This window comes from Thamnophis elegans, chromosome 1, assembly GCF_009769535.1.
Source record: "Thamnophis elegans isolate rThaEle1 chromosome 1, rThaEle1.pri, whole genome shotgun sequence".
In the NCBI taxonomy this organism is placed as follows: Eukaryota; Metazoa; Chordata; class Lepidosauria; order Squamata; family Colubridae; genus Thamnophis; species Thamnophis elegans.
This window is the reverse complement of record NC_045541.1, coordinates 12,615,746-12,904,103: the sequence shown is the minus strand read 5'-3', so window position 1 is coordinate 12,904,103 and position 288,358 is coordinate 12,615,746.

Sequence of the window (288,358 nt, the reverse complement as noted above, 5' to 3'; positions counted from 1 at the left end):
AAACCTGGCTTTGCCGGCAGGCCTGGGGGTGATGAGTTCCCCTCCCCTCTCAACATGTATGGTTGTACGACTGTTGTTTACTTTTATTGTTTGTATTTTGTTTTTTATGTTCCCCTTTTTCCCCCTTGAATTGTTCGCCGCCCTGAGTCCTCCCGGAGAAGGGCGGCATACAAATAATAAAATTCTATTCTATTCTATGACAAATACAAACTCATTAAAAAAAAAATCCAGTGAATTGTAATTGCTAAGGGGCTTTTAAGAATCACTGGTTTTAGATGAGATAACAGTGAAGCTTAAAAGGCAAAAGGAAAAAACTCTGCTGGCTTATTGAAACAAAAAGGAAGAAAATGGTTCATATTTATGTTCTTGGTTTGTTTCAGACTTAATCACAGGCATTTGAAAAAAAGTTCATAAAATCTTGAAAGGGTGGAAATGGATAATGAATAAAGAACAGGGGATGGGGAAGATTTTTTTTTTTAAAAAAAGGTTCAGCATAACCTGATTTTCTTCAGGCATATTGGAAAGGTGATGCATTACCATAATTTAAGAAGTACTATGAAGAAGAATGAGATGTGTTAAATTAATATGCCAACCGAAACTCTCAACAGGCCGAGGCAAGTCAGAAAATATTAAGTGACTTCCCACAAATATTTAGAGGTGACCCTATCTGTGAAACAATATATTATTTTTTCTGATCACTGATACACACATACAGTGATCACATTGAGAATTGTCATTTAATTTCATTTTTAAGACACGTTATGTTGAGGATTCAGAAAATCCTCCACTTACGACCGGGAGGCCAGCAACAGTCTAGGCTGTGCCCTGATTGGCTGAGGTGCAGCATAGCCTGTTGCTAGCCGGCCGAGCCAACCTGATTGGCCGGGGTACTGCGTCAGCAGTTGCTAGACGCTCCTAGGCCTGTGATTGGTCCCCCTATTCAAACCTCTGTATATAAATACCTTGGCACGGAAAAGTTACTTTTGAATCGCTGTCATATTCTTCTTGAATAAATCTCTTGCTGTTTTGAAGTCCTGGCTCTCGTGTCGTCTCTACCCTCGATCCATTAAACGTTATATATTTCTCATCACTGTCGTTATAGTAGCAGTTAAGGTTACTATCATATTATCTGTTTTGAGATGCATAGTTTTCTACATTTTTCTTCTGCAAGACTACCATAGGGGTTTTGCAGATGAAGATAAATACAAATTTAACTAAAACCAGATTTCAATCTTAGTCCTTGTTTTCCATGAGGCATCATTTCTAATTTATCAGGCACAAAACAATAGGTGTAATTTTTTTTTCCTGCTTGAAGTTTAACCAGAATACAAATGGCACTAGTAGCATCTTTTTGATTTGATTGTGTCCTTCAGCTCACCCGAGCCTATGAACAAGAGAAGACTGGAACATTCTTAACTGTACTAGTGTTAAAATGTTCTCCTTCTTCAAGCACTGTCCAGCCAACTTTCAAAATATACTAAAATGCTTAGGCTTTGCTGCCAGTGACTTTGGAAGAAAGTCAGGTGACCTACTATAATTGGGCAGAGATGAGCAGTGAGGCACCCAATCATTGGCTGGCATAATTTTTTTGATGTTTCAAAGATGGATGGAGACAATAAGGTTGAGGGGATGTAAAATAAGGACTCACTGATTTGTTATACATCTTTTCTAAGGACTGAAAACACAATCAACTTCAACTTAGAGAAGGTTTAGGGCAGGTTTATCAAACTGGTGGTCCATGGGCTGAATGTGTCATGTGCAGGCCATGCCCACTCCAACTCCGCAAAAGCAAAAACCATTGTGATACATACTGATATGCCATTTGACATGATTAAGTTTGACACCCATGCTTTAGGGCTACATTCAGGTAGTCTGCAATAGATTTTGGATGTCAAAATCTCAATGCCTCCATATATCTGGTATATTTGAGAATTCTGTGTGTTTAGCTTGCAGATCTAAATAGGGATACCAATTAATTTGGATTAATTTATTAACAGCTCTACTCATTTCCAAAAACTCAGGTAAAGGAGCTTCCCAGATCCTGTCTACATCATTTCATAACCTGCAAAACATGGGATTTGTGAGCATATAGATGGGATTGCTTGTGTGTTTTATTATTTTCATTATGCATTGCACATGTATTGTGGTGTTTTAATAGTTAGGATAATGGTCAGTACATTGTCATGAGTTGTAATTAAATTGGTTAATGCAGATTTGGTCTATAGATAGTGAACAGGAGTAGCACTTAGGGGCAGATAAAAGTGCTTGAAGCTAAATAAGTTTTCAACACAAATTTTCACTTTCTTTCAAAGGATAAACCAACAAGTTTGGTAAAATAATTTTCTATGATGTAGAGAAACCTATGAGAGTTCTCTGGCAGCACCTAAAAATTGGCCTGTTCCAGAGGTTCTGCTCTGCAAGCTTGCTTAAGACTGAAGAGGCACCAATGGTAATATAGCATTTTCAAATGCAAATAAACTACTACAGCACATTACTAATATTAATTATACAAAACTAAAATTAATGAATAAAGATGTTAAAAAACAATTTGCTTAAAGAATAATAAAATGATATATACATACACATACACATGTGTGTGTGTGTGTGTGTGTGTGTGTGTGTGTATTATAATATCAAGTAAATATAAAACACAGAGGTTCAGCTTCTATCAACTTGCAAACAATTAGGCAAAGTAATCTCTTTCAGACACACTGTAGATAATATAGAAGAATTTAGAGGCAATAAATGAGATTCTACTGCTCTGATTAGGCAAGAAACACTGTCAGGAAAACAAGTGTAGTTGCTCTTCATGATCTATTCTTGGCAACTTGATATGCATGTGTATCCCCCGCCCTCCCAAAAATGGTAGAAGAAAATGAGCGACAGCTTCAGTATTATCTATTTCAAATAAACATGATCCATCATTGTAAAGAGGTTGGTCAAAATTCCATTGCAAATGGGTAGTTGGAAATATGTTACATCATGCTGCCTATATGTGGATAGGTTAAGGTATCTGCCCTGTTTTAATTTAAAGGGTTGAACAACTAAATAAGGTCCTATTGGCACACTCAATTGGATTTGCTGAGTTTCTATATCTAATATCCATATCCTTAGTTCTGAATTGACTAATGAAAACCTAAATCTAATAGATCATCCTGTAAAGAGTCCTAGTTCCTCAGTTTCTGTGAAAATGGAGCCACTTACTGATAGATTTATCAGAATATAATAGAGAGTAATCCAATAAGGAAGGAAGGAAGGAAGGAAGGAAGGAAGGAAGGAAGGAAGGGATGTATGTATGTATGTATGTATGTATGTATGTATGTATGTATGTATGTATCTGTATCTGTATCTGTATCTGTATCTGTATCATCTGTATCTATCTATCTATCTATCTATCTATCTATCTATCTATCTATCTATCTATCTCTCTATCTCTCTATCTCTCTATCTCTCTATCTCTCTATCTCTCTATCTCTCTATCTCTCTATCTCTCTATCTCTCTCTCTCTCTCTCTCTCTCTCTCTCTCTCTCTATCTATCTATCTATCTATCTATCTATCTATCTATCTATCTATCTATCTATCTATCTATCTATCTATCTATCTATCTATCTATGGGGGTCTCTAGTTATTCGGGTTTTCTCCCGCGTAAAATTGGAGATGTCTTGGCGACTTGGATCTATCTCTATCTATCTATCTACACACACACAAACACAAGCGCACACACTTCGTTCTTGTGCGAGCAAAGCGTGATCGGAACTGCTGTTTTTCTATAAATATAGGTGTGTGTGTGTGTAATGTTGGCTTTGTTGCTTTAAACGGATTGGTTGGCTGTGTTGTCACATCTTGATTGGTTGATGAAGTTGATGTTTGGTGAGGGTGATTGGTGATGGTATCCTGTGTTGTTCTGGATCCTGTGTCGGGTTTTGTGGCTGGGACTCGTTTATTAACTAGGGCTAGTTTCCAGATGTCTGGTAGGCAGAAGGTATCATCACGTTTATCCATGTTGTAGGGGTGTTTCTCTATTTCGATGGCTTCCATAATTATTCTCTTGTTGAAGTGTTCAGTTTTGGAGAGTAATTTGGTTCCTTCAAAATCAATTTCATGTCCTGTTGCTTTAAGGTGCTGGAAAAGGGAGGAAGTTTTTTCTTCTTTCCTGACTACATACTTGTGTTCTGCAATGCATGCATTTATTCTCCTTTTACTTTGTCCAATGTATGTGGCTGGGCAGATTTTGCATGGTATTTCATAGACTCCTTGGTTTTCTAGCTGGATCTTGTCTTTGGGGTTTCTTAAGATGTTGGCTATTTTTTGGTCACTGCCGAAGGCTGTCTTGATATTGTGTTTGTGGAGACTTTTGCTGATTTTATCTGTGGGGCCTTTGATGTAAGGGAGGAGGGCGATGCCGTTGTCCTGTTCTGTGTCTCGGTTCTTTGGGGGGTGTCAAACAGATAGAAGGAGCACCTATTGGATCACCCCTCTCACCCATCATTGCAAACTTATACATTTTGAAACTAACACCTTAGATAAATCTGAACACAAACTCAAAGTCTGGCTTAGATATGTAGATGATACTTTTGTGATTTGGCCACACAGGAAAGAAGAACTGGACAACTTCCTCACACATCTCAAAATTCTCCACAAGGTCAATTTTAATAATTTTTTAAAAATAGAAAATATTGAAAGATGTGTGCCTTTTTAGCTTTTATAAATGTGAATCAGATAGAACAACAGCGTCTTTTCTGCTTTCCTGAAAACCAAGAGGGAAAGAGCCAGCTGAATTTCTATGGGAAAGAAGTATGGACATAATAACCAAAAACAAAAATCTGATATATCCTTGAAACTATTTCACCTACACATTTTAAAATAAACACCAGACATTCTGTCTTGGAGGGATTCAGTCTATTTTTCGCCTTTTCAATTCTCTCAGCCTCCAGGTACTGAGTTAGTACTTCTGCCTTTTTGACCTGGGAATGACATGTTAGCAAGATATCATCAACATATTGATGAAACTGGACCACATGATACTGGATTATCTTCACCAGCAGTTTCATATAGATATTGAAAAGAGGAGACAGCCTTGAAGCAAAGTCAACCTCTATAGGCAGATCTTTGCCCCAACTTCCTTTGCCTATCCCTTTAGGAAGGAAGAGAGTCACTGCAAAGTAGTGTTCCCAAATTATTCCCATGGACGTGATCCAGAATCTAAATCAAACCCCAGTGTGAGATGCCTGTCCTGTTTCTGTATCTCATATTGATTCTACATTTGCTTAATATCAATTATAACAATGGCAAAAGCTTAGTGCAATTCTCCAGAACACATCCATCTGAACCTCTCTCCATAATGGTGGAACAAATTGCTATGTTTTTTCAGATTATAATACTGAATTGTCCATCCAAGATACTCATTTAACTTGAGCCTATTTCAGAATCCACAAGAGATATAACTAGGATTCAAGTACAAACAGTGTTTTTGCAGTCTAAGAATGAAATAGGTGGACCTCCCAATTTTAAAGTCACACCTTTCAAAGCTGGCACAACAGAGAGTTTAATTCCTTTTACTTCCACCACTGTAGACTGGGAAAATAAGGAACAAGATCTCCCTAAGATGGTTCTTCTGCAGTTTAAGTCAAGAACTACCAGCAATTCTCAAACAAAGAACAGTTTGTTTATTTGTTTCCCCATATTTATTTTTATACTCTATGCCCTCCCTCCCCAAAAGAGATGTGGGGATTGGACTAATATAATTACTGGGTCAAAGTACCTAACAGAAAACAATAATTTATGATTAATTGTAAGCAATTCAATCATATATATGAGATGGGCAACTATATATATTAAATACAGTCATTCAGTAACAATCAGGATGTATAACATTTGTAAACATCATTAAATATTATGGTTAATTACTAACTAGAACTGACAAAGAACAACTCCAACTTACAATCAATAAGTAACCCACACATCAAGCAATTTTATGATTCTAGAATGAAGATAACATTGTCTGATTTATGTATGAATGGCATTTGATCAGAAGCTTAATTTTATTCAGAATAAAAGGCCACCAAAAATTGGGGACAAGAAAAGATTCATTCATGATGATTTTGACATTTCCCTTTTAAATTAGCATGATTCTTTAAAAAGCGCAATCTTCATTGGTGATAGACTTATGGGAAATGTTTATGGCATGTTTGTGCTTTCTACAAAGAAGCTGTCAAATATATGTAAATCTGTGTAGATTGTAAGGCATGAATTGGTTTTTAGTACCTTCTGCTCTTATCTTAATGAGTAAAATTTCTGAGTTAGTGAAAGTTAAATTTGTCATGCTCTGATTTTTATAGTAGGGAATGAAACAAACTGATAACAAATCTATATTATTGTTAGGTCCAATCTGATAAAAATGTAATTATGACTTTTAATTAGGAAAAAAATCTGACTGTTTCCTTAATAAAGTTTTTTTTTGGGGGGGGTGAGGAGGAATCTTATTTTTCATGTTTCAAATAACAATGGGGAGCCTCATGAGTAGCATAAGGCCACTCATTTTCAAAGAGCTAAATTTTATTTAACTTAAAAATTCAGTCACAAGTGCTACTGGGTTTTACTGGTATTTTGTAAGCACAGATTTGCAGTCCAATTTCTGAAATATTGACAAGTATTTGTACATTTTAAAGAGAGCCTAGCAACCACCTTAGAAACCTTTGGATCCCCCCCCCCAATGCTATTATTCACTTCCATTTGAAGCTTCTTGCAAGCAAATATCTTGCTGATCCCCTTGTGAATCTATTGTTTCCACTGAGAATTGGGCTGTTGGGAAATGTATATAGCTGCAGGTCTTAATGAATTACCAGCAGGTTATAAATAGGAAATCCTAAGGAAGTAAAAATCATTCTCTACCCTATGCATCTCCTCTTTTAAATAAATACAAGAATCTCATTTAAGTTTGGAGGCCAATAGGGAATAAATGGGTTTCAGAAGAATTGCAGCAGCTCCTCCTGTAGATGCTAAAACAGTATCTAGAGCCAAATATACTTTGTCTTATATTTCCCATTTTGTAGTGATTCTTCTTAAGTCGTTCTATAACTTGCATCTCTAACCATGGAATAAATCTTCTTCCTACATGACATTGCCTTTCCTCTGATCCCAAAGCCTTATCCTAGGTAGCTTAGACATTATTTGCCTTCTCCAGTAGACCCTCTATGTATAAAATAAATTCCCTACACAACTATGGATGACTACCTCAACGTTGACTAATTATACACAATTTAGTTCCAAGGAAGCATTTTTCATGTGTATCACCTGAAAGGAATTGAAGATGAGCCTAAGGTATAAACCAGATAAATATGTAGGGGACGGGAATCCATTGATAGCATCCCCATGGAACAATTTCTCTGTTATCAGAATTTCAGTTCATAATGAGAAATTGGTATGTCTGGTCATGTTTTTTTGGGGAAAAAAGACCTTCAAACCTTTTATCCTCCCAGTTGACTGAAAGCTATTTTTTTATTTACTTAAAATATGCTTATTATGAATGGCACTTTTGCATCTGCTGTTAACATGAGGATATAGACTGGGAAAATCAGTAGAGGCTGCATTCTTATATCTATTTATAGAGAAGTTAGTGTCATTTAACTCAATGGCATTTACTTTGAACAGGCATGTATAGGAATGCACTGTGAGGCATTATAGCCTTTAATATTAGACTTTAAAATTTAGCTTAAAATTTAATGCCGAATGCTCACAGGTAGCAGAGCCCACAATTTATTCTCTTGGTTGGTTCTCATGCTGATTTTTTTTACCTCAGTCTGAAAAATATGCAGGGAGGAATTGGCCCAGCTTAGGTCTTTTGCAGTTGCCAAGTCGCTACGGAAAACAATTAAAAGTTTGATGAAGTTCTCTCACGGATTATATAAAGGTGTTGATTGTCTACCTTGGAATTTCTAATAAGGAGATTTTCATTCCAGCATGTATAAGTTGTTCTACTTAGAGCCGAGATGGCGCAGTGGTTAGGGTGCAGTACTGCAGGCCACTTCAGCTGACTGTTAGCTGCAGTTCGGCGGTTCAAATCTCACCGGCTCAAGGTTGACTCAGCCTTCCATCCTTCCGAGGTGGGTAAAATGAGGACCCGGATTGTTGTTGGGGGCAATATGCTGACTCTGTAAACCGCTTAGAGAGGGCTGAAAACCCTATGAAGCGGTATATAAGTCTAACTGCTATTGTTAGGGTGCCCATTTTTAGCATATAGTATGGCTAGCTGATGACGGTCCCAGCTCCTACTAACACACACACACACACACACACACCGCTGAAGTTGAATGTGCGAAGGATGAAGCTGGATGTTGAAAAAACTGTGAAGGTGTCAGGAAAACTCAAGCAAGGGAAAGTAAGTGCTGAGGAGAAAACTAGAGTATATCCGGCAGAAAGAAAAATGGCTGATTTTCACCAGTCTAGGAAAAACATGACCATCCTTTTTATGGAACCAAGTTTGCTGAGTGGAAGAAGGAAAGGGAGGATAAAAATACCAATATTAGATCCCATGAAATATGAAGATAAGAAAAAGGGAGAGGGAAAAGTGGAGGGGGGGGGATGAAACTGCAAGAGATTGCCAACAGTTCAAAATCACAAAGCAGTCCCCAATATCAGAGATAGATTAGGGCTGATTTCCCTCAATGAGCTCTTCTGTCCCTATACGTTTATGTATGTATAGTATGTCATCAGAGTAAGTAATCTTAATTTATTGGACTTTATTAGTACTTTCTCTGCTTCTGTTTAACATCAGCATGAAGCCAAAGCCATTGGGTGAGGTATTGTAAATATACTGATCCAGTTTTATATATCTCCACCCCTGGTTAAATAAATAAATAAAGACATGGTCTTGCCCCATGGAGGATGTGGGAGTTTGGCTGGGGAACAACAGGTTTCAAGTCAATGGCAAGATTGAGTGGCTTTGAGTTTGGGAGCTATTTGTGACAATTTACCATCTTTCATTTTGGACTGGGTGGCTGTATACCAGACAGACTTGATGCACTATCTGGAGGTCCAACTCATTTAAAGAGTGGATTGCAGTTGCGACGTGGAGTGTCTTTACCCAATTTTAAGTTGTGTGCCAGTTGCACCCTTTCATGGACGAGGAGGTCTTATGCTCAGTCACTCAAATCCTGGTTACCTCTTGTATGATTACTGCAATGTGTTCTACATGGGGATGCCCTTGAAGTGCAAAATGTATGCATCTAGATTTTATGCCACTGCTCCATGAGCAGTATTGTCTACCAGTTCAATTAAATGTGTTGGTGATTGACCCATAAAGCCCTGCAAGGCAGATTATTTGAGAGAATGCCTCACCCACATCACGTCTACCAACGTCATCACATCTGGAGGAAAAGAAAGGTCATGTTGGGAAGGAGTCCTGTCTATGAAGGAAAGTCATCTGGCAGGACTCAGGTGGTGAGCCTTTTCTGCTCTAACCCCTCCCTTTTAACCTTACTGATTTTCCAGAAGAGTTTGAAGAAATTGCTTTGCTCTGTCTGGCCTGGGAATCCAATAATGTTAGTGGAATGGTTGTATTTCTAGGAAAATAAATGGAACTTTCTTAAGATTGTTGGGGGAGGGGGGTTGTGTGAGGTTTAAAACATTTTTGCCTTTAAAATGTTTTTAATGATTTCTGTGATTTTTGTTTGTTTGTGTGTGTTTCTACTGGATTTGTGTGTGCTTTCAATTTGTAAACCACTTAAAGTCATGTCAGTGTGATGGGCAATCCTCTAAATTTAATAGTTAAGAAAATAAATATAATGGGAAGTTTTAAATCTGTACAACCACTCATTTTGCAGTGTAAATTAAACAACGTTTAAGCTGCTTTTATGATTTTTACTATTTTATATGGAAGGATGAGGAGGAAGAAGAATTATTACTACTGGGCTAACCAACTGAGCTAACCATCGCAGCTACTGCTTATGTCAGCTACTGCCTAGAGCAGGGGTAGTCAACCTTTTTATACCTACCACCCACTTTTGTATCTCTGTTAGTAGTAAAATTTTCTAACCGCCCACCGGTTCCACAGTAATGATGATTTTATGAAAACCTAATGAAAATTTTTAATAATGCTATGAATTTTTTTAAAAAGTCAATTTTTTTTTTTTAAAAAGGAAAGTGGTTCAGTATCGGACAAAACCCCTACCGCCCACCATGAAAGCTGGAACACCCACTAGTGGGCGGTAGGGACCAGGTTGACTACCACTGGCTTAGAGGAAGAAGTGAAGACAGAACAAATAGAGCAATGGTTCCCAAACTTGGCAACTTTAAGACTTGTGGACTTCAATTCCCAGAATTCTCCAGCCAGCTCTGGCTGGAGAATTCTGGGAATTGAAGTCCACAAGTCTTAAAGTTGCCAAGTAGAATTCTGGGAATTGAAGTCCACAAGTCTTAAAGTTGCCAAGTTTGGGAACCACTGAAATAGAGGAAAGAAAAACCTTTTCTAATTTTTTTTTAAACCAGACTAATGTGTGTCCATGTGAAGATGAGTAAGGGGACAGGATTAGAGAGCTAATTGAGAAATGCTTATTTAGCCTGTCGGCCTGTTTCTGGTAGAAAAAAATGATATACTGTAGATCACGATTTCCTGTACCGAAGTAAGTCTCAGAAAGAAGAAAGAAAGAAATGGATCCAACTGTTGATCACAGCAGTGCTTATTGTTCGGACCTGCAGTGCTTATTGCCTCCCAGATCCTCTGGGTATATGGTTGCCATGTAACTGAATTTTTGAGGTTGTGCAACATTGAATATGATGTCATCTAAGAGCAGGCTGATTAAGAAATTTAAGGTGCACAGTATATTTGAAAGCCATCCAGAATGTCACTCGTTGTGGAGAAGCATTGTTACTTCAGCTAAGCTTCACAGCCAGATTGAGTTTGTTTTATGTTGATGATGGCTTTAATCTATCAAATATCCAACTTTATTACTGGGCTTTTATATTAGTAATCTTTATTACTGTAACTGAGCGGGATTCTGTAGGTAAACAAGTAAAACAGTTTCTACATCAAATAAAATAAGGCCATATTAAAAATGATTCATAATACAGAGTCATTATCATAAAATATATAACTCATAAACTTAAGTTCCAATGTAATTTATAGCTCTAGGTCCAGAGTGAGGTTATTTGAAGCAACACAGCCTTTTGTTTATGCAAATACAGGAACTGTTCTGATTTGGGATTAGTTTGTTTATATTACGGTAAGATTCTTTAAAAGTTCTTACCCATCTCCACAGGGCACTGATCCTCTTCTAAGTTAATATATTTTACAGGTCCATGCTGTTTGTGGCATTGATTTATGACATTTTTTTTCTTCAGTTTTATTTGAGCATGTGGTAAAAAGAAGGTGTGCAAGAAACACAGCTTTATTGGACAATATGTTGCCTCACTTTGCCATTCAGCAAGGCAAAATTTAGCCATAGCACTACTTATGACACTATCTCTAAAGTTTTAACATTTTCCCCCTCCCAGCCCATACCCTTGCTTTCTTCCCCTTTACTCAGCTAACATCTTTTAATTGGCATTTTAAATGTATTTCACGTGTCCATCCACCCATTTACCCATCCATCCATCCACATAATGGTCAAAGGCCATAATCAATCCCAAAGGTGCTTTTTCAAGAGGTAACTGGTGCACCAGTTGCGTCCCTACCTGAACCGGGAGGCCCTCACAACAGTCACTCATGCCCTTGTGACCTCTAGACTTGACTACTGCAACGCGCTCTACATGGGGCAGCCCTTGAAGAGCATTCGGAGACTTCAGCTTGTCCAGAATGCAGCCGTGCGAGCGATTGTGGGTGCACCTCGGTTCACCCACGTAACACCTATCCTCCGCGAGCTGCACTGGCTGCCTATTGGTCTTCGGATATGCTTCAAGGCGCTAGTCGTCACTTATAAAGCCCTTCATGGTATTGGACCTGGGTACTTGAGAGACCGCCTGCTGCCAATTACCTCCAATAGACCGATTAGATCCCACAGATTAGGCCTCCTCCGAATTCCATCCGCCAGCCAGTGCCGACTGGCGACCACCTGGAGGAGGGCCTTCTCTGTGGCTGCTCCGGCCCTTTGGAATGAGCTCCCCATGGAGATTCGAATCCTCACCACCCTCCAGGCCTTCCACAAAGCCCTTAAAACCTGGCTGTTCCGACAGGCCTGGGGCTAATGAGCTTTTGTCCCTCCTCGAACGGTATGGTTGTTGTGTGTTTTTAAATTATGGTATTGTTTTGTGCGTCTTTTTTATTCCTTATTTGTAAACCCCCACCCCCCCACCCCTTGACTTGGGTTGTGAGCCGCCCTGAGTCCCCTTCGGGGAAAAGGGCACCATAGAAATATAATAAATTCAATTCAATTCAATTCAACTGGACTTCCTTGTTTTTCTTTGAAGACATTTCGCTTCTCATCCAAGAAGCTTCTATAGCTTTCACCTTTGGGACAACCAAGGCCTGCATGGCTGAAAATCTCCATAGAACATTGACCATAATAAAGGTTTATTTTACCTTATCCTACATGATAAAACTATGCAGATATTCATTAAAGCTTCTGTGAAACTATTACTTGCTTTATATGCATACCAGCAAACCAAACCTGTCTCCCTCCCCAGCTCTTTATAATGGAAATAACTGAAATGAAGTAGTAAGAAAAGCCAGACTGGCTTTGCAATTGGTAATAATTAGAAGTACCAAAATTACTTTAATATTGCTTCAACAAAGACATGCCTTTGCACCTAACTATGGTGCAAACCAGGGGTGGGTTTCAGGCGGTTCGCGGCGGTCCCCGCGAACCGGTTGGTCGGCGAACCTGGAAGTAAGTAACTTCCGGGAACGCCGAAGGATCCACCCGCCCGCCCGCGTTTCTTACCCGGTTTTGACGAGTTCTGCGCTTCCACGCATGCACAGAATGCATACAGCGCCTGCGCGATCCTCCAGGAGCAGCTGGAGCATCGCACAGGGGCTAGTACGCATGCGTGCACTGCGCACGTGCACGAGGACGCCGCCGGCCCCATTCCAACTGAACCGGTTGGAACGGGGCGAGAAACCCACCCCTGGTGCAAACCCACTTTTGGGCAATATCTTTTTTTTTCTGCCATCTTTGCAATATATTGCCTTTTGACTCCTGCCCACAAGTAGGACAATGTGAAGCCATCCTTAGCTTTTCTTATGTTAAAATAGTGTTTCCCCATTAAGGCAATAGCATCTAACAGCATTAAGATGTATAATATCTGTTACCTTCACTATCCATTACCTCCAAGGTGATGTCAGATGTTCAATAACAGATGGGAGCAGAAAGACACTGATTGGTCATTTCAAGCTGATGTGGGCATCCCCTCTTCCCTCCAGTATCCAATCAGCCTTATCTACTGCCATTTTATTCCTGTCTCCCCAAGGAACTGGAAAGAGCATGAGGGTGTTGTAGGGTTTCTTTAAAAGGTTTCTGGAGCTTAAAATAGCATAATAGGGAAATCGCACAGCAATGAAGTGCCATAACAGGCTGATAGAATCAACCCCTCTGCCTCCCAAAAACAGAATATAGTGAAATCTGTCAGTCAACATTCATACCCTATATAAAAATAAGGAAAAGAAGAGAAATCTGAAGTAAAGCAGTTGCTTATGATTCATTCCCTTCAAGGCTTTTTTTAAATAGATGAATTCCTCTATTTAAAGTGATAGAAGAGAGGGGGGGATGACAAGGAAGAAGCATACAGTTCCTATACAGTGTCCTGTTCTATACCTGTACTTACAGTGCTCTGATTGGTTTCTCCTGCTATAAGAGAAGGAGAAGGAAGAACAACAAAGCTGGAAGACTCAACCAATAATTTTGCATCTTATATGCCAAACCTGTCTATCAGGATGACACTATTTGACCATGAAGCAGAAAAGAGGAATATGGGACAATGGGAGTATCAATTTCACGCTGGTATGGTTTTCAACTGATCTAGCTAGGGTTGGGGAGCTTATTAATTTAGCATAGAAAAGGCTTCTAAGCATGTGCTGAATAAATGTTAGGAGGGAATAATGGCAATTATTATAGAACTCTAGGGATAAAAAATGCACTTATTTTTTAACAGTTGGAAAGGAGTTTGGAGATGGCCTTGAAGAAGTTATGTAGCAATCATTAGGAACACACATGGACTTTGCTTGGAAAAGCAGGAAGGGACGAAACTCAAGGTTGCCTATCTCAACTCTCTTTGATATAAGAGGAAGAGAAACTTACAAGGTTCTGTTATTATAGTCTATATCGATAAAACTGAGTTCTGGTACTTCTATGGGTATTTCTCAAGTTATGATGGCAATTGGGACTTGCTGCTAAGTGATGTGGTAGTAATCACTACATCACTTACTGACTGTAATCCCTGTATTCCCTATTATAATTATTAAGCAAGGATTTTGGGTCATTAAGCAAGCATAATTTTACCGATTCCTATTGGTTTCCAACAATCAAAGTCAATGGAAAAGATAGCAGGAAGTTGCAAATTCTTCCTGTTGCAAGTAGGCCAGCAGGTAAGTGGCTGCCACTGGATGGGAGATGGAGAAGGGGGCATGCATTGGGGAGGAAGCATGGCACAAGTAAAGCATGTCTTGAGGTGGATGCTGTTGAGTGGGATAAATTGCAGGAGGGTGCATGAATATGGTACTGGCCTAGTGTGAATGCTGTGAGGCTTAGAGAGGAGGTGCAAGTGGCAGGGAGGTATGCTCTAAGTACAGTTAGGCCTGGAGAGGGTGTGTGAGGGTGCATTGCTTGTGGTGGGAGCACAGCAAGGCTTGGGGTAACTGCTGCTGGGTGGGAGTGGGTGTGTGAGGGTGAATAAGTGGTGTGGGAGCTGTGACAGAAGCACAGTGAGCCTTGAAGTGGTGCTGCCATTTGGGAGAGGAAACAATGGGTTTCCAAGTGGTAGGGAGATGAGGCATGGAAGAGGATGTGCAGGAGGCCATGTGGTTTGAGTTCAGAAGGAGTGATGTAGGAGATTTATTTGAGCAACTTGTTAATTTCTATGCTAACATTTCCATTGACTTTGCTTGTGCAAAGCCAGCAGAGAACGTTGCATATTGCCAACATGTGACTGGAATCCTGAAATCATCATTAACTTTGAAATGGTTCTCAAGAACCCAGATTGTCATCACATGACCATAGGGTTGCTGAGATGGTGGTAGTCCCACGTTAACATTGAATAGTTGCTGAAGAAGTGGTCATTTCTTGACCTGGTCTACTTAAATGTTTGACATAAGTCTTGAAGTTTTGATAGTATTTATTTTTGACTTTCTTCCTTTCCCCTCTGTGTTTTTCTTGGCTAACTTCCTGCTTTCTAATATTTTCTTCAAGGCTAGTATCTCATTCCTCAATGGCATAGTACACAATTTGGATAAATGAACCTTGCATTAATAAAATGTTAAACAATTTGTCTCCTTTTTCCAAGGAAAGATTGAATGAAGAAGGTACTTCTATGAGTAACAGCTGCATTACAATATGGTTTTGATTGAAAGAGATGTTCACTCTACTAGCAGTCTATTTTAGTGCAATTAAAATACATGTATGCAATTATTTTATGATGCATTTTATCTATGTGTTTGAGTTAATATGTTTTGGAATCCATTTTTTTGCAATGTTGATATTTAACAACTCTGAATTTTCTTTATGGATAAAAAGATAATACATGAATTGACAGTTGTCTACATACTCTTTGTAGAATACAATATTGCAGGCTAATGTACTGCTCACTGCCTGGAGTTTGATCTTTACGGGGTTCAGGATTGACTCAGCCTTCCACCCTTTCAAGGTCAATAAAATGAGGAGTCAGATTGTTGGGGACAATATGGTGACATTGTTAAGCCCCCCCCACCCAGAGAGTGCTGTAAAGCACTATGGGACAGTATATAAGTCTAAATGCTATTGGTCTGGTATTTTATCCAATAACTCATTTCTGTAGTATTTCAGTTTATGATACATATGATATATAGCAGTAATGCAAAATTCTTTGCTCTAAAATGTTTGGTTATTTTTAGACCTTCATTTCTAAATCAGTTTTAGCCACATCTACATAAATATGTGTGGATGGATTGATGGGTGGATGGATCTATTTGGTGTGGGTTTTTTTCCCCAAAACAGTTTTGAGCGTGCATCTATGTGCGCGTCAATCATAAAATGCATATAGATGTATATTCTGGACAGTATTTGGGACTGCAAAAAACAGGATGGAAGAAAATATTAATCATGTAGAGCTTAAAACTACGCAGCAGCTACATGTGCTATATTAAATGTTCATTGTGTTTTAGGCTTTGTGGTTGGACTGAGATATTGAAAATAAACCATGCATTAGCAAATTAAGTCTATTTCATGGTCACTATGGTTGCAGCTATAGTTATTAAAATCCCCAGATTAAAAAACAAACAAACAAACAGACAAAGGAATAATTCAGCACTTTGAGCAATTTGTATAATAAAGGCAGAAATGAATATAAAAGCACTTGATCTCTGTGATATTTGCTTTTTGTATTAGACTAGATGAAGTATGTCGTTACAGACCTTCATCTGCATTTGTTTATTTTACTTCTGTGAGTTATTTGTCAGTAACAATTAAAATACCATTAATGGTCATGATAAATAATCAGACCACAAAGCCTAAATGTGCTAGACCTTATTTTCTACAAAAGTTCAGACAATCCCCCCTCTTTCTTTCTCTATAACACTATCAAACAGGAAAGAGGCTTTGTGTTTGTGTACGTGCGTAAAGAAACAAAAACCTGTTCAAAATTATGTAGGGTTAAGATCCTAAGCACACATCTTATATGTAGGCTTCTCTGAAGATAATTGAATTTACTTCTGAAATACCAGGTCTAAGATTGTGCTATCAATCTTGCTGACTTTGTTCGCATACAGGGGGAACAAAGTGACATTTTTCCTTAGAAACTATTGCTGCTGTCATCTACATCTTCCTGTCACCTTCACATACGGAGAGAAGGGTCTATGAAGAACCATATGCTCTTGCTTCAAGAGATGAATGAACATAAGCACATTTATGTAATAGGAGGGCTGAGTACCTCCACGGACCACAAAAGGAAATGCTGATGGATGTGGAAGTACAGGGTAAAGTCACCATGGTGAAAGAAGAAGGATGAAACGAATATAGTCCTACTTCACAGCAGTGTTTTCATTTTACAAATTATGCAACGATTTACAGCTGCTGGTGGCATTATTCTTCTCTCAGAGCTGCTCAGGCCTTTCCATTCAAATAAGACATTTTGGACTGATTGCAAACAACCAATCTTTGATAGATCAGTGTTGTGGCCCGGCAGGAGCCGTTGGAGCTGCCGTCAGACTGCGTCAGTGAGGGGTCTTATGAGTCGGCCCTGGAGGAGGTGGAGAGGGTTCCGACTCTGAGCAGGGCGAGTAGAGACTGGTTGGCCACCAGGTGGCATCTGAGCCTTGGATCAGTGGGGAGGAGACAAGAGTGAGTGATCCAGAAAACACCTGTGAGTTGTTCTGGGATGCACGCCGTCGAAGGGCTACTCGATGTCAAAAACAATGGCATAATTACAAGAGGTGATTACACTCAGCTGATGTTCATTAAGATCCTCTCCTGATTATAAAAGAGACTGCTTGTGCCACACCTTTCTGCAGAAGTCAACGTTAAGGACTAACAAGAAACAAACTTGGCAGGCTGGATTGCTGCCAGAGTTTGTTTGCATTGCTGCCAAATTTTGTAGGATTTGCTGCCAGAGTGCTTATCTCTTTGTTAATGTGGTTTGCAGCCAATGAGAGTCTTGACTGATTCAAAGAAACCTTCTCATTTACGTTGGTTTCAGCTTTCGTTCCTGGACGGAGGAGGGGGGTCAGAACAGATCAGTTAGCTAACACTCCCTGACGGACGGAACTTTGCCCCTTGAATCCTAAACAGGAAGAGGTCTGAAGGGACTTAGAGGCAGAGGTTGTATTCAGCAGGTTCTGACCAGGTCTGAAGAACCGATTGCAGAACTTTTGAGTAGCTTGGAGAACCGGTAAATACCACCTCTGACTGGCCTTGCCCCCATCTATTCACTCCCTCCCGAGTCCCAGCTGATCGGGAGGAAATGGGGATTTTGCAGTAATTTTCCCCTGGAGTGGGGGGGGGGGGCAGGGAATGGAGATTTTACAGTATCCTTCCCCTGGCATACCCACCAAGCCATGCCATGCCCACCAAGCCATGCCCACAGAATTGGTAATAATTTCCTGCTGCCTTCCATAAAAGAGATGCAATCCTAGTGAAGGGTGGGGATCAGAAGTGGCTGTATTTCTGATCGAGTTAAAGTTTCCTGTTTTATCATCTTTGCCTAGAGAGGAGTATTATCTTAAATTAAAACCTTACAAATCCTACAAGGTCTTTTGGTAAGTTTGAGTGTAGCAGGCTGATCATCTGAGAAGATGGATAGAAGGATCCAATCATCAGTGAAGGATCCCCTTTAGGGATGAGCATTGCACTAACAATAATCTCAGCAGGAGTGAAAATGGATCTGGTTCTATAGAATAGCTATAGAGGAAATGCAATCAAATGCTTCATATCACTTCTTTGTTATTGGAAAGAGAAGAATTTGGAAGTGGCTGGAATACTTAGATACAGTTGGACGTTTGATTATATTAAACCCCAAGTTGAAAGGTACTCTTATACCTACTGGAGAGGAACTCTAAACTTTCAGAAATAGAAGTGAGGGAGATAATGTGTCTGGACCAAAGCCATGAAGTCTGATCACTGATGGAGCTAGTCCTGGAAAAGGAGTTCATCAATTTACTCTATTATATACAAATCAAGAAAAAATTGAAGTAGCCGAAATGCAAATGCAATGTACTAAATTATATATTTGGGGAATAGGTAAATGGAGAATCAGTTTGATTTAATGGTTAAAGGATCAGAATAGAAATCAGTAAATCCTGAGCTAGTCCTAACTTAGGCACAAAGCCAGCTGAGTAACCTTAGACCAGTCATTTTTTTTTTCTCAGCCATAGGAAGCAAGCAAGGACAAACCACTTCTGAAAAAAAATTGCCAAGGAAACTGGAGGGATTTGTCCAGACATTCTATGAAAGACAGATATCAATAGCAAGCAATAGCAATAGTTAGACTTATATACCGCTTCATAGGGCTTTTAGCCCTCTCTAAGTGGTTTACAGAGTCAGCATATTGCCCCCAACAACAATCTGGTCCTCATTTTACCCACCTCGGAAGGATGGAAGGCTGAGTCAACTTGAGCCTGGTGAGATTTGAACAGCCGAACTGCTGAACCGCAGTCAGCTGAAGTAGCCTGCAGTGCTGCATTTAACCACTGCGCCACCTCGGCTCCTAATGACTGAATAGAAGAAAAATATCTAAATAGACAGGGGCTACTAACTCAGATGATTATGCTGTTGTTACTATTATTATAGAAAAGAATGAAATGGCAATGATGCTCAAAAAAGACAATGTTAAATATGTAATTGACTATAACCCAAGGGAGGGGAGGGAGGAATGTAGTCATATCTATACGAAATTGATAGATTAATAATAAACATAAATGAGATACAGAGGGAAAATAATAAGAAAATATAATAGAATAGATTAAATACAAGTAAATGAGATGAATAGGAAAATGGAAATTGTATTTAAAATACTTTACAAATTAGATTATAGAATATAAGATAAGGCACGGACTTCACTAGTAAGTCAGTTTTATTATACAATAGGCTAGCTATGAATGGAAAACTATGTGGCATAAATGAAATACTCGTACAAAACTGCAACATTTGAGACAAAGTACTACCAGCTCAGTGTCAATCATATGGAACAGGGTTGTATGGGTAGGAATTGGGGGAACTAATATATATTTATACCTCAAAAAAGAGGCATAGTACTACTAAACCCTTGTGCAAGTCCCTATTTTCTTAAGATTTGATAAAAATAATTCAATGATTTAATTAAAGAATTGAAATTAAATTAAGAGAAAGAGGGGGAAGGGGAACAACTGATACATTGGTTCAAAGAGATTTCAGGAGTATCCTTGGCAGAGTGATAAGATATTACTAAATACAGGTCAAGGTAGTATGCATTTACGTATCTACATAGTAATAAGAAGTTAAACCCAATACCCGGCAACATAATTTCTGGTGTCTATTGTAGTGTCTCGAGGCTCCAGGCTTCAGTGACTTAGCTCCAGAGGTGGGTTCCTGCCAGTTCTATCCTCTTCTATAGAAGACGTTCCACAAATCTACAGTGCCATTTAGAACCGATTCCAGCTCCCTCCCCCCGCCTGTCCGCACATTATCAAGATGAAGAGCGAAAGGAGGAATTCTGGGAGTTGAAGTCCACAAGTCTTAAAGCTATCAAATTTGAACACCCCTGGAGGTTTTTTTTCTAAAGGGTTAGGGGTGCAAAGGTCTTGTAACTTGACAGCTTTAAGGCTTGCATGCTTCAAATGCCAGAGTAGTTAAGTGAGTTTCACCACAGTTTACAAGTTGGCCATGCCCACCCAGTCACATGACTGCCAAGCCACTCCCACTCGGTCACTTGGCTGGCAAGCCACTCCCACCCAGTCACATGGCCAGCAAGCCACTCCCACAAATCAGGCCACACCTACAGAAGAGGTTCCAAATTTTTTTGAAACCCACCATTGTTTAGCTCATTCTATTGCCTCAGCCCTAATATCTCTCCTTCATCGCCAGTATTCTTATCCATGAACAGAGTGGGGAAGGAACTGAGGAGAGACAGAATAATGTTAAAACTAACTGTTTATTACTGCTAACAGTGCAGCTAACAGTGACAGCTCTAGAACCAGCAACAGCTGAGTCTCCGTCTTACAGCTCTTTATATAATCAGCTGTTCTGACCCCCCTCGTTCCACACCAAAGCACTCCAAGCCAAAGATACTTTATGGAATTTATTAATAGACAGACAGGTCCTTGGCAGCAAACTAGCACAGACAAACCTTGGCAGCAATCCAGCACAGATAGGCCTTGGCAGCAATCCAGCCTTCCAAGCTCACAATACTGTTCTCCAACATTAGTTAATGCATTGACTTCTGCAAAAGGGGCATGTGCACAAGCAGTCCTTTTATAGTCTGGAGAGGAGCCTAATTACCACCAGCTGAGTGCAATTACCTCCTGTATCTGCGTAATTGTTCCTTATGCCTATTAGCTCTCCGGTGCCAGGCATCTAGGAACAACTCCCTTGGCTCCTCCCCACTGCTGACGTCAGGATCACACTCCCTTGTCTCCTCCCCACTGGTCTAAGACTCAGGCGCCTCCTGGTGGCCAACCAGCCTCTCTGAGCCCTGCTCAGAGTCGTAACCCTGTCCAGGGTCCGCCACATCCTCCAAAGCTGACTCATAGGGCCCCTCTCTATCGGAGTCTGATGGCAGCTCCAACAGCTCCTGCTAGGCCACAACAGTCAGCTATCAAACGGGACAGCCAATCAGGGAATGCCTCTTCTCCCACTTGCAAGGCGGACCGGGGTGAAGCCTCGAGATGCTACATATATAATTTCCCAGTCCTAAGATTCAGTTTGGATGACGTGGACCTCTTTGTTGGGTTTCGCCCTGATTTGTGTTTCTGGCATACCTGTCCTCTGGCCTGAAACAGCTATCCCAATTTTGTATACCAAAGTGATTAATTTAACATTCATGATACTTTTCTCCTGTTCCTATTTATCTGTAACACTTTTAAATATTCATGACTATTTCTTTTAGTTAAATGTACTTGGAAGAATATGTTACTCTTTCTTAACAATATATGGCATATGCACTATTGCAAGTAGAGTTTGTAAATTATTAAGAAGGCAGAAGAGGGACCTTTTTCCTCTACATAACAGTAAATACCCTTTGCAAGCCTGAAGATAATTTGAAATTTGATTACCTGGAAAACACACTTGCATACTTCAAACAAAAGTGAATGTAAAAGAGAGAGAGAAAAATAAATTTTATTATGGATTTGTAAGACAGAATGAATTTGCTCAATAAACAAATTCTCCACCTCCATTAGTATTTTCAAGATGAGATTTAACCATTTGTTTCATATTCTTGTAAATTCTAGTAGGAAACCCATACATCTCTTAATTTCCATTGGGGGGAAAAAGTTTCCAGAGATGTTTCAAATATACATTCCAAGTTCATTTCCCATCTGACTTGAAGCTTCAGTGAAGGAAGCGGAGGGGGGGGGGTTGTTAGCCTCTCTTTTCTCTTCCAGACCAGTTTCATCCTGAGATTTAATTTTTGAAGATGAAATCGAAGGCAAGGAAAGTCCACTCAGGCATTTCAACACGATTAGTGCCTTTTTTCTGGTTTAGTTTTCTATTAGCTGTACCATTCAAGCTTCTTTTAAATAAGTATGCATTTTTAAGTAGTGAGTTTATGATATGTTAAGTAATGCTCCACTAACAGAAGGTAAACAAAGGTGTGAGGCAAATCTGCCAAATCTAGATTAATTTAGCAATAGCAATAGCAGTTAGACTTATATACCGCTTCATAGGGCTTTCAGCCCTCTCTAAGTGGTTTACAAAGTCAGCATATCACCCCCACAGTCTGGGTCCTCATTTCACCCACCTTGGAAGGATGGAAGGCTGAGTCAACCTTGAGCTGGTGAGATTTGAACCGCCAAACTTTAGCAGTCAGCTAAAGTGGCCTGCAGTACTGCACTCTAATCACTGTACCACCTCGGCTAGATCAGGGGTGTCAAACTTGATTTCATTGAGGGCTGCATCAGGATTGTGTTTGACTTTGGGGGAGGAGATAGAGTGCGTGTGGCCAGGATGAGTGTGGCCAGCTCGACATCACTTGTGTCAGTGACGCCTGTGGTGGCCCAAGTACTCTGCCAATCAAAATGGGCTCCTGAGCTCCGTTTTTGGCTGTGACGGCCTCCTGCAACCCTCTGCCAGTGAAAACAGAGCTCGCAATGGCTGCGTGCAGCCCTACCGAGCTACATTTTCACTGGCAAAGGCACTGTGGACCAGTCCTTTGCTGTGTGCAGAGCGGCCTCCTGAGCCAGATCTAAGCACCCCGTGAGCCAGATCCGGCCTCTGTGCCTTGAGTTTGACACCCCTGCTCTAGATCCATCTCAGTGGAATTCTGACGTTTTCTCTCTGTTTGAATTGCAAGTTTAATTCTGTCCCTATGATCTGTGCAGAGTTGGTTAAGATAACCAACTCTCACTTTGGATTCCATGTTAGGCTGGCTTAAGTGATCTCATTCTCAAAAACAATGAGTGAATCTTAATTGCTTCTTATTTGCTTTTACAATGGTCCCCCGTTCCTGGCAAAGCTCTTCCTCATGTTTCCTCTGTTTACCTCTCATTGAAATTATGAGTAATTAAACTGTAAAAAAAAAAGTACTGAAAATGCATGGCAACCTAATAGAAAAAGTAGTGATTCCTTGGCTACTTTCCCGAAAGCGAGGGAAAGTAGTCAAATATTCAAAGTTTTCAAACTAACACCGGATAAGGAAAGCAACCCAAAGAAGAAGTTGTGGCATTAAACACAAATGAAAAACTGAAGCTAATAGGATCTGAAGGCTGAACCAGCTGGAGAGTAGAATTGCTGAGAAAGAAGGAATCCATCTTGATCTCATTTCCTGTAATTTCAGTGCTGTTAACATAAGAGCATTTCCCATGACAGCATGCCAAAATATTGCTTTCCCCCTGGGCTGGCCAAATAGGTAACTAGAAAAGAGCTTGTTCTTGCTTCTCTGGAGTTTTTTATTTTTTAATGTTTACAACCAGCCATATTTTCTATTATTTGGCTGTCACTGCCCACAATAATCTTTTATTTGGAAAACTAAGTAAAGTATGATTGTTAGGAAAGAACATTCACTTTGAAAACACAGAACAGGAGTAGAGTTAGGTGATCCGCTGGCTCATATACTGCATTGGATTAGAAATAAGCCAGGCTATTTCTTGTTCCCCAATGACCCTTAAGAACTAGCAGTTTATTACATGTTTGAAAAAATAATAACAAAAATAAAAATAATAACAATTTTTTTACAAGTAAGAGAGGCAAAGCAACAGCTGTGTTTGTTTTGCTGGAGATCTTTCTCCTCTCGTAAAGAGGGCAATTCAGAGAATAAAAGGATCAATAAAACTGGAAAACTGTAGTTATATTATTATTGTTACACAAGCATAAAACAGAATGCTAAAGGTTACTTACCAATACAAAAGAAATTCAGTATGTCCTGACAGGGGAGAATAATTCCAAAGTACCCTAATTAAAAGATGTTTGAAGGTACGATGCTTCAAAGTTTTATATATTGTATAAGATTAGCATATGCATTATTTGTAACAATGCAATGTGGTTGCTGCTACAGGGTTATAACTGAAATTTTGACTGTGCCCATTCTATTTATTTATTACATTTATTGATCAATTTTATTTTCCTCCCATCTTGACAAATTCTAAAGCAGAACAACCTTTCTTCCAGATTAATGAGGATGAGATCACAGCTATCATTTGCAATTTGCACTGTCCTGAATTAGCACATGCGGTTTTCATCTAAAAATTCTAAGATCAAATGTAAGTGTTGGAATAAAATGGGCTCAGATAAAAATCATTTGAAACAAAATGTACACCTTGAGATAAATATTCCAAAACATCCTAGAACTTCATGGGTGGATATTATTTTAAACCATAGATTAGAGGCAGATTTATGAACTTCACAGTATGTCACAAATTGGTAATAGATCGACCTGTCCTTTTTTGAACCGAGTCATTTCTGAGTGTTCACCAAAATGATTCTCAAGTCCAATTGCTCCAGCAACATGTGATTTTCTATTCTGAGTCACTATGGTTAATTTTAGAGCAATGAAAATGAAACAATTGTTTCTCTTAGCTATCCTAATTATTAGACAATACCAGACACCAGATGCATAATGAAAGAGCTAAAAGACCAACCTTGATTCCTGAATGCAAGTGAATGAATTTGGCAGCTGTTTTGTTTAGGGAGAGGCTATTTTGTCTGTCTGTCTGTCTGCTTGCCTGCCTGCCTGCCTATCTAATCAGCAAATGAGATATTTTCAGGCATTAAGCAGAAATGCTGTCTACTGGAATTGGATATTAAACTAGAACAAAAAGATTGTCCAAAATATGCTCGCTGAAAACCATTTTTTTTATCATAGAATCATATTATTTGAGGGTCCTTAGAAATCTTTTGGTTCAATCCCCTACCAAGACAACAATCCTCATAACATCTTGGACAAATCTTTTCTTGAAAATCTCCAGTGATGGAGCAACCGAAACCCCAAGAAGCTAGCTGTTCCATTGCTTAGTCGTTCTTACTGTCAGGAAATTCCTCCTGACAGAGATTGTATCTCTCTTTGACAAGATTCCACCCACTGCTTCTTGTTGTACCCTCAGGTACTACAATCGTTAGAGAATAAATTGACATCCTCTTCCCTGTGGCATCCCTTTAAGTATCTCAGTCTTCTCTTTGTTAACCTAAACATGCCTAGTTCCTTTAGCCCTTCTCCATAGGATTTAATCTCCAGATTCCTTATCATCTTTGTTGCTCTTCTTTGTGCTCTTTCTAGAACCTCAGCATCTTTTTTTATATTGCAGTGACCAGAACATATTGGAATATTTCAATTGTGGCCCCACCAGAGGGGCATTGAGCAGTAATATCCCGTCCTATGATCTTGATGTTATCCCTCGGTTTTTGCAACCCACTAGTGCATTGGCTTTTTGGCAACTACAAAATACTGCTGATTCATTCTTAAATGGTGTTCCACCAGGACACATTGATCCCTCTCATAGGCCCTACTGTTGAGCCAGATACTGCCTATTCTGTATCTGCACATCTGGTTTTTGTTATCCAGTTGTGGGCCTTATTCAGATGACAATGATGATACCTACTGCAAGGAGTTAGAAGGTTGGGGAAACTGATGTAGTAAAAACAGCCTTGTCTTAAGTGTAAGAAAAACTAAAGAGATCACTGCCGATTTCAAAAAAGGTGGACATAGCCACACATCTCTGTGTTATTAATGATTCATCTGTGGAGTTGGTTAGCGGCATCAAGCTTCTGGGTGTGCAATTAACAAGTAGGCTAGTTTGGTTGCTCAACAGTGAGGCACTGACAAAGTGGACATAGCAGCATCTGTATTTTCTGCATGAGAAAAGTACATCTTCCTTCCACTGTCCTTACCACTTTCTATAGCGGGACGATCAAGAGCATCCTGCCATATGGCAGGACTGTCTGGTTTGGAAGCATTACTGCTACAGACAGGAAGATGGTGCAGAGAGTGGTGAGGATGGCAGAAAATATTATTGGTAGTTCACTTCCATCTATCCAGGATATATAAGCACATTAGCATATAAGTGAAGCTATAGTGGGGTCTGCAGTATTGTCTGGGATCAGTGGTGGGATTCAAATAATTTAACAACTGGTTCTCTTCCTATATGACCAGCTGGGTAAGAGTGGCTTGGTGATCATGTGACTGTGTGGGTGTTTGCCAACTCAATGTCACTAAGGTCGATAGGTGCTTCGCCTTAGCTATTGCAATGTCATAAAGGTTTCTGTAAGGAGGGCAACAAAGATTAGCTAGAAACAACACCAGAATGTCTCCTTCCTGCCTTCCTTACAGGATTAGCCTTGTAAAGTGGAAAGAAACAAAAGGAGATTTCTTCCAACAACCGGTTCTCCGAACTGCTTAGAAAGTTAACAACCGGTTCTCCCGAATAGGTACAAACCGGCTGAATCCCACCACTGTCTGGGATGCTACACAACCTGTTCATGAACTATTTTCCATGTTACTTTCTGGGAGGAGGCTTGGTGGTATCCAAAGCAGAACATCTAGATTCAGTCAGAGTTTGTTACGTATACTATCAAACTTGTTAACTCTCAAGTTTCCTCTTTCTGCTATGTATTCAAAGTGTGTGTGTGTATATGTGTGTGTGTGGTATGTGTATGTACGTGTATAGCATGTACGTGACCCGACAAAAGGGCGAACGACAAAACCGCGCCGACTAAACCGCGTTGCTAAAACCGCGATGTCATCAACGCGCCGACAACAGCGTGCTGACAGAAGCGCGATTTAAGTTAAGGTAAGGGTTAGGTTTAGGTTTAGGTTTAGGTTTAGGGTTAGGGTTAGGGTTAGGGTTAGGGTTAGGGTTAGGGTTAGGGTTAGGGTTAGGGTTAGGGTTAGGGTTAGGTTAGGTTTTGGGTTAGGTTTAGGGTTAGGGTTACAGCACACTTATGTCGGGGCGCTGTTGTCGGCGCGCTTCAGCGCTCATTCGTTGGCGCGCTTTAGAACTCGCGGTTTTGTCACTGCGGTTTAGTCGGGTGCGCTTTTGTCGGGCACGCTTTTGTGGGTGAACCTAGCATGTGTATATGTGTGTTATGTATGTGTATAGGTAGATACTGTATATACTTTTTTGGAGAGTAGAAAACAGAATTTCATTTTTAATGTGTGCCAGTATGCTCATATTACAAAATGACAATAACAGTTGTCTTGTCCTGTCCTGTCCTGCCTTACTTACCTTACCTTTTTAATGCCTAAGTGCAGGACCTTACCTTTATCACCACTCAACTGTATCTTACTGCATAGTGCATACACATTTTCAGCAGAGAATAGATAGTAATTTAGTATACAAGATCTAATCAGTTTGAAGTTTGACTTAAATATACATTTATCATTCAGAACATAGCCTCTAAACCATGCAATTCATATGTTGTCCCTTTCTAAAAAAAACCTATAATGCCATAGGCTCTTTTAAGAAATGAGATATTGGATATTAATCTGCAAAGTTAAAATAAAGTTATGAAAAGTGAAGTTACAATGGGCTATACAGTATTTAACTATTGGTATTACTTTTCTCAACACCCCATATTATGAGGTGCCATGGGATAATTGGGGATTTTCATTTCTCTGAAGCTAGAATGGATAAATCTACATTGTTCAGATTTTGGACCTTAATTAGATTTCAGCCTCTTCTTTCACTGGGGAGGAGAGAAAATGCATTTTTCAAAAACATTGGTGATTACTAATAGTAATATATAAATATATTTATTTTAAATATGTATTTATTTAAATATATATTTATTTGCAACCGTAAGTTTAAGCAAAATTCATATAAAATTGCAGTTCCATTTATCCCCTTTGAGGGGATATTAACAGCACTCTTTTCAACATCTGCTTTTATGGCCATTGCAAACAATGCAACTTGTTTATTACATGTTTGTCTACAGTACAATATATATTGTTCTAAATTAGATTAATTCACATGGATTAATCCATTATTTTGGGATGAAGAGATATTGTGGAGATTAGGAGTCTTAATTTTGTTGTGTAAGACCATATCTGGCCATCTCCAAACTGAGTGGAGTTTGTGCTACATGAGAATTCTTCTATTAATCCAAAGTAGGTGTTCATCACTTTCAATATACTCACTGCAGCCTTCCCCCTTCCAGTTGTTTCTGAAGGTGGGGACTCTTGCTAAAATAATGTGTACTGTGCACTATAATTTTGATGTTTGGAGAACAGACAAAACAAACCACCCCAGCTCTCTGCCTTGGGCAGGAATATAGCAATAGCAATAGCAGTTAGACTTATATACCGCTTCATAGGGCTTTCAGCCCTCTCTAAGCAGTTTACAGAGTCAGCATATTGCCCCCACAATCTGGGTCCTCATTTTACCCACCTCGGAAGGATGGAAGGCTGATTCAACCCTGAGCCGGTGAGATTTGAACCGTCGAGCTGCAGAACTAGCGGTCAGCTGAAGTGGCTGCAGTACTGCACCCTAACCACTGTGCCACCTCGGCTCTGTATGTACTGTATGTATTGTAATATGTACTGTCTGCCATCACTGGATATTAGCCAGTTATTTGTTAATTAACATACCCCCCCCCCACTAAGATTGATAATGTACCACTGCGTCATTGACAATTCGTAGTGACCACATAGAGAGATTTACTTGAGGATCCCCATAAGAAACCCATGAAAAATCAAATAAGAAAAGTGAAGCATGGACCTTGCAGGAAAGTCTCATTTTATAAAGATCGATTAGTTTCAGTACGTGCATCACAATTGAAGAAAACTCTTGATATATAATGAGAGAAAGAGAAACACCTGTGTTTGAAAGCACATACAAGTATAAACATATTTATCAAAATAACAGGATGGCATGTAGCCCCTTGGTATGCATCTCCTTAACACCAGGTGATACTTCAGGATGAAAGAGCACCCAGATTTTGGGAAGCAACTAAGAATAGACTATAGGCTTATAATCAGAACTCAGCTGGCATCTGAATTTTAGTCTTTTTGAATGCAAAGCTCCATTCTTTTTAATTGTGAGTGGAGCTCCATCACTGCCATAATTCTGTTCCATCCAATTCATTCATCTGCAGCATTGGAAAGTGGGGTGTACAGGTGTATTCTAAACTGAATACTGAATTTAAAATTTACAAATTCTAAATTGAAAGTGTAGTAGTTTCTTCATTTGATTTCATTTGTGAACTGGCAAGACAGCTATAGCTATTAGACTTATATACCGCTTCATAGGACTTTCAGCCCTCTCTAAGTGGTTTACAGAGTCAGCATATTGCCCCCAACAACAATCCGGGTCCTCATTTTACCCACCTCGGAAGGATGGAAGGCTGAGTCAACCCTGAGCCGGTGAGATTTGAACAGCCGAACTACAGAACTGCAGTCAGCTGAAGTAGCCTGCAGTGCTGCATTTAACCACTGCACCACCTCAGCTCTCTCAGATGCTATTCTGAGAAACTTACTGTGCCTATCACATCACATAGGCTTCTGCACTTTTGTTAGGAAAAAACATGGTAGTGAGCATTCAAAAATCAGCTGTTTTGACATTACAGACATTAGTTTGATCTTGGAATACAATCACAAAACTGTATCCTAGCTCAACAAGAATCAGTGAACTATAGATTTCCCATTTCCTTTCCGCTCTTCATTCAACTTGTCCAAAAGCCAACACCCATTTCTTAATGACCATGAATTTGCTTTTCTAATAATCTCCTTCAATTAGGATTAGGTTTCTGGTTAGACTGGAGGACATATTGATGATTCCTGAATACCTTTACCTAGATTTTCTGTAATCTGGAGAAACTTCACTTTTAATCACAGTTCCATTCTCTGAATCCCACTGCTTTTCATCTACGTTACTACCTCCCTTCTGAACAAGTTATATTATTAAATCATCTGTATGCATGATGACCTGATCCAACAAAGGATTGCAAGCTTTCTCATCTTAACTAGTACCACTACATTCATAAACCACAGTTCTCTATGGTGTAGACCAGTGGTAGTCAACCTGGTCCCTACCGCCCACTTGTGGGCATACCAGCTTTCATGGTAGGCGGCAGGGGTTTTGTCCGATACTGAAGCACTTTCCTTTTTAAAATTTAACTGACTTCCCTACTTTATAAATCACCATTACTGTGGAATTGGTGGGCGGTTAGAAAATTTTACTACTAACAGACATACAAAAGTGGGCAATAAGCAGGGACGTGCAGTCACTAGAGGCAAGGGAGGCGGAGCCTCACCAGTCTCCTCAGGAAAAAGAAAGAAATTTAATTTTTTTTAAAAAAATAATTAAAGCCAAGATAGTTGCTACCAGATTCCAGGTCACAGTGGCTTGGTGTCTACTTAGTGTTAACCAAAGCAGGAGGCGAGAGAACTGGGGGCCTCCTTTCCATAAGGAATTTTTCGCCTTCTAAAAGTTAAGAAAGAGTTAAAAGGCAAAAAAGTTCAGATGCAAAAGAGGCACTAATTCTTCCGCCTCCTGATCTGGAAGCAGCGAATCATGTCTTCTTGAGCACACTTACGTTGGGCGGGGCGTGCTTCAGAGGAGAGAGGAGTGGGAGAGAAGGAGGAGGCTGGCTCTTTGCTGCAGACCTGGGCGCTTGGCGGCTCCTGCGATGCAAAGTGCCCCACCATCCCCGATGCTGCCACCCGCCCGCTGCCCCAGCCTGCTTCTCAAGGCTCCGCCGTGGAAGTCCCGGATCGCCTCTGGGGGAAGGCTGGGTGAGAAACGGAGCAAAGCTTCTCTGTGGCCTCCCGGTGCTGCGCAGAGGCTCTCGCAGGAGCGCATGTCAGCGGCTGGCGGCCTGGAGCGGCCCCGGCTGCGAGACAAGGGAGCGCTTAAAGCAGCCGCTGCCGCCGCCACCACCCCTCCTTCGCCCCCCCCACCGAGGCTGCCCTGCTGAGCTGCTTCACAAAAGGATGCCCAGCTGAGCCTCACCAGGTATAAACCTCACTGCGCGTCACTGGCAATAAGTATAAAAAGGTTAACTATCCCTGGTGTAGACTTTCAAACCATGATCAGTTTTCTCAAGAACCGATCAGAAATTCCTTACTGTGAAATCAGAGTGCTGCTCTACTATCTGCCTTGAAGTACTGCCATTAACTTGGGTAAGTTTATAGGTGCAAGTGCACTTGCAATAGATTAGGTCAGTGTAGGAGATATTGCCTTTCTTAGAATTAGCTTTGCTTCAGCAGTTCATGGGACTTTATGTTGGTTATTCTAATGTCTTCTATATGAGACTGTCATTGGAAAATGAGTGGAAGTTTTCCTTGGTACGAAATGTGACAGAACATCAAATGGAACAGTATGTTAATAATGTCATTATGCTGCTCAGGGTTGACTCAGCCTTCCATCCTTCTGAGGTGGGTAAAATGAGGACCCGGATTGTTGTTGGGGGCAATATGCTGACTCTGTAAACTGCTTAGAGAGGGCTGAAAGCCCTATGAAGCGGTATATAAGTCTAACTGCTATTGCTATTGCTATTGCTGCTATCCAGAACTTCTATTCATGTTTATTCCAGTTTATTAAGGAGTGGAATTTAAGAGATGGTATTATTTGATAAAGGCCTTTCTGGTCAGAATGATTTTTTTTATTCTCTGGATGATTTCTATTTATTCTTTAATTGGACTTTATAATTCATCTTTCCTTTTATGACTACGGCTTTGAAAAATAAGTTTAATTATTTTTTATGGTATTCTGTTTTCATGTTCAATTTTTTTATCTTCCTTTTTTTAGAATCAAGTTAAGGGTTTAAAATCTGCATTGAAATAATCTATGTTGAATGGGGAACATATAAAATTTTAAATTCACGAACGCATTAAGAAATGGAATTGGTTAGCAAGAATTTCTGACAATAATATTGTCTCATACTTCTCATCTTGTTCAATCATCCATGGCTATAATGAAATCTTAAGTATAGTCTTAAGTATAGTCTTAAGTATAGTCCAAAATAACTTCCAGCTAAAGTTTCAAAGTTTAATGAATTTATATGCCACCAAATCCCAAAGGACTCCGGGCGGCTTCCATAAAAATAACTCTAAAAAGAATTAAAAAAAATTAAAATAGAGAGAGAAGGCAGATTAAAAAGACACATCATGCACTCAATCTTAGGGGGGCTGGACCTCATTCATGAGGTCAACAGCCTCAGGCCTGCCGGAATAGCCAGGTCTTAGTAGACTTTCAGAAGGCCGAGAGAGTGGGGAGGGTCCGGATCTCTGGGGTTAGATCATTCTATAGGGCTGGGGCAGCTACAGAGAAGGCCCTCCCCCGAGAAGCCGCCAGATGACATTGTCTAGTCGATGGCATCTGGAGGAGGCCCATCCTGTGTGATCTTATCGGGCGCTGGGAGGTATGTGGCAGAAGACGGTCTCGTTGATATCTGGGTCCTAAGCTAGTGTAGCAATAAAAAATTACAAAAGTTTCATATAAATGAATAGATTTATCAGGGTTATAATTTTTTGAGTGAAGGGGAAATGACACGGTATAACTAGGGAAGTTTACAGAACTTGAAAGGAATCAGTGGGAAGTTACATTTATTAGGCATATAATTTGGGGGTATGAATGAACTGCTTCCAACCAGCAAACTTTGATAAGTCATTTTAGAGTGACTGTGCCCGCATGCTCTGCATGCCTGTCAAGAATAAGCAAGCTCTTCAACCTTAATAGCAACATGTTATGTCAACTCCTATGATAAACAAGGATTTGTGCTGCTGCTTTTCATATTTCTGCTGCTGCTACCTGTGGCTCCAAGTCAACCTAATATTGTAAACAAAGTCAGTCAACCTTTGCCCAAAATTATGGTATCCTTTAGTGATGAGCATATTTTTTAAAAACTTACACAACAGAACCACCTTATTTATTTATAACAGTGATCAACTTTAGAAAACCAATGGAGTCAAGTTGTCTATCGTTAGATGTAACAGAGAGATCCCTCGGGCCTGAACATTGCTCCATGAGGACAGTGTAGTTTCCTTATTCCTTATCAGAGGAATTAGAGTTTTTTTTCTTGATCTTATAAGAGATCTGTGCGCTTGGGTGAGGAAAGGAATTCTGCTGACTCTATAATGTGGAATGGCCATAAGAAATTGTTAGGTAAAAGAAACAGGTACAACATTGTTACATGATTTATATATTGCCACCCCAACCGTTAGAATTATGTTCCTAACAGAAATAAAGGTAAATGGATGCCTCCTTTGATTTATATAATTGCCGATTTCATTTTTAGGTGACTCTGGAGAGTCACACACGGGGAATTACCCAACCAATCATCAACCACCTTGAGTCCTTGGGAGAATAGCAATAGCAATAGCAGTTAGACTTATATACCGCTTCATAGGGCTTTCAGCCCTCTTTAAGCGGTTTACAGAGTCAGCATATCGCCCCCAACAACAATCCGGGTCCTCGTTTTACCCACCTCGGAAGGATGGAAGGCTGAGTCAACCTTGAGCTGGTGAGATTAGAACCGCTGAACTGCAGATAACAGTCAGCTGAAGTGGCCTGCAGTACTGCACTCTAACCACTGTGCCACCTCGGCATATAAATCTAATAAACCTAAACTTAAACACAACTGGGAGATGAGTTCTGTCCTGTGCCCAGGGTCTCAGGCTCGAGCACAAAACCAAGATTTCAAGGTCTTAAGGGGATGAGGCCAATCTAATCTCAGGAGAGGTGATATTCAGGAGAATATTACCTCAGGAGAGGTAATAATAAACCATAAACTATAAATAATAAACCATATTCCAAAGGGCAGACATTATGGCAGAAAACACTCTACTTCTGGACCTTCAGCCAAAGAAACCGGAGCATGCCCCTCCTGCTGTATGGATAGAATATATATATAGAAAATATAAATACAACTTGTGAGCCACCTAGAGTCATTGGATACAAGATGGGCAGATAATGAATGAATGAATGCATGCATGCATGCAACTGGCTCTTCCCGGGCACAGTGGTCCAGGGCCAAGGTAGTGAATTAAAATTTCCCTCTGCTAAATAATATTGAGCATTAATAGGAAATAGAGTACTTGCACCCAAAGCTGTTCCTCTGCAAATGCACAGGTGATATGCTAGGACAATAACCTCACCGAATAAATATTTCAATAAATTTTTGCCCTTAATTTACTCTTTTTTTTTTTTGTAAGCTGTATCTGCAAAAGTATCTCTGAAAAAAGTTACTTTGCTATTAGAAAGCCAGAAAAGTATGAGTCATTGACTGGTATTATAAAATCTGCTCTGCAAATGGAAAGAAACATCCACAGTACTCCTTGTATGGAGTTTGTGTATCTGAAGCTCCTTCACATGGAGGTTTGTGTCATCGAATCAGAAATCTAGCATAGAATGGCATGTTGTATGAAAAAAATGGTTAAATTCATGTTCTAAATGGAATACTTTCAGATAACGTGAGTTCCCCTTCAGTTCCAAGCCATTATTGTGTCTGTCACAATGCGAAGGGATAAGATACCTTTCATGCCTCTGGAGAGAATGTGCCTTGCTTCTGAAATAGAAGTTAGTTTTTTTTCCCTGCAGCAACACCAGCTCATCTCTTTGACCTGCTCTGTGTCTAGTACCACCTGTCGTTCATTTACGCAGGAGAGAACTGGAGAGGGTAATGATCAGGAGAGACAGTGTGACCACCAGCAGCTTATGAGGTGCCATAGCAATGTGAAGAAGGCACTCTATAGGTCCACATATTAGTTGTGACAAGTCAGTCTCTTAAGGAGGTTGATGAAATTGGCGGCATGTAGCACATCGCTGGTGCTGTATAAAGAGTAATTTGACTTGTAGGGATGCCAACAATGTTATTTTACTTCCATACAATCCAATCTAAACCCCTCTTGCTTACTTTCTGAAAATCATTTTCATGGCTGGGCAAAAAGTAACTGAAGACCCCATACAGTTGGGATTTATAGAAGCAAACTCAATCACTCAAAATGACTGTAATCAAAAATTCATTCAGAGACCTCAAACAAAGGTCGCTCAAGGTAATTTCCTTTCTGTTTTCCTGTGTTGTCTTGGAGACAGAGGCCAAGACTTTCCTGTCATTCAAAATTCACTGAAGCCAAGATTCTCTTTCTTAACATTTACGGTATTGCCCTGTAAGCATTGGGTCATCGTTTTTATTGTTCTCAAGCCATACAAATGATTTCCCCCCTTGTGACAGCAGAGTAATTTATCTTTCTTTTATTTGTTCTATTAACCAGAATCATATGCCTGTTAGGAGGTATGCATGAAAGATGAGGGATACATTCTTTTAAACAAATAAATCAAAGCAATTGCAGAAACAAAAGTATTATAGTGATCTCAGCCTTGGAAACTCACTCTAGTTTCTGTAGAGACTATAATGTGCTAAGTGCGGGGCTGCTTTATGTGTTGCTTGAAAAAATAGCAATAGCAATAGCTGTTAAACTTATATACCACTTCATGGGGCTTTCAGCCCTCTCTAAGCGGTTTACAGAGTCAGCATATTGCCCCCAACAACAATCCGGGTCCTCATTTTACCCACCTCGGAAGGGTGGAAGGCTGAGTCAACCCTGAGCCGGTGAGATTTGAACAGCCGAGCTACAGAACTGCAGTCAGCTGAAGTAGCCTGCAGTGCTGCATTTAACCACTGCGCCACCTCGGCTCATGAATGACTTCTTCAAGGATTCCCCAGTCAGGTGTTCTGACTCACCCTGGATCTAGTGCAGGATGCAGCAATTTGTCACCGTTTGAAACTTGGCTCCATATGATTTCCCCTCATTTCTTTTAATTTCTACATGTCTCTGCTAAACTGACCATGCTTAGAAGGGTAGCTCAACAACAAATGTATCAAAATGAAGGGGGACAGATTTTTTTTAAAAAAGAATGACAGTTTTGGTAAAAGGCATTATGATGGGGAGATGCTAGTTTCAGTTACTGACAGGTCAAAATGGCCCTTCAGAATATGCTACTATATATTGTCCATTAGCAAATCACTGCTTTTAGGTAGGAAAAGGTCAGTGGTGGGTTTCAAAAATTGTTCAAACCTACTCTGTGGGTGTGGCCTCCTTTGTGGGAGTGGCTTGCCGCCCATGTGACCGGATGGGAGTGGCTTGCCGCCCATGTGACTGGATATGAAGATGCTGATGACACTTGTCAGAACCACCTTAAATTACCTCACACACAGCACTGGCATGCATAAGAATATGATGTAAACTTGTTTTTTAAAAGGCGTCTTTGGTTTGCGTTAAAACAACTTCAACACACGCAATGTTCTGATTGCACCACAAACACAGTAGTCATACTTACTTTTCACAGAGGCACTGAGTTTTATAAATATGAGCATGATAGTGTAGAATAATCATATCCAAGGACCAGTGGTGGGTTTCAAAAAATTTTGGAACCTCTTCTGTAGTTGTGGCCTGCTGTCCGGGTCCACTGGTGGAACCTCTCCTAACCGGTTCGGTAGATTTGATGAACCGGTTCTACCGAATAGGTGCGAACTGGTAGGAACCCACCTCTGGAAAAGGTAGACAAAGGCAGTTGTATATTCATTTTTATAGACAATCATGCTTTGACATCCAGTCTTGTCTTAGTGTGAAGGAACTGCAATGAAGCTATACTTTTGAAAATTTCTATTCTTATTCCTTGTCCCTTCTTCATATGTTTTAGCCTTCAGCCGCCCCAGTCATTTTTGCTGCTCTTCTCTGCACTCTTTCCAGAGTCTCAACATCTTTTTTTTATATGGCGGTGACCAAAACTGGATGCAGTATTACAAGTATGGTATTACCAAGTCATTATAAAATGAAAGCATCACTTCGTATGACCCTGATTCTAACCCTCTGTTAATCATCAGAACTCATTTCTGTAGTAGTAACTGTCTTAAACACATCTTTCATTTTTCTTTTAAACAATTCTAGTTTTAGTTACAATAAGTGTCTGGATAACTATTAGTAATAATTTATTTACTTATTTAGCATAGGAAATCAGTAACAATATATTTTAACAATACATTTAACACAGAGATAAATGTTCCTTTCTCTTGCCTTTTGTAGAAAAAGATAGTTACCCTGATAGGATAAAAATACTTATCAAAAAAGCAACACAGAATAAACATATTCATTCATTTTGTCCAGTGGTGGGATTCAAATAATTTACCAACCAGTTCTCTGCCCTAATGACTAGCTGGGTAGGCGGAGTTCAGTGGTCATGTGATCATGAGGGCACGGCCAAGTCAATGTCACTCAGGTCGATGGGGAACTTCGCCTTAGTTGTTACAATGGTAATAAGGCTTAACTGGAGAGGCAGTTTCTGTAAGCAGGGCAATAAAGATTAGGCTAGAAACAACACCAGAATGTTTCCTTCCTGCCTTCCTTACAGGATTAGCCCTGTAAAGTGGGGGGAAAAAAACAAAAGATTTCTTCCAAAAACCGGTTCTCCGAACTGGTTAGAAAGTTACCAACCGGTTCTCCCGAATAGGTGCGAACTGGCTGAATCTCACCACTGATTTTGTCCCTAATATAGAAACTCTAGTAAAGTATGTAGCACTACATTTGCATCACCTCATCTTTCTTTGAGTGCCAAAGATCATAGGCGACCAGGGATTTCCTAATGTGGACTTCCCTTTCTTCTAATGTGATAAAAAAATAGACTTCTCATTGTTCCATATTCTTCTAAACAAAATGCATCCTTAGTGAAAGAGGAGGAGGCAATTTCATCTGGTCAATGTTTTTAAGCAAATATAGATTAGAGGGACAAATCTATATCTGATACTGGCAGGCTACAGATACGTGCTTTTTGTCAATATCTGTCCTGGCTTTCAAAGCAGCTTGTTAAACCATTCCAACACATTTTATCTGAGTTTGTACATCTTACTGTAATTTCTTGCATCGTGTTTAGAAATTGTCGTATAAATTAATAGGGTATGCTATGAAATTAAACCATGTGGCTTACCAGGGACATGCAGTCACTAGAGGCAAGGGAGGCGGAGCCTCACCAGTCTCCTCAAGAAAAAGAAAGAAATTTAAATATATATATTTTTAAAATAATTAAAGCCAAGATAGTTGCTACCAGATTCCAGCTCACAGTGGCTTGGTGTCTGCTTAGTGTTAACCAAAGCAGGAGGCGAGAGAACTCGGGGCCTCTTTTTCATAAGGAATTTTTCGCCTTCTAAAAGTAGGGCACTTTGCATCGCGGGAGCCACCAAGCGCCTTTGCTGCAGACCCGGGCGCTTGGTTGCTCCCGCGATGCAAATCCCCCCCCCCCGAGGCCGACCGCTGCCCTGCTGAGCCTCACCAGGTATCAACCTCACCGCACGTCACTGTGGCTTACTTACTGTTGAAATTTAATTGTTGATGTTCCTTTTTTCCCTTTTTTCCTTTTGCTCTATTATGTTACAATCACAATACAAGAGTTTAATGATGAAAAACAGCACTGTTTTGTGATATAGTTTACAGTTCCAAGCTGCATACAAGGGAAAGTTGCATTAAAAAGGAGGGGTTTCAGAGAATGATATCCCTCTTTCCTTCCCTTTTCTCACAATTCAGAAATTAATCAAAGCTGCATAGAGAAAAAGCACCTTGTAGATTTCCTTCCCCCATGTATTTATTCTTCATTATGGCAAAGTGAGCCCTGCAAACAGACAGAATTTCTATCTCAAGGTTAGCAATGGGACTAACTTCCTACCACCACTAATATCTAGCTCAATGCAATGTGTTACATCACAAAATAAAATCTGCCTCCTTTATCAAAGATTTTTAATATCGCCACAAAGTACTGTGTTTTATTCAGTATGTATCACCAGAAACTGAAAAAAATGCACAGCAATAGCATTATGTGTCTTCCTATAAGAGGAACGGCCATGTTAAAACAATTTCTATTGACTTTCCTTGTTAAGTGTGACAGTGACAAACGCAAGGTATTTTAACTCTGAAATACTAACACAGAGAGTCCATTTAATGCTTATGAGCGCAATGAGGACCCAGAAGTATTTTAGCTCTAAAATAGTAACAGTCAAAATACATTGATACTGCAACATTAAATAACCAGCCTAGAAATGTTTAAAACATTTTGATAGTTTAGTGGTCAAACACAACAAGGAGTTAGGGTTACTATGTCTGGCCAGAAAAAAAATATGTCTTCGCTTCCATCTTATGGATGTCTATATTTTTGCAAATCTTGCTAAGATTGTCCTAAATGTATGCATATATGAAGGTGATAGATGGATATATTCCTATCCTATGTATGTGCAGGACAAGAAGACAAAGTCCAGATGAACACAATGAAACAACGGGCTTGGAGAATAAGAAGAGTTTGTATCCCCTTTTACTTATCCAGATTCCATGAGGAATATATGCCATATTTCCCAGTGTTGGGTTCTGGATCCCATCGCAACCGGTATGCTGTGACGGGGCCAGACGCCCACCTCAGGCACATGTGCTGTGTGCGCATGCACACGCAACCAGCCTACAATGCCCCAGCTACTCGGTGAGGTCGTGCAGGTGCCGTTTCCCTCAAAAAGAGGTAAGGAACGCTGGCGGGAGGGTGGGCCCACTGAAACACCATTCCAGCTGCCACTGGTACACCCGTAACTCACCACTGGTGTTTCCCTTGACCCACGAAAAAAGTGTTTGGCCTTATTTTTGGGGAGGTCTTATTATTTTTGAGGTGGAGGAGGCAGCGAGTGTGGTCACCTCATGGCTGCTGCTGTGTTGCAATATTTTTGCTGAGGGCTTATTTTGGGGGGAAGGCTTATTTTAGTGCATGCGCTCAAAATCCTGATTGGGCTTATTATCCGGGGAGATTTTATTTTCAGGGAAACAGGGTGCATAGAAGTAGGCTGGGTTGGAAGAAAGTTTTACTAGTTCACAATATTTTAATGTGCCATTTTATGAGGTGTGCAAGTTTAAGAGATCAGGTTTTCTACCTCCAGAATAAACAATTGCAGGTTTGAGAATGTATAATTTATTTTCAGTTTTAAATTCACTCAAATGTCAATGCATTGGTATGTGAGATAAAGTTACCAATAATGAATCAGAGGATTAAGGATCTATGTAGGAAGAGAACATCTGGGCAACCATTAGACAACAACAAAGTACGATAGTTATCTATAATCATCAAAGATGAGTCAAAGATAAATATCCCAAAATGCAAATGTAAGGCTGTCTGTTCATATGTTGAAAATAGCTGAAGAAAGACAGAAAACAAAAGGCAACTGGAACAAAGGAAAAAAATGCCCAATTAAATCCTAAACTGAATGGAAGAACAAGAAGAGACAAAAAATACATTGCTAAATAAGCAATGCAGCAAAATGGAAGCTTATAGCCAAATGTAGAATGAAAATATACTGTATGTGTTTAAGATATTTGAAGAAATCAACAGATATTACGTAAAGATGGGATAGTAAAAGATAAAGAAGCAAAAGTCTATCGGAGAAAGAAGATATAAAGAAAAGATGGCATGAATCATCAGAACCCTTCAAAAAGATTTCCAAATTGGAGATACCTCTATCTATCTATCTATCTATCTATCTATCTATCTATCTATCTATCTATCTATCTATCTATCTATCTATCTATCTATCTACCTACCTACCTACCTACCTACCTACCTACCTACCTACCTACCTACATCTATCTATCTATCTATCTATCTATCTATCTATCTATCTATCTATCTATCTATCTATGTGATCACACCTTGATTTCATAGAAATGAGAGACTATTAGCAATTTCTCCTGGGATGTGTACATTAGATGGATCTGTTTTGGTGGAGAAGATAGACCGTGGAGTATTTCAACACCAAGTCATATGCAGTAGACAGCAGTGTCCAACCAACTGGAGAAAAAAAACCAGTTTGCATTCCAATATCAAAATATGGCAGGGGTAAGAAATGTTTGTGTATTGAACAGTTGCATTTATTTCATGTGGTAGAAAAATAGCACTCAAAATTTTATAATCCAGCCTTTAACGTTACATGGAATGAGAATTGCCAAATTTACAAGCTGAATTTCAAAGGCGGGGTGCTTGCAATCAGATTGCGAACATATCAAGAATACTGGAAAGAGCAAGAAATTATACACAGATGTCTAATTATTGATTATCCTAAGGATAGGACAGGCAACACAACTCTTTAACACTTAAGGGTATCACTTCTTTCCTCTACTAAAGAATTTGAAGCAACTTACAGATCAAAATCCAGAAAGAAATTCATCAAGGTATAAACTATTACTTTATTTATGTAACTTACTGAATATGCAAGATGCTGTATATCAAAATGCTGTATATCATGAACAAGTATGAATTAGAAGAAAGAAAAATTGGAACTTAAATTGCTGGGACAAACATCAATAGCTCAGATAATCTAGTGATACCAGTTTGATGGACAAAAGTGAGACAAATTTAAGAAATGCAATCTAAGATGATTGAAAACCAGTGAATGGCCCAGCTTGAAACCAAATTAAAGTTGGTCATTGGACATCAAGCCAAGACTGAGGCCATCAGTAACAATGGCAACCCATGTTATTCCACAACAAAGATGAAAAAAAAGAAGGAGTGCTTTAAAAAGGAGGACTGGACACAAAGCCAAGTGGAAAAAAACAATACATGTAGATGTAACATCAGAAGCTATATATCTCATTTCTTCTCCCTTCACCAACTCCTTGATCAGTTTCTTGGTGAGACAAGTATGGTTTCTTGGCAGTGACATTGTGTCAGGGAATGGGAAAGGTATGTGGATGGGAAGTGCTTAAGTAAAACCTGATTCTATTGTGTTCAATAAAATAAGGAGTTAACAAAGGATTCTTTGTGTGCTGTCTTGTCATAAGGTGGATTATTTGCTCATTCTTGATTCCTTGGAAGTTATTATTTTACTGTGTGTGTTCTAGAAAAATTAGTTCTTGAAGCCTCATTACAGTGAAACCCCAAAAGTCCATTTAGCTGGTAAATATACAGCCAATGCTAATCATGTCCCCTTTGTCCTTGGATATTGCAGATTTAATTTAGAGCCATTTAGCAGAGGTTCCAACAGCATTGCACCTAATACCATTAGAAGTAAACAATAGCACTAACATAATTGTCGCTGCATTGGAACTGAACTTCTAACTTTCTTTTAATGTGCTTAAGCATTTAGTTAGCTCCAAAGCTTCACTGGAACAATATGTTAAATCTATTGTTCTTTAATGTCTGCATTAATTTTGCTCAGCTTCTATCTTCCATGGACTCTTTACTTTCACCTTCCCAGAAAGTAGCACAACAAACAGGGAATAATGGGAATTTAACTTTAAATGCCTCCAAAAAGAGGGGTTGTTTTTTTGGTTCCAGACTGGAGAAAATTTGGTATAACTGAAACTCCCAGGAAGTAGATATGTTGCTATTTGAATGGAAAACTTTCTGGTGACAGAGGATAGGGCAGTTTTGGGTGTAAATCTAAGAAAAGAGACTGAACAAAGTAAAATGAAAATGTGGAGTCTTTTTAAAGATGATGTGTCCTTAAAATCAAAACCCAAATAGCAGTTTCTCCTATACATTGCTAAGAAGCTTTAAGGTAGCTTTTCAAATCAACAGCAAAACCCTCATAGATTTTAATGACAACATTACAGTATATCCTTACAATGTATTCTAATAATTCTTCCTCTGAAATGCTTGGCATTGAAATGAGTTTGCTCCTTGGTGAAAATGGTAAAATATTCCAGGAGGTAGAATGTCATTGACTGAAAATAACTGAGAAAAGAAACAGGATGTGTTGAAGGTGGAAAACCGTAGAGTATTGATTGGTTGATTTATTTATTTCCAAGCTTGGAGCCAGAACTGTTTCAAGAGGAAGAGGGAGAAAAATACTTAGCATTCAGAGAGTAACTGAAAATGCCTAAAGTGCTACACAAGCATTATCTTGCTGTAAACCCTCAGAGTATAATATATCTTCATATTTGACAGTTGCTGACCAATATGGTGGCAATTATGTTAACAAATTTAGCAACATCCAGGCTTGCCTTGCATTGGACTAAAAGCTTTCATTTTTTTCACAGGATGGAAAGAGATCCAAAAGAAAATAGATAGATAGATAGATAGATAGATAGATAGATAGATAGATGGATGGATGGATGGATGGATGGATGGATGGATGGATGGATGGATGGATGGATGGATGGATGACAGACAGACATGTCTTGCATATCCTATCTGCTTGCAGTTTCCACTATAATCCCTGTGCTATCTAAGGCAGCCTCCAGTTCATCAGAAGATATTTAGGGTATGCAGTATAGGGAACATTCAAGGAATGAACACATATTGGCCACTATTACTTTTGTGTGACATTTTTAGCATTCTTCCCACAGTTAATTTGAATCCAGTAGAAAGAACATGCCAATCTCATATTCTTTAAAGGTTGAGTGATATTTTTTTTAAAGGAGGTCAAGGTCACTGCATTATTCTTTGAGAGTTAAAAAGTGAAAGAAACACATAATCTGAATGCATAGGCATGGAGGAGTTCCAAGCTTTCGCCTTCCACCATTGTTGTGCTCCTTTCCCTCTCTTTTTCGCTGGTTTCCCCATAAATTCTTCCTTCTAGCTATGGCTAACACCTGCCTTTAAATGAGAGATTTTATACTGATCGTTTGTTTCTTTGTATATCTGCTTGTTTGTGATATCAAGAGTAGTTATTATATATGATGTTTCTTTCCAAGCATGTACGTATGTATTGGAAGTTGCTTGTAATAGTATTTTAATAATAGGATAGCCAATGCAACATCACTGGTGTAATAATAAATGCATTTGCAATTACAGGTCCACTGTTCATTTACAGTTAAAGAGAACAAGGAGTCACAAGAAGCTAGTTTTTAATACCTCTGAAGCTTTGCACAATATTTTTGTTTAATAACCAATGCATACAGTTAAGTCAAGAATGCATTCAAGTATAATTGCATGTACATTAAAGCCATAATTCTAGATCTAGTTAGTTGAGAGGATTTTTTTTTAGTGAAGTTAAAGGGCTACTTTGAAAGTCTGTTATACTTATATTTGCTGATTTTCTGTTATACTTATATTTGCCATAACAGACACCAAGTGTTCTAATTCTCTAGAATAGTGATGCCTATATACTTATCCATATATATGTGTGTGTCTGTGTCTGTGTCTGTGTGTCTGTGTGTCTGTGTGTCTGTCTGTGTGTCTGTGTGTCTGTGTCTGTGTCTGTGTGTGTCTGTGTGTCTCTGTGTGTGTGTGTGTCTGTGTGTGTGTGTGTTTATAGTGTCACAACCCCTGATAAGCCCCAATTATGGGAGGAAGCTAACTGCTTCCATCATCTGTCAATCGGCTCGTCACAAGAGTCCATCACGACAGAAACCCAATATTTTTACTGTTGCCTTTGTTATATTTGTGTTTTTTTATTTGTGCTGATAGATAAATAAAGGGAGGCTAGTATAGCTGATGAGAGCTAAATAGCTTGAAATAGATCTATACTAGTCTCCCTTTATTTATTTATCAGCACAAATAAAAAAACACAAATATAACAAAGGCAACAGTAAAAATATTGGGTTTCTGTCGTGATGGACTCTTGTGACAAGCTGATTGACAGATGATGGAAGCAGTTAGCTTCCTCCCATAATTGGGGCTTACCAGGGGTTGTAAAAATCATATATATATATGGATTAAATGGAGGTTTATTTATTTACATTTAAGATGTTTTTCTCCCTGATGTTGGTATAGTTTGCCTCATTAAAATGTGCATTGCGAAACAAGAAAAATTAATTGATCATCATAAAATTGATGCTGTGTACTATAAGGAAGTCTACTTTCCCCTTTCCATTCTTTAGTCTAAGGCAAAAAATTACAAGGCCCTTCATTGGCTATCAGACTAGATGACATTTTCAGCCATTTCCCTTAGCATTTCAGAGTTTTTGGTAATTTCATCCCAACTTCAGGCTTATGATTGAAGCTATCTCCCATAGAGGAAAATTCTTTTGGCAATAGACTTCTAGTTGGTTTCTTGATCTGGATAGCAGAGTTTTTCACTCCCTAACTATTGATGGAGGATGGAGTATTACTACAGAGGGGCTTCAAAACATTTTTCTCCTGAGTCCTCAGGTTGCGACTCCTCCCATTGTCCCCCAGTTTTGTGTAATTTTCCTTCTGCTAATTTTTTAGGGAGTTGCTTGTCAATGTTGCTATTTGCTACTATTTTCATGTCTGAATTATAAAGGTATTTTATACAGACCTTTTAAGTAATAGTACTGTCTGTTATCTCCTTGTACTGGGCTTTTAAATAAAAATATGGATATACATTATGTTGTAATTTCTTTGTCAATCATTGCAAACATAAAATGATGCATTTAAAATAATGATAGACATTTTGTAAGGAATAAGCATGGACAAAAAAACCACTAGTGGCCTAGTGATAAAGGAACTTGTCTCCCACTCAGAAGGCAGAGAGTTCAATCCTAGGTAGTGGGAAATGTTTCTGCTAAGGGCACAATTTATTTATTTTTTGCTGTGAACTCTGCTTGGTGTCAGGAAGGGCATCCAGTCAGAAAATGCCCAGCTCCATCCAGTTGCCCTGACTCTACCGCAAATTAAGGGATTAAAATGATATAAAAATGGAATTAAAAAAAGTTAAAAAATAACATGGAGAAAAAGAGAGAGATACATGGAGTCATGATATCACAGCAAATTGCAAATGTTATGTATATTCTATTCTACCAAGAATGCACCTTGCCAGCTGCTTTTTCATAAGTATCTGATTGATAATTATGGGGTAGAAAAGCTGTATGACAATATGCTTTTTCTTACATGCTTCAGAAAAAACATTCAACCTAGGATTACTGCTTTTAACGTCAATCTTAATGTTCATATAACCTCCATTTATTTATTACATCACTATTCCATCTTTCTTCCAGGTCAAATGGTTCAAAATATTATAGTTTTGACTATATAAAATGCCCCTGAGAGATCCAAGGAAACCCCAAGATTTGCTGTTTTAATGTCCATTCTTCAAATATGGGTAACTGGCCACGTCACAATTCCATGATTAGAGTGAAATGTTTCTTGTCCCTAAACAGAATTTATTATTTTGGTACATGGAAAACATCTCCCCATCCACCCCTCCTCCCACTCTATGCCTAGTTCAATGACTGCAAACCTTTTAAAGAGAGCTGAGGTGGTGCAGTGGTTAGGGTGCAGTACTGCAGGCCACTTCAGCTGACTGTTATCTACAGTTCAGCAGTTCTAATCTCACCGGCTCAAGGTTGACTCAGCCTTCCATCCTTCTGAGGTGGGTGAAATGAGGACCCAGACTGTGGGGGGCGATATGCTGACTCTGTAAACCGCTTAGAGAGGGCTGAAAGCTTTATGAAGCGGTATATAAGTCTAACTGCTATTGCTATTGCTAAACAGTGAGTGCCCTAACTGTGTGCGTGCACATGCCCAAACTGAAAGATGTGCATGCACGGACATGCACAGACATGTGCTTGCATGGACATGGCATGCATGCAAACACAGCAGAGACCCAAAGACCAGCTGGCCGGTGAAAGGCGGGGCATCCCAACACCAGCAGTGCGGCAAGAGGTAAGATCTTTTTCTTTGGTAAGCTTCTGTTTCATCATTTGCAGGGAAACAGAAGTGCATGAAAGAAAGGCCACATCGATCTGACCTGGGGCAACGGTATGCATGCCAGCAGAGAGGGCTCTGCGTGCCACCTCTGGCACGTGTGCCATAGGTTTCCCATCACGGACCTATTTAATAGCAAATAAAAGTAAATGAAATATGACTAGATTTAAACTTAGATATTTCAAACTGCTGCTTTTCTTAGAGAAGGGCAACCATGCAATTGGTTCAAGTAAGAAAGTGTTAATTAAGATCGCTGTTCCATTCTGAATATATGTATGTTTGCTGTATGTACATTCACATTTAAAGTTTGTGTGTGTGTGTGTGTGTGTGTGTGTGTGTGTGTGCCTATAAGTATGCACTGATCCACTTATTTTTTGCAGACATCCAGCACAGTTTTTCATATACTCTTTTACATGTTTTTTTTTTTTTTTTTTTTAAATGTGATAGTACAATGAAATGTTAGATAGTCTGGTATATATGCCTAAACACATCTCATCTTTTTTTTTAAAAAATGAAGAGTGTGTGTGTGTGTGTGTGTGTGTGTGTGTGTGTGTGTGTGTTCATAGATTTTCACAGGTGTAGGTATGCTGGTCTTGTTGTACGGGTCTTTTTTACACAGGAAAAGACCCGAATACAACAAGAACAGTAGATAGATAGATAGATAGATAGATAGATAGATAGATAGATAGATAGATAGATAGATAGATAGATAGATAGATAGATTTAGATATAATTAGATTAGATTACAGATAGAGATAGATGATAGATAGATAGATAGATAGATAGATAGATAGATAGATAGATAGATAGATAGATAGATAGATAGATAGATAGATAGATGATATAGATATAATTAGATTACAGATAGAGATAGATGATAGATAGATAGATAGATAGATAGATAGATAGATAGATAGATAGATAGATAGATAGAGATAGATAGATAGATAGATAGATAGATAGATATAGATATAGATATAGATATATAGATATATAGATATATAGATATATAGATATATAGATATATAGATATATAGATATATAGATATATAGATATATAGATATATAGATATATAGATATATAGATATATAGATATATAGATATATAATATAGATATAGAGAGATAGATAGAGAGATAGAGAGATAGAGAGATAGAGACAGAGATAGAGAGAGGGGGGCTCATTAATGCTGAATTAAATCTGCTATATTCATTAATTTAATGAAGAAAATAAATTACTGAAAGTCTGTAATCTGAACAGATGGACAATTTTTATTATTATTAATATAATAAAACCCTTATATTAAAGAAAATACCTTTTAATTTTGCAGTCCCTTTGTGAAATCACAAGCCTCTTTATTCTTCTCCCTTGTTATTTTCATGGCATAGCTTCATTTACTGTAAAATGAATGTAAAGGACTTTGATTTAACCACTATTTCATTATCTATCATTTAATCAAAATGCACACATTTGATTATTTAAAATGTTTGGTTATATTTTCTTCCTGCTCTATGAAGTCATTTTGGGGAAAAAATAGTATTGTATTTTGATATAATTATGAGACCCATTCACAGCAGGTGAGAGGGAAAAAAACTTGATATGGAACCAAAATATACATGTAACATTTACTTCAAGTTAAGGCAATTTACTGATGTTTTCCTGAATATGTGAAAATATTTTCCTGACATTGATAATGGGATGGTTTGTCAGTGCATTATTTACAATATTTTCTCTCTCAGTTTTTTTTTTAGGCCTCCCTTATCTTCACCTGGTGATGTTGGCCTACCACTTCTGGACATCAATAATCTGGAAGATTAACAGATGACAGCAAAGAATCATGTCTCTAAATTTCTTTCCTGTCATCTAGTAGTTAAAATTTTTGTAAACTAGATATGGTAGCAATATGTCTGTCCTGGAGAAGACAATTGAAGAGCCTTAAGGTTCCATGCTATTTATTCTTTGTTCTTCTTTTGCAGTTTTAACCTCATTCCATTCTAGTCACTACGTATTATTATTTTTATTATTATATACTACAAATATGTGAAATCACAGCTGCCAGTTCTTTAGCTTGTCTTGACCTTCATGCATATCATGTTATTTCCAAAAGCCTAGAATGTCATAATGAATGGGTATAGTTTATGTGTAAATCCAAGCAATGGGGCCTTTTGGAATTAAAAAAATGGAAATTTTTGTCAGTGTGCATGTTTTCTGAGTGTTGCCCAAGATTTTTGGGTACAGAACCAAGTGTGTTGACAACCACTGAGACTACCATGGCTGGAGTCATGCCACAGTCTTTCAAGTTTTAATTTATTGATCTTGATACTTTATGATATCTAATTCTTTATCTTTTCCTCTATTGTTCCTGCTATTGCTACATCAACCATCCACACTTTATTCTTTTCAACCACAGTTAAATCTGGTAGATTCTGAGCCAAGATTTTTCAGTTGGGAAAATCACAATTTGGAGATTTGGAAATATCACAATTTTTAAACTGTTCATTTTGACTACTTTTAAAGCTCTATTTCCCCACTAATTTTTCATTATTAGTTTTTTACAGATGTTCTAATGAATCATTTTGGCGACTGTGTTATATTGTTTATAACCAGTTTGTGCAATCTTCTTGTATGAAGTGAGTATATGATCTACTTATTTCTTCTGCCCCTTTGTAAATTTGCAGTTTGACAATTTTGGCTTTGACTACATTAATTTTAATATATTATTTTTGAGCAGCCAAAATCAAGCCTTTAGTTTATTTTTTAATGTTTGATTGAATAATAATAATAACAATAATAACAATTTTACAAAACACATCAAGAAATTGCAGCTTCCTGCAATAACACCAGCAGGAACTGTAACTATGAAGCCATCCTGGCCTTTCAGATAATACTTTTTGCTCCCTGAAGGAGTCAGCTTACTCGTTGACTTTTTGGGTCTTCAGGGAGCAAAAAGTATTATCTGAAAGGCCAGGATGGCTTCATAGTTACAGTTCCCATATTTTGTCCACTAGCTTTTCTCAGAACATTGCATCTCTCCCCCACCAGGAAAAAAAAGCAACAGGGAGGAAAAAAGCACAAGTATTCCTTAATTCCAGGAAGAATTTTTATTGCTATTAATTTAGTATTCTACTCATCTAAATGAATGTCATAGCTGATTGCATGCAGATGTGTGGAGTAGGGTAGCGTTTTGCAAAAGGAGTGGTATCAAGTTAGGTAAATTTAACATTCCTAAACATTTGCTGACTCCTGTTGCCCCTAAGGCTCTGGTTATAGAGGCATGGAAATCATTGTTTTCCTCAATAATGTTTCAACTTCCATTTGTAAATTGCAATATGTTGAAATTTTCTCCGGTTGCTTTCAACTGTTTCCAGGTATTGCCATATCAATAAGCCTCTCCTTTGTTTTCTTCCTATATCAGTAACGTCTAGTGCATGCTGTTCTAAGTGCTATCATTTTGCAATCTATATTTAGCACTAGCACTTAGACTTATATACTGCTTCCTAGTGCTTTATAGCTCTCTCTAAGTGTTTTACAGACTCAGCATATTGCCCCCAGCAACCTGGGTCCTCATTTTATTGACCTCAGAAGGATGGAAGGTTGTGTCAACCTTGAGCCGGTCAGGATCGAAGGAATCGAACTCGTGGCAATGTGAGCAGAATTAGCCTGCAGTATTGCATTTAGGCACATGGTCCCAGTAGTTTCTGCATATGGTAAAACCAAATATTCTACATGAATTGCAATGGGCAATTTTACAACCCTTACCATGGCACTGTTTATATTCCATTTTTGGTGACCTACACTTTACTCCTTAACTGTACATAATCAGCATTTGGCATTGTCAAAAGATTCGTCCTCCAAGTGGCAAGATGCTTTGGCTAGCTGTGTATCTTAATGCTTCATGATAGGAATAAGGAATAGGTATCATCCCTCTGCTTTCAAAATCAGTGTATTTCATAATACGCAGCTCCTAATTGTTTTTGGGAAATTTTACTGGTAATTTGTTTTTCTGAATGCATAAGAACTCTGCTGGCTCTGCGCCTTGTATCTAGGGAACATTTAGTGTTCCTCTCCAATACCAAAATGCCTTTGTCTGTTGAAGTACCAAAATTAGGAACCAAAATATGTGAGCTTTAATGCTGTTCTTCCTCTATCAAATCTTCTTTTAAGTGGTTTTAAACAATTTGATCATGTTGATTGCTTATAAATATTTCCTGATGAAGTCATGTGCTTCCCTAGATGTCTCCCAAAGGAGAACACCAGTCAGTTCACTGTCTTCAGTTGACCGGAAAAAAATATGCATGTCTTTTTTCTGCATATTGGAAGATAGCATTTCATTTGACTCAAATATGAATGCTTTAAAAAAAAAAAAAAATCCGGCCAAAGCAATTATTTTCCAGTTCCATTCATGAGTGTTCATAATTCTAATTTAAAATAGTGGGACTTCTAGTGGCTTATCTTTGATTTATTAAAATCATTATTTCAAGAACTCGTGCACTTCATGGAACTGCAACTCCCAAAATCTGTGATTCCCCCCTTCTTAATAAAACTGATTGTTTCATTAAAGTTACAGATAGACAACAAATAAATATGTCCCTTGTCAATCTTACAAGGAATAAAGGTCATACAGGTCAGGACTAGTTTTATTATAACATCCAAGACGGTGGCGTGCAGTCAGGAGAGGCAGGGGAGACACAGCCTCACCACTGTCAATTATGAAAAGGAAAAAAATGTAAACAGGAAAAGGCGAGTGCTAACGTTAGGCTAGCTAGCTGCTGCCACACTGTGAATGACTGCCTGTTTAAAAAAGCCTCTACTATGAGGCAGGAGAACTGCATGCCTCATCTAGTCTGACTTTTTAGGCGCTCGAGCAGAGTTAAGCGAGGGTTAAAAGCCTAAAAAAATCCCAAGGTAGTTGAGGCATGCAGTTTTCCTGCCTCATAGTAGAGAGCGCATTTTTAGAGGCTTCGACTCTGTCATTCTGTTTAAAGCTGCAGTGTCACGCTCCCTCTTCCTCCTCTCTTTCTCCATTTCTGATGCCTCCCACCCCCACCCCACGCTCCCTCTTTTCCTTCAAATTTTCTTTTTTCTTTTTTCTTTAATAAATGCAATGCTCAGGCATTCTCTCATCTCCCCCGACACCCCACTGACTAAAACGCTTTCTATCGCCTGCCTGAGCTCATGGCAGCCCACCTGAGCTCACGGCAGCCCGCCTGAGCTCTGCAGCCAGCTCAGGTGGGCGAAAGAAAGTGCTTTAGTCAGTGGGGTGTCAGGGGAGAGGACTGCCTCACCAGCCATAAACCTCACCGCACGTCACTGATCCAAGACAATCTTGCAAGTGTGTATGTGCTTTGTCCTCCCACATTTTTTCATTGAATGAACTAAGGAGAGGCTTGTCTAAGATCTCTCCCCCCTCAGATTAGTTTCTTAGCCCTAGCTCATGCCATGCTTATCTGATTGTTCCCTTAGTGGCAGATCTTCCTCAAGGTCATTCTCTATTTTCTTTGAACCTCTTGATCTTTTTAACTGATATTGCTTTTTATAGCAGAAATCGTAGAGAACATTGATTCACCCAAATCACCCAAATAGGATCCAATGACCATTTACTGATTCTGCCAAAATGTTGGTCATTGTACCATCCAATCAGAGCATTTCCATTTGAATGGCTAAAAATATGAAATAATGTATTAAACATTTTGTCATGGCGGCCTCCCTCAGTAACCAAGAAAGAAACCACTCAACTCCATTTTGCAGAATTAAGAGTACTTTTTCTGGTCATGAGTAGATAGTAGCTAGGCAAAGCAAGATCTGAGGCAAAAGCGTGCGTAATCATAGATATCAATATGTGACCCAACCTCCTCCCTTTGGTAACCCCATCCCATAGTCCAATCCACACACCCCACAGGTGTCATGTGGGAGACATCTTCAAAAAGCACCATCAGGTTGGTATGCCGGACAGTTGGCCTTGGCAGCAACTCCTCTATCTGCAACATGTGCAGTAGATGGTGAGAACAACACCCTTTTTACAGTCACTCCTGCACTGAACACTTCCCCACCCAAATACCATGCCCCCCGTCCCCGTTTCAATGGCAGCCGAAAGCAGGCAGCAAAACAGAGGCTGACACATTTGTTGTGTTAGAGACCCCCCAAAAATATTCCCAAAAGAAGTTCAACAAAATAAAGTTCTAGAAGATAAGTTATAATCTTAAAAAATGCAATGTTGTTGGTCATTTATAAAAACCTGGTTCCTCTGTTGGGAGAAGCAGCAAATGGTAGATAGATTCTTTAGCTTAGTGATACTGTATTCAAAAGTCTGAGCCTTACTATTGTGCTTGAAGCATTTAAAAAAATAACTATCTTCTCTAAGTGATTGTGACTTCCCACTGAGATCATAACCCCTAGTTTAAGAACTCCTTCATTACAATGGAATATCTGCATTCATTTAATACCAATATAACACACACATTTCCCATGCATATCCATCATCATAGTATGAAATATATAAGCTTCACATTGTGTTATCTTTTAATATACATATACATATTTTCACAGTTGTGAGGAGAACAGCTGTAAATCAGAGGGAAGTAAAATGAATAGAAAGGCTAGGGCTGTGTTAATTGAATTATTATCCATAGCCATTCACAAAGAGTTTGCATCAGTAAGCAGATTAACAAATGTAGTATAATATAAGCCTTTGTCCACCTTCAGCCACAAGCTGGTACACAATCCAGGAGATTAGCTGCCACATTCTTCGCAGCATGTATAGAATGCAGCAATTGTAAGTTTTAATAGGTATGTTTAGTTTCAAAAGGACGTGAGGTAGCCTGCTCTTGCTTTCTCTTTTCCTAAATGTTCACTGTCTAGGAAGCGAGTTCTTGTGGAATGTCTCAGCTTTAAGCAGCAGACTTAAGCAGCAGACTTATATACCGCTTCATAGGCCTTTCAGGCCTCTCTAAGCGGTTTACAGAGAGTCAGCATATTGCCCCCAACAATCTGGGTCCTCATTTTACCCACCTCGGAAGGATGGAAGGCTGAGTCAACCCTGAGCCGGTGAGATTTGAACCGCTATAGCTTCTATATTGAAACTTGAGATTTATTGCTCTAGGACATATGGCAGTAGCATTGTAGGCCAAGTAAGTGGGAGAATCCTATTGCATTCAAACCTGCTGCCCACCCTTGAAGTGAACCTGACTGAAGCCATCTTGGAGGCTTCAGGGTTGCCACAAGGAAGAAGAAGAAGAGACAGGGAGGAGAAAAAAATAGATATCTGTGGTTTATAGTCAAAAGAGAAAGTTTTCCTGTGGGAACCAAGGACATTCTAACAGGGGCTGGGGAGAGGAGGAGTGGAGTAACCAAGCAACCAGCCCACACCTCTATTAGACATCATGTGACTGATGACTTGGGGGAAGGGGGAACTTTCACTTTTTAATGAGGTCTAAACTGCGGGAACTTTTAGAGTCAGTTTTCACCATTTGTGGCAATATGATTTATCCAATAAATTGTTCTTTGAGGAATCTACCTGCCTCAAATTTCTGCTTTCTATGGGTGTATTACTTGGAACACTGACATTAAACTGACTCTGCCTTAGTGCTCTGGGCTAACCAGAGCTGCTCTCCACCCTCCAGGCCTTCCACATAGCCCTTAAAACCTGACTGTTCCGACAGGCCTGGGGCTAAAGATTCGCTGCCCCTATTTCGAATGGTATGACTGTTGTGCTTTTTAATTATGTATTGTTTTGTGTTGTTACTAAACTGTCTGTATCCCCCCTTCCCTTTTTGAACTGTGAGCCGCCCTGAGTCCCCTTAGGGAAAAGGGCGGCATACAAATGAAATAAACTCAAACTCAACTCAAACTCAGGGTCCTGAGCCCTGGCTGCTCACCAGATTTATCCAGGGAGGAGAGAAGACTCAGGAAGATTGCAGAGATGGAAAAGTAAGGAGGGGAAGTCTCCGGCGCCAGTGCTACCCCCCTTGAAAGCTTGCAAAACCCCACAGAGAGCCAGTGGATGGCGGTGGCAGTGAAATATAGGTGAGTTTTTCTTTTGGGCCAATCTTCCATCATCCAGGCAAACTCTTCCAAAAGAGTTTCAATTTCAATGAGCAGCCAGTTAAGAGCAGATGCTTTGAGTTCAATAAAGGCTATTTTAAACATTAGCAGTTTTAATTTCAGAAAAGAAACCCAGAGCGACAGCAAAATAAATCAAGAGATCACTTTTAAATCAAGACTTAGTGGGTGGGTGCTGCTTCTAATAATGCTAGAAATTGACTAGACATTGATAGCAATATTAGTGCTTTGGAATGGCTTCTTAGTCCTGAAACATAATTTGTTCTTGAAAGAAAGGATCTTCTTTAGGCAGTTCCCACATCAAATTACATGGTAAGAAAAGTCATGGATCATTGTTCATCAACCATTGAATTTATGGAAGTAACATAATATTATTCCATCCCTTATCTAAATCTGTGTTGAGAATACTTGAATACCTTTTTTTCTTTTATTCTTTGTACGCTGACCTTTTTAATGAACCTTCACACATTACAGTTAACATTTATTATTAGCTTGTTAGCCTTATTATTAATCATTCAATAGTCGAATCTACATTCAAACTGGGGGTGGCCACATTGTTAAGCACTCGGGGGTGAAAATTTCAGGTGTAAAATGCTAGGAAGAAGTAGTAATATGTTTAATCAAAGAGATAAATGCATACCATTGGGTTTATTAAGCACACCTTGCTGTCCCAGATGTAGGGATGAGTTTATTCATTTATCATATAGCAATAGCAATAGCAGTTAGACTTATATACCGCTTCATAGGGCTTTCAGCCCTCTCTAAGCGGTTTACAGAGTCAGCATATCGCCCCCACAGTCTGGGTCCTCATTTCACCCACCTCGGAAGGATGGAAGGCTGAGTCAACCTTGAGCCAGTGAGATTAGAACCGCTGAACTGCAGATAATAGTCAGCTGAAGTGGCCTGCAGTACTGCACCCTAACCACTGCACCACCTCGGCTCCTATATAAATTTATATGCTGCCCATCTTGCCATTCTGGGTGACTTACAAAATGAAAAGCATTTCATTACCAACAATTCATGGACAGTTGAACATTGACAGTTCAATATTCTCTTCTATCACCAATTCGACTCAGCATGGGCATTGACCCTCAACTGCCAATATAGTCAGTTTAGCATATGGATGAGAAGAAGGTACTGAAGCTCTTTACCTGTCTTAGGGTGGTCCTGATTGTAGAGAAAGTTAGAAGTGAATAATACTTGAAGTTAAGCCCTTTGTATACCCATTAATTTGTCCTGGCAAGTGCTTTTTTCAGAAATACTTGAAACATCCCAGTTGATCTGATCCCAACAATCTGAAGTACCTGCCTCAGGTATCCTAACATTAGATATGAGAGGCTAGAAAAAGAGATGTTCAAAATAATTTTACACATTTAATTGGATCCATATGCTCCCACCCCTTTTGAACTCACAATAACCGATGTCATGTATTATGAGTTTTCTTCTGCCAGATCCTCTGCCAAGTCATGGTGGTGGTTTTAAACTCTAGTGGTTTTAAAACAATTAGAAAACCTTCAGGTCACCAAGAAATTAGAACTGTAAACATTAGAACACCTCAAAAGAGGATTTTCTTTATGTTTTATCAATCCGTCATTGATTTCTCTTTATAGAAAAGTAAAGTTCAGTTGAGATAGAAAGGGCCTTTGTTTTTGGTTGTTGTTTCTATAGCAATTTGCATATTTTAAAAGATGAACGTTCTCTTGAATTTATATTTTCTGCAACATAACCTAAAAGAGCCCTGCTCATTAATGCAAAAGGTGCAGTCGGTTGTTTCACGTGGGAATTCTTCAAGATTGGATTTGTCAAGCGTTTCTATCCAGGCAAAGGCCCACTTAACAGTGCTGACACTAAAAAAAGCTGACTTCTCCATCACCAGCCATTTACTATGTGCATTGAGCGGGGGGGGGGGGGGAGAGAAAGCACTTTTCGTGTTGTACATCAGAGAAAAATGATCTTCTGAGTGAGCTAATAAAAGCTATTAAAATTTAATTTAAAAAGAGGTACTTAAGGTAATTGTAATTTTGAGTTTACCAATATATATGCCGGACAAATGTGATAGAGGAGCAGTTTAAAGTTATAGCGAGATGTAATTGTCTGCCTATGTGCTGTCTGGACACTCAAGGAAGTAGAAGTGCTTTGCTTTGGACAAAGGAAAGGAAACATTTACTTAGGCAGATTCTTAATTCATTAGTAACATGCGCTGAATTTAATTTTTGTGAACTCTGTTTTTTAACACTCGATGGCAGGGGTCATCAAACTTTTTAAGCATGGGGCCAATTCATGGTCCCTCAGAATATTGGGGGGCCAGGCTGGCTGGCTGGGCATGGCTAGATCATGTGACTAGGTGGGCATGGCTAATTTAACAGTCCATTAAACTTTAATTTGTTTTGCTCCTGGGTGTGTTTAATTTGCTTTTGTTTGCATGTTGCTCTTTTGGTTGACTTTTTTTTACTAGATCATTTTTTTCAGTTGTTTAGGAATTTAGTGGTCCACTTCAGGAAACTCAGTTTTGCCTCAATTCTTCTCAGCCCCAAGGAGCTTACAATTGACAAGTCTCCCTCTCTTTCTGTCTCTCTCTGTCTCTTTCTCTGTCTCAGTCTCTCTACCTCTGTCTCTCTGTCTTTCTCTCTCTATGTTCTGGAGGTGGGGTAGGACCTGTTTTTGGCCTCCTGGAGAGTCTGTGTGCCCTATTCTACCTCCCCCATCTCCAGAAGCATTCTGCAGGCAGAAAAGGCCCATTTTTTGCTTCCTGGGGCGTCTGTGCGCTCGGCCAAAGGGTGGGTGGGGCGATGTGAGCTGGGCAGCCTCGTGGTCCTGTGTGGACTAGATTAATGGCTTCGGCGGGCCACATGCAGCCCACGGGCCATAGTTTGAGGACCCATGCTCTGTGGTCTGTTTCTAATTGTATGCTCTGCTTTGTACTACTTGAAATAAAAGGCTCAGGAAATTACAGATTAATCATATAATCAGTAATATTTAGTCAATTAATTAATTACAATGATTATTTAGATAGAAGAACCCAGTTTCTTTGCTTTGCTTGTCCTGTATTCCAAATAACATTCCTATTATATTTTGTCCTTTGATCTATCTCTATCTCTATCTCTATCTCTATCTCTATCTCTATCTCTATCTCTATCTCTATCTCTATCTCTATCTCTATCTCTATCTCTATCTCTATCTCTATCTATCTATCTATCTATCTATCTATCTATCTATCTATCTATCTATCTCTATCTCTATCTCTATCTCTATCTCTATCTCTATCTCTATCTCTATCTCTATCTCTATCTCTATCTCTATCTCTATCTCTATCTCTATCTCTATCTATCTATCTATCTATCTATCTATCTATCTATCTATCTATCATCTATCTCTATCTATCTCTCTATCTCTATCTATCTATCTATCTATCTATCTATCTATCTATCTATCTATCTATCCATCCATCCATCCATCCATCCATCCATCCATCTCCATCTCCATCTCCATCTCCATCTCCATCTCCATCTCCATCTCCATCTCCATCTCCATCTCCATATCTATATATCTATATATCTATATATCTATATATCTATATATCTATATATCTATATATCTATATATCTATATATCTATATATCTATATATCTATATATCTATATATCTATATATCTATATCTATCCTCAACATTTTTTATTATTATCTGAATTCATCAGGGACTTGGTAATGAACCTCATGTTTGCATTTATCTGATCATCTAACGCATTAAAAAGATTTAATACTCAAACTCTACACACAAACATATTAGCACATATTCACCAAATAAATTACTAGTATTAAAATACCAGCAGTGAGTTTGCTTTTTTCCTCTGAATGGCTTATGGTCTATCATTTTCTTATGCAGCCAAACAACGGTAATTCTTCATTATTCTTCAGTAACTTCCTAGATTCATCTTTCTTAATTAACTTACAGGGCTTTGCTGATTTAATATTATCTTCTAGAGTGTCACCATTTTCATGTGTTGTTGATGATGTTCGTCCATCGTGTTCGAAGAGGACCTTGACATCTATCAGGTTGTGGGCTGACCACAATGTGTCCTCAAGTGGCTGGTAAGCCTATACAGGCATGAAATGTTCTGCCACATGTCGGGCAGATATGTGTGGGCACCATTGTTGCAGCATTTGCAGCTCTGGCTTTGCGAAGTGCTTGCTTCTCTTGTGTTGTGGCTGTTCTTCTGTCCCCAGATGTCTGGCAGCCTTGGTGGATCAATGTGCTCCATATTGATCAATCTTGTGCCAGGGTTTGCCAGGAGCTGGTGTCAATTTCCAGGGACTTGAAGGAGGCTTTCAATGTCTCTTTGTATCACTTCTTTTGTCCCCTGTGTGATCACTATCCTTCAAACAGCTCAACATAGAGCAGCTGTTTAGGGATGTGATGGTCTGGCATCCTTGCAACATGACCTACCCAGTGTGTCTGGGCTTTCATCAGTAGGGTGTGAATTGATGGCAGGCATTCTCTGGAGAGGACTTCTGTGTCTGGCACCTTGTCCTGCCACCGGATCCTCAGTATTCTACAGAGACAGATCACATGGAAGTGGTGCAATTGCCTAGCATGCCTCCTGTATACAGTCCAAGTCTCACTGCTATACATCAGGGTAGTTAGCACTACTGCTCAGTAGACTTGTTAGAATATAATGAAAACATGATGTCAGGCCTGCATTTATATTCCTTTTAGAATTTTGGCCTGCCACACGTTCTCTTATTTCATTATGCTGTTTCTTTAAGTATAGTCAATGGGAGGGGGGATTAAAAGGAGTAGGATTTTGGAATGTATTGTTTTTTATTCTTTGCTAGAAGCCAAGGTCATCCTTTGTTTCCACACCAGTACACCTGACCAGAAGAAGCTGGGCATGGATGCCAGCATGGAAGAAGGAGATTGGACCATGTGATGGATTGTGGGTGTGGGGACAAGATCATAAAGTTTTAACTGGGTGGGATTCTGATGTAACTTCCAGAGTTGGAATCCCTACAGCCATGTGCCAACATGCCTGCTTTATTAAATTGGAACTTTAAGCATAGTTTTGCCTTCGATTCTGATTTCATTCTACATGGTATTTGGAACACTGACACATGATATTAAATATATTTAGTTTTCTCTCATATTCTAATATGGAACTTTAACTCAAAACTGATTTAAGAAGATCAGGCATTCTTCCCATATTAGTCAGTGTGGTTTGGGCCTCAACATCAACCGGACAGGGTATATTGAGGACCTCCACCATCCATCTCAGTGCTGAAGATCTAGTGAGGATAGACTCCTCTGCTACTTAGGATCCCATCTGCAAAGTGATGGCAGCAATAATGAGGTAGTACTTGAAAAAGTCAACCTAATGGAAAAAGTTCAGTGGAAAAGCCTGTGATAGGGTAAGGCCAATGCACCTAAAATCAAAAGTGTATAAAACGATGGTCCACCCTGTTGCCTTGTGTGGTCCTGAGTGCTGCACAACCATCAAAACTGCTGAATGTCCTTTAGAGTTTTAGACATATGTACCGTATGCTCTTTTGATCATTAGGTGTTTTCCTTCTAGACCATATCAGCAAAGATACTGAGCACCAATAACACAGAAAAAGAGGGAAAATGCCTAAAGCGGAATGGCATCATTTTTTGAGTAGCATCCCACACAACATTGCCTACACTGTCTATCACTTTAAGATACATGGCAAATGTCTATATAGAAGAGCAAAGGTAGCAGGAAACTATATTTTTAATTGAAAATTTTGAAAGAAAAACTTTTACAAATGTTTACTTCCCTCCCCCTCCCCTCCCCACCCAAACCCTACCCCTCCCAACCTTCCCTCCCCCGACTTCCCAGAACCAATACAGGGTATAAATCTTTAACAAAAATATTCTAAAATAAACTTAAAAGTAAAAAGTTAATATCCTCTATCATTTGAGCTTTAATTATTCTTTGCTAGGCTAACTCTAAACAGATTATGTCATTCCTTGTTTCTTCAATCATAAGCTATCTGGAATTTCTTAGTCCCATATTTATTTTGAGTATAGTCAATCCATCTTCTCCACTCCGATTTATATCTCTCGTTTGAATGGTCCTTGAGATATGCTGATATTTTAGCCATCTCTGCTAAGTTTGTTACTTTTAACGTCCATTCTTGAATAGTAGGCAAATCTTCCTTCTTCCAGTATTGCGCCACCAGCAGTCTTGCTGCAGTTATTAAATGCAAAATCAGGTTAGTCTCTATAACTGTACAATCAGTAATTCTACCTAACAAAAATAACTGAGGGGTAAACTTTATCCTTTTTTAAAGAACATTTTGCATATTGGTAGAAGGACACTATTAATGCAGACATGCAGTTGCTACATTTTTAAAAATTCAAACAGTGGACCCTGTTCTTGCAGGAAAATAAAGGAGGAGGGGGAGGACAGGGAGGAAAAGTGTGGCCAGACTTCAATTTTATATTTTTAAAAAATACAATACATTTTATAGTAACTTTGTATTTTAGACAACAAAGTAGAAGCATCAATAATCATAAAATGAAATCAACCTTCCTCCCCCGAAGAAAAGTAAAGAGAAACCTGGAAATCAGGGCTGCTCAAAGTCTTCTAGGAAAGTAGAAGATTCCAAACCATAATGCACTAATCAACCAAAAGGCTATTTTATATGTGTGTGTTTATTTCTATTCTGTAAGGATAAGATGATTGCTTTATGTATGTGCATGTAATTTATGTACCAAAAAGTGCTACAACTTTCATTTGAGAAAAAAAGATTGTTACTTTACTAAACATGCTAATGATGTAGGCAGCAGAGGGTTCCCTTAGATATTCGTGGAGACTGAGTGATGATTCCCATATTCAGATAATACACTAAAATCATTTTATTTGTTGCTTTTGACCTCTGCACTGTTGTGGTCACATCAATGGCCACAATATATTCTGGCCAATGTACAAGGATTCAACAGAATTTAACAAACAAACCGTAATGCCCAAGGTCACAAACAACAATCCCCACTCATAAAAAACATTAGCCACACCATATATGAAAATAGTCAAAATGATCATTAGAAATAAATCAAGCACTCATATCACTGCATATTTGGAAAAAAAAATCTTGGTTTTATAGGATTTCCTGCAGCCAGTCTGTTTCTGATCTATGTATCCAGACTTATTTCCATATAAATGTATTCTATCCTATTTCTGTATTAATTTGTTTTTTTTTTACTTTGTACAAAGTTCTAACTATCCATTTTTAAACCTATTTGAGGAACTGTATTAAAACATTCCATAAGTGATTCTGAGAGGTAAGAATGAGATCCGTTCATAAGGAAAGTTACAGAGATTGAAGCCCTCAAGTATCCCTAAATGCATGTAACATTTATCTTCACAAGTGGATGTGTAGATTTTGTGAGGATATGAATTTCTGAGTGATTAGTTGATATCCTAGCATAAATGTTTCAAGGGGTGATTGGCTTAGCATTTCACAGAAAATGAGAATGGCATAGGTTTTTAAAAAAAAAATCAAAGGATTTGGGGTTATTAGCTTTTTCTTTTACAGAGTATTCTGGATCATTGTTCAAACAAGGGGACTGATTGTCAGTTCTCCCACTTTGAATTTTTGAGGCTGTCCTAGCTGTTCTGAAATGCATCCCTTTGTTTGAATGCTTCTATTTAGTTTGTGTAAGGAGATAGACATTCGTTGTAGTTGAAAAATGCCGTTCCTTTCTTGCCTCCTTGTCCCCCTTGCTTTATATTGTGACTGAAATATTCACAATCTAAATAAACATTGCAGACTAGCAAAATCTTCCTTCCGGGGTGGTTCCTGATTGTTTTACTTCTAGTTTGTTCAGAGACGCTGTTCGGGAGCACACATGCTATGCGCACTTGATGCGCTATGTGCATGTGGACAGTAGCAAAAAAATTGCTTATGTGCATGCTCAGAAGCAAAAAATAAGATGATAGAACCTGTTTGGGCGCATGGGCAGCCGAGTTACTACCTACTTCGCCAAACCAGTTCGAACCGGTAGGAACCCACCTCTTCCTTCCTTCCTTCCTTCCTTCCTTCCTTCCTTCCTTCCTTCCTTCCTTCCTTCCCTCCCTCCCTGCCTCCTTCCTTCCTTCCTTCCTTCCCTCCTTCCCTCCCTCCCTCCTCCCTCCCTCTCCTAAAATACAGCTTGTAAAGGTGACCCGACAAATGCACGCTAGACAAATGCGTGCCGACAAAACCGCGACGTCAAAATCGCGCCCACAAAAGCACGCTTAGGGTTAGGGTTAGGGTTAGGGTTAGGGTTAGGGTTATAATGTTTTCAAGTCTCACTATATTGTTTGTTGATGGCGCGCTTTTGTCGGCACGTTTTTGTCTAGCGTGCATTTGTCAGTGAACCATTCTATTATAGTATTAACTAAAGCAATGATCCTATAGAGCAATGATTTCATATTTCTTCAATGCATTGATCTGTCCAACCTAGTATACAGTCTATAATGCTATCCATTGATTGTGTCACAGGTGGACTGCACTGGAGTTAAAATTAAGCAACAGGGCCCCAATTGCTTTGGGGATCTTGAAGAAAAGGGGTATCAGGGGTCTACCTTGGGAGTACATCCTTATTTCTTGCAGGGTTCTTTCCTAGCCTCATTTCAGAATACCAGATTGAAATCAAAGCCTTTCCCATGCAAGCAAATATGCTCTATTACTAAGCTGGATCTCTTCTACCTTTATCGTGCCTTGGTTTAATTTTTGGAAGAATAGCCTAGCTACTGAGATTATGCTTGCATCATTTTAACAATTATAGAGACGTAGATTGGAACTGAAGACATATCTAGCTTTTTTTAATGGAAGTGAAGATAATTGCTTTCTATCCATGGACTACGGATTACAAAATGATTTCTGTTCATTTGCTGACTAGCCAGGAAGCTAATTTCAGGACCTGAAACTAGACTAGTCCACATTTGCTCCTCTTCCATGAAATAAAATTGGGGATAAATCCTACTTCATTTGAAAGTTCTATGGTACTTGTAGATTCTGGATTTCTATTTAAAATAAGCTTTAGAAAAAAACAAGTTGATTCTGGAAGCAGGGATTTTGAGCATATGTGGCTGGAGACCCCACATATAGAGTCCACCATGATAATGTCTTGACAAAGAGTAATCCACTCCCCTGACATCTGGTCAGAATCACATTGTTTTGCATCCTTCATTATAGAACAGAGATGTCAAACTTGCAATGATACGTTGTCATCACGTGATGAATCACAACCTCTTCCCCTTCGCTATAATGTGGGGAGGATGCAGAGGTGGGTTCCTACCAGTTCGCACCTATTCGGTAGAACCGGTTCGTCAAATCTACCGAACCGGTTAGAAGAGGTTCCACCAGTGGACACGGAAAGCAGCCCACACCTACAGAAGAAAATTTTTGAAACCCACCACTGGTCCTTGGATATGATTATTCTACACTATCATGCTCATATTTATAAAACTCAGTGCCTCTGTGAAAGGTAAGGAGGACTACTGCGTTTGTGGTGCAGTCAGAACATTGCGTGTGTTGAAGTTGTTTTAACGCAAACCAAAGATGCCATTTAAAAAACAAGTTTACATCATATTCTTATGCATGCCAGTGCTGTGTGTGAGGTAATTTAAGGTGGTTCTGACAAGTGTCGTCGGCATCTTCATATCCGGTCACATGGGCGGCAAGCCACTCCCATCCAGTCACATGGGCGGCAAGCCACTCCCATCCGGTCACATGGGCGGCAAGCCACTCCCACAAAGGAGGCTGCACCCACAGAGTAGGTTCAAACAATTTTTGAAACTCACCACTGGAGGGATGATGCAGCAGGGCCATGGGCCATGAGTTTGACACCTGTTATAGAACAATGCTCTGCATAGCTGTTCTATTGGAAGCAAAGAAAAATGTTATTTTCCTATGTATTCCTTGACTTCAAAACTATAGGGAAAGTTGTTGCAAAGTTTTTCTAAACATGTATTTTCCAGATATTCTTCCTTGACCCCCAGCAAAATAGATTTTAACTGTGGTTGTTATCAGGCCAGTTATATTGTGCTCTGATTTACACGTTTCTGCTACAATTGCTTCAAAATAATGTCATGTGAGGATACCGTACCCTTCTCCCCTTTTATTTAGCCAAGGTTTCTGTCTTCCTACCAACTACCCTTACTTGAAATACTTGCCTTCAAGATCTGCTGCTGATTTTTTTTAGTGCATCTCTGAATCACTCCCCGCCACTTATATATGTTTTCTAGCTGACATTATTGCATATTGTAAATCCTCTATATTATGGTTCTTTTGGTAGAGCTTTTGTACCTAAGCTGCAAAAATCCAAATGATCATTAAATGGCAGGGGGAAAAAAACACCAAACCTAACTCTTTTGATTCTATCTGGGTGTTATCTTGATGTATGCAATTCAGATTATGTTTGTCCTATTTTTTTCCTACCATAGCGCTGATATGTATTATTGATCCACAAGCTGAAGTGCACATTACTCATGTTCCCCCCCTGCCTTTTGAATCTCTGTCCCAGCAACATGCTACCCTGGCTATTCCACCTTCTATGACATTCAAAAGTCATATATTAAGGAATGCTTTATTGCATGTCTGGAAAAAATATCAATATAAATTAAATGATACCTATCTGGGCAATTCCCAGACATGCAATAGAGAACGTAAGTATAGTACAAAAACATGATGTAACTACATATAGACAGCTTCTTACTATAGAAAGACGTGTGTTTCAGTTAAAACCCTTGAATGTATTAAAAGAGGAGAAGGTAATCCAAACATTGTTTCAGTATGGACAGTTGCAGGCTAGATGGAAAAAAGATCAGAAAATTGGTATCATGCAAAATGAGGACAATCTTCTAAAACAAATCAGGGATCAAAGCCAAATATACATAAAAAGGTTATATAATGTTGTAATATAAATGGATTCTGAAACAGGATTAGTTAAAGACTGTATGATAAAGTGGGCACAAAATTTTGAAGAACCAATAATGTTGGACACTTGGGAAAAAAATATGGGTAAGAAATGTAAAATTTACACAAGCCCAAAAACTGAGAGAGAACTTTTATAAGATGTTTTATAGATGGCACTTAGATCCTAAAAAATTGGCTTGCAATTATCCAAATTTACAACCTAAATGCTGGAGGTCTGATTGTACTGATGCTACATATTACCATATATGGTGGACTTGCAAAAAGGTTAAAGCATTTTGCATAAAAATATGGTGGATTATATCCTATCTATTTTCTTTTCTTTGCTATCTTTGGCCCTATATTTCTGAATTTGGAGAAGAAAAGCTAGCAAAAAGTAGCCACTCTATAAAAAGAAGAGCAATGATTGGGAGGAAGAAGACATTACTTTTCTTGTACCTCGCTGTTAAGAAAACAAAGATCTGTAAATGCAGCAGCAGCTGCCTCATTTTATAAACATGGGGCTGGAATCAAGCTCTTCATCCACAAGTGTCAACGAGGCCTGTCCAGTGGAAGCTCCTATTCATGGAATTCTTATTTAGGAGACTAAATAAGGAGCCAAGGTGGCACAGTGGTTAAATGCAGCACTGCAGGCTACTGCTAGATCAGCAGGTCAGCGGTTCAAATCTCACCGGCTCAGGGTTGACTCAGCCTTCCATCCTTCCGAGGTGGGTAAAATGAGGACCCAGATTGTTGGGGGCAATATGCTGACTCTCTGTAAACCTCTTAGAGAGGCCTGAAAGGCCTATGAAGCGGTATATAAGTCTACTGCTATTGCTATTGCTATTGCTAAGCTGTAAATTAGCTCTAATTTCCTGCTGTTCATCTGAGAATTTGACTGAATGCTGTCATGATTGAGTCACATATACTTGGTTGCCCAGAATGTTCTAGCAATGTTCACAGAAATCTAAGCATCCAATAAGAATGTTCTATTAATCAGAAATTAAGTCCATCAACTAAGAAATATATCTATACTAACTGTTGGAATGCAAGTCTGAATATTGAGAAAGGTTAGAATAGTGTATTAATGAGCAGGAATATACTTTGACTAAGTTCCAGGAACAACATACAATTCACATCCAAAAGAATAATTGTAGAAGAATATGGTTAAGCAGATGTTTGCATGTGGCCAAGTTGTCTGAGCATAAAAAGAAGTAAAAAACAGGATTAGGCCTGGCTAGGGGTGGGCTGCTATGGATTCACCTGGGTTCAGGAGAACCCATAGCTAACATTATGGCCAGTTCGGAGAAATTCCAAATCCCACCCTGGGATCCCTCAGGAGTGTCCCGAGCCCAGAGGAGGCAGTTTTCACCCTCCCAGAGGCTCGAGGAAAGCTTCCGTAGCCTGGGGAAGGCAAAAATGCCCCCCCCCCCACTGTGGTGTGGGAGGCCAACTAGGCCATGCCCACCATGCCCATACCCACCTGGCAACTGGGCAGAGAACCCATTGCTGATATTTTTGAATCCCACCCCGGTACTTAAATAGGACACCTTCCCTGAATACCAGAATTGTAGGCTCATCTGGAACGTCAAAAATGCAAGCAATTGCAAACTACTCTAAAATAGCTGCCAAAAAATTTACATGGTCATCAGGTGTCAATGACAACTTGAAGAGTTCATTTGAAATCTTGATCTTTGAAATATTATTAGTTTTCATTTACATGTGTTTTAGTTAACCCTTTCTCACTATACATACATACATACATACATACATACATACATACATACATACATACATACCAGGGGTGGGTTTCTCGCCCCGTTCCAACCGGATCGGTTGGAACGAGGCCGGCGGCGTCCTCGCGCACGCACGCAGCGCGCGCATGCGTACTAGCGTCTGCGCGATGCTCCAGCTGCTCTGGAGGATCGCGCAGGCGCTGTATGCGTTCTGCGAATGCGTGGAAAGCGCAGAATTCGTAAAAACCGGGTAAGGAGCGGGCGCGGGTGTGCAGGCGCGCGCGGGCGCGGGGGGGGGGGGCCTTCGCCGTTCCCAGAATTTACTTACTTCCGGGTTCGGTGACCAACCGGATCGCAGGGACCGGTGCGAACCGGTCGAAACCCACCCCTGATACATACATACATACACACACAGACACACACACACACACACACACACACACACATATTAGAACTTTTTTTATTACCAATGCATAATGCAATCAATAGAACAGGTTGGAAACTTATTAATCACTTTGTTTAGACAGCAAATTCATTTTAATCTGAAATCCCATTTTTGAATTTGTTAAAGCAGAATGTTCTTCACATATTTTTGTCCCATGTGGATATACCGTAATATTGTCATCCCAATGGTTTTTACAGAAGGTATTTATGAAACCTCTAATGCCACTTGTTCTTTAAAAAAAAAAAAATCCAGAAACTTAGGGTATATAGAAACCAAAACTGGTTTACAACTTACATAATTCAATTTTTGAACTAAAATGTCCATCATACATGCATTCTCCCAACTCAGAATAGTTCTTCAAAGTTGCCATTCTTTTTTTAAAAATATATATATAATTTCATTAGTTTTAAACAGAACCATAAAACAGCATAAAATTAGAAGAGAAAAAATATAAAAAGGTGAAAAGAAATAAAATTTAGATATAAAAAGAATACCCATCTCCCCAGAAAACTACATTTGACCCTCCTCATGAGCCATGATGGCGCAGTGGTTAGAATGCAGTACTGCAGGCTAATTCTGCTGATTGCTGGCTGCCAGGAGTTCGGTAGTTCGAATTTCACCAGGGTCAAGGTTGATCTAGCCACCCATCCTTCCGAGGTGGATAAAATGAGGACCCAGATTGTTGGGGACAATATTCTGGCTCTGTAAACCACTTAGAAAGGGCTGTAAAGCAGTATATAAGTCTAAGTGTTATTGCTATCAAGCATAAACAATTCTGACCACCTCTTAGCTAACAAATAGAAAACTCTTCATCCCATAAACCTTCTCTTGTCAGGCAAAAACAACCAGGCCTACATGTTTACACTTTGAGCTCACTATTATATTCTGTGTACTATACAGGAATCTTCTCAGATTGCAAGTTTCAGCCTGGGAACAGATAACTAAAGCTCTGTTAAGCTTTGGAAGAGGCTGAAGACCTAAACATCAACCCTGTTATTTTAGATCTGAACCAAAAGAGCAGGCAAATAGTCAGAAAAGCCTACCAGTAAAGTGTGATCATGATGAAGAGAGGTCCCTGAACATGTTAACAGTTTTAAATGATAAAATTGAGATCAACAAAGCCTGGCTTAATAAAATAATTTTAGTGTTTCTTTTATAGAAATAGTATAATTGTTTTGGAGTAAAACTCTGAAAGAAACTTGCTTTCTTTGAGTTATGATATTGCTACTTTGCAAGTGGCATATAACCATATTTTAATCATTATATTACCATTCAAGATAAGCAATGTAATGCTAAATGCAGAAAGGAAATAAGTAATAGTTAACCAATGTCAGAAATCTGGGCTAGATGAGGTGAAGAACTAGATTCTCCTGAGATGGTAGGACTATTGTTTTATTTTTTTTTGCAAAGAAACCGTTTTTTTAAAAACTGATCAGTTTCTCTCTGTCCCATCTTATGCTAACCATAATCAAGTTACAATTATTTTGAAGCTTTCTCATTCTTCCTTCTCTGAATCTCTGAATTTTATAATTGCTTCTTCAAGTCCCCCACTTAATGGATGTTTCATACCTTTCTCAGTCTTAGTTCTTCACACCCAAAGAAATTAAAGGCATGAGGTTAAAAAATAGCAATGGCAATAGCACTTAGATTTATATACTGCTCCACAGTGCTTTATTGCCCTCTCTAAGTGGTTTACAAAGTCAGCATATTGCCCCCAACAATTTGGGTGCTCATTTTACCAAGGATGGAAGGATGACTCAACCTTGAGCCAGTGATAATCGAACTGCTGGCAGTCAGCAGAATTAGTCAGTGATACTGCATTCTAACCACTGTGCCACCATGGCTCACTATAGGAAGTATAGATAAATTCTGTTTATGCCAATATCACTCACCATGCCCTTCTATCTTTGCAAACATTCTTGCTTCCACCATGTCTACTGTGGGAGAAGACCACTATTATCCTTCACTCACCAAAGAAGAGAGAGTGTTGCAAAGGAGATCAATATAGAACAACATGGTTATTTCACTTCACTCTAAGAAAACAGGGCACAATGTTGCTCTGCACAACCATTTCAAATATGTGCTTCAATCAGAAGCAATGCAAGTTAAGATTTGCACTGCTGTAGGAAATTACAATTTTTTAATTAATGCTGGCTTCCTGTAATCAAAATGAAAAAGTGCGAGATCACTTTTGAAATGGCGAATAAACTCTCCGTCTGCCAACATAATGTATAAATAGAGTGGGACCCAAAAGGTCTTTCAAAATTCTTCACCAGATCTGTAGGCAGAAAAAATGAACAGATGATTTCCTTAAAAGAATTTCTCAAGGGATGGATTCCCCCTTAACTGTGATGGTAATATTGTTCCCTCATGATTTCTTCTCTTGGATATAATGTTTGAGAAGGGAAAGAAGCTGCAGACCAATGGAGAGATAATTGTACAATGAAAATGAGGGCATTTATACATATACCCCTCAACCTGTTTGTAAATAAAGAAATACAGGGACGTCATGTTGTGCACATCTTCTCCATTGAAAAGATTTCTAAAGCCAATTTACTGGCTCAAATTAAATGAAATCCAGTAGATAAAATACTGGTATTATTTGTATGTGAAGGGATTGTGAGGTACCGGTAATTACCTATTCCTATTCCTGGCCTGTGTCCACTCCAAGTAGCCTCTTTTCCCTTGCCATGGAGATTTTGTTTTATTCCCTGTCTGGGATAAGGATAAATAAAGGAAAGATTTGGTAAGAGAGGAAACTGTTCTGTTTCTTAAATACACTTTGAAACCTGAGCCCGCCCAAACCCCCAGTTAATTGTTATTAGGAAAATTAGGAATTTCAAATCCACATGTTCTGAACACCACTTAACCTGGGTTTTATTGCATCTGCAGAAGCCCCACTGAATATAGAGGATTGTCTGAGGCAAATTAATAAAATTGTATATTGCCTCAAATTGGCACTGAAAATATGTTTACAACATGACAGAATAGAAAATCAATGTCAATAAAGAAGTTGAGCAAATCATGGAGAAGGGGTTTGGGTAATTTGGAATGGTTCACTGGCTGAAGTAAACAAACAGCTTTGCTTTTATTTTTCTTCTTATTATATCTTTAATGATTACCTTATGGAATTATCATTGTTGCTGCCATCACCATCATCACTGTCATCATCATAGAAAACTACACATGGACATCTGTGACATTTTAGAAAAGAGGTTACATCGATTTCACATTTGTTTTTGTGCATATTATATTCATTGGTTTTCTCCCTCTCCCTCCCTTTTCCTCAAATAAAGGGAGGGCATGTACATATAAACTATCATTGTGTATGCTCTGGCTTTTCCACATGGCTCAGAAACCTGATTTTTCAAGATAAGACTCTGTAGTTTTTCAATGAAAGGTCCACATGTCTAGGGCAATAATCTGCTCCGAGACCCAGTCTCTGCTGTACATTTTAACTCATCTTAATCAAATGATAAATATTAAACAAAAATATTCTCAGGGTGCTTTTTGGCTGAGTAAGCCATCAAAAGTAGTGAAAAGCACAATAGTAAAATCAGGAAGTGAATAAATAAATAAATAACCAGGCATGACAAGCATCTCATCAAAATTCAGTCCCCAGAAGAATGAAATAAAAATCAAATATTCAGGGCAAGCAAATTAACCATATTCAGCCTTAACTTGACTGAATGAGGAGAGCTACATGAATCCAGGTGAAATTGAAATTTCCAATATATAAAGAATTGTCTAAATTATAACCCACTGTATAATAATATGCTTATCTCAGAGGAAGCATCTAGACAATTAGACTGCATCAAATTTGCCCCCATCCTCAGCCTTATTCTTGTTGGAGAGAAAAACCATTTATTACCAAATATTCTTATTAACAATGCTACTCTATAATCATCTTTTGGCATTCGGGATCTGAAGCTAACCTAGACAGTCTTTTTAACCCCAAATAATGATACTTATATTGCACAGGACCAATGAGTATTATGAAAAGGACAATGAGCAAGGCATTTTTCTTCTCTGGAGCATATAAAATGCCTCATTAATGCATGGTCTATGTATTATTATTTTCTCTTGATGTTTTCCTTAGTGAATACTGCTTCTCCTCTGCTACTTGAGAAACCCAGGGAGCAATATATTTTTGTTTCCTCTGTCATAGGTAATAAGGATGTGAGATAGACTTTTAAATAGGACATCTTTCCAAAGAACAACGGCTGCCTATGTGATCGCTAAGTTTTAATAATACAAAAAGAACAACCTTGAAAATAAATAAAAATATAGCTCCTCTAGAGAGGAAATTGGTAAGGATTAGAAATTTGCAGGAGACATAACACTTCAGATTCAGCCTTGAGATTTTGATCCACATCACTTTTACATAAATACAATCAAAAGTCTCTTCTCTCCCAATTTTGCATCACTTTGTACTTCATTAGAAAATGTACAAGAATGAATTTCTTTGTATACATTTTCACAGAAAGAGGAATCCAAGTGATAGTTGGCTTTAATTATACATGATATACTGTATTAGTTCATTTAGAATGATGTGGTTACATTCAGTATATTAAGATGATGGTGTACTATTTGTGGATGCATAAACCTGTTTATCAAGTGTGTTTCTATTACTATCTTTGTGGTAAAGAAAAATGCTAGAGAGCAATAACAGAAAGGACAACATTGTTTTACATGAAAGAAAAATTAATAAGAAACTGAATGATCTTTCAGATCTTTGTACTAAACCTTTAATGTCACTTCCCTCAACAGCAGCAAGATTATAACAAAAATGTGCATCATTTGTGCGACAACTTTTGTTCCTCTATTTCAACATTTGACTGATTTCTTTAAAACTACAAATACGTTTAACAATACAATGTGCGATACATTTAACAGCATATTTGTTAAAGCCCAGGAGAAGAGATAGATAGATGATAGATGATAGGTAGATAGATAGGTAGGTAGGTAGGTAGGTAGGTAGGTAGGTAGGTAGGTAGGTAGATAGATAGATAGATAGATAGATAGATAGATAGATAGATAGATAGATAGATAGATAGATATAGATAGATGATAGATAGATAGATAGGTAGGTAGGTAGATAGATAGATAGATAGATAGATAGATAGATAGATAGATAGATAGATAGATAGATAGATAGATAGATAGATAGATAGATAGATAGATATCCATCCTGTATAAGTCCTATGCACACTTAGATTACAATATACCCCACCAAACCACTTAAGTCATTAAGGCAACAGGGAAAATATTGGAATTAAAAATTTTAGACAACAAAATATAAACTAATGGAACAATTGAATATTTAAAACTTTGTGTCCAACATTTTTACTAGATGTTAATTGTTTCCATTCAGCATAGCCCTCTGACTTTATCTCAGTTCACATTGACTTAAAATGAGTTAATGTAAATATTAAAATCTTCTTCAAGTTTTTCCTGAAATATCCCTCTTTCAATCTTTCCGGTATAGAAGGTTATCGGTGTGCACATAACAAATCTTGTACTGCTGATAACTTTGCAATGCAGCTCTGTTTGCCTGGCATCTTTAATTTCACTGATGAGATTTGTCTTTGCAAACGTGTCTCAGTTATTTCTTTAATGCATTTAAAATGATATCTAATCTTGAGTGTATTATTCAAATAATAATAAATACAAATATGGAAGAAATAACTTGTTGAAGTTGTCAGAAGTGAGAGGTCCCTGGGTATGAAGACCTTTAGAGTTTCCCAAAAATTAAATGTAAGTTTCTCTCCCTTCCTGAGGGAAAGAGCAAGAAAATGGAGATAAAACCAGTGAAGGTGGGGAGATTAGGACATCAACTGTTTGGTAGGCAATGCTGAATCTAGAGTACAGAACATGCAGCCCTTTCAGATGGTGTAGCCACAGATTTAGTCCTCATTATAATCCCCCATAGCTTCTAGATAGCCTAAATATTTATTAAATAAATATTTATAAAAATATTAACATGTACTAAATATAATTACTTCATGTAGATAAATACTAAGATTAGATCAGCAGCATCATTCAACACAGGAGTGAAATAATATCCACCAGTATGTTTCACCACAGATATGCAACCTCAGATATGCAGATGAAACCACGGCAAAAACTGAAGAGGAACTAAAGAGCCTCTTGATGTGGTTAAAGGAGGAGAGTGTAAACGTTGGCTTGAAACTCAATATTAAGAAAACTAAGATCACAGAATCCGGCCCTCTCAATTCCTGGCAAATAGATGGGGAAGAAATGGAGGTAGTGACAGAGTTTGTTTTCCTGCAGAGGAGACTGCAGCCAAGAAATTAAAAGACACTTACTCCTGGGGAGGAAAGCTATGGCAAATCTAAACAGCATACTAAAAAGCAGAGACATCACCCTGCCAACAAAAGTGTGTATAGTCAAAGCTATGGTTTTCCCAATTGCAATGTATGGCTGTGAAAGTTGGACCATAAAAAAGGCTGAGCGCCAAAGAATTGAGGCCTTTGAACTATGGTGCTGGAGAAGACTCCTGTGAGTCCCTTGGACTGCAAGACTATCAAACCAGTCAGTCCTAGAGGAGATCAGCTCTGACTGCTATTTGGAAGGCCAAATCCTGAAGATGAATCTCAAATATTTTGGCCATCTAATGAGAAGGAAAGACTCACAAGAGAAGTGTCTAATGTTGGGAAAGACTGAGGGCAAAAGAAGGGGATGGCAGATAATGAGGTGGCTGGATGGAGTCATTGAAGCAGTCAGTGTGAGCTTAAATGGACTCTGGAGGATGATAGAGGACAGGAAGGCCTGAAGGAACATTGTCTATGATGGGTCAGACATGACTTCACAACTAACAACAACAACATTTTAACATGACAACTACCATGATATCAACAGAAATTAACATTTAACTATCATCAACATTTTGCTTTGGATTAAAGTTACAACATAAAATGCTTGCAATTACCATTCATGCTTAAAAAACTCTGAAGTGGCTCAAGGTTGATTCAGCCTTCCTTCTGATGTGGGTAAAATGAGGATCCAGAATATTGGGGACAATATGCTGACTCTATAAACTACTTAGAGAGGTCTGTAAAAACACTATGAAGTGGTATATAAGTATAAGTGCTATTGCTATACATTTGAACTGCCTGGACTCCTTATTTCCTGCACTTGGCAATTGGCTTCTCTGCTTTGGGAAATTCTGGTTCTCAGCTCCCCCATTTCTAATTAGACAACTCAATCAGATGACTGCCCATAAAATTGTGCTGTTACTATTTTTCTGAGCAGGGCAACTTCTTAGCAAGATTGAACTATAAGCCCCAAAAAAGTGTGTTGCTTATTGGAGAAAAAGGCTACATTTCTCTCTACTCATTTGTTCTTTTTTCCTGAAGTGGACTGAAAGATTAGGCTAAATGGAGCCAATTTTCACCCAGACATCCTTCAAAAGAACAATAGAGAATGTGAATGAGTTGTTGAGGTGAATGATCTTCCTTTTACCAACCCGCTATGCTGCCTCTAGGTACCAACCCTTCTCAGGGTGTTCAAAGAAGATAATTGAGAGATGAGATCAGCCATTTTTCTCTTGCTTGTATCCTTCAGGCTGAGAGGCTGAAGATGTCTCCTTTGATCACTAAGTCCTTCTAAGTCAATTGGTGCATAAGAAAGGAGAAAAAAGACAAGGCATTATTGCTCACCTTTCAAAATAAAAAAGAGACAACCTCTTTTAAATTTTGTTTAAACCTTAGATTATACTAGCCAATAATACGGTGTCATCCAGGTATTTATTTATAGGGGGAAATGTCCGGACCAAACATAATTTCTACTGTTGGATTTTCCCCCTTACCAAAGCCATTACCCCAGCAACTCCACTGTGCTGTACAGTAGAAGTCATTTTAAGGCACAAGAGGCTGTATCTTATCAGAACACATACTCCAAAGGGTGTTAGGGGTGTCTTACCACCAGAGTATTTTTTTCCAGAGTCATCTGTGTACCATGTTTAGCTGAAATTGCTTGAGGTGTTTCAGAGTTCTGCTGGAACATAGATAGGTACACAACGAGAGAGAGAGAGAGAGAGAGAGAGAGAGAGAGAGAGAGAGAGAGAGAGAGAGAGAGAGAGAGAGAGAGAGAGAGAGAGAGAGAGAGAGAGAGAGAACTGAAACACACTAAAATGAAAATTAAAAATATTTCAGAGTTCAAGATTCTTTCTTCAGAGTTCAAGATTCTTTCTTCTGAGTATTCTTCCAAATACTCCTGCTTTTCCCCGTTTTCTCTATTATATTGGCTATTGAGGTATTGCATTAAAATTTCATTATTTGGGTCCACGTGGAAAGGATTTTTTTGAAGAATATGTTTCACATGCTTCTAGGATCAACTTATATTATTGAGGCATATGGATCTTGGAGTCCCCTTCACCATCTAGATTTTCTAGATTTTCTAGATGGGGCAGCTAGAACATACAAGAGATGTCCTGCTCAATAGCCAAGAACTGCAAAACTTATTTAGGAAAGCATGCACATTAGAAGCCTGAGGCTTTCAAGTTCCGATGGAATTCATGAAGACCCAATGAATTTAAAGGGGCAGTAAAGCTGTACCAGTTGCAATAGCAATAGCACTTAGGCATATACCACTTCACAATGCTGTATAGCCTTCTCTAAGTGATTTACAGCATCAGCAGATTGGCCCCAACATTCTGTGTCCTCATTTTAACAATCTCTGAAGGATGGAAGGATGAGTCAACATTGAGTGGGTCAAGATCAAACTCCTGAAGTGAACAGTGAGTTAGCCGGCAGTGCTGCATTCTAACCATGTGCCACTGTGGTTCTATGTACATTTGCTCTTTCTCAGACTTATCCATGTCATTCTCAATTAGACTGTCAGGCATTAGCTGGAAGGAAGGAAGCCACCAAGTCTGGATCTAGGATGATGCAAAGTGTCAGTTAACTTCAGGACCCATTTATCACCAAAGCCCTTGCCTTGTGGATTCAGAAGTCTGGAAGCTGGTGAAGGAATTGGAGGGAGGAGGTCTCCATATGCTCAATACCGTCCTTCCTGTCTTCCTGGTGACATTTCTCCTTTGATCCTTAATAACTTTAGTTCCTTCAGAGCTACCTCCTGAAGGCATCCTTTTAACAGGATTCCTAGCTTTTGACCTCATTGCCTTTGTGCCTACCACACTGGGAGTTTTGAGCAACTTCAGTCTAGTCTACTATTGCCCACCACAGCCCAGTTTCATGAGCTTTGGTGCTTAGGAAATATGTTCTTGATGATAATTTGTTTCTTTATCATTGAAATTTTCAAAGAAAGAGAATGCATATCTAAACGCATTAAGCATGATCATATTCCTATCCTGCATGTGCTTTTTTGAAAAAAAAATCACATCTGATTCCAAGGCTGGAAGGTAGAAAAGTAAAAGTCCCTTCCCAAACATCATACATATTCATCACTTATATTAACATATGTAGTAGCTGAGGTTCCTATACCTGTCTTATCACAAAAGGAAGTCTGTATCAGAAAGAAATGTAGAGGTCTTCTGGAGAGAAAAGAAGAGGGGGCTTCTCACACTGAGCCTTTTGGAAATGTATAATTTATAATCTGCAATCTGCATTATATTTCTCTTCTAGTCCTCCATGGGAAAACCTTTCCTTTCTGTGTGGGGGCACTAGGTTATATTTTCAGAATTTAAATCTTAAACATAATAATATGCACAACAACTTTATCTGGGAGTATATAACCTAGAAAACAGAAGCTTATAAGCTTGCAAGAGCATCTGCACCTTGCCTTTACTTATAGATTTTAGAAAGCATACTATGCCACAAGAATGATCAATTGTCACAGATATCCTTCATGTTCACATTTTGTTATGAAAAGACCACTGGCAACTCCTTTTCAGCGTTACCCACCACATGTCTTACCTCAAATTACTAGTCAACTTTAACTCCTACATATCATTTGTAACAGAAATCCTAAATCTGAAAATTGAAACGTATTTGTTTGAGCTAATATTATTGATATAAGCAGCAAGCAGCTTTATTGCTTCTACGACTTAAACATATATTGCAATAGAGTTCCTGCAATCTTTTTTTTTTTTTTTGGAAGGGACAGAGAACAAGGAATGTATTTGGAGAAATGAAATAACATTTTATCTTCATCCATTTACATATGAATACATTTCATTTCCTTTTTTTAAAAAAATGAGTGAAACAAAATCCACGTTCTGAGTTGGTGAAGCTGTACTATGCAACTAGGTTGTGATCAATTTTAGGCTGATTATTGACAACCTCCAGATGGACGGTAAATCAATTGTAATGTTCCACCTCAATGCCAAAGGGATCCAAAAGATTTCTTGAAAATCCAAAGGATTTTCCTGTCTACCCCTTTGAAGTCCGGTCCTTAAAAATGTCCTTACTTCCCAAAGCCATTGTTTAGATAGGAAGTTTTCATCAGTTACTTTCTACATAGTAAAATCATAATTAGGTAATAGTGATTTTAAGTATTACATTTTTAAAACTTTTAACTTTTTCCCCCAAAAAATTGTTAACAGTGATAAAGAGACAAATTCTTCTCTTTCTGTGTTGACTCCATCTCCTTCTGCCTCAGTTCAATCGGAGGCTTGTATATAGAGTAGTAAAATTGCAAAATCTGTGAATCATGGGTGATGTAGCCATTAAAAAATGTCTTTGGGAAACCTACATTGTCCAGAATATTCAAGTGGATACAGCTACTAATAAAAACTTTTGATTTAAAGTAGCTTCCTGACTTAAAGATTGATGATTTGTGCACATTTCATGTACATTAAAATAGGGCTTTCTATTAATAGGAATTTAACACTAACAAAGAAAGATCACCAAGGAGAAACCTGAAGGCTTCATTTGAAAAAGCTACTAAATGGAGAACTACAAAAAAACTACCACCCTATGATGTTTCAGCACCTCTTAAATTGCTACATCTCTGCCAGCTCTTATCTGCTTTCCTCCAAACTGACATGATATAAATTAATGCTTATTTCATGTATCCCAAACATTATGATACTCACATAATTGCTTCAAATTTTATATGAGCCATAGAACTTTCACATAAAAAACACATCTACTTTCTTATAATAAATTAGTACTATGTGCCCAGAGGTGGGTTCCTACCAGTTCGCACCTATTCAGTAGAACCGGTTCGTCAAATCTACCGAACCGGTTAGAAGAGGTTCCACCAGTGGACCCGGAAAGCAGGCCACACCTACAGAAGAGGTTCCAAAATTTTTTGAAACCCACCACTGGTCCTTGGATATGATTATTCTACACTATCATGCTCATATTTATAAAACTCAGTGCCTCTGTGAAAGGTAAGGATGACTACTGCGTTTGTGGTGCCATCAGAACATTGCATGTGTTGAAGTTGTTTTAACGCAAACCAAAGATGCCTTTTAAAAAACAAGTTTACATCCTATTCTTATGCATGCCAGTGCTGTGTGTGAGGTAATTTAAGGTGGTTTTGACAAGTGTCGTCGGCATCTTCATATCCGGTCACATGGGCGGCCAGCCACTCCCATCCGGTCACATGGGTGGCAAGCCACTCCCACAAAGGAGGCCACACCCACAGAGTAGGTTCGAACAATTTTTGAAACCCACCACTGTATGTTCCATACTTGTTCAAAAGCAGCCTGGAATGGCCTAGTTGGTTAGCTACATAAAATCATAAAAGCACATAATCCCAAACGTGCTTTTTAAAGAGGCAACTGGGCTTCATTTGTTTTTCCTTGAAGGCATTTTGCTTTGCATCCAAGAAGTTTCTTCAGTTCTTTTTTTTTATTAGTTTATAATATAAAATACCCCCCAAAATAGGAAAGATGGGGAAGGGAAAAGGGAAGGGAAAAGTGTAGAAATAAGGGGGAGGAGAAAAGGCGTTGACTTCCGACTCTTTTTGGTACAGTAGAATAAGATCAAACATCAAACATCAACTTTTTACTTTTACATAATAGTACAAACTAGCCATTTACATAACAACAAACCTAACTAATCAGTAAAAGCCAAAATCAAAATTTCATTTTTTCCCCGCCTCAAACACAAAGCCCAAAAACGGTTTCCAAGTAGGAAAAAAAAGTAATTGTATTTTTTTTCTTTAATCAAAGCAGTTCATTTAGCCATCTCTGCTAACTCCATCAACCTTTGCAGCCGTTCGTCCATTGCAGTGGTGGGTTGCTCCCGGTTCAGCCTGGTTCGGGAGAACCAGTAGTGGCGGAGGCTGGAGGTGCCGCCCACATGCCTGGATGCTTCTGGGCATGCGCAGAAATGTTGCATGTGCGCACGTATGCAGAAGTAAACTGGTAGTAAACAAAATTGAAACCGACAACTGGTCCATTGAAGGAATAAAAGTGTCCTTCATTTGTGCATAACAGTGTCTTGCTGCCAACAACATATATAACATCAAAGTTTCAGAGTTTTTTCCCCAAGTCTTTTTCTATTAAACTCAAAATAATAGTTTCTGGTTTTATCCTTATATTCACTTTACAAATCTTCTGTATTAGGATGTGAATCCTACTCCAATATTTCTTTGCTTTGTCACATGTCCACCATAAATGATAAAATGTCCCTTCTTTACATTTCCATTTTCAACATTCATTTGAAATACCTTTATACATTCTTGGCAACTTGTCTGGTGTTAAACACCAGTGATACATCATCTTACATCTTAAATTATAATTTAGTGTAAATTTTAAACCTTTCATACACATACTCTCCCATTGTTCAAGCATTACGTTATATTCAAAGTTCCTGGACCACTGATATATTTGGGAAACAGCTCACTGGGGATGGTTGATTGAGTAATAACAATTCATACCTACCCGTACTCCACCCCTGCCCTCCCCACGTCTCTTTGTTTTAATGTTTGATTTTAATTATCTTTATGTTTTAACTTAAATGTAGTTATAAGCCACCAAGAGTTACCCTATGGTCAGATGAATGGCCAGTCAATTTTATAAATACATAGATGAGTTATCAATCACTTGTTCAATCTGCCTCTTTCTTTTCCCATGGTGATTTCTTTGCTGCTCTTTTACATTTCTATTACGGCCATTGCCTTTCCTACAGAACAGTCTCCAATCCATGAGAGTTGGGATGAGCTACCTGGTATCCTTTAGATATTGGACTGCAATTTCCATATCCATCCATTTTTGTTGGGACTAACTCAGTGGTGGGATTCAGCAAGTTCGCACCTATTCAGGAGAACCGGTTCTTAACTTTCTAAGCAGTCTGGAGAACCGGTTGTTGGAAGAAATCTCATTTTGTTTTTCCTCCCCACTTTACAGAGCTAATCCTGTAAAGAAGGCAGGAAGGAAACATTCTGGTGTTGTTTCTACCTAATCTTTATTACCCTGCTTACAGAAACTGCCTCTCCAGTTAACCCTTGTTACATTGTAACAGCTAAGGCAAAGCGCCCATTGACCTGAGTGACAGTGAGTTGGCCATGCCCACCCTGTCACATGGCCACTGATCCGTGCCTACCCAGCTGGTCATCAGGGCAGAGAACCGCTTGTTAAATTATTTGAATCCCACCACTGGACTAAGTGTAAAGTTTAAAACACCCGGATGTTTAATCTATCCAGATCACATTGTGAACAAGGTAATTATTCCAGACTGTATGTTCAAATAAATATTTGTCACCATCCGGGGTATAAGTTGGATGTGGAAGAGTTAAAAATTGTTTGGAATGGGGGTAGGAAAAGCAATGGATTTTGAGGATATATAAGCTTGACCTAGATACAGTGTAATAAATTTGCTTTCTAATGTGAAACAGGGGTAAGAGAAGGAGAGATACAACTCATACTTCTCATTATAGTTAGTTAACATTTCCTGTGTCATTACAGCAGTTCCTTCTGATAATTTGTGAAATATGATACATCAAAATAATTTCTTAAAGAGGAGGATGGAAATATAAAAGCAATAGGTCATAAAGGATAAAAAAAGATTACACCCATTTTTTTTTGATAATGCCATCTTTCAATTGATTAAATCAGCAAGAGAAATATTCCCTCCTGTTTTTTCCATCCTATCCTTATTTTATTAATATAGCCTACAAATAATTTATTTAAGACTCAGATTATTCAGGTTACATGGCATTTCCTGGCTTTAGAGAATGTCAAAGTTTCCATCACTATTCCCTAGACATCGCCCAAATTCTTATAGCCCTGGGCAGTTTTTAGAAACACCTCTCCCCACATGCATGTACGCATATTTACATGTTTATAATTTGAAGCAAGATAGAGAATTTATTACTACTATGTGAAGATGGGGAAAGGAATTTAATACTGCAAAGTAATCTAATGAAAATAGACAATGTGACTAAACTTTAGAGACTAACAAACTAATTAACTAAATAAGTAACCATAGCAAAGGATTGCTCATATTTTTTGATGGAGGTAAATCTCAACAAAATTGTAATCTCCCCATTATTGCATAAGGATATCGAATTAATCTTTCTTAACTTTGGTTCCCTAAAATAATACTGAATTATAATTGGCATTATCCCCTTGCAAGAGGACCAATGGTCAATAATGAAGAGGACTGTGGATCCGAGAGAATTATACCAGAAGGAGAATTATCCCTGCAACAATAACTAACAGATTAGGTAAAAGTAAAGGTTCCCTTGCAAATATGTGCTAGCCATTTCCGGCTCTAGGGGGCAGTGCTCATTTCTGTTTCTAAGCCAAAAAGTCAGCATTGTCCAAAGACATCTCTCTGGTCATGTGGCTGCCATGACTAAATGCTGAAGGTGCACAGAGCGCTCTTACCTTCCCACCAAGGTGATCCCTATTTTTCTACTTGCATTTTTAATGTGCTTTCGAACTGCTAGGTTGGCACAAGCTGGGACAAGTAACGGGAGCTCATTCCGTTACGCGGCACTAGAGATTTGAACCACTGAACTGTCAACCTTTCTGATCAACAAGCTCAGCATCTTAGCCACTGAGACACTGCATCCCTAACTAACAGGTTACAGTACATCATACACAAAGAAAAAGGAAGGGCAGAACAAGCCAATTCTGATGGAGAGCCTGTTATGGTTCAGAAAGAAAAGTATCTGGTTTAACATGAATATACTGAGGGACAGTATATTCATGGCTTTTGTACCCTGTTTCCTGAAAATAAGACCTCCCCGGATAATAAGCACAATCAGGCTTTTGAGTGCATGAGCTAAAATAATCCCTTCCCCAAAAATAAGTCATCCCAAAAATAAGCCCTCCCTGAGAATATTGCAACACAGCAGCAGCCATGAGGTGACCATGCTCCCTGTCTCCTGCACCTCAAAAATAATAAGACCTCCCCAAAAATGAAGCCAAACACTTATTTCAGGGATCAAAAGAAAATAAGATCCTGTCTAATTTTCGGGGAAACATGGTAATTTGTTAACTAACATAGTTTCTTTGTATTTTAATTTGATTTATTTTCTCTCTTTTGAAATTATGTTCAGGTTTATTAGCTTTTAATATTCCTAAACTGATAAACAAACTGAAAACTAGCTTCAGATAAGAAAAAGTTTGATAGTTCTGGTTTATTTCTTTTGTGAACTCCAAGCCACCCTTTTTCCTCACAATTACGTCCTTTCTCACGTCAGACCTCATTTTAATGAACATGTGTGATATTATGGGATGCAAATATGTAACATGTTTCATTACATGTAACTGATTGTCTATGCAATCCCTGTCCAATCAACTTTCCTCTTACATTTTTCCTTGTTGTGTTAACTATAAAAAGGAGGGACACATGGGGTTTGAGGTTCTCTCTCTTCCTTTTTTCATTGAGAGATCCCATTTTATCAGGCTACCTAATAAACTGCTTTTAAATGATCTTCCAACTCAGTTGCTTATTGGGAAGGTAAACTGGGACAGAACCTAGGGCCAGACTTGGCTGTCAGGCCTGGAAGTCATCTTTACATTGGCCTTTCAAGCCTGCCACGTTTTTCTACTGTGGGAAAATGGGAGGGGGATTGTATCAGAGGTGGGTTCCTACCAGTTCGCACCTATTTGGTAGAACCGGTTCATCAAATCTACTGAACCAGTTAGAAGAGGTTCCACCAGTGGACCCGGAAAGCAGGCCACACCTACAGAAGAGGTTCCAAAAATTTTTGAAACCCACCACTGGTCCTTGGATATGATTATTCTACACTATCATGCTCATATTTATAAAACTCAGTGCCTCTGTGAAAGGTAAGGATGACTACTGCGTTTGTGGTGCAATCAGAACATTGTGTGTGTTGAAGTTGTTTTAACGCAAACCAAAGATGCCTTTTAAAAAACAAGTTGACATCATATTCTTATGCATGCCAGTGCTGTGTGTGAGGTAATTTAAGGTGGTTCTGACAAGTGTCGTCAGCATCTTCATATCCGGTCACATGGGTGGCAAGCCACTCCCATCCGGTCACATGGGCAGCAAGCCACTCCCACAAAGGAGGGCACACCCACAGAGTAGGTTCGAACATTTTTGAACCCCACCACTGTATTGTATGTAGTATGGGTGATATGTAATCAAAATAAAATCCCTTTCTCAGGAAGCCAAGGACAACTTGCCCTGCACTTGCCTTTTGCCTGGATGGGTGTGCCCGAAAAACATCTCCAGTTTGGAACAGGGTTTGAATTGAAGAAAGATGACAAACTGGTGTAGAAATGCATTGGAACAAGGATTAGAAAGCCATACAAAGTAGATCAGATCCCACCTACAATTAAGATGGCTGACTGTTGCATTTCTATGCTTTGCTCTCCTATAGAATGCACCAGATTAGACCTAAAAAAAAAAAAAACAGTTTAAGCTCTTGGATGACAGAAAACCCAGCAGCACTGAAAAATGCCCTTGTTAAGCTCTCTCCATTTATGAAGCCTAATCAAATCCAGTGCTTCCACGTTGCAGTAAAAATTGCACTCTCAAGTGCTTATCATTCACAGTTACAATATTTCACTTTTATGTTTCTATAAAACACTATCTCATCTTCTAGGACAACAAGCCATAAGAATGCAAGGAAGGCTAGCTGAGCCTCAGAACAATCTACAATAGGAGATTGAAGAGGGCAGGAAGAAGGAAGGAGAGAGATAAATTAATAGGTCAGGGAAGAGCTACAAATAAAGATAGACTATCTTTAATGGCCACGTAATACAGTCTATTGTGTTGAAAGAGAGGTAGTGCTGAAAGTGAATTCAAGGGTTTATTTTTTTTTCCCCTTTTTGTTGAATTAGAAGAATTCCACAATAATTGTTCAGCCAAAGGAAGAGAATAAGGATTCCCATGCATATTAACAGGATTTTTCTCTTGCTTAGCGTTATCACTTCATTTTTCAGGGCAATTTTTTACATCTCTTTTGTTCATAATACATTACTGTAATTATTGTATTACTGAAATGTGCTCTATGGATGAGTGGATTTAATAACAGAAGAAAGCTTAAATTTACCTAAAATTAATAGGGCTACTCAATTTGACTGGCAGTTGACAAAGTGCACTATTGGTTTCTAAGCCCATTCAAATTCATGTAAGCTGCAAAATTCAAAAGAATACAACACACACACACACACACACGCACACACACACCCTCCACTCCCAAAGGGAAAACTTTACTGTTCTCTATTGGCATTCTAGTTCTTTGCAACTGTATAAGGTAGCCTTAGTGTTCATCCTTAAATATATTTATTCAGACCTTTAAATTGCTTTTCCAAGCATGAAATGAACTTAAACTAATGAGAACAAGAGAGAGGATCTTCTCATCTTGCTCATCTCCCAGGACATTTTCTGGTATTCTTTTTTTTTGGGGGGGGGGCATGACTCTTCTCCCACATATAGGGAGATGTTTAAAAGTCCATTGTTGGAAAGAATCCCCACCCTCTTTTTTTATAGTAGCTCTGGTTAGCTTTTATTCTGTCTTCAAAACTCTAATATCATTTTATTAAAATAAATAAATAAACAGGGACATGTGGTAAAAAGTAAATGTAAAGGTTCCCCTCGCACATATGTGCTAGGCAATTCTAGGGGGCGGTGCTCATCTCGGTTTCAAAGGTGAAGAGCCAGCGCTGTCCAAAGATGTCTCTATGGTCATGTGGCCGGCATGACTAAACACTGAAGGTGCATGGAATGCTGTTATCTTCCCACCAAAGGTGGTTCCTATTTTTCTACTTGCATTTTTTACATGCTTTCAAACTGCTAGGTTGGCAGAAGCTGGGACAAGTAACAGGAGCTCACTTCATTAAGTGGCGCTAGGGACTCGAACCAATGAACAGCCGACTTTTCTGATTGACAAGCTAAGCGTCTTAGCCACTGAGCCACCATGCCCCTTGGACATGTGGTATGCCCCTGCTATGTAAGGAAGCAGGATTTCCATTTAGTGGAATTCATATTCATATCTATTCATATTCATAGTGTTGTATAGAGGAGCATCCCAAGTAGGCCAGCATCCTCCATTGGTGAGCACATGGTAGCCTAATTATGGTAGCGATCAGATGACAGTGGCCTTTCTCAACAAGCCAGGCATGGGAGAGAGGCAACAAAATACATGTTCCTGCTTCCCTTCCTTGAGCTGAGATTTTCCATACTTGAGAAGTGATTGCATAGTACTGAAAAACAAGCTCCGTATTCCCACTCCTGATAATCATTCTAGCTCTGAAATCTTCATTGTAATGTGCTTTCTACAGGAAAATAGCAGATTGTCATTCTTGGATGACTATCCAAATTAATATTAGAAAACAAGTGCCTATTTTTGGGGAGTTAGGGATAATTTTTTGTCCCCCAAGTGAGTGTGTGTGTTTTCTGATTCACACTACATTCTTTAGATCTTTCACCTCACACAGCTATATTATATTATATTATAATATGTTGTTGCCTATAGCAATAGCACTTAGACTTATATACCACTTCACAGTGTTTGACAGTCCTCTCTAAGCAGTTTACAGAGTCAGCATATTGCTCCCACCAATCTGGGTCCTCATTTTACCAACCTTGAAAGGATGGAAGGCTAAGTCAACCTTGAGCCAGTGAGAATCGAACTGCTGGCAGTCTGCAGTCAGCAGAAGTAGCCTGTAATACTGCATTCTAACCACTGTGTCACCGTGGCTCTGAAGAAGTTTTATAAACTTCATGTTTCACTGATTCTAATGCTTTACAGAGGATGATCTGATTTGTTTCTGCCACCATTAGACAGAGACAAAACTAGACAATCACCACTGCAAGGCCTTTAGCTAAGACTTCCCACCCAGCTCCCAAAGGTTGTGTGTGGATGCCGGATCTTTACAACACACCACAATGTTATCTTGGCTCTTCTGGGTGGTAGATTCCCCCTTTCTAAATCTTCTGAGCAGCAGGTATGAACTTTTATTTAAAAAATATGTATATTTGCTTGGAGAAGGAAATAAGTTTTGGGGAGTAACTACATTTAGATATGACTCTTAAAGGAAAGATCTCATCAGCAGGCATGGATTTCAGGAACTTACAGAGGTGGAAAGAACTTTATTGCACCAGTTCCTCGGAATTACTCTAGGGCAGAGGTGGTATTCAGCTGGTTCGGACTGGTTCACCCGGACCATTAGTGGAAATCACAGGTGGAACAGTCCCCCCCCCCCAGCTTATGCCATCCTATTTAGGCATGTTTTTGAGGTGTAAAAGGCACGCCCACAAGCAAAGCGCACCTGTGTAAGGCCAGGCAAATGCGTGGAAGGGACATGCCTGTGTGTGCGTACAATGAACTGTTAGTAACAAAATGTGAAACCCACTGCTGCTCTGGGGCTTAACATAGTCTCAGAAAAATCAGTGAAATTCATGCTGTAAATAGGAACAGTAAAATAAGGTAAGTTCTGTGTTGTGGCCCAGCAGGAGCCGTTAGAGCTGCCACCAGACTCCGACAGCGAGGGGCCCTATGAGTTGGCTCTGGAAGATGTGGAGGACCCTGGAAATGGTTCCGACTCCGAGCATAGCGCAGAGAGGCTGGTTGGCCACCAGGAGGTACCTGAGCCTTGGACCAGTGGGGCAGAGACAAGGGACAGTGATCCGGATGCCAGCAGTGAGTTGTTGCTGGATGCCCGGCACCAAAGAGCTAATAGGCATCAGGAACAGTTGCACAGTTACAGGAGGTAATTGCACTCAGCTGGTGGTCATTAGGCTCCTCTCCAGACTACAAAAGGACTGCTTGTGCACACGCCCCTCTTGCAGAAGTCAACACAGGAACTAATGTTGGAGAACATTATTGTGAGCTTGGCAGGCTAGGTTGCTGTCATGGCTTATCTGTGCTGGACTGCTGCTCAAGCTTGTCTGTGCTGGTTTGCTGCCAAGGACCTGTCTGTCCATTAATTAAATGCTGTAACTTATCTTTGGCTCGGAGTGTGTTGGTGTGGGATGAGGGGGGTCAGAAAAGGTCTGTAACCACTGAAATACTATGTGAAAGGTCAGCAATTGGCTTTACATAAAAACACAGGAGGAATATGTCAACTAGGCAGGCGACTTAAGGAATTATGCAGACTGCAAGAAGAAAAAGTCAAAGATCCACATGGAAATAGAACAAGGAACACTATTCATGTATCCACTTGATTATGTTAAGACTGTGTCTTTAGGACGAATTTTATTGTCAAGCTATTTCAGGAACTTGGCTGAAATGTGGGGTATAAAAGATATTTTATTGTTTGTTTGTTTGTTTGTTTATTATATTTATATGCCACCCTTTTCCCCTGAAGGGGACTCAGGGCGGCTCACAACTCAAACCAGGGAAGGGGGATACAGACAAAAAATTAAAAATGAAACATAACAATGCATAATTTAAAACACACAACAGTCATACCATTCGAGACGGGGGCAACAGCTCTTTAGCCCCAGGCCTGTCGGAGCAGCCAGGTTTTAAGGGCTTTGCGGAAGGCCTGGAGGGTGGTGAGGGTTCGAATCTCCACGGGGAGTTCGTTCCAGAGGGTTATTATTATTATTATTGTTAATTAACTTTAGGAAGTAGCTTGACTGAAAAATGGAGTATAAAACAAATAAAAAAAACTACTCAAGGTATGTATTTAGAACTCACATATAAACAGTAGATGCAGCTTAGGGCTTTTAATTAATGAAGGGCTGCTTGTTTCGGTGTACATTTCCAGCAGTGCTTCTCAATGTCTAATACTTCCTTGAAATTTCTCTGCAGATATGCTAAAAGCTTATCGATCCTCACGATAGGCAAAGAGTTTGATTGCCAATAGGAATCATCAGGAAAAAAAGGGGGAGGAATCAATATCACTTAGCTATATGAAAATTGCTAGAGCTGTTAAATGAGTAACACTGAAGTGAAAGGGTAACTGCAAGCAGTACTTCCGATTGACCTCTGCACCGCCCAATTTTCACAGTCCCTTGAGGAGGCGAAGGAGCAAACTCAGCTTCTTAAAAAAAGAGTCCCCCCCTCCTGCTTTCAACCAAGGATAGCCGTTACGTATATACAATTACACAAGCTCCCAAATGCCACCCTACAATAGCCCCATGTCTTCATTCAGGAAATGAAAAATGCACCCCAGCAAATGGAAAAGCAAAATGACCTATGCAACATGTTAACATACTTGTGTTTACTTAATATTCACCCATTCCAGAGGTGGGTTCCTACCAGTTCGCACCAGTTTGATAGAACCGGTACGTCAAATCTACCGAACCGGTTAGAAGAGGTTCCACCAGAAAGCAGGCCACACCTACAGAAGAGATTCCAAAAAATTTTGAAACCCACCCCTGACACACACACACACACACACACACACACACACACACACACACACACAGACAGACACACAGATAGACAGACTCACAGAGAGAGAGAAAGAGAAAGAAAGGAAGAAAGAAAGAAATAAAAAAGGAAAAAGAAAAAAAGAAAGAAAAAGTGAGAGAGAGATGAAAGAAAAAAAGGAAAAAGGGACAGAGACAAAAGGAAGGAAAGAGAGAGAAAGAGAGAGAGAAAGAAAGAAAGAAAGAAAGAAAGAAAGAAAGAAAGAAAGAAAGAAAGAAAGAAAGAAAACACATGGCCAGCAAGCCACTCCCACCAGGTCACATGGCCAGCAAGCCACTCCCACAAAGGAGGCCACACCCACAGAGTAGGTTCGAAAAAATTTTGAAACCCACCACTGACACATTCCCTAAATTATCTCATATTATTTTGATTCTTTTAAAGCAGGCATGTCCAAAGTCTGGCCCGGAGGCCAATTGCAGCCCATTTTCAAATTTTGAGCGGCCCGCAGCTTCTTCTCCCCACTGGAGTTATTTGTTTAGTCTCTCATAATATAGTTCATTTGCATTTAAAGTTAATAATTCAAAGAATGTCAGGATGAATGGTTGGCCCCACACATTTTTACCTCACCAAATCTGGCTCTCCTTGCAAAAAGTTTGAACACCCTTGCTTTAAGGGGAAGAATAAATATAGACCATATTTTAGGGAATATATAATCTGAAAACATAAAATCCTAAATCAATCACACCTATGAGCCCATCTAAAGCAAGAACTACATTCAGCGTGATAAGCAATAATTATGGTGGTAATTAATTTCAAGAACTGAATGAGAAGTGGGAAGGGAGATCAAGTTTGTGCAAAATCTCATGGAATTGATGGATGATGAAAAGTCTCTCTTGTGGATGTACGGCAAAGAGGCATTCCATTAAGATTTGAGTTTCCAAGTGCTATAAGCGTTTTATAAGTAGGGGGAAAAATCTTTTCAAACAAGGCAAACGTGGATGAGGATATCCTGTGATTTTCTATACTCTTTTTCTACCTTCAGAGCTTTATATTCAGCAGTCCAATTCTGAGGTTTCCGTAATGTGTATCATTGAAGTTTATTACAGTCAAAGACCAGAGACCAGAACAAATAAAAACACTCAGTGAATATCCAATTAAAAATTCTAGAATAAAATAATAAGTAACAGATAAAATCTATGATAAAATCCAATCTGCCAATTACACATGTTCTAAAGGTAAAGATAAATGTTCCCCTGCACACGCATGCTACTCATTTCCAGCTCTAGGGGCAGTGCTCATCTGTGTTTCTAAGCCAAAGAGCCAGTGTTTGGTCTAACTCAGTGGTGGGTTTCAAAAAATTTTCGAACCTACTCTGTGGGTGTGGCCTCCTTTGTGGGAGTGGCTTGCTGCCCATGTGACCGGATGGGAACACCCATGTGTTCTCTCTCTCTCTCTCTCTCTCTCTCTCTCTCTCTCTCTCTCTCTCTCCTTCCTTTTGTCTCTCTGTCCCTTTTTCCCTTTTTTCTTTCATCTCTCTCTCACTTTTACTTTTTTTTCTTTTTTTCTTTCTTCCTTTCTTCCTTTCTTTCTCTTTCTCTTTCTCTCTCTGTGTGAGTCTTTCTGTGTGTGTGTATGTGCGTGTGTGTGTGTGTCAGTGGTGGGTTTCAAAAATTTTTGGAACCTCTTCTGTAGGTGTGGCCTGCTTTCCAGGTCCACTGGTGGAACCTCTTCTAACCGGTTCGGTAGATTTGACGAATCGGTTCTACCGAACTGGTGCAAACTGGTAGGAACCTACCTCTGGTCTAACTATACTAAATTATAACCCATAAACTGTGCAGCCCATAGTTTCATTGAAGTCAAGTTATTCCTCTCCCCTTCCCAGTCCATCCATTCTCTTCACTCCCCTCCCCAGCAGCCAGGTTAGTGTCTGCTGCCAGCTGGAGGAGGGAGCAAAGAAATATTTGATTGGTTGGCCTTAGCAAGCATAGGAGGGGAGGAGTGGCAGAAGTCTCTATTTCTTCATTGACTTTCTTCCCTCAAGCTTCCCATTGGCTATCATATCAGTTCCTTCTGGGTTTCCCATCAACTTGTGAAGTCTGCAAGGGAACATTGAAAGTGGGGATCATGTGACTATAGTTGACTATGGCAGTGGTACTGAACAGTACAGTGGTGGGGTTCAAAAATTGTTCGAACCTACTCTGTGGATGTGCCTCCTTTGTGGGAGTGGCTTGCCGCCCATGTGAGCGGATATGAAGATGCCGATGACACTTGTCAGAACCACCTTAAATTACCTACACACAGCGCTGGCATCCAGAAGAATATGATGTAAACTTGTTTTTTAAAAGGCATCTTTGGTTTGCGTTAAAACAACTTCAACACACGCAATGTTCTGATTGCACCACAAACGCAGTAGTCATCCTTACCTTTCACAGAGGCACTGAGCTTTATAAAAATGAGCATGATAGTGTAGAATAATCATATCCAAGGACCAGGGGTGGGTTTCAAAAAAATTTGGAACCTCTTCTGTAGGTGTGGCCTGCTTTCCGGGTCCACTGGTGGAACCTCTTCTAACCGGTTTGGTAGATTTGACGAACCGGTTCTACCGAATAGGTACAAACTGGTAGGAACCCACCTCTGGAACAGTAGCAGAGCAATGACAATGAAACAAAACAAATCCCCAAATTTTATTCCTTTGGGAGTAACAGGTCTCAACCCACTGTAACTTTTGTTTTCAAAGTTTTGCCCTATGATGATGCATTTCACCCAATTAAAAGTTGCAATATCAAACAGTCACAATAATTTTAACAGAATATAGCTTTATAAAAAAAATACATAATAATAGAATAGCTTAAAAACGGGGCACAGAATGAGAACAACAGAACCAATAAAACCCCTGCCATTTATATTGCCATTTTCATCCTCAAACACCCTTTTCATACACTTTTCCAGGTCAAGTGAAAAAGATTGATGAAAAGGACTCATCAACGTAATGTACAAGAGGGAGGGGAAGGGAGGCAAGTCAGTGCTTGCCTTTTTTAAAAAAAAAATGGGCCTAGGTATTTCAGTGCTACGATAAAGCTGTGTTAATTAAATCACAAAACTTAGTAATTCTCTGTTATTTGCTAATTCAATGCATTGATTTTGCAGTCTTTTTCTGCCTTTTGTTCAGCGGCAAGGCAGCATACTTTAATTAAGTCTCGTAAAGCCAATTGTATCAATAATGAATAAGAAAAAAGGCAAATAATATTTGTTCGGTTGCTGTGAATACAAGCAAAATGAGGTCATGCTGGCATTTTTGAATGCTGCCATTTCATCATGGGGAGAAGGATATGAAGCAATCAGCACTGGAGTGTTTGCTGCAAACATTGCCACACAGAAATACGTGAGGGCTTCCACAGGGAGACACTATAGAAAGAACAGTTATCCTGACCTCTTTTCTGGAGCTGCAGCCCAGAGCCCTTTTCTGTCCACCTCCTTGTTTTGATGTTTAAGAAATATAACCATTTCCTGGCTACGATTTTCTCATGGAAGCACCTTGAGATGATGAGATTTAAGGGAGTGAAATTGGAGCAGTCCCAAATTTTGGGCTGCAGATAGCACATTTGAAACACTACCAAGAAAAAAGCTGTATTTGCGTGTTTCCCCAACTCATCTGATGGATCAAACTGAAAGGAGATGTTTAACATATCAGAGGATTACAAAATGCTTTGTATAATTCAGTTTTATAATCCAAAATCTTAACAAAAAAAAACAACAACAACAGTAGGGAGAAATAGGAAAGAACAGAAAAACTGCGAACCAATTTTATTGCTGCTCTGTCCTTTGGAACATCATCCTATCTGAGATTAGATTGGCCCTAACCTTCTGCCTCTTTTTTCCTGGACATGGAGGTCAGAAGGTCATTGAATTTCTTCCCTCAAGCTTCCCATTGGCAATCATATCAGTTCCTTCTGGGTTCCCCATCAACTTGTGAAGTCTGCCTCTGAGATATTATTAATATATTATGCATGGGTTTTCCCTTGGTTGTCATTCTGCTTTGCTTTCCTTTTTAGTATAATTATTATTATACTGATGTTTTCAACTGTGTTCACTGCTCAGAATTTCCTTGGCAAAAAGGGGAACCAGATAAATGGAATAAAATAAAATAATACCTACAGTAATACCTGCGAGACCACCTACTGCCACCGGTAGCTTCCCATCGTCCAGTGCGAACCCACAGAATTGGCCTCCTCAGGGTGCCGTCGGCCAGACAGTGTTGGCTGGTGACCCCCAGGGGGAGAGCCTTCTCTGTGGGAGTGCCTTCCCTCTGGAATGAGCTGCCCCCGGAGCTTCGTATAATCCCCGACCTCCGGTCCTTCCGACGCGCCCTAAAAAGTTGGCTTTTCCAGCAAGCCAGCCTGGCCTGAACAAAACAAAACAAATTATTGATTACTGTTAATTTTAATTTGAATTCTTTTTTAAAAAAATGTCATTGTCAATTTTAATTGGGTTTGGGATATCCTATTTAATTTCTTTTTAACTTTTGTATTATGTGTTTCTTTTAATGTTGTACGCCGCCTTGAGTCCTTGGGAGAAGGGCGGCATATAAATCGAATAAACCTAAATCTAATACATAAAAGCTGTATTTTTTTGAGTCTAAATGGAAAAGTTAGGGAACCTTGGAAACTATTGCAAAACAGAGAGACCTATATTGCAAATACCATAATCTCCCAGCTGAACTGATGGAGAGGATCCTGCAATCCATTCATCATTTGTTACCAAGAGATGATCTATGACCATTCAACCTTTGTTGCCGAGAGTTTGATCTATCAGTGTGGGATATCTGCCTTTATCCTGAAAACTGTCCAAATGTTTATGAATCACAGCAGCTAGAAGTTCCGTCATGCTATCTGGAAATAACAGTGCTTGTAGTGCTCTCAGACAGATGCCTTACCTATAAGATGCCTTACCTATGACTGTGTGGCTGGTTTATTACCACAGTTATTTTTCTATAAAAGAAATAAGCAAATGTTTAGTTCCCATGATTCCTTACAATCAGCTCTGTGATTGAGGCTGATAGGGGCTGAAGTTAATCTTAGGAGAACCATACTTAGTCTATACCTTTATCCATGTTGAACAATGAAAAAAATCAATGATAATATGGAGGAATACAGATGGCACATCTACATGATGGCTTTCTTATACCCTCTATATCTACCATATTTTTCGGAGTATAAGATGCTCCAAAGTATAAGACACACCTAACTTTTGGGGAGGAAAACAAGGTGGGTAAAAATCTGCCTCTGCCTCCCAGCAATTTTCCTCCTTGCACCAAACATCATATAATTCTGATAATCATGTCATTATACAGTAGTATCTTTATTCCCAAGACTTTTAATAGTTTTTCCCACCTTCCAAACATCTCGGCGATAGCAAGGAGGATAGTGGCAACAATAGAAAATAAAATCTGTAATGGTGGAAATATATTTGCATAATGTTATTAAAGCTCCACAAATCAATGGAAAGGTTGATTGGGAGAAGATCCATATGGATACATATTCTGTTTAAGGAAAGGGTTACAAACTATCTTAGGTTATAAAATAATTTTATAATTTTGCAGGATTTATATTTCTAAGTATTTTCAAAGGGGAAAAGACCTTGAACTTAAGACAATACAAAAGAAACTCTGCTAAAGATGTTACTTAGCTTTTTAATGAAAAGTTCGGAAAGCTACCCACACACTCGCAGAAAAAACTTTCATTGTCACAAAAGAAAATAGCCAGAAAAATATGCAAACACCCATACAAAACTGTTCTGACCCACCTCGTCCCACACCAACACACTCCGAGCCAAAGATAAGTTACGGCATTTAATTAACAGACAGACAGGTCCTTGACAGCAAACTGGCACAAACAAGCTTGGGCAGCAATCCAGCACAGATAAGCCGTGGCAGCAATCCAGCCTGCCAAGCTCACAATAATGTTCTCCAACATTAGTTCCTGCATTGACTTCTGCAAGAGGGGCGTGTGTGCACAAGCACTCATTTATAGTCTGGAGAGGAGCCTAATGACCACCAGCTGAGTGCAATTACCTCCTGTAACTGCGCAACTGTTCCTGATGCCTATTAGCTCTTTGGTGCCAGGCATCCAGGAACAACTCACTGCTGGCATCCAGATCACTCTCCCTTGTCTCCTCCCCACTGGTCCAAGGCTCAGGTGCCTCCTGGTGGCCAACCAGCCTCTCTGCACCCTGCTCGGAGTCGGAACCCTGTCCAGGGTCCTCCACATCCTCCAGAACCGACTCATAGGGCCCCTCGCTGTCGGAGTCTGGTGGCAGCGCCAAAGGCTCCTGCTGGGCCACAACACAAACCATACTGGCTCTCTTCTTATATGGTTGCATATTACAGTTTCTTTACACACACACACAGACACACACACACACACACACAATTTGTTCCCTATGTGCTCTCTTAAAAACACTGGCTGATCACTTCCCCATTCTTGGAAGGCCTGACCTACACAAAAGGAAAATATTTGAAGCTCAGCACTCAGATGAGCATAGATTAATCCCAAGTTTAACATCTGATCAACAATCAAACAAATGATACCCCAATCAAGAAACTGCCAAACAAGCCAACATTAAACAGTCCAACCAAATAAATCCTAAGACCACCCCCACCAATATTGACAGAATGAGCCACTAGAATATAAGAGCCGAGGTGGCACAGTGGTTAGAGTGCAGTACTGCAGGCCACTTCAGCTGACTGTTATCTGCAGTTCGGCGGTTCAAATCTCACCGGCTCAGGGTTGACTCAGTCTTCCATCCTTCCGAAGTGGGTAAAATGAGGACCCAGACTGTGGGGGCAATATATGCTGACTCTGTAAACCGCTTAGAGAGGGCTGAAAGCCCTATGAAGCGGTATATAAGTCTAACTGCTATTGCTATTGCTATAAACTAAGAGCAAGCCCTCTCCTTACTAGCACTGATGATATTACCTAGTTTGGCTAATGAAACATCTGCAGGAAAACAACCAAGCTCAGAGTGCATCAAGGACCTCTCATAGCCTACTAATTTATTCCCTTCCTTTTTTTGTAGGGTCCTGCCCATTTAGAGATAATGAAGGACCTTTTTTTTCTTTCCACAGGTTAAATTTTTCTGACAACCTCTCTCACTCTTCTAGAAGTAGTGATCTTCTAGATCAGGCTGTCAAACTCACAGCATCATGGCAGTGTCATATGACATATTGGGACTTCCCCCTTTGCTAAAGTGGCTGTGGGCATGGCCAGCATGTGACACATCCAGCCAGCGGGTCACGAGTTTGACACCCCTGTTCTAGTAGAATACAATTATTTTTTATTCTTAGCAGGCAATATGAGATTAAACTCTTAATTTAAATGTAATGATTTGGGGTGTGTAGGGAAGAACTTTGACCCCCTTTCTGGAAGCAAATCAACAGTTGGAGTGATTGCAGCAGAAGACGCTTTTGTATTTCGTACAGTTACCATCATAGCAATTCTTTTTTTAATGGATTGCACCTATGCCTTGCTGAAGAAGGTATCTCCTAATTCTTAGTCAGCCAAGAATTTCAAGTGCTCCAGCTAAGAACGGTTACTAATTGGATGTGTGTTACATTCTGTTGATGATGCTTCCAACGTGTTTGAAGAAAATCGCTTGTGGCAGAGGTCAATGAAATTATTCCCAATGGTCCTTCAATATTTCAGTTGGAAGAATCGTGGTTGGCAGTAAATTAAGTTTAGAATAATCTAATGAGACTGCTGATGCAATTGCTCAATACATAAAGGACATTCTTGAAGAAAAAAGTCTTAATCTGAGAAGTGTACTGAGCAGACTGATACACATAATTTAATATTCGGAGGATTCTGACAAGTTCTAAGAGGAAATAACATGTTTGTAAACAGTTGCCAAAATACAGATTAGTTGCGTTGATTACCTAGCACACATTTTCTTTAAAAAGCTTTGCCTGGTAGGCAGTAGAAACAATGGATATTGACAATGGCTTTGTAAAAAAAAAGTACTTAAATAACTGTATACTGTTGTAACTGAGCTGCTGAAAAATACTGTAAGTCGGTTAATACTAAACGCAAAAAACTTGGCAGCACTGTCATTATTTATAGAAATACAGTGATGATTCCTATCTTAACATCATTCTTTTTTGGTCACTGTGCAGACTTCCCACCATTATTAAGACATTTTTTTTAAAAAAATCATGCATTTATTCATGTGTTTAGTTCCTGAAAGGAAAAACAATGCTAGAAATGTTTGCAAAGTTTGCATTCAGTCACACCATTTTTTTTTAAAAAAAAGTGTATGTGTCTGACAATCAAAGGACCACTGACCCAAAACTGCAAAAGCAGCCATGATATGGCTCCCCCACCCTTAAAGTTAATTATATGAGTACAACACATGCTTGAGAGTATCTGGAAAAGTGGATGGGAGGTGTAATCCTGCATCAAAATCCTGATAGATAAGAGGTGCCATTAAAGGCCATGTATTTTAATCAGTTACATAATCTAAATAAATGCATGGGAGGTTAACGGCAGTGACAAAGTGGTCAATACTTCATTCCAAGAATAGACCAAAGATTTTGAAAAGTCCAAATATATTGAGTGTCATTCAGAACAGTTAAAGACTGCAGTACATGCAGGAGTTGGGAAGGTGACATTGAATGCACAAATATACACTGGGTGTTCTTACTGATGAAAATGCAGTTGACAAACGAAAGGATCAGCTTGACTGCTGAGTTGCTGTGAGAGATTCTGGTTGCACAATACAGTCTTATCTTCTGACAAAGACTGTTGGGTTTGTCAGAAGTTGGAAAGGACCTTGGAGGTCTTCTAGTCCATCCTCCCCTGCTCAAGGCAGGAAACCCTATACCAGTTCAGACAAATGTTTGTCCAATCTCATCTTAAAAACTTCCAGTGTTGGAACATTCACAACTTCTGGAGGCAAGTTGTTCCACTGATTAATTGTTCTAACTGTCAGGAAATTTCTCCTTAGTTCTAGGTTGCTTCTCTTCTTGATTAGTTTCCATCCATCACTTCTTGTCCTGCCCTCAGGTGCTTTGGAGAATAACTTGACTCCCTCTTCATTGTGGCAACCCTTGAAATATTGGAACCCTGTTATCATGTCACCACTAGTTCTTCTTTTTCATTAAACTAGACACACCCAATTCCAGAAATCATTCCTTATATGCTTTATATGCTCTAGTCCCCTAATCATCTTTGTTGCTATTCTCTGCACGCTTTCCAGAGTCTCAACATCTCAAAATTTCTATTCTTATTCTGTGTCCCTTCTTCATATGTTTTAGCCTTCAGCTGCCCCAATCATTTTTGCTGTTCTTCTCTGCACTCTTTCCAGAGTCTCAAAATCTTTTTTACATCATGACGACCAAAACTGGATGGAATATTCCAAGTGTGCTCTTACTAAGGTATTATAAAGTGGTATTAACACTTCACATGATCTTGATATCAATCAAGCACTGCTAAACATTTTTTTTCCATGGAAAAGGCTTGGATGTATTAGGATAAGAAGGACCAAGGGAAGGATTAGTGAAAAGAAAACATTCATTGATTATAAGAGATGTGTTAAAATTGGGAAAACAATTATCCTTTTCTACTTCGCTCCTTCACTTCTCTTCCTACCCACTCTGTCTTTCGATTCAGACATTAAAAGTCTGTTGTTGCTTATCAACTCTAAAAACCTAGATTTTGTCATCTTTTAATTCAGAACTAAAAACAAGTGAATGGTTTGATTTTTAGTTTTGTGGCTTAAAACCTATGCAAAGAACACAGAGGAGTCTATGTGACATGGCCATGATTGTAGAACCGAGGTGGCGGAGTGGTTAAATGCAGCACTGCAGGCTACTTCAGCTGACTGCAGTTCTGCAGTTCGGCTGTTCAAATCTCACCAGCTCAGGGTTGACTCAGCCTTCCATCCTTCCGAGGTGGGTAAAATGAGGACACAGATTGTTGGGGGCAATATGCTGACTCTGTAAACCGCTTAGAGAGGGCTGAAAGCCCTATGAAGCGGTATATAAGTCTAACTGCTATTGCTATTGCTATTGTAGGGAAGACATAATAAAATAGAAGGCCATTCTGAAGAGTAAACAATCATCATCTGCTCTTCAGAGGGCAGGAAACAGCAACCAAAGGAGGGGGAGTTATTAAATTGACTGAGAAGAGAGATGTTCTATGGAATATGTATGATGGGCAAAGGGGAAAGCTGAAAAACCAAATGTCCTGTTTCTTGGTTGAGGAAAGTATAGTTAGTTTATTGACAAATAATACTTCGGGCACTTACAAAGACAGGCATTGACTTCACTTTGCAAATTCACATGTGTTCTAGGAAAATGAGGCCTTGCGTAATCTGTGCAGAAGTCTAGATTTCAGTCCAGAGTTGTAGCCACAAAAAGGCAAAGTATAGAACACATTTGGGGAAACAAGTTGAAGTAGTGAGCAAAAAGCAAGGATGGTTCCCAACAGTCCAGGCTAAGAACCAAGAGCAGAGCAGAAAGCAAATCTATGGTTGGAGAGGGTTCCCCCATTAATGAAGGCCAGTTGTTAGTAGCTATTTTCTTAAGAAGGCAAGCTGCTTCCCAGCAATTCAATTCAGCAAATTTCCTTTGCTCGGCTCTCTGAAGCTGCTGAGCATCCATACAAGATGTGGCTTCTCATCCCTCCAGTCCTTTTTTCACCTGATCTGGCTGATGAGTTGATGAGTCAGCTTAAGGTGGTTGATTACCAGCTAACTCTGGAAGTTGGCAACATGAAGGCTCAAGTTCCTTCAGCCTCTGGCTCCAAAGGAATCACAGAAGTCCACAGAAGTTCACCAGAAGTTCACCAAGGGAGAAGGAACATTTCAGAATCCTGAAATCCTGAAATCACTACTGGCTTTGAATCTACACAGATACAATCCATATTCTAATGTAGACTAGATCTCTCATTTAAAAAAAATAGTTGATACACAGTTCTTTGTGGATATCTAAGCTCCAGAAAATGGAAGGAATTTTCAGAGAGCTTTGATTCATTTTCAGAATGAATTAAGGTGAGTCAAACACATCAGACAAATCTGCTTCCAGTTGCTGCAACTTCAGATTCCTCCTGTTTTATGCAAGTCAGCTTGCTTGGAGGCCCAATGTCACTTTGACCCAGGCAGCATTCAGAACTGCCTGGGGGGACTGCTAGCATTTTAACCAATTGAAAAACATGAAAAGGATTAACACCCTAAGGGTATGTTGTGACTGTTTTAAGTTTACCCTGGCAATTAAGCCTCATGTCTGCATTATAATTATTATTTTCTACTGCCTCAGGGGTCCTTAATTAAATTCTTTTTTTAATAAAAAAACTTGTTAATTTATGACTGTGCTATATATATAATATAGAAAGCTTTTAAAGTGTTTTAAAATTCATTCTTGGAATTGTGAGGCCACGTATAAGTCGAAGCATTCCACTGAATGGGATGTTCTCAGCAGACGTGTAGAACTGCATTGCCTGAGTACATAAACTTCATTTTTGAAAACGGTTCAACAGTTTGATGCATTTTTAGTCAGACAAGTTTTATCTGAGGGAGGTTACCTGCAGAGTGAAGGTTTAAACCAGTTGTCGGGCCTGCAGTTATATCCCTTTTAGAATCTTTGGCCTGCCACACTCTCTATTATTTCATTATGCTGTTTCATTAGTATAGTAGTTGGGAGGGGGGAATAGAAAGGAGTAGAATTGTGGAATGTGTTTGTTGTCATTCTTTTCTAGAAGCCCAAGGTCATCTTTTGTCTTCGCACCTCTGCACCTGAACGGAACCAGCTGGGTGGAGATGCCAGCATGGTAAGAAGAAGATTGGACCATGTGGTGGATTTATGGGTGTGGGGACAAGATCATGAACTTTCAACTGGGTGGGAATCCAATGTAACTTCCAGAATTGGGATTCCAAAGATGGTTGCCAACATGTCTGTCTTATTAAATTGGAACTTTAAGGATAGCTCTGCCTTGGACTCTGATTTAATTCTGCATGATATTGGAATGCTGACACCAGTTATCTTTGCTTTTGTAAGGGTTTTGATGCAAAAGCCAAAGTCAATGGTGGGTCACCTTTCCATAGAGGACTTTTTGTCACCCATGCAGTGGAGGTGATTCAAACTGGTCTAACAACCGGTTTGCTCAGTGTGCACACGCGCACGTGCAATGGGTTAAAACAAAGCTAAAAAAACTTACCTTCTACTGCAGCGGAGGTGTGCCAAAACAACGCTATTGGCTTTGCCGCGTCTATCAGCTGGGCTAAAAAACAAGGAAATATAGGTGAGTATAGCCCATGGGTGGGCGGGTGGGCCCATGGGTGGGCGGGTGGGCCCATCTGAAGGTCAGAGCAAAATGTTTCACTCTCAGCTGATCTTTGGAACTACCAGTACTCCTGAACTGGGTCGAACCAGAAGAATCCCACCCTTGCACCCATGTCTTAACATATTGTGCAAGAAGAACCAGCCCACTCTTGCCACAGGCTACAACTGTTGTCTAGCAGAGGGCTTCTGAAATTAAACAGAGGGCTATAAAACCAACCCTCGGGGGTTTATTTAAAGCTAGCAGGTTTGCAGTGTAAGGCTATCTCACTCCACCCTGCTTGGATAAAAAAGATGTGAACCAATAGTCTTGAAAATCTGTTTTTTTTCATTGTCCCCACGTTCCTAGGCTTTCTCTTGAATGTCATTCCAACAATTTCCACGGCAGAGATACAAAATGAGAAACCTAACTAAGTTATCAAATTGTGTGATTGAAACAGCTGAAACCTCCAGTTTAATCAGCGAAAGAAGATCGATCAGAGTAATAAGGAATAAAAACACGTCTTAATCAGAAAGCATTCTGAGGTCTCGGTTTGACATTCCTCTGCTGTCTCTACCATATAATTTGCTTGAGGCGTTAATTAAGCTTTTCATGCATTTAACAGAGAAATTTGCCGTCCCTGGGATCCTGCTTCTCAGATGGTATTCTCCATTAAGTGTGTCTTTGTTTTTTAGAGCAATTGGTATTGGACCTGGGTACTTGAGAGACCGCCTTCTGCCAATTACCTCGCAACAGACCCGTTAGATCACACAGGGTCGGCCTCCTCCGGGTTCCGTCTACCAGCCAATGCCATCTGGCTACTACCCAGGGGAGGGCCTTCTCTGTTGCAGCTCCGGCCCTTGGAATGAACTCCCACGCGGAGATTCGGACCCTCACCCCTCTCCAGGCCTTCCGGAAAAGCCGTTAAAACCTGGCTGTGCTGGCAGGCCTGGGGTTGATGAGTTTTCCCCACCTCTCGACTTGTATGGCCGTATGACTCTTGTGTATTTTAATTATATGTATTGTGTTTGTATTCCCTTTCCCCTTTTGAGTTGTTCGCCGCCCTGAGTCCCTCCTGGAGAAGGGCGGCATACAAATAAATTAAATCTGAATCTGAATCTGAATTCTTAGTGGACAGTTCAGATGGTTTCCAGCTAAAAGTTAAACACGTAACCAAACCAATTAAGTGCAGATCTGAATTATTCATTAATTTATTACTTCTGTTCAAAAAAAAAGTTAATTAATGTCATTTAATGATTTGAAATATACCTGTTAGTAGATCCTCTCTCTTTTTTTAGAAAATAGAATTGATAGAACAAAGCATAACTTATTTTACTAGAAACAATATTGTACACCATTTTATTGTTGGAAGAGTCAGCTTTCCAATATCAGATTTGGCACTTAAAAGCATTAGAGGCAGTAAGAACATGGATAGTTAAAGCAGGGGAGGGGACTATTTTCTGAGTTGTGAAGCTCATTTCTTTCTTCTCAAAAACAAGGAGTGGTGGAACTCCTAAATATCACCTGATAAGCCCCATTCTTTTCACTGTAAATAAGGGAAAAATGCTGTGGACATCTCTATGGATCATATCAAGGCAGAAGTGAAGGGTTAAGTGCATTCAAATTCTATTTTTTCCCCTTCCATAATACTTTTTTCTATGTGACTGAAGATAAAGTCCCTCTGAACCAGGGACCAGCATGGAATAAAACTCTTTGCAAGAGGCAAAGAGGGTGAAAAAAGATCTTTCTGCTTTCCCCTTCATCCTGCAATAGAACAGGCAACAGCAGAGAGAGAGAGAGAGAGAGAGAGAGGAGAGAGAGAGAGAGAGAGAGAGAGAGAGAGAGAGAGAGAGAGAGATAGAGAGAGATAATTGTACTAACTCAGAGCTCTCCCTGTAAGAGATAGTAGGAAAGGAAGAGGAAGAGTGGAGGAGAGATGAGGGAAGAAGAAAGATGTAAGGAGAGGTGGGTGGAAGGGAGAGAAAGAGAAGGAGAGGAGGGAGGAAGGGAGAGAAAGAGAAGGAGAGAGGGTAGGAGTAGGGGAGAGGTAAGGGAAGAAAGAAGGGGAAAGAGAGGAGGAAGGAAGGAAGTAGAGAAGGTAGGAAGGGAGAAAATGTTGAATGTTGAATGTTGATTTTATTTATATGCCGCCCTTTTCCCCCGAAGGGGACTCAGGGCGGCTCACAACTCAACCAGGGAAGGGGGATACAAACAGAAAATTAAAACAACACAAAAACAATACATAATTTAAAATACACAACAGTCATACCAATTCGAGACGGGGGCAATAGTTCTTCAGCCCCAGGCCTGTCTGAACAGCCAGGTTTAAGGGCTTTGCGGAAGGCCTGGAGGGTGGTGAGGGTTCGAATCTCCACGGGGAGTTCGTTCCAGAGGGTCGGAGCAGCCACAGAGAAGGCTCTCCTCCGGGTAGTCGCCAGTCGACACTGGCCGGTGGATGGAATTTGGAGGAGGCCTAATCTGTGGGATCTAATCGGTCTAGTGGTAATTGGCAGCAGGCGGTCTCTCAAGTACCCAGGTCCAATACCATGTAGGGCTTTATAAGTGACGACTAGCGCCTTGAAGCGTATCCGGAGACCAATAGGCAGCCAGTGCAGCTCGCGGAGGATAGGTGTTACGTGGGTGAACCGAGGTGCACCCACGATCGCTCGCGCGGCTGCATTCTGGACAAGCTGAAGTCGCTGAATGCTCTTCAAGGGCTGCCACATGTAGAGCACGTTGCAGTAGTCCAGTCTAGAGGTCACAAGGGCGCGAGTGACTGTTGTGAGGGCCTCCCGGTTCAGGTAGGGACGCAACTGGTGCACCAGGCGAACCTGGGCAAAAGAAAAGAAAAGAAAAAGAAAATAAGGTGGTGTTACAACAGCCCCTAGGGATGGTAAACAAAGCAATCCAAACTGTACCTTATAACCTTTTAAATGGAATAACAATAGTATAAGAATGGCGAAGAAAAAGAATAACTATGTGAATGTATACCTATAATTGTATGTAAGAGAATAAATGACAGTAAGAATATAAAGCACAATATAGGTAAACAATATTTGGTTATAAATAGCTAGGTATAAATAAATATAGAATTGTACATAAAAGTGGATAACGAATAAGGAGACCATGAATGCAAGATAGAAAGGTATAGAAGGGAAAACACTAACTGCAAAGAAACCGATACGGAACCTGCTGCATGATATACGATGGAACTTCTTGTTCCTATGTTGTTTTAAGTCATGTGTCTGTTTTTTGTTGATGTGTTTATGTGTTTAAAATAAAAATTTATATTAAAAAAAAGAGCTCTCCCTGTAACAGACCTGGATTAAGAGACTGCATAATCCCAAATGGTGTGTGGGGGGGGAGGTTCAGATAGCCGTATCCAAGAATCTATCAGGATCTATCCAGTAGCTTAGAAAGTTGTAGATCTAATTTAGTAAGATTCTGTTATTAGGTAAAAGCAAATAAAGGGCTGGGTTTGAGAGGATTTCACTGCCTCATTTCTGGACTTAGGCCTGACCAAACCCATGGAATCCATTCCAATTCTTGCGGACCTACAGGAATCAAGTTTGGAAAAAGAAACTGGTTAGAGAATACTTATTAAGGATTGCCAGTTTTTCCACTTCTTCCAATCTCATGGATTGAACTCTTTTTTTCCTCTCATGGAAGATGCATTATGTAGGGTTTAAGCAGTGGTGGGTTTCAAAAATTGTTCGAACCTACTCTTTGGGTGTGGCCTCCTTTGTGGGAGTGGCTTGCCGCCCATGTGACCGGATGGGAGTGGCTTGCCGCCCATGTGACCGGATATGAAGATGCCAACGACCCTTGTCAGAACCACCTTAAATTACCTCACACCCAGCACTGGCATGCATAAGAATATGATGTAAACTTGTTTTTTAAAAGGCATCTTTGGTTTGCGTTAAAACAACTTCAACACACGCAATGATCTGATTGCACCAGAAATGCAGTAGTCATCCTTACCTTTCACAGAGGCACTGAGTTTTATAAATATGAGCATGATAGTGTAGAATAATCATATCTAAGGACCAGTGGTGGGTTTCAAAAAAGTTTGGAACCTCTTCTGTAGGTGTGGCCTGCTTTCCGGGTCCACTGGTGAAACCTCTTCTAACCGGTTCGGTAGATTTGACGAACCGGTTCTACCAAATAGGTGTGAACGTGTAGGAACCCACCTCTGGGTTTAAGTTGTAGATTGACTAAGTGACACATGCTTTACTAGTACAATGCTATTTCCCAGATATGTAGATTATTTTTTGCTTTATTTTCTTTCTCACATGTGCCACCTTCAGAATTATTTCTATAAAATTTGATGTAGAACGTTCCTAATTTAACACATTCTCCTCTAAAGTCATTATTTTGCTTCACTGGTATTCTTTCCATTGTGCTAAATTTACTTTCCCCTCTTAGGAATCTCTGCGTTTCACGCAACATTTTGTTGTGAGCCCTAATGTTAAAAGAATAATTTGTTCCTTTGTATTTCTATCCACCCATAGTCCTAGTGTCTGTTCTAGAACTGATGATGGGAGGCAGGCAGGAGGCACTGAACAACATTTTATAGACAGCAGATTTCTCTGTGGACAATATAGTTCTCTTCAAAATGACAGGCCTCACTGTGAAGGTTTTTGTGCAAGATGCAGTTAGGGAATTGGCAACCACCAAATTAGTTCTTCAGGAGACAAAATGTAATTGGAGGAGGAGAAGTTAAATACCTCTCTCCACTCTAATTCTATGTCAGGGATAGGCATAGTCTTTTAGGTATGATTTATTTCTGAATTCCATCAGTTCAACATTTCTCCTTCTCCTTCTCCTTCTTCTCCTTCTCCTTCTCCTTCTCCTTCTCCTTCTCCTTCTTCTTCTTCTTCTTCTTCTTCTTCCATATCCATCATCAGAGGTTGGCGATCATGTTGGCGATCCTATTTTTATCAACAGTCGCATGAAAAAGTGCTGTTGAGTTTTGCCCAGATTTTGAAGCCATGGTGCTTCTTCTGCCTGGACCTCATTTGGTTTCAATCTTTTCCTGGATGATTAAGTGAAGTATGGCATATTTTTCTGTGTGTTGCATCAACATGACTAATGCAGTGAAATGATGGTGTTACAGTGCAACAACATGTGAATCAGGGGTGAAATCCTACTGGTTCAGACTGGTTCGGGAGAACTGGTAGTGGACATTGGGCCAGGGTCGCCAAACTGGTAAGGACCACTGGCTGGCCACACTCCTGAATCAGTCCCCCAGTTGCCACTCACTCACCCCGCCTCACCTAGTCTCTGCTTTCCACCATCTCAGCCTTCTTCTTATACTCCCTACTCTGCGGCCCACAGCCTTGCCATGCTTACCTGCCTTCCACATGGCCTTCCTGGAATCTTGTGGCCAGCTTGTGCAGGTAGCAAATGGAAGGCTGCATGGAAGGCAGGCAAGCATGTTGGGGCCAGCCAGCCATGGGGAAGGGAGCTAGCAGCCTACTCCCTTCCCGCAGCCCTGCCATGCTTTCCTGCTTTCCACGCTGTCTTCCCAGTGGTCCTCCATGCCTGCTTGCCTTGCAAGGACAGCATCCAGCCTGGCCCAGCCAATGGCTTGGTGGAGACACAGCCACTGCTTTGGGGCTGAGAGGGACAGCAGTGGTGGTGGTGGTGGCATTCAGGGAGGGCATGTCCCAGGGCTGTTGCACATGCATACCACCTGCCTTTTTGGAGCACTGCCACCACTCCTCTCAGCCCTAGAGCAGTGGCTGCATCTCTACCAAGGGCTGCCCGTCTACCCACTGCAGTGGTGGGTTTCAAAAATTGTTTGAACCTGCTCTGTGGGTGTGGCCTCATTTGTGGGAGTGGCTTGCCACCCATGTGACCAGATGGGAGTGGCTTGCTGCCCATGTGACCGGATATGAAGATTACCTTTCACAGAGGCACTGAGTTTTATAAATATGAGCATGATAGTGTAGAATAATTATATCCAAGGACCAGTGGTGGGTTTGAAAATTTTTGGAACCTCTTCTGTAGATGTGGCCTGCTTTCTGGGTCCATTGGTGGAACCTCTTCTAACCGGTTTGGTAGATTTGACGAACCGGTTCTACCGAATAGGTGCAAACTGGTAGGAACCCACCTCTGACCCACTGGTAGGGTAGACAAGCGGCCATGGGGGAACCACCAGGATGGCCATGTGGTGGCAGGTAAATATGCACTCTAGAGAAGGGGTCAGGTTAAGAAAACAAAATTTAATCACTGAAATAAATCCAGGCAACATTATCTTAATTAATTGGTTGAATGATCACCAATCTCATAAAAAGGACACTAGTAAGCATGGCTACATATCTTTATATTTAAATTTAGATTGATAAAATTGTATCTGTAATTATGTGGCAGTTTTAGATTATTGTACTGTGTATTATATTTTTATTACTCTTCTGCATGATGTAGATGCCTGAGGTGCATTAAAGTATTTTTTAATTACTCTGGGAAAGTAAAAAGATCAGAAATAGGTTTTCCAGTGCATTAAGTATAATTAACTTTATTAATCATCAAATTAATCTAATCTTTAATTAAATGATAAGAAGTCCATTTTTTGCATGGACAGTATTATATATGGATGGAATATATCTTCGAGTATATGTATATAGGGCATTAGCAAGGTTTTTTTAAAAAATAATAATGATGTATTAATTCTGGAAAAGTAGACAATATTGAAGGAGTTCCTGAACAATAGCAGAAACAGAGTTGTCTTTAATGCTGTCAGAAATTATTACAAATTGTAAGAGTATTTTTGACTTGCCCACATTCAAAATAAGCTTCATTTACTTTAATTGGACTTACATAAAATCGTGTACAATTACAAATTTACTTGGCAAACACCCAGCTTCTGCAAGAAGACATTGAATTTTCTTTCTATATACTCTCTCTCTCTCTGTGTATGTTGCATTCTACCGACAGTTTCATGATGATTTTTAAGCATTGCTAATCTTTGGGGGTGGGTGAGTGGGTGGGTGGCCAGAAGTTGTCATGAGAGATAGTATATAAATATTTATGAGAAATATGTAATAAATAACAGCTATAGCACCCATAATTTGTCAAAATTCTTATATCTGATGTTTACTTTCCCAACAACATCTGTATGTGAAAGTATCCTCAATGCACATCTTTGGCTTGATTACTGCAATGTGCTTTACTTGGGGCTGAACACTGAAGAGTGTTCGGAGACTACAATTGGTCCAGAATGCGGCCGCGCGAGCGATATCGGGTGTATCTAGGTACACCCATGTTACACCTATCCTCCGCGAGCTGCACTGGCTTCCCATCGGCCTCCAAATGCGCTTCAAGGTGCTGGTCGTTACCTTTAAAGCCCTACATGGCTTGGGGCCTGGATATCTGCGGGACCGCCTCCTGTCACATACCTCCCAATGACTCATAAGATCCCACAGGCTGGGCCTCCTCTGGCTACCGTCAACCAGACAATGCCGGTTGGCGGCTACCCGGGGGAGGTCTTTCTCTGTAGCTGCCCTGTGGAATGATCTACCCTCGGAAATCTGGACCCTTCCCACTCTCTCGGCCTTCCGGAAAGCCATTAAAACCTGGTTGTTCTGACAGGCCTGGGGCTGTTGACCCTATAATACGGTCCAGCCCCATTCAGAATAGAGTGCATGATGTGTTGTATTTTATATCTATTTTTCTTCCCTGTATCTTATTTTTATTTTATTTTTTTAAATTACTGTTGTATTGTAAGCCGCCCGGAGTCCTTCGGGATCGGGTGGCATATAAATGTTATTAAAACTTAAAACTTAAACTTAAACTTTGGTGCGTTCATCATATATTGGACTATGTTGCTGAAAGAGTATACTACTGAATCCAACAGCATATACTTTCAGATAAATAGGTGTGGTCTTGGACAGAGTAAGTGCTTATCTGTAGCTGTTCTGTTTGCCATATGTATACCAAGAAGCACTTATCTAGGTGCAATTCAGCTGAATGTGTAATATGGATTTTGTGCACAAATAAATACACATCCACTTCAAAAAAAAAAAAAGAATCTCATGAAACTGTGGTTGAATATATGGAAATCATCTTAGAAATGTTTTTGATCATACTAAAACATTGTCCTTTCTGGACACTTCCACATTCTCAGTGAAAATTCAATAGGACTTTCATCAAGTCTTTTCAGCTTTGTACACTGCATTAAAAGGTTCTTCACCAGCCCTGAGTTCTAAACTTCTATATATTTGCTGACTTTTTCAGTGTCTTGAACATAAACACATAGACACACAATTTCATATTTATTATATACATGCGGAAAGAATGATATACAAGGAGGGAAACAGCTTAAATAGCTTTAGACTAATAAAACAAAGATGCATAGCAACCCTCACCTCCGCACTTTTCCAAGAAATAATGGGAAATCTTTTTGAATACATATTGAATTAGATTTTAGCCATTCTAAATATTACCTGCATTTAAGGGGAGAAAATGAAAAGGCTTCCCTTAAACTGAAGAATGATTTGTTCCAAAATACAGTATATGCCTATTCCAACATCAGTATTGTTATCAATATCTAGATAGTTTCCATTAAAGTGATTTCATTATTTGACTATTTTTCATCCAAAGAGATAAAGATCAAATGAACTGAAAGTTCTTCCCATGCTATTCTCTTTTAATTAAGCTTGTAAAGACAGCATTTCAATGACTCTTTCATTTGAAAAGAAAGTAGCAATGGAAGTCGTTCTTTAAAATGTATAGGCTATCGAATGCTGTAATTTAAATAATTCAAGATTATCTCTCTTTATAAAGATTAATAACCTCTTATTGTTTTTATCCATCAGAAGTATCTTCTTCTGCCACTGCTTGCTAAACTAGCAACAAGATAATTTGGCTTTAGAATAGCGTCCTCCAATATAAGATGGAATTGTTCAAGACGACTCATTGGTAAGAATTTGAAGGATATTTCTGGGATCCAACTTTCTATTATTATTGAAAACTGGACCCCAGAAATATCCATGGGATTTGGTTTTGTACTCATCAGCCAGAAGAAGGTAATGTTTCCCAGCAGTGGTGGGTTTCAAAATTTTTTGGAACCTCTTCTGTAGGTGTGGCCTGCTTTCCGGGTCCACTGGTGGAACCTCTTCTAACCAGTTTGGTAGATTTGACGAACCGGTTCTACCGAATAGGTGCGAACTGGTAGGAACCCACCTCTGTTTCCCAGTGAAGCAAAGTGGTTGTGCACCCATGGAAAGAAATGGGAACAGCTTTCAAAGCAATAACATTAAGAAAAGAAGCAGTTGCTTTGACGAGTCAAAAAGAGTTGCTTTATGTGCATTCCTGCAACAACATTTTTCAAAAGATTTGCACAGTCATATTAAGCATACTTATTAAAATCTGCCTAATTGAATTCAGTAGGGGCAAAATACAAAGCTGATCTCTTAGTCCTAAAAATGGGTTCAAACAAATCAAAGAGTGAAATGTGTTTTGGAATTATTATTTTGGGGTATATTTGATGAATCTGTAGCTGGAAAGAGTGTAAGCAAAAAATCATTTGCCAAGACAAAAATGTGTAGTGAATGTGTTGACGTAAAGACTTCCTTTTCCCTCTTTGGTCTTCTGCCTGTAAGTTCTTAAATTGATTATGTTTTACTGTTTTTGTGCTTTGCAATACATTGTGTACCTTGAAAGAGAATCATTTGATGTGTATGTACAAATGTCTGTATCTGAAGTTTGAGATATTGGGAGTGTCTATTTTGTATTTATCCATGTCTCTCCTCCCTCTTGACCTAGTCCTTAGGCATGGAAGCTGCCTGGTGACTTTGAGTTAATCATTTTCTCTCAGCCCAATCCACTTCACGGGGATAGTGGTTGTGGAGAAAATAGGAGGAGGAAGAAATGTTTGTTTGTTTGTTTATTTATTTATTTATTAGACTTATATACCGCTTCATTGGGCTTTCAGCCCTCTCTAAGCGGTTTACAGATTTTTAGCAAATTGAGTCAGCAAATTGCCCCCACAGTCTGGGTCTTCATTTCACCCACCTCGGAAGGATGGAAGGCTGAGTCAACCTTGAGCTGGTGAGATTTGAACTATTGAACTGCAGATAACAGTCAGCTGAAGTGGCCTGCAGTACTTCACCCTAACCACTGCGCCACCTCGGCTCCTGTTAATGTTAGGTATATTTACCATCTTGAGTTACTTATAAAGTAATAAAGGTGGTATAAAATCTAATAGATAAATAAATCTGGTCAAGGACAATCTCTAGAATATAAGAATAATCAGACTGAAGATGTCTATATTTTAGAATGTCCCCTTAATCTGCCTTTTTCTTTTATATTTCCAATAAAAATGTGCTATTATGTATTTTTGATTTAGTCTAAAAAATAAGTATGGGATCACATGCATCTCATAATGATATTTCAACTGAGTGTTGTTTTTGAGTTATTAGGAAAAAATGAGGTGGACATTATGGGAATGTCAGTAATCTACTCTGGCTTTTGATAGGACTCATATTGAGACACATGACCAGGAATAAATTATCTGGTCGCCTATCTATTTGAAACAACATAATGGAACAGGCAGTATCTATCTGATATTGGTATGTCTATTAAGATTCATTCATGCTTAATGCTGTATATTAGCTTTCTCCAGCCTAATACCTCTATGAGTGTTCTAGAAGTGCTGAAACTCTTGTTGTTGTGGCCAGTGATTATGCTGGTTGGAGATTTAGAGAACTGTTACATCTGAAACCACATTGGATTATTGTGAATGATAAGTAGTAGTGTGGTGGGAAAAGTCTAATCACAGATTCTTCCAAGCTGCTGTTAAGGGGATGAAGCCTTATCAGGAATATTAACAGGATATGTCCATCTTCTAAGAAGATGCCAGGAAATATGCAGTTCCTCCAGTGTCTCCAGGACCTTCCAAATTTGTTGGCCCCATTCCTGCCAGGGCACTGTACCACTAGCCACTGCAGAGCTGATTCACAAACCAGTCGTCCTGGCTTAGCTGTGCTCTTAACTAGCTTGTGAAATTCCAATGTATGTAACAATTGGTTCTCACAAGCCACATGGGCTGGATCCATCACACCATTGATGATAATTTTGGAGAAACCCATAGGGTGTTACGTTCTTCTGGTGCACTGGACTCTAAAATTGAGTAGGATATCTGAAATTTCTGGGAGATTCCTGCCTGCTATCCCAACTGTCCTAGTCACTTTGTTCATCTCTACGCTGTCCTACACTTGAACCATTTCAAGATCTTGCATGAAAGGAAGGCAGTAGAGTACCAAACAGTGAGCACACCGGAGTGCTTTTCAGAGAGGCATAAATATTCATAACAATCATCTTCCCATTTCAATTTAGCTCAATTACAATGCATATTCTTCAGTGGTGGGTTTCAAAAATTGTTCGAATCTATTATGTGGGTTTGGCCTCCTTTGTGGGAGTGGCTTGCCACCCATGTGACCGGATATGAAGATGCCGGCGACACTTGTCAGAACCACCTTAAATTACCTCACACACAGCACTGGCATGCATAAGAATAGGATGTAAACTTGTTTTTTAAAAGGCATCTTTGGTTTGCGTTAAAACAACTTCAACACACGCAATGTTCTGATTGCACCACAAACGCAGTAGTCATCCTTACCTTTCACAGAGGCACTGAGCTTTATAAATAGGAGCATGATAGTGTAGAATAATCATATCCAAGGACCAGTGGTGGGTTTCAAAAAATTTTGGAACCTCTTCTGTAGGTGTGGCCTGCTTTCTGGGTCCACTGGTGGAACCTCTTCTAACTGGTTCGGTAGATTTGACGAACCGGTTCTACTGAATAGGTGAGAACTGGTAGGAACCCACCTCTGATATTCTCTATTTAAGAATGAAAGATTTTCACCCTAAATATGTATATTACACTGTATACTGCTGCCTGATTTCAGTTCTGTGCTCTTTTGCAAAGAATTAGAAGTATAAAAATTGCTGAAGAAATTTGACTTCTCTCTAATCTGATTTATCTTGTCTTCATAGTGATAACCATTTTAAATGCTTTATTGCCATAAACATATACTCTTCCTCCTAATAAGATTTCTTTCAGAAGGAACACGATTTCTATTCTCTACAGCCAACCCTATTATAAATCCCCAGAATCCCCTTGGGCTTCTCAAGCCCCTTGTGAATCTTGTGTTTTGGAGAAACAGAAATTGGCTATTCCCAGGTTCATCTTGAAATAGTTTGCATAGAAGCACTTTGTTAGCCTTAGGGACAGATTTATTGACTTCAGCTATACCGAAGACCATTAAAGCTTCAAACATTAATCCTTTAGATTCAGTGGTGACTCTGGAAGCTGAAATAAATAGATACCTGTGTTGAAAAGATGATACAGTTTGTAGATTTCTTGAGAGCAACAAAGCTCGTTGAAGTTTATTAAAGTGGTGGCTTGGAAAAAAAAAAAGATGTTATTTAACCACTGTGTTGTAAAATTGTTGCTAAAATATCCCAAGATTAATGGCATGCCAAAATTCTCCTGAGAACTACAAATGAAGTCTTGAAATATTTAGGACAATACCATCACACTTTTAGTTTTAGGAATACTTTTTTTTAGCATCAGCCAGCTACTATATTTTTTTAAATAAGGATGCTGAGAAACCAGTATTGGAATGAGAGGTTCTTGGAGTAAAGAAACAGGAACATGGAAACAGCATAATGCTGTGAGTCCTATCAGAGTTGTAGTCTCAAAGCTGTAGAAACCATTGCTACCTCCACTGCATTTCCCCAAAGTCTTCTGGCCCTTCTGCTTGTTATTTATTAAATGTATATGCTGCCCATCTCACTATCTAAAGTAGGCAATAAAACTGTTTTTAGTTTAGCCTTCTCAGATCATAGAAATTGCTGTTTCCATTGACTTAACCCTTTCTGTTAGTGTAGGATAAGGTGAACTGAATCTTGAGTAAAGGAGACCAGTTGAATAAATAAGAATGAAAGATGAACTTTGCCAGAGAGCCGAGCTCTTTCTTGTTAGATGGCCCTACTCTTATCCCCCGCAAAGTGGGGGATAGACATTGCAATAAAAGAAAAAAAAGAGTAAACAAGTTTCTCCCAAGGTTTTTGCCAGGCTTTTGTCTTCTGCAAAGTTATTGGAAAGAGAATATCAAGCATTTGAAGAGAAGACATATCTTTTGGTTGATTTATCTAGAATGCTGGTGAGATAGCTATGAGGAAAAAAACACACCTTTTTGCTGTGTTCCTAAAACAGCGCTGTAAAACAGGCTGAAGGCATCACACATAGGCCACGCCCACACCCCAGCCAAATGGGGTGGGGAAGTCCTGATACATCAGGTGGCATCATTGTGACGATGTGAGTTTGACACACCTGTCCTAAAACACTAAGTCTCCATACCAAACCATAGAATCAACTGTATTTTGGAAGGGTGGCAGGTAATAAACTAACTTATTTTCTATAGCATTGCTGGAGATAGTAAAATACAGAGATGTCTGCCTGATATCATCATGTTGTGCATTTGCTAGGAGGAAAAGTGAGTTATTGACTGAGATGGGTGACTGTGGAAACTGAATGAATGAATGAATAGATAAAAGTAGCATAATCCTTTAAAATGGAATGAGCAGGAACAATGACTAGACCATATGTGAACCCTCTTCCCCATTTTTGTAATCTAGCAGCAAATTGAAAAACAGCAGCCAAGTGATTTAAAGATTTTGTAGGAAACATAATAGTTTTTTTAAAAAAGAAAAGAAAAATGGGCACGAAAACATCAGAAAGGGAAGAATCATAAAGAATCTGTGGAATTATAGGGGAGTTATAAAATTAATCTGAACACAGTTAAAATGGAGCAAAAAATCCTGTCACCTCCTATGATACAATTTCTTATGTGTTCTGTCAGTAAAATAGATATTTTTTTTTCAAAAGAGCGGTCCCCGACCCACAAATAGATCTCCATTCCATCTTCGAAGACTTTTTAAAGAAAAGTAGAAGAAACCTTCTGCCACCTTGTGTACATTGCAGTTAAATTCCCCTCTTAACATTAAGAAAACACATTTTTATTCATATAACATATTAAGCCCAAACATTGCTGCTCAACATGATGGCCTGAACAATATTCTCATCATAGGGCTGGGTTCCCATCACACAAACTACTCATCCACATGTTAGCTTAATCTAGCTGTTGTACAATTTCAATCCTGGTACCTCTTCTACCTAAAATAGAAAAATGGGGAGTGGACTAGCTTTTTTTCCATTGTTTGTAACAGAGGTGGGTTCCTACCAATTCGCACCAGTTTGGTAGAACCGGTTGGTCAAATCTACCGAACCGGTTAGAAGAGGTTCTACCAGTGGACCTGGAAAGCAGGCCACACCTACAGAAGAGGTTCCAAAAAATTTTGAAACCCATCACTGACACACACACACACACACTCACACAGAGAGAGAAAGAGAAAGAAAGGAAGAAAGAAAGAAAGAAGGAAGGAAGGAAGGAAGGAAGGAAAGAAAGAAAGAAAGAAAGAAAGAAAGAAAGAAAGAAAGAAAAAGTGAGAGAGAGATGAAAGAAAAAAGGGAAAAGGGACAGAGAGACAAAAGGAAGGAGAGAGAGAGAGAGAGAGAGAGAGAGAGAGAGAGAGAGAGAGAGAGAGAGAACACATGGCCAGCAAGCCACTCGCACCAGGTCACATGGCTGGCAAGCCACACCCACAGAGTAGGTTCGAATTTTTTTTGAAACCCACCACTGGTTTGTAATCTGATGGAATATATAGTTGAGCAACATTTAGAGGGACTAGTTTCACTACCCTGTTCTAGGAATTAAACACTGGGCTTCCTCTAAATGTATATGCTGAGAATTCCTGTGAGTAATAACTTAGTTGGAATACTGAGAATTTGGATATTAGATTTGTTTTATAATCAATCAATAATGCTAGCTTTCTTTCAGATATGAGTTTCAGATGTTTAGGAGAGCAAAAATGAGACTGAGATGCTACAAGTCCTGCCTAAGGTACAATTTTGCCCAGAGAGGTTTCAAAATCTGTCATTTTAAAGTTTTGTTTATTTGCTTTTTTTTAAAAAGGACTGAAATTTACCATTTAACAAAAAAAATGGAGATTTTTTTTCTGAATCTACAGAGGTTTGAATTAATTAGGAGTCAATGAGCCATGAAAGAATCATCAAAGCCCTAATGCTGGATCACTCAACTGTTTGGCCTTCAGAGAAACTCTGACAAGTTTGTGCTTATGTTAGGGCAACATGTCAGTAGACTTTTATTTCATTCCTCAGAAACTGTTCTTTATTTATCTTAGAAAGGAGGAGGTAGTGAGCTAAAAGGAATAACTTGCAAATTGCATGTTTATATAATTTTTAAAGCAAGTGTGTTTGTCAGCTAATGATTATGGCATCAAGAAATTACTTGCATGTTTCAATGGAGACATCAAATCAATCACAAGATGTATCCCTATTTTCCATCGCATTAAAAACCAGCCCACCTAAAGCAGGTTTCAACAAGGGGTTGTGTTGTTATTTTGGTAGAAAGGAGGCTAACTTCATTAAATGACTATTTTGGCCTCTGGGAGTTGCAGATGTATGTCTAGTGATGCAAGACCAAACCTTGGGCCTGTTTGGGAGAATGGGAGGGTCAGTTTTCTTTTAAGGATTTCAACTTAATGAAAAATGATAAAAGGCACACTGCCCATTTTCCAACACGGCAACTATAATCTTATACATGGTTTGAAGTTAGGGTTTATATGAAGGGTGCAACTTGCCAGAGACTATAGTTGATCCACTTGAACACTGCATATTAGAGGCTTGGGGAGAGTCATCCTACAAATGATGAAGATAGTCCTATATAAAGAAAGCTTATATGCTGAAGGTTTGTAGAGGTTAAAGGGAATGGCCTCAAAGGACAAAAGGAAGAACTACTGTCAAGGCAACAGTCAGGTAAAAGGGGCTCTGAGTCCAGGCCAAGAAAGTAGTGTGTGAGTAAATCTTTCACACAAGTCCCTTCCTAGTTTACACACAGTTAAAGGAAGGGAAGGAGAGAAGTGCACTCAGATTTGCAATACCCTCTTATTGTAGCTTTGCAGTAAAAAATCTACTGACCTATGTAGCATTGGCTTCCTAGCCTGGTCTACCTTGAAGGACAAGTCCATCTATAGCATAGATAAGCTTTGCATGGATAAGTTTTCAGAATTAATGCTTGCCATTACTAAATGAAAAGTTCACAGAAGGAACACTCTAAAAGACTTCTGTTTGAAAACTTGGTGAAATGCTCTTAAAAGCTTACGTAAAACTGTTTCCAATAACTCCTATGTAATGGTGTTTTTACTGATGATTACAATGGCTATCAATTGCTGGGTTTTTTTTTTTTTTTTTTTTTTTTTTTGCAAAATAAGGAAATACAGCCAGCCAAATGAAGCAGTCTTAATCCTCAGTGATTTCAACTGAAAAGAATTAAGCAAGTGTTTTGTTTTATTCGTACCAAAATCAGAATGAATGATTAGGGCTTATTCGCGCAATTTCTAATTTCTAATTTTTTTCTTCCTCAAAGCCTTTGTCTCAACAGGAATCCAAGTTATTTTCATAATCATTCATTACAAATAATCAAATTCACAGTTAATAAATGTGTAGCCTCAAATGTTGCAGTAGAACGGGACCTGTAAAATATTTGAACATAATTTTGCTGAAATAATGCTAAAATAAATGTTTCTCCCTCCCTATGATCTATGTTTTTTTTTTTTTTTCCTTTCTTTCTTTTTTTCATTTTTCCCCTTTTGGAAAATATACCAAATCAAACAAAGCCTATACACACGGTGTATCCAAATTAAAATGGTGTAACTGGGAGTTAATGAACACTATTGCCCAAATTATTAGAACTTTCTGCATGAAAGCATTTAATCCAATTTCCTCAAATTTAGCATCGCTGATGGTGCTGGTGCATGCAGTTCAATAGTTCAGAGTTTCAAGTTTTATAATTGCTTTCAGCAGAGATTTTCTCTTTTTCCCTTTTCTTGTCTTTTTTTTTAAAGCATTTATGTTTTCAGGGTATGGCTAAATGGAATAAATTACTTGCACTCACTTCAAATGCAAACAGAAATGATGAAGCTTGTATGCTAGGGCACAGGGCAATTCTTTCCCTTAGATGAGCATGCAGAAGAATCAGAGCACAAAGAGGAAATATCTGCAATCTCTACATAGGAGTCAGGAAGGACATTCAATTCTCCTGACCCAACCCCAAAACAAGAGATTATAGGATTGGAAAAAGGAAAAAAAAATGTTTCAATTACTGTAGTAGAGTTGATAATGTTCTTACTTATTATAGAGCTTGTTGTTTGTTCAAGGAACTTATAGATTGGGGAACCGTAAATCCAGCTGGATGATCTTGGGCCAGTTGCCTCCTTTTGAACTCTAGGAAGGAAACAAGGACAAGGACAAATCACTTCCAAAATCTTGACTCCCCCCCAAAAAAGAGAACCTCTTCAGGAACTCATCCATGTAGCCACCAGGAGTCAACAAAGATTTGAAGGCACATGCATGCATGCACACAAGCACACGCACGCACGCACGCACGCACACAAACACAAAATTGCTATTTAAGTATGATTTTCCAGGGCCAGTATGCTTTTACTTTTTTATGCTTTTGCTCATAAAAGCAAAAGAAACAATCTGAAACCCTTTCCATTTCTGAGGATAGAATGGGATTGATGTTTTACAGGGAAAAAACATCTCACCCATAATTTATAAAAGCCCATTAAACCTTCCGAAAGGCAGGTCACAAAAGATGCTGAGAGAAGAATGCAGTCTTAACTAAGCTTCCATTCCTGCATGTCCAGACATACTAAGAGGCAGTCAAGTCTTTATACTTACCAGCAAATGAGGGCATTGTCCAAAAATGTATGCCAGATGCTATAGAAACTGGAGAGGAACATTCCATAAGAAGATGATGGAAGGAGAAATCTCCAGAGCAACTGGAAATAAAGAAACTGTTTCATAGGGATTTGCCAATAAGATAATTAGTGTTCCAGGAAGCAGGCAGCACTCTCAGTCAGAACTGAAAGAGTATTTTCTTGGAAATTTCCATGATCTTTTCTGACATCCAATAGGCTTTCTTCTGCTTCTTGGTCTTTGTCAGTGTCTCTTCACGTTGATTCTTAACAATCTCCTTAATTTCATTCTATAGTTTCTCTGGCTCCCAGTCAATGGCGTTCAGGACTTCAAAGCATTTCCTGATCTTCTTCGAAATGTTTGGTACATACTCAAAATCACATTATGGAAAATAGCTGGTTATACTTTCTAGTGTGGAACAGAAAGTTATGTGGTGGTCTTTTTCTCAATTCTCAGCATGATCTTGCCTGTATTGTTTGTCTCTCTTCAAAGGTTTTGTACAAAGTCAATGCATATTGTACAGCAGAACCAAATTCTTAAAAAAGAGTTTGTTTCTTAATAATATTAACTTATTTACTTTCTTCCTTATTTATTTATTTAATCTTTTTAAAAAACATATTTTTATTAAACAAACAACACACACACAAAAAGTAATCATCTTACATTACATCTGTTTACAATTTGTGTCCAGGGTCCTTTTGTTATGGTATATATAGTATAGTATAGTATAGTATAGTATAGTATAGTATAGTATAGTATAGTATAGTATAGTATAGTATAGTATAGTAGTATAGTATAGTATAGTATAGTATAGTATAGTATAGTATAGTATAGTATAGTATAGTATGTATGTATGTATGTATGTTATATTTGTGCTGATAAATAAATAAAGGGAGACTAGTATAGATCTATTTCAAGCTATTTAGCTCTCATCAGCTAGCCATACCCTTACTGGGATTTGAACCTGGGCTATATTACATCCTAGGCAAACTTCTTAGCCATTAGGCCACAGGCTCTTATCCGTTATCAGCAAAGTCAGGGTGAAAGGTATCTATTAGATTTTTTACAACCCCTGGTAAGCCCCAATTATGGGAGGAAGCTAACTGCTTCCATCATCTGTCTATCGGCTCGTCACAAAATAGCAATAGCAGTAGACTTATATACCGCTTCATAGGCCTTTCAGGCCTCTCTAAGCGGTTTACAGAGAGTCAGCATATTGCCCCCAACAATCTGGGTCCTCATTTTACCCACCTCGGAAGGATGGAAGGCTGAGTCAACCCTGAGCCGGTGAGATTTGAACCGCTGACCTGCTGATCTAGCAGTAGCCTGCAGTGCTACATTTAACCACTGCGCCACCTTGGAACACAAATATACTTTAAAGTCACAACCCCTGGTATGCCCAAGTATGGGAGGAAGGTCACACTTCCACTCTCTGTCATTAGGCTCATCACAAGAGACCATCCAGACAGAAACCCAATATTTTTTACTGTTGCCTTTTTTGTTACATTTGTTATATTTATGCTGATAAATAAATAAAGGGAGACTAGTATAGATCTATTTCAAGCTATTTAGCTCTCATCAGCTAGCCATACCCAGGTTCGATTCCCAAAAACTTGGGTATGGCTAGCTGATGAGAGCTAAATAGCTTGAAATAGATCTATACTAGTCTCCCTTTATTATTTATCAGCATAAATATAACATTATATATATATATATATATATATATATATATATATATATATATATATATATATATATATATATATATATATATATATATATATATCAATAACTGTATCCCTTATCCTTATCATTCCATTGTTAGTTATTATAATTAATATTAATTAACAAAAATCATTTACTGTTATATCTATTTTCTTCTCACCAAACCAACATATATGTATACCTTATTGCCCTTATCAATAATTTATTTTATTTAAGATAACAATCTATGTTACTAAATTACTACTTACTAATTATAAAACTTAGTTATTTTTTTTGTTATCTGCTTTCATATATCCAATAACATTACATCTTTATAACATATTCAAAGTAAGAATTAATTAAATTTCTAAACCTTTTTTTCCCAAATCATTGTTTGCAATTTATATCCAAATTCCTTATGTTCAACTAGTGTGTGTGTGTGTGTATGTATGTGTATATATATAACTACATCTCTTATCATTAGTTAACAACATTTCTAAGCCTTTTTTTCCAAGTGACTTTACAATTTATATCTAAATTCCTTATATTAAACCAGTGGATTCAATCCACAAAGTGTAGTTACAAAAAGAAAAGCATACTAACCCAAACAATCCAATGAAGATCAATTCCGCCGCTAACTTCTTCTGCTTAAGGATTTAATTTAGTATAAAAAAGAAGTTCTTTGGGGCAATTTTTTTTTTCAAAACAGAAAGGATTCACCAGATGTTCACACTTTCTCTTTCCGTTTCCTTAGCCATCCCCACTTCATCAGCCTAGGCTGCCTTTTGTCACCAGCTTGAAGTCCTTCTCTTGTATCAATCAGAGACTTGTGTTGTCCCTATGATCAGCAAGACGTGGTTTTCCTGTTCACCATCTCTTTGGGACGGTTTAGGTCCGATTGGACCACCCAGTGGAAAAAGCATCGGCTGCGGTCTCAGAACATCGAGACCACACGTCCGTACCTTAGGGACATTGGCTCCTCCTTTATTTATTTATTTATTTAATCTTGATGTTCTCATCATGTCAAAACCACAGTTTGGAATATTTTCCACAAATTTCAATGTTTACTTCTAGCCTTATTTTTGATAAACCAGAAAATGCCATCTAGGGTGACTAGATTTTTGATGGATGAATTTTTGTATGAGCCCCATTTTCTTTTTAGCATACTATAGATGGATATTGAATTTTATTCTTCTGCCTTCCTTCTCAATTATTGTCCCAGATTAATCTGAGTGATGCATTTTCTCTTTTTAATGACCATACATTGCAGAACTCCTGTGGATAATGCCATTATATAGCTTAGTCACTAGATGGCATTCAATTTAATTTCATGCATATGCTTCAGATGTAAGGGTTCTCGCTCCTTTCTTGTTTTATTTGAGAGAGGCAATATAGCTCTGCTCACTTAGTGTATCTTCTTAATCTTTCTATGATAGGATGTATTAATGTCCTTGGGCAACTTTAACTATGACAGTTTTATGACCCGAACTGTCTCAATTATTCACGCACCATGATCTTTTGTGACACTGTTTCTAATACACACTCTTTATTTCCTGATGTTACTAGGTGAGCACTATATTTGGATTTCTTGTATTCACTGGTAGATATAGAACAATGTGACATCTCTGATTGTACTGGACATGCCAAATCGTTATAATGATGCCCCAAAGTGAACAACTGAGATTTATCCTGGAAAGATTTTCACTGCAACACAAATTGAAATAATGATCACTTTTCTAAAAAAAAATTGAAGTATACCATGTTCCTAAGCAGGTTACTTATGTGACAAAATTTGATTGGCATGATGGTAAATTGATTTTGATATTTGTGACAAAATAATCCAGAAGCTAAAGTAATATTTAAATGGTGTAATACATTCCTTAACGTTTCAAACAATGATGTCTTTCCCACTTGTGTTATCAGGAAAGCTTGCCAGTTGTAGTAGAAAAATAAGTCTGTTATCCTTAGCTTGTTTTGGGAGAAATTTCAATTATGTGCAATACTTTGTATTACATAGGTAAAATGGCCCTTTGACATCTTTTTCACTGGAAGGGTTTAGAAATTATACAACACTAAATGTATACATTATTTTTATATATCGATGTCGGCAGCCATCATGAAGTTAGAGGTCTTCCTGAATTAAAATGGACATGATGTTTCCACTAGAGGAAAGCCAAAAGGCAATCTTTTTACTTTATGCATTTTCAAGACCTATTGATTTTCTGCAGGCGAAACTTCAATGCATATTTTAAACCTTTTCAGGAAAACAGCAGGACTTAATTGTGCTTAATGTTAATTAGATCTTGCTAACTGTGTTTATCTCTGTGTGTATGCATGTGCATGCACATTCACATGCATGTGCATCAGTGGTGGGTTCCGGATTCCATTCCAACTGGTACAGTTGGAACGGCCCTGGCATCACCCACATGCACATGTGTGGTGTGCATGCACATGCGCAGAGCACGCACATGCGTTGTAGCTTCAAATGATGCTTCCACTGCTTAGTGGAGCATCATGCAGGCACTGTATATGCCATGTGTGTGTGCGGAAGTGCCGACAGCTTTAAACCATGGTAAGGAGCGCGGGCAGGTGAGTGGGCCCTCCAGAGCACAGTACCAGAACGGTATCTGGTGCTCCGGGTAGGCACCAGTATGCCGGTACCAGGGTGTATTGCCTGCAACCCACCACTGATGTGCATGTTAGAAACTTTAATGTGGTGTCTTTGGAAAGGGTGGAAGACACATTGACTATATGAGAGTAATGTTGCATCAGCAGTCCAACAAATAAGAGGCACAGAGGTTTCAAACCTTAAACCCTCAAAGAGCCACAAAGTTCCTAACCGGATGCCCCCTCCATTCAATTCTGGAACCGACCGGAAGTCCGGCGTCCTCCTAGCACGGCATCCTTTTTCCTCCACCTGTCCTAACTGAAAGCCCTATCAATTGTGGAGGTGACTGTGACAGGGAGCTGAAGCAGAGGGATGAAAGAGCCACATGTGGCTCCAGAGCCATGGGTTGCTGATCCCTGGACTAGGATGAAGAAACAAATTAGATCAGCAGATGTACCTGATTTAATATGTATTTAAATTGTAATGTTGTTATGCAACATTGTCAGACGTCAAGAACCAAGAAAGGCATGTGGAATTGAGCAATTTTCTTTATTGTTCATCGTCTATAGAAAAAAAATCTTGTCAACTAAAGCAACTACTTAAGCAACTATTTTAGTATTTGATATACTCTGAGAAATGCTAGGAGGAGCCTTCTTAACTCTGTTTGTCCTGACTAAATTATCTAAGTTTCAATGTCTCTTTGCCCTCTAGAATACAGCCCTTTCCTCCTGGGAATCCAGACAACATTCTACCACATCTATTGCATACCATTAATACGTAATACGATTACTTTAAATCATGTAATGTTATACATTTCCAATTTTCCTTCTTCTGTATAATAAGAGTTAAAGCTTGGTGGCAAAATCCGGAGAGACCTTGGAGCCAAAGGCAAAGATTTGAAGATAATCATATAGGGCAGGGGTGTCAAACTCACATCATCACAATGACATCACATGATTTATCGCGACTTCCCTCCTTCGCTAAAATGGGTGTAAGTGTGGCTAGCATATGACACATCTGCCACGCAGACCATTGAAAGCCCTGATGTAGGACATAGGGATTTCAGAAAGTGTATCCTGTCTCACCACTAAATAACTTTAGAAGTAAATAAAAGTCAGGTCAGCACTATCAACCAAAGTCAAAACATGGAGATATATTACTGAAAATGTGTTGACTGTGCTCATGTATGCAACAATTAGCCTCTATTTGTAAGGGTAATTATGGTAGCATTGTTTTCAGTTTATAATTGTTTTGATTAACCATTAGCATTACTTAAAGAACAAATATAGATGGTATTTGTGGTAGGTTGTTTCCTGTAACTTGAAAACTGTTCACCACTTTCGGTATCACTTCTATACTTACCAGATATTCAGTGTGCCTTTGGGCTGATTCAATATGCTATATGTTAATATGATTCATTCTTGCTATATGTTAATCAGAACACCACTTAAAAATGCTTGAACGATCTACTAACTTTTAATCTGCCTTCAAAATGATACTAATTTTAACACTAATTCAACTTTAATGGGGAAACCATTCCAGAGATGAAGTGTTACCCCACAATAGCCCCCTTATTTTTTCACAGTCAGCTTTTCACACTATCCGCCACTATTTTTAATATTCTTAAATATGTAACAAGGCTATTTCTGAGCAACAAGTTTTCAGTTTTCTCCAGTACAGATCTGTATGGATCATTGATAAAAGTGTTTCAGAAGATTTGTTTAATGTGTATGTTTTTTATGAGGAGTATTTATTACGCCTCCAAATACATTTGGTTATTCTGGCATATTTAAATTATGTCTGTTATAATGTATTACTTTCAGAATCAATCATGTTTTGATTTAATATTTTGCTATGTTTTTTTCCTAAGATTTTATGTTTGTAGAAATTAAAGGCTGTACCTTTACAAGAAAAGCTGTAACTCAGATTCATATGCTTCTCAAGATCTTTCAGTAGAACAAACCTATTGATTTCCTCGTTTATATCTCAAAATGAATTTAAAATATTTATATCCTACCCCTTAATTTCACTGATTTGCAAGGTAGCTAAGAGTCGCAATAAAAAAAAAATGGAATGAGAACAGTTAAACACACTGACAACATCTGAAACAAAAATAAATGAATTGCAGAATTTAAAAAAAAGATGAAACACTGTTGGCTGGAATGGAGGAGGAGAAAGGAGAAGAAGTGGGGAAGAAGGAAGAGGAGAAGCAGGAGGAGGAGAACCAAGCTAGGAACAAGGAGGAGGAGGAGGAGAAGAAGGAAGAGGAAGAGGAGGAGAAGAAGAAAGAAGGGGAGGAAGCAGAGAAACAGGAGGAGAAGGAGGAGGAGGAGAAGGATCAGCTGAAACGGGAGAAGAGATTCCTCAGAGTTTTCAGAAAGCTGAAGAAAGGACTTAAGAAGCTATTCAAGAGAAAGAAGGTAGTTACCGGATACGTCACCGCCTAAGAGAAGATCCGGAGGGATCCCATCTCAGATCTCCGATGAGGGTGATCTCTCTCCAATTTCCCCCCTCCCCCTTAGACCTACATTGGGGGGACCGTGGAGAACGTCAATCAGATACGAGCTTTGTCAATGATTGTATAAATTCAAATCTGCAATAGAACATAAAGTCTGAATTGAGGTGGGAAGGAAACGATTGCAGCACGCAGAAGAGAAATAGTTTAGGGAAATAGCGTGGGAAATTACAGAAATGTTTTTAAGGCAGCTTTTGTTTTAAGAACAAGATAATAAATGCTGAAATGAGGCAGAAAAAATAAATAAACAAAAACCATCTTATTCAAAATGTTTTTCTAACGGGCCACCGAGAAATAGGCCTGCCATATCTATGCTAGAGTTGGTAGTTTAGGAAAAAAAGGGTAGCTATGTAAGTTCCATTGAGAAAACATAGTCCCAAATCCTTATGAATTATCTGACATGATTTTTTTAAGGAGTAAAAAATATGGAGTAGACTAATATGAGGATAAATAAAACATTACTTATGAAGTCAGATGTACATATTGGTCCATATAATTCTTAACACAGAGTATATATTTTTGCTGTTTTTGCAGTCTGTCTACCAAGTTCCTTGGAGAAATATTTGTGACTTTTGATGCTTCTTTACTGCCTGAATAAGATTAACGTTCCCAAAACAAGATGCAAAAAGATAGTGGGCATACAATACATACCAAAACACATCAAACCAGGGGTGGGTTCCAGCGCATGGACATGTGCTTGATGCACGCTGCACGTACATGCACAGTGCAACAGAAATTGCTCTGTGCATGTGTTGCAGCAGATTGAGGTTTGTAATCTACTTACGAAAGACCAGGACTCGATACCACGAAGGTGAGAGAAACAGGTTTATTGGATGCATCGAGTTCAGAGTCTTCACACACCAAAATCTGAACTGCCTGGGCTCTGCCCAGGATGCTACTTTTATGCCGTGTTCCACACTGTGCATTCTCAAGGCGTTTCCATACACGAGACAAGCATGACATTTTGAAAAGGAGAAGTTCATTTGGAATGTTACAGCGAAGTACATAGGAGAAACACAAAAAAGAGAAGTTCCTATAATGTCTTAAGCTGTCAGCAGTTTTTACTCTGTTCTATCTCTCACCCACGCCTGGCTTCCTGTGCCTTTCCTTTACAGGGTCTTGCCACACTTTTCAGCCCTATTTTTAATACTTATGAGGAAGTTGGAGAGAAAGTTCACTCCAGCTAAAAGTCAACTTTGGAACTCCAGGGCACTAGAATGAAAAGCCAAGCTAATATGAATGTATAAGGTCCATTCTAGTAAGGCCACCTAACCTGGCCAGCCACTGGTGGGTTTACCTGTGCACCCCCTCCTGCATCACATGCACAGAAGGAAAAAACAAGATGGTGGCACCTACAGTGCTGCCGAAAGAACCAGTTCAGGGGCGCAGCAGGCCTGGGTCACTGCCAGTTCCAGCGACCCAGGCCACCAAACCACTACCTGTTCAGCCAAAGCAGTCTGATGCAGAGGTAGAAACCCACTTCTGCATCAAACCAATCATGTCAACATTGTACTTAGTTTGCAGTTATACAACTTCAATTTCATTAACAATAACTCTGGGGTAAATATTTCCGAGCAATGCCTTCTATACCTTTGCATTATCTGCTAATAAAATAAAACAAAACACAATTGCAGTTGCAGCCCATTCATGACCTCTAATTTCATCACAGCAAAGAATATTTTTAAAAAGACATAAGTTATGATTATGCCAATTGTCTGGTGTATAATTATGGGCAATCTTCTTTTGTTTGGCCGGAATAATTAAAAAAAAAACAGAGCTGCAAGGGACCTTGGAGGTCTTCTAGTCCAACCCCTGTTCAAGCAAGAAAAACTCTACATCATTTAAGGCTAATGGTTACCCAATCTCTTTTTTTAAAGTATTGGAGCGCTCACAGCTTCTGAAGGCAAGTTGTTCCACTGATTAATTGTTCTAACTGGCCAAATGGCTACCTCATTTTAGAATCGAAAAACAGGATATTATACAGAAATAGGGAACTGGAGAAAATGCAGCACATAAACAGACTTAATTATCCCCTTGGCTTTATTGGATATAATTGCTTAAGCAACACACACACATGCACACTAACACACACAACAAGCTGTAATACTGGCAGGTAAATCAAGGGACGTTGAAGATAAGAGTGCTTGATATGTGGTTGCATATACAGATGGGTGTCCAGACAGGTCTTTGCACAAGTTTTTCTTTTAATTTATGCCAGCAGCCTTCCATTATGCCAGCTACTATTTCTTTCATGGACATCAATAGTGGTCAGGGTTGGGTTAAGAAAAGACTTGCTACTCGAAAGCACCTTTCCCCCCTCCCTTGTTGGCTGTCATTTGGTCTTGTCTTATTTTGACTGATATCAGTTTCTTTGCTCCTGTGTACATATCAGTGGTGGGTTTCAAAATTTTTTGGAACCTACTCTGTGGGTGTGGCCTCCTTTGTGGGAGTGGCTTGCTGGCCATGTGACCTGGTGGGAGTGGCTTGCTGGCCATGTGACCTGGTGGGAGTGGCTTGCCGGCCATGTGTCCCCCCCCCTCTCTCTCTCCTTCCTTTTGTCTCTCTGACCCTTTTTTCTTTCTCTTCATCTCTCACTCTTTTTCTTTCTTTTTCTTTATTACTTTATTTATTTCTTCCTTTCTTTCTCTTTCTCTCTCTCTCTCTGTCAGTCTGTCTCTCTGTCTCTCTCTGTGTGTGTGTGTGTGTGTGTGTGTGTGTGTGTGTATGTGTAGCAGTGGTGGGTTTCAAAAAATTTTGGAACCCTTCTGTAGGTGTGGCCTGCTTTCCGGGTCCACTGGTGGAACCTCTTCTAACCGGTTCAGTAGATTTGACGAACCGGTTCTACCGAATAGGTGCGAACTGGTAGGAACCCATCTCTGGTACATATGACACTTTTTCATCCTTAGTTGCTTTCTCGTTTCTTTTTTTTCTCAACATGAAGTCACTTTGGTTCTTCTGACAACATGATTCTTTCCAGGAACATTCTTCTCCCGCATCATTCATTGCAGGCTAAGTAAAAAACAGCATAATATGACTGGTCCCTGCTGTCCGGCTTGTGTGTATGTATGTGTGTACATGTACACAGAGAGAGAGAGAGAGAGAGAGAGAGAGAGAGAGAGAGAGAGAGAGAGAGAGAGAGAGAGAGAGAGAGAGAGAGAGAGAGAGAGAGAGAGAGAGAGAGAGAGAGAGAGAGAGAGAGAGAGAGAGAGAGAGAGAGAGAGAGAAATCAGGAGTCATTCTCTCCCTCACAGTTTCCCGGTGCTTCAGGATCTTTGAACAACGTAGTTCCGTGGTTCTGAGATCTCATCTGCCAGTTCCTTCAGAACCTTGGGGTGTAATCCATCTGGTCCTGGTGATTTGAACTTGTCTAGGGTAGACAGGTGCTCACTTACAATTTTCTTCCCTATTTTAACTTGTGTTCCTAATCTGTTTTTGTGGTGCTGTTTTTGATAGGCTGGACTGTTGTTTTACTGTAAAGACAGATGCAAAAAAAATGAGTTAAGTAGTTCTGCTTTCTCCCTGTTGCTCATCACCTTCTTGCCACTTTCTCTTGACTTTCTTCTTGTTTTTAACATGTTGGAAGAACCTTTTCTTGGTTTTTTTTTAACTTTTGTTGCTAGCTTTTGTTCATTGCGAGCCTTAGCTTGCCTCACTTCATCTTTGTAGGTTTGGGCTATTTGCTGATGTTTTGCCTTAGTTATGTGTCCCTATTTTCACTTTGTCCTTTTTCGTCTTTCAATTTGTCAGAGAGTTGAAGCACCAAAAATCCCAACCAACAAAATATTATAAATTTTGTTTTCTAGCTTTGTTTTGTTTTGCAAAGAACATGTTTGCCATTTATAAGGGATGTCATTGTTTAAGAAAATAGGAGAAAATGAAGCTAGTAAAGATATAATGGCACTTCAGAGACAGAAAGCAAATCATATCATAAAATATTCAAAGGTTTTACACTATTTTTAAAAGACACATTCAACTGCTCAGTATCTTAAAATATACAAGTAATGTTTAACTTCCAAGCGTAAATTGGGACTCTAATTTCAATTGCTAAGTTGTGTGGTCATTAAGGGAATCATCATATGTTTAGATCTAAATTTATGTCCATTTTTACTATAGTCGTTTAATGAATCACATGGTTATTAAGTGAATTTGGCTTCCCGAATTGATTTTGCTTGCTGGAACCTGGCTGAGAAGTCACAAATGGCAATCATCTCACCCTAAGACAATGCAACTCTCATAAATGTAAGCTTGTTGCCATATTGTAGTTACATAACCTTGGAGGTAGTGTGACAACTGTAATGGGCTGTAAGTGATTTAAAAAAAACAAAAAACATTGTCACTTCTAACCAGTGGTGGGTTTCAAAAATTGTTCAAGCCTACTCTGTGGGTGTGGCCTCCTTTGTGGGAGTGGCTTGCCGCCCATGTGACTGGATGGGAGTGGCTTGCCGCCCATGTGACCAGATGTGACCGGATATGAAGATGCCAACGACACTTGTCAGAACCACCTTAAATTACCTCCCACACAGCACTGGCATGCATAGGAATATGATGTAAACTTGTTTTTTAAAAGGCATTTTTGGTTTGCGCTAAAACAATTTGCGCTAAACCTCTGAATTCCATCAGCCAGCCAATGTCGGCTGGCAACTACCCGGAGGAGAGCCTTCTCGGTGGCTGCTCCGACCCTCTGGAATGAACTCCCCGTGGAGATTCATACCCTCACCACCCTTCAGACCTTCTGCACCGCCCTTAAAATCTGGCTGTCCCAGCAGGCCTGGGGCTAAAGACCCTAACCTCGCCCGAATGGTATGACTGTTGTGCTTTCTTTTAATAATGTATTGTCTTATGTCTATAACTTGTTTGTCATCCCCTCCCCCCTGAATTGTGAGCCGCCCTGAGTCCTCTCAGGGAGAAGGGCGGCATACAAATAAACTAATTCCAAACTAATTCCAATTCCAATTTCAACACACGCAATGTTCTGATAGCACCACAAACACAGTAGTCATCCTTACCTTTCACAGAGTCACTGAGTTTTAAAAATATGAGCATGATAGTGTAGAATAATCATATCCAAGGACCAGTGGTGGTTTTCAAAAAATTTTGGAACCTCTTCTGTAGGTGTGGCCTGCTTTCCGGGTCCACTGGTGGAACCTCTTCTAACCGGTTCGGTAGATTTGACGAACTGGTTCTACCAAATAGTTGCGAACTGGTAGGAAACCACCTCTGCTTCTAACCATTGTTAAATGGTCCTAAATGAAAGGATATCTGAATACAAATGGTTGCTATTAACTGCACTATTACAAAATGGGAGACTAGTAACTCGGTGCTTTCAGTTTAGAATAGCAAGGGAGATACACTTTAGACATTTTGATTTAAGTGAGCATTAGAGCATTATAATATGTATGCCTGCATTGCTCATCAATGCACCAACAAACTGGTGCAGATATTGATTAGGAATCAGTAAGCCTCTTTGCACTCATTTTGATAGATCTTCTCAGGATGTTATATCCCCAACCTTATTCTTCACATACATTCACCTTCCTCTTGATTGTCCTTTCCTTCTCTTTTCTACTACCTTTCCAGATGAATGGACTTTTCAGGGAAGCTGGTGCCCAGTTTCCTCAAGAGTCTTCTAATAACAATGTTTAAAAGCATCAGTACTCTATCAAAGAGTCAAAGTCTTTTATCAAAGGCTGAAGAATTTCATTAGTAAAAGGTTTCCATGGAAATGTTTTGTTTTGTTATTTAACCCATGTGCAAAATGGCAGGGACCCTTTGTGCATGCATAATTATCTTTAAGCTTTCCATGGTGCTGTTATTCACGCTTATGTGTAGCTACCCATCTCCACATTTCTATTCATTCCACGTAATAGTCCAAGATGTGTAAATGAGGTCACTTGTATATAGGCATTTTCAAAGATGCATATTCTCAGTTGATCTGTGCTTTGAAAGGTTATTGAAAATTGAATCTAGGACCTCTCATATGAAAGGAAAACCTGACAGCTTAGTTATAAAAAAAATCCGTATTTTATGCAAATTAAATATTTTTCTATGTAGGAGTTACGGTGTTACGAATAATTTTATACTAGCTGTACTCTTGAAACCTAAATAATTTTAGTTCTGACTTCGAAGCCTAAGATGCGATTAATATCATAATTCACTCAGATTTTTGCAAAACATTGCCTCTAAATATCATTGGCTAGAATTCACTACCCTTAATCATATACTCAGTTAAAACTGGAATATCTCCCGAACAGAAATGTTAAATGCAAAGTCTGGGAGTTTTGCAGTTTAAAATAGTAGTGGCAACAGCAATGATAATGATCATATGAATAAAGGAAGTATTTTACCCAAACTCATTTTCACCGCATTTCTCATTCATTTCAGTCTGAATAGCTGAAACAGAGAATCTCATTTCTTTTCCTTTTTAATTTTTAGTCTACAAGTTTTGACAGATGACAAGCAATCTTATCTATTTTTCCTCATTTCCATTTCTATAAGTCTTTAATTCCTCAGGCTCTGATTCTGTATCAGTCTGACATGTCAGTCTTCCATTAAATTTTTTTACTGGCTGATAAAACATGGTGGACTAAAGGTTTCTTTCAGCTTACCGTGCAACTTTCTTCATATAAAACAATTTATACCCGGGGAAATTCACCTGTAAATAATATGTCAGCTGGAGATCTTTTAGTTAAAAGAAGCTGGATAAATTGTAAACCACAAAGAAATTACAAAGCACATTTTTCCATTTATTTATTTGTAAACCATCAAAGGAAAATATTGATATGTATGGCCAATTATCTAACTCTTGCTAAGTTGGTTGCATTTCAAGTGGAAGATGTTTTTCACACGTACAATATCTATAGACAAGGGTAGGATTCTATCAGTTTGGACCAGTTCAGGAGAACTGGTAGCTCCGCTGGGAGTGAACCAGTTTGCTCTAATGAGCAAGTGGCCCCACCCACCCACCCCTGCAGTTCACTGACCTTTATCTTCTCAGCTGAGTCACGCAGCAGAGTGGATTGCTGTGCGTCAGCTGTTTTTCTCCCCAGAAGTAATGCGGAAGGTAAGTTTCAGAGGTGGGTTCCCACCAGTTCGCACCTATTCAGTAGAACCGGTTTGTCAAATCTCCCGAACCGGTTAGAAGAGGTTCCACCAGTGGACCTGGAAAGCAGGCCACACCTACAGAAGAGGTTCCAAAAATTTTTGAAACCCACCACTGGTCCTTGGATATGATTATTCTACACTATCATGCTCATATTTATAAAACTCAGTGCCTCTGTGAAAGGTAAGGATGACTACTGCGTTTCTGGTGCAATCAGAACATTGCGTGTGTTGAAGTTGTTTTAACGCAAACCAAAGATGCCTTTTAAAAAACAAGCTTACATCCTATTCTTATGCAGGCCAGTGCTGTGTGTGAGGTAATTTAAGGTGGTTCTGACAAGTGTCGTCGGCATCTTCATATCCAGTCATATGGGCGGCAAGCCACTCCCATCCGGTCACATGGGCGGCAAGCCACTCCCACAAAGGAGGCCACACCCACAGAGTAGGTTCGAACAATTTTTGAAACCCACCACTGGTAAGTTTTCTCTAAACTGCACACACACGCACATCAAAGTGCACACTCAGCTAACCGGTTATTTAACCAGTAGGATCCCACCTATAGAATCCCTGCCTATAGTTATACATAACTACCATTCTGTGTTGAAAAGTCAATTTGCCTTCACTTGCAAATGGGTTTGTGAAAAAATAGAAAGCTAAAACAATGCAGTTGCAATTCAGATGCTGAGTGAGTGACATAACTCTTCTCTTTCTGAGGAACAGCAACTGTAGAATGTGGTCTTAAGAAAGGAGTTGGACATGGTAATCTATTTCTAGATTTGATAATTTTAATATGTATGTGAAATTGCTAATATGGTCCATTCAAATTCTGTATTAGATTGAGAGCTTAAAAGATTGGCATTTAAAATTGACTTTTTAAAATAAAACTTTCTCTAGTACATTTCCGTATGCAACCTTCCTTAGTGGACATTTTATGCATGCAGCCTTTGAATCTGGAGAAATGTTCAGTCTTAAGAGTAATTGCACGATGATCATCCCAATAGCCTAGGAAGCAGAAATTAAATGGTTCACTAAAAATTGAACCTGTCCATCATTCTACTTTCACCCTCTCCAGGAAGGAGCAGGATGGATTTTCAGAAGATATTTTGGAAGCTAAGGCAGATATTTAGATAAATCATTAGCTATCTGCTGTAAAACAGCTTAAGAGTTCAAGGTTCAAGATGCTGGACATCAGCATGATCTGACATATATTGGCAAATGAATATTCATAACTCTTATTGTGCTATAATACTTGTAGAAACTGACCAGCTTGATTATTTATTTATTTGAATTCCATTGCAAAAATCATCACCTTATGATGTTGGGAGTTTACAATCCTTAAGAAAGTTGTTGACTCTAGATTTTTTTTAAAAAAAATGTGGAAGGATGACAAAAGGAGAAGAGAAAGTATTTGAATGTGTATACTCTGATAAGCACTTGTAGAGTAAATCATTAGCAATGTAATTGAAAATCTATCATAAGTGATCATAGGAGAACTGCATTGGTCAAAAGATGCCCAGGAAGGAACCAACACGTTAGCTAGTAGCCAATGACAACAATAAACTCTCACACCAACCTTTAAGTGGAATGGTAATGAAGCATTCCATTCAAGGATTTACAAAAGGGAAAATAAGTCAACTTTATAGAGGGTTTGTCATCTGGATGAAATAACTTAGATGAAATATGCACGTGGCATGGTTTCTAGTATCTACAGTACTCAGAGGCTGGAAATGTGGACAAATGTCCACATGCTCCAAACAAATCAGTTTGCTTTCGAATTGTTACTTCTCTTCTAAAGACAATCAGTGAGTATTCTTAATGTAGTTATCATTAAAATCTAATAAAAAACTTCAAACGGTCCCTCCATTCAAACAGAATGCCATAGGAGAACAAACCCATCAAGACTAGAGTCAGCAGTCCATCTGCATTTAAAAGACAAAGCCCACTCTTTTGAAGAACAGCAAAGTACGCATTTTGGACAGAGAGGACTGTTGGCTTGAAAGAGGGGTCAAAGAGAGCATGTTGTCAAAATTGTCTCTCAACAGAGGAGGAAGGATAATCTATCTCAAGTCTACAACACAGTCCTTTCAACAGTTTCAAGAAAGCTCCATACCCATTTGCACCATTCAGGTTACCCTGATGACAGAAATAAACCTCCAGGTGGCCTTAATGACTTACTAAAAGAATGCAAATGGCCAGCTGTCTGCAAGGAATATAAATCCTTCCAAGGTGGCAGGCTGAACTGAAATAGGCCCCAAGCCTGAACCAAACTAGGGTTTCATGATATTAAGCTTTAACTGTTCATATAGAAATTGCAAGTTTGCTTTTAGGATATAGTGTGGTTAGACACGGGTTATTAGTCAGCGAGAAAGAAAGACTGTACATGAAATATGATGAAGTGGAGGTTCTATTTTAGCCCATCTGCTTGCTTGGCCGTTAATTTGTTTAGTAGACATATATTGTTAGTTCCTCAAAATACGAGCTGTGCATGTCCATTGGCTGACCCATGTATTATGACATCCTGTAGACACAATATTGCTGTAACTCAAGGGCAAATCTTGAGAGGTGTCACTTCTATTCCCACCATCCAGTCAGAGCTGAAGAATGGATGAGAAGCAAAATGTATTCAAAGAAAAACCAGAAAGTCCAGTTGCCTCTTGAAAAAGCACCTTGGGACAATTATGACCTGGATGACTGAATACAGGAATGGTTTGCCATTGCCCTCTCTGTTGAGTTATATATACCTTGATTCCTCTTCTATGACTTGTCCATAATGGGTCAGCCTCCTGAGAGTGTATAATATCAACAGTATAGCTAATAGAGTCATTTAGATATGCAAACTATTTCAACACTACAAGTTTACAATCCAAAAAGTTTAGTGCATTATAATTGTCTAACCAAGACATTTGGTCTTGAAAGCTACTGAGTAGGACTGAAAAAAACGGGAGCACTGAATAATAGTACTGACCTACTAGTTCCAATGTTAATACATGGCCTACCAGGATACCAGGATATTGAATGGTGCCACAGCCTAATATGACTACAAGGACCACAGTAATTCAGATTTCAATTAAACACTTTACACAATGAGAAGTACGAAGTGGCTTTATGCCAGGGAGAAGTTGTACAGACCAGATGTTTGTTCTTCCAAACATCATTGAGAAGTGTATGAATGTGGGAGAGAAAATTGATTTCTCTCTATTGATTTAGGAAAAAAAAGATATGATAAAGTGAATAGATTTGAATTACAGAATGTTTTGCACAAATATGCAGTTGAAGGTCCTTTGCTGAATGCAGTAAGAATGATACATGATGGAAATAAAGCATGTGTAAGAATAAATGGAATGCTTAGTGAATAGTTCACTGTTGAGCAGGGGGATAAGCAAGGATATATGATGTCTCCTTGGTGGCTTACTGTATTTATGGGCAAATGTATAAAATATGCTTGTTATGAAGTACACGTTGTTGATTTATATGCAGATGATGCTGTGTTGCTGGCTGAGAACTCAAATGATTTTGCAAGGAATGTTAGACAGACTATTTTTTTTGAGTATTTTTTGAGTATTTATTAAAATTTATAGGCCGCCCTTTTCCCTGAGGGGACTCAGGGCGGCTTACAATCACAAGGGAGGGGAGTGCAGTATCAAAAAAACAAAACAAAATGTGAACAAAGAAAAATAGTAAAACACAACTTTCGTTCAGCAATCAAACACTCGGGCGGGTGAATTGGGAACCTATCCCCAGGCCTGCTGGGAGAGCCAGATCTTGAGGGCTGCGCGGAAGGTCTGGATGGTGGTGAGGGTACGGATCTCAACGGGGAGATCGTTCCACAGGGTCGGAGCTGCAACAGAAAAGGCTCTCCTCCGTGTGGTCGCCAGTCGGCATTGACTGGCAGATGGGATTCGGAGGAGGCCCAGTCTGTGCGTTCTAATTGGTCGAAGGGAGGTAATCGGCAGAAGGCGGTCTCTCAAGTACCCAGATCCACTACCATGGAGTGCTTTAAAGGTGGTCATCAGTACCCTGAAGCGCACCCGGAGACCAACAGGTAGCCAGTGCAGCTCGCGGAGGACGGGTGTAACGTGGGCGAACCGCGGTGCGCCCACTATCACTCGCGCGGCTGCATTCTGGACTAACTGTAGTTGCCGGATGCACTTCAAGGGCAACCCCATGTAGAGCCCATTGCAGTATTCCAGCCTAGAGATCACAAGGGCTCAAGTGACTGTTGTGAGAGCCTCCCGATCTAGGTAGGGCCGCAACTGGCGGACCAGGCGAACCTGGGCAAATGCCCCCCTGGTCACAGCTGACAGCTGGTGGTCAAAAGTCAGCTGTGGGTCCAGGAGGACTCCTAAGTTGCGGACCCTATCTGAGGGGTATAAAATTTGACCCCCCAGCCTAAGTGTTGGTACATTAGTCAAATTATTGGGAGGGAAGCACAACAGCCACTCGGTCTTGTCCGGGTTGAGTACCAGTTTGTTAGCGCTCATCCAGTTCTTAACGGCCTCTAGACCCTGGTTCATCACGTCCACCGCTTCATTGAGTTGGCACGGGGCGGACAGATACAATTGCGTATCGTCCGCATATTGGTGGTATTTTATCCCGTGCCTCCGAATGATCTCGCCCAGCGGTTTCATGTATATGTTAAATAGTAGGGGGGATAAGACCGAACCCTGCGGCACCCCACATGTTAGGGGCCTCAGGGACGATCTCTGCCCCCCGACTAACACCGACTGCGACCTGTCCGAGAGGTAGGAGGAGAACCACTGCAAAACAGTGCCTCCCACTCCCACCTCCCGCAGTCGTCGCAGAAGGATACCATGGTCGATGGTATCGAAAGCCGCTGAGAGGTCAAGGAGAACCAGGATGGACGCATAGCCTCCATCTCTGGCCCTCCAGAGATCATCGGTCAATGCGACCAAAGCGGTTTCTGTGCTGTAACCAGGTCTGAAGCCAGACTGGAAGGGGTCAAGATAACTAGCTTCCTCCAAGGCCCGTTGAAGCTGGAAGGCCACCACCTTCTCAACAACCTTCCCGATAAAGGGGAGGTTGGAGACAGGACGAAAGTTGTTTAAAATGGCTGGATCCAAAGATGGTTTCTTCAGGAGGGGTCTCACCACCGCCGTTTTAAGTACGGTGGGGAAGTGCCCCTCCCGAAGGGAGGCAGTCACGACCGCCTGGATCCAGCCATGTGTCACCTCCCTGCTGTTGGCAACCAGCCAGGAGGGACACGGGTCCAGAATACAGGTGGAGGCACTTACAGCTCGAATGGCCTTGTCCACATCCCCAGAGGCAACATCCTGGAACTCAACCCAGAGATGATTTGCCAAGTGGTCCTCCTGTGTCTCGGCTGGATCTACTGCGGTGGAGTCCAAGTCCGATCGAAACCGAGCTACTTTGTCCGCCAAGAATTGAGCATAGTCCTCAGCCCTACCCTGCAAGGGGTCTCCCGCATCCCTCCTGTTAAGGAGGGAGCGGGTTATCCTAAACAGGGCGGCTGGGCGTGACTCGGCGGACGCAACCAAGGCAGAAATGTATGATCTTTTGGCAGTTCTTAATGCTCGGACATAGTCCTTGGTGCAGGTAGTTAGAAGCGCTCGGTTCGCCTCGGACTTATCGGACCTCCACAGGTGCTCTAGGCATCTCCTCCGGCGTTTCCTCTCCCGGAGCTCCTCGGTAAACCAAGGAGGCCTCCGGGATCTACTGACCCGGAGGGGCCATAGTGGCGCAATCCGATCAAGAGACTCCGCCGCCGCCGAATACCAGGCGGCAACCAGGGTCTCCGTCGAACTGTGGGCGAGAGTATCAGGAATGACCCCAAGCTCCGTCTGGAACCTCAACGGGTCCATAAGTCGCCTGGGGCGGAACCACCTGGTCGGTTCCTCCTCCCTACGGTGGGGGTTTGGCCTCCGGAAGTCAAGCCTCAGTAGGCAGTGGTCTGACCACGACAGGGGTATGATCTCATTACCCCTCAGACCAAGATCACACATCCACTGCTCCGAGAGGAATACGAGGTCGAGCATGTGACCCACTGCATGGGTTGGGCCCCGAATTACCTGGGTCAAGCCCATGGCTGTCATGGAAGCCATGAACTCCTGCGCCCCATCAGAGCGTTCACCGAGCGATGGCAAATTGAAGTCCCCCAGAACTATAAGCCTGGGGAACTCAACTGCCAGCTCGGCTACTGACTCGAGGAGCGAGGGGAGGGATGCTGCAACGCAGTTGGGAGGCAGGTACGTTAGCAGCAAACCCACTTGACCCTTGAGGTCCAACTTTATCAGCAGGGACTCACACCCGACAAGCTCCGGAGCAGGGACCCTACGAGGTAACAGAGACTCCCGGATTACAATAGCCACACCGCCACCCCTTCCCTGGGCTCTTGGCTGATGAAGCACCTGAAATCCCTCTGGGCACATCTCTACAAGGGGGACTCCTCCTTCTGTGCCCAGCCAGGTTTCAGTAATACATGACTACAGGATAAAATAAGAAGTAAGTGTCTGAAAACTAATGTATTGAAGACCAAGATAGTTTTATTTGACAGGGAAAATGGAGCAAATAATGACAAGCTGCTTGTAAAATGTGACCAACTAGAACAAGTAGATGTATTTAGTGGACTATTTTCTAAGGATAATAAATGGAGAAATTTCAAGATATGTGAATACTGCTAGAAAGATCATTGCTCAAATGCAAGGAATAAGAGTATACTTTGGACCACTTTGTTCTATCAAAGTGAGAGTAGGGTATATCCCAGAAAGTGTAAACATTGAAGTCAGTGGGAATGGTGTTAAGATGTCTTTGTGGTAAAACAAGAATGACATGATCAGTAATAAAAAGGTGGTAAACAAATGTAAATTGAAGATCCAAAGTGAGAAACCAGTATGGACAAAAAGATGTGTTACATTGATAGATTGTTAGAATATTCATGACTAGGAGAGACATGGTAACAAAGTCATCCAAAAAATAGGAATAGCAACCAATGGGAGCTTAAACAGATCTGAGTCTGTGCTTAGAACTGAAAATAAAACTACCTGTCAGCTCTGAAATGAAAACTCCTCTCTGCTGTACTCCTGCTTGTGCTTGCTTGTAACTACTACTATGCTGAAAGAACCTATATTGGTTTTGTAGATTTATTCATCTGTGATTATGTATATAAAGAAGTTAATGAATCCAGCTGAATCAGTTATTTTGTGTGTGCTTTTTGGATTTGATTTTTCTGCAACAAACTCTGACATAGATTATATTGCAAACAGATATAGATAGATAGATAGATAGATAGATAGATAGATAGATAGATAGATAGATAGATAGATGGATGGATGGATGGATGGATGGATGGATGGATGGATGGATGGATGGATGGATGGATGTTGTGGCCCAGCAGGAGCCGTTGGAGCTGCCGCCAGACTCCAACAGCGAGGGGTCTTATGAGTCGGCCCTGGAGGAGGTGGAGGACCATGGACAGGATGCCAACTCCGAGCAGGGCGAGGAGAGACTGATTGGCCACCAGGTGGCGGTGGAGCCTTGGATCAGAGGGAGTGTTCAGGAAAACACTTGTGAGTTGTTTCGGGATGCATGCCGTCGAAGGGCTACTCGGCGGCAAGAACAACTGAGTAATTGTAGGAGATGATTACGCTTAGCTGATGTTTATTAAGATCCTCTCCTGATTATAAAAGAGACTGCTTGTGCCACTCCCTTTTACAAAAGTCAACGTTCAGGATTCAGAGAAACCAACTTGGAGAAGTGGTTTGCTGTGTGAGCTTGTTTGCATTGCCTAGGTTTGTAGGACGTGCTTATCTCTTTGTTTATTTTGGGCTTGCAGCCAACGAGAGTCTGGACTGATTAAAAATATTCTTATTTACGTTTGTTTGTGGCTTTCATTCCTGGACGGAGGAGGGGGGTCAGAACAGATAGATAGATAGACAGACAGACAGACAGACAGACAGACAGACAGACAGACAGACAGACAGACAGATAGATGATAGATAGATAGATAGATAGATAGATAGATAGATAGATAGATAGATAGATAGACAGACAGACAGACAGACAGACAGACAGACAGACAGACAGATGAAGAAAAAGAGTCATGGATGGATAGAATTGATAAAATCCTAAAAGAGAAAAATGAAAAATGTAAAGAAAAAAAGAGGTGATGGTTATCAGCCTTGATAGCAATGTGAATACCATTGAATGTCTGTTGCTAGACTAGTAGGCTAGCAATTGGTTGGTCACTGGTCCAATGTAGCAGAGCATGGCTTTCATTCTTCTATTCTTAATGCACAAAGCAATATGTGGATGTGATGGTCTGCAACACAGAAAAATATAAAGCTGTGTACCAAATGGTGACATTAACTAGTTTTAGTTGTATTTCCTTTTCTTACTTCAGACATTTAATTTTGTTTTATTATAAATTCTTATTTTTATTGCCTTTTGTATATTTGTATCATTCAGAAAAGAAATAGCATGACTGACCTATAAACAGTATTGCCACTATTCTTTTTCAAAGAGAGGTGGAGAGTAAAATTCAGAAGGAAGCTGGAAATTTTCTTGGTCTGCAGAGAGGCTGCTAGGCTGAATTGCCAGAGAAAAATAGAAACAGATTTTCCTGATCAGGGCTGGCTTTGAGGTCCAACGCCAGAAAATCTCCAGAGAACTGGAATTAGCAAGATAAAATTGGCAGGGAATCAGTGTTCAGTCTGTATCAACACTCTGCACTCTTAATTCTCTTGGGTCTGGAGATTCTGATAAAAAGGGTAATCTGGAACCATTTATTCTGAGGAAGGAAGATTTTCTGCCTAATCTAAATTCCAACTGGGTGAAGCCATGCCTCTGGTCAAGAACAGGTAATTAGGTTGGCAGCATAATTACTTATCTCAGTATAACTTTTTTCACTGGAGAACATCCACACACACAGACACCAATCTAGAAAACCAAGGAATTCAAACAGAGGGAATATGGGGAATGGAGATCCCCTAAAAAGATCTATGGACAAATAGACTGAAAAACAGCTTCTATCCCAAAGCAGTAACTATGTTGAATTCTATTGTATAGTGCAATATTAATGCAATATCATTTTACTATTTTTTTTTTTGTAAATGTGTTTTTATTTTTCATTTTCATTTCGTACAGTCACATATATACTGTGCATAACCGGGGCCATATAACATTAAACAATAAACACATCCATTCCTCTTGTCAACAATACCCCCCAAAATAGAAACCCAATGTATCTCTTCGACCCTCCATACACCCTTTCTTTCGCCCCCCTCCAACTTTCCATCTTCCCTCCAACATTCCCCTCTACCCTACTTCCCCTCCTCCTCTACCACTCCTCTCTCCCAGTACACTCCCTCCCTTCCTTCTCACCCTCCCTCCCATCCTCTCTCCCACCCTCTCTACCCCTCTTTCTTCTATCCCTCTACTCCTCCCTTCGGTGTATTTCTACTGTCTATTAATATATTCAGCTTGTCCTATTTTTACAGTGGAATTAAAGAACAACAGTATACAAGTGCAGTTGCGTTACTTTAAAATCTAACACATACTATATATCATACTAAATGGAAAAAAAAACCTGGAAAATATAAACGAGATTAATGCAATATCAGGTGTTTTCCATTCAGTTGGGTAGAATGTGAAGGATGTGTGTTTTTGTTTTATTTTTAATAGTTTTCTTATGTATGATGTGGCACTGAAGATGGCATTTAATTTCATTGTACGAGGTACAATGACAATAAAGTAAACTTACAGTTAAAATGTGTGTGAATGTATGGATGGATATGTCCTTCCCGCATGTATAATTAGGTTCACAAAAGCCCAAGATTGCACATACATGATGTTTTCTGTGGAAATATTCAACAGGTGCATTGAATAATTGAAACCTGCTATTTGATCTGATTTTATCTGAACTTCCACATATCCGTGCTTTGTTTAAACAGATCCTTGTACCGTAAATGTATCTGAATGCTGGCACAAGGAGTAAAAAGAAATGTTCTTGTCTACAGGATACTCCCACATCAGGGAAAAGAGGACAGAACCTTCCTCAATTATTTCTAATGCTTCATTCTGACTCTTCTGCAAATTAACCTGGATCGATATACACAATTCTCTGGTCCCATCCACAAAGAGACATTGGATTCAATCAAAGTTAATCCTCCTTAGTGAACTGATAAAGAAAATCTCTCGTGTCTAATTGAAGTCTTATTGATTTCAGTGGGTCTCCTCTAAGCACAACTATGCTTGAATCCAATCAATAATCTTCTCATGCTGATTTTCTTCAGATCTGGTCATGCTAACATTGTGAGCTTTATAATGAATGGAGATCTGAAGGCAAGATGTCTAAGATATTAATCCATTTCAACATGCACAAGAGAAGAAGTCCATGCTCTGTTTCAAAGGAGTTTGCTCCTTGAATTTTACTCATCTCAACTTCAATGGTGCATTCATTGTGCTGTACTATAATTGCTACTGATTATTGGTAATGAGAGTCACATTGTGCTCAGACAGAATTTCTAAGTAACATTACAAGGTTTAAAGGTGGTGTGAGGGGATATATGCTAGAGTATTTAGTGAAAAGAATGTGATTCTGTAAATACTGATATGCTGATCTGAATTCTTCTGCTAGTGAAATATTTTCTGGTAAGGAAAGACAATTGAAGACTTTTGATGAATTTGCTCAAAGAGTTCAGTTGTTCAACTGTGGCTCATATTGTGTTCACTGCATTTCTTTTTTAAAAAAATAATTGCTCTATTGCGCTGTAGAACACCAACAATAGCCAAGTACTGTGATATTTATACAATGAGAACTAGAAGCTGTTAACACTGCACATTTACTTTTTTTTAAATTGTCTCCAGTGCTTTGACTGAATTCCAACATTTCTTTTTCTTGACTGCTGATTCTTTTTTAAGGTGTGTGTGTGTGTGTGTGTGTGTGAGAGAGAGAGAGAGAGAGAGGGGGGGGGGGAGGGAGGGAGGGAGGGAGGGAATGTTTTCATTTTGGTCTATAATTTACATTATTTACACAGTAGCATTTTGAAATCCTAGACATATAATGAAGGCTCCATCACCTGTGGTACACCATTTTGGGGCAAAGGTTTGCCACCTGAATATTCTTTTGCCATCCGGTTGTTGCCACTGCACTAAAAATGACTTAAAACTCATTGTGGTGGTGTATTGTGTATAAAAGGGTTTATAAGATGGGCTGCTTCATCTGATCAGCACAAAGTGTAGTGAAGCTGTCATGGTAGTTGAAATCAAAGTGATTGTGGTTCCTTTGTGATGGCCTTGGGATTACTCTTAAGAAAGCTTGAGGCAGAACAGGAATTATCTTAAATAGCAGCTTCCTCTTGAAACAGCTTGTTTCAGATTATATACCAAATTTAGATCATCATGCAGCACAAAATATTCTATGTCTCCCTTATCTGCTGCTGATCACATTTTTCAATATAGGCAACATATCTGAACAGGCAGCAGTTGTTGTAAAATGTCTATTAATAAGATTTTATTTTATTTTGCTACAAAGAAGCACCTCTTAAAAACTTGTTTAGAAGATCCAGTTTAATTTGGTATTCCAGGACAGAGTATAATATAAATTATAGTACACAACTGCATTATGCGGAAATTATCAGCAATTGGGAAAATCTTTTCTCATAACTTGAAAGCTAGCATTTCACCACTGGATCACAGTAAGATGCTACCAATATTTACATCTATACCAGTGGTGGGTTTCAAGAATTGTTTGAACCTACTCTTTGGTGTGGCCTCCTTTGTGGGAGTGGCTTGCCGCCCATGTGACCAGATGGGAGTGGCTTGCCACCCATGTGACCGGATACGAAGATGCCAATGACACTTGTCAGAACCACCTTAAATTACCTCACACACAGCACTGGCATGCATAAGAATATGATGTAAACTTGTTTTTTAAAAGGCATCTTTGGTTTGCGTTAAAACAACTTCAACACACACAATGTTCTGATTGCACCACAAACGCAGTAGTCATCCTTACCTTTCACAGAGGCACTGAGTTTTATAAATATGAGCATGATAGTGTAGAATAATCATATCCAAGGATCAGTGGTGGGTTTCAAAAATTTTTGGAAACTCTTCTGTAGGTGTGGCCTGCTTTCCAGGTCCACTGGTGGGACCTCTTCTAACCAGTTCGGTAGATCTGATGAACCGGTTCTACCGAATAGTGTGAACTGGTAGGAACCCACCTCTGAACTATACAGATCCCAGCAACAGCTTTGAAATGGATTGAATAGATTAATTCCTTTAATCCAGATTGAGTCTCTGTAGCTCTTGTTGCATTCATCCATTTCAGCCTAATACCTTCCCTGCTTGTGAGTTTACTCCAGAGGTGGATTCTGGCCACCATTACTACTGGTTCGCCCCCCACCCCCCAAAAAAATGTGTGCGCAAGCACTCACTTTGCTCAGATGTGTGCCATAAATATGCTTCCTGTGTGTGTGAATTTGCACTTAAAACTATCTGCGCATGCACATGCAGAACAGAAAATCAAGATGGCGCCACCAAGGATAGAACTGGTACGGTCACATCTCCACCAGAGTGGCCCGAATAGGTAGTAAACCTCTGGTTTACTCAACAATTCATTTGGGAGTTTTACTTTTGATGAAGGCTTAGTCCTTCTAATTCTCCATCTGCACAGATATTTTTGATTACATGTACATTCTAGGAAAAGGTTAGAAAGCTATTTTATATTTCAGGTATTAAAAACAACAATTGGAAACTGGTCAGCTTTTTTGCATAGTTTCAAAAGGACCTAACACTTAAAAGATTTTTTTTAAAAACAACATTTGCTGGATTGAAAGTATGCCCCCAAAGGTCTGTTAATGTGAAAAAATTTATCCCAGTCCCTAAATGCGGAAGGATAAAGATGCATGCAAGTTTCAGGCTGATGGATGACATCTACTAAAGTTTCATAAAGTAGAGAAAGAAAAGCAATTTGGGAGAAAGAAAATTAAGCATCAACATCCCATCTTTATTCCAGTGAGAGAGAATCAGAGTTCTGTAGCTTCAGATGGATCTTTTGAGAATATCTTTCTAAAATAATAATCTCATTCTTACTTGAATATTTGGATTTGAATACTGTTGTCTTACAGACTACACAATTCTGAAGTTACAGTATTTTGCCTGTCAGGGTGCTAAAGTAGTACACAGAAATGTATGTAGCAAGAAAAAGAAAACCTGTTTAAAACACATTAAGCAAAGCTGCAGGCAAAAATAAGTGACAAAGTATGTGCATGCAAATAGCAAAAAAACTCAAAAGTGATGGAAAGGATTTGTGGCAGGATACACGTAAAACTAGACAGGCTGATTCATTTATAGTAGATTGGGAAAAATATTATGTAGCCATCATGCAAGTTTAGAAGCCTCTGGATTGGATATCAAGAGAAGGAGAGAAAGAAGCATCAGTTCCTATTTCAAAAAAGCAGTGAAGAAAGATGGAGCTTTATGAATTTAGTTCCAGTAGCAATGGATATGGCAGTGGAAGACCTGAAAGACCATGTTAGAGGCAACTTCTCATGGAAAAAGTAGACCAGTGATGGCTAATCTGTTTGTCACTGTATGCCAGAAGTGCATTTGCACGCGCACCCATAATGCAATGCACATACAGGCCCCCCTCACATGCTACACCCCAGCGCTCCCCCGCCCATACATGTGCATCACCTGCATGAACCCCAACTCCCATGCATGCACATCAGAGACCCGAAAACCAGCTGGCTGGCAGGAGGCGCACGTGCATGCGCGGTGAAGCTGAGCTGGGGCAACGGTTCATGTGCCACCAGAGATGTAATTTCTCTCTGTTGGACTTACAAAAGATAGTTGTTAAAGATTTGAGGAATTTTTACAGAAGGAATAAAGAAGAAATGAAAAGAAATTAAGTTCTGTGACATTACTTGAATGGACTAGATATTAAGATTTTAGAAGCAAAAGAAAGTTGGTTTAAAATAAATATGCTGTTATTGCTGGTAATCTTTAATGGACTTTTGCTAACACCAGGGCTGAAATAACGAAGCTTTATGGATATATTTAAAGATAGGAGAAGGATTAAAGTAAGAAGAGATCACTTGTTATAATTTAAACATGGTCATTAAAAGGAAGTGAAAAGTTATCAAAGTTGTTTATATTGGTTTGAGTCATTTGTTTATATATTTTCCTTTTTCTTTGTGGTATTCTTTTCCTTTTTTTCTTTCTATTATTTATTTTCTTTCTCTCTCTTCCCTTAGCCCATTTTACTCTCCATTTTTCCGTTTTTCCATTTAGATTATATTCGTTTTAACTATTGCAATTATAATCTTTAATAAAATTACTTTTAAAAATGAAAAAGAATTAAAGTTTTTTTTAAAAAAAACCAATCCTCTTACATAATATGAAGTCATTAAACTATAGCATATTCCATTAACTGAATAGCATTTTTAATATCGTACTTATCTAGTAAATGCCTTTAAATTTTGTTGATTTCGTAATACTGTTTAATAGAGAGAACTATTTAAAATGAGTTCATGAAAAATCTTTGGGGGGGAGGCTTTCTGTCACACTGCTGTGCACCCAATATAACATGGCAGCATTAGTATGAATAAGCTGCATAAAATCCTTCTACTGTATAGGTGAAGTTTAATAGTCTCTTCATATAATTGCTATGAAAATTCAAGGAAGCCTTGCCGAACAAAATATATTTAATTGAGTAAGTGGAAGTAGCAGAGGCATTAAGTGAAAATTATTGTGCAGTACTAAAGTTCTTGATTTTAAGGGAAACTACAACTGAGCATAATCAAATGTGTAGCTTAGAATAAAAAAAGTACATTTTGATAAACTGGGAGCAATAATAAGTAGCATTTTGTGGCAGGAATTCATGCTGGTATTTAGAAATCCTGGAGACTGGATGAAGTACCAAATATCTAAAAGGAAGACAATTTGTGCAGTGTGTGTGTATGTATGTGTGTGTTGTTGTTGTTTTGAAAGAGAGGATGGTCTAGTATCCAGGGAACCACAGATCAGTTAGGCTAGGGAAATTCTGGAATAGATTGTCAGGTATTCTTGGTCAGAATTCAGCAGAAAACCACAGATATCTTGATACTATGCTCAGCTCTTTCCTTGGCTTGGCTGAAGACTTAGTGGTTAAAGACTTGGCCATATTAGTAATTTAGCATTAGCTAAGATATATTAGTAACTTCATTGTAGAAAAGAATGGAACTAACACATCAATTGATTACCTCCCTGCAGGTACCAAGATGGAAATTTCTTACATTCTTAAAGTTTTAAGGTTAAGTGTCCTTCTTCCCACTCTTCTGAATTAACACACAGTTGGGACCATAATTAGTTTCCTTATGATAAGAAAGCCAAGTGATAATTGAACATTTCCATAACAGCCATTCCTTCTTTGCCTATCTCAGCTTTTACAAAGATCAATCTGTAGCTGCTCTGAAAACAGTATGGTAATTATCAGAAATCAGCATGGACTTCTCAAGAACCTAACTTTTCAGACTAATCTTATCTAGTTTTGAATAGGTTACTTCCTAATAGATTATAAGAAACCTGCAGATGTAATATATCTTGATTTCACCTAAGCCCTTGACAAAATAACTCATGCCATTCTAATTATCAAGGCAAAGTGTAGACTGGATATCAAGATAGTTAAATGGATATATTGCTAGATGAAAAACCATAGTGTTCTTATCAATAATTCTTTCTTCATCAAACTGGAGAAGGGTAGCATATGGGATCCTACAGGATTCAGTCCTGGATCCTGATTGTTCAACAGGATTGTTAACAGCTTGGATGAAGAAATTGAGAAAATGCTTACCAAATTTGCAGCTGATCCAAAATTTGATAGGATTGATATTTCCTATGAACCAGAGGTGGGTTCCTACCAGTTCGCAACAGTTCGGTAGAACCGGTTTGTCAAATCTACCGAACCAGTTAGAAGAGGTTCCACCAGTGGACCCGGAAAACAGGCCACACCTACAGAAGAGGTTCCAAAAAAATTTGAAACCCACCACTGACACACACACACGCATAAACACACACACACACACACACAGACTCACACAGAGAGAGAGAGAAAGAAAGGAAGAAAGAAAAAAAGAAAAAAAGAAAGAAAAAGTGAGAGAGAGATGAAAATAAAAGTAAAAAGGGACAGAGAGACAAAAGGAAGGAGAGAGAGAGAGAGAGACAGAGAGAGAGAGAAAAAAACATGGCCAGCAAGCCACTCCCCCCAGGTCACATGGCCTGCAAGCCACTCCCACAAAGGAGGCCACACCCACAGAGTAGGTTCAAAAAAAATTGAAACCCACCACTGCTATGAACAGAAATAACATAGAAAGAGAAACTGGACAGGTTTGAGAGATGAATTGGAAATAACCAAATACATTTCAAGAGAGACTAAAGCAAATATGTTTATTTTGCGTAGAAATCAAGCATACAATGCAAGTGACATTTCAGATTTGGCAATAATACTTGAAGAAACAGTCATGGAAATTGCAAACTGGTATGAATCAGAAGTATGATGTGGCTTCACAAAAGGCAAATACATTTTTAGACTTCAATAGAAAGTAAAACAAATTGTGCATAATTTTTGGCACCAGATTTTAAGAATTCAAACCACCGTAAAGGGGTAAGGTAGAAATGAAAGAATCAGCAGGACATAGAATGAAAGTGCAATTCTGAATAAATCTTAATAAAAGCAATAGTTGGACAATAGAAGCCAGTATCCACAATGCACTTTCACTGAATGTGTTTAAATAAAGGCTGGAGAAATATTTATCGAGCATGGTTTGATATTGTGGCCAAAAGAGGTTTTCCTTAGCTAAATTGAGACTACCGTTTGAGGAAGGTGTCTTTAATTTGTCTAGCTTTCAAAAACATCATTGGACCAATATTTTATCAACCATCTGCTTGTGGAAGGAAAATATAATTGAATGTTACCCCTTATGCATTAAATTGGAAAGTTATTATTTAGTTCCTTTGCAAACATAGAATGTGCTTGGGATAACATATAATAGAAAAGATCCTTTATTTCCAGGCGTGCAAGCAGTGACAAATGAGATAAAGATTAAATTGTGATGGAATGTGTTAGGAGCAGTGGGGGATTGGCAACACAGTTTTCTCAAAGAGAGGCCCAGATTAAGAAACTGCACAATTCCAAACTGGGTAGAGGAGGAAAGCAGAGGTTCAGAATAGCCAACCCTATAATCTATCAATAGAATAGAATAGAATAGAATAGAATAGAATAGAATAGAATAGAATAGAATAGAATTCTTTATTGGTCAAGTGTGATTGGACACACAAGGAATTTGTCTTTGATGCATATGCTCTCAGTATACATAAAAAGACAAGATACATTTGTCAAGAATCATAAGGTACAACACTTAATGATAGTCATAGGGTACAAATAAGCAATCAGGAAAGAATAAATATCAATATAAATCATAAGGATACAAGCAACAAAGTCATGCAGTCATAAGTGGGAGGAGATGAGTGATAGGAATGATGAGAAGACTAATAGTAATAATAATAGTGATAATAATGCAACCTTAGTGAATAGTTTGACAGTGGTGAGGTAATTATTTGTTTAGCAGAGTGATGGCGTTTGGGAGAAAAACTGTCCTTGTGTCTAGTTGTCTTGGTGTGCAGTGTTCTATAGCATCGTTTTGAGGGTAGGAGTTGAAACAATTTATGACCAGTATGCGAGAGGTCTGTAAATATTTTCATGACACTCCTTTTGACTTGTGTGGTGTACATGTCCTCAATGAAAAGCAGGTTGGCAGTAATTGTTTTTTCTGCAGTTCTAATTATCCTCTGAAGTCTGTGTCTGTCGTGTTGGGTTGTAGAACCAAACTAGACAATTATAGAGATGCAGATGACAGACTCAATGCGTCAAGTCGGTTAGAAGATTATAGCTTTAGTTTGGCAAGATTCTGTCTATTAGGTATGTGATGTAATGTAATGTTGAACTATATACCAAAGCTTTGGAATCTGACTGCTTATTATGAATTATGATTCTATCAAGAATGAGAGGTGGCTAAAGGAATAGTACTGAAATGTTGGATAATTTATTCCAGATGTCAAGGAATAATTGTCAAAAATGTGTGATCTATCTGTTTTGGAAAAGGTAATATTTTCTACTATCAAAGATTGATTACTATGCCAGAAAGTTTGTGATATTTTATAATATTTGTGCTGCTCGTGCTATAATAGGGCAATTCCTTGCTATAGCAATTACTAATGATAAAATATAAAATGTGGGGGTCTTTTCTTGTTCCTTTTCTTTCTTTGTATTTTTAGTTTGTTTTATTTTAATATATATTTTTTTGAGATTAAAGACTGCATTTATAGGGATTCTGGCTGTCGGCCCTGGAAGCCATCTTTTTTGTTGGAGCTTCAGGGCTGCTACATTTAGTGCCTGGGAAAATAGAATAGAATAACAGAGTTGGAAGGGAACTTGGAGGGCTTCTAGTCCAACCCCCTGCCTAGACAGGAAACCCTATACCATTTCAGACAAATGGATATCCAATATCTTCTTAAAAACATCGAGTGTTGGAACATTCACAACTGCTGGAGGCAAGTTGTTCCACTGATTAATTGTTCTAACTGTCAAGAAATTTCTCCTCAGTTCTAAGTTGCTTCTCTCCTTGATTAGTTTCCACCCATTGATTCCTGTCTTGTCCGCAGGTGCTTTGGAGAATAGTTTGACTCACTCTTCTTTGTGGCAACCCCTGACATATTGGAACACTGCTATCATGTCTCCCCTAGTCCTTCTTTTCATTAAAGTAGACATACCCAGTTCCTGCAACCGTTCTTCATATGTGAAGATGGGAAGGGGGATAGCTAGGAATGGTGAAGGATTAGCCATAACAACATTCCTTTCTCTGGGAGTCAAGGCCATTCGGCCTACAACTGGATGGGAGTAACTAGGGGTTGTCTGCAGTTGGGACAATGAATTGATTGGACCATGTGATGGACCTGTGTGTGCAGGGATGGATCTTTGACTTTCTTTTGGGTGGGGAAAACCTAGAACTCTCAGATTCGGGTTTTCCCAGATGTGCCAATATGACATCTCTAATAAAATGGAACTTTGAGGAACTTTAAGCCTTGGACTCTTCTTTCATTGGGCGTGTTACTTGGAACCCTGACACTGGCATTGAGTTGTACTCTATGACCTAAACATCTTTCAACTTTATCATTCTAAGTTTCTATGGGAACAGTAACAAGACATGGAAATAATTCCATTAGTTCTAGTGATAATAGGACTATGAAGTGAAACAAAGTTCAATGTCTGACACTAGAAGTAACAGCTATTATAGCTAAAGATAAAGCAAAGGTTAATAGATAATAGATAGAGGACTGAGATCTTATCCTTACATTTAGTTTCATGGAGCATAACATGAAAATTCATTATTCTGCTTGTTCATATTCTTTATTATCTCCTGAAATCCATTTAAATTATTAGAAATATCTTCAGTGCATTGTGATAAAGTTTTATACCTACCATCTCCCTCAGATCTGGAGATTTATGAATGCTTTTCCTTTCCTACCATTATCATCCAAGTTGTTCAGTGAAACAGGAATTAGGGTGCACTACTTCAATCCCAACATTAGAAAAGATTCATCACTATGAAGTTTAAGGTTGCCCTTCCCTGAGATATTATAAAAATTATACAAAATATTGAAAAGATGCAATGATCAATTTATCTAAGTCAGATGATATTGCTGCAATTATACCCCCACGCATGGATTCCTTTGATCATGATTTATGTTATGAAATCCGTGGTGACTGTTAGCAACCACATAAATAAATAGCTCTAACCCCAACCTGGTCCTTCAGCTCTTCCAACAATCTTCTTTTTTCTTTCTATCCCTCAGTCATAATTAGAATTAAACATTGTGGGGAGCAGAGAAGATGACACAGGTGTACACATAAACCTTTCTCTAATAGTCTCATTGGCCAAGTGCTTGGAGAGATCTTGACATGTTCAACATGAAAATACAATGTATGTGCTTAAGGAAATGAAATTCCAACAAGAAATACCCTTACAATTCCATCTTCCTCTAATTCAGGCGTGCATTTGTCTGGTCATATGCAAAATAATCTGAGTGGTTCTTATGACAAGATACAAAAATGTCAAGAATTGTTCTTATTTTTTTTTGCCTTGAAATACATGCTAGGATGACAAGAACCTGGAGGATGAGGATAAGTGTTCGCCAAAATGGGAAGGCAGCTAAATACGAACTTTCAGACAAAATGCCAATTTTGTTACAATTGCAAATTCAGTTTCTTGAACATATTGAGTTTGATGGCATAACTGCATAGATGTTTTTAACATAGTACACTCCTTGTTCAAATTCCCATAATGAACCTACTGTATACTTTAAATCACGTTTAATCTAACTGTGCTGCAAATGCTTCACAGAAAGCATCTCTATGAAATGAATAAATTAATCTGGGTGTTCATTCAAAGCACACATTATTCATGAAGTTAATTGCAAACTGTAGTTGCCCAATAGCTGGAATTTGCTGTTTGGATCAGAGATGGGCATCTTGTTTGAGTTGAGCTCTAGTCCTAGTTATTTCATAGATACATTCCTGCAGAGTATTTTTTTAAGCAACAATGCAGATGAGGCTCTTTCCTGCCTTGTTCCCTGATCTTTTTTTTTTTTTTAATGTCTCAATCTAGTTCATAACCCTGTAAATTCTCAATGGTCTCCTGTACATGTCCTAACCAGATATGATCTGATCTTACTGCCACCAAGATGAATGCATTCTGGATACTTTATACCAGGATTTCACTTTTTTTATTAACCGCAAATCTTTCTCTGGTTTTTGAGAATATTCCTTGAGGAAATAAATAAATAGCACATCAACTTTATTCTTAGATATGTTTGATATTTTAACAAAATATTTTAATTGAAATATTAGGAATTTCATATAGATACATAAATAGATAGATCCACATATAGCTGTACCTCATCCTATGATCTTCTAAGACCAATTGGATACAATGCTTTAAGACATCAGGTAAGAAACCAGGAGAATGGGAATTCTAGTCCATCCTTGGGCACAAAGTCAGCTTGGTGATTTTGGGCCAGTCTCACTCTCCCATTCCTAGGAGGACAGAGGCAAGGGCGATCCATTCCAGGAAATTAGCAAAAGTCAAACTAATTTAAGGCCCAATAAATTCATTGTGAAGCAACATATTATAGTTCTCAGATCAAAGTATACAGCAATTATTACATGAAGTGAGAGAACATTGTGTTTATACAGTAAATCCTTAAATAGATCTGCTAAATTTCTCATTTTATTGAGGAATAAAATACATGTCTGAAAAGTATTTTTTCTTGGTATTGAATTGAAAATGATAATAGCAATCCAATAACTATGCAAGCCCATATATTACTTACAGAGAGAGAGAGAGAGAGAGAGAGAGAGAGGAGAGAGAGAGAGAGAGGGAGGGAGGGAGGGAGGGAGGGAGGGAGGGAGGGAGGGAGGGAGGGAGGGAGGGAGGGAGAGAGAGAGAGAGAGAGAGATCACAGCCATATCCTGGTTCGTCTAGATCTGTGATGATGAACCTATGTCACATGGGCGAGAGGTGGCATGAAGAGTCCTCTCTGTGGGCACACGTGGCATCAACTGGTCTCATCTGGGTTTTGGTGCTCTGGCGCATACATGCACACTCCAGTTTTGGCACTCAGTGTTCTAAATAAATAAAAGTTCAAGCAGAGTATTTTGGATAACCTGTAAGTGTAAAAAAGATAGTTTGAAGTTTCTATCTTTGCTGTTGTAATCTGCAAGTGCTCCTTTCGTTACACCTAGATATTTTATCTTGCCCTCAAGTGACAACTGGTACGCCCCTAGTGACAACTGGTAGGCAACATTCCCTACAGGTGTTGAGACCCCAAAGTTGAATCTGACACACATACTACTACATTTCCCCTTTATCATCTTCAACTTTTTAAACTACTTGTGAGCAGGTATTCCAGTGGTGGATTACGGAGCCTGTTCCAACCGGTACGATTGGAATGGGCCTGGTGGCATCCGCATGGACGTGTGCAGTGCGCACGCACACGTGTGCAGCGCAGACATGCATCTTACCATCTCCGTGAGCCTCCGCAATGCTCCAGCTGCTCAGCGGACCATCACACAAGTGCTGTACATGCCATGCGCATGCGCAGAAGCACAGAAGCCTTAAAAGACAGGTAAGGAGCTCAGACGGGTGGGTGGGCCCTCCAGAGCATCGTACCCAAATGGTATCCGGTGCTCCTGGCAGGCTGCAGTACACCTGTACCGGGGCATACCACCTGCAACCCACCTCTGAAGTATTCCCACCTATCACAGTCTGCAAACATAGATCAACATAAGATCAATGTGTCATAACAATGCACCATAATGTTCAAGAAGATCGATGTATCAGAGAAGATAAAAATCAATGTACTGTAACATTCAAGGAGACTGATTTTTAAGTATAAGAAGAGCTAAAATGGATATAATGGGTCTGTTTCTAAAACAGATTGTCATCCTACAAATGGGTGGTCCTTTAGTTGTCATATAACAGAAGACAAAAATATGTATGCATGTATGCATACACACACACACCTCTCTCTCTCTCGCTCTCTCTCTCTCTCTCTCTCTATCTCTCTCTCTATCTCTATCTCTATCTCTCTCTCTATCCATCCATCCATCCATCCATCCATCTATCTCTTTCTCTATCACTCTCTCTCTCTCTCTCTCTCTATCTATCTCTCTAGCTCTCTCTCTCTCTAGCTCTCTCTCTCTTTCTATCATCCCTCCCTCCCTACACACACACACACACACACACACACACACATATATATGTGTGTGTGTGTGTGTGTGTGTGTGTATCTATATATATTAGATTTTTGGGTTTCTGTCGTGATGGACTCTTGTGACGAGCCGATTGACAGATGATGGAAGCAGTTAGCTTCCTCCCATAATTGGGGCTTACCAGGGGTTGTAAAAATCTAATAGATACCTTTCACCCTGGCTTCGGCTGATAACGGATAAGAGCCTGTGGCCTAATGGCTAAGATCTCTGCCTGGTGTGCCTAGTATGCCATATAGCCCAGGTTCAAATCCCAGTAAGGGTATGGCTAGCTGATGAGAGCTAAATAGCTTGAAATAGATCTATACTAGTCTCCCTTTATTTATTTATCAGCACAAATAAACACACACACACACACACACACACACACACACAGACAGACAGACAGATAGATAGGGAGGGAGGGAGGGAGGGAGGGAGGGAGAGAGAGAGAGAGAGAGGAGAGAGAGAGAGAGGAGAGAGAGAGAGAGAGAGTTTACAACCCCCGGTATGCCCAAATATGGGAGGAAGTTCACTGCTTCCATTCTCTGTCCTTCGGCTCGTCACAAGAGACCATCCAGACAGAAACCCAATATTTTTACTGTTACATATACATACATACATACACACACACACACACATGCATACACATACACACACACACACACACACATACACATACACGTATATGTATATATAGCTTGTCTTCTGAAGCCTGCTGAATTCAAACATGGAAGACAGACATAGGGAAAGGGGAGATATTCTTATCTACCTATCCAACCTCACTTGAATCCCTTATAAAAGTGTCAGACCATTCTTAAAAATGTGAGATAATTTTCATAAGAAGGCAGTTCCCAAAAGGCAACAGGAAGGTACATTCTACCCCAAAGAGTCCTTGAGTTATCGCCATTTAACAAAAGGGTTGTTTCAAACACTTCAGCACAAAATGAAAGTTGCTCTTGGAGTAGTCTGAACAACTGGAAACTTCTGGATAATAGATATGATTTTGTCCCTCATGAACCTAACTGTATTGTCAGGTCATGGCCTCTGTGTTCATTAAGCCCCGCCTGGCCTCTTGAGCCCCACTTCTGCAAAATGCTAGCTAGATTGAACTTCAGGCATAGGTTAGGCTCTGTAATCAAGGAAGAAAGATGATATGTTCTGGTTACCAACTGTGACCAGTTTCTCAACTGCAAATTAGTATCTTTCAGTGGGACATGAATTACAACTGAAAATGTAATTACAGTTTAAAACAGTAGGCTTCCCAAGGCTCTGGTGTGTCTGGAACTGCCTTGAAAAAAAAATCCATTTATTTCTTCAATGTATGTTAAATCAAGCATCACCAGGACTGTCTCATTTCTTGCCAGTGAATATGTTAATTGCAAGATAATCCAGTGGAAATTCATATACCTGTGGCTGATACAATCCACTGTATTAAGGCAAAGCCTCCATCCACCAATTTTGATTTATTCTTAATCACAGAAGACTAATATGGAATTTGGAGAGTAAGTTAACAACACAGCTTATTTATGAGTTTTGCAGAAAAACAGTAACAAAAGATTTGGTTGTGATATACTCTAAGTGGGTGGTAGACTTTTATTTTAAAATAGCTGTAGTGCTGCTACCAAAGTTTTCACCAAAATATGAAGTGGAAAGAACATTTTATTAGTGCCTGCAGGGATATGATTTGGATTAATCTGAAGGGAACAAGGAGGTGATGCTTGCTTTTCTCTTTACAATTATAATGGCAGAAGTGATAACCTATAACATTGTTTCTCAACCTTGGCAACTTGAAGATGTCTGGATTTCAACTCCCAGAATTCCCCAGCCAGCGAGTGCTGGCTGGGGAATTCTGGGAGTTGAAGTCCGGACATCTTCAAGTTGCCAAGGTTGAGAAACACTGACCTATAACATAGAATGTCCTTACTTAATGTCATTAAGAGCCGAGTTGGTGCAGTGGTTAGAGTGCAGTAGAATGCAGTACTGCAGGCTACTACAGCTGACTATTGGCTGACTGCAATTTGGCAGTTCAAATCTCACCAGGCTCAAGGTGGACTCAGCCTTCCATCCTTCCAAGATGGGTAAAATGAGGACCCAAATTGTGGGGACAAGATGCTGAATCTGTAGACCACTTAGAGAGGGCTATAAAAGCACTATGATGTGGTATATAAGTGCTATTGCTATTAAAAGCTCATTCCTCCACCCCACTACCACAGTCTTATAGTGATCAAGCATAATACATGTATATGGGTAGGGAAAACAAGATAATGTGACACAAGGTTGCTATTTGCAGTTTTGAGTCCCATTAACAGAGACATAAGATATAAGTCGTTACTTATAAAGCCCTTCATGGTATTGGACCTGGGTACTTGAGAGACCGCCTGCTGCCAATTACCTCCACTAGACCGATTAGATCCCACAGATTAGGCCTCCTCCGAATTCCATCCGCCGGCCAGTGTCGACTGGCGACTACCCAGAGGAGAGCCTTCTCTGTGGCTGCTCAGACCCTCTGGAACGAACTCCCCGTGGAGATTCAAACCTTCACCACGCTCCAGGCCTTCCGCAAAGCCCTTAAAACCTGGCTGTTCCGACAGGCCTGGGGCTAAAGAGCTGTTGCCCCCGTCTCGAATGGTATGACTGTTGTGCGTTTTAAATTATGCATTGTTATGTTTCGTTTTTTAATTTTTGTCTGTATCCCCCTTCCCTGGTTTGAGTTGTGAGCCGCCCTGAGTCCCCTTCGGGGGAAAAGGGCGGCATATAAATATAATAAACAAACAAACAGACAGACAAAGAGATCCTAGAAATGGGATTGACAAAAGATTACAAAAGATAAGAGGCTAGGCAGTATACACACTTCATCCTATGTGTTATATGCTTTCTTACTTCAGTAAATGTTTGGGTTTTGTACACTGTTTTCACTCTCATTGTATGCAAATCTCTTTTTTTTGGAAAAGAAATAGTAAATCAATTTATCCATCTCAGGGCATGTGTATGTTTATGTTACGAGCATCTATATACGGACTGAGCATCTTTGCAATCCTTTTCATGCACCTGGTGCAACAGAAACATAATGTCCTTTAAATAATAGCTATACAGAGAAGAAAACAAATGACATAAGTAAATACAAATAAAGATCTTGACTGTTATGTGTTGAAGCAGAAATAAATATGAAGTAGCAGGTCATGTTGGATGCCAGGGGGAGGTGCGATGCATATCTGCTGGCATTCATATGCTACTTTTCTTACCATTTCTTGTGAGAAGAGGCCCCTAACCATGATTCCTGGCTCTCAGAGGTCCTCAGTGGGTCCATGAACAGTGTGAGTTACATAGGTAGGGGACACAAAGAGAGACAGAGACATTCCTTCCTGGAATGGTAGGAAAAAGAAATGTCACATTTTTTTGAAAAAGAAAGTCAAATAATGTTATCAGGACAGGGTGGTTTTTTTCCCACTTCAAAGAAGTTTAGGGTGATATGCATTCTCCAGGACATGGCATGACATCCAGAATATAGAAGTTTCCACTTAGTAAGAATTAAAATAAACAAACAAAAATATATATCCAGCTATTTTGATTAGAAATCTCTGCCGCTGTTTACATTAGGTCACTCCCTGTCCATCCTAATACACACACACACACACACACACACACACACACACACACACACAAACTTTGGGGATCTTTGCAGTGAAAGGAGGATCAATTTGAAAGGGCTGGATTTATCTCAACATAAAAGCCTTGCCTGAAGCTTCCTACTATCACAGTCCCAAGCGAAAGCAACAGTGTTTGATTGGGGCAAACGTGGTGAAGCCATGTACCCTGAAATGTTTGAAATGTTGTGGCTGAAAGCAGAGGAAAAAATTGAGTGGGGAATCTCTCAAATAACATCAACTCTTTCTGAATCCCTGACATTTCTTCTCATATTTTGAACAGGTGATGGAAGAATTGACAGGAATGTCTTGACTTTTCAGCAGTCAAAAGGATAAAACCACTTACATCTTTCCATGTCACCAAGCCTCTGGTTTTCTCCATTATGCCTATGCTGATGCTATCAAATAATTCTTATTTGGTTAATCCCTTTTGGAAAGTATAAAGGTCATCCGTATCTCTGAAATGGTGGAAAGTTTCCTTGCAAAACAAAACTTTGACTGGAAGAAGAAAAAAATGGTACTCTACACAGATGGAGTGCCTGTGATGCTTGGCAAAGCATCTGGTTTTGCTGCTTTGGTAAAGAAAGAAGTCCTCACATCATTGCGAGTCACTGCTTTCAAATCAACATGTTTTGTATCAAAGTCTCTGCCAAAAATCCCAAAAGACATCTTGCCTGCAGTAGAGCCATGAAAGTCATCAACTTCATCAGGGCTTTGAATCACTGCCCTCGTTGACAAGATTGTCAAGAAATGGGAATAGAATATGAAGTTCTTCTCTATAGACAGAAGTTTGCTCATTTTTCTGGAAGAGAAACCTCTTAATATTTTTGAGGAAAAAGTCAACAACTCTCACAACAATTTGACAGAGAGTTTTATTCATAGCCTTACTTACTTGGCAAGAGTTTGGGTCCATATGAATAACACTTGTTATTTTTTTTTTATTCCAAGTACTATAGTCACCACTATGAAAGAAAGATTGGAAGGGGACAACTGTTTTAAACTTTCCAGTGCTGGTGTTAATGTTTCTACAGGCTGGAAATGAGAATGGCAAAGCCATTTCAATTTTTCAGACAGAAATATGCAGCTATTATGTATGGAAATATTGGATAACTCGTTTGAAAGTTACTTCTGCTCACCTAACCTTAATGAATTCAACTCCAAAGGCAGGAGGGAGAGAGATAAATAATAATTAACCTCTATTCAGGGTAACCTTAACTGACCTATTCCTGACAATTAGCAAAACCTAGGAACAAATAATGATTGCCTAGAAATGCTAATGCAAGTTGTAGGTACCTAAATTTGCTTTCGATTTGACTTTGACTTCCACTCCTAGTAATTTGCATGCACATACTTTGACATCTTTTTAGCTAATACTAAAGTCATGATTTCCCTCCAAATAGGCTCATTCTGCTTAATTTTTTAAATCAGGCCACATTGCCAAATGCAAAGGCCCATGCAGTTAGTACAGATTGATATTTGGATGAGGGACATAAATCATGAGGAAAAAAAATCCATCTTCCTCAGGCTTTGTTTATCCATTTCATTTGTAAGTTTCTTTACTGATGGCATGATATATATGATTACTTTTGAGGCTGAACAGCCTTATCCATGGTGAATGGTGCCTTGAGGAAAAGAGAAAATATCTACTTGTTCTCTGGTTTTAAAAAATCGGACAGACCTATAATGAGATTTGGGGGTACAAATTAAACAATCATATTATTGTTTTCAGATGTTGTTCACCCCACATTTCTTTGATGACATTAAATGATGCCATGCATTCCTAAACCCAAGTTCTAAGATGATTCTCATACTTACAATTATCAGACCTCAGGAATTGGTTGTGGGGCTTGGTTTGAGATACCGGGTGATTGTTGATACCAGCTCTAGCAGAAAAAGTCCTTTTCTGCTCAGATGACAGATCTCTGTTTCCAAACTGTACCACATTAAAGTGTTCTTAGGGGTTTGCATGCTGTGATGCTCCTTAATACATAGCTATGATTCTAAAAGAGAAAATATTACCTTTTGCCTTTGCAGTAAGAAACTAGAAAACTGGAGGAAGGAAGAAAAGGATGACTAAACTCTTCTCACTAAACAAATTACTTATGACACGTCATCAGAGTTACAATTGCCACACCCTTCCCCCACAGTTACACTATCACATTTTGGTTTCTTTAGCAGTTGGTTCTCATTTACAACTGGTTTAAGTGTCCTGTAGTCAAGTAACTATTTTTGTTAACTGTTTTTTTTATTATTTCCAGTAAGTGGTTCACTTACTGTTCATGTGATTCAGTTAACAACCATCATATAAACAATCATAAAATGGTCAGGGCACTGGTGACTTGCTTAAGAACCACAATGACTAAAATTTCAGGCTCATATATGGCTGTAAGTAAAAGACTACCTGTATTTGATTTCTAAGAGCTAAGCCAATCATTTTTCCTGCTTTTCTGATTATGATACAGGAGTATTGAAGCTAACTAGAGGCAGAGCATTTCCAAATACTTCTTTTTGGCAGTAAAACACAATAACCATTAACTAAATAATTTACATTTGCTCTGTTCAGGACACCTGATATTAATCCTTGTAGTCTACCCAGTGACAAAAGTATTACTGTATGTGGTGTGAGACTTTTTAAATCTCTATTTAAGGATGCAATTCAAAAACTAATGTTTCAGATGAATTGTAACCTTTTCTCAATTCATTCATCACATTTGTATATAGTGGAACAACTATTCATTTGTGGGGCGAAGGGGTACGTACCCTATTATTTTAGAACATTTATTGTCACAGTAGCAGTGATAGCTCTTCTTCAAACGTATTTTTGCTTTGTGGCAATTATCCTTGAACCTCTTTTTAAGATGGTATCTTCTAAAATTTCTTCCTGGCTCTGCCCTAAATGTTCAACTGAAATAAATGTTCACTAGGAGCCAAGGTGGCACAGCGGTTTAGAGTGCAGTACTGCAGGCTACTTCAGCTGACTTCTAGCTGCAGCTTGGCAGTTCGAATCTCATTGGCTCAAGGTTTGACTCAGCCTTCCATCCTTTCGAGGTGGGTAAACTGAGGACCCAGATTGTGAGGGCAAGTTTCAAGTTAATAGAATTTGTATGCCGCCCACTCCCATTGGGACTCTGGAAATATGGGCAATATGCTGACTCTCTAAAAACTGCTTAGAGGGGGCTGTAAAAAGCACTATGAGGCTGTATCTAAGTGCTATTGCTATTTCCAAATTGCATAGTCCAAGCCAATGCCACTTGTTCAGCTTAGTGTATCCATCAATCAATCCACAAATTACAGACATCTTTTTTCTTTAAACCAAGTCCAAAAGGACAATATTTTAGAAAATATTTAATTTAACCCGTTCCTTCCTATGTAAGCATCCATGATAATATAAGAACCAGATTAAGCTACTGCCATAGCTCCCACAATTTCAATTTATTGTAGGAACTACATCATTATTAGTTTTAAGATTTAGAAGGAGTAGAGCAACATTATTAATGAGTTCCTGATTGTCAAAGACCTTGCCTCCTCCCCAGCAACTTCTACCCACTTGTGTGTCTTTTGCTTCAAAAGGGAGAAAAAAAGTGAAAAGATGGTTTGCTTATTCAGAGAAGAAAGTGAATGAGCAGCAATACCTTGGAGAAGGAGGGCAGGTGGCTAGAGGGAATTTGGAGCCGAGGGGCGCAGGGGTTAGCATGCAGTACTGCAGGCCACTTCAGCTGACTGTTATCTGCAGTTCAGCGGTTTCTAATCTTAACAGCTCAAGGTTGACTCAGCCTTCCATCCTTCCGAGGTGGGTGAAATGAGGACCCAGACTGTGGGGGCGATATGCTGACTCTGTAAACTGCTTAGAGAATGCTGTAAGCCCTATGAAGTGTATATAAGTCTAACTGCTATTGCTATTTTTAGTTGAGCAGAGTAAAAATCAGCATGTATTGACCTATCATTGACATTGGTTAAAAAAAACCCTCAAAATGACAAATCTGAATTTTAAAATTAAACCATCATTAATATATACAAAATAGTGATTTGTCAACAATCAGGAAGAGAAAACATGAATGTTTTTTAATGAACCTGGCAAGTAAACTAAGGAAAGGTTTATGGACACTTTATATAATAAAGTTTGAAAAAATGCCTTAGAGTGTGGGGAGCAAAATAAAAGCAGAAAGATATTCAACCATGAAAGGGACAAGAGGAGCTTAATCTGCTTTTATGGCCATCTGCATGAAAATGTTTCATTATATCAAACAATTTTATTTTATTATTATTATGTTTGCAATTACCAACCTAAGTCAGCTTTCCTTTAGTTCTCATTTCATAGGGGCAGGATGGCTTTTGGTATTTTTTTTAAATAGATGATTGTATTGTTGGGGCTTTCAAGGCTGAATAACTTGCAGACACAAAACCGGCTTTCAAGCAATACAGAATTCAATACTTTCAAAAGGAAATGCAGTTATAACTGGAACGAACCATTGTGTTTTTTTTTTTCCTTTCCATCATTTTTATAGGAAAAAATGTATTTTCTACACAATGAACAATTTATAGATGCAGTGAGCACATTCAGGACTGGAGTCTAGGGCTGGTTAACTACAGTAAAAAGATGGAAGGCAGAAAGCTATAAGAGGGGAAGAGAAGAAAGAAGGGGAAAGAGGAAGGCTTGTGGGGAAATGCATATGGATTATAAGAATGTTACGCATGGAACACCCTAACAATCTGTGTGCATGTATTTTAAGAATAGTTGGCAAAAATGGGGAAGCAACCATGCACTGCTGCAGTTGGTGTCATGTTAAGTGAATTATATCTGTCACTAAGAACAGCTGGGGAAAACTTTTTTGCCAAGAGACAGAAAAAATGGAGGGAAGGAAGCCAAACACCAATAAACAAATTGTATTGATGAAAATAACTTGTTAATATAAACAAGTTATTTTCTTCAATACAATTCTCTTATTGAAGTTTGGGTTTCATGCTTGAGCAGGAGATTGGACTAGAAGACTTCCAAGATCCCTTCCAACTCTGTTATTTCCACAGCTCATACTATAAATCTTTTAGTTTTGTTAATATACCTGTTAGTGCTATGCAAGTATGGATGTAGACAGAATTACATACGTATATTCCTACTCAGTACAAATTTTTCAAAATGGACTGCCTGGTTCTTGTCAGCTTCAACGTGACTTTTGCTTATTACTGACGTACATAATTTGTCCATAGGCAAATTTTATTTTCAAAGGGAGGGAGGGAGGGAGGGAGGGAGAGAAGGAAGGAAGGAAGGAAGGAAGGAAGGAAGGAAGGAAGGAAGGAAGGAAGGAAGGAAGATACTGAGTTATAGGGGTAAAAAGAATGTCAGGAAGCAAATTCAACAATAAATTTTGGTAATTGGTGTTTTTTCCTTGGACACACCTGGGCACCATGACATGCAATCTATCAATGTTTTTCACCTCAGAGAACTTATTGCTTTAGAACATAAGTTCTGTTTCAATCACATTGGGCAAACTGGTTACCTGAGTTATACCAATGTATATTAGTGCTCACAATGCAAATACTGTTCCCCTTAAGATTTCTAATGACACATTTTAAAGAAGGTCATACAATATTGAACAAGCCTGGTCTCTAAAGACAAATATCTAAGAAAGTATTTAAAATCAAGTAATATTGTCCTTGATCCGTCTATAAACTGAACTAATTTAAATATTGCCAATATCTTCCTTCTGCCGGTCATTCAAATCAAAGTGATTGCATAGTTGGTTACCAAATTACTTAGAAATTGAACACTTTTAGTACCTAAGTGTCATTTTCAGTTTTCTTCCAAGGTAATTTTTGTTAGCAATAACAAACTCAGGCATTTAAACAGACAACACAGAGATTTTTAAAACATAACCATGCAATAAATGGGGAAACCTGCTATAAAAAAAGTCATTTTAGACATAATTGAACAAAAAAAGAGCAAGAGAGAAATGATGATAGTGGCATATATAAATCCAGAAATTTAAAAATATTCCTGATAAAATGCACAGAAAAAGTCAATCTGTGGTATTCTGTTATTTGTAAACCAAATTAATGAGGGGAAAAAAATGGCAGTTTGCTTAAAGATATTCCCTATTCATGTTGTATAGTTACACTAATAGGAAAGCATGTATCAGACATCTTGGAAGCTGGAATTTATTGGCAGCTTCTTCCCATTCACATAAAATGTCTGGATTAATTATTGTCTACATTCACAACATAATAGAAAGGGAAAACGAGGCTGGGTATCAGTTCACCACATCTCATTTTATGGGCTAGCATAAAGTTCATTAATAGTACTGTGCATTCCAAGGCCAAATTGGTCTGGCAGGGAGATTGGACAACAAAAAAAAGAGTAGGAAAGTTTAAGACAATCTTTCCTTTTTTTTTTTTTTTTTTTTTTAAGATTTTTTTTATTTTCTTTTTTTTAATTGAAATTTTTGTTGAATACATTTTATTATTTCATTTTCATTTTCATTTTATACAATCACTTATATACTGTGCGTAAAAAAAAAAAGAGAAAAAAAAACCCAACATGACACTTCATTCCCCCACACCCTCTCTTCTCCCCCTCCAACTTTCATTTCACCCCTCCAGCATTCCCCTCTTCTACTTCCCTCCCCCTCAGACATCTCCCCCTCCCTCCATCTCACCCTCCTTACATTCCCTCTCACTCCCTCTTTACTTCTCCTCCTCTTTCCATCTTCTCCTCGTTTGGTGTATCATACATTTCAGTTTGTTTAAAAGAGAAAAAGAAAAAAGAAAAGAAAACGAGCCGCAGTATACAATGAATTCTTATTGTTCTAAGAATTGAACTGTAGTTCCCCCCTCCCTCCCCCCTATAATCCCCCCTCCCTAAAAAAAAAAAAAAAACACAAAAAAACTAAAAAAATAAAAAAAAAAAAAAAAAAAAAAACCCCCTTTGAACCCACGGCTTTCGCAGGTCCCATACCCGGCATAATTCTTTAACAAGCATTTGAGTATAATAAGGCCAGCTAACTTTAAAATTAAAAAATAAAATAAAAGTAAAGCCAAAGAAAAAAAAAGAGAATAGTAAAAAATACAAAAAAAAAAACACACACACACACACACACAAAAGAAAGGAGAAACAAGAAGGGTCAATAAACCCACTACGTTAACACAGCTTCCCATTATCTGTAAATCTTAAACAATGTAGCTCATTCCAAATTTCGGTTATTTTACTACTTGCAGGGTTTCAAACTGTATTAGAGCCAGGTAAGTTGATCAATTAGGATTCCCCAACTAAAAGTCTCATTGCTTTGTCTATCTATTCAGACCTTTAATTTATCTCTTTTTTATCCGAATATCCAAACCTTTCTATAAAACCATTAAACTCAAGTACTTCTTTCATTTTTCATTTCCAACACCTCCCTTTCTATCCTTACCCACCTCCACATGTAAATTTTTTTACCTTCCACCCTGCCTTTATCCATATCCACATATATTTTATCCGCATCCATTGCTCCTCCCATATTTACTCCACTTTCCTGAAGACTCTCCGACCAATCTTTCTTGACCTTATATTGAAATAGCAACTCAAACAAACATCAGCTTGCATTCTAGCCCCAGGTAGTCTAATTAAGCTTTCGCTACCCTTCCCTCTCCCACGCGCCTCCCAACTCCGTTCGTCCCAGACCACAACTCAAAAAGATCGCAATCTCCGCTCTCCTCGCCTAGGAAAATAATTCATGCGCAATTTGAGTTAGAGTTCAGACAAATCTTATATACAATATGTGTCCACAATCAGCAACGCTTCTTTCAGTCTCCATGTCTCATCATCATATACAACTTTTCCATTTTATCCCAGACGGAAATCATAAAGCTTTAAGAACATCGCTAAGTCTTTATTCTTTAGTCTTCTGCCCTTCCGGAAGAGGAAAGCAACACCCTCCGCCTTGTAGCCACGTGTCTCGCTGTTTGTCTTCTCCTTCTCCTTGTCTCTCCCCAGGTCCGGATGAATCAGGAAGTCCCGCCTTCAGGGTCTCGTAGTAAAATTCTCGGGCTTCACAGAGAGAATTAATGCGGTGTTTTTGGTTGCCAAATGTAACTGTAATACCAGCTGGGACTTCCCATTTGTATGGAATCTGAGAATTTCTGAGTTCTTCGGTTAAGAAAGCGTACTCTCTCCTTGATCTTAATATTTGAGATGGTAACTCTTTAAAAACAATCAAGTCCTGTCCATCAATTCTCAACCTCTTGCTGTAAAGCCTCTGTATTATCTCATTTCTGGATTCCCTTGTGGTAAAGTATATAATTATGTCCCTCGGAAGCTGTCGCTGTTTTGCTACCCACGAATTCTGGCGGTAAATTCTTTGAATCTGCCAATCAAAGTTAAATCCCGGACTTCCCACCAAGCGGCTGAAAGCCTCAAAGAAGATCTGTTTCAAATTCTCCTGTTGGTTTTCACGCAATCCTCTAACTCTTATGGCAAAGGCAGTCTTATTATAATTTATCATGACAAGTTGTTTTTGAGCATTTTCAATTTCCTGTTGTAACGTTTGAATTTTGGATATCAAATTAAGATTAGTTTCTTCCAAAAGTTCCAATTTGTCCTCCGTTTCAGCAATATAATCTGTCATGACTGTCATTACTCCGATCATATCCTTCTTTGCCTGAGCAATTTTAGCATCAAATTGATCATATAAATCCGATATCAGTTGATTAATTTCCTGTCTGAAATCATTAAGCGTTTTGAGAAGAAATTCTTGTGTTAACAAATCTCCCGTGGAGGGTGTAGGAGGCAAGGGTAGCGGCTTCATAGCAGTTTTTGGAGATATGTTATTAAGGAAGCGCTTCTGTTTAGATTTGGGAGCCATTCCAGAGTAAAAATAAAAGACAAGCAGTCAAGCGAGCCAAAAATCAAAGTCTCTGCTCCCCTCAGTTAATCTTTTAGCAATTAGTACGGAGAAGCCTTCAGGAGGGTAGGGCTGACTAAGTACGTCACATCAAACACAAAAGCTACGAGATCGCCATCTTGTGACGCAGCTAAAAAAGAAAGGGAGCCTTTTGCGAAATTGAAGCTGGTATTTTAGATAGTAATAGAAGAAATTCCTCAGGAATGGTCCCCGCCCGGATTGACTTTTAAATAGCTTAGCTTTGTCCTGGGGGGGGGGCAATCTGCCTAGGGCTGCAAAAAAGGCAGCGCGGAAAACTGGCCGGAGTAAAGGCTCAGCTAATGTTGAACCTCTTCTCCATTCACAGCAAAAAAAGGCTATGAATTACAAAGAGATCCTAACGACTGACCTTCTCCCTGCCCCTTTCTGCCAGAAAGGGGAGATATCTATAGATCTTATAAGATATACGAACCAGAATCCTGACAGGAGCTTCATTGAGCTCCCGACGGCGGCAGGCTCCTCCCCCCGAAGCCAAGACAATCTTTCCATTGCAGATGAACTGTTTGAACTCTCAGAGCTTTTTTATTAGAGGAAAAAGGAAACAAAAACATTGGCAGGATATAATATATATTGGATGTACACAGTGGTGGGTTTCAAAAATTATTCGAACCTACTCTGTGGGTGTGGCCTCCTTTGTGGGAGTTGCTTGCTATCCATGTGACCAGATGGGAGTGGCTTGCTGCCCATGTGACCGGATATGAAGATGCCGACGACACTTGTCAGAACCACCTTAAATTACCTCACACACAGCACTGGCATGCATAAGAATATGATGTAACTTGTTTTTTAAAAGGCATCTTTGGTTTGCGTTAAAACAACTTCAACACACGCAATGTTCTGATGCACCACAAACGCAGTAGTCATCCTTACCTTTCACAGAGGCACTGAGTTTTATAAATATGAGCATGATAGTGTAGAATAATCATATCCAAGGACCAGTGTGGGTTTCAAAATTTTTGGAACCTCTTCTGTAGGTGTGGCCTTCTTTCCGGGTCACTGGTGGAGCCTCTTCTAACCGATTCAGTAGATTTGACTAACTGGTTCTACTGAATAGGTGCAAACTGGTAGGAACCCCACCTCTGGATGTAGGAATGTAGTCCCTTGGGCAGGGCAGGAGATTGGGCCAAAGCTACTTCCTGATGACCAACGTTCTATCTATTCCCTTCTCCGCGTAAAATAAATCTGAGATGATCTGAATTGTTCTGCGTATTTTGATACTATGATGCTATGGATATGACTTGTTCATATGTTTGTTAACTCATAAAGTTGCACAGAAGAAGCCAGATTGATCTTACAGGCAATAGTTGAGCACATAGGCCCTCTAGGCCAATGATTGCCTACTTGTTGGCCAGCGCTTGATTTCATCCCGCTTGGTCTGTGCCTAAAGACACACCTTGCTTCTCAAAATAAAGGAGAATGTATTCTCTTTCGTGCCCGTATTGTGTGTCTGAGATCTCTGTGGTGATTTTGGTAGAACATATTTATTACTTAGGGATGTGGTGCCTCGGTGGCTAAGATGCTGAGCCTGTCAATCAGAAAGGTCGGCGGTTCGGCGATTCAAAAAACGCAAGTAGAAAAACTAAAGACACTTTGGTGGGAAGGTAACAGCATTCCATGCACTTTTGGCGTTTAGTCATGCTGGCCACATGACCCATGGCAATGTTTTTAGGACAAAGCTGGCTCTTCGGCTTTGAAACAGAGATGAGCACCACCCCTTAAAGTTGGGAATGACTAGCACATAAGTGTGAAAGGAACCTTTACCTTTGTCTTATTACTTTTCATATTCCTGTTCTGGGCTTTGGACTTTTTTCTGAATTCTAGCATGCTCCTGCAAATGGATTTCAAGCTTAAGAGCAAGATGGAAATGTGAAGTAAGAATTTGTTCACAGAAAGCACAAACTGACCTTGAAAGCACAAGATAAAATCTGTTGTCGTTTCTGAAGTAGCATTGAAATAAATCCCAACTCCAGAGACAAAACTGCTGGAATAAGGATGTATCAACATTGCTCACATGTAAACTACACAGTTCAGCCATCATGTTTCTCATAAACCCTCTGACTGTCCCTTTTTCTTGAAGGTCTTTGAGCTGGGATTGTTTCTGCCCTAAAGATGTACAGCTTCATTTGGAGTGGTCCAGCCATCCTGGCAGAACATAACAGTAATGACAGATGATAATAGGAAATGCTATAAGAGACATTTTATCTAATCAAGTTATATGACCGCCAAACTCACAAAATATAGGATAAGAATAGCACAAACTTCATTTGAGCAACAAACAATAGTATAAACGTGAATTGTACTTGAGGCCCATAATCCAGCTCCAACCAACACTAGAATAGGCACCACCCTGGAGCTATTCTAATAGGGTGGAAATGACTTGCATCTGTTTTCCATACAGAAAATTCAGCACCCAGGAAGCTGAGATTAGATGATAACATACGATGTTGCTCAATTATGACTTCCAACTTTATAATTGACTAAGCTATTTTGGGCAGCCAGGAGTCGTAATTCAGCAACACCTGGGTTCAGTAGGGTCCAGGTTTCCGAGCTTTGACTGAAATAACCTATGAATGTGTGCTGTAAGCTTTGTATCATCTTGGACTTTCCATGTGTTGTATTATACCATATCTTCAGATGTCTAGAAATCTGAATATGAGAAGAAGCTGATATTCTTCTTTTGCTAGTGAGTCTAACTACTTCTATTGCTCACATCTCATAGGTGTCAGGCTGGCAGCATCTTTTACACTGGGCCACGTTTTCTGCTGTGGGAAAATGAGAGGGGGTTTATATGGAGTAGGGGAGATATATAGTCTAAATAACATTCCATTCTCAGAGAGTCAAGGACATTTTGCCCTGCACCTGGAGTGGTGAGACTGGGAAGCATTGGGACGGTGCCTGATTGGGCCCATGTGATGACATGTGGGTACTGGGCAGGGATTTGAACCTTTCACCTGGGTGGGGAAAACCTGGAAGCTTCAGATTCGGTTTTCCCAGATGTGTCAATATTAATCTGTTATAAATGGAACTTTGAGGAACTTCCAGCCTTGGAATCTTTTTCGTTAGGGGGTACTATTTGGAACCCTGACATTAAGAAGGTAAAGGTATGAACTATAAGTTTAGAAGGCACATGGCAGCTTTTTAAATAGCTGAGATTTTACAAAATCACCATTGAGTGTATGACATAAAGCTCGCTAGGTCTTTATTTCCCAAGTATTAATGGAATGGTTCACCAACCATTCCATGATGCATGCAATATATACATTAAAATATTTATGCTATTGTGTAGAATATAATACTGTGACAAGTGTTTGTGACAAACATTCCAGGGCTAATATCAAATGAACAACTTTGCTGAAGAGGCCTTACACAATGGATTGAAGATGGATGGGTCCAAGGAAAGTGATCCCTGGAGAAACTGGAGTAATACAAAGAGGCTGTATGCATTATGAAGTATTTAAAAGCCAACTATGTCATTCAGCTGATTAGAAACGGCTGCTCCGATCCTGTCCATGCTTTATCTCCTGCACATACCTGCAATAATCACTTATTGGTTCATGCTAAAAGAAAAATGGAAGTAAGCACTGGACAAGTGTGGGCACCATGCTTTGCTACTTTACAGGACTGGGAGCCTGCCTTCCATTGAGGACTTGCGTATGGCATAGGTCAGAAATAGAGTTGAGAAAATATCTACAGACACTTACATTCTGGACATAAACTGTTTCAATGTCTCCCCTTATGGCACCACTATAGGGCATCTGCATGCCAAAACAACTAGATACAGATATAGTTTTTTCACTCATGCCATCATTTGTGAACATCTAATTCCCCACAGTATACTGTATTACCCATGTAGTATGATTGTATTACTATTATCCTTCTCACCTTTTCTACCACCTTCTCCTACTGGTATCTTATGATTATGTTACTTTGTGCTTATATGTACACCAAAACTATGCACCAGGGACAAATTCCTTGTGTGTCCAATACTACCTGGCCAGTAAAATATTCCCCTTTCCTTCCATAAGCCCCTCAGGAAGCGATTTGGAATACTATGGAGGGGTTATTTCAGTATCACAGGGCAAGTTGTTGGCATAGAATAAAACCACTGTTCCACTAAGGTTTTGGGACGTCTTTCTTATCTCTTCTACTGAACATTAAACCAGTTTTATTTATATACAAGGACATGATGGCTCAGTGGCTAAGATGTGAGCTTGTCAATTCAGAAGGTCAGCAGTCTCAGAGGTTCAAATCTCCAGCTCCATTATTTGTCCAGCTTCTGCCAACCTAGCAGTTCAAAAGCATGTAAAATGCAAGTAGAAAAATAGGAACCACCTTTGGTGAGAAGGTAACAGCATTCTGTGCACCTTTGGCATTGAGTCATGCAGCCACATGACCATGGAGATGTCTTCGGACAGCCCTGGCTCTTCAGCTTTGAAACAGAGGTAAGCACCGCCTCCCAAAGTCAGGAACAACTAGCACATATGTGGAGGGGAACCTTTACCTTATTTATATATCATATTTCTTAACAACCCATCTCCTCTTAAACCTGGACCAACAGGTGCATTTTTAGCAACCAGTCCCTGCAGTAAAATTAGTTTTGTGTATGTGTGAGCATCTGGCAGGAAAATTATTAGAAACTCAGTTTTGTTATTGAAATTTCTCCCCTTCTCCTATTTAGGAGACATCTTCCTTTCAGATGAATGTAATACATTACATCTGCTTCAATTCTCATTCTACATGGCTTGACTTTCAGGATAGTGTGTTGTTCATGGACTCGTTCCATTTTCTATAGTCCTTAAAAACAGCAGCAACAAGATCCACAGGAGAGCCATCACATGTCACAAATATTTTGCTGCAGGGAGAACATTCTCTTGTGGAATACACACTTAAACAGAGGTGACATGTTGTGCACCTGTTCCTGCCTTGGGCCCATCCCATTAACTAGCAACTGGCAAAGAAGAAAGCTGCCTTGACAATAAATGGGATGGAACTTACTATTTGTCAGCACTCAACAAGGACCAGGGCACAAACACAACACAGCTGCCAAGGTTTCCTGATTCTCAGTTGGAGATGTTTGCAGCTGTAACTGAGGACAACAGATGGAGTAAATTACACATTTCAACAACCTTTAATGTAGCATCAAACACCTTGCCTTTTAGCTGAGAATAAGAAAATATGGAGATATTTCTGTATCTACAGCTTCCACTTTAATAACAAATGACATGAAGCCATATTTTCCCACCTTGTAGACTAGTGTAGCACGATCATGGGCTGTGGATCTGCCCACCTTGTGTAACAAAAGTGGACAACCACAGCAAGGGAAAGGGTTCTTTGGATTATAAGTTAAGTGCACCTTATTGTACTTTGTGCAAATTGTTTAAAGATGGCTACAGTGTATCTCCTTCTCTACCGTTGTGAGCACTGATTTCCTTAGTAACAGTGAGATTATAAGTGCTACACATTTAACAACTCTACAAAATAAATGGGTCTGTTCTGAATCCTCCAGCACATCCCCAATTCAATTGCCAGCATAGAAGAGGAGAAGGCAAGGGAGAGTGAAGATGTGTTTTACCTTCAAGCAAATAAGTTTACCCTAGCAAAGGCTTCACTCTCCTCCCCACCTATTATCCCATCCCATCTCCCTCTCTCGTTTTGTTTTTTGTTCTTGTGGCCTTTTCAGGATGCAAAAGAAATTATCACATATAATTATCGTATTACTCAGTGCCTTAAAATCAACATATGCTTCTGACATCCCACGGCTAAAGACAAAAGGGTTTTTCATGAAAAGATTTTCTCTGTGCTTTCACCAGCTGCTCTTTCGCTTGCATCTCAAAGGGCTTGGAGAACAGCCACAACGCACCGCTGGAGAGCCAAGGAAGCTCTTTTTGGGAAGAACATAAGGTGCTCCTTTAATCAAATTGGGCTATTCATCTGAGCTCTTCTGTCCAGCACGAAGTCTCCAGTGGCATTGCCAGAGGATACATCACCTGAATCCTTGGTTGGTTTAAAAACCATGAGTCCCAAATCCTAACTAGACTCTTATATGGCACCTACTATCAATCATAGTCGAATTTGTACAACACAAATTCTCCAGCTGGGACACCTGGAATCTATTCCTAAATCACAAATAGACAATCTGATGTGTGAAGCAGGCCCCTGTGGCTCTTTTCCCCCTGCTCCACAATCTCATCACAATGATGAAAATCCAGAAAATTTTGCAGACTCTGAAGTGTACCAGCTTCCCCAAAACTGTAATTAGCAGCTAAATGTTCAGTTGAAATTATCAGCTGAATGCATTTGGGTATTTAAAACCTAAAAGCAAGCAAGCTTTGGACAATTGATTTGATGCAGTCTGGGATCCTTCAATTAAGCAATCTATTGCGACCCTGGAAAAATGCCTTTTCTGTTGCAGTATCTGCCCTCTGGTATGAAGTTCTCCAAGATCTGAATAGCAATAGTACCTAGACTTATACTGCTTTGTAGTGCTTTTCAGTCCTCTCTAAGTGTCTTACAGAGTCAGCATATTGCCCCCAACATCTTGGATCCTCATTTAACTGACCTCAGAAGGATGAGTCAACGGTGACCTGGTGAAAATTGAACCACTGGGAATCAACAGAATTAGCCTGCAATACAGCATTCTAACTACTGCACCACAATAGCTCTGAATAGCCTTCATCTTGCTGGTGTTCAATGGTGTTTCAAAGGGTCCTGAAGAACTTAGGTCTTTATTCACACTTGTGCTGTGGTGTAATTGAAGCCTCCTTTTAACCCAGTTTGTTATTGTCTCATCTTTTTTCCCTTGTCATTTTTAATGTCACGTTTTTCATATTTTAAGAAAATTGGCCAGAGTTTCTGGGAATCAGGTGGCATATGCATGTTGTTGATGATATTATTATTATTATTATACAATTGTATCACAGCGGCCAGTTCTTTCGCCGGATTTGGCATTGGTTATTAGTCGGGCCCCACCCAGGGACCTAGGATGTCGTAACGTATTTTTGTAATATGCTTGCAGATGCAAGCAATGCGGCTTTTTGCATTTGACCTATGGTGATTTCGTCAATTTTTAACTGTTTTAAATGTAATTCCAGTGCTTTTGGAATAGCACCCAGTGTGCCAATTACCACTGGAGTTACCATTGCTGGTTTGTGCCATAGTCATTGAATTTCGATTTTTAAGTCCTGGTATTTTGTGATTTTTTCATGTTCCTTCTCAGCGACCCTGCTATCACCTGGTATTGCGATGTCTATGATTGTGACCTTATTTTCTCAACCAGTGTGATGTCTGGTGTATTATGCGCCAGTATTTGTCCGTTTGTATACGGAATCCCACAAGATCTTGACCATCTGATTTCGGTGACTTTTTCAGGCTGATGTTCCCACCAGTTTGTTGCTGTTTTAATATTATTAATTTTTGCACAAATTCCAATGGATCATTTGTGCTACTGAATTGTGTCGCAATTTATAATCAGTCTGCGTGATTTTGTTTACAGCAGCTGAGTATGTGATCAACAGTTTCATCAGCTTCTTTGCAAGTCTGCATTTGGCATCATCAGAGGATTTTTCGATTTTGGCCTTATGGGCATTTGTGCGGATAGCTTGTTCTTGCGCAGCCAGGATTAGTGACTCTGTTTCTTTCTTTAATGTACCTGTTGTTAACCATAACCAAGTTGTTCACTGTCCACTTTATCTTTTATTTTTTCCAGAAATTGGCCCATGCAGTGCTTTGTTCTGCCAACTCTCCATTCTTGATTTTATCACATGTTTTCTGTATCTTTGTTCGTCTGTTGGGCCTTCAGTAGTTTTTTGTTCTTTACTTCAATTAATAGATGTTCTTGACTTTCTTTTAAATAATCAGCCAGTGCATGTTTTCTTCTTCAACTGTTTGCTTCACTTGTAATAATCCTCTGCCACCTGATTTTCGGGGCAGTACAGTCTATCAGTATCACCACGTGGATGTAAACTGTAGTGCATTGTCATTAGTTTCCTGGTTTTTCGGTCCAAAATGTCCAAATCAGCTTGTGTCAGTTAACTATACCAGCTGTGTATCTTATAACTGGTATTGCCCAGGTATTTATGGCCTTGATTGTATTTCCACCATTCAATTTAGATTTCAAAATTTTCCTAACTCTGTTGGTGTACTCTCGCCTGACAATATTTTTTACTTCTCTATTCTTGATATTATCCAACTGCAGAATGCCTAAGTATTTGTAGGCTTCATTTTCGTTGCATTTAATTAGTTGGCCATTGGGCATTTCAATTCCCTCACATGCAGTGATTTTGCCTCTTTTTATGGATACAGTGGCACATTTTTCCATGCCAAACTGCATTGAAATATCGGTGCTGAATACTCGGACTGTATTTGTCAATGACTGGATTTCTATTTCTGACTTTCCGTAGAGTTTCAAATCATCCATATATAGTAAATGCGAAATTTTTTCAGCGTCTTTGGCTGTTTGGTAGCCTAATTTCATTTTTTTTAAGATTACTGATAGTGAGATCATTGCGATGATGAAGAGAAGAGGTTGAAAGTGAATCACCCTGGAAATTCCTCGCTTGATATTAACCATTCTGTAGATCTCATTCCCTACTGCCAACTCGGTTCTCCATTGTTTCATCGCCTTTTCAGTAAAGGATGTAATATTTTTGCTAATGCCAGTTGTTTCTAAGCATTTTATGATCCAACTATGTGGCAGTGAGTCAAATGCCTTTTTGTAATCAATCCAGACCATATTCAAGTTCATTTTCTGTTCTTACTATTTCTAATATCATTTTATCAATTAGGAGCTGATCTTTTGTCCCCCTGCTCCTTCTTTTGTTGCCTTTTTGCTCTACTGGCAAGATATTATTATTATTATTATTATTATTATTATTATTATTATTATTATTATTATTCCCCCAAAAATGGTCCCAATGGCATTGAATTGTATATAGGAAGTGCATCTATGAAATCTCAGTAGGGAAACGGAACATTCTCCACATGGAGAGGAAAAGCAGAAAATATTATACTGATCCCAACTTATGTCAAACAATATTTTTTTCCCAGTGCTTTTGAATAATATATTTAAGCTGAATCCTTTTTACATGCTGTTACAACTTGTTACCCTTTCTTGTTGAAATTTGCTTTTTGCTCCCCCCCCCCCCGCACTTTTCCACCAGTTTTCTCCTTTTTCTTCTTTGTGATTGATGCGTTCCCATTTTTTTCTTTCTTGGAAGTTCAAAGATTGCCTCCCACATCACTCTCTCCTAAGGGATTAATTTAGCCTTTCTATCCTTGGTTTGCCTGCTAACTACAGTGACTTAAAACTAAAAAAATTTTTTAATGCACTGAGAGAGAAGGGATCTGAGACTGGCTTCTAAAACTGAAAACACTGTTCAATGTAACACTTGAACTTAGCCAGAGAAAACAAACCATGTCTTAGTAAAATCTATGAACAAGGCATTATGTGTTAGGCTGCACTTCACAATTGTCTTCAAAATCTTTGGCTTTTTGACAGGCATTCAGAGATTCATCTGCAGCAAATGTATTCATCCTTCCGCGGTTGGTAAAATAAAGACACAGATTGTTGGGGCCAATATGCTGACTCTGTAAACCGCTTACAGAGGACTGTAAAGTGGCATATAAGTCTAAGTGCTATTGCTATTCTGTATGTACTGCTGATTACTTCTCCCTTCATTTCAGATTGCTCACATTCTTCTTCTTCAAACCTTAAAAATCTTAATTTGTCACAAAACAATTTTCAATTGTTGATTCCTATATATGAAATATTTAAATAGGACTTTGAAAATAGATTTTGAATAGATCTACCCTATTTCCCCCTGAAAATAAGAACTCCATGGATAATAAGCCAATTGGGCTTTTGAGCACATGTGGTCAAATAAGCCCTCCCTCCAACATAAGCCATCCCCAAAATATTGCAACACAGGCAACAGCCATGAGGTGACCATGCTCGCCGCTTCCTGTACCTCCAAAAATAATAAGACCTCCCTGAAATAAGGCCAAGCACTTATTTCGGGGTCAAAAGAAAATAAGACCCTGACTCTGTCTTATTTTCGGGGAAAACATGGTAGTCTGGGTTTGTTGTTTTTTTTTGTCACAACCTGTTATGGCCCAACAGTGGCTGGCTGAGCTGTTGGTGGAATCTGACAGCAATGAACACTATGGGACTGCCCTGGAGGCTGAGGAAGACTCGGGGGAGGGTGTCAGAGTCAGAGCAGGGACTAGAGAGGCCCTGTTGGTGGTGTCTGAGTCAGGGAGCAGTGAGGAAGAACAGAGGGAGGCTGTCCCTGACGTAGGTATGCTAGGGCTGCGAGGAGGAGGGAGCAGCTTTGGAAAAAGGGTCACAGAAGGAATAGGAACAGGCAGCTACTGATTGGCCCCTCCCAGCGAACTTATAGGTGGGACGATGGGATGGGAAATTTTGCAAGAAACAACAATTTACTGATCCAGCCCATAGAGAAAGATTGGGAGATTTTTGTGAGTTCAAGCTTTGGTTCATAGAGATAGCTTTTTGGGCTCCCAGCCAAAGGGTTGCTTATCTCCTTCCTTAGTTGTGGCAGACAGCCAGGTCTGCATCCGTATATATTGTAGAGGCTTGGGACAGAACACAACCCACCTTGATTATTAAAATGTGTTTTATTTTCTTCCAATTTCTTGCTTATAGCAAATGGAGATTGTCATTTTTTTTTTTGCATAACCACTTCTCTTATGTTTTTCCCCTGTACCTGCATTTGCTTCTCTTTTCAGTTGGATAGCCACATCCCAATAAGTTGCTTTGATGGTCACATTGCTACAAAGATGAATCCCTCTACATTTTTATTTTTGAGTTGTCTCTTTTAAATATTTATCTGCAGTATAAAGATAGCAAGTGGCTTCCAAGGATATTTCCACTTATTAATTAGCAAATACCCAGAAAAATAAACTCACAGTGACCACACAACAATCACTGGTGACTTTAACTACATGGTTGGAATACTGCAATGTGCTTTTGGAGACTAATGAGAAGCTTCAGTTAGTCTAGAATGCATCAGCTTCTTATTAGCTGGCATTCAATGGTATCATGCATTATATATTGTATTTCTACTTCTGATTAGCTCTAAGTACAATTCAAGACAATGGTCGTTACCTATAAAGTTGGGTTACCAGCAGAGGTGGGTTCCTACCAGTTCGCACCTATTCAGTAGAACCGGTTCGTCAAATCTACCGAACCGGTTAGAAGAGTTTCCACCAGTGGACCCGGAAAGCAGGCCACACCTACAGAAGAGGTTCCAATTTTTTTTGAAACCCACTACTGGTCCTTGGATATGATTATTCTACACCATCATGCTCATATTTATAAAACTCAGTGCCTCTGTGAAAGGTAAGGATGACTACTGCGTTTGTGGTGCAATCAGAACATTGCGTGTGTTGAAGTTGTTTTAAGGGCAAACCAAAGATGCCTTTTAAAAAACAAGTTACATCATAGTCTTATGCATGCCAGTGCTGTGTGTGAGGTAATTTAAGGTGGTTCTGACAAGTGTCGTCGGCATCTTCATATCCGGTCACATGAGTGGCAAGTCACTCCCATCCGGTCACATGGGCAGCAAGCCACTCCCACAAAGGAGGCCATACCCACAGTGTAGGTTTGAACAATTTTTGAAACCCACCTTTGTTACCAGATACATGAAAAGGATAAACAGGATAGAGACAAATGGAAAGGAAGATGGGGGGCAGGGGGAGAGAGAGAAGGAGGACACACTGACTGTTTAACTTTCTTGGCATCCATGACAAAAACTATGAGAAACACTGAAAAGAATGTACTTGGGCCTCCATGTCTATGAAATTATTTTTCCCAAATATCAGAAAGGCTGGTTTTATAATTGCAATATTTTCCCAACAAATCTCTATTTTCAAGAAAATATGTTAGTGAGAATATAAAATCAACGACATGCTCTTCAAACCACACCATAGTAACAATAATGAATCATATGATCCACGGACTATGATAATCACAGTTTTGAAGGGACTGAAGTGAAGCTAATTGCTGGAATCGGAATAAATTAATGTAAATCTAGGTTGTCAAGTCTATTGACAGTTAACGAAATGAAAAAAAGCAGTCAATTTACAAGGTCACAGCAATAAACGTTGGAATACTGTTCCTGTGGAAACAGTCCAAATTACAACAAAAATAACCCACAAACCCTAAAAAAACCAGACAATGCTTTGATTTCAAAGCTATGTCTGTCTGATGGAATACATGACAAAAAGAAGGACATGTTTTCATTTTGCTGGATGTTTGGTAACTCTATTGTAAAGTCCTATATGGCTTAGCATCAGGGATGGGTTCTGGAAGGCACTACTGTCGTTTTCCTCGTGGGCGTGCTGTCTGCATGCACACTTGATGTGTGCTGTGCATGCAGGCGCAGTGCGATAAAATTTTTATGTGCATGTGCAGAGGTGAAAAACAAGATGGTGGCACCTATGGCGCCATCCAGAGAACCAATTTGGGGGCATGGCAGCTTTGGCCGAATTGGTCTAAACCGGTAGAAACCCACCCACATCTCTCAAGGAGCATTTTCTCCAACTAATCACTCAGTCCTGGGTTCCAGGAGAAACCGCTGGTAGCCTCCTTCACATCAGCCCAATAAAGACTGATAGGAGTTCCATTTCTGATATTCTTTGAAACAGTTCCATACTTAAACTATCTGACCCTTCTAGAAATGATTTAAAAAAACAGATATTTTGGAATGTTCACCGACAAATGCATGCTTGACAAAAGCACACCGATGAAACCGTGGCGAGAAAACTGCAAGGTCGAAATCACGCCAACGAATGCGTGCAGAAGTGCGCCAACAACAACACACTGACAAAAGCGGGCCTTCAAAAAACAATTAATAACAACCTAATAACCCTAACCCTAATCCTAACCCAAAACCTAACCCTAACCTTAACCCTAAACCTAACCCTAAATCTAACCCTGAACCTAACCCTAACCCTAACCCTAACCCTAACCCTAACCCTAACCCTAACCCTAACCCTAACCCTAACCCTAACCCTAACCCTAACCCTAACCCTAACCCTTACATTAACTTAAATCACACATTTGTGGGCGCGGTTTTGTCGGCGCGTTGTTGTGGGCGCATTTATGACATCACGGTTTTCTTGCCGTGGTTTCGTCGGCACGCTTTTGTCATGCACGCATTTGTCGGATCACGATTTTGGAGAGTCTGTGGTGATGTGTGCCACCCAGGATGGATGTCCGTACCCAGCCTTTTTTTTTGTTGGTGTTTTTAACTATAATGTTTTGTTTTTACTTGTTTTACTTATTTATTTAAAAGACTTACAGTTTATGGCTCCCCATCTTGTGTACTATAATCTTGGGTGGCTTCCATAAATAACTATAAAACCTACAGAAAATCCCCATTAAAAATGTGCAGGGTCCCAACACTCTTCTATATATTAACATTTATATTTGCTGGGCTCCAGCTTCACTTTTCATGTTATTTTTCATGTTTCTTTCCTGGAAACATCAAGAGTCTTATGACTCTAGTAGGTAATAAATCTTGATAGTAGCTTGAATTATCCTTCCCTTCCCCCCCCCCCCCCGGCAATTCCAAACGAGACTAGCAATTTGTACATCAGTCACTGGGTCCTTTATCAGCTCCTTTGCAAAAAAAATACCTGCTCTATCCACACCCATTGTTCATTTTCTTTGTCTCCGATTTTAAGTTCTTGCCTTTGTTTGCTTTCAAATCATTCTTTAGATTCTCCCTGAAAAGGGTTACTTAGAGTCTGCCTGTTTTAATGATCACTTTGTCTTGTCCTTCTTTTCTTTAGCAGCAATCAATTAATCAAAGTCCTGTTCAGGTGAAATCTCTGCACCTCGGTGCATTTTCTCCTTTTCCTTTTCCTTCTCCTGTATATTCTCTTCTGCCCTGTGGCTTGTAACAACAGTTTCATATCCTGCCATTTCTTAAGATGTACAGTATGATGAATTTTGTGTTGCTTGATAGCTGCAAAAAGCAAAATGTATGGGATGGCAAATTCCTGATAGTTCATCTTGTTTCAGTCTGTTTCTTTAGAAATGGCTTGATAGATCAGAAAGACCAGACTTTTGTTCTCAGAATTCCACACATTTAACTGGAGAATGATGGGAAGGATAGAAGATCATTTTTTGGTAGTGGCTGCCAAGTTTGGAGGAAATAATAGATGGGAGTATTGTTGCTGGCAGCTGATGGAACTCCAGTCAATAGTTTATAGATCAAAACAACAGCCGTATTTTTTCTTATTTCTCTGGCTCACCTCTGTTCCTTCATCTCTCCATCTATCAGAGTTTCAGAGAAAAAAACGAGATTGGTTGGACATTGTTGTCCTCATCCACACTTTACCTAAGACCATGAGTGTATACAGGAGCCACAAAACAGTAGCAATAGAACTTAGACTTATATACCACTTCACAGTGCTTTACAGCCCTCTGTAAGCAGTTTACAGAGGTCAGCATATTGCTCCCAACAATCTCGGTCCTCATTTTACCGACCTTGGAAGGATGAAAGGCTGAGTCAACCTTGAGGTGGTGAGAATCAAATTGCAAACTGCAACTAGCCGGCAATCAGCAGAAATAGCCTGCATTACTGCATTCTAACCACTGCACCACCACAGTTCAGTAAAAGAAGATGCATGATTAGTAGGGCCTACTAAGAATCGATCCTGCTCCCAGAAAGGACTTATCATTCATCATGGTCATGCAGTTATGGAAAGCCCTGGCTTCAATGTCCAGAGTTTTTTTTTTCCTTCCAACAACTGACGTTGAATATGTATAGCTTCTTGAGAACTAAAGTCAGGTTATCCACTGTTGAGTTTGTCATTGATCAGCACGGGCTTCAACTGTTTGCACAGAATACTATTAACCTTGAAAGTGCTATTTATCTTAGTTCAAAATCCATGCAGAATGCATATAATTCATTTATTTATTTAAAGCACCAAAGCCAACAGTATTATGTGCCTTTGTGATTAGCATGCTGGAACTTTATGAAAAGTTCAGTGAACATTCATTATTCAGACTTGCTACAGTTTGCGATGGAATTCAAGGAGAAAGTTTGTCTGCTTAATGACTGAAGGATCAAGTTTAGTTAGTAAAGTGGAACTAAGCTTTGAAATCCTGCTAACATTGAAACAAACAACTAGGCAGTTTTTACTTCATGGCTGGCAAGCTTCATAGGCATGACCCTTGAGGATAAAAAGAGTTGTAGAGAGGAGGAAAAAAAATGCTAAAATTCCCTTCATCTGAATGGACTTTCATTGCCTGATTGGGAGGGATGGAATTCCATTTAGAATTTTTTATTTTATTTAGTTTGTCAAACATGTAAAAGGTAACAGATATAAGTATAAACATAAATATGAACACAGTAATGGGTACAAATAAATGGAGACAGTAGAACGAGGATGGTAGGCATGCTGGTGTGCTTATGCACGTTCCTTACAGACCTCTTAGGAATTTGTATTTGTATTTAGTTTATTTGTATGCCGCCCTTCTCCAGGAGGGACTCAGGGTGGCGAACAACTCAGGGGGGAAAGGGGACATAAACACAGTACACATAATTAAAATACACGAAAATCACACAGCCATATAGTCGAGAGGGGAGGGGAACTCATCAACCCCAGGCCTGCCGGCACAGCCAGGTTTTGACGGCTTTCCGGAAGGCCTGGGAGAGAGGTGAGGGTCTGGATCTCTGCGTGGAGTTCATTCCAAAGTGCCGGAGCTGCTACAGAGAAGGCCCTCCCCCGGGTAGTAGCCAGATGGCATTGGCTGGTGGACGGAACCCGGAGGAGGCCGGAATGGGGTGAGGTCAACAGTAGACAGTCTTAAGTTAAAATTATGGCAGTTGGGGATGTAACAACAGAATCAGGTAGTGCATTCCAGGCATTGACCACTCTGTTGCTAAAGTCATATTTTCTGCAATCGAATTTCGAGCAGTTTACCTTGAGTTTGTATCTATGATTTGTTCATGTATTATTGTGGTTGGAGCTGAAGTAGTCACTGACAGGTAGGACATTGTAGCAGATAATTTTGTGTACTATGCTTAGGTCAGGACCGTAGGCGGCTAAGTTCTAGGTTCTCCAAGCCCAAAATTTCAAGCGTGGTGGCAATAAGGTATTCTGTTGTGGGTAGAGGAGTGGAATACTCTTCTTGTGAAATACCTCTGGACTCTCTCAATTGTATTAATGTCCGATATACAGTGTGGATTCCAGGCAGATGGGCTGTATTCGAGAATTGGTCTAGCAAAGGTTTTGTATGCCCTAGTTTGCAGTACAATATTGCTGGAGAAGAAGCTTCACAAGATTAGGTAGACAACTCTTAATGCCTTTTTGGCAATGTTGTTACAGTGAGCTCTGGCACTTATATCGTTTGAGGTAAGTACTCCAAGGTCCTTGACAGAGTGAGGGTCGTCTATGAGGACATAGCCTCTCAGCTTGTATTTGGTGTTCTGATTTTTTTTGCCATTGTGTAAGACAGAGCATTTGTTGGTTGAGATTTGGAGTTGCCAATTATTTGACCATTCTGAAATTTTGTTTTCAGAAATAACATAAAACCATGGAGATTTATTCAAGGAAACCCAAAATATATCTTTTTGTCATATGTGCTTCTTTTTACTGGAATGATCACCTTTCCCTCATTTATTTATTTGGAATACTTTTCATTTCAGTCATCCTAAGAGTACTCTAATGTTCTGTATATTCCATTCCTCCATGATGCTAAAGGGATTCATCAATAAATTCCAGAATAGAGCCTTCCATCCCATTGCTATCTCTTTTCACAAAAGAAAAAAAAAGTGGTGTGGCTGATATTGCAGCATTTAGAGAGGCAGGTAAGATGGAGTTGTACAGTGAGGAGGAGGTGGGGTATTAGTCACTGATATTACAAAATAAAGCCCTTGGCTTAGTGGAACAGCATATAAAAGGTTTGACTTTGCTGACTAAAGCACCTCAGGCGGTGGTGGGTTTCAAAAATTGTTCGAACCTACTCTGTGGGTGTGGCCTCCTTTGTGGGAGTGGCTTGCCGCCCATATGACCGGATGGGAGTGGCTTACTGCCCATGTGACCGGATATGAAGATGCCGACGACACTTGTCAGAACCACCTTAAATTACCTCACACACAGCCCTGGCATGCATAAGAAGATGATGTAAACTTGTTTTTTAAAAGACACCTTTGGTTTGCGTTAAAACAACTTCAACACACGGAATGTTCTGATTGCACCACAAACGCAGTAGTCATCCTTACCTTTCACAGAGGCACTGAGTTTTATAAATAGGAGCATGATAGTGTAGAATAATCATATCCAAGGACCAGTGGTGGGTTTCAAAAAAATTGGAACCTCTTCTGTAGGTGTGGCCTGCTTTCTGGGTCCACTGGTGGAACCTCTTCTAACCGGTTTGGTAGATTTGATGAACCGGTTCTACCGAATAGGTGCGAACTGGTACTAATATTTCTAATATCAGTGACTAAAACCTCTGACCTCAGGGATCATACATGGGAGGGAGGAACTTGTTTGCGAACTTGATGTGTCATTTATGTTCAAAGAAGACAAAGGCCAGGCTAGACAGACTAGTGGCCTGATTCCATAAAAGGCTATGATGTATATAATTTGCAGTTACAACATAGTGACACAGAACATCTGGAAGCTATTAGCTGTCAAGCAAGCTAATTGGTGATAAACATCAAATGATGGAGCAGAGCTGTTTCAACAATACCTGTCAGTATTATTCACAATTGCAATTTCAGGTACAGCTGTGAGTGGGAACACGGGAGGAGTCAGATTGCTTCTCATGTCAGTCTGAATTCTAAATTCCGCTATGGGTTTTGGATATCTTAAATGCCCGGTGCATTTGGGTAATGAATTTGAAATTCTCCAGCAATCAAGTTGCTTGAAGTTATTTCTGCACACTGCACATGGCTAACTACATGACTGGTTTTCTACAAATTCCAGTTCTTTCAATGCATGTGCTTCTTTTTCCCTGCCTTCTTTAGAAGTTGCATCATTTCTGTTTTTAGAGCACAGGGGAAAGGGGAAGAAACCCCTCCATGCTTTAATCTGCATAATCCTATGACGACTCTTTCTACACTGTGCCTCCCGTCTGACAGATACCTGATACATTAGGGATAAACCTGCTGTTCAACCTGCTTTCTGCTCAGGTTTTGGAAAAGAGAAACAGGATTGTACCAGAGGTGGGTTCCTACCAGTTTGCACCAGTTCGGTAGAACCGGTTTGTCAAATCTACTGAATCGGTTAGAAGAGGTTCCACCAGAAAGCAGGCCACACCTACAGAAGAGGTTCCAAACATTTTTGAAACCACCACTGACACACAGACAGACAGACAGACAGACTCACACAGAGAGAGAAAGAGAAAGAAAGGAAGAAAGAAATAAAGAAAAAAAGAAAGAAAAAGTGAGAGATGAAAGAAAAAAGGAAAAAAGGGACAGAGAGACAAAAGGAAGGAAAGAGAGAGAGAGAGAGAGAGAGAGAGAAAGAAAGAAAACACATGGCCGGCAAGCCACTCCCACCAGGTCACATGGCTGGCAAGCCACTCCCACAAAGGAGGCCACACCCACAGAGTAGGTTCGAAAAAAATTTGAAACCCACCACTGGATTGTACATACTAGTTTACTGCTGGAGTTTAGTATTGAGCCGTGGTGGTGCACTGGTTAGAATGCAGTATTGCAGGCTAATTCTGCTGACTACCAAATCCTGACTATGTCATTAAGTCTCCCACCCTTCAGAGGTCAGTAAAATGAGGACCCAGATTGTTGGGGGGCAATATTCTAACTCTGTAAACCACTTAAGAGAGGGCTGTAAAAGCACTATGAAACAGTATATAGATCTAAGTGCTATTGTTATTGGAGTTAAAAAAATATATGTCAATGATGCATGTGCTGAAATATTGAATATCTGTCTGCCATTTCTTAATTCCCTTAAAATGTGAAAGGCTTACAATGTAAATGGAATTAAAATAGAGGGTGGGGAGGCACAGCAGGTGGCAAGTCAGATTCGCTTAACAACTGGGTTACTAACTAATCAACCCCTGTGATTCACTTGATAATAGTGACAAGAAAATGAAATGGGGCAAAAAACTTACTTAACAAATGTCTCACTTAGCAACATACATTTTGGACTTAATTGTGGTCATAGGTTGAGGACTACCCATACATAGAGATGCCCACGATGTTATCAAGGTTTGAGACAGTTCAAAAAAAGTGTATTTTCACTGTTCCATTGATAATGAACTGGAATTCTATTACTCTGTGATGTGTTCATAGCGATTGTATTTCTAATGCTTTTGTTATAAAACATAGGCTTCTATATGTCAGTTATATCACACCCATCAGTTCTCTTGCTCACCCACACAAATGCACACAAACACTTATTCCTTTGGTCTTAATAAGCAGCTTTGGATGATTGGCATCAAGGGATGCAATAGAGAGACCTTCCACCATCTGTTAAAAAAAATACTGCAGCCTCTTTGACATTTTCATTATTATAGTTGCCACAGCCAAGGGTTACTGTAAATTGATGATTTAGCGGGATGTTGCTAATATGCGGCTCAAGATACATTATTCATGAGAGTGAGTCACAGGCCTAATTAGAGGCATGACATAAAAGATTTTCAGCCCACAATCTGGATTGTTCCTAACATGAAAGATTTGACATGAAATAAATTTCCACTTAGCAAGACTGACCTTTTACATGCAAAGCATAGGCTGCTAGGATATACATTCCTTTATTGCTGCTTCAGGAAAGCTAGAAAGAAGTGGGGAGAGTCTGTTAATACTAAAAAAAAAATTAAAAAACCCCCATAGGTTCTACATTTGATACAGTGCTAAAAATATCCTTCAGAATTGTCAAGCATTGCTTTCCCAACCATCTAGTTCAACCCAGTTCCTGTTGACTCCAGTGAAAGCAGTTGATGGATCCATCCGAGACTAAATGCATGTTTATCACCTTCTGTGTGTGTGTTGCATTTGGGCTGATAAATAAATAAAGGGAGACTAGTATAGATCTATTTCAAGCTATTTAGCTCTCATCAGCTAGCCATACCCTTACTGGGAATCGAACCTGGGCTGTATTACATATCAGGCAGTTATATTAGCCACTAAGCCACAGGCTCTCTTCCTTTATCAGCTTTATCAGCTATATATATAACAGAATTCACTGAAGTGTCTAAAGTGGCCATTAGAAGTATTACATACATACATACATACATACATACATACATACATACATACATACATACATACACACACACACACACACACACACACACACACACACACACACACATACATACATACATATATATATATATATATATATATATATATATATATATACATATATTTACACACACACACACACACATACATACATACATACATACATACATACATACACATATATCTATTAGATTTTTACAAACCCCAGTATGCCCAAATTATGGGAGGAAGTTAACTGCTTCCATCATCTGTCAATCGGCTCATCACAAGAGTCCATCACGACAGAAACCCAATATTTTTACTGTTGCCTTTGTTATATTTGTGTTTTTTATTTGTGCTGATAAATAAATAAAGGGAGACTAGTATAGATCTATTTCAAGCTATTTAGCTCTCATCAGCTAGCCTTCAACACACACACACACACACACACACACTATATATATATATATATATATATATATATATATATATATATATATATATATATATATATATATATATATATATATATATATATATATTAGTGTCACAACCCCTGGTAAGCCCCAATTATGGGAGGAAGCTAACTGCCTCCAACATCTGTCAATCGGCTCGTCACAAGAGTCCATCACGACAGAAACCCAATATTTTTACTGTTGCCTTTTGTTATATTTGTGTTTTTTTTATTTGTGCTGATAAATAAATAAAGGGAGACTAGTATAGATCTATTTCAAGCTATTTAGCTCTCATCAGCTAGCCACACCCTTACCTTTACACAGGTTCGAATCCCAGTAAGGGTGTGGCTAGCTGATGAGAGCTAAATAGCTTGAAATAGATCTATACTAGTCTCCCTTTATTTATTTATCAGCACAAATAAAAAAAAAACCACACACACACACACACACACACACACACACATATATACATACATACATACATACATACATACATACATACATATATATATATATATATATATATATATATATACATACATACATACATACATACATACATACATACATACATACATACATATATATAATTTTAGTAAGGAGGCATTTGGGATCAGTCAACAGAATTCACTGACGTGTCGAGAGGATGATGACCTTGCTCCCAGCAGGAGTGAGTGACACTGTACAATTATGGGCTTGAAAGAAAAGTGGCCATTAGAAGTATTCCTTAGTGGGCACAGTCAATTTAGCAGTTATAAGCATTTAGGGAAAGTGATGAATGATTTAATAATGTGTATTCACAAATGAATGCATGCTTGAAAGCAACCCTGGAGCAACCCTCCATCCTGCATTCACAACAGCATGATCTGTTCTTCAGTTCTCTGTGATTTTGTTTGTCCTTGTGAAGCCTGTAAAAAAAAAAAAAAAGAGTAATAATAAATTTCCAGCTTAATTGATGATTAAACTGATCTTAGTGCACCATTAGTTAACATTTGGCCAGAAGTACTATATTAACAGCATTAACAACACAGGAGTTCAAACAACAGCAGAAGGGAGATTCTATTCAATTAATCATAATGATGAAATAATAGAAATGGCCAATATATTTAATGGCGAAAGCATTAGCAAAGGTTCGTGTTAGGGTCTTGCTTGGTTCAGCAGGTTAATGCACCAGGCATTTCTTTCCTAAGCTCTAGATCCAAAAGGCAACCCTACTGAGATGCTAAGTGAGACAAGTAGGGCAAAATAAGCAAGGTGTTTGATTAGATCAAAATATCCCAAGATAATTTTTTAATGGATTAAGGTGAGGGGAAAGTATGTGTTAAATTTTAATGCAAATTTCCAAGATTTTAAACTGCGGGGATGGAACTGAGTAACTCTTCAAAATACTGCCTTTCCTGAAATTTATATTCCAGTTTCCTAAATTGAAAAAATATACAGTAATACATAGTTCAGGATGAAAGATACCAGCACATTATTCATCACAGGAATATTAGTAAGAGTACATATACTAGTAATGTTTTATATTTTGTATAATGCACACAATAATGAACAGAAATCTTTCTGCTGACTCCATTGATGTGAAAATGGAACAAAACACATAGGGACAAGAAAATGTTAAGCGGGCATCAGCAAAAGCCAACAGAATTCATGAGCAGAATTGTTTTACCTCCAGTATTCAAGGACTTGACATTTTATATGGCCTCCCCCAATCTATTGTCATCCTGACATGCAGATGTCAACTCCAAGCATTTCCCATTTAGCCCATCCTTTACTGGCAATTCTGGTAATTGAAGTCCACACGTGTAGAAGGAACCCAGGTTGGGAAGGTGTTCAAACAGATGTCTGCACACATATAGCAGGAACATTGACAGGAAAAGGTCTTTTGAGCTGCAACTTTACCTACAAAGTAGTCTTATGCTACCTGCTTATGTGGAAGCCATTGTGTATGTATTATAGTAGCAGCAGAGATGTGTTCCTACCAGTTCGCACCTATTCGGTAGAACCGGTTCATCAAATCTACCAAACCGGTTAGAAGAGGTTCCACCAGTGGACCCGGAAAGCAGGCCACACCTACAGAAGAGATTCCAAAATTTTTTGAAACCCACCACTGGTTCTTGGATATGATTATTCTACACTATTATGCTCATATTTATAAAACTCAGTGTCTTTGTGAAAGGTAAGGATGACTACTGCGTTTGTGGTGCAATCAGAACATTGCGTGTGTTGAAGTTGTTTTAACGCAAACCAAAGATGCCTTTTAAAAAACAAGTTTACATCATCTTCTTATGCATGCCAGTGCTGTGTGTGAGGTAATTTAAGGTGGTTCTGACAAGTGTCGTCGGCATCTTCATATCCGGTCACATGGGCGGCAAGTTACACCCATCCGGTCACATGGGTGGCAAGCCACTCCCACAAAGGAGGCCACACCCATAGAGTAGGTTTGAACAATTTTTGAAACCCACCACTGAGTAGCAGGTATACTGTTATAATTACTGAGATTTGCCTAAGATGTTCACACATCTACATAATCTGCAGGATATAAAGGTTAAATACTGGAATGAGATGGAATTCAGGCAGTTATTCACTGAATAACATTGGGCCAGCTAGGATTTCTCAACCTAACCAATGTTACAACATTGGGAAATATTGAAAGAAGGAAAGCTGTCTGTATGCTACTTGGAGTTCCTGTGGGATGATGGCATACGGAGCCATCAACCCATCACATATGGAGGAGAGCTGCTTTCTCTAGGTTTCAATGTAGTAACACATTGTCAACAGGTGAACACATGGCCAACAGGCTAGCACAAAAGCATCAATTAATAGTGTATTAATAGTGTAATATGAATAGACGAGTCCAAAACATGCCACTCTCATTTCTTTTATGACTTCCAAATATTCATTATAGTTATTGTTTTAAATAATCAAACAAGGTTTTAAAATAAAGTATGAAAGCAATGCGAATGCACTCCCAAGATAGTGTTTACTTTGCTACTGTTTATGGGAACATTCCATCTTCTCACCTTTCAGTGTTTCTAAGTGCTTAAGTTGATGTGATTGTACATTTTTAAAAACCATCTTCTCCGTGCAAAGACATTTATGTTCCTTTAGTACATCTATATTACACTTTCAAAACCTCTGATTACATTTTTAAGAATTCTCACAGGAGGAAAATGCATATTTGCCAAATGTCTGTGAAAACAGCGTAATGCCTCACACATAAGAAAGGCATCTCAGGAAGTCTATTAAGACATTTCAAAAGAATCAATACAGATAGCATTGGTTAGATAGACACCTACACCTTTAGCTGATTTTTTTTAAAAATTGTCAAGCAAGAAAGAACATGCTTCCAAAAGATAAACAAGGAGATGGGGAACAAAGATGATGGAAGTATCATGAAGTTATGCAATAATCCTGATTTTGTTCATGTAAAAATTACCACAAAAACTTTAAGATTTAGAGATGAGGCTACATACAACTAGCAGTTTCCCTTAAATGATGGTGTGATGAACAGCAAGAAAGAGAATTCTTGTGCTTATCTATTAACGATTGAAAATATGCAGTGGTCTGAGTAATGAGGATTTCTATAAGCATTGAACAAGTATTCTAATAGCAAACCCAAGTCATTAATTATGATAGTTCTACTGTCAAAAGATGATTATTATATGGGTGGGAACTTATAGAGCAAAAGGATTGTGCTGTGGAGTAAGACTCTGGATCCTATATATTGTTCAGAGAAGGGAAGAAAATTTGGGAGAAAGATAAAACTGAGACGGAGGAGCCTTAAAAAAAGGCATAGAATAGAGGTGGTATTCAGTAGGTTCTGACCAAGGGTGAAATTCAGGAGATTCTGACAGGTTCTGGAGAACTGGTAGTAGAAATTTTGAGTAGTTTGAAGAACCAGCAATACCACCTTTGGCTGGCTTCAGAGTGGGGTGGGAATGTAGATTTTGCAGTATCCTTCCCCTTCTACACCCAGCAAGCCACGCCCACAGAAAAGGTAGTAAAAAAAATGAATTTCAACACTGGTTCTGATCAGTTCTGGAGAACTGGTAGCAGAAATTTTGAGTACTTCAGAGAACTGGCATATACCACTTCTGACTGGCCCCACCCCCATCTATTCTCTGACTCCCGAGTCCCAGCTGATCAGGAGGAAATGAGGGGTTTGCAGTAACCTTCCCCTAGAGTGGGGAGGGAATGGAGATTTTGCAGTATCCTTCCCCTCCTACACCCAGCAAGCCACGCCCACAGAACCAGTAGTAAAATAAAATTGAATTCCACCACAGGCATAGAATGAATATATGTATGTATGTATGTATGTATGTATGTATGTATGTGTATATATTCCCCTTCGAGTGTGTGTGTGTGCGTTTGTAAATACACGTTTTTAGTTTGTGGCTGTCAGATGATCATTTATCTCAATCCAGTCTAACTCACAGTGTTAAAATAATAGAATTAAAGGAAATACCACTTCCATGTATTGTGCAGTATAAATATAAATACATGGAGAAAAATACAGAGAGTAAATGCTCAATAGTGGGAGATTGATCTAGTTCTGTGTCTAGGAATCAAGAGGTTTATACGTTACATTACTTTTCAGATCAACCAAAGAATACATATAATTTTCCTGCACAGGCAAGAAAATGAAAAACTGTCCATCCACGTGGGCCCTGTTTGCTGTAGGAATCCATCACTAGTGTTGAATAACAATTTAAACCCAGCAGCTAAAGTTGGGAGTTATTCTATACTGCTTCAAAATGGAAACAAAACCAGTGAGGTTCCCAAAGACACACATTATGGAGATGTTTACCTACATGTCACTTTTAGGCAGTAGTGAAATGCAAAAATTTTACTACTGGTTCTGTGGGCGTGGCTTAGTTGGCATGGCAAGGGAAGGATACTGCAAAATCCCCATTCCCCGCCCACTCCTGGGGGAAGGATATTTCAAAATCTCCATTCGCACCCCACTCTGGGGCCAGTCAGATGTGGTATTTGCCGGTTCTCCAAACTACTCAAAATTTCCACTACCGGTTCTCCAGAACCTATCAGAACCGGCTGAATTTCACCCCTGACTTTAGGTCTTACAGCTCCTCCAAAAGTTGCTGTGAATGGGTCTCCAGCACACCCTCTGTATCCAAACCAAGGCAAGCTCTGTTATAAGAGCTTCATAGCTTTGTTTGAGTTTGAGCCATTTCAGGAGTCACATGTCTTCTTTACATACATACTTGATACATACTTGACAATGATGCAGAAGATGTCATTACAGCCCATTATTGTCTCTCCTCTCCTTTCTATAAGCACTGACATTCTTGAAGCCTTGGCGTATAAATTAATGCAATGCAGTAACGCTCCTGCAATTTTTTGCCCCATCCAGTTCACATTTCCCTCCAATTCACACTCGCTTTGATGAAAAGGAATTTGCTTTTAGAATGCTTTCAAAGAAAAACTTTAGAGAAATTGAATTCTGTTGCGGCTAAAATGTGTTTTGTATGTTTTTGTGTGGTATAAGTATAGGTGCATGAATGTCCTCTTACTTAGTCTCCAGCAGTCTACAGTCTTTCATGCTTCAAACTATCCAAATAAATGTCAGGGGAATATATTGAGAAGGAATTTCTCCCAACTTTTTTTTTTAACTCAGATTTGTGGGAAGCCAAGATGCTTTCAGAAGAAGCAGGTATCCATAGATTGGAAAACACAGACATCAAAACGAGCATTTTTATCCACCAAGAAGCTAAAGGAATTCTTAAGTTTTTGTAGTGGTATTAGAGTAAGGTAGGAAGGCAACAGCTTTTTCATAAGGGAAGAAAATGTTTTGAAACACTGCAAAACAGATTTTTGGCACAATTAATATGCATCAATTACTAAAAATACAAAAGGTATTTCTCAGCATTAAGGAATGATAAATTCAGGGGTTACAAATGTTAGCATAATTTTATACTACATACATGGAGCAAATTAGCAAGGAAACTAAGGTTTAAAATATGAACTTTAAAATATTATATGGAGATAACATTGACACTTCCAAATATCTATAATATCTTTCCCTTTACAGCGAGAAAATAATTTCTTGGTGTTAAAAAAGGGTGGGGGCTCCAGAGGAAGATAGTTCCTCCATATCAGCTTTGATATTATGTAAACTTATTTAAGAGGAATCAAACAGATGAACCTACTCTGTGGGTGTGGCCTCCTTTGTGGGAGTGGCTTGCCACCCATGTGACCAGATGGGAGTGGCTCGCTGCCCATGTGACCGGATATGAAGATGCCGACGACACTTGTCAGAACCACCTTAAATTACCTCACACACAGCACTGGCATGCATAAGAATATGATGTAAACTTGTTTTTTAAAAGGCATCTTTGGTTTGCGTTAAAACAACTTCAACACACGCAATATTGTGATTGCACCACAAATGCAGTAGTCATCCTTACCTTTCACAGAGGCACTGAATTTTATAAATATGAGCATGATAGTGTAGAATAATCATATCCAAGGACCAGTGGTGGGTTTCAAAAATTTTTGGAACCTCTTCTGTAGGTGTGGCCTGCTTTCCAGGTCCACTGGTGTAACCTCTTCTAACCGGTTTGGTAGATTTGACGAACCGGTTCTACCGAATAGGTGGCAAACTGGTAGGAACCCATCTCTGCCCCAGGTGTTTTAAACTTTAGCTTCCATTAGTTACAACAAGGATATCTAATGACTGAGATTTAGTCCAAATCATCTGGAGGGCAGCAAGTTTCCTCCACCTCATTTACCCTTTTTTAAAAGAACATTGATGTAACCTTACCATCCTGTTTTTCTCTCTCATAAAAATCTCACTGAAATTTAGTATAGGAGTGGAAATTAGGAGGTACTGATGTGTAACCAATGCTTTATGTTGTTCTGTGACAGATAGAGTATACTGGTATTTTTTTGTTTTACCTAACTCTCCATCACTCTTCAGCTTCCTTAGTTACTCATACTTTCTAATCCAGGGGTGTCAAACAGAAGCCTGGATCTGACCTGCTTAGTCGGATCTGGCCTGCAGAGCTATCCTGGAAAATGTAAGGGGCTGGCCTGCGTCACTTCAGCCCAGTCTACCCACATCACTTTGGCCCGATCTAACCAATGTGAAGAGGAAATATTGGGCCAGCATGGTTTCAGCCCAGTCTACCCAGTGCGAAGTGGAAACATGCCAGCAGTTTGAGGAGTGGCATCAAATTGGCTGTGCCCACCTAATAGACCATGCTCAGTGAGTGGCATCAAACTGGTCATGCCCATCCAATTGGCCACACCCAGCCAGTTGTCTACACCCAGCTGGCCTCCCAAGGTCAACCACAGCCCTTATGCGACCCTCAATAAAATTGAGTTTGACCCCCCCCCCCTCATTCTAATCTGAGCTCCTCCTATGTTTTTCAGGGGGAAAAAAGTTAATCCAACATGTTTTCCCATAGAGTTTCGTCAAACTCAAGGAAAACAGAACAGCCACGCACCACTAAAAATTAATCTCACAATGAAAGTTAGGAGATTCAAATGTTTAACCATATCTTGATGAACTTCCAGTGAAAGTATGGGCAAAATGGTATATTTATTTTGGGGTGGGAGGGAGGAATAAAAACAATTCATTTCCCATCAAATTGAATGAAAGTGGCCAAATAACTGCCGAAGAGATTTTCACCATCATTCTAAATTATACATTTCCACATGCAGCTGAAATACATCTATCCAGTTAAAAGAGACTTGGATAAACATTTCGGTGCAGGCTGGATAAATATGATGACCATCCAAATTAAACAGTCTAGAACAGTGTTTCTCAACCTTGGCAACTTGAAGATGTCCAGACTTCAACTCCCAGAATTCCACAGCCAGCATTCACTAGCTGGGGAATTCTGGGAGTTGAAGTCCAGACGTCTTCAAGTTGCCAAGGTTGAGAAACACTGGTCTAGAACAACAGCATGTTTGCCTATATTTCTATGCTGTTTTCCATTCCTTATAACTCCCTAATCAATGGATTTTTTTAAAATCTATTTTCTGACATGTTGCCTTAGGAAATGTTTATAGCCTATTAAAAATAGCAACACCAATACCAACAAAACAATCAATGGAAAGGGCAAAGTAATTCAGATCTTTACCCATTAAAAAGAAAAAAAGATGTTTTCCCCCATTAAATCACTAAGAATATTTATACAGCTATATAATTTTCATTTGTATGCTATTTTCATAACAATTCTAGACTAAAACCATAGATAGAAAAATGTGTGGGTTTTTTTTAAAGAGAGGGGATGAAATAACAGTGGGAACAATTAACCAGTGGAATGTTTTGCCTTCAGAGTTTGTGGATGCCACATCACTGGAGGCTTTTAAGAAAAGATTGGATAGGCATTTGTCTGGAATGGTATAGGGCACAGTTGTTAAACTTGATTGTGGCACGTGACATATTGTGACATATCACATTTTTTGCCTTTGTAGATCCAGGGTAGGAATAGCAAGGGGTTGAAGATCTCCAAGGTCCCTTTCAACTCTGTTATTCTGTTATTTAATCCCAAATTTTAGAACCTGCTTTTGAATGAAATCCTCTCAGCCTAGTTGAGCTTTAGTGGGTATAATTTTCTCAAGACAATATAGTCTACTTTTCTTCCAAGTTTACTGCCGAATGTAATATAAAAATATTAATTAATTTTTTAAAGGATCAAACTGGGAATCAAACAAGTGGGAGAACCAGTAGGTTCTTGATATTATTTGTAGACAGTTTCATTATCCAAAAGGTGTGAGGGGGGAGACCAGTGGTGGGTTTCAAAAAAGTTTGGAACCTCTTCTGTAGGTGTGGCCTGCTTTCTGGGTCCACTGGTGGAACCTCTTCTAACCGGTTCGGTAGATTTGATGAACCGGTTCTATTGAACCGGTGCGAACCGATAGGAACCAACCTCTGGGGGAGACCTAGGAATCAGCTAAACTAAACTTAATGCTTATTAATAAAGAAAAATGATTGAAGAAATAGACCTTGTAGAAATGTTTGGAGAATATGACCATCTTATTGCTATAATTCAGCACATTATAAGTAAGGAGAAGTGAAGTTAGCCAGGTCAGTGTTGTAGAACTTAAATTATCTGCAATTTAACTCTATTGAGTGCAAGAGGGAGGGAGGGAGAGAAAATAAGCCAGGCTTTCAAAATTGATGTCAGACCATTAAAGTTAACCAAATAAGGAAACAAGACTCCTCAAAAATGACTGGAACCTGGGAGTCATTAATCAAATCCTTTGTTCATCATAGGACATTTTTGGAAATTACAGCAAATTTCTGCAAAATATCATACATCACGATCATGTGACCATGGGTTGCTGCAAATGTGGGTTCAAAATGCAGTCATGTGACCACAGAGGGGGAACCTAGCTGATGGAACTGGCTCATAAGTCCCTTGGGGGAATCCAACATAAATTTGAACAGTTACTAAGTGACTGGTCATAACACTACATTAATGTAAATAACTATTATTGTTGTTAATCTATCCATGGTGTGTGTGTCAATGAACAGACCAAAGAGGAGGAAACTATTTCACTTTCTGCAACCTCAATATAGGCCCTCCAATATGAATCAATTTAACAAATAATGTAAATGACATTAATTATGCTAGTTATCATCAAATCAATATTTAAGCATCAAACATCCATTTTGGTTTCACCTTGCCTTTCTTTTTAGAATGGAATAAGACAGAGATTCCTCATTTCCATGAGTGCCTGCAGTAATGTCAAATGTCATGTGGTTCACTCTTCATTTTAATTCAGATACACCATTCAACTTCAGTTACAAAAAAATTAAAGCTTAATTCAGTGGATGGGAAAGATGTCAGTTAAGCTAAAATTACCTGCCTAGCTTAACACAAAGATTCCTTCCTTCCTTCCTTCCTTCCTTCCTTCCTTCCTTCCTTCCTTCCTTCCTTCCTTCCTTCCTTCCTTTGCAACACGGGTTGCTTCAGGCACTCGCTTACCCCCACTTCCTTCTCGCCAGTTATTTCTCCTGGAATATCTACACCCCTTCAAATGCACAACTTGCAAGCAAGCAGTAAGATGCTGAAGTGATCAGAAAAGCTTAAGGCAAGATTAGTAACACCTCTGCATGTTTAGCAGGGAGGGAATTTAAACCTCACAGTAACAACTTCTCCTTGATAGAAGTAACTTGAGCATCAGACTTCACATTCTATTATTGTTGTGTAGAATTCAGTTATTTTTGACCCCAGCTTATTAACTAATCTTTAACTCTCCTTGCCTTGGCATTGTAAATATTGGGTTTTAGTTTGGAGTGCTTGACTTGGAATTTAAAATTATGCAATCTTCCTTTGTCTAGTTATATTCAATCTACAACAGTGGTGGGTTTCAAAAATTGTTGGAACCTACTCTGTGGGTGTGGCTTCCTTTGTGGGAGTGGCTTGCCACCCATGTGACTGGATGGGAGTGGCTTGCCACCCATGTGACCGGATATGAAATTATGAATTAGTACTTAGGTCAGTCCAAGTAGCTATTCAGAAGTTAGTGATTAGAAGCAATCGTAAACCAAGATATGGAATTAAAACCAGAAATATTTTGTTGGCTATTTGAAAGGGATTATAATATATATTTAATTTTACACATGTGGAAAAACAGAGATATGTAAATGAATAAATATTACAACGTGCAGGAATAAATAAATTGCCAATTAAAATCAAGAAGGCTTTGAATACTTTTTTCACATGGGATTGGTTTGAACAATTGCCAACTAATGGAAACAGAAATTAAAAATCCAAAAGTATGAAAGAAAACACCAATTATGTATGGAAAGGTCCCTAAAACGTATAAGGAAATATTACTAGATCATTATTAATGCTTAGATAACTGCGGGACATTACACACCCACCAGTGGTGGGTTTCAAAAAGTTTTGGAACCTCTTCTATAGGTGTGGCCTGCTTTCCGGGTTCACTGGTGGAACCTCTTCTAACCGGTTCGGTAGATTTGACGAACCGGTTCTACCGAATAGGTGCGAACTGGTAGGAACCCACCTCTGATCTACAAGTATTTCTTTCTGCTGTTGCCTTTTCCTCCACTAACTTCTACTGCACGGGTGTCAAACTCACATCATCACAGTGGCATCATGTGATGTATTGCAATTTTTCCCCCTTTGCTAAACTGGGCATAGGAGTGGCCAGCGCGAGATGCATCTGCCCCCGGGCACGTGAGTTTGACAGCTCTGTTCTACTACCATGCTGTTTGGACTTGTAGCAACAAATCCTTCCTTTGATCCTACCCGGGAAGTTGGGGGGCGCTAAGAACAGTTTCTGACTCCTGAAGGGGTGCTAAGAAAGCCAGGATGTGAAATCTTCCTCCCTTCCCTTCCCCAGAACTAGATAGGAAATTGTTAATTCTTGTTTTCTTCCACAGCTGCAGATCAATATTATTCTCAGTACTATTTCAGCTAATCATTAGGAAATATCCATCAACTGTGAAAATAGTCAGGCCTGAGATTTGCTCATTTCAGTCAACTGTAACTTTTTATCACCTCAAATAGCAACACTGTGGCTTGTCTTCTATAAAAGTCACCATTGTGAGATGCTTACAGATTATCAAGAAATTTCCATTTCCAAATCATTGACATGAAAACGTTGGGATGTTTTATTGATCATTGCTTTCAAGAGATGTTTTAGAACCAATCGTTGTACAGAAAGGATTTATTGTTACTGTTTAAATTTTATTGCTGAAATCCAGATAGTTTATAAGAAAAATGAATAAATCAAATTGAACCATGAGATAACAAAAAACTAAAATGAAGAACAGTTAAAACCAATTTGTTAGCATGATCTTTAAAATCCTTTGAAAAACACATACTTCTAAAAAAATGGCTTCTCTTGTTAGCAGGAAGTATATTCCAAAGAGCTGGAACCATTACAGAGAATGAAGAGCAATCATACTGTATGTATGTGTATATATCTCTATCTCTATCTCTATCTCTATCTCTATCTCTATCTCTATCTCTATCTCTATCTCTATCTCTATCTCTATCTCTATCTATCTATCTATCTATCTATCTATCATCTATCATCTATCATCTATCATCTATCATCTATCATCTATCATCTATCATCTATCATCTATCATCTATCATCTATCATCTATCATCTATCATCTATCATCTATCATCTATCATCTATCATCTATCATCATCTATCATCTATCATCTATCTATATATCTATATATCTATATATCTATCTCTATCTATCTCTATCTATATCTATCTCCATCTCACTTTTTAACCGGGATTCAGCAAAGTAGAAAAAAAATGCTGTTGCTTTAAATCGGAACTGTGCATGCCTGGCTGTGGAATTCTGGGAGTTGAAGTCCACAGGTCTTAATGCTGCAAACTTTAAATTGAAGCCTGCTTTAAATTGAAAAAGGAAGTTTGCAAAGTGACATTCAGCAGTTTGTTTCTGGGTCAACTGAACAACAAACTGGACAAAAGGTAGGATTCTTATATGGTTCTATGTTTTTGAAGTTTTGGGGTTTATGCAATATGGGCTAAAAGGGTTTGGCTCACACATTGGAGTCAAAATGATGCATGTTGCACATGAAGAAGTTGTACTCTTGAAATTATACAAAAATTTAACAGGATGGATTTAGGAATGAGTGCATGTAAAACTAACATAGAACAGATCTATATGGATCCATAAATCTATATTCCTTGGTAAACAGTGTAATGACATTGTACTATCACCTTGCTGCAAGGGTAAAATAACAGCTATTTGCTGTTCCTACATACTGCTAAGTAGCTTCCTACATACTGCTAAGTAGCTTCCATAATTATTCATTGTTGGACTATTCTAAGCTCTTGCCAGCATACTATATAACTAACTTCAATTATATTTGAATAGTTTCCCATTCACTCATTTGCTAACCGTTTTAAAGCCTTCAAGTGTTGGACTTCATTGAAAAACATTTACTGAAAATATTAATGAAGTACCAACAGAGTTTCTGCCCAAGGATACAGTATGTGAAATCTATTCTTAAATGGAGTGTTTTGAAGAAGACGGTAGTTACTTTTCTTGTCACGCTAATCGGCCACTATTCTGATTGGTTCTAGCAGCTCTGTGCAATTAATCTGGATTTAAAATTAAGAAGCAACCTTCCCTCTCCCAAATGTGTAGACATAATTCTGCATGAATATCTTATTCACTTTTTGATCACACAAAAAAATGCTTTTCCTATTCCTTGTTAATAAAAATAAAAATTCAGACACACACATGCAAACACATACACATACACAAACCTGTTCAGAATCAGGGTCAGCTTTTGCCTGCCTCAGTGTTTTGCTATGGATCTATTACTTGGAACCCCAAAAGTCAGCTTGTGGCAAGATGGATGGATGGATGGATGGATGGATGGATGGATGGATGGATAGTTATATAGATATATAGATAGATGATAGATAGATAGATAGATAGATAGATAGATAGATAGATAGATAAATTCTTCGACAAAGAGACAAAATTAATGGACCAGAGGAATGCTGTCTACATAGTTTACTTGGACTTCAGTAAGGCATTTGATAAGGTAGACCATAACCTACTACTAGATAAAGTAGAAGAATGTGGGTTGGACAGCATCATCAGCAGATGGATTCGTAACTGGCTGACCAACCACACTCAACATGTAGTCCTCAATGGAACTGCATCTACATAGAGGAAAGTATGCAGTGGAGTACCCCAAAGCTCTGTTTTAGGCCCAGTACTCTTCAACATCTTCATCAATGATTTGGATGAGGGGATAAATGGGAAACTCATCAAATTTGCAAATGAAACCAAGATGGCAGGAATATCCAAAACTCCAGAAGATAAGCTTAAGATACAGAAGGATCTTGACAAACTGGAACATTGGGCACTATCTAATAAAATGAAATTCAATAGTGAAAAGAGTAAGGTTCTACATTTAGGCAAGAAAAACAAAATGCACAGGTACAGTATAGGTGGTACCTTGCTCAATAGTAGTCACTGTGAGAGGGATCTTGGAATCCTAGAGGACAATCATTTAAATATGAGCCAGCAGTGTGCAGCAGCTTCCAAAAAAGCCAACACATAAGCATAAGCAGAGGGAATAGAATCAAGATCATGTGAAGTGTTAATACCACTTTATAATGCCTTGGTAAGGCCACACTTGGAATACTGCATTCAGTTTTGGTTGCCACAATGTAAAAAAGATGTGGAGCCTCTAGAAAGAGTGCAGAGAAGAGCAACAAAGATGATTAGGGAACTGAGGACTAAAACATATGAAGAACGGTTGCAGGAACTGGGTATGTCTAGTTTAATGAAAAGAAGGACTAGGGGAGACATGATAGCAGTGTTCCAATATCTCAGGGGTTGCCACAAAGAAGAGGGAGTCAAACTATTCTCCAAGGGAACTCAGGGCAGAACAAGAAGCAATGGGTGGAAACTAATCAAGGAGAGAAGCAACTTAGATCTGAGGAGAAATTTCCTGACAGTTAGAACAATTAATCAGTGGAACAGCTTGCCTCCAGAAGTTGTGAATGCCCCAACACTGGAAGTCTTTAAGAAGATTTTTATAGTCATTTGTCCGAAATGGTATAGAGTGTCCTGCCTAGGCAGGGTGTTGGACTAGAAGACCTCCAAGGTGCCTTCCAACTCTGCTATTGTTTTGTGTAATAAACAAACAAACAAACAAACAAACAAATAAATAAATAAATAAATAAATAAATAAATAAATAAATAACATGAATGTCTGTGTGAGAGCAAAAATAATATATTACAAATACATCAGTATGTCAAGGAAAAATCCCATTTGTAAACATCTTTTGTATGTTAAATGGGCAAAAAGCAAAAATGTATTATCTAAAATTTGACAGGGAGGATAAAATTTAAATGTATCTATAACTTTCGTCCAGAAGAACAGAAGTTGCTTCTTTAGAATCTTTACTTCCTTTTTCCTTTCTAATTCTTTTTTGATATTTCTAATCCAATTTCTTACTGCTTTTCTTTATTCTTTCATTCAAATTATGTACTTTTTTTAATTCTGTTGAAAATTTCTTCAATAAAAATTATTTTGGGAAAAAAAAGAGATTGGGGAAGAGGTCTGAGCAAAGGAGACCTGGATAAAGATGAAGTTGTGCTGTGGGACATCCTACCCAAAGAAGAGAAAGCATAAAGAACCCCGTGAAGTAGCTACTATGTCTGGGCAGCAAATGTGATTCTGAGTACATATCAGCATGGACAGAATTCCTGTCAGAACTTTTTGAAGTCAAAAGTGCCTTTTCTTGGGACAATTCCATCCATGAAGAAGAAGCCCAACAAAAAGGGCTGCTTACTGTAAGGGTTTTTTGACAACTACTCAAAGACCATCATTGGGTCCAGATCACTCCACAGGCCCATCATCAAAGGTAGTATTCAGCAGGTTCTGACCAGTTTTGGAGAACCGGTAGCAGAAATTTTGAGAAGTTCGGAGAACCAGTAAATATCACTTCTGGCTGGCCCCGCCCCATCTATTCTCTGCCCCCAAGTCCCAGCTGATCAGGAGGAAATGGGGATTTTTCAATAACCTCCTCCTGGAGTATTCTTCCACTGCCATGCCCACCAAGCTAGGCCACCAAGCCACACCATACCCACCAAGCTACGCCCACAGAACCATGAGTAAAAAAAAATTGAATCCCACCACTGCCCATCATTTATTGCTGTCAAGATATCTGGCTGGTTCCTCCAATGTATACAGAATTGTTCTAATTAGTTTTTTTCATCTGTGGCTGACATAGACTTTGGAGATTCAAGGTCCCTTGCCTTATTTCATGATCCTGATCTCCCATGATTCTTAGGACAAAGAGGGGAAGCAGGACTTTTCAACCACAGGTGTAATCTAGTAACAATCTGATGAATTTATTAGAAGAAAACAAGGTGAGCCACCAAAATCTGCTGAGAGACCACAATTCATTTTGCTTTCAGAACTTCTTAAGTGCCGTGACTTCGGGTCAACATATAAAAAAAACAAATGGTTTCCGAATTATGTATTAGGCTCAACAGCTGAGAATCTTTTATTCTTCCCATTATAAGACTATAATGCCATGTCATCTGATAAAATACCTCAAACAGAGCAATTTTCTATTGTCATGGTGAGATTTGGTAAAAAAAAAATTTTTTAAAAAAAAAACAGCATGATGGAAGTTTAATGTGCATTATGTACAATACATTTCAGCACTTTGTGCTGAAGGGACTTTGAATCTTTGAAGGATTTGAAGGATCCTTTTCCTTTCAAAACACAGTTTAGCAGGTGGCTAATTCCTTAATTCCCCTTTATTCTTGTTCTTCGGTGTTGCTGCTATTTTACTTCCTATACCATCTCTAGTAATTACACAGTAACCTGAACTAACTGTGCAAAATTTCCTGTTGATAATTTACAGATGCAATCTGCAAAGCGCCATGCATCCAATAGTAGATATCCTGTGCAATTTTGTCAAATACAATATTTCCATATTGCAAGTATAAACTTCCTATGTCTTTTCCTTTTCTAATGTATTTTTTCTTTTTTCTGCAGAATATGTGATGTGGTAGAAGAAATGAAATTGCTTTCTTTTGGATGGCCAGGGGAGGGGGGTTGTCAGTGGGAGAAATGAACTTTTAAGTGATAAATTATGATTAGTGAAGCCTCTTTACAGGGCCGGATTTTCCTATAGGCTAACTAGGCTTCAGCCTAGGGCCTCAAGATCAAGAGGGGCCTACATTCAAATTGTTAGCAAAATTAAAATTACACTATTCTAAAAACAGTGAACACTAAAACACTGAACGAAAATAAGGATAAATTCTACGCATATGACTAATAAACAAACATAAAAATGTATTGGTTAAGATCGTTCCAGCGCCGTGGCAGTTGGGGAGCCCGCCCACGTTCCCGGCACCGGCGGTCGGGCGAGAGGCGTGGCCACTCCCAGTAGCCGCCCCGTCGACGCGGAGCCCACCAGCGGCCAGGCAGGTGAGGGCAAGGGGGCTGAGCTGAGCAGCTGAGCACAGCAGGGGAGGTGGCTGGCCTCACTGCCTTTGCCGCAGAGCAGAGCCGCCCTCCCACTTGAAAATGGGAGGTGAAAGGGCCTCATAAGTAGAATAGCCTAGGGCCTCTTTTCATCTAAATCCGGCACTGCCTCTTTAATTTCTATTTTTCATTAAATTCTGAATACAGTGTAGGTGTTATGATTAAAATAATACAATTAGTTCAAAATATGTGTTTAATATTTCAATATATAAATATTGTAATTGTTTTTTTTTCTTTTAGAATCCCTCTTCCCTCTGGCTTTCATTTTTGAGATCAGAAACTCCCAGTCTCAGAGTACCCAAAGAGGACATTATGTGGAGAAGACAGGGAGAAAAAAAAATGAGATTCTTCACTATGCTTCCCAAACAATTTGGGATTTTTAAGTAATCTCATAAGCCACCCAAATTTATTCCATTATTTGCTGTAATAAGGTCACATCAAATACAATATACTGTGAAAAGACCACCAGAGATCATGCCTACATCAAAGCAAATTAATCCTTTTGATGGTGATGCTTCCTATCTATTGTGTAAGAATTAGGAAACCTTATAAAGCTGCATTAATGGAGGGATAGAATCAAGATCACATGGAGTGTTAATACCACTTTATAATGCCTGGTAAGGTCACACTTGTAATATTGCATCCAGTTTTGGTCACTACTATATAAAAATTGTTAAAACTTTGAAAAGAGTTCAGAGAAGAGCAACAAAGATGATTTGGGCACTGGAGGGTAAAACATGTGAAGAACAGTTTTAGGAGTTGAATATGTCTAGTTTATTGAAAATAAGGACTGGGGTGAAATTATAGCAATGTTCCAATATCTAAAGGGCTGCCACTAAGAAGGGAGTCAACCTATCCTTCAAAGTCTCTGAAGGCAGGACAAGAATCAATGAGTGGAAACTAATCAAGGAGAGAACCAACCCAGTACTAAGGATAAATTTCCTGACAGAACAATTAATCAGTGGAATGACTTGCCTCCAGGAGTTGTGGGTGCTCCAACATTGGAAGTTTATAAGAAAAATATTGGGCAATCATTTGCCTGGAATGCTATAGGGTTTCCTGCTTGAGCAGGGGGTTAGACTAGAAGATACTTCAAGGTAACTTCCAACTTCGTTATTCTGTTATACAATTTATTTTGTAATTAATCATATAGAGATTGGTGATCTGAACAGAATTTTATAAGCCACTTGCTTCTACAAGATTGAGTAGATAGAAATAGTATTGGATACACATCTTAAATTTGAGGGTGGTGAAGAGGCATGTAAATACATACTGAAAGATCTTCTTGGCATGGGGGAGCCTCTATCTATTCCTTGTCTTGATTTTGATAATAAAATGTATATGGTTCCAATTAAACTGCCATCATTCCTTCTTGATCACATTAACAAGGAACAAAATCTCATTCATCAGTATTGTAACTTTATCAATTAATGATTGGCTGCTATCTGTCAACAGGAAGAGAAAGGAAATGGAATGGATTGAGGATGATAGGAAACAATATGTTCAGCAAAGGTAACAAGGAGGAGTTTATTTTAAGACAGTAAATATATTTATATAATCATAAGGCTCCAGGGCAGTAGTCTGGATGCCTGCAAGAAGTGAAATAATACATCTGCTTTCTTTTTAAATAAGGATACTACATATTGTGATGGATATACCATTGGGTTAAATACATAAAAAAGATAGAAACAATAGCAAAGCAACAATCAACTCTGTCCTAAGATGGTTCTATACTATAAAATAAATGTTCTACCCTGTTTTCCTGAAAATAAGACCTCCCAGGAGGTCTCAATCGGGCTTTTAAGCACATGTGCTAAAATAAGCCCTCCCCTGAAAATAAGTCTTCCTTGAAAATATTGCAACACAGCAGCAGCCATGAGGTGACTGCTGCTACCTTCTGCACCTCAAAAATAATAAGACCTCCCCGAAAATAAGTCTAAGTGCTTATTTTGGGGGTCAAAAGAAAATAAGACCCGGTCTTATTTTCGGAGAAACACAGTATTGAAATATCAGAGAGTTATCCTTTGATTAAGCTATATTTTTTATAATAGGAATAATGTTTAATGTACCTGAATTTCTCCCTTCATCCTTCCCCAGTCTTGCCCTATGCAAACATTTTAGATCATAGCTCTGACTTGCCAAGTATCATGGCTGAATTATAGAAGTTGTAACCTAGGACGTGCAGTGAGGAATTTCATTTATTAAATTTATTTGCTGCCCATGTTGTTTCAAAGTGACTCTGGGTAAATGGGACTTAACACCCCACATTTCTCATCTCTGTGAATTTTGGGGGCATTACGGCGAAAAAAGGCAGCTAGATGAAAGTTCTGGATCCCTGAAATGCTCTCTGGATCAAATAGAGATCTTGAGATTTTCCATATGTAGACCGGACAGCTTATTTTATAAGTAGCTGGCAGAAATCGATGTTTTAGCAGCTGCTTGGAAACAGCTTGGAGTTGGGGATTCCATCATGCTCTGAGTCATTAATGCTTTTGAAGCATTAACCTTAATACTTTGGAAATTTAATTGTTTTAATGGCTTCTTTAAGATTAAAAAATCTTTGGAACTGCAAGTTTAGGAGTTGCTTGGTGAATCTATCTTCAGTCTCTTTAAAAAGGAAGAAAATTAAATGTTTTTAGCTTTGTAAGATTTTTATTTTTTTGCAATGTTCAGCCAAAGAGTGATTATAGTGGTTTTTTAGAAAGTTTTTAAATGCTAAGAGTTTGGATGAAATTGATTTAAAGAAAGACTTTGAAGTTAATTAGAAATACCCCTTGGCATGGAAAGCATTTTTATTATTTACATTTCTATCTGATAAGATTTGAGGGTGGATCATTAGAGACGATGGCTTCTTTAAACAAAATGTTTGATCTATGCGTTCAGGATGTGCTTGAACTAGTAACTCTATACTGGAACCAAAAGTTGCTATTGAAGAAGCACAAGTCTCTTTGAAGATAACCAAAATGGACGCTAAGGGAAAGTTAAAAATTATAACCTAGAAGAAAGAAATGAAAATATTGAATTTACAAATGGAATTTTAAAATTTAAAAAGGCATAAAAGTAACATACCAAGGTTCACACACAAATGCCTGCTCAACAAAAGCGCGCCGACGAAATCGCGGCGAGAAAACCATGAGTTCTAAGTCGCACTGCCGAATGAGCGCAGAAGTGCGCTGACAAAAGTGCACCGACAAAAGCGCGCCTTCAACAAACAAGTAATAACCACGAGTTCTAAACCTAACCCTAAACCTAACCCTAAACCTAACCCTAACCCTAACCCTAACCCTAACCCTAACCCTAACCCTAACCCTAACCCTAACCCTAAACCTAAACCTAAACCTAAACCTAACCCTAAACCTAACCCTAAACCTAACTCCAAACCTAACCCTAAACCTAACCCTAAACCTAACCCTAAACCTAACCCTAACCCTAACCCTAAACCTAAACCTAAACCTAAACCTAAACCTAAACCTAAACCTAAACCTAAACCTAAACCTAAACCTAACCCTAAACCTAACTCCAAACCTAACCCTAAACCTAACCCTTACCTTAACTGAAATCCCTAAACCTAACCCTTACCTTAACTGAAATCGTGCTTTTTTTGGGTGTGGTTTTGTTGGCACGTTGTTGTGGGCGTGTTTATGACATCTAGGTTTTCTCGTTGCAGTTTCGTCAGCGTGCTTTTGTCGTGCGTGCATTTGTTGGGTCACAACATACCAAATAATACTGTGGATTACCCTTTTAAACTGGAACATAAAAGATCTACTGGAGTTATTACATCAAAATTACAACTGCAAAAAACCTGTGATAAAATACTGAAAAAAGTTAAATTTACAGAAATGTTTCAAACTAAATTAAAATTTAAACAAATCCTAATATATGAAGACAAAAATGCAAACCAATTAACTCTCAACAAATTTTAAGGAAAACAATTTGAATTTTCATAGGATCAATAAGATTTATTTAGTTAATAAAAAGAAATAGCATTCAGGATATTGTTACATAGATTATTACAATCTATGAATTACAAATTACATATAATTAGTCTTACATTTGAACTGCATCTGTATAATGAAATCATCTTCCCTTCCTCACTTCTACCCACATCTTGTCCCTGTTTAAATCCTGCATTAAGTTTGACCACTTCATCCAAGGAACATGAAATGTTATGTAGTTCACAAAGGTTTTTGCCATATGATAAAATCTAGTGATCTAAAAAACACTATTAGATTTCTTATTTTTAATAATTTATTAGCCTAATAGAGTATCAGTAGTATTAATAATGAAACTAGAGAAAACCTGTTAGCATGGGGTTTTTTGCCTGTAAATTCTTCCCATTTCAGGCATGGATGCATAAAAATAGAAATCTGAATGAGCAGAAAAATCAAACAGATATTAGGTGGGTGCCACATTTGACCTTTTTTCTTCTTTTACACCCAACCAACCCCATATCTCTCACTAACAGCAATGTGGATTTTTCATAGAAACTATTTCTACTTACTCACACTTTCTGGAATAGCAATAGCAATAGCAGTTAGACTTATATACCGCTTCATAGGGCTTTCAGCCCTCTCTAAGCGGTTTACAGAGTCAGCATATTGCCCCCAACAACAATCTGGGTCCTCATTTTACCCACCTCGGAAGGATGGAAGGCTGAGTCAACCTTGAGCCAGTGAAATTTGAACCGCCAAACTGCAGAACTGCAGTCAGCTGAAGTAGCTTGCAGTGCTGCATTTAACCACTGCGCCACCTCGGCTCTGGAATGACCATAGTAGGGGTGGGTTGCTGCCAGCATTACTACCGATTAGGTGTGCACGCGTGTGCAGTTACCCATAATAGGTCTGTGCATGCGCACAATGTTAAAAAATGAAAAAAAATGTGTAATTAAATTTGTTCTGCACATGTACAGAACTGAAAAACAAGATGGTAGTGCCAATGGCACAGCCCGGGGAACTGGTTCGGGTGCGTGGCAGGCCTGGGTCGCTGCCGGTTCCAGCGACCTAGGCCACCAAACCATTACTGGTTCAGCTGAACTGGTCCGAACAAATAGAAACCCACCACTGAACCATAGTCAGGAATAAAACTGAAAAAAAAAATCTTCTAAGAAGTCCAAAATGTAAGCAACTCTTAAGGCATCAGTTCCTACAGAGTAAGCCCCTATAATGAGTAGAACGGCCTGTCAGCTATTTGGTCACTCTAAAAAATGAAAAAGCAGTTATTTTGAAAAATCCTAGAAGTTAATCCTGAGGTCAGTGACATAAGATTCTTCCTCATGAATTCACCAGATACAACATTCAAAGTGGACTAGAAAGAGAAGGAGGGAAACAGGAGGGAGAGAATACAAGGAGATAGCATAGTTTACCTGGCTATAAATTCTTTATGTTGGATTCTTTTTTCTTTTAAGGTAGTTGTTGACATCCAGCTGCTCTGAGAAAGTATCCAAGTTGGATCACTATAATTTAGTTTATCTACTGATTCCTCCAATTTTTAAATTGCATCGAATATCTTCCACCTGGAGAAAACAAAAAATGGAATCTCTCCAGTTTCAAAACTTTAAAGAAGTTTTGAAAAACTAAAGTTAAAAAAAAACTCCAACAGATTTCTCCAAGTGCTCCTTTCTAAATTGAAATCTACAGTAGAACCTTTGGTCACAATCATACTTTGTTCCATAACCTATTTGGTCGTGACCCGAACCTAATTTTGGAAATTTGGTGCTTACAAAAAAATAGGGGGAAGGGGAAATCGGCTGCACAAACAAATGGGGGAATTTTTTTTTGTCAGAATCTGATTTGGTCGTGGTCAGAAGCGTTTGTGACCAAAGGTTCTACTGTATTAGGAAAAAAAATACAAGCTACCTAAGGATATGAACCACGGAGACTGAAAATCCATTTTTGTTTTGTCTGTTGTATGACAATTAAAAGAGATTTGTCAAGCCCTGGTTACCATATATGTCTGGTGGACTGTATTCAATATGAAGATTTTTAATATATAGCAATAGCAGTGGACTTATATACCGCTTCATAGGCCTTTCAGGCCTCTCTAAGCGGTTTACAGAGAGTCAGCATATTGCCCCCAACAATCTGGGTCCTCATTTTACCCACCTCGGAAGGATGGAAGGCTGAGTCAACCCTGAGCCGGTGAGATTTGAACCGCTGACCTGCTGATCTAGCAGTAGCCTGCAGTGCTGCATTTAACCACTGCGCCACCTTGGCTCTTAATATATGACACTGGTGATCGCTTCATTCTGCTAAAGTAAGGCAGAGCACACACACACACACACACACACACACACACACACACACACACAGCTGACCTGAAATATTCATTAAACTATGAAATTCTACTTCCTATTGTTCTACTTCACGTGTTGTCCTTGCTAGAAATACTTTTTTAATACTTTTACGAAAACTCTGGAAAAAGAGTATGTTCTTCTCTCACAACGATAAGTCAGATTGACTTTGAATAAACTCAGCAAAAGAAAAATAAATGCTGCTCTGAACACATTCTAATTTTATTTATAGCAGCTTCATTTCAACACCTTCCTGAATGCACTAAGCGTGATACCAGTCTGATTCCTACATGGAGGCTTTTCCAGAAACTTGGTCTTACCACTGAAAAGCAGAGGCTGCTAGCTTTGTTCTCTTTATTTCCCAATAAATGAATATTTAGATGATGATATAATGATCTAATAGGTCAAGCCAGCACAGGTTGGAGCAGGGCAGCGTATAGGTGCCAAGCAGTGGTGGGTTTCAAAAATAGTTGGAACCTACTCTGTGGGTGTGGCCTCCTTTGTGGGAGTGGCTTGCCACCCATGTGACCATATGGGGGGTGGCTTGCTGCCCATGTGACCGGATATGAAATTATGAATTAGTACTTAAGTCAGTCCAAGTAGCTATTCAGAAGTTAGTGGTTAGAAGCAATCATAAAGCAAGATATGGAATTAAAACCAGAAATATTTTGTTGGGTATTTGAAAGGGAGTATAATATATATTTAATTTTACACATGTTAGCAGCTGCTGGAATTGTGTTTGCACAACAGTGGAAAAACAGAGATATGTAAATGAATAAATATTACAATGTGTTTCAGTTTCAGTTTAATAAAATTTGTATGCCGCCCACTCCCATTGGGACTCTGGGCTGCTCACAAGCAAGATAAAAGCATTTAAAAATTTAAGAAAAGATACAATTATTAAAATAATTCACCATCCATTCAGTCTAAGTGGGGCTGGATATAATCAACAGCCCCAGGACTGCCGCAACAACCAGGTCTTGGTCGTTTTACGGAAGGCCGGAAGAGTGGTAAGGGTCCGGATCTCTACGGGTAGATCGTTCCACAGGGCCGGTGCAGCTACAGAGAAGGCCCTCCCTTGGGGGGCCGCCAGCCGGCATTGTCTGGTTAACACCACCTGGAGGAGGCCCAACCTGTGGAATCTTATTGGTCATTGGGAGGTGAATGGCAGGAGGTGGTCTCTCAGGTAGCCAGGTGCAGGAATAAATAAATTGATAACTAAAATCAAGAAGGCTTTGAATACTTTTTCACGTGGGATTGGTTTTAGCAGCTGCCAACTAACGGAAACAGAAATGAGAAATCCAAAAGTATGAAAGAAAACGCCAATGTATGTAAGGAAAGGCCCATAAAATGTATAAGGAAATATTACTAGATCATTATTAATGCGTAGATAACTGCAGGACATTACACACCCAGGTGTATGACATAAAGGGGTGGGCTGCTGTGGGTTCATTTTGTTCATGTCCATGTTTATACTTACACCTGTCATCTTCTACATGTTTGACAAACTAAATAAATAGAATAAAATAAATAAAAATATTCAGGAAAAATATCCCAGGCTGAGCCCTTCCCTTCTTCCACTTTCAAAGACAGAAGAGTTGTTGTTGATATGTAGACAAGTTCTGGCTTAGTACAAGGCAGCTGCATTTGGTACAATATAATTCCTCTCTCCCCATTCAGGGCAATGCAACTATTGCGTTTTAATTTGTTTTAGGCAAGCACACTGCTTTTAATGATTAAACTAGTGAAGCAAAGGAAAGCACTGCAGTTTTCTTCCTTTCCTGCAGCTTGCAGCCTTCGAGGAAGAGAGATGAAGAGAAAGTGCTAGTATTCGGAAAAAAGCTTTTGAGCATGTTGGCATTGACTCAAGAGATAGCCGGCTTTAAAGGGAAGAGAATGAGCTTCAAATAATAATTTGAAAGCTGTTTGCAATGCCTCCCAAATGAGAACCTTCACTAAACATATTGCTGAAGTGGTGCATCTGGCCTTATCCATTAGCCAAAGGGGGTTTATGGCTCTGGGTGCATAGTGAGCTTTTTAACACAGCTGGGGCAAGTGGAAATGACGGCACATGGGGAATAAGGGTGAGCGACACAAAATGCATTCTTGGTAATAGCCGCAGATGGAGAAGCCAGGGTGGACCAAAGTGGAAGGAAATGGGAGAGAGAAAGGAAAGGCCTGACCAAAAAAACCATTTTGTGAGATTATTTTTCCGGTATGAATGCCAACATCTGGTCCTTCTGCAAAGGTGATGGAGTTGGATGGATGCTGTTGAGCATAACAGCTGATTCTTCCACTTTCTGAATTGCACCTTGTAGCTTCCATCTGGAAGGCTAAAGAGGGAAGAATTTACACCCACTAATACATGAATGTGAAGCGGGGAAAGGGTTGATACACAGGCTTAAAGTATGTTTACTTTTAATTTTAACGTAGAGTAAGGGAAATCCAGGTTGACTTCTAGCTAGTCTGTATTACCTCAACTTACATATTTATAGCAAAATGATAATTAGTGGCATACATATCTTTGAGTATTTCTCAGAGCAAGACTCTAACCCAGGGGTGTCAAACTCAGGTTGTCATGGCAGCATCACGTGATGTATCGGGACGTTTCCCTCCTTCGCTAAACTGGGCATGGGTGTGGTCCAGTGGTGGGTTTCAAAAATTGTTCGAACCTACTCTGTGGGTGTGGCCTCCTTTGTGGGAGTGGCTTGCCACCCATGTGACCAGATGGGAGTGGCTTGCCGCCCATGTGACCGGATATGAAGATGCCGACGACACTTGTCAGAACCACCTTAAATTACCTCACACACAGCACTGGCGTGCATAGGAATATGATGTAAACTTGTTTTTTAAAAGCATCTTTGGTTTGCGTTAAAACAACTTCAACACATGCAATGTTCTGATTGCACCACAAACACAGTAGTCATCCTTACCTTTCACAGAGGCACTGAGGTTTATAAATATGAGCATGATAGTGTAGAATAATCATATCCAAGGACCAGTGATGGGTTTCAAAATTTTTTGGAACCTCTTCTGTAGGTGTGGCCTACTTTCTGGGTCCACTGGTGGAACCTCTTTTAACCGGTTCGGTAGATTTGAAGAACCGGTTCTACCGAATAGGTGTGAACTGGTAGGAACCCATCTCTGGTGTGGTCAGAGCGTGACACATCTGGCTCGCGGACCAGGAGTTTGACAGCCTTGCTGTAACCTGAGCAATGAATAGTGAAACAAGTTTTGTAGACTTACAGAAAGGAGATTTGTATGAAATATGTAAGAAATATAAGATAGGAATAAGCATAGCCTAGCATCCACCTAACTATTTCCTACTGGGACAAGAGTGAGCAAGCAAGCATTCTGCATGTGCAACCATGGGGACAAAGGAAGAGAAAAGTCACCTGAGATTAAAAGTCTGGAAGACAAAGAACAGCAGAGTGATAAACAAAGAGAAGGCACAGAGTAAATCTTTAACTCTCTTATCTCACCCCACTGACCCTGAGGCTAGTGGGTTATGAGATACTGCAGCATCCATGCCACTGATGTCTTATTTCTAGCAAATGCACTCTCAAAAAAGGTCTTCTTGTTTTCAAGAAACATGTTTCAGTCTCAAGTTAAGCCTTTCCTTGTCCAAAATTTGTCTTAGGCTATGTTAGAAATTCTATTTTTTTAAAAAAGTAAAGAGAAATGTTAGGAATTCTTAAGAACGGGCAAAGCTACATGGTTCACTTAGTTCTATGACTGCTTCCCCCCCCCCCGCTTTTTTTTCTTTTTTCCCCCAAAGGGGAAAACTTTTGATAATGTAGCTATAGCAGCTGAAGTTTGTTCTGGAAATTGGCAGACTATGAGTGGTTTAATTCTCTCCACTGTGGAATTTTTCTCCTGTAAATCATATCCTTGGCCTTTAAAAAAGAATGCCCCCCCAAAAAAAAACCCATGGGAGAAAAAAAATGACTTTCTGTGGACAGGATAGATAGATAGATAGATAGATAGATAGATAGATAGATAGATAGATAGATAGATAGATAGATAGATAGATAGATAGATAGATAGATAGATAGATAGATAGATAGAGATAGATAGATAGATAGATAGATAGATAGAGATAGATAGATAGATAGATAGATGATAGATAGATAGAGATAGATAGATAGATAGAGATAGATAGATAGACGATAGATAAATAGATGAGATAGATAGATAGATAGGTAGATAGATAGATAGATAGATAGATAGATAGATAGATAGATAGATAGATAGATAGATAGATAGATAGATGATAGTGATAGATAGATGATAGAGATAGATAGATAGATAGATAGATAGATAGATAGAGATAGATAGATGATAGATAGAGATAGATAGATAGATAGATAGATAGATGATAGAGATAGATAGATGATAGAGATAGATAGATAGATAGATAGATAGATAGATAGATGATAGATGATTGATAGATGATAGATGATAGATGATAGATGATAGATGATAGATAGATAGATAGATAGACAGACAGACAGACAGACAGACAGACAGACAGACAGACAGACAGACAGACAGACATTATGCTTCTTCCTAGATTGGCCAGGTTCAGCCAAAGAGGACAGATTTTTAGAGTCAAGTAGTGATATACAAAATATTCCAATCATGGAGCTTCTGAGTTTAAAACAAACTTTTTGTACTTTGCAAGTTTGATTTTGAACCTAAAACAAAAGAAACTCATGCAAGTCACAAGTATAGAAACTAGGACATAAATTGAGAGCTGTCCCATTGAAATATTTGCCTTTAAAGTTGACCAAAGTTTGTAAGAACTTTGATTTGGGCTTGTAATCTAGATTTAAATGGAAATTCATTTCTGTCTTCCTCAATTGCATAGTGGTTTGAAATCACTCCAGAATCCAGAAATCAGAAATGCCATCACTGATATTAAATGAATCTTTCATTATGTTTCTTTTTTTTCATTTAACCTGAGCGGAGAATCAATGAACAAAAATAAAAGCATTTATTCAGCTGATTTATGAGGAACTGAACAAAAAAAACGCTATGGAAAAAGATATACACAGATAAATCTCTCATCTTCATACAAGGAAACAATAGGATATTTTATTCTTTTTCTATTGGAGGGTTGTTTTTTTTTGCTTCCCACAATTTTCCTTCCTTTCACAATAATTTATTTCCCAAATAGAAAGAAACGATTTCTTTCCTTTTACTATACTCTTTTTATTTTAAAGACTGATCAAGGATCTTAATATAGATATTTGATTGATTGCATTGCATAGGAGGGCCCTCTGTGAGGAGATGGGTATCTTCTAAATTAGATAGATAGATAGATAGATAGATAGATAGATAGGTAGGTAGGTAGGTAGGTAGGTAGGTAGGTAGGTAGGTAGGTAGGTAGGTAGGTAGGTAGGCAGGCAGGCAGGCAGGCAGGCAGGCAGGCAGGCAGGCAGGCAGGCAGGCAGGCAGGCAGGCAGGCAGGCAGGCAGATCATCTATCTTAGATGATGATAGATAGATAGATAGATAGATAGATAGATAGATAGATAGATAGATAGATAGATAGATAGACAGACAGACAGACAGACAGACAGACAGACAGACCGAAAGACAGATATCATCTATCTTAGATGATGATGATGATTGATAGATAGATAGACAGACAGACAGACAGACAGACAGACAGACCGAAAGACAGATATCATCTATCTTAGATGATAGATAGATAGATAGATAGATAGATAGATAGAGATAGATAGATAGATAGATAGATAGATAGATAGATAGATAGATAGATAGATAGATAAAAATAAATAATTGATCATTGAGAAATATTTTTTAAAAAATAAATACCATCTGTATGAAATTGGCCACCCTTTTGTTCTGAAAATGACAGTAAAATTTCTGTTGGCAAATCAAGAAATGTGTCCCTAAAAAAAGGATATTTGGAAGTTTCCTCTGGGCCAGAAAACAGCCCTGGATTAAACATGAAGCAAAATGAAAATGTACTGAGGATACCAAGGGAAGAGGGAACCACAATTTCCCATATGTATCATGAGCTTCATTCTTTCAACGCTTCACTTAATTTTCAGCACCTATTTAATGTTTTATTAGTTAAGCAGTAGAAGGGCCAAGAGGCATCATTGTTGCACTAAGCTTAGAGTTGCTGTTGGCCTGAATCCCATTATGGACATGTAACACCACTCACAGTTACATGCATTGGTCCCAGTTTCTTTCCATGTGCAATTCAAACAGCTTACCGTATTTTTCAGAGTATAAGATGCACCGGAGTATAAGACACATCAAGGTTTTGAAGAGGCTTTTTTTTTTTTTTTAAAAAAAAGTGTTTTGCACTCTGCAAACCTTCCAAAAACGGTCCCAAAATGGGCCCATTTTTGTAGAAAAAAAATGGCATGCATAGCCTTTAGGAGGCTTATAGAGTACTCCTGAGGATTGGAGAGAGAAATTGAGCAAAAAAAGGCCCACTTTTCACTCATTTCTGTCCTCCCCAGCCCCCAGGAGCTCTCTGAAAGCCTTCTACAGGCTCTACACGGCCATTTTGGTGAAGGGAGTGGGGCTTCGAGAGGCAAAACATGCTGTATTCAGAATGTAAGACGCACCCAGATTTTCAGCCTCTTTTTTGAGGGGAAAAGGTGTGTCTTGTACTCTGAAAAATATGGTACTTTAAAGGCCCTTATGTCATCTAATTTTGAGACCTTATTTCCATAATGGTTTCTGCTCATCCTACTAGTTTTGACTGAGATAGCATGCTTCAGATCCATCTGTTGGGGACAAGGGGGTGTGCCTTCTCTGTCATGCCGCTTGCTCTATAGGACAGCCCAGAGGTTGGTTCCTACCAGTTCGCACCTATTCGGTAGAACCGGTTCGTCAAATCTATCGAACCGGTTAGAAGAGGTTCCACCAGTGGACCCGGAAAGCAGGCCACACCTACAGAAGAGGTTCCGAAATTTTTTTGAAACCCACCACTGGTCCTTGGATATGATTATTCTACACTATCATGCTCCTATTTATAAAACTCAGTGCCTCTGTGAAAGGTAAGGATGACTCCTGCGTTTGTGGTGCAATCAGAACATTCCGTGTGTTGAAGTTGTTTTAACGCAAACCAAAGATGCCTCTTAAAAAACAAGTTTACATCATATTCTTATGCATGCCAGTGCTGTGTGTGAGGTAATTTAAGGTGGTTCTGACAAGTGTCGTCGGCATCTTCATATCTGGTCACATGGGCGGCAAGCCACTCCCATCTGGTCACATGGGCAGCAAGCCACTCCCACAAAGGAGGCCACACCCACAGAGTAGGTTCGAACAATTTTTGAAACCCACCACTGCTTCTCTGTCATGCTGCTTGCTCTATAGGACAGCCCCACTCCAGAAATATAGACAGTCCTAACTTGCCTATGTGAAGTGTTGGTTTTTTCCTCAGCGATTGAGGGAAGTCTTAGTTTCTGAAGTTCTCACATGAATGTATGGCATAAATGTCATTTGAAATGCTTAATGCCTCAACTGATTTTGGAGAATTTTTGTCTGTTCACCACCCATATTCTTGCTTGATAGTTGAAAAGCTTTATCAATATCATTAATAAATTAAACAAATAAAGGTCCCATCATACTCCAGTCAGACAAGGAAGGAGTGCTATGGACCCCATCAATTAAAGATTTTTGACTGGTGAGGTCCAGAAAGTGAGTTTTCTCTGCTGCTGCCCCCACTTACTGGAACATTCTGCCCCACAGAGGGGAGACGGGGCCCCCTCCTCTTGCCTTTTGGAAGGGTACAAAAATTTGGGGGGGTCATGAGGCCTGCAGAATGGGGGAGCGGTTAGCACTTGAAGGCATTCCTTTGTACCTTTTAAAGTTTTAACTTAGTCTAGCCTCTTTTTTTCTGGCTCTCATTTTACTGAGGTGTTGTTGTTGTTGTTGTTTGTGGCTTTTATGGTTTTAGTTATAATCCGCCCAGAATCATTCTGAGAGGTAGATGGGCAGTATCTAAATTTGACAGATCAATACATAAATAAAGTACATATTTTGTAAATATGTGTACATATTTTTCAAAGTGTGGGGGGAAAGGAAGGCAAATTTTCCTCTAAAAGTTATAAATGATTGCACTGAATTGCTCTTTGCATGTGTTAATCACAAAGGAAGGATAACTAAATATCAAATTCTAATTGACTTTTTGCAAATCAGTTCAGAGTGGATTTTGCCTTGACAGTGCCTTATGGTTGAATGGCTTACTGAGTCTGGAGAAAGTAGAAGAAATGACATTTTTCAAATGCCAGGAAAGAGCTTAAAAAAATATCCAATGATGCCTGTTGGGAAAAGGATTTATATCCATGACACTAGAAATAGCCACCATAATGTTCATCTTATCTTGATTGCTCAAGTGAGGGCAGGGAGAGCATAATCATCATCAGACCGCCTGCTGCCAATTACCTCCCACAGACCCGTTAGATCGCACAGGGTCAGCCTCCTCCGGGTTCCGTCTACCAGCCAATGTCATCTGGCTACCACCCAGGGGAGGGCCTTCTCTGTAGCAGCTCCGGCCCTTTGGAATGAACTCCCCGCGGAGATTCGGACTCTCACCCCTCTCCAGGCCTTCCGGAAAGCCGTCAAAACCTGGCTGTGCCAGCAGGCCTGGGGTTGATGAGTTCCCCTCCCCTCTCGACTTGTATGGCTGTATGAGTCTTGTGTATTTTAATTACGTGTATTGTGTTTGTATCCCCTTTCCCCTTTTGAGTTGTTCGCCGCCCTGAGTCCCTCCCGGAGAAGGGCGGCATACAAATAAATTAAATCTTAATCTTAATCAATATCATCATCATCATCTGAATACACAAACATGGGTGTATATACACTTAATCACCTGTTAATTTACCATTGTAATTAATAGGTCTTCTTCCCCAAAAAACGACAGCAGCCCTCAAATGGTTCTGCCATTTGTATGGCAAGAAATACTTCAGATGAAAGAACCTGGTGAGAAAATATGAAACTGCCTTCCTTACATCTGATGAATAATGTGAATGGTTGTATTTCAGGCAAGCTACCAGCAGGCACAGCCTTTGGTTATTACTTCTGAGGCAGAGCAGTCCTCTTTGACATCAGGTCTCAAGTTCGTAAGGCTTAACGAATAAAAATAGAGGTCTACTCATACTTCCCACAGGGGAAAAGCATCAAATGAAGCATTGAGATAGTTGTATGACATGCCTTTTGATGTCCCTTCTGTTCCATCTCAGAGGATCTTATGAGACTTGTTAGTACTGTAGCACCAAGCAACAAGGTAGTGATCATCAGTCAATAGCCCAACGTTCTTATTTTGACACTTCAGAGGAATACACCGTCATCAAATCTCTCTTGGCTTTTGCTTCACATCTTTGTAAAGCTGCTAGGGAGGTCATCCAGCCACAGGAGTGAAGTTTGCTGATGATAATAGAGCATACTGAGGATACATCTCTGCATGACGATCCAAGTGATGCTGTCAAAGTGCTATCGCAGAGTCTGAAGGCTTTTGGGGTCTGGATGGGAAAGAATGAGATTTGGCTCAATCCTAGCAAGACTGAGTGGCTATAGATTTTGTCTCACAACCCCTCAATCCAGAACATCTTTCAGTTCTGCTACTGCTGCTCTTTGGTTGTGTGTATAGTACATGGAGCAAAAGATAAAAGATAAAGGTTTCCTTGTCAGTCCTTTCCAACTCTAGGGCATGGTGCTCATCTCCATGTCTTGGCCGAGGAAGACAATGTTGTCCAAAGACAATTTCCATGGTCATGTGGCCAACATGGCTACATGTCAAAGGTGCACAGAATGTTGTTACCTTCCTACTGAAGTGGTACCTATTTATCTACTAGCATTTGCATGCTTTTGAACTGCTAGGTGGGCAGCAAGTGGTGCAAGTAACGGAGCTCACCCTGTTGTGTGGAGCTTGGGGCTCGAACCCAGGCTGTCATTTCTCCAGCTCTGAAACTCCAGGATCTTTAACTTGGACAGCCATTGTCCTCCTTTGCTTGTGAAATAGCAATTGGCAATATGGTGACTTTGGGAATCAGAGCATTTCCATCTGCAGAAACAGTAGGCAATACCTGTCCAAGACAAAACAGAACTAATCCTTTAAATGCTTAAATCTTTAGAATGCCTACATCTCACAAGAGAAATTGCAGGGCTGGAGGAGTGAGAAGATTACTTGTCTGTTACTTTGAAACCCTATAGCTGCTCAGTTGGGTTGCTGTTGTATTTCATTCCTAAGGCAGAAACAACTTTTCAAAAAGAGTAACAAGAGCAGAGGTGAAATTCAGCAGGTTCTGACAGGTTCTGGAGAAACAGTAGCAGAAAGTTTGAGTAGTTCAGAGAAATGGCCAAAACCACCTCTGGCTGGCCCCAGAGTGGGGTGGGAATTGAGATTTTGCAATATCCTTCCTCCAGGAGTGACGGGGACATGGGGATTTTGCAGTATCCTTTCCCTGGAGTGAGGAGGGAATGGAGATTTTGCAGTATCCTTTCCCTGCCACGCCCACCAAGCCACGCCCACAGAACCAGTGGTAAAAAGTTTGAATTTCACCACTGAACAAGAGACACAAAAAGGTTGGGGAGAGATAAAGAGAGAGAGAGTGAGTGAGTTAGGAAAATCCTCAGGGACAATGCACACCCTGGTCAGCCCTCCTTTATTCTCCTACCATCTGGAAGGAGATATAGAAGCATAGGCAGCCACACAAACAGGCTGAAGAACAGTTTTTATCCGTGGACTATCAGACTCCTGAATGAAAAATAACTCTACAACAACATAGTACGATTGACTTGGCATGACATGAAATGAGTTCACATGATGCAAAGGGACTGGGTGTTTGTTAGTAGGATTCACGTGACTAGGGAATTTTTTGTCTTTCATTGTGAGTTATGTTGGCTGTGTATGTGTGCATGAAAGGAAGCTCAGTGTCAGGCCTGCAATTATATTCCTTTTAGAATTTTGGCCTGACACACTTTTTCTTATTTCATTACGCTGTTTCATTAGTATAGTCGATGGGAGGGGGGAATAGAAGGAGTAGGATTGTGGAATGTATTGTTTTCATTCTTTACTAGAAGTCAAGGTCAACCTTTGTCTCCGTACTTTTACATCTGACCGGAAGCAGCTGGGTGTGGTTGCCAGTGTGGAAGAAGATTGGACCATGTGATGGATTGTGGGTGTGGGGACAAGATCATGAACTTTTAACTGGGTGGAATTCTGATGTCATTTCGAGTGTTGGGATTCCATAGCATAATGCCAAGATGTCTGATTTATTAAATTGGAACTTTAAGGATAGTTTTGCCTTGGTTTCTGATTTAATTCTACATGATACTTGGAACGGTGACACTCAGCCAAACTCATTATACCCATATTGTACTCTGACAGTAAAGGCTTGAATTGAATTGAATTGAGGAGAGAGACTAACCTTGTTTCACAATTGATAGTTTGGTAGGCTTTTTTCTAGCGAATATGCCCCAGTATGTGGAATTCTGCCTTCTTTGCAACAACTCAATTCCCTAAGCTTTGCCATCTTGCTGGAGACAATACACATCAGAGAGTCCTTTATCTTTCCATGATATACATATCTGATATTTATTATTAAGGCATATGACAAGCCTAACTGCAGTGAAGTCATGCATATAAAATACACATTTTCAGTCATTGGAAAGTGGGCCTGAGGGTATTTAAGGCTGAGTGGGTGGGTAACTTCTCTGTAACACTAATGTGACATCTCCTTTAATCTCAACAGCAAATGCCAGTAAATGTTTTCCCACAGCTAATGAAGTATTTCCTCCCCATCCCACCTCCCCCACAAGAAAGAGCTTTTGACACATCACTTGTTTGTCAGGATGAAGCTGCATTTCTTTTAAGTCATTAGAAAGACTGCATGTAGAAACAGGATGGATTTCAACCTCCTTCCCTGCTTGCCTGTCTTTCATTGGTTGAGGGATCTGTGTTCTTTTCGCTTTCTTTTTCTAACCTTCTCCACCCAATCTTGATTGATATAACTAACAAATCAACTCTGTTGCTGGGTATAATTTTTAGATGAGAAGGAGAGGAAAAAGCAGCAGCAAGAGGGTCTCCCCCTCCTTCTGCCCCCCCCAATCTATAACATACTGCGTGATATTTCTAATCCAGGCTATTCCTTCCATGATGCCAGCATTTATCTAATTGTCATTGGATCTGATGTTCAGTGTATTCCTACCAGGGGTGGGTTTCAACCGGTTCGCAGCGGTCCCTGCGAACCGGTTGGTCGGCGAACCCGGAAGTAAGTAACTTCCGGGAACGGCAAAGGGCCCACCCGTGCGCCCACGTTCCTTACCCGGTTTTGACGAGTTCTGCGCTTCCACGCATGCGCAGGACGCATACAGTGCCTGCGCGATCCTCCAGGAGCAGCCGGAGCATCGCACAGACGCTAGTACGCACGAGCGCGCTGCACGCGTGCGCGAGGACGCCGCCAGCCCCGTTCCAACCGAACCAGTTGGAACGGGGCGAGAAACCCACCCCTGATTCCTACGCATCAAGATTCCCAAATAATTCTAATCTGAATATGGGGGAGTAGAATCTAACTATAGTAGATAAGTGAATTGAGAGCAAATTACTCTTTATGACCAGTCGATTATAAGGAAGGGGCTCCCAATGTTCTTGGGTCTGTAGACCATCAGTGGTGGCAGTGTATGGGGAGGGGAGGGTTGCGTGGGTGCAACCTAATCCTGACGAAGAGCTAATAAAATTTTGTGCACTCGCTTGCTGCTTGCGCAGCTTGGTTCACAATGGGCCACGGACTGGTAGAGGTCTGTGCCTGGGGGTTGGGGAGCCCTGATATAAGGGAAAAACATCACGATGAGCCTGGATACACTTTTTCCAACGAATGCATTTTGTGCAAAGGTATATTCTTTTTTGAGCTGTAGCATACATACATACATAGATACACAGATGATTTGCTCCTGCCTCCTTCTTAGGGTTGAAAGAGAGTGACTGGCCCAAGGTCACCCAGCTGGATTCATGCTCAAGAGAGGGACTAGAAATCATGGTCTACTGGTTTCTAGCCTAATGCCTTAACCACTATACCAAATTGGATCTCTTTATGTATGTGTGTATGTACACACAGACATACATGCACACCAGTGGTGCGTTTCCAAAATTGTTCAAACCTACTCTGTGAGTGTGGCCTCCTTTGTGGGAGTGGCTTGCCGCTCATGTGACCGGATGGGAGTGGCTTGCTGCCCATGTGACCGGATATGAAGATGCCAACGACACTTGTCAGAACCACCTTAAATTACCTCACACACAGCACTGGCATGCATAAGAATATGATGTAAACTTGTTTTTTAAAAGGCATCTTTGGTTTGCGTTAAAACAACTTCAACACACATGCAATGTTCTGATTGCACCACAAATGCACTAGTCATCCTTACCTTTCACAGAGGCACTGAGTTTTAGAAATATGAGCATGATAGTGTAGAATAGGACCAGTGGTGGGTTTCAAAAAAATTTGGAACCTCTTCTGTAGGTGTGGCCTGCTTTCCGGGTCCACTGGTGGAACCTCTTCTAACCGGTTGGGTAGATTTGATGAACCGGTTCTACCGAATAAGTGTGAACTGGTAGGAATCCACCTCTGATGCACACCATATTCACATATATATGTATTTCCAAGTAAATCTGCTTAAGAATGAGTTCCTATAAAGAAATCCTAAGCAACTGTAGTTAGCTAAGATTAATGCCATCAATTTTCATTCATGGAGATGCATATAAAAATGTAATTTTAAATATTTTTATTGTTTTAGCAATTAGTAATTTTAGTGATTAAGTTTTAGTGATTCACTTGGAAAATAGGGTTTTTGAAAAAAATGTATCTAACCATTAAGAAGCAATTTCAGCTCTACAATAAAATGAGCTGCTGTACTGCAAACTCAACTGCCAGTTTTGTTGTGTTGTTCCTACAATCTATTCAGCTTAATTTACAGTAATGGACAGTAATTTGTTTATTTCCTGATTATACATTTCTTTGCTGAAATTGAAGGGGTGGGGGAATGAAAACTGGAAGAAAAAGAAAAATGTTTCAGAAAGGTATAATGGAGTCAAAGCTCTATGAATATGAGATACATGGGACAGATATTAATCATTTCATTCTATATCCACCAAAATTGTAAAGGCCTCTTTCATTATTCCAAACATTGATCAGAAAAGCTATCTATTTGCCTATATTTCTGTAATCCACAAAGCAGATGACAACTTGATGGCTACTTTTGGTAGAAGCCCAAAAACTTCATGCAGCTTCTCTTAGTTACCTGTTTAGAACAAGTGATGGGTAGCAATAAAACAGAAAAAGGTTTTGAGGCTGTTGAAAGTAGAATCTAGGATTTCTAATGGTCAATAAGAATTCAGTGACTCTTCCCCCCTTTACTAAACTTGTCATTGCTGTTATGTGAATACATGGCAAATCTATATAGTTTTTACCAACCCATATGGTTTTCATTAACAGGGACACTGAGCTTGTTGATCAGAAAGGTCAGCAGTTCGACGGTTCAAACCCCTAGTGCTGCATAACAGAGTGAGCTCCCGTTACTTGTCCCAGCTTCTGCCAACCTAGCAGTTCGAAAGCATGTAAAAATGCAAGTAGAGAAATAGGGATCACCTTTGCTGGGAAGGTAACAGCATTCCGTTCGCCTTTGGCATTTAGTCATGCCAACCACATGACCACAGAGACGTCTTCGGACAGCATTGGCTCTTCGGCTTAGAAATGGAGATGAACACCACCCCCTAGAGTCGGGAACAACTAGCACATATGTGTGAGGGGAACCTTTACCTTTACCTATGATTTTAATTAGCAGCCTAACAACTACAACTACAATATTAATATACAAAGGGAGGAGGAAAATGGCTTAGAAATGCAGTCTATTTTTAGAACTGTATCTGTTTCTTTAGATTAGGGAGAGTAGTTGCCCACTCAATTAATTGAATTTACACCCCAACCACTCTAAAGGACTCTGGACACACAAATGGATGCAATAAACCACTGCCTCTATAATGGGCTGTCCCTAATCTAAAGGGATTCAAGACAAAGTTTGTAGTGGGGGTTGCCATATTTTTAATGACTTGTATGATTGCTGACCAGGAATAAGTTATTACAAAGGCATTCACAATATTTCAAGATCGGAACACCTATTGCTGGCTTTTTCTGTGAAAAACAGAAATCTTGATATAACATGGCTATGTACAATGTTTTCAGGTCTTCCACAACATTTTACGATATTCAGTACTTAAAATCTTTTCTGTGTTTGACAAAATAAACAATAGATTAATAATAGCAATAGCAATAGCAGTTAGACTTATATACCGCTTCATAGGGCTTTCAGCCCTCTCTAAGTGGTTTACAGAGTCAGCATATTGCCCCCAACAACAACCCGGGTCCTCATTTTACCCACCTCGGAAGGCTGAGTCAACCCTGAGCCGGTGAGATTTGAACAGCCGAACTGCAGAACTGCAGTCAGCTGAAGTAGCCTGCAGTGCTGCATTTAACCACTGCACCACCTCGGCTCTATAATATTAAATGAAGATTGAAAATGAAATGAAAATAATAATGAAGAATGAGTAATCTGAAGAATAAATAGCTACTGTATTCTCAACTAACTTTTTCTATCACGTGTACATATAAACATGTGCAGATACATATGTGATCATCTACCCATCCCCACACAAATACAATTATATACACCAGTAAGGGGACAGAAGCATCTATACTTGGGCATGAATCCCTTGTTCAATTCATTACATAAATTTTCATGAACTCCTTTGAGACACACAGTAGCTCAGTGGCTTAAAAGACACTGAAGAAGTCTTTGCTCAGATGGTTCAAGTCCTACCACTGTGTGATGGAGTGAGCTCTGGTCACTTGCCTTGGGTCCTGCCAACCTAGTAATGTAAAAGCATGTACATTTGGTGGGAACAGGATTCCGTGTTTTGCCCTATGCTTTGTGCTGTGGAATGATGTCATGCTGGTCACATGACCATGGAAATGTCTTCAGACATCACTGGCTCCATTGCTTAAAAAAATCAAGATGAGCATCTTGGCTACAACATTAACACCCATAGAGACTCCTTTATCTTTGGTTAAAAGAGTTCATACTAGGGCTACCAAACCTATACTGATCCAGGGAACTCTTAGATACATAGCAGCAAAGAGATCCAGAAAAAAATAACTCTTTGCTCTCATCTAGTGTTCACACAGGTTTTTACAATTCAGCTACGATATTCAGTTGCATGTCATAGCTATCAACAGATTAAGCACACACATAAATAAGCAGTATTAAACTATCTATCTATCTATCTATCTATCTATCTATCTATCTATCTATCTATCTATTATATAATATAATATACACACATATATACACACATATATACATACACACACACATACACATATATATACACAGATTTATATATATATACACATATATACACACATATACACACAAACACACACACAAACATATTTATTTATTTATTTATTTATCTATCTATTTATTTATTTAGATTTTACAACCCCCGGTATGCCCAAATATGGGAGAAAGATCACTACTTCCATTCTCTGTCCTTCAGCTCGTCACAAGAGACCATCCAGACAGAAACCCAATATTTATTACTGTTGCCTTTTTCTTACATTTGTTATATTTGTGCTAATAAATAAATAAAGGGAGACTAGTATAGATCTATTTCAAGCTATTTAGCTCTCATCAGCTAGCCATACCCTTACTGGGAATCGATCCTGTGCTGTATTGCCTCTAAGGCAGATGTGTTAACCATTGAGCCACAGAGCTCGACTCCTTATTAGCCAGCCAGGGTGAAAGGTATCTATTTAGATTTTACAACCCCCGGTATGCCCAAATATGGGAGGAAGATCACTACTTCCATTCTCTGTCCTTCGGCTCGTCACAAGAGACCATCCAGACAGAAACCCAATATTTTTTTACTGTTGCCTTTCTGTTACATTTGTTATATTTGTGCTGATAAATAAATAAAGGGAGACTAGTATAGATCTATTTCAAGCTATTTAGCTCTCATCAGCTAGCCATACCCTTACTGGGAATCGAGCCTATGCTGTATTGCCTCTAAGGCAGATGTGTTAACCATTGAGCCACAGAGTTCGACTCCTTATCAGCACAAATACAACACATACATACATACATACACGTACACGTACACGTACACGTACACATACATACATACATACATACATACATACATACATACATACATACATATATATATATATATATATATATATATATATATATATATATATAACTACAATGGTTTAACAATCCAGGTTTAACAATCAATCCCATTAAAGATTTCCCATTACAATGTTGAGGGCTGCCTGTTACTCTTTCCCAAAATCTGGATCAGATTTGTGTTTATATCCAAAGGTTTTTTAAAAAAAGAAACGTAGAAAAAGGAGCTATTTTCAGTGGAAGTCATGCTAAAAAAAAATAAAGTTTTCCAAGTCAAGAGGTAGCCTGAAAAGTTTTTAAAAAAGAAAAACCTTGCCAATGAACTCTTTTGAAATGATTTGAGCTCTGGAGAATGCTCGCCAATCTTCATCGTTCCCCATCTTCTCTTTGCTATGACTTCTGATTCTTATCTCTGAAAAAAGGGACTGAATAATTGCTCTCAACTTGGAAAGTATTTTCTTTTTTAAAAAAAACAATACCGTGAAAAATGTCACTCATGAAAGTACAGGTGAGGTGCCAATGCTGAGAGTTTTCCTTGAGGGCTGGGCATTTCAATGATTTGCAGACAAGAAAACACGAATTCCTATTTTACCAGCTTCTCCTCAAGAGCAACCCTCAGTAACCTCTCATTATGTTTCATAACATTAAAATCTTCAAAAAAAAACAACAACCCTCACCTGTAGAATCAATAATTCTTCAGCATCATTAAGTACCTCTTTGAGATGTTGTACAAGACATACAAAAAGTAGAGATTGCATCTCATGTTTGAATCCTCAAGGGGGATAAGTGAAGTGAATTCAGGAACTAAAGGTTTATAGATGGTTCATTAAATCCACAAAATAAGTGAATTCCAGCTTGACTCTGGTGAAACTTCACCAACCTTTCCTGAAATAAACCCATCAGTACCACATAATTGTTCTCATCTCTCAGTACTATTTTATCTGAATGAGATCAGTCCTTCAGAGTATGATGGCATTTCTTTGAAACAATATCCTGGCCATGAAAGTTGTACAGATAGTCCTTGACTTAAAACTGTAATTGATCACAGAACTACAGTCATAAGTTGTGATGGTTGTTAAGCAAGTTACCACGTGACCAAGCCCAATTTTATAATCCCTTTTGCAGCAGCTGTTAAGTGAATATGACAGTTATTACATGAATGTAGGTGTTGTTAAGCAAACACAGTGGTCATTAAATGAATACCAGTATGCATGGTACTGACATATTTTTTTTAAAAAAAAACATTGCCCCTCTTGCAGTGGATCATGAGGTTTGGGGTCCCCTGTTATGGTCTTAGCAAAAGGAATATAAAAGTTTGCATTGGGACCACACCAGTGGTGGGTTTCAAAAATTGTTGGAACCTACTCTGTGGGTGTGGCCTCCTTTGTGGGAGTGGCTTGCCACCCATGTGACCGGATGGGAGTGGCTTGCTGCCCATGTGACCGGATGGGAGTGGCTTGCCACCCATGTGACCAGATATGAAATTATGAATTAGTACTTAGGTCGGTCCAAGTAGTTATTCAGAAGTTAGTGGTTAGAAGCAATCGTAAAGCAAGATATGGAATTAAAACCAGAAATATTTTGTTGGCCATTTGAAAGGGAGTATAATATATATTTAATTTTACACATGTTAGCAGCTGCTGGAATTGTGTTTGCACAACAGTGGAAAAACAGATATATGTAAATGAATAAATATTACAATGTGCAGGAATAAATAAATTGACAATTAAAATCAAGAAGGCTTTGAATACTTTTTCACGTGGGATTGGTTTTAGCAATTGCCAACTAACGGAAACAGAAATTAGAAATCCAAAAGTATGAAAGAAAACACCAATTATGTAAGGAAAGGTCCAGTGGTGGGTTTCAAAAATTTTTGGAACCTCTTCTATAGATGTGGCCTGCTTTCCGGGTCCACTTGTGGAACCTCTTCTAACCGGTTCGGTATATTTGACGAACCGGTTCTACCGAATAGGTGAGAACTGGTAAGAACCCATCTCTGGATCACACACTGTGCAAAGGGATTATATGGTTTGGATCACTCTTACTCTTCTTAGTGAAGCTAATATAGCATAATTATGCAAAAAACTTCATAGCACAATATGTGAATATAATCAGATTGGTTCACCTTCATTTATAATGAGGGAAGAGGAAGGGAGGGAGGGGAAAGATGTGGAGGAGGGGAGGAAGTAAGCTAAGGCTTTAATGTTGAAAGAAGGTTAATTATATTTGCTCAAAATATGGTTTGCTTCTCTAGCACTCTCCCGTGAAGCATCCTTTAGATCTTCCCTGTCTCTGTCTCCTTTCTCTTGGTGATAAAGTTAAATTTCTCTGAACTCAACTTAACTTTGATACAGCAGCCAGCTTTTTAACTTCTCCTGCATCTTCACTGACACACAGAAGTAAAAGGGTCTCACCTGCTATTATTTTAGGAGGCCCTGACTCTCTCAGATGCCCTGTTGGGGGATGACAGTTCAAGCTCAGCACTTAAAATGCTGATTTGCAAGAGTTTTTGAAATAGCTCCTTTTAATAGCACTTCTTGACACATTCCTCTGCAAATACAGTAACAGTATGTCATATATAGTAAAAACACAATGGCTGTATCCCCAGATTAAGGTGCTATCATTCACGTTTAACACATGTGTTGAACTTACTATAGAGCTGGCTCCGCTGATTCACATGATTCATTTCCTTTAAATATGAGAAGTGTAGGTTTGCCAGTCCAATCCATAAAAAAAAGCTTGAGATTTCAATTTAATCAGACTAAATCAGTCAGGTGAAAAATGGAGATGGGGGGGGGGAATGCTGAGGATCTAATCAAGTTACTCTGAATCACTCAAGCCTTGTCATATTCATTGAAGTTTAGTCCCAAATGAGTGGTAACCAGTGGTGGGTTTCAAAAATTGTTTGAACCTACTCTGTGGGTGTGGCCTCCGTTGTGGGAGTGGCTTGCCACCCATGTGACCGGATGGGAGTGGCTTGCCGCCCATGTGACCGGATATGAAGATGCCGATGACACTTGTTAGAACCACCTTAAATGACCTCACGCACAGCACTGGCATGCATAAGAATATGATGTAAACTTGTTTTTTAAAAGGCATCTTTGGTTTGCGTTAAAACAACTTCAACACATGCAATGTTCTGATTGCACCACAAATGCAGTAGTCATTCTTACCTTTCACAGAGGCACTGAGTTCTATAAATATGAGCATGATAGTGTAGAATAATCATATCCAAGGACCAGTGGTGGGTTTCAAAAAAATTTGGAACCTCTTCTGTAGGTGTGGCCTGCTTTCCGTGTCCACTGGTGGAACCTCTTCTAACCGGTTCAGTAGATTTGACAAATCAGTTCTACCGAATAGATGCGAACTGGTAGGAACCCACCTCTGGTGGTAACATAGACAAACAGGCTTCAGGTCACAACCTTTCAAAGGCAAGCAGTAGACATTGCAATATAGTTTTGATTTAAAGGTGTTAACATGGAATTCCAAACTTATAGAGTGATTTCTATGGGGGTTGCTGAATTAGTCTATTGTAACCCAACATTGGTCTCATAGGTTAGCAGTGACTTTGTTACCACCTGACTATAATGCATTAACATCCTACTACAAAAGATATATGAATATGGATACACACAAATGCAAATATACACACAAACCTATTATTTTCAGTATATTATTGTATTGTCACAGGACAGTAAGACGGGTGGCAAATATATTTAATAAATAAATAAATATTATTATATTATATTACGTTATATTATATTTTTCTGGCTGGACTAGTCTTTTCAGTATTCTTGTCAAGGTGTTTTGGATACGGTTTAGCTTTGCTACTTTTTTCTTAAAGCTGAAAAAAGAGTAACTGACTCAATAATACATTTGTGCTTAAGCAGAGCTAGAACTTACGGTTCCACCACAACCGCGGTCGACTAAAGTGCGCTCGACGAAACCGCGTACCTGACGTCATCACAGCGCGACGAAAAAAGCACGCTGTGAGCGGTAAAGCTAAAATTAACGCGTAAACCTAAACCTAACCCCCCCAAACCTAAACCTAAACCTAACCCTAAACCTAACCCTTAACCTAACGCTAAACCTAATGCTAACCCTTAACCTAACCCTAAACCTAAACCTAACGCTTAACGTAACCCTAAACCTAACCCTAACCCTAAACCTAACCCTTACCTTTACGTGAATTGGCTTGCTTTAAAAGCGCTTTTTAAAGTGCCCTTTTTTCTCCGCGGTGGTTGTTGTCGCGCTGCTGATAACGTCACCGACGCGCTTTAATCGGGCGCGCTTTAGTCGACCGCGGTTTTGTCTTGCCACGGAACTTACATTCTCCCAAATTCTAAAATATTGACTTTAACAGCTATACCATATATTTCCATAATAAATTAAGGAAATGAATCATAATCATTTATTACAACTAAAATAGAAGTTAAGGTTCAAAACTTTGGAAATGTACATAGTAATTAGTTGATAACAAAATGAAAAATCAACTTTGGGACAAACCATGATCTGGATGACTGAGAATCTCCATAGACAAACTGAAATCAAGTCCCAGGAGTTGCTTCAACTAAGAGGGAAGAAATGGTGTAAATCTAAAAGATCAGGTTACAGATGGGAATGGATCACAGAGACCGGATAACAGAATTGAGATTGTGGTTGGAATTGACACCAACTATAAATAAATCCTTAAAGAGTGACTCACGGAACACAATGAACACATTGAAAGTCAGTGTCCCTATATGCTGTCATTTCAACATCTCAAATTCTTTTTAAAAGGTTAATGTCAGGGGACACAAATAGATTTGTTATTTCACTAAGAGCTACTCATCTTTTATAGTTTTTGGCACCCAGGTGACACTGCATGCACATTCCTCTTTCTGGGGTCCAGAAATCACACTGTTGTTGTGGCCCACAGACCAGAGGTGGGTTCCTACCAGTTCGCACCTATTCGGTAGAACCGGTTCATCAAATCTACCGAACCGGTTAGAAGAGGTTCCACCAGTGGACCCGGAAAGCAGGCCACACCTACAGAAGAGGTTCCAAGAATTTTTGAAACCCACCACTGGTCCTTGGATATGATTATTCTACACTGTCATGCTCATATTTATAAAACTCAGTGCCTCTGTGAAAGGTAAGGATGATTACTGCGTTTGTGGTGCAATCAGAACATTCCGTGTGTTGAAGTTGTTTTAACGCAAACCAAAGATGCCTTTTAAAAAACAAGTTTACATCACATTCTTATGCATGCCAGTGCTGTGTGTGGGGTAATTTAAGGTGGTTCTGACAAGTGTCATCGGCATCTTCATATCCGGTCACATGGGCGGCAAGCCACTCCCATCTGGTCACATGGGCGGCAAGCCACTCCCACAAAGGAGGCCACACCCACAGAGTAGGTTCGAACATTTTTTGAAACCCACCACTGCCACAGACTCGGGTGATGAAGAGGTTGGGGAGGAACTTGGGCCAGTCCTGGAGTCTGGGGAAGGCTCCAACGGATGCTCTGCATCGGAAGCAGAGATAGAGTCAGAACAATCCAACATTTACCAGCTGCCTTCAGAGGTGGAGATAAGTGGGGAGGAAGAACAGCTGGGGCCTGTTCCAGATGTGCGCATGTGCAGAGCCGTTAGGAGAGGAGGACGAGAAGCCAACCGAGGAAGAAAGGCACATGTGGACTCTGAAGGGCCCCTTCCTGGCTGGGGAATAAATAGAAGGAAAGGGAAGGGGTAGTTGCAGGATTTCTTTTGGAAGATTTGATCCCTGAGGTTGGTGCCTCCAAGATTGCTTGACAGAACTTCATTTACAGTCTTGCAACTGGAAGCTCTAGGCTTGGCAATTATCTCAAGGAACTGATAAGGTCTGTTACTGCAGTTAACCCTTTGAAGGATTATTTCCTGGACTTTTTGGTTTGTGAATGCCAATAATTCACAGTAGCTAAATAAAGAGGGGTTTCGGGACAAGGGGTGTGCTTATTGGTTCTGCTAAGGCTTGGTCAGAATAACTGTCAGATTCAATAACAAACCTCCAACATGTCAATTTTTAGGGGTGACCAAAGAAATAGGAGTCATCAGTTTGCTTTACCATAAATAATACACTTTTTAACACTTCATCACTTGCAAACTCAACTACAAAACCACTTGCATTACTCCACTCCCATAGTTTTCAGCTGCTTAACCTGGCCAAGTTCCCTCATAGCCAAACCTATACATTCCATCACCTATCCAAGAAAATGATATGTCTTTGCCTTGGCTTTTAATGCTGAAATCAAGGGAGTCCGTGTCTTGACTGGAGGCAAGAGGGAAAAGATTATCTGAATTCTCTTTTTAAAATCTGCTCACTGAAGCATCAAACCCTGAGTGTCTCACAATGTTTGGCTATGAAGCTGGGATGACAGTGGGGCTATCTCTGTGTAACTATTGTCCTTTTGGGAAATAGAAGCTGTGCGTGTTACAGTTTGAATATCTGAGATGCTTTCACATGACTGCACACATTTCAGTAAACCAAACTGCCTAACACGTAGAAATCAGTTACATCACCAGAGATGGTGAAGAGTGGAAAGAGCCGAGGTGGTGCAGTGGTTAGGGTGCAGTACTGCAGGCCACTTCAGCTGACTGTTATCTGCAGTTCAGCGGTTCTAATCTCGCCGGCTCAAGGTTGACTCAGCCTTCCATCGTTCTGAGGTGGGTGAAATGAGGACCCAGACTGTGGGGGCGATATGCTGACTCTGTAAACCGCTTAGAGAGGGCTGAAAGCCCTATGAAGTGGTATATAAGTCTAACTGCTATTGCTATTGCTATGGTATTCAGCCAGTTCTGGCATTGTTCTGGCAAACTGGTAGCAAAAATTTTGAGTAGTTTGGAGAACCAGCAAATACCCCCTCTGGCTGGCCCTGACCCCATCTATTTGCTGCCTCCTGAGTCCCAGCTGATTTGTTGCCCTGCACAAGAGAACAGAGCTGGAAAGCAGATTAGTTGGGTGGGAGGGAATGGGGTTTTTGCAGTAACCTTCCCCTGGAGTGGGGACAGAATGGGGATTTTGTAGTATCCTTTCCCTGCAACGCCCACCAAACCATGCCCACCAAGTCATATCACACCCATCAAGCCATGTCCACAGAAATGGTATTAAAAAAAGTTTTGAATCCCACCACTGTGTCATTATTGGTGCATCTAAAAAGTAACAAATTAATGCAACTCACAAGTGGTTATATAGTCACACCCTTATGCATCCCCATTTGGGCTTCACTTGAGGACACTTTAATGCTCTGTGAAGATGCTTTTAAATTGTCAGTCTAGTTTATCATATTCACAAAGTGGCTTACATTGAGAAAGACAGCAATTTCACCAACAAAGCATTCACCCTGCATGCAAAAAAGAAGATAAATAGCTTCTCGTTAACCTAAACTGATCTCCTTTTGTCATTCAACTTTCTCCCATCAGGGAGTGCCGATCATCTGCCATATTTGCATGTTCACCTTGGGATCGTTTTGCATACTTTATTAGTGAGCGAAATTCCAGAAAGACATTTCCCAAAAGAAGATTGAATGGCAGAACCAATATAATAAATGGGATTACATGGAAATGGCACACATTAATGGAAATAACACAACGTCAAGATGGAGTATGTATTTTAGTCAGACTGGAGGGATTTTGGAGATGTATCTCCGTACACGATTGTTATTCATCCTATAACTTTTTCTCCCATAGGTAAATAGTTTATTATTTTAAATGTTTATTTTATTAGACTTCAGTAACATATTATTTCAAAATTAATTCACAGAGAATAATTATATGAAACCCAGTGGTGGGATTCAAATAATTTAACAACCGGTTCTCTGCCATAATGACCAGTTGGGTAGGCATGGCTCAGTGGTCAAGAGAGTGGGTGGGCATGGCCAACTCAACATCACTCACATTGATGGGCGCTTCGCTTTAGCTGTTACAGTGGAATAAGGGTTAACTAGAGAGGCAGTTTCTGTAATCAGGACAATGAAGGTGAGGCTAGAAACAATACCAGAATGTTTCCTTCCTGCCTTCCCTACAGAATTAGCCCTGTAAAGTGGAAAAAAACAAAAGGAGATTTCTTCCAACAACCGGTTCTCCCAACTACTTAGAAAGTTACCAACCGGTTCTCCCGAATAGGTGCGAAATGGCTGAATCCCACCACTGATGAAACCGCTATAAAATGTAATCCCCTTTCCTAAAAGTAACCCATCTTGGAATTATCACCAGACTATTTGTCATGAATGTCTCAAAGGCAGGTAAGCAGATATGTTACTTTAGATCAGGAGTGTCAAACTCAAGGCCCAGAGCCCGGATCTGCAGGACTGCCCTGGAAACAGCAAAGGACTGGCCTGCAGTGCCTCAGCCAGCAAAAATGGGCACCCAAGCTTCATTTTCACTGGCAAAGGGTTGCAGAAGGCGGTGGCAGCTGAAAATGGAGCTCGGGAGGCCATTTTCACTGGTACAGCACTCAGGCCACCGCAGGCTCCCCCAACAGGAGTGCCATAATCGGGCCATGCCCACCCCGTCCCCCCGAGGTCAAATGCAACCCGGATGTGGCCCTCAATGAAATCAAGTTTGACACCCCTGCTTTCCTCAAGAGTCACTTTATTATCAAAAGAATAAAAACATTTGGCTTGCTGAAGCAAATACAGTACAAAACACATCTTGTTCTTAGTAAATTTCCCTCCTACATAATGCATAGAAAGGTATTTGACAATTCTCGAAGAATGTGGTGAGCTGGCATCCTACGGGAAGAATGTCATAGTTCTCTTTCTGTGTGTGTTTATGTGTTTGTGTATGTGTGTACAATTGAACTGAACCATATGGAACATTGTCTGAGAAGGTATGATTGGCAGGTAATTATTTAGACACATTTTTTTTTATATTTTTACAGAACATTTGGTTTGAACTATCAAGCAAGCAGTACCAAACAATAGCATATTTTTTTTCAGTCAGCCTTATTTATTTATGTAGAGAAAATATGAAAGCATCTCCAGGAGCATTTGGAGAATATGATAATTCCTTTGCCTTAATAATACAAACAGTTAATGACGGTCAATTACTTTAACAATGATCAGAACCTTTTTTTTCCTTAGAAAATACTTCTAGCCTTTCTGAGACATAGCAATTCCCTCTTCTGTACTTGAGTCATCTCTTCAGAATACCCCTGTGTATTTTTTATTTGCTGGATGTCAAAAAAATGATTAGAACACTGAAACACGTACTGCTTTGCACTCGGGACTCGGGACAAAACTGTCAATGAAATACTTTGACCTTTTCCAGAAACCAAACTGTTGCAGAATCTGTTTGTGAGAAAGGACCTTTGAGTGATAATTATAACTGTTATAATAGGCCCCAAAGATTTACGCTTCAGAAGTTTTGTTCCTTTCGCTAACTGAACCTTTCTTCTGCTCAGGTCAACAAGACATCCATTTCCACATAGTAAAGAAAGCAGATCCTTCTAATATTAGCTGGAGACAAATGAAATTTATAGAGTCCGAAATAGAGGAATTATTCCCTTCCATGATGTGCAAAGCCTATTATTCTAGAAATGGAACTTTCTGGAGAATTCCAAAATGAATTGTTTTGCTTTTAGTCTACCCCAATCTAGCAACCCTGAGGCTGCCTCTGATTCAGTCTTGACTTGCAGTGGTACACTAATGTACACATTAACATTTGTTAATGATAATGAAGCATGTTGCTTTTCCTACTTCCAATTCGCTGTTGTTATTGTTGTTTAATATCCAATTAATTAGGCTGATGTGGTATTACATCCAGAGACTAACCAAACTTCTGGATTTGGAATTTAAGCAGGCTCTAAATCCCAAATCCAGAAAAAATATGAACTTCATGCTGCTGCTTGCTGGGATTGCAACTTAAGAGAAAATTCTTTTTCAGGAATACATAATATATATCTACTGGGTCATAACAACAATGGAGAATGTAAGCATCATTGCTGGATGTTTTGGCATCGAATAATTTCATAATTAATGCAATTGAGCGAGTCCGGAGACATTTCAGAGAAGAGTCCTCCACTCCTCTGCTCATAACAGTATACCTTATACCACCAGGCCTGAAATTAAGCTACCAGGCTTGAAATTTTGGGCTTAGACAATTTAGAACTACACTGTCTTTGATTTGACCTGAGCTTGGGACACAAAATTATCTGCTACTATGTCCTACCTGTAAATGACTACTTCAGCTTCAACCACAACAATACACAAGCACACAATAGATACAAACTTAAGGTAAACCGCTCCAAACTCGATTGCAGAAAATACAACTTCAGCAACAGAGTGGTCAATGCCTGGAATGCACTACCTGACTCTGTGGGCTCATCCTCAAACTCCCGTAACTTTAACCTTAGACTGTCTACTATTGACCTCACCCCATTCCTAAGAGGTCTGTAAGGGGCATGCATAAGCGCACCAAAGTGCCTACCATCCCTGTCCTACTTATTGGTATCCATTTCCTGTATTCATAATCATGTTTATACTTATATCTGTTATCTTAAACATGCTTGACCAAATAAATAAATAAATAAATAAATAAATAAATAAATAAATAAATAAATAAATAAATAAATAAATAAATAAGAATTATGAAGAGCTTCAAGTTAGAGTATGAAACAGGTCTACATCTGGACTAGGACATACCTTGAGTCACAAGATTAGGATATATGTTTAATACCTGCTAAATCACCAAGTTTCCTAAGTGGAGTTGGGAAGGTTATATTTTTGTTGCCTAGCCATAGGGGTGCCATAAACTTCTTGGACATTCAAAATATGAATGATGTTGTCCCATTTGACCATTTGTTCTTTGTTCTTGGAAGAGGCATGCCTGCTTATTAATACAGGGAAGACCTTGACTTACAATCACAACTGAGTCAGATTTTTGTTGCTAAGCAAGACCGTTATTGAGCTTTGCCCCCATTTTATGACTTTCCTTTCCAAAGTAGTTGTGAGTCACAGCAATTAAGTTAGTAATATGGTTGTTAAGTGAATGTGACTTCCCCATTGACTTTGCTTATCAAAAGTTTGCAAAAGGTGATCACATGACCTCGGGACACAGCAATCGTTATGAACACATGCCTGTTGCCAAGGGTCTTAATTTTGATCATGTGACCATGCCAACAGTCACTGTAACAGTCATAACAGTGAAAAACCCTTAAGTCAATTTTTACAGTGCTGTTATAACATTGAACAATCACTAAATAAATAGTTGTAAGTTGAGGACTAACTATAATGAACCAATAACACAGCTAATGTTTAATATTTGAGACTGGGGTCTCTGTGTACATGATAACAAAAAAGTTGGCCTACCTACATAATTGTCCAATATTTTTAGGCCTTGTGTTTGACAATAATTAAATGGGGATTATTGAGAAGCTAAATGATGAAGGAAGCAAGAAATGTTTTATGGATTTTGCATCAGAGAAAAACATAGCTGTATAATATTTCAAGTTCTTCATTGATTTCCTACATCCTCTGAGTGTGCATATGTTTGCTTTTCATTTCCTTAATTGTTAGCATTGGTAGAAGGATATATTGGGCTAATTTCATAATATATTATTTGGCTCACCACCTAACTACCATACTAGATGAAATTGCAGCTATGTAGATGCTTTATTAGTGCAGATATTACTAATTTATTGGCAGTGTTTTTTTTTATATTCTGAATCACTTGGTTTAAGGCTAATAATAATAATATGAATTATATAAAGTGATGTCCTTTTCCAGCAATATATCTTCTTGTAAAATAATATTTAAATCAAATTTTGAAATCTTGAAGATTCATCCTTCATTTCTTTGAAACTAAGGCACTTTTGTCACAGAGAGATTTAGTGCTATCACTTCCATTAGGATAGATGTGTAATAGCAGTTGCCCACATAGATCTTTTCATGAGGTTCAGGGATTTTGCTTGCTTATCTGGATTTTTGCTACTGATTTATGCCTACCTTTAAGACAGCATTCCATAACAAATGTCATCCTGTGCTAGAATTGTCCCTGTCATTTGATGAAACTAGTCATAGAAATAATGTGTTATGTTTCAATGCCAGGAGGCAATTGGCTTAAAGAGTTACTTAACAAGTTAGCAACCAGCATTTTCATCTTTACTAACACTGTATATTAAGGGAAAGTTTTGTGAAAAGAATAAAAAAGAAGGACTATGAAATGCAAGTGAAGAGCACAGGAATCAGAACACAAGAGAAAATGCCAATGAGTCATTAAATAGTTTGTGCCTTAAGCAACAGAGTAATGTTCAGTGGTTATCACACACAAGATCAGACAATGATCAGCTTTCAGGAAACTCATGTCAGCAAATGTGTCCGACACAAATCTTTCAAACTGTGTGATCAGAGGTGGGTTCCTACCAGTTCGCACCTATTCGGTAGAACCGGTTCGTCAAATCTACCGAACCGGTTAGAAGAGGTTCCACCAGTGGACCCGGAAAGCAGGCCACACCTACAGAAGAGGTTCCAAAAACTTTTGAAACCCACCACTGGTCCTTGGATATGATTATTCTACGCTATCATGCTCATATTTATAAAACTCAGTGCCTCTGTGAAAGGTAAGGATGACTACTGCGTTTGTGGTGCAATCAGAACATTGCGTGTGTTGAAGTTGTTTTAACACAAACCAAAGATGCCTTTTAAAAAACAAGTTTGCATCATATTCTTATGCATGACAGTGCTGTGTGTGAGGTAATTTAAGGTGGTTCTGACAAGTGTCGTCGGCATCTTCATATTCGGTCACATGGGCGGCAAGCCACTCCCACAAAGGAGGCCACACCCACAGAGTAGGTTGGAACAATTTTTGAAACCCACCACTGTGTGTGATGCTCAGAATTCTATTCAAATTCACAACTGTTCACACAGAAAAAATAATAATCCTGACTAAGAGTTCTTGGAGGGACACTTTTAAGAAAACACAGAAGATGGCAGATAGACAGCTCTCTGTTACAGTATTTCAAAGTGCTGATTTGTACCCTAACCCCATTCATTCTCCTTTCAACACTATCCCTTGTATCAACAATTGCTATGGGACAAATTAATGCAGATGTTGGGATGAGGGAAAATGTGATGGATTTGTGCTTGCAACTGAGAATTATCTTAAATACGAATCTGGGTAGAATATGTTTTACAGGATAGTACAATCAGAAACTGACTTTTCTGGAGCAAAAGTGCATCTTCAAAAAGCTATGCTGTCCTATCATTATGTCCCTCATTTTTTCTCAACCTATTGCAATAAGGAACCTGTTCTATAGATTGACCATCTTATGTAAAGATGAGTATTGTCCCATAAGTACATTGAGTACTTGGTACTGTTTATCACTATGTTGTCTCCCCCCCCCCACTTCAGAATCACCTTTTTCTTTCTTTCTGGATGTTATGCTCCTCTGACTCAAGAGGAATAAGAAGTTGAAGAGCCTGATCCAGGAAGTTTTCAACCTCAGAAATTGGTAAAGGGTCAACTAATGGCTGACTTAGAAAAGAACCCATGTCTGAACTATTCAACCAGCTCTGGCAGTTTGTCTCCTTGTTGAGAACAGCATGCCAACTTTGGATCTTGCTTCCTGCTTTATTTCCTGAAACTTGTCTTCTTGACCCAGATCAGCTGACTAACCTCCCCGGTGACTGGACTTCTGGATGGGTTTCAATTTTTTTTAGAACCTCTTCTGTGGGTGTGGCCTGCTTTGTGGGAGTGGCTTGCTGGCCATGTGACTGGGTGGGAGTGGCTTGGCAGCCATGTGACCGAGTGGGAGTGGCTTGGTAGTCATGTGACTGGGTGGGCATGGCCAACTTGTAAAATGTGGTGAAACTCACTTAGCAATGCTCTTGCTTAGCAACCAAAATGTTGGCTCAGAAACTCTGGCATTGAAATGTGCAAGTTTTAAAGCTGTCAAGTTACAAGACCCTTGCACCCCTAACCCTTTAGAAAAAAACCCCAGGGGTGTTCAAACTTGACAGCTTTAAGACTTGTGGACTTCAACTCCCAGAATTCCTCCTCCAGTCATGTTGGCTCAGGAATTCTGGAAATGAAGTGTGCAAGTTTTAAAGCTGTCAAGTTACAAGACCCTAGCACCCCTAAGCCTTTAGAAAAAAACCCCAGGGGTGGAAAAAAAACCCCAGGGGTGTTCAAACCTTAAAGTCAGCTTTAAGACTTTAAGGTTTAGATAAGACTCTTAGAGGCAGGTGGGGCGATTGGTGAGCCAGCCAATCAGTGAGCGGTGGGCGGGGCAAGCGTGGTGCGGACGGGGGTGGGGAGGGAGTTGGAACCTGTTCTAAATGGCATGGTAGATTTGTGGAACCTCTTCTATAGAAGAGGTTAGAACTGGCAGGAACCCACCCCTGCTGTGAACTATGGTTGCATCTCTGAACCTATGCTGAGCTTTGATTCTGAACTCAACCTTCTAATGCTCAGCTCTCAGGCAATAATCTTACTCCCCTACACACATTGTGGGTTGTGCACAGCTGGTTCTCTGCTTGCTATTCACCATTAAACTGATGCAAATCAAGTTGGCCTGTGTGTGCTCAGACTGAAACAGAAAATTGGATTAGATTAGTAATGTTTTCTCCCGCCTTTATACTTAACTCATGGCAGAGAACACATACTATAGTCCTCCTTCCTCCTATTTTCCCCACAATAAGCCTGTGACATGAGTTGAGCTGAGAGAGAATGACTGGCCCAAAGTTACCCAGCTAGCTTGCATGCGTATGGGAAGGACCAGGGTTCATAGGCATGTGGTTTTTAGCTTGGTGCCTTAAACACTATAACATACCAAGAGAATCCAGGAATCGCATAATGAATGGGATGATGTCATAGCTTGATGTCATCCAACAGATTTGCCTATGGTGAGGTTACTAAATACCATATATATCTTATACTATCTTTCCAAATGAACTGATTAGATGATTTGCACAAACTAATAAAAGACTGAGCACTGACGAAGTATGGAGCCAATCAGAGCAAATGAAGTCAATTGAAAGTGGCCACAGCATAATTTCTTTTCTTTTTAAAATGCTTCAGTAGCATTTTTCTCATTGTTAAATTATTCACCCTCAAAATGCATCATTTGTCTCAGCCCAGATAATTTTAACTGCATTTTGTGGGTTACAGCAAACTCCATCCTTATGTTTTCCATGTCTCCATCCTTATATATCTATCTAGCTATCTGCATGCCTATCTACCTACCTATCTACCTATCTACCTATCTACCTATCTACCTATCTACCTATCTACCTATCTACCTATCTACCTATCTACCTATCTACCTATCTACCTATCTACCTATCTACCTATCTACCTATCTACTTATCTACCTACCTATCTACCCATCTATCCATCTACCTACCTACCTATCATCTAGCTATCTAGCTATCTAGCTATCTAGCTATCTAGCTATCTAGCTATCTAGCTATCTAGCTATCTAGCTATCTAGCTATCTAGCTATCTAGCTATCTAGCTATCTAGCTATCTAGCTATCTAGCTATCTAGCTATCTAGCTATCTAGCTATCTAGCTATCTAGCTATCTAGCTATCTATCATCTCTACCTATTTATACTTGTCTATACATTGTTTTACATGCCTGTTTAGTTTCAACAAGCCTGTAATTCATATGACAACACTGACTAATTTTAATGAAAGCTTACAATGATTATACAATTAGTTAGGCAAAAATGGGCACAAATCATGCTTGATTAGGGTATTTGGTCTCCTTTGGATATTGTATTAATAGCAAGCATAATTCTCAAGTGACAGAAAACAATCAGAGACAAAAGATCAACAGTCAGTGCAATCATCAACAACATGGTGATATATTTGCTTTAACTATTTCTATAAAGTTGCTTACCATAAGCAAGGAGTGTTAGTTTAACATTACTGGAATGCCTTAAGCATATCTCTCACATTATGGATTATTCTGCTTCTATTCATAAAGAGAAGAGAGAAGGAAATCTAGGTTACTTATGTATATTAAAAGGCTCTATCTCCTTTGCTCCCTCTCCTCCCCTCTCTCTTCTTTCAAGTCACAGTTGACTTTTGACTGGTGCCTGAACAAATCTGTGCAATTTTCTTGGCAAAATTTTTAGGAAGTGTCTCCTCCTTCCTAAACTCCTGACAGAGATTAGCTGGCCAAAGGTACTGAGCCAAGATGGTGCAGTGGTTAGGGTGCAGTACTGCAGGCCACTTCAGCTGACTGTTATCTGCAGTTCAGCAGTTCAAATCTCACCGGCTCAAGGTTGACTCAGCCTTCCATCCTTCTGAGGTGGGTGAAATGAGGACCCAGACTGTGGGGGCGATATGCTGACTCTGTAAACTGCTTAGAGAGGGCTGAAAGCCCTATGAAGTGGTATATAAGTCTAACTGCTATTGCTATTGCTACCCATCTGACTTTGTGCCTAAGGTCAGATTGGAACTCAGGGTCTCCTGGTTTCTAACAGAATGCCTTAACTACTACACCAAACTGGCTCACATATTAATTGTAAGTTAAATTATATTTTACAAATCAATAACCAACTTTCAAAATAAGTGTATTCTCCCAGTTTGGACTGGTTCTGGTGAACCAGTAATGGAAATTGGGCATGGGTCACCAAACTGGCAGTGATGGCTGGCTGGCCATGTCCCCTCACTGTCCCTGCCTTGCCTTCTCCATGTGGATCCACAGAACTGCCTCCTCTGCCTACACACAGGTAAGCAGCATTCACGCTTGCCTAGCACCCCTTCCCCACCAGAGCCAACCCAGGCCCTACCAGCTGGGAAAGTGGCGAGCAAGCAGGTAGGTGGGACCAGCTTGGCCTCCAATGCTCCATCCAACAGGACAGCAAGCGGTAAGGGAAGCAAACCCCAGACCAGCATCCCTGCCTCTTTCCTTCGAGAGCTGACTTGTGGGATGGCCAGCCTCCCCCGCACTTGTGTCTTTCCCTAGCTGCCCCTGTCAGATGGAGCGCTTGAGGCCAGGCCAGTGCTGCCCACCCACCTGCTCACCGCTTTCCCAGCTGGCAACCCAGCTGACCAGGCAGGGCCCGGGTTGCAGCTCGTGGGGAGGGGGCACTTGCAGGGTAAAATGGGAGGTGCCCCGATGGCAGTGGCTCTGTGTGGATGGTGAGGGAAGGTCACAGCAGCTGGGGAGGCTGGCCTCAACTCAAGCTGGCTGTTGAAGGAAGGAGGCAGGGATGCCAGACAGAGTGTTGGAAGCCAGGTGTGGGGCAAAAAGGGAGGTGCCCTGCTGGCAGAGGGCGGGTGAGCAATAGCCGGCTTGGGGGATGGCCAGCCTCCCCCGCCACTGTGCCCTTCCCTCGCTGTTTACATGGAGCCTCTGCCGGCAGGGTACCTCCCATTTCGCCCCGTGCCTGGCTTCCAATGCGATGGCGGTGAGCGATAAGCAAAGTGAGCCTCAGGCTGGCATACCTGCCTCCTTCGTCCGAGAGGAGGAGGAAAAGTAGGGTGGGCTAGAGAAGTTATGGGTCCAACACAGCCAACCATGAGAGGCAGCTGAGAGGAAGAACAGCACTCACTGAGGCAACATGGCTCGCTTTCCCGTCTCCTTAGCAGAAGCTCAGCCTTCTCCTTCCCTTCCCCCTCATTTCTCCCCGGCCACACTCGCCTTGCAGTGCTTCACAGTTGCACAAAGCAGCTAGATGGGGAAGAGGTGTATGTGTGGAGGTGCTCGCTTGCCCCTGGCATTTGGCTCTGGCACAGCTCTGGCATAATGGGCATTTTCCCTCTAGTCACCAAAACTGACAGTGCCTTTTTGTGTGTGTTCGTGCATTTCTTCATCTGCATTATTATGCCTTCAATGGAAGGGGGAAAGGGCAGGTTTTTGTTTATTTTGGCTCCTGCAGTTGCCAAGTTAGGAGAGGCCTGAAAGCACCAGCCAGCCTGCTTCGTTCTCCGTTCCCTCACCTTCCCTTGCTCCAGGATGCCGTCAGGGCGAGCGCAGTGTGTGTGTGTGAGTGTAGGGGGTCATGGACTGTTCAGCACTGAGGTAGAAGCAGCTGCGGCAGCAGGGAAAGTGAGGCTTCTTTGTCAACCTCCCAGCTGGCAAAACAGAATTTTTTTTGCCGGTTCTGTGGGTGTGGCTAGGTGGGAGGGGCATGTGATTGAGTGTGTGTGTGAGAGAGAGATGTCAAGTTGGCCATGCCCACTCAGTCACATGCCCCCACCTAGCCACGCCCACAGTACCAGTAGTAAAAAAAATTGAAATCCACCCCTGCACACATGATGTTATTTTGGAGATGTGTTTTATGCCTTATTCTCTCTTTTTTTTACTCTTTGATTCATCTTCATTCAGGCTAGGGTCATCACATAAATTCCAAATGAAACTGGCCGGGAGAATATGCCTCCATTTGTCTTGTCTCTTCTTAGTACAGAGGAAAAATCTCTTCACCTCATGTCAGGTTCAAAAAACACCCTATATTATCTTTAAATGCTTGAGTTGAATCCCTAGTGGAATGGCCACCCTTTCAGCCAAAAGGCAGTCAAGGTACCCTTCAGAATGTCCAGTTCAAGGGACAGTCAGAGTGGAGTTAATGTAATGCAATAGTCCCTGGGGATTTAATTCATCTCAGGAATGGAATAGTCCTTTACCTGTGCATGGTATTCCTGTGATGCCCCCCCCCAAGCCCAAGCAGGAGACCCCACACCATTTCTGACAAATGACCGTCCAGTCTCTTCTTGAAAACTTCCACTGGTGAGGCTCCCACAGCTTCTGAAGGCAACTTCTGTTCCATTGGTTGATTGTTCTCACTGTCAGAAAATTTCTCCTTATCTCTAGGTTGAATCTCTCCTTGATCAATTTCCATCCATTATTCCTTGTGTGGCCTTTGGGTACTTTGGGAAATAGCTTTTTAAAAAAATAAAATATATTTTATTCCCATGAGTAATTTATATCTAATCTGCATAGAGTACTTTATCTATCCAGGAATTTGTCTCCATTGCAGAAGTTCTCAGTGTGCAGGCAAAACAACAGGGTAATTATAAACATAGTAATCACACCAATAAGAGGCACTGCAATCAAAGCCCTGCTCCTCATGCATGTGCATATTTGCACGCATGGCATAATTGCACACATGTACCTAAAAAGTGAGTTTTCAACAATGATGTTGCATTTGCTATCTCAGAGATTTTAACCTCCTTTGTAGATGCCCCTCCTTTTGGAGACCACATCATGTCTTTGATTATTAGGGACAATGGCAAGATGAAAGGAAGGGTTTTAACACACTACACCTGTGTCTCTTTCTCACCAGACTGATCATTACTTACAGGAACCTCTGTGCTTAAAATATAAAAGGGGAGACTCTCCCTCTCTCTTGTGCTTCTCTTTCTTCAAGAAGAAGCTTGAACAGAAAGGAGGGTTTCCTTCAATTCTGCTTATTTCTAAGTTAATCTTCTATTTTAAGTGCAATAATTATCTGATAGCTTTGACAGATGGTTAGGTTAATCCCCTGCTTGGGAGTTGGGACAATAATATTATGAGCCTGCTGCTACTACATTCAGTATTCTTTGATCCCTCTGTCTATGCTCAGAGGTACAATAAGCAATGAGGGCTCCTGTTGGTTGGAGGGAGGAATCTTAATACTCCCTCATCCAATTCTCCAGCACTTGAAGCACCAGAAATGTGCTCTGTTCCCTGCCCCTTCTCCCGCCCCAAGACTTTTGACTGACTCCTTGTTTGGGGTCAACTGCCTCAGGCACCTGTCTGGTTTTTATCTCTAGCCTTGGATCTTCTGACTCCTGTGTCTCCAAGATATTGATCCTCTGCTCCACACCCATTCACCTTTCACTCCTGCTATGCTATTGAGCACCTATGAGACCAGCTCCTCCTCCTCCTCCTTTCTATCTCAGCTGCCTTTTTTTATATTTCTTCCTTTTGAACCCTACATATCAGCCTGGAGGTACATTTAAGAGTTTTAAACTCCCCCCTGTCTTTCTTTCTACGTGACATGCCTAAGCTAAACATCTGACATTCAGAGAGAGAAAGAGAGAGAAAAAAATTGCCCTTGATAGTTGCATGTCATGTTTTTCTGTTTCAGGGCAGTTTGTTCTTCCACACTCCTGAATTCAGACCTCCCACAGTTCTGCTGGCTTCAAAGGAAGCTTCATGGCCAGGACCCTGAAGACAGTTTTGGCAGAAGCTTTTGGCCAATAGCCTTTACTCTGAAGTAAATCTCTTGGATCTCACTGTTAATCAATTAACTTTCTTTTTTCTCTTACAGCCTGATATCAAATCTGGTACAGAACCTAACAGAGTAGAGACATGTTGAAATGTGTGTGTGTTTTTTTTAAAATGCCCTGATCTCCATTTTCTTTCCTTTCTGTGTGGGAACACAACTCCTCTGAAAAGCTGCCCTGGACAGATTTTACTCCAGATGATCTGTGATGCAAAGAAAGGAAGTGGGGAAGAATTGTCCCAGCAAACATAGAATTAGCCTCCTAACCAGTGGTGGGACTCAGCCAGTTCGCACCTATTCGGGAGAACCTTTTGGTAACTTTCTAAGTAGTTCAGAGAACCGATTGTTGGAAGAAATCTCCTTTTGTTTTCTTCCACTTTACAGGGCTAATCCTGTAAGGAAGGCAGGAAGGAAACATTCTAGTGTTGCTTCTAGCCTAATCTTTATTGACCTGCTTACAGAAACTGCCTCTCCGGTTAACCCTTATTACATTGTAACAGCTAAGGCGAAGCGCCCATCGAACTGAGTGACCTTGAGTTGGCCAAGCCCACCCAGTCACATGACCACCGAGCCCCACCTACCCAGGGCAGAGAACCAGTTGTTAAATTATTTGAATCCCACCACTGCTCCTAACCCATTCTTGAAGGCAGGAAATCAGTAGACGAGACTCTTCCCAGGCCTGCCCTGGATTTGTTGGCCAAGGCAGGGTAATAAAAACATCTCACTTTGGGAGCCAATTGTCCCAATAAAATAACGATTGAGCACAGCCATCACTGAGCTAATCAGGAGCATGGCAAGAAAGGAGGAATTAAGGATTTTAAAGGCTTGCTGAAAACGAGACCCAGCTAATACAAAAGGCAGCCTGAAGAAGAGCAGAGGGCAATGCAGATAATTGAATATGTTCCTGACAAAGGGCAAGCCCAGCATTTCCCTCCGATGCAATTATCAGAGATGTCATCTTTAGAATGAATCAGAGTTTACAGCCTCATTTGTAAAGGGTCTTGCTACCTACTGCTGGGTGCATCCTTTCCTCCTTCCCACCCCATGGCACTGACTACTCCGCTGGAATGGCCACAAAATAATACAGACAAGAGTACGAAAATAGCATAGACTATCCCAAAGCATTTATTCTGATAGAGTCTGAAAGCTCTCGGAAGAGTAAACCTCTTGTACTGATGACCAACCCACATTAGACCTGCATCCTTATTCTGATTCATTTATATTCACCTTCCTTTGTGAGTACTGAAATGGTTGAATTAGACCTGGCCATTGGATGAGCTGAAGTTAAGAGAAAAAAGAGAAGTTAAAGGACTGATTCATAGAATCAAAATGCAGAATTGTATCCCATTCAATATTTCTGTTTAAGAAACTTTTGCCCACGGGACATATTTTGGGGGACAACAAGAGATTGCAGGGGCTCAGTGTTATAATGACACACCTTTTTTACATGCTCCAGGGCAGCCTCAGTTTTATCACTGAACCTCCCTCTTAACACTGAAGAATCCATCCCTGGATGTTATTGATAAATCTTTGGCTACTTATGTAGAGCTGTGGCAAGCCCAGGGGTGAAATTCAACAGGTTCTGACAGGTTCTGGCAGAGAACTGGTAGCGGAAATTTTGAGTAGTTTTGAGAACCGGCAAATACCACCTCTGGCTGGAATGGAAATTTCCCCTCAGGAGTGGGGAGGGAATGGAGATTTTGCAGTATCCTTCCCCTGTCACACCCACCAAGCCATGCCCACAGAACTGTTTGTTTGTTTGTTTGTTTGTTTGTTTGTTTATTTATTTATCTATTTATTATCAAAATTTATATGTCGCCCAATCCCAAAGGACTCCGGGTGGCTTACAAAAAAAAGAGAGAGAGAGAGAAAGAGAGAGAGAGAGAGAGAGAGAAAAGACAGTTTAAAATCATAAAATCACATACATTCATTCTAATCAGGGCTGGACCTCAACAATGAGGTCAACAGCCCCAGGCCTGCCGGAAGAGCCAGGTTTTTACAGCTTTCCTGAAGGCCATGAGAATGGGTATGGTCCGGATCTCTGGGGGTAGCTGATTCCAAAGAGTCGAAGCAGCCACAGAGAAGGCTCTCCTCCAGGGGCCCGCCAGCCGACACTATCTGGCTGACGGCATCAGAAGGAGGCCCAATCTGTGGGATCTTACTGGCCGCTGGGAGGTATGTGGCAGTAAGCGGTCTCGAAGGTACGCTGGCCCTAAGCTATGTAGGGCTTTAAAGGTAATAACCAATACCTTGAATTGCATCCAGAGACCAATTGGTAGCCAGTGCAGCTCGCGGAGGACAGGTGTAACGTGGGTGTACCTTGGTGCACCCAATATCGCTCGCGCGGCTGCATTCTGGACTAGCTGCTAGTTAAAAAAAAATTGAATTTCACCACTGGGCAAGCCTAGCCTTTTTCATCTTCATTCTCACCTAAGAAACATGTTCTATCTTCAGGGGCTATGAGTCTGGTTTTGTTTTTTGTTTTATTACTCATGTACTGATAATCTTTCTGCAGTTTTTCTGACTTGTCTCCTTCAATGTAATAGAAAAGAAAATTGCTTCGGACCCCACACTCCCAAAGGAGCATAAAACAATTCTCATGGGTAGGATGAGAGAATGCATATGCTTTCCTTAGTTGAAAGTATATTTGAATGCATTTCCTTATCCAATCTTCTCTCTAGAGATCTTCAGTTTTCTTGACTTCTTATGTCCATCTTTAGCTTTAGCTGTTGTTGAGATCTATCTTTCTCTTTTTTTGTTGTTGAGTATGTTGAGTCAGGCAGGAAAGAGAAATAGAGAGAAAGAGAATTTGTTCCCTAAAAGTAAGGATGTTTGAAACCTAGGTTCCCTCCCCCTCATATAAACAAGCCTCTGAAAAATGAAAGAATATGAGAATCAAATCATTGGAATGTATTTTATAATTTTAATCTTGATCATAGTGATCCCCCACTCTTGGACTGATTTGCCATCTGTATTGTTTTTGGAAGTGGTTTGCAGAATCTCACTGGCTCATTCATACACATAATCTATTCTCCACTGGATGAGGCCATAAGTGAGTCCATAGCTGTTCCAGAAATGTTCCCTACTGTTAGTAAATGATAAGGGACATGATTTGCAAACATTTCTGGGTTTTGATTCTTGGAATAACCAGGTTAGATTATTTTAAAAAACCTCCTGAAATTGAAAACACACAGTGGATCTGTATCAACAATGCAAGGCTACATAGAACTATGGTTTGGCTGAGTATAGCTTCCTGTGTTCTTTCATCATAAGCCATTTCTCAGCTACCTCCAGGGGCATCTCCTGGAGTGGACAATAGTATCAAAATACTGGCTGTGACTAGATCTAGTTTTTTTTAAAAAAAATATGTATTGCATGCATTACAAACATTTTAAAAGGGATGTGGTTTCAATTGCATGGTATGCCTTGCATTTTGACATCACCCCTTGATGCAGGAGGGGGTGCACAGGTAAACCCACCAGTGGCTGGCCAGCTTAGGTGGTCTTAATAGAATGGACCTTATAAATTCATATTAGCTTGGCTTTTCATTCTAGTGCCCTGGAGTTCCAAAGTTGACTTTTAGCTGGAGTGAACTTTCTCTCCAACTTCCTCATAAGTATTAAAAATAGGGCTGAACAGTGTGGCAAGACCCTGTAAAGGAGGGGCACAGGTAGCCAGGCGTGGGTGAGAGATAGAACAGAGGTAAAAACTGCTGACAGCTTAAGACATTATAGGAACTTCTCTTTTTTCTATTTTTCCTATGTACTTCTCTGTAACATTCCAAATGAACTTCTCCTTTTTGAAATGTCATGCTTGTCTCGTGTATGGAAATGCCTTGAGAATGCACAGTGTGGAACACGGCATAAAAGTAGCATCCTGGGCAGAGCCCAGGCAGTTCAGATTTTGGTGTGTGAACACGCTGAACTCGATGCATCAAATAAACCTGTTTCTCTCACCTTCGTGATATCGAGTCCTGGTCTTTCGTAAGTAGATTACAAACCTCAATCTGCTGCAACACCCTAACCAATGCAAGTGCTCCTCAACACCTCTAAACATGACCAAAGGGACCATTGGCTCTACTCTTATGAAAACCAACTTCTACTATTTACTGGTCTTGAATAAGAATATGTGGTATATGGTTCCTTCCTTGTTAGGCAGAGGTGGGTTCCTACCAGTTCGCACCAGTTCGGTAGAACCGGTTCGTCAAATATCGGCATATCTTAAAGATCACTCAAATGAGAGATATAAACAAGACTGGAAAAAAAATGGATTGACTATATACAAAATAAATATGGGACCAAGAAATTCCAGTTAGCCTATGCTTAAGATCAGGAATGATTTAAATTGTTTAAAGTTAGCTTAGCAAGAAGAAGCTAAGATCAATGTAGAGATGTTATTAATTTCTTTATTTCTTTTTTCTCAATAGATTTTAGACTGTGTTTGTTAAAAATCTATACCGTGTACGGGTTCTGGGAAGTCGGGGGGGGAGGAGGGAGGGTCGGGGGGTCAGGTGGAGGGAGGGAGGGAGGGATATATATTAGGCTAGACACGATGTGTTAGATTTCAATGTAATGTGATTTCACATGTATACTGTTTTTCTCTAATTTTTCTTTAAAAATAGGATAAGCCAAATACATTAACATATAGTGGAAATACACCGAGGGGAGGAGGAGTAAGAAAGAAGAAAGATGGGTAGAGAGGGATGGGAGAGAGGGTTGGGGGGAAGGCGAAAGGGAAGGGGGGAGCGGATCTGGAGAGAGGAGTGGTAGAGGGCGAGGGGAAGTAGGGTAGAGGGGGATGATGGAGGGAAGATAGAAAGTTGGAGGGTGGTGGAAGAAAGAGGTGTATGGAGAATGGAAGAGGTATATTGGGCTTTTATTTTCTGGGGCATTGTCGACAAGAGGAATTGATGCAATTACTGTTTAATACTGTATGGTGTATACATGTGAGTGTATGAAAATGAAAACGAAAATAAAATATACTAAAGGAAAAAATCTACCGAACCGGTTAGAAGAGGTTCCACCAGTGGACCCGGAAAGCAGGCCACACCTAAAGAAGAGGTTCCAATTTTTTTTGAAACCCACCACTGACACACACACACACACACACACACACACACACACATGCACACACATGCACATACAGACTCACACAGGGAGAGAAAGAGAAAGAAAGGAAGAAAGAAAGAAAGAAAAAAAGGAAAAAAGAAAGAAAAAGTGAGAGAGAGATGAAAGAAAAAAAGAAAAAAAGGGACAGAGAGACAAAAGGAAGGAGAGAGAGAGAGAGAGAAAGAGAGAGAGAGAGAGAGAGAGAGAGAGAGACAGAAAACACATGGCTGGCAAGCCACTCCCACCATGTCACATGGCCGGCAAGCCACTCCCACAAAGGAGGCCACACCCACAGAGTACGTTCGAATTTTTTTTGAAACCCACCATTGTTGTTAGGGCATGTGTTCACCCCAAATAAGTGGCATTTGGAAAATACATGTATTTTATGTGGTGCCCATGAGGCAAATGCCATGGCAAAATGAGAAAACAATGCATGCATAAAGTCAATGCCAAAGTTATTAAGCCAACACCAGAGTTGTTAAGCAAACCCATTGTTTGCTATGAGATTTTTGTTTGTTGGAAACCAGAAATAAATGCCAGCTATTAGTTAAAAAATATAAATCATGGTCACATGGCTCAGGATGTTGCAAACAGCTGTAATTGCAGGCTAGTTGCCAAGTACCCAAACTCTAGTCATGGGGGGAAGGGCGCCTTTGAAACTTTGAATGTCACATTTGTGTTTGTGTGTGAGAGAGAAACAGAGAAATGGAGAGGCAGAGATCACTAGAGAATATGTTATTAGCAAAAAAACTTTGTGAATATAATGTTGGTGTTAACTATACATTTTAGTATCTGGGTACATGTAGACAAATGGGAGTTCTCTGCCTGCTCATGTTTTCCCCTTCTACATCTGTCAGATAAATCAGAAAAGTGTAAAGAAAATGTAGCACTCAGCAGTATTATGTGGATACATGTCAGACTCTGCAGAATTTGGGGTTAGCAAAGCAATGAATAAATTAATAGAAAACATACAGTCAGGGGCTTTAAAATTCCATCTTCTCCTTCAGAGAATGTCATGCCCTCCAAGGTAAATTTATCCGAATAACAGAAAGTTTCCCTTATGAAAAAGAGATAATCAAAACTGTGTAGTTGGCTTTTTAAAATGGTAAGAAGGGAAGAACAGCCAGGAAACTATGTACAGCGCCTCGGGGTCAAAGTAGAGGTGACAATACAGTTTCATGAAAGGCTATTCCAAAATTTTTCCCCAGAGGCAAAAGCCATTTGTAGAAGGTGATTTTGACAGGAGAAAAGCATCCACAGGAAGAAATATAAACTCTCCTTCTTTCCCATCTGGAAAAAAAAAATCCATTCCGCTTTGGGGCTTCCTACCAGTCCTTCCAGTAATGGAAACAACTCAAATCTTATTAAGGGAACAATAAGCAAGAGTAAAAAGTATGTCACTCTCCAGGTGATGGCAAATTTCAGGGGCCCAAGGCTTCAGCCACCATGGCCACTAATGAAGAATGGAGGTTTGGTTGGGGTGGGGGTTGCACTTGGAGAATCATACCAGTGACGTGCGGTGAGGTTTATACCTGGTGAGGCTCAGCTGGGCATCCTTTTGCGAAGAAGCTCAGCAGGGCAGCGGTTGGCCTCGGCGGGGGGGGGGATTTGCATCGCGGGAGCAGCCAAGCGCCCAGGTCTGCAGCAAAGAGCCAGCCTCCTCCTTCTCGCCCACTCCTCTCTCCTCTGAAGCACGCCCCGCCCAACGTAAGCACTAAGCAGACACCAAGCCACTGTGACCTGGAATCTGATAGCAACTATCTTGGCTTTAATTATTAAAAAAAAATATTTAAATTTCTTTCTTTTTCCTGAGGAGACTGGTGAGGCTCCGCCTCCCTTGCCTCTAGTGACTGCACGCCCCTGAATCATACATACCTGGTCCCCAATGCATTGTTTCATCTTTAAAGTTTTTCTATATTGATTTAATCTGACCCAGGGGTGGGTTTCAACGGTTCGCGGCGGTCCCTGCGATCCGGTTGGTCGCCAAACCCGGAAGTAAGTAACTTCCGGGAACTGCGAAGGCCCTCCCCTGCGCCCGCGCGCCCGCGCGCGCCCGCACCCGCTCCTTACCCGGTTTTGCCGAATTCTGCGCTTCCATGCATGCGCAGGACGCATACAGCGCCTGCGCGATCCTCCAGGAGCAGCTGGAGCATCGCACAGACGCTAGTACGTATGCGTGCGCCGTGCGCGTGCGCGAGGACGCCGCCGGCCTCGTTCCAACCGAACCGGTTGGAACGGGGCGAGAAACCCACCCCTGATCTGACCATAATTTAGAGCTGTGTAAATCTCTGCAGGATGGGATGTACAGACCATCCTATCAAGAGCAAAAGCCCAAGAGAGAAAAACAAGCAAAAAGTTACAAAACCCAGGACAACTCCTCCAATATATAAATTTTTAGCATACAAGCTCTTGTTGTGGCCCCCAGCGGCCAGCAGAGGTGGCAGCAGAGTCAGACAGCGAGGAGGTTAGGGAGGAGCATAGGCCAGTCCTGGAGGCTGGGGAAGGCTCGGACGAGGGCTCTGCATCAGAGGCGGAAATGGGGCTGAGGCCGTCTGGCAGTGATCATTTGCCTATGGAGCAAGACAGCAGTGAGGCAGAGGAACAGCTGGAGCCTGTTCCCAGTGTGCGCATGCGCAGAGCTGCCAGAAGCAAAGAACAGTTCAGAAATCAGGGTAGACTTGGGAGTATAGTCACAGGTGGAAGGTGATTGGCTCCTCCCGTAGGAAATAAAAGTGGAGCAAAAAGGGGAGGGGGCTTTTGCAGGAAACAATTCATTCGTTTGGTTGTTAGATTCATTTCAGGAATGTAAAAATCTGTCCGTGAATCTCAGAGTCTCTGTGCCCAGTCTTTCCTTTCCCAGCACCTCATTTGGAAAATATTTACATGGCAGCTTTCCAAGACAGATAAGGTATGTAGTCATAAATATTCCTTTGAAAGACTGTTTGCCAGGCCTTCACATTTATTTAATAAAAGGGGTTTGGTCCGGACCAGGACTCTGCCTGGTGCTTTTTGGGGAAGTCTAGGTCAGAACAGCTCTCTGGATACAGTAAGGATCTATAACCATGAGATTCCTCTTTAGAACTTTGTGACCCATCACATCAGAGGTGGGTTCCTACCAGTTCGCACTTATTCAGTAGAACCGGTTCGTCAAATCTACCGAACCGGTTAGAAGAGGTTCTACCAGTGGACCTGGAAAGCAGGCCACACCTACAGAAGAGGTTCCAAAAATTTTTGAAACCCACCACTGGTCCTTGGATATGATTATTCTACACTATCATGCTCACATTTATAAAACTCAGTGCCTCTGTGAAAGGTAAGGATGACTACTGCATTTGTGGTGCAATCAGAACGTTGCGTGTGTTGAAGTTGTTTTAACGCAAACCAAAGATGCCTTTTAAAAAACAAGTTTACATCATATTCTTATGCATGCCAGTGCTGTGTGTGGGGTAATTTAAGGTGGTTCTGACAAGTGTCGTCGGCATCTTCCTATCCGGTCACATGGGCGGCAAGCCACTCCCATCCGGTCACATGGGCAGCAAGCCACTCCCACAAAGGAGGCCACACCCACAGAGTAGGTTTGAACAATTTTTGAAACCCACCACTGCATCACAAGTACTGTGGAAACCAGACACACACACACACACACACACACACACACACACCCCAATTGTTTTAGTTTACCAATAAAAAGAAAACAAAATTATTGTGCTCTTTAAATAGGCTTTTGGTTATAGCCTGTTATTGCTGCACAAAGTAGAAAGCAATGGTTTAAGACTCCCTACTGCAATCACTTCTCTTCAGCGTTTTAGCTGATATGCTACCTTTTCGTACATAATTTTCAAGGACTTCAAACAAAACATCAAGGAGGAACTGCAATAAAATATTTAAAAGGCTCAGTTAGGCAAGTGGCACTTTTCAAGAGGACAGGGATGGTTCCTTTAGTTCTTATTCTTTGAATCGAGAATTGAGGGAGGGTTGGAGAGCGAGAAGATTGATAGAAACAGTGCAAGTGTTGCAACAGGAGCATCATAAAACAGAGGAAGAAAAAACGTATTGGGTCCGCTAATCCCTTTACCATTCATCAGGGTATCAGACTATAAAGATAGGTCTGATCTATGTCCTATCTTTCTCAAATATATTGCTTGTTTTCTCCTTATACCGAAGGAGTATTAATTTTAAAGCGCTGACAAAAGTGAAAGCATGTTAGATACCATGTGTGACTATGAAAAGTCAGGTGATTGATTGTAGCATAACTTTTTTTAAGAAAGGCTCCTTACCTCCTTTTCCTTTTCTTTTTTTCTCCTCCTTTTCCTCCTTCTCCTTCCAGATCCATCTGAATAGCATTATGGGCTCCAGGCAAAGCAGCGTACTGGAGCCCCTATGATAACTACTGACAGGAATAAAAATGTAAACAGTCAATAAAATGAAACATATATTTACATGTTAGTATTAATTTTAAAATGCAATAAAATGTAATAAACATGTCGCTGTATTTATATGATAGTGGCTCAGTGGCTAAGATGTTGAGCTTTGTCAGTCAGAAAGGTCAGCAGTTTGGCTGTTCGAATCCCGAGTGCCTTGTAATGGAGTGAGCTCCTGTTACTTGTCCCAGCTTCTGCCAATCTAGCAGTTCAAAAACACGTAAAAAAAAAAAAACAAATAGAAAAATAGGGACCACCTTTGGTGGGAAGGTAACAGCATTCCATGTGCCTTTGGCATTTAGTTAAGCTGGCCACATGACTACAGAGATGTCTTCGGACAATGCTGGCTCTTCGACTTTGAAATGGAGATGAGCACCGTCCCCTAGAGTCAGGAACCGCTAGCACATATGCGTGAGGGGAACCTTTACCTTTATTTATATGATACAAGGTGCACTGAAGGGTTAGCATACACCGATTAGTATGGGGTCCCTATGTTCATGGGGCCCATGATTAAGTGTCCATCAAGCCCATGGGTTAAGACAGTCCTGTTTTCTTCCTCCCTTCTTGAAAATTACTTCCAGACAATGACCATGCATAGTATTTTAGTAGCCATGCGACCAGCTTCTTTAGGGAAGATTTGAAGCAGAATTTGGCAATGAATACCGTGGTCTTATATTTTTCCTGTATTCAGTGAAGTGGAATGTCCATATGCAATTATTAGCTGCCACATGGATGATGATTCTTAAAATTATCTTGCTATTCATGAATTTCTGTTGCCTGTTTACTAATTCTGTAGAAATATTTGTAATATCATACTAAGATGCCAAGGGTGATAATTCTTATTTTTTTAGCATTATATTTATTTTATGGTCTTTAATTTATCCATCCTATGGACCTTCAATTGTCCAATAACTAACCAAATATAGGCCACTTGTTTAGAAAACTCCTTTGCTTCTTAATATTAGGAATTTATCTTCATCTTGTTTTTCATCCCAAATTTTTACTCCTTTGCTTTTCTTGTTCAGTTTTTTTCCCCTTCCATTCAGTCCCACGTTTTTAAGCAAAATATGATCTCTGCAATGTCATTCATAGAGTTTGTGATACACCCCCTTTACATGTATTGGTTTGAACAAATGGGAGTTGAAAGTAGGAGGTGGGGTCCCTATATTTTCTTCACACCAAGGTCCCCTTCATGCTGTGTCTCCGCCAAATACTTGTCACATTGAAAATATGAACACTGATCTAAGCAGAAGAGGAGCTATCTTTACAATGACCAATGATTTTTCACAAGGAACTAGATTCCTAAGAGGTGTATTCAATTGAATGCGCATAGAACTGTCTTGTATTGATCCCTCTTAGAAAACTCCACGGACATGTTTAGGGTATACATGAGGATGTAAAGATCTGGATAAGTAAGCATCTGCTGAAGTCTTCAGAAGAATATGTGAAGAAGGCAGTTAGTAAGGGGACGTGGATGGAGTGATTTCTCCTCCTCCTTCCATTATGTCATTAAAATGATATATTTACAGTATACTGTTGTCTTTTCAGTATCAATAAAGTGTATATTATTGCAATGGTAAAGAAAATATTTAGCACATAAATCATAAAGGGCTATGACTAAATTGTTGACAATACGTTGATTTTTATTGCATTATTTTAAATTTGATGTATTTTTACAAAGTAAATGTCAGCACTCCTCCATTGAATAATTAGGAAAGAAAACCACGAGACTCCATTGATAGAAATCAAGTGTACTTTTACTAATTATAAATGATTAGAAGCGCAGCAAAGCGAAGACTGATTATTTAGGCGCGAAAGCAAACGATATATAGAATAACCCATTCCCCACCCCTTGGCATCCCAGTTACAGTCCAATCACAATTCTTCCAAGTGTCAGGTGCGAGATAACTTCAAAAGGCATCACCAAGATGGAATGTCGGTGCCGTTGGCCTTGGCGGGAACCTCCTCCGCATGCGCAGTAAGACAGGCAGCAGAAACTCCAGAATCTTCCTCCAGCACAACGAGTAATCCCCTCCCAAATACCATGCGCCCCCTCCCCGTTTCAATGGCAGCCGAAGCAGCAGCAAAGCAGAGGCTGACAGTAAATAACAATAATTGTGTAAACTACAGCAGAATAGTATAAATGTCCTTGGTCATCAAGATGACAGAATGAGCCTATCTTGGGCTGGAGAAATCAGGACAGCTATTGATACATGGCAGCAAGATCATATACAAAGCTCTAACTTTCTGCTGCCATTTAGTAGCTACCTGGATTTTTGCAGCAGGTGCAAAAATCTAAAAGGAAAAAAAAATCCATAAACCAACTGCACTTTCAAGGAATGACATGCATTGTAACAGTAAAAGTAGCCCTAATTGATAAGAATACTTTGAATGTATTTGCATGACATGCTCCTATGGGCATCACATAAATCTGAGCTTTAATTTGCAATAACTGAAAGGATCAAAGAGGGTAGTCCTGTCCAAATACCTTAAAAATTCATATTTGTGACATTGATGGGGGGGAAAAAAACCCATTCCCAGTGCAAAGGACTTTATAAATTAGGGGGAAATAACAACTTGTATTCATTTGCATTCCAAACATATTACTGAATAAGCTACCAGGAAGAATGAAGTCAGTAGGTAGAAAACCAGGCAGCATCAGGTCATCTCTGCTGGCTTCTTTAATTTGATCTGCCAATGCAGACTTCCATTTGACTGTATAGTAATTCAGCAGGGACTGGCTCTCTAGGGCTGCCAGCTGCTAAACTACTTCCAGATACCTTCTGGATAATATTGGGAGGCATTATTTAATATGGCATGGAAATGCCACCTTCATCACAATCTGGGCTTCTGCAGATAGAAATAGACACTTTTGTAGTGGTGCAAATTTATTCGGCACAGATGTCTCTTAGTGAATTACAAGATGTCCCTGAATTTAAAGGACATTCTTATTACTGCCCCCTTCTCAAATTTAAAAGAAACAAGCCAAATTAAATAAAAATAATATCAGAACTTACCAGTTTGGGGATATCATAGTCTCTTCAGTGTTCGCAATCTAGGTGACCTGGTCCAGCTTTTGCCTTAATGCTATAATTTGAACTTGGGAATTGTTAGATTAGAAGTGGGTTCCTACCAGTTCGCACCAGTTCGGTAGAACCGGTTTGTCAAATCTACCGAACCGGTTAGAAGAGGTTCCACCAGAAAGCAGGCCACACCTACAGAGGAGGTTCCAAAAATTTTTGAAACCCACCACTGACACACAGACAGACAGACAGACTCACACAGAGAGAGAAAGAGAAAGAGAAAGGAAGGAAGGAAGGAAGAAAGAAAGAAAGAAAGAAAGAAAGATGAAAGAAAAAGTGAGAGAGATGAAAGAAAAAAAGGAAAAAGGGACAGAGAGACAAAAGGAAGGAGAGAGAGAGAGAACACATGGCCTGCAAGCCACTCCCACCAGGTCACATGGCTGGCAAGCCACTCCCACAAAGGAGGCCACACCCACAGAGTAGGTTCAAAAATTTTTTGAAACCACCACTGTGTTAGATATTGCCCCCCCCTTGCTGACAGATTGACAGAGGTTTCCATCAAGATCCTCTGTCCGGCAGAATCCCATTGGTCCAGAGGTCTGACAGATCCCTTTAAAAGGGGATGCTGCTCAACCATTCCCCAGCTGGATGTTTACTTGACTTGCAATAAAGAGCTGTTGTTACTGAAGCCTTTGTGTGCCTCCGTTACCCGATCTAACAGGAGCCACTTTTAAAATTTGCAGCATTCAAAAGTCTGATATTTTGTTAAAGAAAGAAAGCGTTTAACTGACTATTTGTTTTGAAAGATTTTGAAATAGTCTGGTCTTTTTCATTTTTTTTAAAAAAACGCTTGGACTAATTCTATCAAACTAAAATGGAGTAACATGATAAGAAATAATCAGGTGAGACAAACAAGTGTCAAAACATTTTCTCATTCTTGTGTGGCATTATGCAAATAGTATATAAATGGAGAGTTTTCATATTATCTATATGAAGTATTGTGTTGATTAATTTCCATGAATATGTGCATGTGTTTTCATTCTCATTTCCAAGTTATGCAATTTGCATTTACAATTTTCCTTGGAAAAATGCATTTTGTGCATGATTTTTAAATTCCTCCAAATTATTAGGGGAATAAACCTTAATATTCCTTATTATGATATGAAAGGAATATTACAGTTTATTCCCCAAATAATTTTATGTGAATTTTGGGACGGGAAAGCATTGCATTCATTAAGAATTTGGTAATGAAGGAAGAGGCTGCCAAAAGCATGTAAATGGACAAGAGGTGCAATTTATGTGTTTCCTAGTAGGTTACACAAAAATTTAAACACATAAACCAGCATAATCCAGCACTGTGCCACAGTTGCCAAAAAAGCAAATGCAGGTTTTTGCTGCATCAACCAAGATATCGTATCAAAATCATAGGAAGTAATAGTCCACAGTTAGACTATTGCATCCAGTTCTGGTTGTCACAATACAAGAAGAATGCCAAGGAACTGAACAAAAGAACAGAGAAGAACAGAAATGATGATAAGGAGCTCAGAAGCTAAATCCTACAAAAAACAGTTAAAGAAATTTGATCTGTTTATCTTAAAGAAGGGGATATTGATAGCCATCTTCTAATACATAAAGGGATGTCAGAGAGTGTAGATTTTTTTCTCCATATATCCAACAGTAAGACAGAAACCATTGAGTGGAAACTTTACTGAGGGAAATCCACACTTTAAATAAGGAAGAATTTCCTGATGGTGAAATCTTTTAAGCAGCGAAATAATCTGTCTCCTGAAGTTATAGAAGCATCTAGATATCTATATCTATATCTATATCTATATCTATATCTATATCTATATCTATATCTATATCTATATCTATATCTATATCTATATCTATATCTATATCTATATCTATATCTATATCTATATCTATATCTATATCTATATCTATATCTATATCTATATCTATATCTATATCTATATCTATATCTATATCTATATCTATATCTAATCTACATCTACATCTACATCTACATCTACATCTACATCTACATCTACATCCATACCCATACCCATACCCATACCCATACCCATACCCATACCCATACCCACCTATCCATCCATCCATCCATCCATCCACCCACCCACCCACCCACCCACCCACCTACCTACCTACCTACCTACCTACCTACCTATCTATCTCTATCTATCTCTATCCATATCCATATCCATATCCATATCCATATTTATCTTTCTATCTATCATCTATCTATCTAACTATCTCTCTCTCTCTCTCTCTCTCTCTATCTATCTATCTCTCTATCTCTATCTCTATCTCTATCCCTATCCCTATCCCTATCCCTATCCCTATCCCTATCCCTATCCCTATCCCTATCCCTATCCCTATCCCTATCCCTATCCCTATCCATATCCATATCCATATCCATATCCATTTATCTCTATCTATCTATCTATCTATCATCTATCTATCATCTATCTATCTATCTATCTATCTATCTATCTATCTATCTATCTATCTATCTATCTATCCATATCCAAATCTATATCCATATCTATATCTATCTATAATCATCCATCCATCCAACCAATCAACCAACTAACTGTCCCTCTTGCATACATATCAGAAAGAGGAAACTTGAGCGTTCACAAGGTTGATACTATATGGAAGAAAACTGTGACCGAATCTGGATGTTCTGCTTCAGAAACCATGAAGCCTCCTGCCAGAAGGCAACACGGAAAAGAGGTTGTGAAGAGGATGTTTAGCATCCCAGACAATACTGCAGACTCTGGTCAAGCAATGCTTATATGCTCTGTCCTGGATAGACAGAAGTGAACTGCCAATAATCTTCTCTGCCATCCAAATCACTCTCTGCACCGCCTTCCTCTCTGAAGCAGTAATGCTTCCAAACCAGACAGTCATGCAATATGACAGGATGCTCTTGATCGTCCCTCTATAGAAAGTGGTAAGGACAGTGGTAGGAAGATGTACTTTTTTCACATGTGATGCAGAAAATGCAGGCGCTGCTGTTCCCTCTTCATCAGTGCCTCGTTGTTGAGGTGATAGAAATGAAAGAGACAGAGATGAAGATAGGGAAAATTGCTGTAGTTATTATTTTCTTAAATGCAAGCAAAACTGTCATGAAAGAGACGTAAAGCTAATTATCCCATTTAAACCTGTTGAAGGACCAACAGAGGGCCATGGCAACCAATGTATATTCAACTTCTCCTGCTTCCTCTGGCTAGCAAGAATTTCTAACAACCAATTCTGAAATAACCATGATAATTTTTAAGATTCTTAAATAAAATATATAATATATAGTACCACACTATTGATGAGTCTGTATGCATGTGTGTGGATATTTGTGGTGCGTATATGTGGGATGTGTGTGAGGTGTTTTCATTCAAATCTTAGCACAGGCACTCTGGAAGTGCTGAATGATAAGTAGGTAGAAAGAACTTGAAAGCAGTATAATTTTAACTAGTCATCAGCCCCTTCTCTCATTTCTTACTCTACCTAGAGGCTAACGAAAAGTGAGTAGGGAAAACACTTCAAAGCAACACTTTAGGCGCAGTTCACATTTTCCTCCATCCCCGCAGACATTTCTGAAGCAATTTTAGAGCTGATTATCAGTGTGAAGTTTCAGTTACTCAAGAAGTTCTCCTGTAACTTGAAAGCAAGGTGAGTCTTTCTGAGTTTTATAATGAGAAGAGCAAAGCGGGTTACTTTTTGTTTTGTTGGTATTGTGGAGAAAAGCAAGTTTGAGCAAGTTGCTTAAGAACCGATACACTCAAAAACATGTAGGCAAAAGAAAGGAAGGAACAATTTCAGTTTGGTTTTTCCTTCGTTTTAGTTCAGATGTATCTTGGTGGAAGAAAAACAATAGGCAAAAAAGAGACTGACCATAATATCTCAGCTTTTGTTACTACTGATCGTTTTCATAAATGTCATGTCAGCATTGATAGTGTTGATCGTTAGTTGATTGGTCAGAGTTAGTTAGTCTTAGTTAGTTAGTTAGTTTTAGTTGCATTTATTTATAGGCCGCCCTTTTCCCTGAGGGGACTCAGGGCGGCTAACAACTTATGGGAGGGGAAGACGTACAATAACATAAAAATACAGTATGTAGTTAAGATCAAACAACATTCATTCAACATTCGGGTGGGGGCAAACTATGGTCTTTACCCCCAGGCCTGGCGGGATAGCCAGATCTTGAGGGCTGTGCGGAAGGTCTGAAGGGTGGTGAGGGTACGAATCTCCACGGGGAGATCGTTCCAGAGGGTCGGAGCTGCTACAGAAAAGGCTCTCCTCCTTGTAGTTGCCAGCCGGCACTGGCTGGCAGATGGCACTCGGAGGAGGCCTAATCTGTGGGATCTTATGGGTCGAGAGGAGGTAATTGGCAGGAGGCGGTCTCCCAAGTACGCAGATCCACTACCATGAAGGGCTTTATAGGTAGTAAGAAGCACCTTGAAGCGCACACGGAGGTCAACAGGTAGCCAGTGCAGCTCGCGGAGGATAGGTGTTATGTGGCCGAACCGAGGTGCACCCACGATCACTCGCGCGGCCGCATTCTGGACTAGCTGAAGCCGCCGGATGCTCTTCAAGGGCAGCCCCATGTAGAGCACGTTGCAGTATTCCAGCCTAGAGGTCACGAGGGTGCGAGTGACTGTTGTGAGAGCCTCCCGATTCAGGTAGGGTCGCAACTGGCGCACCAGGCGAACCTGGGCAAATTCCCCCCTGGTCACAGCCGACAGGTGGTGATCAAAGGTCAGCTGTGGATCCAGGAGGACTCCCAAGTTGCGAACCCTGTCTGAGGGGTGTAAATTTTGACCCCCCAGCCTGAGCGTTGGAACACTAACCAAATTTTTGGGAGGGAAACACAACAGCCACTCGGTCTTTTCTGGGTTGAGTACAAGCTTGTTAGCCCGCATCCAGTCCCTAACGGCTTCAAGACCCCGGCTCATCACGTCCACCGCTTCATTGAGTTGGCACGGGGCGGACAGATACAGCTGCGTATCGTCCGCATATTGGTGGTATCTTATCCCGTGCCTCCGAATGATCTCGCCCAGCGGTTTCATGTAGATGTTAAATAGTACGGGGGACAGGACCGACCCCTGCGGCACCCCATATGATAGGGGCCTCGTGGTCGATCTCTGACCCCCGACCAACACCGACTGCGACCTGTCCGAGAGGTAGGAGGAGAACCACTGCAAAACAGTGCCTCCCACCCCCACCTCCCGCAGTCGTCGCAGAAGGATACCATGGTCGATGGTATCGAAAGCCACCGAGAGGTCGAGGAGAACCAAGATGGAGGCATGGCCTCCATCCCTGGCTCTCCAGAGATCATCGGTCAATGCGACCAAAGCGGTTTCTGTGCTGTAACCAGGTCTGAAGCCGGACTGGAAGGGGTCCAGGTAATCGGCTTCCTCCAAGGACCACTGGAGCTGGTAGGCCACCACCTTCTCAACAACCTTCCCAATAAAGGGGAGGTTGGAGACTGGACGGTAGTTGTTAAGTACGGCTGGATCCAAAGATGGTTTCTTCAGGAGGGGTCTCACCACCGCCGTTTTAAGTGCGGCGGGGAAGTGCCCCTCCCGAAGCGAGGCGGTAATAACCGCTTGGATCCAGCCCCGTGTCACCTCCCTGCTGTTAGCAACCAAGCGATGGTCAACCAAATCGTCCTCTCGTGCCTCGGCTGGTTCTGCAAAGGTGGAGTCCAAATCCGACCGAAACCGAGCAACTTTGTCCGCCAAGAACTGGGCATAATCTTCAGCCCTACCCTGCAAGGGGTCCCCCGTATCCCTCTTATTTAAGAGGGAGCGGGTTATCCTAAACAGGGCGGCTGGACGAGACTCGGCGGACGCAACCAAGGTGGCAATATAAGATCTCTTTGCTGCCCTAAGTGCCCTGATGTAATCCTTGGTGCAGGTTGTTAAAAGTGCTCGGTTCGGTTCGGATTTATCGGACCTCCACAGGTGCTCTAGGCATCTCCTCCAGCGCTTCCTCTCCCGGAGCTCCTCGGTGAACCAAGGAGGCCTCCGGGATCCGCCGCCTCGGAGGGGCCGTAGTGGCGCAATCCGGTCGAGGGTCTCCGATGCTGCCGAATGCCAGGCGGCAGCCAGAGTCTCTACCGGACTGTGGGCGAGAGTATCAGGAATAACCCCAAGCTCCGTCTGGAACCTCAAAGAGTCCATAAGTCGCTTGGGGCGGAACCACTTGGTCGGTTCCTCCTCCCTACAGTGGGATTAAAAATTGTAAGAGTTTAAAGGCTCTGGAGAGGACAATTTCCAGAAATTCCTGCTGGAGGTTCTATACAGGACTCCATTTAAATTGAATTTGAATTTAATAAAATTTATATGCCGCCCAATCCCGTAGGATTCTGGGTGGCTTACAAATACAGAAATAAAATAAAAACAAAAATATAGGAAAAAAGAAAAGATAGATTTAAAAGCAGCACACCATAAACTCAATCCTAGATGGGGCTGGACCTCATTATGGGGTCAACAGCCCCAGGCCTGCCAGAACAGCCAGGTTTTAGTGGCTTTTCGGAAGGCCAAGAGAGTGGGAAGGGTCCGGATCTCCGCGGGCAGATCGTTCCACAGGGCCGGAGCAGCTACAGAGAAAGCCCTCCCCCGAGTGGTCGCCAGGCGGCATTGTCCGGTCAATGGCACCTGGAGGAGGCCCAGCCTGTGAGATCTTATAGGTCGTTGGGAGGTATGCGGCAGGAGGCGGTCCCGCAGATATCCAGGTCCTAGGCCATGTAGGGCTTTAAAGGTAACGAACAGCACTTCATACTACCAAGCCCGTGAATTCTGCAGAATTCATACAGACACCGCATAAACACTTACTTTCTTATTTTCATTCACCTGAATGCCATCAATATATAATCCCTAGCTGATTGACAGGAAAGCCCATTTGTTTATGATGACTTTCAGTTAGTACAAGAGAAACCTTTATTTCTGATATATTATTTGCTTCATTTTCTGACATTCTGATTTATTCAATTAAGTGGCTAGCAGTCCAAATAGCATGGAACATATTTTTATGTTCTAGCTACCTACTTGCATACCTACTCTATAGATTATCTGTTATATGCCTATACAGGCAGTCCTCAACTTACAACCATGCTTTCAGCAATTGTTTGAAGTTACAATGGCACTGAATAGTGGTTACCAGTAGTCTTTGGAATTCTCTTTCTGATTAGGCCTCTTATACTCTCTCACTTTATGAATGTATCACTGAGTGATGGAAATTCTGGTCCTAATTGCTGTTCTAAGTTGAGGATCACCCTAGCTGCATTCTTTTCTAAAAAAAAAACCCAAAGAAACAAATGTTTGCCATTCATCAATCCATCAGTCATTCAATTCAGTGGTGGGATTCAAAAAAAAATTACTACCAGTTCTGTGGGAGTGGCTTGGTGGGTGAGGCAGGGGAAGGATACTGCAAAATCCCCATTCCCTCCCCATTCCTGGGGAAGGTTACTGCAAAATCCCCATTCCCTCCCAATCAGCTGGGACTCAGGAGGCAGACAATAGATGGGGGCAAGGCCAGAGGTGGTATTTACCGGTTCTCCAAACTACTCAAAATTTCTGCTATCGGTTCTCCAGAACTGTTCAAAACCTGCAGAATACCACTTCTGATTTCAATTGCATCTTTTTTTATGAAGGTATTCCACCAAGATAGGCTATAGAAATATGTTGTATTTTGAAGGCTGCCAAGAAATCTTAGCTATTTTAGTACATAACCTGCTAGTCTACTTTCTAGAATATATGTTGGAAAGTGGTTGTTTTAATATATTCTTCCAATATTGCTTATAAATATTTTTTTTATTCTTGCTACTGTTTAAACCCCAAAGCAAAAAATAAAAAAAATCAACTATTAGATTAGAAATTTAACCACAAAGAAACAGCATCATTTGAATGTTTTTAAGGTTTCCCTGACTACTGTTCCATTTTCAAATAGAATGCAAAGTGCATGTTCTTTCCTTCAGAGCCTAAATAATTTCTCCCACTTGAGCCTATTCATATACTAAAATCTCTTTATCTGATGAGAAGTGAGTGATGGCTAAGTTACCTGTAGGGCCTCTGCTATGGAACCTTCTCTAAGGGTCCTATACGCTCCCGGCTTTCAAATTCTGGTGTATTTCTTCCTGTGCTTATTATTTATGACACTGTCTTCATACATTTTAACACTGTGTTAATTAGTTACTGTAATCCACTTGGAAATTTTCAGTGCTAAGGTGGTTTAAATGAGAGGTTTAAATGAACTGACTAAACCAGTCAGTTTCAGAAGGACTTTTATTCAGTCAACATGCCCCAGTGAGAGAATTAACTTCATATTTATTGCTCACTCCACTGAGGAGGCTTTTCTTTCCTTTAGTCTCAACAGTTCTTGAGGATGGTGGGATGGTTCAACATGACTGAGCATATCAAGCCAAACTAACAGAATAGAATCATCTTATTTTATAGCTCTCTAATAGCAATAGCAGTTAGACTTATATACCACTTCATAGGGCTTTCAGCCCTCTCTAAGCAGTTTACAGAGTCAGCATATCGCCCCCACAGTCTGGGTCCTCATTTCACCCACCTCGGAAGGATGGAAGGCTGAGTCAACCTTGAGCCGGTGAGATTTGAACAGCCGAACTGCAGAACTGCAGTCAGCTGTAGTAGCCTGCAGTGCTGCATTTAACCACTGCGCCACCTCGGCTCTAATGCTTTATTCACTTCTTTTTCTACTATTCCCCCATTTTATCTGCTAGTGTCTAATACATCTTTACAAACATTCAGATTTGGACAAACTATGATTTGCACTGGGCTGATTTTATATTTGTCCAAGGGGCAGTAATGACTCTTTAAATTTAAGAACCCTGGTGGCACAGTGGTTCGAATGCACTATTGCAGGCTAATTCTGCTGGCTGCCAGCAGTTCGATCCTGACTGGCTCAAACTTGACTCGGCTTTCCATTCTTCTGAGGTCAGATAAATCGAGGACCCAGATTGTTGGGGGCAATCTGCTAATGCTGTAAATCACTTAGAGGGCTGTAAAGTACTGTGAAGTGGTATATAAATCTAAGTGCTACTGCTATTGCTAAATTGCCCAGCTCCAGATGAATCTCAGCTTCCTAAAGCTTCCAGCTGAGATTCTCTTCCCCTCCCTCCCCCACCTCTCTCTCTGTGTGAAGTGTGTACATATGATGAATGTATCCTGAGCACACTTCAGTGCATCCACAGAACCTTCTCTGAGCAGGAGGTGATAATATTTTTAACCTTTCCTTTTGTTTTACATTAACGTTACCTGTGCTATAATACCCCTAAATCCCACCCAATCTGTCAAATGTGGTGTCACCAGAACCAATGACTGAATTAGTAGCTTTGCCCTCTCTAACTCCTTGTTATAGAAAGCTTACTACCTGTGGGCCAGCTAGGTGACACCATGTAGAGTTTTACCCTTAGAAATTCTGGATTTACAGTATACTCAATACTTAAACTGCTTCTAGCAAACAACTTATAGCTCTTCCGGTTCGTTGTCTTTGATTTCAGCCATGCCTAATTCAAGTCTTTCAGCAAAATGCATGTGTTTGTAGATAGGTATTTATTGATGGACAGCCAGTTCAATGTGGTTGACAGACTTCATTGGTATATTAGTATTAGTATTTGGTTTATTTGTATGCCACCCTTCTCCAGGGGGGACTCAGGGCGGCGAACAACTCAAAGGGGAAAGGGAACATAAACAACAGTACACATAATTAAAATACACGAAAATCACACAGCCATACCAGTCGAGAGGGGAGGGGAACTCATCAACCCCAGGCCTGCCGGCACAGCCAGGTTTTAATGGCTTTCCGGAAGGCCTGGAGAGAGGTGAGGGTCCGGATCTCCGCAGGGAGTTCATTCCAAAGGGCTGGAGCTGCTACAGAGAAGGCCCTCCCCCGGGTAGTAGCCAGATGGCATTGGCTGGTGGACGGAACCCGGAGGAGGCCGACCCTGTGAGATCTGACGGGTCTTTGGGAGGTAATTGGCAGCAGGCGGTCTCTCAAGTACCCAGGTCCAATACCATGAAGGGCATATGTAAACAACCCTCCCCCCCCAAAAAAAAGAGTGGACTAGTGTTTCATGCATTACATCTTGTCATTTTGGACATCGATTATAGGAAATACATTGCAACATAAGAGAGAGTCTTCTTTCCATTTATCTTGCTTTGTCTTTGTAGCATTCCTATAGTTGGGTCAGCATTCCAGAAGAACCCAATAAGAAAGATCTTTGTTAGCAAAGCTGGATGATAATCCATCTGACAGTGCAGCTCTTAACTCTGCTGTCAACTGGATTATCATCCAGCTTTCCTAATGTAGATCTTTCTTATTTATTGCTCATATTTTTCTGTTTACTTCTTATTTATTGCTCATATTTTTCTGTTTATTTCCACTATTTTTCTCATTTGTTACTGAAAGAACATATTTTCATTTTAAGCTGATCACTTAAATCAAATCTTATCTGAGACCTGACAACAACTTTGATCCTCTACAAAAGGATTTTTTTCCCCCACTTCACAATAGGAACTGAAAATAAAAGTGAAAACGCACAACACTAAAAATCTGATAACCTTGAAATTAAAGTTTAGAGATAAAGAAAACATGCAAATAAAGCTCTCTCTCTATTGTCCCTGATCCTGAGGATCAATACTCAGCATCTATGCCAACCTAATTAACAAGCACCTGAAAAGTCAGTCCTCATTAATCAAGTATTTAGTGATTTTCTATTAAAAATTTACAAATGAATTTTTGCATAAAACATGATGCCTTTTTTTCCCTTTTCTTTCCTTAAAAGGCTGCCTTACAATAGAATATTTTTTTTTCAGAACCAGACACTTGAACATCATTCTCAGGCAAAGATCCCAATAGCAGAAGGAAACAAGCAACTAATAAGCTAAATATAGGTGGATTTAATCAAGCCAGCAGCCCTTTGGCTTTGGAGAAATCAGTGATGCATTTGACATTTGGAAAGCACATTGAGGTTCTTAGGTATCAACAGCTGCTAGAGACACTTTCCTGTTCACGAAATAGTTGTTACAATTTGTGGCTAGTTGGGTGGAAGGCAGCTAGATACCCAGGGAGGCATCTCTGACAGATTAGGGACCCAACAGTTAAGCCTATCAGCAAGATGGCAGTGAGTAAAACTCTAGGTCAGAGGTTGGGAACCTTAAACACTCAAAGAGCCACAAAAGTCCTAACTGGAAGCCCCCCCCCCCTTCAATTCTGGAGCTGACCAGAAGTCCAGTTCCCCTACCATAGAGTCTTCTCCTACTGTGGCATCCTTTTGAATTTGAATTTGAATTTGTGTTTATTTGTATGCCGCCCTTTTCCCTGGGGGGGACTCAGGGCGGCTCACAATCAAAAGGAAGGGGGAAAACAGACTTTTACATATAGACAGTACATAATTAAAACGCAACATTTTCCCTCTACCTGTCCTAACCAAAAGCCATACCAATTGTGGAGCCAACCAGTGACAGGGAGCTGCAGAAGAGGGATGAAAGAGACATGTGGCTCCGGAACTGTGGGTTGCTGACCCCTGCTCTAGGCTATTCAACATCCTTTGAAAGATGACATAAAGATACCACATCTGATTGGTACAATTCCCTAGCACCAGGTTTGTCAATGTTGTTTTCTCCTCTGCTGATCATTTAAGAAAGAATTAGACTTTGGGAGCCTAGATTTGAACAATGAATTCTGGTTTCATTGAAATCCCCTCTGATTCAGTGATTCATCTATTAAAAAATGGATGGAAACTAATCAAGGTGAGAAGCAACTCTGGAATTAAGGAGACACTTCCTAACAGCGAGGACAGCTGGAACAGCTTGCCTTCAGAAGCTGTAGGTGCTTCATCACTGGAGTTTTTAAAGAAAAGACTGGGTTGAGCATACTCAATTCAAAGAAGACATAAAAAGAGTTCAGTCATCTGTATCTTCATATGTTGTCTCATCAAAAGGTTGGTCAAGGAGAGGTACCACTCGATGACGAGACTATTTCAATAGCAAGAGGTTTCCAACTTCATCGATTTTCTTTAAAGTAGTATCTCTCTGTTATGAGATGCAGACAAACAAATTCTTGCTCTGGATTCAATGATTGGTGCAGCAGGAAAGCCCACTACAATGCCACCTATGTGCCGTTTCAACACGTCTCGTCCAAATGCCCCAATTTTTGCTGGCCTATAGAGCATCAGAGGTACAACAAGATAATCTTCATTTCCCATTTTCTTAAGTTGTCTTTGGAAGTATCTGGTATTCTCCGCCAACTGTTGTATGTGCATCTTGCCAAGTGTCGTGCCATCGTCGCCCATAATACACTTCATTGATGCAATTATTTGTTGAAGAACTGGAGGGGGAAATGATGTGGCATAGCTGTCTGAAATGGTATAGGGTCTCCTGCTGGAGCAGGGGTTGGACTAGAAGACCTCCAAGGTTCCTTCCAGCTCTATTCTGGTTGATTGATTCGTACTGAACAATGGCAACAAGGTATAATATGAAAAGCAGTCTGTCAAAAGCTGATTTTAATATTAGGAGGACAGAGGATTATAGCTTTTTTTTTCCAGCAAAGATGATATATCTCATTGTTAAACACCAGCGTCTGGATGTCTTTTGTGTCCTGATAACTCAGCATCACATCAGCAGCCCTGTGACAAATATTACTTATCACTCATGTCAAGACTTGAAATGCAGAGAACATTTGAGCACTAACCCTGGTTTATGGAATCAATCATACATGCTTCTTGTACTTGCCCTTTCCTTTCAGATTTGTGGCAATTCATTTTCAATGGCTCATTTCACTCTTTGAGATTCTTGGATCTTTCTCTACAAAGAGAGGTGAATGAAGGAGCAGCGTAGTTGTATAACTGAATTTGTTAATAGTAAACTCTACTGAGAAATCAGGATATTTGGAAATATAGTTGAGAAGAATAATGTGATTCCAAGAAGGCTGTGTGTTTCCTGTTGATAAGTATAGCTTTCAGAAATCACTAAGTGCTTCTCTCTCATTATTGATTGTTCAGGATTTTGTCATGAATTTATCTTGCTCCTGTTTTGCTTCTTTTTATGGCTTGTGATAAAATTATGTAAAATAATGAAGATATGTAGATATTAAAAATGCAAAATAGTTTTTCAATGTAGGGTAAATCCATGGTTTGCATTTCTAAATTATACTTTTTAAACAGTAGTATCAATGGAATTTTTTTTGAAGGTAGCAAAAGCCTTCTGTAAATGCAACAAATCTGCTTTAAATGACAAAATTGAAGTATGGATGACCATCCCACCAACATCTCCATTGTGATGCACATAAAACATTTGATCAAATGGCTGTAGATACCATCTTGCCTTTTTTTCCCCTCTGGATACTCTTGGTGTGTATGTGGAATAGGATTAACACAATTTAAAAGATAATTCTCTTGAAACAATAACATAAAATCCTGCCTGGCCTCTTTAATGTGGATGATTTAATTCCCACTCACAGTATCTCTCTACTTCTTAATTAAATACAGACTGACTATTCTTTTCTGGAACAGAGAGATAGGAGAACACAACAGAGGAATTATCCAGTGAATCAACTGATCATCTGTACTTTGAGCTGAATAGTTTACAGGCTGTTGTTAAAGGATCTCTATCCAGTTAATATTTTCTTAATCCAGTTTATGGTCAAGCTGGAATGAGCATAGGAGAGGAGCAACTGAAAGATGCACTGTATATATTTCCTTGGTCTGTTTCCTGCATATACCCCCAAATTTAAATATCAATAAAACAATAACTTGGGATTCTCACCCAATGTCCTCACTTTGTTCATTGCAAGAGAAATGTATGACTTTTACATCCCTAGCCTTAAACACAACTGCTTTCCAAAGAATCCAAGAGAAGGAAGGAAAGAAGGAAGGAAGGAAGGAAGGAAGGAAGGAAAGAAGGAAGGAAGGAAGGAAGGAAGGAAGGAAGGAAGGAAAAGAAAAAGAAAGAAAAAAAATCCATTTGTGCTTGTGACCTAAAAGTTAGTGTGATTCTCCCACAGAAAAATGGAAACACTTGGCCTCATTGAATATTCTTGGACCTACAGTAAACTCTAACCACTGAACCACACCTTCTTGCAAACATATATGCATTGTTTCCCCTCACTTCCCAAACCAAAATGAGCTAATCTCAGTTCTCTGCATCTATATATGGGAGGCTCTCCCGTGCAACATCATGTAATGTCCATGGGACTCAGCTAGTGGAGAGATTTTATGCTTCAGATGAAAGTTCTTGGACTGCAATGATGTCTCACAATGAAGAGATTGAAAATATTTGAGAGAAAGGGAAGGAAGAGACTAAGGACACAGAAACTGGGTATTAAATGTAGAGATCATTAATTTTCAAAATGGAATTAAAATCAAATTATACTTTTAGAATTATTGTCCATTCTAGTTGAACAGAATGGTTATCTAAAATGAAATTCAAGTGTACTTGACATTAGTGAGATATGTTCTCCAATAATTTGAAACCCATCTTTCTGAAAAGTCAAGTAGGCATTGATTGCGTTTTGGAAAATTGGTTGTATCTTCTTTAGACTCCATGGAGTGAAAGCCATCTTTCAATGGCCAATCGAACAAATACGTAAAAGGTATTTTCCATGCTTGTTAATTCTGAAATGCTTCATTAGAACTCAGGGTAAAATAGAGAACAATATTGCTCCTTGCAATACACGGAGGAACCCAATTTCATACAAAACAGCTGGATAATGATCTCTAGGTAAAGGTTCCTCTCGCACATATGTGCTAGACTTTCCTGATTCTAGGGGGCGATGCTCATCTCTGTTTCAAAGCCGAAGAGCCAGTGCTGCATGGAAAACATCTCCGTGGTCATGTGTCCGGTATGACTCAACACTGAAGGCACACGGAACACTGTTGTGGTCCCTATTTTCTACTTGCATTTTTACATGCTTTCGAACTGCTAGGTTGGCAGAAACTGGGACAAATAATGGGAGATAACTCCGTTATGCGGCACTAGGGATTTGAACCGCTGAACTGCTGACCTTTCTGATAGACAAGCTCAGCGTCTTACCCACTGAGTCACCGCATCCCTTAATGATCCCTATAGTAAGCACCAAATGTGTCTGAGTGAAATGTTTGTAACTGACATATATTTGTTCTTTGATTTTTACCTGATTCCATCTTCCCACATCCTGAGCTACATCTAATAACAGGGTCAGATTATCAGTCTTTGGGTCCATTCAGATTCTGGAGTTTTCATGATGTATTGAGTCTGTATCTCTGGAGCACCAGGGATTTGAGAGTTATGTGAAATACATGAGCTAGTTGTTATGGTTTAATATTGGATTTATTTTACAGACAAGAAAAATTAACTTACAAAAATGAGTTTTACCATATTGAGAAAGGTATGCTACCATTCCTCGTGTGTGTGTGTGTGTGTGTGTGTGTGTGTGTGTGCAGTCTCCTCCCTAGAATCGATCAATGCAAAATTTGACACATGTGGTTTTTTGCTGCAGAGTAGATTATAATTGTTCCACATTTAGTCATTGTTTTTTCAACCTAGAATAATAAAGCTCTAACTAACTCTTCCCTGAAATTGTCACAGAAATCTACCATGGATTGGCTTTCAAAATAAAAGTTGGCTTTTCCAGGAAGCCCGCCTGGCCTGAATAGCATAAAATATAGGATTAATTTGGTTGTTAATTTTAATTTAATTTTTAAATTTGTATTGTAAATATCAATTGGGGTTTTTTTTTTGGGGGGGGGGGATACTTTATTTAATGTCCCTTTTAATTTTTGTAATATGTGTTTTCTTTTATGTTGTACACCGCCCTGAGTCCTTGGGAGAAGGGCGGCATATAAATCCAATAAACCTAAATCTAAAATGCATACTCTATTAAAAGGGCATTAGATATAGCATAATTGGAATGTAGTTTTAGAAACTGTTTTGTTATATCTCAAAATAATGCATACAATAAACCAAATATTAGGGGGTATATACTAAAAAAACCTAGGCATTTCAAAAAAAAGTTATAAGTCATAGGGAATTTGATGAATCCAAATGCATACCAGGTTGTAATAGAGTGGTTTTCAGCTGGCCCACAGATCCCTATCCTTACTCATCCCAGTTTAGAGGTTGGATAATAAAAGAGTCTCCAGAAACTGGTTTTGAATTGCTATTTCAAATCAAAGATGTCATTCTTAATGTAGAAGGAAGGGAAAATCATTAAATCCATAGGAGATCATATTATTCCTGGCATTTAGCCTGCTTGTTTAAATGTAATCCAATTTGGGAAGCAGCCCTCAATCCAAGCAAGCAACAAAACCTGCCTACCAGCTGCCCGATCACATGTGGCTCTATAGTTTAGACAAGGATTCCATTTGAAATCTATCGTAGAATCCCAGCAGGGAACTCTTTGCAGCAGATGGGGCACTGAGCCTCAATCTGATTCAAGCCCTAGAAAGTTCAAGAGACTTGCTTTGCAAAACAAGCAGCAGGCTCCCAATCAAGTCAGAAGAAAAGAAATTTTCCCACTTTTTCTAATGAATCTCTAATATTTTTTTTAAAAAAATGAAGCCCACAAATGCCCTTTCAATACCAGAAGACAACCTTTCCACGTAAAAATTACCTTCCTTGATATTCCCGATTTTCTTTTTATTTTCATAACAACTCTCTTTCTCTGTGTTTTTGTTGGTAATGGATGCCCCAGAAGCCAGCTTCGATGACAAGAGCTGCTTCAGGAACTTCGGAGTGAGGCTCAGATGATGGAAGATGCTGGGGACCCTGAACCAAGAGGGGATGGGCAAGAGGAGGATGAGAGGACAGAAGGGTTGGAGAAATGACTGTATGACTGGCTGGCTAATAAAGATTTGGTTTGGTTTGGTTTTGGTTTAATTTATTTGTATGCCGCCCTTTTCCCTGAAGGGACTCAGGGCGGCTCACAACTCAAAAAGGGAAGGGGGGATACAGACAAATTAACAACAACACAAAAAACAATACATGATTTAAAAACACACAACAATCATACCATTCGAGGCGGGGCAACGGTTCTTTAGCCCCAGGCCTGTCGGAACAGCCAGGTTTTAAGGGCTTTGCGGAAGGCCTGGAGGGTGGTGAGGGTGCGAATCTCCACGGGGAGTTTGTTCCAGAGGGTCGGAGCAGCCACAGAGAAGGCTCTCCTCCGGGTAGTCGCCAGTCGACACTGGCCGGCTGATGGAATTCGGAGGAGGCCTAAAGAGAGGGAAGAAACACAGCTGCAGCTAGGAGGCTTGAAAGGGCAGCCAGAAGCAGAGAGCAGAGAAGAGGCACAGCAGCAGCCAATCAGCATGGAGAAAGAGGAATTGCCTTTTCCTTTGGTTTCCAGGGCTTGCAGGACTGAGAAGAGGGAGGTGCAATGGTTGGTGAGGTTACTCACGAGGAGGCAGCTTTGCCCCTCCTGGTTGTACTGGTTTGTGGCTATTTAGGCCAGCAACCTAAATTACCCTAGAGATAACTCATCCATTTCCTGCTTCCAACTTTGGTTTTTGGCCCTTGGTCTTCAGTTTTGTGATTTGAGTTTGGACCATGGACTTGCCTTTTGACTTCAAAATGGGCGGGTGACTCTACAGATTTTGGTCTGTGTTTCTGTATTTGGGAATTGGAGTCAATGGGATTTGTGCCAAGTCCTGGGAAATACAATGCAGGGCTAGCAAAGCCCCAATAAAGACTTCAAGCCTTCATTGGGTGTGCATGGGTGAGCAGGACAGAACAGTGTTTCTCTCTCTCTCTCTCTCTCTCTCTCTCTCTCTCTCTCTCTCTCTCTCTCTCTCTCTCTCTCTCTCTCTCTCTCTCTCTCTGACACTCTAACACATCACTGTATAATCCCTCCATTTGAATAGTTGATCTCTCTCTCTCTCTTTCATCTCTCTCTCATCTCTTTCTCTCATCTCTCTCTCATCTCTCTTTTTCTCATCTCTCTTCCTCTCTCTCTCTCTCTCTCATCTCTTTTTCTCTCTTTCTCTCATCTCTCTTCCTCTCTCTCTCTCTCTCTCTCTCTCTCTGTGAAAGGGAGGGAGGGAACATGTTGCTATTGGAAGACAATTGGGAGACACAGAATTTTTGCTGTTCTATTCTATTCCATCACATTAGGATTTATATCTATTCATAATGATACCAAGATGTCAAAATCTGGAGATATTGCTCCCAAGCTCTTAAGGGGCATAGAGTCGTTAGCTGAACAGGCTGAGCATAAAGGTGGGGTCAAAGGCATCATTAGTCTGGAGTCTTTACACCCTCAAAAGAGACTTAAGTCCTGTTCCCCCTTGAACTATATCAACTCTTATCTGGCACGTCTTTTCCTTGACTTTTAGTAGATGAGATTCTTGTAGAGGTTTCATGGAATAAATTTGTAGTGCTTTTGAACTGTGTCCTGGCTCCTGGTTTCTTATGCCTAACAGCAGTGACATGCGGTGAGGTTTATGGCGGTTGAGGCAGTCCTCTCCCCCAACACCCCACTGACTAAAGCATTTGCTTTCGCCTTCCTGAGCCTAAAGCACTTTCTTTCGCCCACCTGAGCTTGTTGTAGCCCGTCCGAGCTCTGCCACAGAGGGAACAATCAGATAAGCAGGGCATGAGCTAAAGCTAAGAAACTAATCTGAGGGTGGGGGGGAGATCTTAGACAAGCCTCTCCTTAGTTCATTCAATGAAAAAGTGTGGGAGGACAAAGCACATACACACTTGCAAGATTGTCTTGGATCAGTGACGTGCGGTGAGGTTTATGGCTGGTGAGGCAGTCCTCTCCCCTGACACCCCACTGACTAAAGCACTTTCTTTCGCCCACCTGAGCTCGCGGCAGAGCTCAGGCAGGCTGCTGTGAGCTCAGGCGGGCTGCCGCGAGCTCAGATGTGCAAAAGAAAGTGCTTCAGTCAGTGGGGTGGCGCGGGAGAGGAGAGAATGCCTGAGCATTGCATTTATTAAAGAAAAAAGGAAAAAAGGAAATTTGAAGGAAAAGAGGAAGCGTGGGGTGGGTAGCATCAGAAACAGAGAAAGAGAGGAGGAAGAGTGAGTGCAACGCTGCAGCTTTAAACAGAATGACAGAGTTGAAGCCTTGAAAAAAATCTGCCCTCTACTATGAGGCAGGAGAATTGTGTGCCTCAACTACCTCAGGATTTTTTAGGCTTTTAACCCTAGCTTAACTCTGCTCGAGCGCCTAAAATGTCAGGCTAGATGCAGTTCTCCTGCCTCATGGTAGATGGTGCTTTTTTAGAGGCTTTTTTTAAACAGGCAGTCATTCACGTTGTGGCAGCAGCTAGCTAGCCTAACCTCAGCACTCGCCTTTTCCCGTTTACATTTTTTTTTCCTTTTCATGATTGACAGTGGTGAGGCTGTGCCTCCCCTGCCTCCCCTGACTGCATGTCACTGCCTAACAGTTTCATTATATCTGCATATTTTGTCCTTGGTCCTCTTGCCCCCAGTGGATTTTCATTTATATAGAACAGTGGCACAGTGGTTAAATGCAGCACTGCAGGCTACTTCAGCTGACTGCAGTTCAGCAGTCCGGCTGTTCAAATCCCACCAGGCTCAAGGTTGACTCAGCCTTCCATCCTTCCGAGGTGGGTAAAATGAGGACCCGGATTGTTGTTGGGGGCAATATGCTGACTCTGTAAACCGCTTAGAGAGGCCTGAAAGCGGTATATAAGTCTAACTGCTATTGCTATTGCTGTAATAATGTTTTGGAAAGCTACCTTTCCATTAACCTTTGCTCTTCCCAGATTTAGGCATAAAGAACCTTCTTTTAACCAATTTCAAAAAAGATAAGGATGAAATCCTTTGCTGACTGAATGCCTCAGTTACCATTATCGATAAGTCCTGGGTGACACTTTGTGATATGAATTTGCTACTTGTGTGCATGCTTCTCAAAGCATAGTGCCAAGAAATAACTCCTTCAAAGTATTTGTTTCTGCTACTTTTAAAAAAAACAACCTGCATTTTCTTCTGTTGCTGTTCTCCCTTCTTAACATTACTTCTTCTTTCCTATGGACCCACATGGGGCATATTGCAACTGAAAGGAAGTTATGAAAATTGATGAAAGAAATTGAGACTCCATTGATGAATAAACACAGTAACCTGAACTAGGAGAAATTCAGCATGGTTGTGTTTCCATAGTGAAGTCATTCTGATATTGAAAGTGGCTATAAATGTTTTTTATTTTACCTTCTCTTTCTAAATTTACATCATAGTTTCCTTCTTTCCATAGCCTATACTTTTTAACGAAACCCATAAATCACAGATATATTTTTCTTTTTTTCAGCCTAAAGTCCATAAAGGGTTTCCACACAGTAATAAATGTCGAGAGCCGAGGTGGCGCAGTGGTTAAATGCAGCACTGCAGGCTACTTCAGCTGACTGCAGTTCTGCAGTTCGGCTGTTCAAATCTCACCGGCTCAGGGTTGACTCAGCCTTCCATCCTTCCAAGGTGAATAAAATGAGGACCCGGATTGTTGTTGGGGGCAATATGCTGACACTGTAAACCGCTTAGAGAGGGCTGAAAGCCCTATGAAGCGGTATATAAGTTGAACTGCTATTGCTATTGCTATTGATTCCCCTCCCCCCCTTCTAAGTGGACGAGTCAATTTTCCCATTTCTGTTAGCTGGGCTGTCTTCACCATCCATTCCTCCATTGTCAATAGTTCTGAGTCTTTCCATTTTTGCACATAGAGTAACCTCACAGCAGTGATCGTATATAAAACTAGTCTTCTGTGACTCTTTTCTAATTGTCTATCCATTACTCCCAGCCAGAAAGGCTCTAGTTTCAACTGAGTAAGTCTGTTATCTTAAAGCCATGAAAATGTGTTCCTCACTTCAGATGTAGAGGATGCTAGGGGCAGCCATTCACTCTAGTGATGCCCCTGAGTGTACTGTATAAATTAAAGGCTGTTCTCTATTAGCAAGAGGAAAGAAAACCAGGTTAGCTATGTCTGCTTAATGGGATATTTTGATATCGCAGACTTGTGGGGATTTTTCTGAGGCGCACGAAGTTTTTATAGTGTCTACCTTTTTCCTTTCTGTCACTCAGGCCAAGTTGCCAACTTGTTTTTACTGTCAGAAAATTTCATGAGAAGCAAAGGCTGAGCCATGGATATTTCGATAGGGCCTTTTCTATCTTTTTTTCTGAGACAAATGCAGCTTTTTCAGCCCCGCAGACCAAGATATGAACACACGCACCCACACAAAAGGGGAGAACAACAAAACAATAAAAGAAAAGCGCTTGGCGAATTTGTCATTTGGAAAACAATGAAAATAACAACCCCCGAGTTTAGGAAGAGATTTGACCGCTGTTGGTAAGTCTCAAGAAGGCGAGAAATCAATATTTATTTCACTCAGAGTGCTGGCCCCAGCATGCGGTATTGATGTTTTCAACAGGACCAAAAAGCTTTTCACAGCACGATGTATACTTTTCTCCACCTTTCGAGAAGATCTGAGCATTAGTTGAATGTTATCGGTAACACCTCCCTTGCTTGCATTGTGTCTATGTGTGGTCTTTTTTCCATAGCTTTATAACATTTACATTAACTCTTCCATTCTTCTTGTGCAGAAAAGTTTTCTCCTGTTTTAACAGGCTGAGCCATACCACTTTTCAGGGCATTGATTTTTTTTTTTTTTTTTTTGCTCAGGAAGCCCTCTGGATAAAAAAAATCACAAGCTCTGCTGAAAATCAGTGCGACATTCTTTTCTTTCTTTGAAGTCAGGGAAATGAAGCCGATGCCTTCTCCCCTGCAAAGGGTCCCAGGCGCTTACTGATCACAGTATGATCCACTGACATCTTTAACAGCCATATTCTTTTCTTGATATTGCTACTAGCTGCCTTTAGAAATGCACGTATGGATTCCAGGGCAGCTGTCACAACTGGCTCTTTGCCCTTATTATTCCATCCCTTTTTTATGTACACATTTCATGATAGAGACTGTAGTTCCCTGACCTTTGGATTGCTGTGGGGTTTTATTGCCAGATGAACCAGCTCCTGACCCATTCTTAGTAAAACAATGGACTTCATTCAGCATTTCTTTACTCCTTCTTTTTAAGAGCCTGTTTGACCTTGGCACTATCCTCTGGTTGTTATCTCATCTCCAGGGTCAGCAGAGAGGAGCAAGAAAAGAAATGGCTCATCTGTACGAAGAAAGCTCTTCTGGGGACAAAGAGGAATGTGACGAGGGAAAAGATACGGCGTTGGGAACCGAGCTGCTCTTAAATGCTTTAATCCTTTTCACTCGCTAGCTGAAAATCGCCTTGAGAGGCGTATATATATCTCCTGGAATGGATCGACACCCTGGCAAGGAGGAAATTGATTACCAAGCCCTTCTAAGGTCATTTTGATTTTCACCTTCTCTGTGTAGAGAAGAGCCGAGGTGGCGCAGTGGTTAGGGTGCAGCACTGCAGGCCACTTCAGCTGACTGTTATCTGCAGTTCGGCGGTTCTAATCTCACCGGGTCAGGGTTGACTCAGCCTTCCATCCTTCCGAGGTGGGTGAAATGAGGACCCAGACTGTGGGGGCGATATGCTGACCTGTAAACCGCTTAGAGAGGGCTGAAAGCCCTATGAAGCAGTATATAAGTCTAACTGCTATTGCTATGACCACAATTGAGCCCAAAATTTATGTGGCTAAGTGAAACATTTGTTAAGTGAATTTTGTCCCGTTTTATGACCTTTCTTGCCACAGTTATGAAGTGAATCACTGCAGTTGTTAAGTTAATAACATGGTTGCTAAGTGAATTTGGCTTCTCCATTGATTTTGCTCCTCAGAAGGTTGCAAAAGGAGATCATATGTTACTCTGGGGCACTGTAACGGTCATAAATATGAATCACTTGCCAAGCATCCAAATGTTGGTCATGTGACCCTGGGGAAGCTACAATAGTCGTTAGTGTGATAAATGGTCATAAGAGAATTTTTCCAGTGCCGTTGTAACTTTGAACAGTCACAGAAGGAACTGTTGTAAGTCGAGGACTACTACTACACTGTTAAAGTAAATAGTATAAGGTTTGCTTTTGTAGTACAAAAAGTTGCTCTTTCCCTATATTTTGACTGGGCACAATTTCTAGGTAGTGACACAATTCTTGATTGGGGTAGGAGAAATCCTGTTCAGCTCCGAGGTGGCGCAGTGGTTAAATGCAGCACTGCAGGCTACTTCAGCTGACTGCAGTTCTGCAGTTCAGCTGTTCAAATATCACTGGCTCAGGGTTGACTCAGCCTTCCATCCTTCCGGGGTGGGTGAAATGAGGACCCGGATTGTTGTTGGGGGCAATATGCTGACTCTGTAAACTGCTTAGAGAGGGCTGAAAGCCCTAGGAAGCGGTATATAAGTTTAACTGCTATTGCTATTGCTATTGTGTAGCCGAAGCTGTTGTTGCAGGGGAATGATTCTCACCAATTACATCACAATTAAAAATTGAAGGCAACTTGCAGGCTGCCCCCATTAGGGATCCAGTTCCTGCTTTGAATCTTATTATGGTTAGTGTTGTGGCTCAGCAGGAGCTTTGGAAGCTGCTATCAGACTCTGACAGCGAGGGGCCCTGTGAGTCAGGCATGGAGGAGGTGGAGGGCCCTGGACAGGGTTCTGACTCCGAGCAGGGCTCAGAGAGACTAGTTGGTCCCCAGGTAATGACTGAGCCTTGGATCAGTGAGCGAGGCTGACACAGAAACCTCCTGTGAGTTGTTTCGGGATGCACGCAGGAGAAGGGCTGACCGACGTAAGGAACAATTGAGGACTCCCAGGAGATGATAACGAGCAGCTGTTGCTTGTTAGGATCTCCTCCTGCGGATAAAAGACTGATGGTGCCACGCCCTGGTTGCAGAAGTCAATGTTCCGTTTCTGTTCTAGTCAACGTTCTCTGTTCGGGTGCAACCATCGAGAAAAGCACTTGGATAAATGACTTGATTTATATAATCCTGTTTCTCATCGAGAAAAGCACTTGGATAAGTGACTTGATTTATATAATCCTGTTTTGTAGCAGTTTATGAGTTAGGACGTTTGCCAGAGCATTTATCTGTGTTTATTTTGGGCTCGCAGCCAGCAAGAGCCGGGACTGATAAAAACATTCCTCTGAATGTTCTCTTTGGCTTTCGTTTCTGAACGGACAAGGTGGGGGTCAGAACAGGTTACCTTTTGTATGATAAAGTGGGCTCAAAATATTGAAGAACCAATGTTGGATACATGGGAAAGAATCTGGGTAAGAAATGTAAAATTTACACAAGCCCAAAACCTGAGAGAAAATTTTTACAAGATGTTCTATAGATGGCATTTAGATCCTAAAAAGCTGGCTTCTATGTATCCAAATTTACAACCCAAATGCTGGAGATGTGGTTCTCTCGATGCTATGTATTTCCATATATGGTGGACTTGCCAAAAGGTTAAGGCATTTTGGATAAAAATATATATTAGGCTTGACGAGATGTGTTAGATTTTAGCGTAATTTGATCCCACATGTATACTTTTTTTTAATATTTTCATTACTATTATTATTACTATTTTTTTCTTTAAAACTAGGATATATTAAGCATATTGACACATAGCAGAAATACACCAATGAGAGGAGGAGTAAGGGAGAAGAAAGATGGGAAGAGAAGGATAGGAGATAGGGTAAGGGGTGAAGATGAGAAGGATAAGGAGGAGTGGATTGTAGAGAGAGGAGCAGTAGAAAGGGAGGGGAAGTAGAGTAGGAAAGGATGATGGAGGGAAGATAGAAAGTTGGAGGGTGGTAGAAGAAAGAGGTGTATGGAGAGCAGAAGAGCTATAATGGGTTTTTATTTTTCTGGGCATTGTTGACAAGCGAAATTGATGTAATTATTATTTAATACTATATGAGACGGGCTATGTATAGTGTACATGTGAGTATGTGTTATGAAAATGAAAATGGAAATAAAAAATATTCAAGAAAAGAACAGGTTACCTTGTTTTGCTCATGCAATATAAGGAACTAATGCAATGGGGAGGGGAGGGGGGAAACTGATTTAGAATCACTTGACAGAATCGATGAGATGAAAATCTTGCCATTTTGCACCAGACCATTCTGTACTTCTGCCATTGCAGTTTTCTTCTTGACAACTCACGTAACAATCCTCTATTATGTTCAATATGAAACTTCTCTACCCCTTCAGCCACTTTTATTTGATTGAATGGGAAAAAGATTGTTTTCCATCATGGTTATATTCGGAACTCTTACAAAGCTCTTGAAAGCTCATGACCATGGTGACTGTCCTGTCTTTCACCATCCAATTATCGCTCCAGCAGCCTGCAACCTGCTTAGCTTTTCAGAATTC